We start from the raw sequence: 243793 nt of genomic DNA, 5'->3' as shown, positions 1-243793 counted from the left end.
GCTTACTGGAAATGCTGGTAAGGGTCCATTCACACGTCCGTGAATGTGTCCGCATCCGTTCTGCAAATTGCGGAACGGGTGCGGACCCATTCATTGTCTATGCCATGGGGCAGGAATGGATGCGGACAGCACACAGTGTGCTGTCCGCATCCGCATTTCCGGAGCGCGCCCCCGATCTTCCGGTCCGCGGCTCCGGAAAAAAATAGAACATGTCCTATTCTTGTCTGCAATTGCGGACAAGAATAGGCAGTTCTATGGGAGTGCCGGCCGGGTGCATTGCGGATCCGCAATACACTACAGATGAGTGAATGGACCCTAATGAGTACTAATAATCTATATCATTCATTAGAGTTTTCCAATTTGTCCGTAAAAATGTTGGCTGTCTGTCATTTTGGGAAAAGTTGTCAAGAAAAAAAGAAACATTTTGGTTGGCAACCCTGGTTTGATGTCCCTGGTGGTCAAAGGTGTAATGTCCAGAGTCTAGTGTGTGCAATTGAGTAGTGCAGAGTGGTGTACCATGTCATGGTCAAGGGCCGCACACTAAAAACCAACCCCTTTATATACTTCCTGCTCCTGCAGGTCTGTGGTAACGGACAGCACGGGACTAGGCACACATCCATATTTTTTGTGTGACCATTCCACAAATTATAGAACATGTCCTGTTCTGATTCGCATTGTGGACTAGAACAGCCATTTCTGTTGATGGAAGTGAGAAAATGCTGAGTGCACACATGCAGCTGTCTTTCCGCACAGGCAAGTGATCAGGTGTGTCCTCATTGCCACAGGTCACACACAATGACAAAAACTGTTGTAGTTTTGTGGCCTACAGAAGAGGACAGCACTAAGAAGTTCAGATGGCCTTGTGTCCCTGAGGGCTCACCGACCGTACCGTATGTATTTTGTAGTCCGCAAAACAAGGATCAAAAAAAAAAAACGGATGACATCCGTTTTTTTTGTGGATCCATTGTAACAATGCCTGTCCTTGTCCATAAAATGGTCAAGAATAGGACATGTTCTATTTTTTTGCGGAACGGACTTGCGGACATACAGATACGGAATTTCTGTTTTTTGCGGCCTTATTGAAATGAATGGTTCTGCGTACGGGCCACAAAGAAAACGGAACAGACACGTACAAAAAATACATAGGTATCACTGCCACAACGAGCCAGATATCAGACTTCCCAGATTCAAGCAGGGCCAGAGCTAGCCTATTAGAAGTACAGCTGATACGCACCTGAGCAGTCCAGAGCAGGAACTCTTAGGCCCCTTTCACACGGGCGAGTCTTCCGCGCGGATGCGATGCGTGAGGTGAACGCATTGCACCCGCACTGAATTCCGACCCATTCATTTCTATGGGGCTGTTTACATGAGCGGTGATTTTCACACATCACTTGTGCATTGCGTGAAAATCGCAGCATGCTCTATATTCTGCGTTTTTCACGCAACGCAGGCCCCATAGAAGTGAATGGGGTTGCGTGAAAATCACAAGCATCCGCAAGCAAGTGCGGATGCGGTGCGATTTTCACGCACGGTTGCTAGGAGACGATCGGGATGGAGACCCGATCATTATTATTTTCCCTTATAACATGGTTATAAGGGAAAATAATAGCATTCTGAATACAGAATGCAAAGTAAAACAGCGCTGGAGGGGTTAAAAAAATATATAAAAAAATTTAACTCACCTTAATCCACTTGCTCGCGTAGCCCGGCATCTCCTTGTGTCTCCTTTGTTGAAGGACCTATGGTGAGCATTAAATACAGTTACAGGACCTTTGATGATGTCACTCCGGTCATCACATGGTACGTCACATGATCTTTTACCATGGTGATGGATCATGTGACGTCATCAAAGGTCCTTTACCCAGGTCCTAAAGAAAGAATACAGAAGGAGATGCCGGCTGCGCTATCAAGTGGACTAAGGTGAATTAAACATTTTTATTATATATTTTTTATTTTTTTTAACCCCTCCAGCGCTATTTTACTTTGCATTCTGTATTCAGAATTCTATTATTTTCCCTTATAACCATGTTTTAAGGGAAAATAATACAATCTACAGAACACCGATCCCAAGCCCGAACTTCTGTGAAGAAGTTCGGGTTTGGGTACCAAACATGCGCGATTTTTCTCACGCGCGTGCAAAACGCATTACAATGTTTTGCACTCGCGCAGAAAAATCGCGGGTGTTCCCGCAACGCACCCGCACATTTTCCCGCAACGCCCGTGTGAAAGGGGCCTTAGGGAAAGTGGCACCTTAAAGGGGTTATCCTAGAAAAGATAATGATGACCTTTCCTCAGGATAGGTCATCATTATCACATTGGTGGAGGTCAGAGTCCCGGCACCCCCGCCTATCAGCTGTTTCAGGAATTTGCGGTGCTCATCGGAGCTCCGGTGAGCATTGTAGCCTTCCAGCAACTTACCAAGCACAGACCTATACAGTGTATAGAGGCTGTGCTTGGTATTGCAGCTCGGCCCCATTGACTTCAATGGGGCAGAGCTGCAACTAGGCTATGTGATGACACATGGTACAGTGATGTCACATGGCCTAGGTCGGAAGAGGCTAACTGCTGATAGTTGGGGGTCCCAGGTGTCGAACCCCCTCCAATCTGACATTGATGACCTACCTTGAGGATAAGTCATCAATATATATTCCCAGATAACTCCTTGGAGAGACTGCCAAAAAGTGGCTTTAGTCCGGGTTTATCACCTGCCCCTATTGAGAGAGAAACTGTTGCGGGGCTTTTTACATATCAGGCTGTGAACTATTGTGAAATTGCCTATTACCTTCAGTAAAGAAAAAAAAGAGTTAACTTAACACTGGGGGCAGTTGTGTAACTAGAAATTACTGGGCTCCATAGCAAATTTTTGAATTCCCCCCTCAAGCAACTCCTTTGCAACTTCTTCACAACCCCCACTCCTATGGCTAGTCAGGATCGCTCTCTTAGACCAGGCCCGGCAGCTGCTCCATCCGTTTCCTACAGTGTCACTATACATAAAGTAATTGTATAATACTGTTGAGGGGCCCTGACAATAAGATACATTTACACAACCGTATTTTGTTTCCATGTCCGTTCCGTTTTTTTTGCAGATTGGGTGAGACCCTATAAGTTTCAATGTGCTGTCTGCATGTGCTGTCCGTATCTGTATGTCCATTCCGTAGCCCCGCAAAAAAAAAAAATAGAGCATGTCCTATTCTTATCCATTTGGACCTGCAAATAAAACGGATGCAATACGAACGCCAAAAGGACATCATCCGTATTTTTTGTGGATCAGTGTTTTGCAGACTGCAAAACACATACGGTCGTGTGAATGTAGCCTTAGTCCTCCTCCTGGATGGGCCTCTTCTGACTTTGGGCCCCAAAGCAGCCGCTTCCCCTGCTTCTTCTATAGCTCCGCCCCTGAGTGTGGGATTTAGACCTCTTTCACACGACCGTATGGCTTTTTCAGTGTTTTGCGGTCCGTTTTTCACGGATCCGTTGTTCCATTTTTTATTTCCGTTGTGTTTCTGGTTCCGTTCCGTTTTTCCGTTCTGTTTTTCCGTATGGCATATACAGTATACAGAAAAAATTGAGTTGGGCATAAAATTTTCAATGGACGGTTCCGCAAAAACAGAACCCATACAGAAGACATACGGAGTACATTCCGTATGTGTTCCGTTTCTTTTGAGGACCCATTGACTTGAATGGAGCCACGGAACGTGATTTGCGGGCAATAATAGGACATGTTCTATCTTTCAACGGAACGGAAAAACTGAATTACGGAGACGGAATGCATACGGAGTACATTCCTTTTTTTTTTTTTCTGAACCATTGAAATGAATGGTTCCGTATACGGAACGCAAAAAACAGCCCGCAAACGAAAAAAAAAAAACGGTCGTGTGAAAGAGGCCTTATCATGAGAGGAATTTTTGAAGCCAGTTTTACAGATTTTTACTCCAGTTTTTCACGACTTCCCAATGGGAGCGATACTGCACCATTTTTAGCGACTTTTTAAAATGTCGCATTTAGTAAATCTGGCGTTCACCTACTCTCCTTTCTAACCATGTCCACTTTCCCACCCACATTTTTTCAAAAGTGGTGAGCGTGGGGCACAGTCATAAAAAGTCACACATTTTTGTGCAAGAATGAACTACGCCAAAATTTGCCCCCTTTTTTTTTACTTCAGAAAACCGAGGTACAGGGCTTCATTCATTTCCTCTAGTGTAGAAGTCCGTTAGTCGTCTTACCGGCAATCTTCCCCTCTGCAGGGGTTCTTAGGGGTTGGGGTTACAATGGCTAGTGGATGGAGTACTGGTATATTTGGTGTAATTTGCTGTGACCACATCTGAATGTGGCAATGTGATTTCTGTGACCACATCTGAATGTGGCAATGTGATTTCTGTGACCACATCTGAATGTGGCAATGTGATTTCTGTGACCACATCTGAATGTGGCAATGTGATTTCCGTGATGCTAAATCCATGGGTGTTTTAATTACATACTGTCAGAAAGATAGAATAACCTTCAGGGCACGAGACTGAGTCTACATGGGAGACACACCTGTAACTAAAGCTCTGCAGGACACCATGTCAAAAGGAGACATTTACATGTAAATTGGATTTACTGCGCATTGGTGTTACTCAGTCATCAGGAAGATGTGGTCATTATATGAACAATGATAAGGATTTGGCGTCGTCCATTATTCATTTATGAAACCGATGAAGCCCTGAAGTAGAACGGCTTCCTGGATTCTGAACTTTCCTCCCGACTACCTATGCACACCAACCCCTCTGCTAGACTTGTTTTTCTTGTCCGCTTTTTACTTTGCCTTGTAAAATGTATATTTCTCCTGACTATATCGTCTTGTAACATTTCTAAATCTGAGATCAGCACTGTGATTATTCTCACATTATGCAGGGAGGATATTAAAGGGATCCCGTCACCATAAAATGCGCCGGTCTTGATGGGCCCCGCGTTAATTAAATGCCTCCTTCAGCAGTCCATCCATAGCCCTGCCCATATCACGCCCCATATTAAGAAACTGGCGACGGCAGCATAAAAATGCCAGCTGACGCTGAATGTAGTCACAATGGCATTTAAAAAGTCACCAAACTGGGTTTTGTGACTTTTTAATGCCACATCCATGGTGTAGGGAAGGGGTGCACAACCTGCAGCCCGGGGGCCACATGCGGCCCTCGATACCATCCAACCATCTGGTAACAGACATGTATGTCTATGTCTTACGGCTGCTCACATGTATCTTTCATGTATTCTCCCATTGGATGGGAGTACTAGAAGTATAACTAGACATTTGATACATACTGTATGTTCAATATGCCAAAAATATAGTATTTCAGTTGGTAATACCCCTTTAAGTTTTATTTTCGGCCCTTGGAATTGGTTTAGGCTGACAATGTGGCCCCCTGGTGTAGGGGGAATGATGACTCTTCTCCTTGCTCTGTCAATAAAGAAGTAGAGGGACAGGCTGGCAGAGGGAGGGGCAAGGGTGCACACAATGGTTTGGGTCCGCCCTCCGTGCACTTAACCATGGATCTGCAGATGGAGTAAAAGTACGTTTTCACATTATAATTTATGCCAGTTTGAGGTGTAAATGACAGTAAATCTGTCACAGCTCTTCCATGCTCTGCCTGCTTTTTACAAAAGAATTACACAGAATTGAAAAAAGTTGCCAATTTGTGCACAAAAATGTGTTATTTTTCCACGTTAGATTCTGGCATTTAGGCTTTAATAAATGTCCACCTATATCAGCAGAGGTGTATCTTCAAGCTCCTGGGCCCCAATGCTAAAATTATAACCGGGTCCGACCTACTGTGTGCCAATAAACCCCTAGGAGCCGGGGCCTAGGTGCACCTTCTAGTCATATCTCTGACCACCAGGCCCTGTACCCTTAGTATGTATGCTTGAAGATTATTAACAATCTCAGACAAGCCTTGCAGTATCTTAAAGTAAAAAATCCTGTTATACTGACCCCTATCTGCAGGGCCGTTCTCTGTGCCTGGTTCTTCTGAAACTGTTATGTACAAACTGCATCTGCTATCTATTATATATATCATCTATCTCCTATTATCTATCTATCTATCTCCTATCTATTATATATTATCTATCTATCTATTATCTATCTATCTATCTATCTATCTATCTATCTATCTATCTATCTATCTATCTATCTATCTCCTATCTATCCATCTATCTATTATCTATCTATTATCTATCTATGTATCTATTATCTATCTATCTATCTATCTATCTCCTATCTATTATATATTATCTATCTATCTATTATCTATCTATCTATTATCTATCTATTATCTATCTATCTATTATCTATCTATCTATCTATCTATCTATCTATCTATCTATCTATCTATTATCTATCTATCTATTATCTATCTATTATCTATCTATCTATCTATCTATCTATCTATCTATCTCCTATCTATTATATATTATCTATCTATCTATCTATTATCTATCTATTATCTATCTATCTATTATCTATCTATCTATCTATCTATCTATCTATTATCTATCTATCTATTATCTATCTATTATCTATCTATGTATCTATTATCTCTCTATCTCTCTATCTATCTATTATCTATCTATCTATCTATCTATCTATCTATCTATCTATCTATCTATCTATCTATCTATCTATCACACATACACATGTTCTCATGGAGGAGACCCTGATGTAGACGGTGTCAGGTGTATGGGATCTCGGACCGGTCTGGATGCCCCCAGCTCTCCCCCTTCCTCCCATGCAGTGTGCAGTCCCCCCCGGTGGCACACAGCTGGGCAGGCGCTGCCCCGCCCCCCGCCTGGTAGTGACGTCACCAGCCGGCGTTGTCACTCTCCCATTCCCAGCGTGAGCAGGTGAAGCATCCTCATCCTCTGCCTGGAAGGGTGACAGCCTAGCCCTCGTCATCCACATTCACCATGGGACTCTTCTGCTGGACTGGACGCCTCGCCCTCTGCCTGCAGCTGGTGCTGGGCACAGCTCTGAACGATCTACCAGCCTGCAGTGAGGTGAGGAGCAGATTTCTCTAAGCCTATTACCGGGGATCCGGGCATGGGGATCAGCAGGCATTGTGCTCCATCCTGCACACCAGGCTGACATGCCGAGTATTAACCATCCATGTGCCAGGGCGTCAGGCCATTCATAGCAACCTGTATTCCCTCTTGTTGTATACCAGCACTTGTGTCACATCTTGGAGGAGGACTGGTTGCATTTACATTGGCATATCCTGGTAGTGCTGACTGGACAAAGGAAGCCAGGCTTCCTGCCCCCTCCACATGCCAGCAGTCCAGACTAATACCCTCATCATTCCACCACCTCCACGATCAGTACTTGGGGTCCCATGTTTCTGCTTTGACTTGGGTGCAACCAGCCATGCATTGAGATAGTGGCATGTGCTGAAGACTAGTTCGGAGACTGCTGGGAAGTTCAACCAGTAAGGAGCTGGATAAGACTGGAAACCAGTAGAGCAAGCATTTGTAGACAGTGGCTTATATCAGTAGCTGTCTACAGTGGACCGGCTGCTGTTTTCCCATTGACACCCCCAATATAACCCTAGGACAGTGATGGCGAACCGCTTAGATGCCGGGTGCCCAAACTGCAATCCAAAACCAATTTATCGCAAACCCGAATCCTACAGCCCAGTATAGTATATCTTCCATGTACTTCATCATTTATATATAATAACCTGCCTGCATTCAGTGCACTGCCTGCTGTTATAGTGCACCCTGCGCTGGTGAATGGCAGGAAAAGTCTAAGGCATACTGGTACACCATAGACTTTCTCCAGGGTGCGGGTGCCCACAGAGAGGGCTCTGAGTGCCGCCTCTGGCACCAATGCCATGGGTTCACCACCATTGCCCTAGGATCAGTGGCCAGCAACCTCCGGCACTCCATTTGTTTTGAAACTGCATCTCCCAGCGTGCCCCATTCACTTCTATGGGTGTTCCAAGAACAGCCGAGGAAGTGTGCATGCTGGGAAATGTAGTTTCCCAACAGCTGGAGTGCCGGAGGTTCCTTTTACCATACTTGATAATGATGAAGTGAGGAAGCACACCCAATCAGACCTTTAGTATGGATGCACATAGGCGACTCTGGAAATCATGATGTGTTCGGCAGTATTCGTATAATACAATGACGGAGATGATTTGTCATGTGGCTCTATATCACAGAGGAATAAACACCTTTCCTTTTACCTCCCTTCCGCCCCTTAACCCTCTTTCTATCCTGTTCAACGTTGAAAATAAGAATTGAACAAACCACTGAATGTGAAGAATTGTCTGCTCCCTACGACCTGTCTTCTATTGTATAGGTGTAGGCTCACATATGTCTCATCCTGTTTTATAATAAATACCAATAATTCGGATTCTCTGGGGCAGTGCACTTAATATTGCACCGAGAAGCAGTATCATGTGGATGTGCGATATATGTATAATAATTCTGATTGTTACATGCAGGGAGATAAATACTACTGTTATTAGGTTAGTGATATTCCCAGGGGGAAACATAATGTGTCACAGGGCACAAAGGAGGTAGTGTGCCAGTCAGGCGGCAGTAAGGTGTGTACTGTTTGCTTTCTCAGTAGAACTGGATGATATGTCACTCATTTCATAAAGTATCACCCTACCATCCACTTGTGCTAGCCTCATTTCATTAAGTATCACCCTACCACATACCCACTCGTGCTAGCCTCATTTCATAAAGTATCACCCTACCCCCCACTCGTGCTAGCCTCATTTCATAAAGTATCACAACACCCCACCACTCGTGCTAGCCTCATTTCATAAAGTATCACCCTACCCCCCACTCGTGCTAGCCTCATTTCATAAAGTATCACCCTACCACCCACTTGTGCTAGCCTCATTTCTCGGCCAGTGCACACATATTCCTCACGCAGTAAATAATTCACCGTGGCCGCCATATGGTACAACTTGGAATCTTACAGTCACCTTGTTTATTGCCAAGCAGGTGGATGGGGGAGGGAAGAGAGAAAGGATGAAAGGAGAAAGTTTTAGAAGGAATATGGCTATTTGACAAGAAATAAAGAAGAGGAAAATCACATCTGTCCAAAGAATACTAAAAACAAACAAATTGTAGGGCTTTAGTGTATAAAAGAGTTTTCCACCTTTTTGAGGGTGTTTGTGCAGACCCCCACACCTGGCCAGACTGGTTCCTTGGCTGCTCCTTGCTCAGGTCCCCCCACAATGACTGGCCGCAGCGGTGACGTGCTCCACATTTGGCCATTGCAGGGAGCAGGTAAGTATGCTTCCCTTTGCAGGTTTTGTTAGGAGGGGGCCCCCCCAAAAGGTGAGCAACTCCTTTAAATGTATGAAAATGATTTGAAAATCTGTATTAGGCTACTTTCACACTCGCGTTTGGTGCGGATCAGTCATGGATCTGCACAGACGGATCCGTTCAGATAATACAACCGTCTGCATCCGTTCAGAACGGATCCGTTTGTATTATCTTTAACATAGCCAAGACGGATCCTTCTTGAACACCATTGAAAGTCAATGGAGGACGGATCCGTTTTCTATTGTGCCATATTGTGTCAGTGAAAACTGATCCGTTACCCATTGACTTACATTGTGTGCCAGGACGGATCCGTTTGCCTCCGCATCGTCAGGCGTACACCAAAACGCTGCAAGCAGCTTTTTGGTGTCTGCCTCCAGAGCGGAATGGAGACGGATCTGAGCGGATCCTTTTCCATTCAGAATACATTAGAGCTGAACTGATCCGTTTTGGACCGCTTGTGAGAGCCCTGAAACGGATCTCACAAACGGAAAACAAAACGTCAGTGTGAGAGTAGCCTTAGTTTAAAAATATTAGAGATCTATGAAAAAAAGGATCACACAACTGCTGCTGATAGGCCACTGATTTTAGTCCACTTTCGCACAAACTACAGGTTAATCAGGCTTCATGCACATGACCGTATTTTGTATCCACACAATTCATTCATTCCGCAAAAAAAGACGGATGTAATCCGTGTGCTGTCCGCATTCCGTGTGTCTATTCCCCAAATGATAGAACATGTCCTATTCTTGTCTGTATTGTGGACAAGAATTGTCATTTGTAGTAATGGATCTGCTGCAAACCTGACCTGATAAATGCCTCCTATGTTCTCTGGACGGCATGTGAAATATCATTTCTGGAATATTAGGTCCAGATAGATCTGTGACCCAGTAATACACCCCTCTCCCCATTTTGCTGTGTCTCATTCAGGAGCTGAATTCTAAAAGCTGGGTTACTATTACAGATCCCCTTTGGGAAGAGATATAATGGATGACTGCATTGGTTGTCACCCAGCTTCTTCAGAAACAAATACCGTATACCATATTTTTCAGACTATAAGACGCACATATGTGCATCTTATAGTCCGAATGCTAGGAACCACTTCCATTATGAAAGTGGTCATCAGCATGGAGGTGAGGGTAGCGCTGCATCGGCTGTACTTACCCTCTGTCGTCTCCTTTTGGGTCCTGACCGCACACAGCGTCAGGATGTAGTGCACGTAGGCACTCACTATGACCTGACGCTGTGTGATGTTAGGTTACAGTGCAGTGCGGGCCAGAAGAAACAATGCGCAGAGTGGTGAGTCCTGGATCTGTAGCACCGCCCGGAGCAAGCAAGGGAAGGTAACATCTGATCTGAGGCTGATTGGGGGCTAGGGGTTCTGATGGGGAGTTGATCTGTGTCTGATGGAGGCTGGATCTGAGGCTGATTGTGTGTCTGATAGGGGATGGGAGGCTAATAGGTTACTGATCTAAGGCCAATTCAGGCTGGGGGGTTCTGATCTAGGGCTGATGAAGGCTGGGAGATCTGATCTGAGGCTGATGAAGGCTGGGGGGGTCTGATCTGAGGCTGATGGAGGCTGGGGGTCTGATCTGAGGCTGATGAAGGTTGGGAGATCTGATCTGAGGCTGATGAAGGCTGGGGGGTCTGATCTGAGGCTGATGGAGGCTGGGGGTCTGATTGGAGGCTGATCTGAGGCTGATGGAGGCTGGGGGTCTGATTGGAGGCTGATCTGAGGCTGATGGATGTTGGGGGGGGGGGGGGGGGGGGGGGGGGGGTATGATCTAAGGATGATGTAGCTTAGGGGTTTGATTTTGGGACCTGATCTAAAGTCTAAAGAAGAATGGTGGTCTGATGAGGGCCTGATCTGAGGTCTGATGAAGAATGGGGGTCTGATTTAGGAATCTGCTCTGAGGTCTGATGAAGAATGGGGGTCTCATTTAGGAATCTGCTCTGAGGTCTGATGAAGAATGGGGGTCTGATTTAGGAATCTACTCTGAGGTCTGATGGAAATTTTAGTTTTCTTTTTTTCCTCCTTTACATCCTAGGTGCGTCTTAACTTCTATTGAACTGCATGCTAAAAAAACATGATAATGTATATTTCTATGTAAATTTTCTACTTTTATAGAGGTTTTTCCAGGAAATATACTGTTAATTCTGCCTTTAGCATAATAAGACAATATATATAATTTACCTGTACAGTGCCTAAGGGGAATTCAGCTTGGCACAAAGTGCCTGTGTACATATTGACACTGCATTCACTTCAGTGCTCTGCCAGTGATTGTTCAGGCCTTTAAAAAAATAGTTTTTCTCAAGACATTAAAGAGGTTGTCTCACTTCAGCAAAATGGCATTTATCATGTAGAGAAAGTTCATACAAGGCACTTACTAATGTACTGTGATTGTCCATATTGCTTCCTTTGCTGGCTGGAATAATTTTTCCATCACATTATACACTGCTTGTTTCCATGGTTACAGACCACCCTGCAATCCATTAGTGGTGGTCTTGCTTGCACACTATAGGAAAAAGCATCAGCCTCTCTGGTGACCGGGACCATGCGATCGCACATAGGCTGGTGCTTTATCCTATATTGTGCAAACATGGCCACCACTGATGGATTGCAGGGTGGTCTGTAACCATGGAAACGAGCAGTGTATAATGTGATAGAAAAATGAATCCAACCATCAAGGGAAGCAATATGGTAAATAACAATACATTAGTAAATGCCTTGTATTAACTTTTTCTACATGATAAATGCCATTTGCTGAAGTGAGACGACCCCTTTAAGTCTTCAACCAACTTTATTAATTTGCCAAAATGTTACATAGTCCTGCATTCACCTTTTTGGCATACAAGTACATTAAAGCGGATAACATGACTGTACTGTATGGCGCCATTTACAACACTGATCAAACATAAGGTTACGTATCGGAAGTGTTGCCAGTATGACCCCTTTGTGTTAATTGGGTTTTGTCCATTAAGGTGTTTTATGACGTATTGATGTGGCATGTTATAATACGCCGATCTGTGAGGGTCCACTCTCTAGGCCTCCCACCAGTGTCGGGTACTGTATATCCCATAACAGAACTGATTCCAATATTTCTCATGTATTTATTGTCTAGAAATGCTGGAATTTGCTTTCATTCAGTCGCCTGTGTCAGTGGACGACACTCTTTGTTCACAGGGACAAAACTGAGTATGTGCCGTGGTACAGACTTATCAGTACCGCCATCGGGGTCTGTACCATTTAATGTGGGTCAATGACCAGTGGAAATGTAGTGTAACATGACAGCCATACAGATTCATACAAGGGTAGCGTGTGCCGCTGCTTGTTAATGAGGGAGGAAGGTGTTTCAATATGGACAGAGGGGCTGCCCTGATGATGAGTGATATCTGAGAACTGAGAATTTTAAAAATATTGTGCCTGGCCCGATTCTGCTCTCTCAGGCCATGCACACATCAATATTTTTGGCAGATCATTGTGGCTGTTACTCAAATTGTAGAACATGCTCTATTCTGATCCACTCTGGGGACGAGGATAGTCAGTTCTAGTGCACACGGAAGGAATCCATATTTTGTAGATCCATGGTTTCAGTGTTGGCCTAGGGTGCCTCGGGGCCACCAGTAAAATGGATTCTGGCTGCCTACTTTACAGCTAGATCCCCATTTGCAAATCCCTAAAGCTGCACTAGCACACCTTCCTTTTTCTTTGAGACCCTGCCTCTGTGTATCTAGGACAATAAACTGGGCAGTATGTTAAATAACCGAACTAGTTTTCTCATATGACCACTTAGACCGATTGAGATGCTGGACACTGAATATCTGTATGTAGTGCAGTCAGTCTACTGTGCCATGTGCCCCTTGTGCAGGGGCTGGAGGGTCTAGGGGCCCACTACGGGCTTCACCTGCTCCCCTGTGTAGTTTGTGGACTGAAATACCGACACTGCCGTGTGCATGAAGCCTTAGATCAGGGGTGGGCAATTATTTTTTCGATGGGGCCACATGAGAAACTGAAAATATTTTGGAGGGCCGGGCCAAAAGGCTAAACTCAATACTGCATAAAATCACCGCGTCCTGGCACAGGCGGGCGTGATGACATCATCATGCCTGCCTGCGCTGGGATTTCACTACCAAATAGACCTCAGGCCTGTAGCCTATGACAAGTCTTGTCGCCATCTGCAAATTTTAAGGCGCATTGGCGACCATTTTGGTCGCCATCTGGAGCGCTGTATTGCATCAGTGACATGAACACTCTCCACATAGAATGTTATATTACATCAGTGACATCACCGCTCTCCACATATAAGTGATATTTTACATCAGTGACATCACCGCTCTCCACATATAATGTTATATTACATCAGTGACATCACCGCTGTCCACATATAGGCGATATATTACATCAGTGACATCACCGCTCTCCACATATATGTGATGAGCGGTGATGTCACTGATGTAATGTATTACTTACCGGTATATGTGGACAGCAGTGATGTCACTGATGTAATATATTACTTATGTGTGGAGAGTGGTGATGTCACTGATGTAATATATCACTTATAAGTAATATATTACATCTGTGACATCACCGCTCTCCACATATAAGAGGCATATTACATCAGTGACGTCATCCCTTGGCGCTGGGGTGCGCAGCCAGGGCCGGCCTTAGGTGTTCAGGCGCCCTGTGTGAGCTAACCTTGTGGTAGTGTTACCTGCAGTCCTATGTAAAACCACAGATAACACTAGTGCTAAATAATGTAGTAGTGTTACCTGCAGTCCTATGTAAAACCACAGATAACACTAGTGTAGATCATGTGGAAGTGTTACCTTCGTCCTTAGTGTGCCTCCCTGTGTCTATCGCACAGACTCCATGCTGGCGCTGCCTCCTCTTCCATCTTCTTCCCCGCACAGAACGTTCTGAAGCAGCTGCGTCAAGACATAGGAACACTGTGGGCAAGGTGATACACACAGGGAGAGACATACACACAGGGACGGGGACACACACAAAGGGACAGACACACTTACACACACACAAAGGGACGGACACACACAAAGGGACAGACACACACGGACGGACACACACAGGGACGGGGACACACACACAAAGGGACAAACACACACACACAGGGATGGACACACACACACACACACAAAGGGACAAACACACACACACAGGGATAGACACACACACACAAAGGGACAGACACACACACAGGGACGGACACACACACACACAAAGGGACAGACACACACACACAGGGACGGACACACACACACTGGCACACTCAACATCAGCAGCAAGTCCAACCCTTAATGACCCCCACAATCCCTGGGGGAAGGGGGGGTGATGTAGTAGCAGGCAGGAAAGCACACACTGTCCCCCTGTCCTATATGAGCCCCCCCCACCCCCACCAAATACCTGTAAGTTCTGTTAGTTGCTTGGCTTTGGCTGTGGCTGCTGGCTGGGGCTCCGCCTCCTTCCTCTTTCTGCCTGTGCGGCAGCTGCATCACGCTCCAGCAGCCACTGGTCTGCTCTGTTAAAGAGACAGGCAGGCCAGGCAGCAGAGCGGAGCGCAGAGCGGCCGCGGGCCCCGCCCCCTCCTCACTCCGGACAGTGACTCCGTGCTGTTACAGGGCCGCCGGCGGCGGCGGCAACAAAAATGCCGGGGGCCGGATTAAAAGGTCCGCCGGGCCGTATACGGCCCGCGGGCCGTAGTTTGCCCAGGTCTGCCTTAGATGAATGTCAGCTGAACCTACAGATTACTGACCGGTTTCCCATACTTACGTGTCTTGAATACCCCATGACCACCTACTTTGTGAGAAAGAAGAATCTGACAGTTGAAATTCAAGATGCCTGATCATTGGGTGCATGTGGGAGGGCAGAGGAGTCTAGAAGTCTCTGGCAGCTGTCCAATGTGTATATTCACCATTCGGCGATCTCTTTGTCCTTATACATTCATTGAGGTCACCCAGGTATCATAGGGTGATTAATAATAAAGGTTATGTTTTAAAGCGTCCACGTAGTCTATGCTAATACCAATGTGTATAGCCAGCCTTAGATTCAGGCCGTTATGTTAAAAAACTTTCAAAGAATCAAGTTTTGGGGGCATTTATTCTTTATTTTTTATTTTTGTTGCAGTGGCCAGATGTTGCATTGTCATGGATGGGATTTTTTGAAATACCATTTCCATAATTCTGTTAAGATCTTCAATTTTTTAAGGGCATAATGTGATTTTTGAAAATGGCAGTATGCCCTATTTACTCGTATGTGGCATTTTGTGCCCTATTGACAACTGTTATCAATGGGTAAACTGCACAATAAGGCCCGATTCTTGTTCTACAGATTTGTCCTGCTACCACTACACCCTAAAAATGTCCCCCTATATATGTTCCAACTAACTAACTAACTAACTAACTAACTAACTAACCAAGCAGTTTTTATCATTGTACACATAGCTAAATCTGCTGCACAGTTCAGATAAATGATCTTTTTCCAAAGTACACCACTGAGTTCTGCTGCCCAAGCGCTAAGCCCAGTAATCCAGTTTTTTGTGAGACGAATAATTTTTTTTCTGGTTCACGCACTTGCTATTATCCTTTATATCCTGGTTGTGTGAAATCTCATATTATGTGATAATCCTGTTTACACAATGGATTTCTTGTCACTGGTTTTGACTATGGGGCAAATCACTAGCTGATTTCGGGTGCCTACAGGAGTAGTTCTTTACTTCTGTGCCCTTGTGGAAGCACTGCTCAGGCAAGCAGATATCTGAATGGGCCTCTTGCGTTAGGTCCATGGCAAAAAGTTACACATAAACATACTCGTTTTCAATATTTTCTCCTCATATAGTGTGTCAGCAATAATGCCTAAAGGAGATGTCTGGTATCTGCAACAGAAAAAAGATGCAGGTTTTACTGAATGAAAAAAAAATCCCAGTAATCACTTCTCTGCAGCACTACCGTAGTGTAGCGGAGCCTGAAAACCCATGCAGCCATTCATTCCGTATATACATACTGTACATGCATATTGCAGCCGCATATATTTGTGACAGGCAATAAGGAAGACAATATGGCTGAATAAATATACTAAAAGTTGCCATTTTTTGTAGTCGGGTCCAAACTGATGGAAGGCAGGGCCAGTAATACCATATTGTGGCACATTATACCACCCCAACAGAGCCAGATACCACAGTCCATCCCAAAATACTGCCAGCAGCACAAAATACATCCCCAAAAACTTCCACTGGCCGGTCGTGAAGAGGGCTCAGGCGGCCCCCTGTAAGGTCTATGGCCAATCCGCCCCTAGAAGAAGACCTGTAACCTCTCCCATCATGTCTGTTTTATCAGCGGCTTGCATTCCCAATGTAACAAGAAGCTTCTATTCTTATAGCTCTATGTTTGAATACAGTTGTGTGTCCAAGTCCTTAAACGGGTCTTCCCATAGTAAGCATTGATGGCATAAACACCATGATAGATGTTTGGGGTTACCTTGCGTTGATGTTTTGGGTGAGGGTCTGTGTGTGTGTCTAGCCTGAAGCTTGCACATTTCTACCAGTTAGGCCTCATGCTCACGACAGTGTTTTTTCACTGTCAGTGATTTGGCTTCAGTGGTCCGTGTCCGATTTTGCTTCAGTTGTGTTTCCTTGTGTCTTCCTTTTTTTTGTCTGACAGGGGAACAAAAGGGAAGGTTAATGAAAAGTGTAATTTTATTGCACCAAGGTCTTGTAGAAAAAAACGGACACGGACGCGGACACGGATGACATAATAGTTATGTATCCGGTTTTTTTGACGAACCCATTGACTTGAATGGGTCCGTTCTCCGTTTTCCACTGACAAGAATAGGACAGGTTATATTTTTTTGACGGACTGGATTCACGGATCACGGACGCGGAGAAAATACTGAGGACTATCAGTTTTTTTTCACAGCTCCATAGAAATGAATGAGACCTCCACTAAACTGTGAAAAATGGCGGAACGGACGCGGATGCACACAACGGTCGTGTGCATGAGGCCTAAGATCTGCATTGTGTCCTTGGGGCATGCAGAAAAAGTCACCTGTGTAAAACTACAAATGGAAATGGGAAACTCCAAGATCACATTTTCCAGGTTTTTCCTTGAGGTTATTTACACCAACAGCCCTCTTTTTACTTGTTCTCTTACTTATCAAATGTATAAGTAAAATGACTAATGATTAGTAACAGCCTGCACATAATTCATCTCCTGTTAGACATCTGTAACATTATCCTTTTTTGTAAAGGAAATGTAGATTTGAAATCATCATCATAATAAGACTCTATGGGAGTGGGGGTGAAGCCGGACAGCTCAGTGCCACCTTATCTTATGGGAAGTCAGAATGGTTCGCTGTCCAACCAATCACTATTTCCAGCTATGGGGTATCTGATATCATCCAGAGACATGAAGACTGGGACCTGATCGATTCCAGTTTCTCCAGGTCATCAAATTTTCAGTTATCAACATCTATTAGTCCCCATAGGGATTGCTAATGCGATAGATAGATAGATAGATAGATAGATAGATAGATAGATAGATAGATAGATAGGTAGATATGAGATAGACAGATAGATAGAATAGATAGATAGATACTAGAGAGATAGATAGATAAGATATATAGATAGATATTAGATAGATAGATAAGATATATACCGTAGATATTAGATAGATACTAGAGAGATAGATAAGATAGATATTAGATAGATCGATAATAGATAAGATAGATAGATAGATACTAGAGAGATAGATAGATAAGATATATAGATAGATAGATATTAGATAGATAGATAAGATATATACCGTAGATATTAGATAGATACTAGAGAGATAAATAAGATAGATATTAGATAGATAGATAAGATATATACCGTAGATATTAGATAGATACTAGAGAGATAAATAAGATAGATATTAGATAGATAGATAGATAGATATTAGATAGATAGAATGAGCTGTTATCTGTTCTAATTGAGTTGTACACAGCTTCCTACATGAGAAGATCACTAAGGCCCCTTTCACATGGGCGAGAATTCCATTGCAATGAGTGAGGTGAATGCATGCAATCCGGACCCATTCACTTCAATGGGGCTGTGCAGATGAGCGGTGATTTTCACGCAAAACTGGTTAGGTTATTTAACATACTACCCAGTTTATTATTCTAGATACACGCATTATTCACGCATTCTTAATACAGAATGCTTACTAAAATGTCGATTGAGGGGTTAAAAAATATAAAAAATGAACTCACCCCATCCACTTGTTCACGCAGCCGGCATCGTCTTCTTTCTTTTTCTTTCAGGACCTGAAAAAGGACCTTTGATGACCACGTGGTGAGCGCGGTGACGTCAGCTCAGGTCCTGCTGAATGAAGATAGAACATCCTTCTATCTTCATTCAGCAGGACCTGCGCTGACATCACCACGCTCACGACACGGTGAACACAATTACATCATCAAAGGTCCTTTTGCAGGTCCTGAAAGAAGAAGAAAGAAGACGATGCCGGCTGCGCGAACAAGTGGATGGGGTGAGTTAATTTTTTATATTTTTTAACCCCTCCAGCCCTATTGTACTATGCATTCTGTATTAAGAATGCTATTATTTTCTCTTATAACAATGTTATAAGAGAAAATAATAAAATGAATAGAACACCAAACCCAAACTTCAGTGAAGAAGTCCGGGTTCGGGTCTGGGTACCACATTCAGTTTTTTCTCACGCACGTGCAAAACGCGTTGCACTCGCGTTGAAAGAACTGAACATCGGAACGCAATCGCAGTCAAAACTGACTGCAATTGCGTACCTACTCGTGCGGTTTTCCCGCAATGCACACGCGACGCATCCGGAGCAAATCCGGGATGCCTGTGTGAAAGAGGCTTAAGGGTACATTCACACGACCGTGTGTAATCCTTTCCATCTTGCGGTCTGCAAATAACGGAACCGTGTGTCCGCATTTTACTTCTGTTTGTGTTCCATATGTCTTTCGTTTTTTATGGTCCCCAAAGAGAGAGAAAAAAAATTATTATTAAGGCCTTCAATAATACGGAAATGGATCCGCAAAAAACGGATGACATACGGAAACCATTCCGTATGTCATCCGCAATTTGCGGATCCATTGACTTGAATGGGGCTGCAGACCGATCTGTGCGGACAATAGTAGTACAAGCTTCATATTTTTGCGGACTAGAAATGCGGAAACACGGATGCGGAGAACATACTGAACGTTGTCCGCACATTTTATTCACTCATAGGAATGAATGGATTCGCATCTATTCCGCAAAATGCGGAACGGATGCGAATCGGACCCGGATAAAATAATACGGTCATGTGAATGCACCCTAAGGGTCCATTCACACCTCCGTAACGTGTTTTGCGGATCCACGGATCCGCAAACCACGGACACTAGCAATGTGCGTTCCGCATTTTGTGGACCGCACATCGCCGGCACTAATAGAATATGCCTATTCTTGTCCGCAATTGCGGACAAAAATAGGACATGTTCTATTTTTTTCGGCAACGGGTCCGCATTTACTGATCCAGGCAGCACATTGTGTGGCCCCATAGAAATGAATGGGTCCGCAATTTCGTTCCGCAAAATGCGGAACAGAATTGCGGACGTGTGAACGGACCCTAAGTCTCCTGTTTTGTACATGCAGCTACGAGCAAGGACCAATATGCAATCTTATGTTGGTGACCCAGTCCCCTGTGCCAGCAGATGTACTAAGTAACGTCTGGTCACCTACGTAAATACATTCTTTTGTCATTGATTTGATTAGAGCTACCATAGTTGTAATGTATTTGCACATTAGACCTCAGGGTTTTATAGAACATATGGAAATCTTTGCTGAAGGACCTTACTCAAGTCTTTGCCTCCTTTAAGAAATTGTGCTAGGTTCCCTGTATGTTGGTGGTTGGTCCTATACAGTAGTGCCCATGGTTTGTCAGACCAACTCTGAATTGAAAATTTCTTATTGTAAAAGGTATCAATTCTTTTTGTGCCCTTTGGATCCATTAATATTATCACATGGCCTTTGGTGTATGAATCCGAAGTGGACTGTATATTGGCACTACAATTAGTCCTAAGGATTATGAATGTTTCTCTATATTTACCAGTCCGGCTGTATGTCTCTGGATTTAGAGCAGTGAGAAGCAGGTAACCCAAGTACTACGCAGGTTCTTATTTGATGTTACTTTGTGCAGTCTGCTCTTCACTGTATATGACTTTTCACTCTTTTTTTTTTTTTTTACCCAAACTTTTGCTAGTTCTGCTTTTTTTTGTTACACCAGATTTTAAATGTATGCAACCATGTTCACATCCTTGGCAAACTTTCCCTTGTGAACCATCCATTTCTCTCAAGAGAACAGGTTGTACGAAAAGCAGTGTTTGGGGTGGGAACTAACCGGCATTTCAAGAAACAGACTCGGTGTATAGGGTGTTGTAATGCAAGCAATCCTCGGGCAATTCGTTTTGCATAATCAGATAGAAGCTTCTGAGCCTGGTTCAGGAGACAGGTGCCTCCTTGAGGTCTCTATTTCCCTACCAGTGCCTTGTTAATTACACTGGGACAGCCTTCAACTGTTTTTTTCTTTTAGGGTGTGTATTTTGCGGTCCTAAAACGCGGATTTGCAAAAAATATGGATGATGTCCATGTTACATCCATTTTTTTTTGCAAAACGGACAAGAATAGGACATGTTCTATCTTTTTTGCAGGGCGACGGAAGGACATATGGATGCAGATAGCACACGGTGTGCTGTCCGCATTTTTTGTGGACCCATTGAAATGAATGGGTCCGCATCCTATCCGCAAAAAATGCAGATCGGATGCGGAGGAAAAATACGGTCATGTGAATGGGGCCTTAGCCTGCCTCTACATGGTCAGGCTATGATCAGGTTTTGAAGCTAACATGAAATGTGGACCCTAAAGGGAGAGATAGTGTAAAGGGCAGACTCTGCTTATCCTAATCTTTGAATCCACACTTGGGGGAGATTCATTAAACCAAAGCAACCAATCAGGGGAACGCTCGTTATGGATTATCTGTTGTTGTAAATGTACTGCCAATTACCTGATGAACGAGCGAGACACACGTTCATCGGGTAATCCGATTGTTTGCCAGCGGCAGATCGTGCTGTGCAAACACAATCTGCTGTCGGCAAACGACGAGTCAGTATGGGGAAGAGCGATGGCATTAGTGATCGCTCCTCCCCATACTCTGGAGGAGATCGCTGCATGTAAATGCACTGGTCCGCTCCGCTAGCAATCGGCAGATTGTCGGGAAGGAACGCTTAAGGGACCTTAAGGCCTCTTGCACACGAATGTTTTTTTTCCCGTTTCCGTTCCGTTTTTGCTGGTTCCGTTTGCAGTCCGTATGCGGAACCATTCACTTCAATGGGTCCGCAAAAACAATGGAAGGTACTCCGTATGCATTCCGATTCCGTATTTCCGTTCCGCTTAATGATAGAACATGTCCTATTATTGCTCGCAAATCACATTCCGTGGCACCATTCAAGTCAATGGTTCCGCAAAAAAAAGTCTTCCGTATCCGTTCCGTTTTTGCAGAACCATCGATTGAAAATGTTATGCCCAGCCCAATTTTTTTATGTTCTTACTGTTTAAACATTATTGTATGCTTCCGTTTCCGTTTTCTATCCGCAAAAAAACGGATCACAAACGGAAACCAAACGGAAAAACGGAACGGAAACGGAAACACTACTGAAACAAACAAAAAAGGTAAAATGGATCCATTTAAAACGGACCGCAAAATACTGAAAAAGCCATACGGTCATGTGCAAGAGGCTTAAGGCCTCCTGCACACGACCGTAGGTGTCCCGTTGCCGTATTGCGGACCGCATTTGCGGATCCGCAATACACGGGCACCGTTCCGTGTGCATTCCACATCACGGATGCGGACCCATTCACCTTAATGGGTCCGCAAATCCGGAGATGTGGAAAACGGAAGCATGGAACGGAACCACTACGGAGTGCTTCCGTGGGGTTTCGTCCCGTACTTCTGTTCCTTAAAAAGATAGAACATGTCCTATATTTTTGCGGAACGGCCGGATCGTGTACCCATTAAAGTGAATGGGTCTGCGATCCGCTGCGGCTGCCCCACGGACGTTGTTCGTGCATTGCGGCCCGCATTTTGCAGGCCGCAGCAGGACCACGGGGCGCACACGTTCGTGTGCAGGAGGCCTACATCTGGAGATACATCTAGCCTTTTTGTAGCACATTTAATTGATTGTAAAGGTATTCTCTGGCCTTTTCTGAAAATCCTGGTCTTCAGACCCTGTGGAGGAAAGATTGTTTCCTCTGTACTTACCCCTCCGATGCTCCCCTGATTCGGCCGTCTCCGCTGTGCTCAGACTTCTACTTTAGTTCTAGATTTGTTCCCAAGTCCTCCTGTTCAGCTGCATAATGTAAATGTCAAATGTGCTTCTAAAGATCTAGGTGTAGCACCAGTAATGGAGTAGAAGGGTAATTATGGCAGTATACATAATTGGAAAATCTTCTATTGTGCTAACTTTTCTATAAGAACCCCTCGTTGGGACTAGCTTGTTGCTTTATTTCTGGTGAATAGTCAAAGATAGACTAATCCTATCCTCTGGATAGGTCATCTGTATCTGATCGATGGGGGTCCGACACCTGGGACCCCCGACGATCATCTGTTTGAAAAGGCACAGGTGCTGAGTTCTCTGTGTTACACGCGGCTTAAGGACTACATTTCACTGAGGCCAGTAAATAGCTGCGGAAGTCTATGTGACCACAGACAGGATGTCACTCTCCCAGTCCACCGGGCAACAGAAGGAGCAGGGACGAGAGCCACAGCAATGGATCAGAATGGCAGTGAATAGGTGATTGCCTTTTTGATTTTATTTACCGGTATACACTTTCAGATCCATAACTAAAATAGTTTTTGGGGTCAGACAACCACCTTAAGTTTGTTTTGGGAACACTCAGTGACAGGGAGTATGGCTAACTGTTACCCAAGACTGTCACTCAATTTCCTAGACTCCAGAATGGCAAATTTGCCTAGTTATTTAGTGGCATATTACCTGTTTCAGTATCATTTCTGGGTCATTGGCAGGGTTGACAACCTGAATTTTTTATTTTTCTGGACAACTTATCTCAAAATCACGGACAACCTTTTTTATGGACCAATTGTAAAACCATAATGAATGATGAAGATTATAAGTAATACATGTCTATAGCTCAATAGACTGATAAGAACTCAATACCAGCATTTACTGAGAGCTGGAAAATAAAGGTAATTACCACCAAAATAATCTAGTCAGGTACCACCAACCTCAAAAAAAATCACAGACACATCTAGTTTTTTTTCACGGACACAGGAAAAAAGTCACCTATTTTTACAGACAGTCCAGAAATTTCTGGATGGTTGGCAACCCTGGTCATTGGGCAGATTTATCACTGTGAACTCTAGAAAAGCGGTATGTCTGAAGAGCAGTACTTAAGGATCTATATTTACTGGTGATTTTTGACTCATACTTATCACTTTCTTTCTTCAGCAGTGACAAGTGTTATGTTCATGCCATGTATGGTTGGGTGACATTCCAAAGTAAAGAGCTTGTCTGGTCCCTCAAGTACTAAACCAGTATGGCAAGGTGGGATGTGACAAGACCTGCTTCTGTCCTGGACAATCTCCAATATCTGGTGGTGTTTTGTATACCGGGTGGTTACAGTCAAGGTGTCATTATTTGACATCTAGCTAATTCACTGTAGTTTTCCCTTATGATAGAGCTTTGTACATGCTGGTGATAATCACTAGTAGCTTGTGGCAGGTCTTATCCATGTTAATTTGACATTGTCTGTCTTAGTAATTAAATCTGTGAGGCCTCTAACTTTCACCTTGCTTTGAAGTGCCTTACAAAATACAGATTTCCATATCATTTTAGTGGGTGAAGACTTTTTATATATCAGACTGTCTATAAGGAACAGATTATAGGGGTTATATGATCTTTTAGGCCCTTGAATGCTATGTCTGGTTCCCCACTCAAGGATGATGGAAGGAATGCAGTCGGACACCAATCATACTTGCAACAAAAGAGTTTACTGGTCTCATGTGGAGCAACAAATTTGGTAGTTACAGTAGTCTCACATGAGACAAGAGGCATTATGGTCACAGTCTCTTAAAAGAGCAATGTGCATATGGTTAGAGTCTTCTAAACAGGGCACAGTCTTTATCAGTGCTTGCTGGCAGTGATGGCCAGTTCGCAGTGTTCGCGGACGAACCCATGCGATCTGCCATCTTTATTCCCAAGTCCGGCGATGCAGAGGTAAGTCCTTACCTGTGCCTGCGCAGCGAGCCGCTCTGAAACACATGCGGTCACCGGGAGCATAATAAAGATGGCAGATCGCATGTGTTCGTCGGCGAACACTGCGAACTGGGCATCACAGCTTGCTGGTCCAACAGAAGTACTGTCCTCTCTTGTGATGCAACAACCGTCCCTTGTCTTCAACACTCAGGCAGTAGTCTTCTCAAGGTGGCAGCGTCTTTTGTGTGGACATGAAGTTACTTAATTCCTATGAGATTGACATCGAAGCTTCCATAGGAATGAATAAAGAAACTGATTCCTTGTCCACACATAAGACCCTGGGGGAGATATCCTAAAGCCTCATTCACATGTCAGTGTCTTGGTCAGTGACTTCCATCAGTGATTGTGAGCCAAGACCTTTAAATCTATGCCAGCTATAAGCTGAGGTAGATATGATCTATCATTTTCTGGGGTAAATGATTATAAATCTGGTGGGCTAGGCCACGGGAGGCTACACCCCTCCCGCTAAACCCTACCCACCTTTCTCTCCACTTTTTAAAAGTGATGAGACAAGTGAAAAGTCGCAAACTGTTGTGCAATTATAGTGTGCGCTATAACTTGCAACTTTTTTATGCCACAATATTGGCATGAAAACTGTAGTACATGTCTCTTAGGCCTCCTGCACACGAACGTGTGCGCCCCGTGGCCGTGCTGTGGGCCGCAATATGCGGGCCGCAATGCACGAACACCAACCGTGGGGCAGCCTCAGCGATACTGCCGTTCCGCAAAAAGATAGGTCATGTTCTATCTTTTTGCGGAGGGGAAGTACGGGATGAAACCCCACGGAAGCACTCCGTAGTGCTTCTGTAGGTTTCCGTTCCGCACCATTCTGCATCTCCAGATTTGTGGACTCATTGAAGTGAATGGGTCCGCATCCGTGATGCGTAAAGCACATGGAACAGTGCCCGTGTATTGCGGATCCGCTAACAGGAGGCCGTACTGTGTCTGCTTTAGGCTGCGTTCACACGGGCGAGTATTCCGCGCGGGTGCAATGCGGTAGGTGAACGCATTGCACCCGCACTGAATCTGGACCCATTCATTTCAATGGGGCTGTTCAGATGAGCGGTGATTTTCACGCGTCGCTTGTGCGTTGCGTGAAAATCGCGGCATGCTCTATATTCAGCGTTTTTCACGCAACGCAGGCCCCATAGAAGTGAATGGGGTTGCGTGAAAATCGCAAGCATCCGCAAGCAAGTGCGGATGCTGTGCGATTTTCACGCATGGTTGCTAGGTGACAGTCTATTCACTGTATTATTTTCCCTTATAACATGGTTATAAGGGAAAATAATAGCATTCTGAAAACAGAATGCATAGTAAGTGATCAGTTGAGGGTTAAAAAAAATAAAAAAAATTAACTCACCTTCTCCGTTTGTTCGCGTAAGTCCCGGTCTCTTCTTTACTTCTCAAAAGATGAACTATGGGCTAAAGGACCTTTGGTGACGTAAGATCACATGCTCCAATCACATGGTCCATCACCGCGGTGATGGACCATGTGATTTGAGCATGTGATCTGACGTCACCAAAGGTCCTTTAGCCCATAGTTCATCTTTTGAGAAGTAAAGAAGAGACCGGGACTTACGCGAACAAACGGAGAAGGTGAGATAATTTTTTAAATTTTTTTTAACCCTCAACTGATCACCTACTAAGCATTCTGTTTTCAGAATGCTATTATTTTCCCTTATACCCATGTTATAAGGGAAAATAATAACATCTACACAACACCGAACCCAAACCTGAACTTCTGTGAAGAAGTTCGGGTCTGGGTACCACAGTCGGTTTTTTATCACGCGCGTGCAAAACACATTGCACACGCACGATAAAAACTGAACATCGGAACGCAATCGCAGTCAAAACTGACTGCAATTGCATTCCTACTCGCGCGGGTTTGCCGCAACACACCGGGACGCATCCGGAACTAATCCGGACACGCTCGTGTGAACGCAGCCTTAGGGTCAGAGTGCTGGTGAATAACTCACAACCACAGGTAAAAAGATTACATTGACTACAATTGACATCATGGATCTTTCTAATGGGCCAGAGAATAAAACAATTATCAGTGAGTGCTTCTTTAAAAAAAACTAATAATTTAAATTTATTTTATTTTTTTCTCAATAACTGCATCATAATTGAATAAACCAGGAAAGTTGGGTGAAAACACGTGTTATAGCTATATGGACAGCCGTATCAGCTTTCCTTGAAACAGATGTAACTATAATATTGCTGACTAAGGTTTTCAAGAACTTTACAAAAATGGACTATTCAGGGACCAATATACTCTTTTATTTTTCTCTATGTTTATTGCTCATTTCGGTGCACCTTGAAGCTATATATATTTTTGGTTAACTAATCGTGCAACTACTTTTTCATCTGGTTTGAATGAGAAAATCCAGTAAAAATGAAATAATTGTTGACTTGTTGATCACATGTAAGACATTCATTTTCTAGCAGCAGAAATGTGTCCCTCACATTGTTAGGCATGTTACCCACACGGGTATGTACGAACAAGTGGCAGTTATCTGTAACAAGCCCTGGGGTGGGGGCAGACCCCGGGGAATACCAGCTGTGTGTGCATATGTTCAGCAGCCTCCTTATCACTGATTCATGTCTTGCTACACCCTTCCTATCCAAATATACGGTGAAACCCCACTAAAGGACGGCTAATCTGCTCATTCGTGCTCACAATCCCAATAGTTTGCTTTAGGAATTCATTGATCCCTCTTATTATGGAAATGTACAACTGGCTGCAGTTGCAATGTATGCAAATAACAGCAGCCTAACAGGAAAACTCTCCAATATGTAGTATATGCAAATGCCAGATCTTAGTGTATACTGAGGCCCCTGAAGACAGACTCTCCTTAGGGCTCTTTCACACTTGCGTTGTTCTTTTCTTCCGGCATAGAGTTCCGTCGCCGGGGCTCTATGCCGGAAGAATCCTGATCAGGATTATCCTAATGCATTCTGAATGGAGAGAAATCCGTTCAGGATGCATCAGGATGTCTTCAGTTCCGGAACGGAACGTTTTTTGGCCGGAGAAAATACCGCAGCATGCTGAGCTTTTTGCTCCGGTCACAAAATCCTGAACACTTGCCGCAAGGCCGGATCCGAAATTAATGCCCATTGAAAGGCATTGATCCGGATCCGGCCTTAAGCTAAACGTCGTTTCGGCGCATTACCGGATCCGACGTTTAGCTTTTTCTGAATGGTTACCATGGCTCCCAGGACACTAAAGTCCTGTTTGCCATGGTAAAGTGTAGTGGGGAGCAGCATACTTACCGTTCGTGCGGCTCCCCGGGCGCTCCAGAGTGACGTCAGGGCGCCCCACGCGCATGGATGACGTGATCACATGGATCACGTCATCCATGCGCATGGGGCGCTCTGACATCATTCTGGAGCGCCCCGGGAGCTGCACGGACTGTAAGTATACTGCTCCCCCGCTCCTCACTACTACTATGGCAACCAGGACTTTAATAGCGTCCTGGGTGCCATAGTAACACTGAACGCATTTTGAAGACGGATCTGTCTTCAAATGCTTTCAGTTCACTTGCGGTGTTACGGATCCGGCGGGCACCTCCGGCAAATGGAGTACACGACGGATCCGGACAACGCAAGTGTGAAAGAGGCCTTAGAAACACTGTTATAGCCTTGCTAAGAAGACTGTTTACACCTTGTTCCCATTTTCTAGAACAAAAATATATTTCCCTAATGAAGTATGTTAAAAAATGTTTAAAGGGTTTGCTCATCTAAGATATGCCACAAATGTCAGATGGATGCGGGTCCCACCTCTGGGACCTGCACCTATTTCTAGAACAGCAATCGCGTCCAGCCTCTATTCACTTCTATGGGAGCTCTGAAAATGGCCAGGTGCTGGCGCTCTCCATTCACTGCTATGGGGCTTCACTTTGGGGGCCCTGCACCTATCTGACATTGGTGGCATATCCTAGGTCTAAGATGACACATCCCTGTCCCTACATGATATTAAAAATAAACCAGTGGCACTTTAAATCTTCCGCCTTTTTAACCTTTAATATCTAACATTCCACACCCTTACATTACATGCCTAACAGTTTAGAATGGGGGTTTTCTGTGTTTGCAGGAGGCTGCAGACCTCTTCATCTGCTTCCTGGTGATGACACAAATTTCCTGCGCAGTTGCCGTATATCACTATAAAACCTACACCTAAAACCTTTCCAGAAACGTGGAACAGTTGGACACACCCCTTTTTTTGTTCTTGCTTCTTCCTGTTTTCAATTGAAATCATCAGCCCATTTTTTCTACAATTTTGAGTAATTGCATAAGTAGATTTGTTATACATTATATACCCGGCCATTTCCAAAGTGCTGTAGAGAATGTATTCATTTACATGTTCCGCAGCCTAACGCAGGCCACATACTGTGTATGAGATGGCTGTTTTGCCTGCTGGGACGGCTGCCATCTCCCTTGACTTTCTCATAGATCACTGGTCTGCAGTGATCTGCAAGTTTAGAGTCTAATAGCCTATGTGGAACTCATGCATACATGTGGGAAAATAGTTAATCTCCCATTAGGTTTTTGGACTGTAATGCCTCTTTCACACGGGCGAGATTTCCGCGCGGATGCGATGCGTGATTTGAACGCAGTGCACCCGCACTGAATCCGGACCCATTCATTTCTATGGGGCTGTGCACATGAGCGGTGATTTTCACGCATTACTTGTGCGTTGCGTGAAAATCGCAGCATGCTCTATATTCTGCGTTTTTCGCGCAACCCAGGGCCCATAGAAGTGAATGGGGCTGTGTGAAAATCGCAAGCAAGTGCGGATGTGGTGCGATTTTCACGCATGGTTGCTAAGGAGACGATCGGGATGGGGACCCGATCTTTATTATTTTCCCTTATAACATGGTTATAAGGGAAAATAATAGCATTCTTAATACAGAATGCTTAGTACAATAGGGCTGGAGGGGTTAAAAAAAATAAACTAATTTAACTCACCTTAATCCACTTGGTAGCGTAGAGGATCTCCTCTTCTTTCTTCGGGACCTGGGTAAAGGAACTTTGATGACGTCACTGCGCTCATCACATGGTCCATCACCAAGTGGATGGGGTGAGTTAAATTTGTTTATTATTTTAACCCCTCAATGGACATTTTACTAAGCATTCTGTATTCAGAATGCTATTATTTTCCCTTACAACCATGTTATAAGGGAAAATAATAAAATCTACAGAACACCGAACCCAAACTCGAACTTGTGTGAAGAAGTTCGGATCTGGGTACCAAACATGCAGATTTTCCTCACGCGCGTGCAAAACGCATTAAAACGCTTTGCACTCGCGCTGAAAAATTGCGCATTTTCCGGCGACGCACCTACATCCTATCCGGCCCTCACACGCGACGCCTCTGTGAAAGAGGCCCTAGGCTACTCTTATACTTGCGGCAGAGTGATCCGGCAGGCAACTGATGGCATTTGTAAGACTGATCAGGATCCTGATCAGCCTGAAAAGTGCCTAATCAGTCAGAAAATTATTATTTTTTTCACCTTTTTTTGGACGGATCCGGCATTCCGGTATTTTGATCCGACACTAATACATTCCTATGGAAAAAAATGCCGGATTCGGCATTCAGGCAAGTCTTCCGTTTTTTTGGCCGGTGATAAAACCGTAGCATGCTGCGGTTTTATCTTTTGCCTGATCAGTCAAAAAGACTGAACTGAAGACATCCTGATACATCCTGAACGGATTGCTCTCCATTCAGAATGCATGGGGATAAAACTGATCAGTTCTTTTCTGGTATAGAGCCCCTAGGACAGAACTCTATGCCGGAAAAGAAAAACGTTAGTGTGAAAGTACCCTAAGAAGAAAATGCGGTTCCTATATAGGATACGTATGTGGACAATTTAAAAAAATATGCACATGATGGTATATCCGAGTTGTGAGGGATTTTGCCAGCGTCTATGAAAGTGCCGGAATAGTTTACTATAAGCACTTGATATTAGGGTCTAATATTGTTGTCTCCGTTCCAACATCAGGCTGAAAGATGGAACCATATTTCCAAGCTCTATTTGCATTCATGCAATCCTAGAATTCAGACGTTTAACTCTTTCGCCATCAATCTTTGCATGGTTTCTGACACTAATGACATCTTGGATCTATTGAATTGTAATATTTCCAGACACAAGCTTTGGCGTCCTGTGATTGCACAGTCATTCTGAGACCGTGAGACTGTAGCGCAATCATTTGGATCAAGTCGGTAAATTTCTGGCCATTTGTTTCCCACTACGTTACTCATTATCTGAAAGCAGAGCCAATATCTTTGACTTGCAGAATGCAGCATTGCCTCGATTTGTTTCAATTTTAGTTCCCTTTAGAGACCCAAAAACAATAGAGTCCTACTCATAATGCAGATGCTAATTTTTTATTTACTTGTCTGGAACCAAAGTGCAAATGAGCCCTCTCAGAGCCATAAGGCACTTACACAGTGTCATACATTGCCTGCCCTAGAGAATCACATCACATACAGCCATCCAAAATCCACTTACAGTCCCCAGCGACACATATTAGAATGGCCACCAAGAATGAACTCTCCAGGTATGCTGATGGTAAAACTATTAAAGCCAGCGATACATGACCCACCTTACCATCATCCAAATTGAGCCATCTATGGGAAGATCGGAATGCTCTTTCTCATCAGTAATGCTTACTATTGGAAAATAAATTTTCTAACACATTGAAATATCTCCTTATTATGACCAGATGATCCAAAAATGAAAAAATCCTCGGGCACTTGTCCATAAAATCTGATGTTTTATTTAAAAAAAATGTACGAATAGTGGATAAAAAAACAATGCGTTTCGGATAAAGCATATCATCCTTAGTCATCCTATGAATAAGTCATCCAAAACACGTTGGCTTTTTATCCACTGTTTATCCATATTTTTTTTATGACTTTCCGAGGATTTTTTACTTCTTGATTCCATGGTGGTAAAGCCGACACAGTTTTCTTCCTCCGGAGCACCATTCAAACAGGCTTTATGAAGAATGATTGAGTAATTGAGACACCAGACACTTAAAGGGTTTCTGTCACCTGAAAAATGGCTATTAAGCTGGCTGACATTAGCTGAACATAACTATATTAGTCCCATGTCACTATGTGCAGCCGTTATTGAGAAAAACAAACTTGTATAATATGCAAATGAGCCTCTAGGAGCAGGGGGGGGGGGGGCGTTGCACCTGCTCCCTAAAGTGTCTGAATGTTTCCTTGTGTCCTTGTGCTCTCATAATTAGAATATAATTGAATTTTTCAGAGCGACTATCATTATGAATACACAGAATGTGACAGCACTGGATCCAGGTGGAGGGTTGCAGTACCAAATAAAGAAAAACATTGCGTTGGATTGCCAGATCCTGTAAAAGGAAAAGATTGCAGTAAGTAGACTCTAAATCACTGGTTTATATATGTAATTGATTAGTCATACTAATAGTTAGTGATACAAAGTCACAGTGTGTGATGAGACAATGTAGCCATACGCTGCTTATCTGCTTCATTAACTATATTCATGCTCTGTTAGCTATATTATTCTTGCCACCTGTAGCCTGCAAAATAGTCTCCTAAAATTGTGTTGGAGTAAGCTTAATACTATGTTCTCCCTGTGACTTACAGGCAGGAATGGACTTGTTGAAAGTGACCCTCCAGTGAGGAGCTCAAAAAATATCAGTATCGACATGGAGTGATTACTAGAGTTGGGCGATGTAAAAAATATTCCCACGATAACGATATTAAGAAATTTATAGCAATAATTGTATATATATATATCGTGATGAATGCCAATTTAGAAAAAAAAGACACTCAAAACATGTACTCGTGTTTCCTTGTCGCCCCCATACATTATAATGTCTCCTTTATGCCCCCATGCAGTAATATATCTTAGTTGTCCACCAAGAACGGGGTCACCATTCCCCTCCAATCTGATGCTCCATTCATTCTCCATGAAAGTGCTGGAAAAAGCAGCGATCAGCCATCTTCACCGCTCCCATAGAAAATGGGACATCCTAGCGGAAAACTCTGATAAGTGGGTTGTTCAGAGTGTGCCCATCATAAGTGCACATTGTCACGAAGGGCACCTTGGCATCATAAAGATGCCTTTCCGTCAAATAAAACATTGGGGGTCATTTACTAAAGACTGGGGCTTCCCATATGGGTCTTAGTCCCTACACACTACAGCCATATTACCGCAGCCCCCATAGCGCAGTGACTGTTCTCAGCCCCGGCCTCTCTGTGCAGCAGCCCCCAGAGTGCAGCGACTGTTCTCAGCCCCGGCCTCTCTGTGCAGCAGCCCCCAGAGTGAAGCGATTGTTCTAAGCCCCGGCCTCTCTGTGCAGCAGCCCCCAGAGTGCAGCGACTGTTCTCAGACCTGGCCTCTCTGTGCAGCAGCCTCCAGAGTGCAGCGACTGTTCTCAGACCTGGCCTCTCTGTGCAGCAGACCCCAGAGTGCAGCGATTGTTCTCAGCCCCGGCCTCTCTGTGCAGCAGCCCCCAGAGTGCAGCGACTGTTCTCAGACCTGGCCTCTCTGTGCAGCAGACCCCAGAGTGCAGCGATTGTTCTCAGCCCCGGCCTCTCTGTGCAGCAGCCCCCAGAGTGCAGCGACTGTTCTCAGACCTGGCCTCTCTGTGCAGCAGACCCCAGAGTGCAGCGACTGTTCTCAGACCTGGCCTCTCTGTGCAGCAGACCCCAGAGTGCAGCGATTGTTCTCAGCCCCGGCCTCTCTGTGCAGCAGCCTCCAGAGTGCAGCGACTGTTCTCAGACCTGGCCTCTCTGTGCAGCAGACCCCAGAGTGCAGCGATTGTTCTCAGCCCCGGCCTCTCTGTGCAGCAGCCCCCAGAGTGCAGCGACTGTTCTCAGCCCTGGCCTCTCTGTGCAGCATGCCCCAGAGTGCAGCGACTGTTCTCAGCCGCGGCCTCTCTGTGCAGCAGCCCCCACAGTGCAGCGACTGTTCTCAGGCCCGGCCTCTCTGTGCAGCCCCCACCCAGAGTGCAGCAACTGTTCTCAGCCTCGGCCTCTCTGTGCAGCAGCCCCCAGAGTGCAGCGACTGTTCTCATGCCCTGGCCTCTCTGTGCAGCAGACCCCAGAGTGCAGCGACTGTTCTCATGCCCTGGCCTCTCTGTGCAGCAGCCCCCAGTGCAGCGACTGTTCTTAGCCCCGACCTCTCTGTGCAGTAGCCCCCAGAGTGCAGCGACTGTTCTCAGCCCCGGCCTCTCTGTGCAGCAGCCCCCAGAGTGCAGTGACTGTTCTCAGCCCCGGCCTCTCTGTGCATCAGCCCCCAGAGTGTAGCGACTGTTCTCAGCCCGGGCCTCTCTGTGCCGCAGCCCCCAGAGTGCAGCGACTGTTCTCAGCCTGGGCCTCTCTGTGCCGCAGCCCCCAGAGTGCAGCGACTGTTCTCAGCCCTGGCCCCTCTGTGCAGCAGACCCCAGAGTGCAGCGACTGTTCTCAGCCCCGGCCTCTCTGTGCATCAGCCCCCAGAGTGTAGCGACTGTTCTCAGCCCGGGCCTCTCTGTGCAGCAGCGCCCAGAGTGCAGAGACTGTTCTCCAGCGCAAGTCTACTGGCTCTGGGGGTTTGCAGCCACTAGATGCCATTTCTTTGTGACCTAAAGGACTTATACCCCTGTGACTAGGGTTGTCACAATACCAAAATTTTGATTCAATTTCGGTCCCATAAAAAAGTAATGCAATACTGAATATCACGCAAAAGAAAAATTAAACGCCAAAAAAAGTGTGCATTCCGCAATTTATGGAACGTGCGGCCCATAATAGAACAGTCCTATCCTATTTTTTAGGGGAGAAGGAGACTAAAAAATATGGAGAATCGTGTGTTTTTTGCATTTTTGTTCTGTTACGACGTTCACCACATAAGAGATATTTTTCAATATTTTAATATTGACAGTTATCCTTTAATGAGTTTCATATCAATGGCAAAATGTATCACATGCATCCATTGTAATGGAGGGCTAAATGAGCCATGAGGGTCACCGGAACAGTATCGTACTGCATTCACAACGGAAGCTACATACTTCAGTGTGGACACGACCTTCACATTGGAAAACAACTGTGAAAGTGGAATTAGGCTTTAAGTGCAGCAATGTAGGCGGTATATCACTGCGGTAATAGCCATACGGCCAGCTGTGATGCCACAATATAGTAAATAGAGATTTACCAAGGTTAGGCAAGAATTGAACATCTGTATCAATGTCACCAGGCTTAACGCCATTTATCTTTGCTGGCTTGTGGATATGAAAAAGTAATTTAAATATGAACTGCATGCCTCTTAATAAGTTTGTTGCATCTTCTGCTGTCCATGCGCCAGAACTGAAAATTAATTTTGCCAGAAGCTGCACCAGTTTTCTAGCGCTCCTGTTGTTAAATAAGTGGGACCTCGGAGCTTCCACTCGTGACCTACCTCATCCCGCTCACAACCTGCAAATTTTTCTGGAAACTTGGCGAGGGTGTCAGATAAAGCGGAAAAGGTTGCAAATTTTGCATCAGAATATGAGACTTTTCTAAGTGAGAAAACTGGAGTAGAGCTGTAGTAAATGACCTCCATAGGATATTAGAAAGTTACAAACGTTCTATTACACAGTGGCTACGATTTTTGCCTAGGACACATGTATTATTACAGCACTCTCTATATGGTTATTGGTGGCCATACCCATTTCCAGATTTAAATCCAGTTAAAAGATTGGGATGTGTATTGAAAAGTTCAGTCCACAAAGAAGACCCAAGACCCAGAAGCAGCCTGAGGATTATGGAGGACATTACAGAGAAGTACTGACCTGTGTGGTTGTGAACAAAGCACTTAGGAAGTTTATATCTCAGCCAATTTAGCTGCAGTAGTCTCTTTGTCTGTGAATGTCTCATTTAACTCTTGCTTACTCATCCCCCTTCCCCTCTCCATAGTATTGACATGTGTAATATGATATCTCAGTGGATGGGTTTGACATTTTTCAAAGCAATTAGAGGGGGGTCGGTAAACACTGATAACATGACAACTAGACTTTTCTCACTGATAACTGTAAAGTTTCTCGTGGTCGCTTGTGCTATTGATTTATGCAAAGCTGTGTGAAAAGTTAGTGACCATTTAAACTAGCTGTCCCGCCAATTCTTCATATAGTAGAATGCAGGACCTTGGAATTGTTGGTGGTCCCAGTGATAAAATCTTACCAATCAGACACTTGCTTATAAGGGTTAAGTCTAAATCTTGGGTAACCCTTTACCCAAGCATTACAAAAAAAAGCTGTATTGTAAAACGATACATGTAAATTGTCATCACCACTGACACTTACTCTGTCCTCTGTGTGCACAGGGTGTACTGACAATGGAGAGAACAGAACATCCAGACATCTGTTTATGTATTCGGTTGCAGCTAAGCCTTTTTAATCCAGGTTTTTTGGGCAGATACTGAATATACTGGGGAGTATTAAACTTCTGACCCTAATCAACTTGGTTTAATTTCATGTATTGTTATTTACTGTATTATGAAAATTCAGTTTATAAGCACAAATCCAAAGCTCCTCAAGTATGAATCCATCCCCACCTTCAGAACTGAGAGATATCATGTATTATTCTGCTAGCAAATCAAATGTTATCAATAATGTATTAACTCTATCTAGGACAGATGGCTGCAGTGACTTGTTACTAGTTAGATGTGACTTTCAGTCAGCATAACAATAGAAAATTCAATGTGAGTGGCTATTTTGAATGGTATGGTCCATTCTGACCTTTGTGAATTCATATTACTGTCATAGTTTTAACAGCTGTGCGATTATATCCCTAGAAAGAATGTATATAATCGTTGGCATCGATAAACCAATATGGATTTGAAATAGTAGTTTCCACAACTAGTCTAGAAGTTTGTTGATAGGCTATACATGTTTCATAGCTCTTTTCACTCTTGGACATGTATATGTCAACTGCATTATTGGGACTAGTAACCACAGCCTGTAAATGAAAATATGGCGACTGGGATTAAAATGGGTAAGTGACTAAAGCTGATTGTGTATTTAAGCTTTTAGCTGTTGGCTGAATGAGCGTGTTTGGCCAACAGCCATCTGTCCCAACTTTGGCTCAGCTGAATGTACATAAATTCAGAGTCGGGTGTCTGGCAGTTTTCTTCCCAAGAACAAAATGGTATGTTGACATTCAACTGTCCAATCCTGTCCTCTCCCCCAACATCTGCCATTGGCATAAAGTCAGTTGGCCCCCACAGTTGCCCAGAATTGTACACGATACTCCATGTGCGGTCTACTGATTTGTACAGTGGTAGAACTATGTCTCCTCTCGTACATCTACTGTATGTCCCTTTTGAGGCACAACACAATCTTAGCCTTGGCAGCAGCTGCCTGACATTGGTTGCTACAATTGTGTTTACTGTCAGTTAAACCTCTGAAGTCCTTTTCCATATGAGTTTTATCGAGTGTTTTACCATTTAGTATGTAGTGGTGACATTTAAAAGAAAAGGATTGGGCTTTAAAATTGGACATGCCTGATTCTTCTTTCACCCGACATCATCCATTGGGGGAAGTCAGGAGGCCCTCATACTTAGGGAGATGCACCAAAATCAGCAGGTTTACCACTTTTCTCGCATGTTTATTAAGGGGCAGTATAAAGGGTTATCCAAGAATTATAAAAATTATATAGTTAGTAGGGGACAGTGTAAAATGTAAAGCATTAAATTTACTATTAAAATGTCCTGCTTGGGCCTCCAGTGGTCACATGCCATTCATCCATCACGTGATGTATTAGCCAGTCACAGGCTTCAGTGGCTACATGACTGCTGGGGCCAGCGATTTGTCTTTACTGGTCATAGGAGCAATAAACATGACGTCATCAGTGCAGTCCCAACATGGGTTAGAGTGGTGGGCACTAGAGCAGCATCATGAGACCTGTAGGACATTTTAAAAGTGACTTAATGGTAATTCTAAACCATGCCTTATAGCTCACTTGTACATGGATCATTCATACAGTCCCTGGCCATTTTGATATAATAATGGTAATCTTTTCAATTGATGATCACAATCGATATATGTTGAGTGAATAGCCAACGGATCGAATGAAGTCTTATACCATTCTGTTAAGTAGTCTATACACAATGAGGTCCAGCATTGGGATCCGTATGTGGATCACCACTAATTGCCAGGCCGCACCTGTACATTCTGGCCCCCAACTGTACATGCTAAATTATGGGGTGACCCAGGAATTAGTGGTGATTCATATGCAGATCCCACTGCCAGCCCTCATAATGTATAGGCAGCCAAAACCCATTCAATAATTAGACCTATTAAATTTTATAAACCATATGTATCACATATGGGGAAATGTAGGACACAGTTCTAAAAAAAAAAAAGAACCTCTATCTTCAATTACCAATGCCTACTCACAGATCCATACGTATTGACCACAGACATCAGCAATGTGCAGGGTGGTTTGTAGCGGTGTTTTGCAGAATGAAACAACTTACCACATATTTTTTTTAATACATACACAGATATGAGTAATTTTACATTCTTTTAAAAAAAATAAGCAACTTTGCAAATAGTAATACAAAAGTATCCTACCGTTTTGTGCATAAAACGCCTTTGCAGCACTGTGTGTCTCCATGGTTACAGACAACAAACAAATACTGTGTAGTCTGATCCAGCAGTCATGTGACTGCCTTTCTTCCTACAAATCATACTTCACCCTGAAATGGGCCTAGCTGGTTTCCATGGGCAATAAAGCCAGTTTTTCTCATAGCCCCAGTGTGTATTGGTTAATTTGTCTGTGTATCATAGCATCACACTAATCATTGACCTGGCCCTCTCCTGGATCACATCATACCTCACAGAGCGGACATTTAGCGTCTCCCACTCTCACACCACTTCCTCGTCTCATTCCCTATCTGTTGGTGTCCCGCAAGGCTCTGTCCTAGGACCCCTTCTCTTCTCTATCTACACTTTCGGCCTGGGACAGCTCATAGAGTCCCATGGCTATTAGTATCACTTTTATGCTGATGACACACAAATCTACCTTTTTGGTCCAGACATCACCACCTTACTATCCAGAATCCCACAATGCCTATCTTCCATATCCTCCTTCTTCTCCTCTCACTTTCTAAAACTTAACATGGATAAAACAGAGTTCATCATCTTTCCACCATCTTGCTCAACCCTCCCAACAGACCTATCTATCACGATCAATGGCTGCATACTCTCCCCGGTCAACCAAGTCCGGTGCCTTGGAGTGACTTTGGATTCTGTCCTCTCCTTCCGACCGCACATCCAAGCCCTTCCCACCACCTACCGTCTCCAACTCAAAAACATCTCCCGCATCCGCGCTTTTATCAACTTTGAGTCTGTGAAAATGCTTGTACATGCCCTCATCATTTCCCGCCTAGACTACTACAACATCCTCCTCTGTGGCTTTCCATCTAAGACTCTCGCACACCTCCAATCTATCCTCAACTCTGCTGCCCGACTAATCCACCTCTCACCGTGTTACTCCTTTGCCTGTCCCCTCTGCCAATCCCTTCACTGGCTCCCCAAGGCCCATTGAATTCATTTAAAAATACTAACAAATACATACAAGGCTGTCCACAACCTGTCCCCTCCCTACCTCTCTGAGCTACTTTCCTGATACATCCCCACACGCAATCTCTGATCCTCACAAGACCTTCTCCTCTCCTCTTATCACCTCTTCCCACAATCACCTCCAAGATTTCTCCCGTGCATCCCCCACAGTCTGGAACTCGCTACCCCAACATATCAGACTCTCACCTACAGTGGAATCCTTCAAAAGAAACCTAAAACCCCACCTCTTCAGACAAGCCTACAACCAGTGACCCTGCTGCCTCTATACCACCATGACCAACTTCACCCTCACCTACTGTGTCCTTCTCCCATACCATGTAGATTGTAAGCCCACAAGGGCAGGGCCCTCTCTCCTTCTGTACCAGTTTGTAACTCGTCTTGTTCATGCTTAGTGCAATTGTCTGTATTATATATGTGCACCCCTTTCATATGTACAGCGCTATGGAATGAATGGCGCTTTAATAAAAAAATAATAATAATAATATTTATCAGTAATGAGCAGTTAACTATTGTCTTTCATAGAGGCAGTAAACAGTAATTACATTTTACTCATAAATACTTGAATGGATATATTTTAATTCTTCAGGATGTGTATATCTTCTTAAGAATGAACCTTTAGATTTCCTTGTACTTAACGGTTTGCAGTTGTCACGGCAACGCCTCGCAGTTTCCCTTTAGCCACTCGCAGGCTGTCTAAAGTAGAACACATATCTTATATTAGCAAGACAGATCGCCAGAAGGCTTTCCATATTGTAACTCTCACAAGCAGGCTATACTTAATAAAACAATCATTTCAGCTCACTCCTCCGCTCCAGAAATTCAATCCAGTTAGATAAATGAACTGCATTTTCTGCAATTACTTAGGTCGGTGACCTTTGTTACATGGAGTCCTAACAACAGAGAGACCTGAAAGCTGCCTGTAGCCACCCCAAATACCTTTTTATATGGATGACATGTCAACATAGCTACTGTGGGTTACAAAGAAATACATCTTTTAACAACGTGCCATTGTTTTCAGGTACTAAACAGCTATATCTTTTTATGTTTTGTCTCTTAGGAAATACTGTATATGCTGGTAATTATGCAAAATTACATTGATTTTGGCCAAAAATAATGAATAAAATATAATTATTTCTGTATAAGATATTGGTTATTTCCAGTTGTAATAGTATATAAGTCATTTAATCACTGCTTTAGAATACTTGCAAAATGATACCAAGTAGAGGTAAAAGGGGATGTCCAGTTTTCCCATATTGATGACCTATCCTGTGGACAACCCCTTTAACTGGAACTACAATTAAAAAGGAAGAATTCAATAGTTGTAAAAACGTAAAAGTAATAAAACATACCTAAAATTTCCTTGGCAGGTTCAGGATATGCAGTAAAGCTGATAATATCTTAGTAATTCTTCTGACCATAGGACCAAGGGTCTCATGAAAAAAGCTTATTTAATGTCATTTTTGGGACATATGGGCATTATATGCTTCGGACTGTCTATTTGCAAAAAAAAATAATAATAATCTTCTCTCTCTGGTGTACCTGGCTCATCCATGTATTACATGGTTGGCCTGTCATGTTTGCATATAATACTTCATTTCCCATGCATTTGCTGCACAGGGAATGTACTACCTTGTGCAGCTTACCCTGCACATATCAGTAGTTCACCTGCTACTTCATTTTGAAAAATGGCTCATCTTAATGAGACACATCCGTTGTGTACTTGTATGTAATTTCCTTAGCTTTCCTATTAACTAGCAAGACCTTAAAACACTTGAGCCACTATGCTTTAAACTTCACCACATACTGCATACACACAAATGTCCCCATATTAAAGGGGTTGTTTCAAGAAAAATCTACATTTTTCAAACCAGCACCTGAACCTGAATACTTTTGTAATTGCATGTAATTAAAAATTAATTATAACCACTGAACTATTCAATGTATCTGTGTAGCGCCACCTGCTATTTGTTCTTTTCCTTATTTTTCCGTCCACCTCACTGAGGTGGTCGCACACAATCAGTTTAAATCTTCAACTGCCACCAGCCCTATCTTCTGTTAGAAGCAGTGACAGTTACAAGGAAAGAACTACAGCAGAAAGGACTCGCCCCTGGGAAAGGACATACCCCCTGAGTTGCCAGCCTGAAATAAATCTAGCAGAACAATCGGAGCAGTGTATGGGGAGATCTTAGGATTCATGTGAAGAACAGGGCTGGTTTAAGCTATGTTAGAAAGGCTGCCGACTGTGCCATAAACATGATATATGCTTGGCCGAGCATGTTTTTAATGGGTATAGGAAAACAAAATGTTGCCAGACCTCTTTGGCCTCACCTTATCTCCTGTGGGGACAATGGATCTGGTATGTTTTAAGTTCTTAACTTCTTCCCGTCTCAATATAATCATTTTATTTTTAATACTGTAGTAGTGACAGAGCAATAATATAGCATTTAGGGGTCTTTACCCTAATTTCCAAAAATATTATCAATCAGACAGAAAGCATACCGTGTGTACTAATGGGACTATAGTCTTGCAGATCTCCTGGAGCTTTAGTAGAGGTTCCAGATCTTTTATGGTTGGCTAAATGTAGCTGATTAGTCATCTTAGAGCCATATAAAATTCCTGACCTGACCGGTATTGTACTCTGACAGGTGAATCCTTCTGGCAGATCTAAGAATTGTTGTTTCCAGTCTTCTCCACTAAAAAGAGTCAAACCAATTCCTTATGGAGCAGATTCTGGTTTGAATTATATCCTTAGTCATGTTGAAAGGCTTCGACTTGGGCTACTTTCACACTCGCATTTGGTGCGGATCCGTCATGGATCTGCACAGACGGATCCACACCTATAATACAACCGCATGCATCCATTCAGAACGGATCCGTTTGTATTATCTTTAATTTTTTTAATTTTTTAATTTATTTTTATTTAATCCAATAAAATGCAAAAAAGAGCAATAATAATACATTTAACAATTACATAATAAAAACATCAAGCATCAGCCAGAAAGAGGTAAGAGTACTTAAAACAATTGCACAAATAGGAGTAGTAGGGTATTCGTTCCCCTGCCACTTAAATACCCTCTACATGGAGATACTTGACCTATCCAGTACATTACAGTAAATAACATATTGCTTATATTACCTTCAAACCTTTATTCCTTCTTTCCCCCCACCCCTCCCTTCATCAACCCATATCCCCCCACCCTATATCCACCGGGGGGGGCAAAGAGAAAAAAAATAATAATATTATATATATCTATATCTGTTTATTTATATATTTTAGCCACTGAGTCCAAATTTTCTCATGTCTATAACCTATGTTACTCCTAATGTATCCTACTCTTTCTATTATACCAATTGGAGTTCTTCAAATTTTCCCATTCTTTTATTGTTGGTAACTCGGGGCGCATCCATCTTCTTGCTATCAATAGACGAGCTATAAAACATGATTTATATAACATAATTTCATTCTCCTTTGGAGAGTTTCACTCAAAATACATATAGAAGCCGTCCACTAGATTTTAAAATGAAAAATATCCCCGATTAATTCAATTAGACTGCACCAGAATGGTTGAATCTTTGGGCACCTCCACCACATATGGATAATGTCTGCTTTATCATTCATACATCGAGGACATAGTCCGGGCATTTTAGCTGAAACTTTCTTGAGCCATTTTGGTGTAATATCATAAACTGAGTTACCCTATGAGAGGGGTTCCTCAGATGTGGTTTAAAACACCAGAGTTTTCCCCACTGATCGTCTGTTATTATCCCTATATCATTCTCCCATTTTAATTTACTATTACAAATAAATCCCTCATTTCTAATTTCTCGTATCTTTTTATACAAACTTGACACTAATTTGTGCTTACCTTTCCAGCTTACTATATAATTCATCACCTCATGTGATTTTATCACTATATCTTCCTTTTTTATAACCGTTTTATCAATATCCACCAACTGAATATATCTAAAATAATTTTGTCTATCTTCCCTTACATTCATTAACCTCCTCAGGACCGCCGTACGCAGGATTGCGTCTTTGCGGCGGTCCTGTTGTTCTGGGTGGACGCGCCGGTGCGTCCTCTCGCGAGACGCGAGATTTCCTGTGAACGCGCGCACACAGGCGCGCGCGTTCACAGGATCGGAAGGTAAGCGAGTGGATCTCCAGCCTGCCAGCGGCGATCGTTCGCTGGCAGGCTGGAGATGTGATTTTTTTAACCCCTAACAGGTATATTAGACGCTGTTTTGATAACAGCGTCTAATATACCTGCTACCTGGTCCTCTGGTGGTCCCCTTTGTTTGGATTGACCACCAGAGGACACAGGCAGCTCAGTAATATGTTGCACCAAGCACCACTACACTACACCCCCCCCCCGTCACTTATTAACCCCTTATTAGCCCTTGATCACCCCTGATCACCCCATATAGACTCCCTGATCACCCCCCTGTCATTGATTACCCCCCTGTCATTGATCACCCCCCTGTAAAGCTCCATTCAGATGTCCGCATGATTTTTACGGATCCACTGATAGACTGATCGGATCCGTAAAAATCATACGGACGTCTGAATGGAGCCTTACAGGGGAGTGATCAATGACTGTGGTGATCACCCCATATAGACTCCCTGATCACCCCCTGTCATTGATTACCCCCCTGTCATTGATCACCCCCCTGTAAAGCTCCATTCAGATGTCCGCATGATTTTTACGGATCCACTGATAGACTGATCGGATCCGTAAAAATCATACGGACGTCTGAATGGAGCCTTACAGGGGAGTGATCAATGACTGTGGTGATCACCCCATATAGACTCCCTGATCACCCCCTGTCATTGATTACCCCCCTGTCATTGATCACCCCCCTGTAAAGCTCCATTCAGATGTCCGCATGATTTTTACGGATCCACTGATAGACTGATCGGATCCGTAAAAATCATACGGACGTCTGAATGCAGCCTTACAGGGGAGTGATCAATGACTGTGGTGATCACCCCATATAGACTCCCTGATCACCCCCCTGTCATTGATTACCCCTCTGTCATTGATCACCCCCCTGTAAAGCTCCATTCAGATGTCCGCATGATTTTTACGGATCCACTGATAGACTGATCGGATCCGTAAAAATCATACGGACGTCTGAATGCAGCCTTACAGGGGAGTGATCAATGACGGAGGTGATCACCCCATATAGACTCCCTGATCACCCCCCTGTCATTGATTACCCCTCTGTCATTGATCACCCCCCTGTAAAGCTCCATTCAGATGTCCGCATGATTTTTACGGATCCACTGATAGACTGATCGGATCCGTAAAAATCATACGGACGTCTGAATGCAGCCTTACAGGGGAGTGATCAATGACTGTGGTGATCACCCCATATAGACTCCCTGATCACCCCCCTGTCATTGATTACCCCTCTGTCATTGATCACCCCCCTGTAAAGCTCCATTCAGATGTCCGCATGATTTTTACGGATCCACTGATAGACTGATCGGATCCGTAAAAATCATACGGACGTCTGAATGCAGCCTTACAGGGGAGTGATCAATGACTGTGGTGATCACCCCATATAGACTCCCTGATCACCCCCCTGTCATTGATTACCCCTCTGTCATTGATCACCCCCCTGTAAAGCTCCATTCAGATGTCCGCATGATTTTTACGGATCCACTGATAGACTGATCGGATCCGTAAAAATCATACGGACGTCTGAATGCAGCCTTACAGGGGAGTGATCAATGACTGTGGTGATCACCCCATATAGACTCCCTGATCACCCCCCTGTCATTGATCACCCCCCCTGTCATTGATCCCCCCCCCCTCTGTAAGGCTGCATTCAGTCTTTTTTTTGGCCCAAGTTAGCGGAATTTTTTTTTTTTTCTTACAAAGTCACAAATTCCACTAACTTGTGATAAAAAATAAAATCTCACATGAACTCACCATACCCCTCACGGAATCCAAATGCGTAAAATTTTTTAGACATTTATATTCCAGACTTCTTCTCACGCTTTAGGGCCCCTAGAATGCCAGGGCAGTATAAATACCCCACATGTGACCCCATTTCGGAAAGAAGACACCCCCAGGTATTCCGTGAGGGGCATATTGAGTCCATGAAAGATTGAAATTTTTGTCCCAAGTTAGCGGAACGGGAGACTTTGTGAGAAAAAAATAAAAAATATCAATTTCCGCTAACTTGTGCCAAAAAAAAAAAATTTCTATGAACTCGCCATGCCCCTCATTGAATACCTTGGGGTGTCTTCTTTCCAAAATGGGGTCACATGTGGGGTATTTATACTGCCCTGGCATTCTAGGGGCCCCAAAGCGTGAGAAGAAGTCTGGTATCCAAATGTCTAAAAATGCCCTCCTAAAAGGAATTTGGGCACCTTTGCGCATCTAGGCTGCAAAAAAGTGTCACACATCTGGTATCGCCGTACTCAGGAGAAGTTGGGCAATGTGTTTTGGGGTGTCATTTTACATATACCCATGCTGGGTGAGATAAATATCTTGGTCAAATGCCAACTTTGTATAAAAAAATGGAAAAAGTTGTCTTTTGCCAAGATATTTCTCTCACCCAGCATGGGTATATGTAAAAAGACACCCCAAAACACATTCCCCAACGTCTCCTGAATACGGCGATACCAGATGTGTGACACTTTTTTGCAGCCTAGGTGGGCAAAGGGGCCCACATTCCAAAGAGCACCTTTCGGATTTCACTGGTCATTTACCTACTTACCACACATTAGGGCCCCTGGAAAATGCCAGGGCAGTATAACTACCCCACAAGTGACCCCATTTTGGAAAGAAGACACCCCAAGGTATTCCGTGAGGGGCATGGCGAGTTCCTAGAATTTTTTATTTTTTGTCACAAGTTAGTGGAAAATGATGATTTTTTTATTTTTTATTTTTTTTCATACAAAGTCTCATATTCCACTAACTTGTGACAAAAAATAAAAACTTCCATGAACTCACTATGCCCATCAGCGAATACCCTGGGGTCTCTTCTTTCCAAAATGGGGTCACTTGTGGGGTAGTTATACTGCCCTGGCATTCTAGGGGCCCAAATGTGTGGTAAGGAGTTTGAAATCAAATTCTGTAAAAAATGACGAGTGAAATCCGAAAGGTGCTCTTTGGAATATGGGCCCCTTTGCCCACCTAGGCTGCAAAAAAGTGTCACACATCTGGTATCTCCGTACTCAGGAGAAGGTGGGGAATGTGTTTTGGGGTGTCATTTTACATATACCCATGCTGGGTGAGAGAAATATCTTGGCAAAAGACAACTTTTCCCATTTTTTTATACAAAGTTGGCATTTGACCAAGATATTTATCTCACCCAGCATGGGTATATGTAAAAAGACACCCCAAAACACATTCCCCAACATCTCCTGAATACGGCGATACCAGATGTGTGACACTTTTTTGCAGCCTAGGTGGGCAAAGGGGCCCACATTCCAAAGAGCACCTTTCGGATTTCACTGGTCATTTACCTACTTACCACACATTAGGGCCCCTGGAAAATGCCAGGGCAGTATAACTACCCCACAAGTGACCCCATTTTGGAAAGAAGACACCCCAAGGTATTCCGTGAGGGGCATGGCGAGTTCCTAGAATTTTTTATTTTTTGTCACAAGTTAGTGGAAAATGATGATTTTTTTATTTATTTTTTTTTTTTTTTTTCATACAAAGTCTCATATTCCACTAACTTGTGACAAAAAATAAAAACTTCCATGAACTCACTATGCCCATCAGCGAATACCCTGGGGTCTCTTCTTTCCAAAATGGGGTCACTTGTGGGGTAGTTATACTGCCCTGGCATTCTAGGGGCCCAAATGTGTGGTAAGGAGTTTGAAATCAAATTCTCTAAAAAATGACGAGTGAAATCCGAAAGGTGCTCTTTGGAATATGGGCCCCTTTGCCCACCTAGGCTGCAAAAAAGTGTCACACATCTGGTATCTCCGTACTCAGGAGAAGGTGGGGAATGTGTTTTGGGGTGTCATTTTACATATACCCATGCTGGGTGAGAGAAATATCTTGGCAAAAGACAACTTTTCCCATTTTTTTATACAAAGTTGGCATTTGACCAAGATATTTATCTCACCCAGCATGGGTATATGTAAAAAGACACCCCAAAACACATTCCCCAACTTCTACTGAATACGGAGATGCCAGATGTGTGACACTTTTTTGCAGCCTAGGTGGGCAAAGGGGCCCACATTCCAAAGAGCACCTTTCGGATTTCACTCGTCATTTTTTACAGAATTTGATTTCAAACTCCTTACCACACATTTGGGCCCCTAGAATGCCAGGGCAGTATAACTACCCCACAAGTGACCCCATTTTGGAAAGAAGAGACCCCAGGGTATTCGCTGATGGGCATAGTGAGTTCATGGAAGTTTTTATTTTTTGTCACAAGTTAGTGGAATATGAGACTTTGTAAGAAAAAAAAAAAAAAAGAAAAAAATCATCATTTTCCGCTAACTTGTGACAAAAAATTAAAAGTTCTATGAACTCACTATGCCCATCAGCGAATACCTTAGGGTGTGTATTTTCCGAAATGGGGTCATTTGTGGGGTGTTTGTACTGTCTGGCCATTGTAGAACCTCAGGAAACATGACAGGTGCTCAGAAAGTCAGAGCTGCTTCAAAAAGAGGAAATTCACATTTTTGTACCATAGTTTGTAAACGCTATAACTTTTACCCAAACCATTTTTTTTTTACCCAAACATTTTTTTTTAATCAAAGACATGTAGAACAATAAATTTAGAGCAAAATTTATATATGGATGTCGTTTTTTTTGCAAAATTTTACAACTGAAAGTGAAAAATGTCATTTTTTTGCAAAAAAATCGTAAAATTTCGATTAATAACAAAAAAAGTAAAAATGTCAGCAGCAATGAAATACCACCAAATGAAAGCTCTATTAGTGAGAAGAAAAGGAGGTAAAATTCATTTGGGTGGTAAGTTGCATGACCGAGCAATAAACGGTGAAAGTAGTGTAGGTCAGAAGTGTAAAAGGTGGCCTGGTCTTTCAGGGTGTTTAAGCACTGGGGGCTGAGGTGGTTAATAGTGTGTCCCTATCCCTCAGTGTTTCATTTTGAAAATATTGTGAAATATGCCATAAACCCTTATCAGCCCAATATTTGGCCTCTTTCAAAAAAAGTAGCATTACCTAACCTCCTATTATACCATAATGGTGTGACTTTAATCTGCCCCTCTAAATTCAGTGACTTTTTGACTTTGCCCCATACCCTCACCAGTGATTTTACCAGTGGGATTTTATATAGGTGTGTACTTTCCAGTTGTCCTGATTCGAGTAATGTGAATATATCCGGTAAACCTCCCTCACTCTTATATACCAGATGGCTCAGAAAGTCCACCTGTGTCCAATTCATCATTGTTGCAATATTAGCTACCATATAGTACAATATGATATCTAGGACCTCTAGTCCTCCTTGTTCGTAAGATCTTGTAAGCCAATATATCTTTCTTGTAAAATCTGGATTGGGGGTCACTCAAATATTAGGCAAACAACACGATATAAGTTATCCACATAAATTTTATAGGCTTGAATTTTATAGGCTTGAATTTTCAAACTTCTTAAGTATAGCAGGCTTGCTCCGTACTCATGTGGACATCCGATTATGTATTCTTCTTAGTGGTCCCTCACTGTCATTCACCAAACGCGTTTCGGGGTAAAAGGACCCCTTCCTCAGTGGCTTGAGGAAGGGGTCCTTTTACCCCGAAACGCGTTTGGTGAATGACAGTGAGGGACCACTAAGAAGAATACATAATCGGATGTCCACATGAGTACGGAGCAAGCCTGCTATACTTAAGAAGTTTGAAAATCCCGCCTGGAAACACCTGACCGCCCAGCAAACCACGTGGGACGCCACACAGGTTCTGGAAGGTCAAAGCGGTAATACAAACACTACCGCTACATCCGGGGAACTTCACTGCACAGCCAACTCACAGGTCCTGACAGCTCAAAATAGAGCACCTTATCAGCTAACCTGACGTACAAGCGGACCAGCTACAGGAGCGGTAAAGTACCGTACATACATGTGGATTTACTGACACTTGTGATCTGTCAATTATAACTGTCTCTGGACTATAGAACCTGCGGTTTATCAACTATAGTCGTCTCTGAACCATAGAACGTGCAGCTAATCGCTAACTATTTCTGGAAACACACCAGTATTTTTTGCACAGCCCTTCAGAGACTCTTAGTGTTGCCGGAATATAGGTCCACAGCCTATGATCTTTTAGTGCGGTGTTATAGTTTTTTATTATATTATATTATTATATTGTGTTTTATCAATTGATTTTATGAAATGTTTTATGTGTAATACTGTAATGTGGTGATATTCAAGCCTATAAAATTTATGTGCATAACTTATATCGTGTTGTTTGCCTAATATTTGAGTGACCCCCAATCCAGATTTTACAATTACCTCTTTATACCAGCATTTGGGAGTGCTGTGGGGAGTGCACCATTCCAGAAGTGGAACAGTGAGAGAGCCACCATTTCTTTTCAATATATCTTTCTCCTTACCCTTTTGTTTGACCAGATTAATACATTGAATAATTTCTCTATGTCATAAAAAACCGAGTTCCCCAAGTTAATGGGACTGTTTCTAATGACATAGAGCAGCTGGGGCAACAGTATCATTTTAATTAGTCCAATTCTATCTGCTTTGTTTATTGGTAATTTATTCCAGACTTTAATCCTCACCTTCATCCTATCAAGTAGTGGTTTAATATTTAATGCTATAAACTTATTATGGTCCTTGGATATCTCCAGGCCTAAATATTTGAAACTGTCCTGGGGAGTAAGAATCTTTAATTTTGCTTCTGAAATCACATTCTTATCATTCAGAGGGAGCAGGGTCGATTTGTCCCAGTTAATTAGTATACCTGATTGTCTACCAAACTTTTCCACCAGCAGCATGACACGTTGCAGATCCTTATTTGTATCATCCAGGAAGAAGAGCAGATCATCTGCATATAGAGAGATTTTGTCCTCACTCCCCCTCTGTCCAAAGCCCTGCAAATCCACATCCTGCCTAACCTTTATAGCCAGGATTTCTATTGTCAGGGAAAAAACTAAGGTGGAGAGAGGACAACCCTGTCTCACCCCTCGTTCTATACGGAAGCTATCAGATAATATACCATTAACTGATATTCTGGCTTTGGAATCTTTATATATAATCTTCATCCAGTCTATAAATCCTGGGCCAATACCAAATTTTTGCATAGCTTCCCATACAAAGTCCCAGTTCACAGAGTCAAATTCTTTATGCGCATCTAATGATAGAATAGAGCATAGTTCTTTATTATTCTCTGTAAACTGGACCCTAAGCAAGCCCATTGTTGTAGACCTATCCGGAATGAATCCGTTTTGGTCCTTATGAATCAAATGTACTATGACCTTCCTCAGCTTTTTCGCCAGAATCCTAGCCAGAATTTTACAATCATTATTCATGAGTGAAATTGGACGATACGATGTAGAATCCAATCGGTCCTTATCTTTTTTTGGGATTAAAATAATTGTCGCATCTCCCATAGACTCTGGTAGACATCCTGTACCTTTTGAGTATTCAAGTACTTCCATAAGTCTATTTGCCCAGAATTCTTTATCTCTTTTATATAATTAATTTGGAATACCGTCCGGGCCTGATGTTTTACCAAGTGGTGCTTCATTTATTGCTACTAGTATCTCCTTTACGGATATAGGCCGGACTAATGCTGTCTGTTGGTCATCATTGAGTTTTGGGGTTCCTATTTCTCGCACATATTTTATTATTATTATTATTATTATTATTAATAATTATTATTAAAGTGGCATTTATTCCATAGCGCTGTACATATGAGAAGAGGTATACATACATAATACAGACAATTGCACTAATCATAAACAAGACGAGTTACAAACTGGTACAGAAGGAGAGAGGGCCCTGCCCGTGAGGGCTTACAATCTACATGGTATGGGAGAAGGACACAGTAGGTGTGGGTGAAGTTGGTCATGGTGGTATGGAGGCAGCAGGGTCACTGGTTGTAGGCTTGTCTGAAGAGGTGGGTTTTCAGGTTTCTTTTGAAGGATTCCACTGTAGGTGAGATGTTGGGGTAGCGAGTTCCAGAGTATGGGGGATGCACGGGAGAAATCTTGGAGGCGATTGTGGGAAGAGGAGATAAGAGGAGAGGAGAGAAGGAGGTCTTGTGAGGATTGGAGAGTGCGTGTGGGGGTGTATCGGTAAAGTAGCTCAGAGATGTAGGGAGGGGACAGGTTATGGATGGCCTTGTATGTATTTGTTAGTACTTTGAAGTGAATTCTCTGGGCAATGGGGAGCCAGTGAAGGGATTGGCAGAGGGGAGAGGCAGAGGAGTAATAGGGTGAGAGGTGGATTAGTCGGGCAGCAGAGTTGAGGATAGATTGGAGGGGTGCGAGAGTGCTAGATGGAAGGCCACAGAGGAGAGTGTTGCAGTAGTCTAGGCAGGAGATGATGAGGGCATGTACAAGCATTTTCGCAGATTCAAAGTTAAGGAAAGCACGGATGCGGGAGATGTTTTTGAGTTGGAGGCGGCAGGTGGTGGAAAGTGCTTGGATGTGTGGTCTGAAGGAGAGGGCAGAATCCAAGGTCACTCCAAGGCAGCGGACTTGGTTGACCAGGGAGAGTGTGCAGCCATTGATCGTGATAGATAGGTCTGTTGGGGGGGTTGAGCAAGATGGGGGAAAGAGGATGAATTCAGTTTTATCCATGTAAGTTTTAGAAAGCGAAAGGAGAAGAAGGATGATGTAGAAGATAGACATTGTGGGATTCTGGATAGTAAGGTGGTGATGTCTGGACCAGAGAGGTTGATTTGTGTGTCGTCAGCGTAGGAGTGATACTGAAAGCCATGGGACTCTATGAGCTGTCCCAGGCCAAAAGTGTAGATAGAGAAGAGCAGGGGTCCTAGGACAGAGCCTTGCGGGACACCAACAGAGAGGGAATAAGACGAGGAAGTGGTGCGGGAGTGGGAGACACTAAACGTCCGGTCTGTGAAGTATGATGTGATCCAGGAGAGGGCCAGGTCAGTGATGCCAAGAGATTAGAGAGTTTGCAACAGAAGGGAGTGGTCAACAGTGTTGAAGGCAGAGGACAGGTCAAGGAGAAGAAGGACAGAGTATTGTTTCTTGGTTTTGGCTGTCAGTAGGTCATTGGTGACTTTGGTGAGGGCAGTCTCAGTCGAATGGTGGGGTCGGAAGCCAGATTGTAGGTGGTCAAAGAGGGAGCAGGAGGAAAGGTGAGAGGACAGTTCAGAATGGACATGTTGTTCAAGTAGCTTTGAGGCATACGGAAGAAGTGATATGGGGCGATAACTGGACAAAGAAGATGGGTCAAGTGAAGGCTTTTTGAGGATGGGTGTAATGGTAGCGTGTTTAAAAGCAGAGGGGAAGACACCAGAGGTTAGTGATAGGTTGAAGAGATGAGTTAGGGCTGGGATAAACACTGTGGTGAGGTTAGGGATAAGGTGGGATGGGATTGGGTCAAGTGCACAGGTGGTGAGATGTGATCTGGAGAGTAGAGTGGAGAGTTTTTCAGCTGAGAAGAGAGGAGAGGGTGGGGGCGCTGGGGGACAGAGAAGGGAGTTAAAAGTGCTAAAAAGTTGGTTAGGGCTGTGGGCCAGGGAAGATATGAGAGATGAGAAGTAGGCCTGTTTTGCAACAGCGAGTGAGGATTTGAATATGAGGAGGGATTGCTTGTATGCAGTGAAATGATCTTTTGAATGGGATTTCTTCCATCGCCGCTCAGCAGCCCTGGAAGCTTGTCTTGAGTTTTTTGGTCAGGTTGGTGTGCCAGGGTTGTCTGTTAATTTTTCAGGTTTTGTTGTGTGTGAGGGGGGCAACAGTGTCCAGAGCTGTACTTATTGTGGTGTTATATAGGGTGGTAGCAGCATCTGGGTCTTGGAGGGAACAGATGGTAGAGAGTGGGAGAAGAGAGTCAGAAAGCAAGCGAAAGTCTAGATGTTTAAGGTTCCTGCGGGGGTGTGCTAGTGTGTGGACCGAGGGAGCAGCAGAAGAGACCAATGAAGAGAAGGTGAGTAGGTTGTGGTCGGATAGGGGAAAGAGGCGAATTAGAAAGGTTAGATAGGGAGCAGAGGCGGGTAAAGATAAGATCCAAAGTGTGACCATCTCTGTGGGTGGGAACTGAAGACCACTGTGATAGGCCGAAGGAGGAAGAGAGCAATAGGAGTTTAGAGGCGGCTGAGTGGCAGGTGTCAATAGGGATGTTGAAGTCACCCATGATGATAGTGGGGATGTTGGCAGAAAGAAAGTGTAGTAGCCAGGTGTTAAAGTGGTCAAGAAAGATGGTGGCTGGGCCTGGGGGGCGGTAAATGACGGCTACTTGGAGGTTGGATGGAGAGTAGATGCGAACAAAGTGTACTTCAAATTAGGTGAGCGTAATGGAGGGAGGCAGTGGAGTTGGGCTGTATGAGCAGGTGTCTGATAGGAGAAGACCAACTCCTCCACCATGTTTGCAGCCTGGGAGGGGTGTGTGAGTGAATTGAAATCCACTATATGAGAGTGCAGCAGGGGAGGAGGTGTCAGAGGATGTCAGCCATGTTTCTGTGAGACCCAGAAAGGAAAGGTTTTGAGAGATGAAAAGTTCATGAATGTACGACAGTTTGTTACAGACAGAGCGTGCGTTCCATAATGCTCCTGCAAGAGGAACCAAAGGAGCAGGGGTCACGGGAATAGTTATTAGGTTTAAGGGGTTACAGAAATTTGTAGAAGGAGATTTGTATTGGGATGTAGAGGTGATAGTGGGGATTTGCTGAGGGGGGCCTGGATTTGGAGAGATATCACCAGCAGTAAGGAGAAGCAGAGAAAGTGTTAATAGGTGAGAATAGGAGAGGGCAGGAGGTATCTGTGTGTGTTTGGGAAGGAAGTGTTTTATGTTGCCAAGCAGGTTTGTGCAAGCTGTCAGATGAGAAGGTAAGATGGAGGGAGAGATGAATAGTTCCTTGCTGGGTGAATGAACGTGGGGGTATTTCAGGAGGTTGTTGACAAGTGGGAACAGTAAGATGAAAAATTGAAACATTGTTTGCATTAACTATGTCTGTAATTACCTGTGGTCCCCTTCTGGTCCAATTCTGGTATAATTCAGTCTGTGTACTTAAGAGTTGCACTTGAGAGATGTGGCATTTGGAAAGACCAAGGTCTGAAAAGACCTAGGACCAGTGGCATCGCTACAGGGGGGCAAGGGGGGCAATTGCCCCCCCCAGGTCATTCCTTGCCCCCCCGGGTGCCCCCCCTGCTGAATCGCTAACTTTATCATAATAGTAATCGTTCGCTGTGGCTGCTGCTGCGCCGGCACTACTGACCTCAGTGTCAGTGATTAAAGTTAAAGTGTACACACACCACAGATACATACAGACAGTCGTCTACTCTAGAGTCACAGGGGGGGGCGGCGTTCGGACCCAGCGGACGCGGAGGCAGAGCGTGCAGGGCGGGCGCAGGCTGGCTGAGTGTGGCAGCCGCAGAGACTAGTTGACGACTTGACGTCACGGTCGTCAACAAGTAAAGCTGCGCTGCTGCGTGCCTGCCCGGTTCCCGCCCGCGCACACAGACTTTGCAAACTGCTGCGCTCGCGCTGCCAAGTGCCACTAGTGTGTGAGTAGTGAGTGAACTGAGTGCCTTCAATGTTCTCTCTGCTCCTGGACCTGTCCTGCGTGCTGCGTCACTCTGCTAGGCTAGCTAGTGACTTCTTCTTCGACTGTGTTGTGACTTTAGCCAGCGGCTGTCTGAGCCTCAGGCCCTCAGCCTGGCCCTGACCTCACCTGGCTGTCTTCTACAGGTGCCCACTATCTATTGCTAGACGGCCTAGCCCCAGCTTGGACTGTCAGGAGAGGAGGAGGACAGCAGGACTGGAGACAGGAGTGGACTCAGACTCAGTCGACTGTGGCTGCTGTGGCATTGCAACCTCTCAACTCTGCCTGGCCCTATAGAAAAGTAAAAGTAAGAATAAAAACAAAGTTTTAAAAAAAAGTATGTACCCTTACCCCCACTACCTCGACTTATGGCCTGCCCTGAGCCCTCCCTCCTGCTTGGTTTGCGCCCAGCCCCTCCTCAACCTGTCCCTGATACGGTTACCCCTATAACTTAGGGTATCATGGTACATTATACAGGGGTAATATAACTAAGGACCCCTGTATAATGTCCCCACTCCCCCTGATAGCACTGTACCCTTGTATAATGTACCCTGAGGATACCCCTTAGTTATAATATTACCCATAATGTCCCCTGACTGATACCCCTCAGTTATATAACTGAGGGTAATCAGGGTACATTATACAGGGGGTAATATAACCAAGGGGTGTCAGGGTACATTATACAGGAGGTAATATAACTTATATTACCACTGTATAATGCCTGATAGGCCTCCTGAGTTATATTACCCTTGTATAATTATGTACCCGGATACCCCTTAGTTATATGATCTCGGCGGGGTCATATAACTAAGGGGTATCAGGGTACATTATTATACGTGGGTAATATAACTCAGGAGGCCTATCAGGCATTATACGGTGGTAATATTACCCCTGTATAATGTCCCATGATAGCCCTCCTCAGTTATATCACCAATACCCTTTTATAATGTACCCTGATACCCCTCAGTTATATTACCCCTGTGTAATGTACCCTGATATCCCTTAGTTATATAATACAACTAAGGGGTATCAGGGTACATTATTATACAGGGGTAATATAACTCAGGAGGCCTATCAGGCATTATACGGTTGCAATATAGCTTACATTACCCCTGTATAATGTCCCATGATAGCCCTCCTCAGTTATATTACATTTACCCTTGTATAATGTACCCTGATACCCCTCGGTTATATTACCCCTGTGTAATGTACCCTGATATCCCTTAGTTATATAATATAACTAAGGGATATCAGGGTGCATTATTCAGGGGTAACCTAACTGAGGAGTGCTATCCTATCAGGGACGTAATACAGGGGTAATTTAAGCTATATTACCCCTTTATAATGTCTGATAGCCCTCCTCAGTTATATTACACCCAATGTACCCTGATACCCCTTAATTATATTACCCCGGCGTCAGGGGCGTAGCTGCAGGGGAAGCGGCTGCTTTAGTATTTTTCAGTAGTATGATTAGCTGGTGAAAATTATTAGTGCCCCCCCATTTCTGACTGTGTATCTTCTGTGCCCCCCCTATATATTGTTCCTAGAGTCGCCACTGCCTAGGACCTTAGATTTATACCACTCAGTGTTCAATCAGGTGTGACCAAGAGGGGAGGGACATATGGCCTAATCAAGGAGGACCAGATACAGGGGTGAAATAGTCAATTTAAACAAATACTCAATAAATCCAGCAGGGAAAGAGACATTAATAGTTCCGACAAGACATACCAGGATTTAGAAGGAGAGATGAGAGGGGTGGACAAGATCAGACTGTGGAAAAGCTGGGTGTAGCAGCAAGCTTCAGACAAGACATACCTGGAGATGAGAGAGTTGGGTGATGGTCAGTAGGCAGTGATGACAAAGTGGATTCAATATCCGTAATATTACATTCTGGTATAATTCAGTCTGTGCACTTAAGAGTTGCACTTGAGAGATGTGGCATTTGGAAAGACCAAGGCTTTTATCATCTCTACGTATATGTTTTTTTTCTGAATACAGTTCTTCATAAAAGGTCTTGAATATATCCTGTATTTTTTCCTGATCATTATATAGCAGGCCATCTTTTCCTCTAATTGCGGCGATATTCTCAACCGCCTCCATATTCTTGATTATCTTGGATAAGATTTTACATGGTTTACCTCCTTCCCAGTAATTCCAAGTTTTGACAAATAATTCTTTATTCTGCGCCCTTTCCTTAATGTAATTATCGTAATTATTAACCGCTTTTGTCCACTCATTTTTGATTTCCGGTGTTTTTTTCCTTATCATCTGTGCCTCCTTATTTGTCACTATAGTTCTTAAATCTTCCTCTTTTTTGTTATATCCTTTTTTAAGCTCAATAATCTTTTTGTTTATCAATCCTCTTACATAGGCTGTAGGCGTTTGTATTATCTTTAACATTGCCAAAATGGATCCGTCTTGAACTCCAATCCGTCAAATGGATCCTTCCTCATTGACTTACATTGTGTGTCAGGACGGATCCGTTTGCCTCCGCATCGTCAGGCGGACACCAAAAGGCTGCAAGCAGCGTTTTGCTGTCCGCTTCCAGAGCGGAATGGAGACTGAATGGAGCCAAACTGATGCATTCTGAGCGGATCCTTATCCATTCAGAACGCATTAGGGCAAAACTGATCTGTTTTGGACCGCTTGTGAGATCCCTGAACGGATCTCACAAACGGATAGCCAAAACCTGAGTGTGAAAGTATAAGGTAGCTACCAATAATAGGCGGCATTAGACAGAAAGTTTCAATACCTTTTTTTTTTTTACTAAGAAGCGTTGGTTGACTTTTAAGATTGCCTACTTCAACTTGGTAGTCTCTACAAGCAGAACAGTTATCTTCCCAGGCCCACATCAAAAGCCTCTCACCCAGCCACTCCGTTCCCTGCTCTGCTCTTATGTGCTGCTCACATGAATGTTTCATGTATTCTCCCATTAGATGGGAGTCCTAGAAGTATACCCAGACATTTATGATATATATGTATATACACTCACCTAAAGAATTATTAGGAACACCTGTTCTATTTCTCATTAATGCAATTATCTAGTCAACCAATCACATGGCAGTTGCTTCAATGCATTTAGGGGGTGGTCCTGGTCAAGACAATCTCCTGAACTCCAAACTGAATGTCAGAATGGGAAAGAGAGGTGATATAAGCAATTTTGAGCGTGGCATGGTTGTTGGTGCCAGACGGGCCGGTCTGAGTATTTCACAATCTGCTCAGTTACTGGGATTTTCACGCACAACCATTTCTAGGGTTTGCAAAGAATGATGTGAAAAGGGAAAAACATCCAGTATGCGGCAGTCCTGTGGGCAAAAATGCCTTGTGGATGCTAGAGGTCAGAGGAGAATGGGCCAACTGATTCAAGCTGATAGAAGAGCAACGTTGACTGAAATAACCACTCGTTACAACCGAGGTATGCAGCAAAGCATTTGTGAAGCCACAACACGCACAACCTTGAGGCGGATGGGCTACAACAGCAGAAGACCCCACCGGGTACCACTCATCTCCACTACAAATAGGAAAAAAGAGGCTACAATTTGCACGAGCTCACCAAAATTGGACTGTTGAAGACTGGAAAAATGTTGCCTGGTCTGATGAGTCTCGATTTCTGTTGAGACATTCAAATGGTAGAGTCCGAATTTGGCGTAAACAGAATGAGAACATGTATCCATCTTCTAATGGCTACTTCCAGCAGGATAATGCACCATGTCACAAAGCTCGAATCATTTCAAATTGGTTTCTTGAACATGACAATGAGTTCACTGTACTAAAATGGCCCCCACAGTCACCAGATCTCCACCCAATAGAGCATCTTTGGGATGTGGTGGAACGGGAGCTTCGTGCCCTGGATGTGCATCCCTCAAATCTCCATCAACTGCAAGATGCTATCCTATCAATATGGCCCAACATTTCTAAAGAATGCTATCAGCACCTTGTTGAATCAATGCCACGTAGAATTAAGGCAGTTCTGAAGGCAAAAGGGGGTCCAACACCGTATTAGTATGGTGTTCCTAATAATTCTTTAGGTGAGTGTATATATATGTACGTACAATATGCTATAAATGCAGTGTTTCAGTTGGTAATACCGCTTTAAAGGAGTCGTCCGGGCTTTTAACATTGATGACCTATCCTCAGGATAGGTCATTAATATCACATCGGTGGCGGTCCGACACCTGGCGGCCCCGCTGATCAGCTGTATGAGGGGACAGTGCACGCCGTGTGCACGTGCTGTCTCCCTTCTGTCTTCCTGCTCACCGCTGCTTTGCCATAGACAGCAGCGTTGAGCAGGAAGAGGGAAGGGAGGCATCACGTGCACTTCGCACGCCGTCTCCCCATACAGCTAATCGGCGGGTGTGCCGGGTGTCGGACCCCCACAGATCTAATATTGATGACCTTTTCTGAGGATAGGTCATCAATATTATAAGCCTGGACAACCCCTTTAAGTTTTATTTTTCGGCCCTCGGAATTGGTTCAGTCTGACAATGTGGCCCCCCAACCAGAAAAGATTGTGCACTCCTGACTTATAGGGTGTATATCCCCAATAGTTGGTGCTGAAGAAACAGTCTTCGTTCTTCTTGGATACAACCTGTAGGCACAAAACTTATATGCCCCAGGACTTTTCAACAAACACATTGTTTAAGCAGGTGGAGCTGCTGTATTAGCCACTGCTAAAAACATACCGCACCTTATAACTTTTATAAGCCACGTATTCACACCTGACCTGAGCTGGACTTCTCCTTCCTTTAAAAGCACCTTATAACTTTTATGTATGGCATCCTATGCATGCCGTATGCAATTATGTACTTTACAATGACATATGCCAGATTCAGCGCATAGTTCAGGAAGGCAAACTTTTAGCGCGATTTACTTCACAGCATTAAACTGAATGACCCAGAAATTATGTGGGTCATTTACGATCAGAAATATGCTTATATTAGGCGTATTTCTGGCGCAGATTTCTGCGCAAAGGTTATTTGCTCCAAAATCTCCGACTTTTTCACGCTCATGCCAGATCTAAAAAAGCCGGCAGGCCCATCCTCATTCATCAGTTTCTATTGCAGTTTTAGGTGTAGAAAATGGTCTAAATGTAATACAGCTTGGAAGCTGGATACGCCAAAGTTATATATAGGCCAGTGCCTCTTCATAACTTTGGCGAATCCAGCCAGCGCAGGGGCTTATTAAGACCGACGTCTAAAATGCTGGTCTTAATAATTGACCCCCTATGTTCCTAAAAATAAAGGGGTTCATACATTTTATATGGTTTTCTGCTTTTTTGGCCAAGAGCTCCTGATGCCCCCTTTCATATATACTCATTTACTTTCATATAATAAGTTAAGGTGCCTTAAAGGGGGTGACTGAGACAATTAAAAACCTCATACATGCCGCTGAGAGGTGTAAATGAAAAAAAAAAACCCCGCTGGTATACTTACCTCTTTCCCTGGCGCCGTTCTCTGCACCACCAGCTTGGTCCTCTTGCCGCTGCTTGTTTACAGACTGCAGCAATTTATCATTGAGGACAGTGATTGACTGCAGCGGTCATGTGCAAATATCTGGATGTCACCGCTGCAGCAGCAGGAGGATTGGACCGGTGGTGCAGAGAACGGCACAGGAGAAAGTAGAACATCATTTTTTATTTTATACCATTTGGGGGCATGTCCAAAAGGTTTAATTATCGCAGGCACAGTGTTTTTATTATTATTTCTGCTGTTCCTATACTATAAGTAGTCTTGTACAGTAGTTTCACATGGATTCTAAAAGAACGAGCTGAATCATCTGGTACAAGGGTTGATAAATCCCCAGGGGATATGTAAAATACACAGTGAGTTGAACCTGATCTTTGGCCAGCTTACAGTAGCCTGTCCAGCAAGAATGACCAGAAATTCTGGTCTGTAGGAATGTCATTCATACGCATTGCCTACAAACCAATTAAGATAGTGGACTTTGCTTAGTCAGCTCTGCTCTTAGATAATATGGTCACAACTTGCTGTACAGGGTGTCATATCACATTGGGATATCTATTCCTAAATAATTGTCAATCTGATTGGCCAGTTTCATCAAATGGATCGGTGTTTCATGACAAGCTCAGAAAATAGTTATGGTTATTCTGGTTTTCCAGTGTTTGGTCAGGTGGACTGTAACCATTTTGCATTGCATGTTTCATTTATTTGTCTACCAAGTATGGAGTTCCTTTAAGTGTATTCACAGTCGTTAATGTTTTTCAGCTTTCTCCTGTGATTCTGGCCAGTTCTTGGACATTAAAACCCAGTCATGCACACAGTGTGCTGCAGGAACATACTCACTGGGAACCGGGATCAAATTTGACGAATGGGATGAGATGCCATCAGGATTTTCCAATGTGGCAACGTTTATGGAGACCACTGCTGACTTTTCTGGAAACAAACCTGATAGCTGTGATAAGTATGTGCCTTCATTAAACGTAAAAAATATTATTAGCATAAAAAAATAAAAATCTTGTTGAAGAAACAAAAAAAGAAAAGTAGGGATGTTGCTTGAGACATGCACTTTCCAAACAAAGTGTCACCTCAGTGGGGTCCTTGAGTTTACTGATATGTTGGAATTTTCTGAATATTGTATCTATATCCCTGCGCCAAGAGGTATGTGTTACTTGGTTATGGGGCTAATGGGTGAAGCGTGAAAAACGAACACTAGTACAGGCCGATGAGATCTCTCCATATGCCCTGAGATAAGACATATGGGAGTGGCAGAATTACTGACATTTCAGGTAAAAAGTGAAATCTTGCTTTGTGGAAGCATTTGGTAGATAACGAATACTGTATATTTGCTAAATGCAGCTTCCATTCCAATGACATTATTATTTACTTATTCTTGTATATAGGGTGAAGCCTACAAACATACTGTTGTCATGGCAGTTGTCGTGCGTGACCTGTTACTTGAAGAGTAACCCATTAACTTCATATTAGACCTCATTCACACATGTATGGAGTAGTTCCTAATATTGGGCAAAATTAAGTCTATAGTTAGCACAGGCATGATTAGAGATGAGCAAATTGATTCTAAAGAAATCAAATTCATCTCAAATTTTCCAAAAATTTGGACTCCAGCTGATTTCCAGTTTCGATTTGTGAAGCAAGGTTTTGTCCCCCTGGTTTTTTTTATTTTTATTTATTTTGCTAAATTTCTTAATAAAATATGAAAAAAGCAATAAACTATGTACATGAATCATTAGTTAATTATCACCAAAATATTGACAGCTGTTAAGAAATTTGGTGAAATAAATTAAAACAAATAATTCAGAGCGACCTGATCTTCACTTGATCCAATTTGTGGACCATGTTTTAATTTGAAAATAAAATCTGGGTGCAGTGTGTTACAGGCTGTTTGTTACCACTGGCTACCATCCTTTTACCCATAGTCATATATGTTGCTGTCACTTCGACATTACTAATGCTGTCTTGGCATTAAAGAGCATCTGTTAAACCAAGCATACTGCCTGGTAGAGTTGATCATGCCGATAAAAACAATACTTTTGTTACACCTGTAGGTAGAACCATTGCTGAGATATTTGCATTTTTAGTAATATGTAAATTAGCTGGTTCTAGCACCAAAGGGCCAACTAAACATTGCTCTTTGAAAACCCCTCTGAGCTGGGCATCCCCCCCTCCCCCTTGATTGACAGGGCGAGACAGCTCATCCGGCCCTGTATTCTGGTGCCTGCATGACTAAAACAAACAAAAAAACTGGGCGCATCATGTGTTCTCCTCTTCATACTACCCTCTCTTCCTGGTTCAAAGGCTCCACTACCACCAATAAAAGGGCCCGCTGGTGGCAATGGAGCTTCTGGACCAGAAAGAAAGGGCAGTATGAGGAGGAGAACTTACAATACTCGTGATCCTCCCAGCAGATGCCCTCTTTTACTCTCACCAAGGAAGAGCACAGCTTCTGGGAGGATTGTGAGGATCATATGTTTTCCTCCTCAGACAGCCCTCTCTCCCTGGTCAGGAGTCTCTGCTGTCACCAATGAGCGCTGGGACCATTATAGGTTCCAGAGCACTTTAGCAATATCATGCATTGGAATGCATGGTTTTGCTAACACCCTGGCACCAGTGACTTATTCAGCATTATTACAGGGTCCACAATGCTGGACCACCAGCAGGGCTGGCTCCAGGTTCATTTGGGCCCTTGGGCAATAAAGTCTCAGTGGGCCCCCTTGTGGCATTTTGCACGGTGCTTACAGCAATGAAACTTCATGTATTATAGATTAAATACCTAACAAAGAGCATGCTAGAGAGCGGATATATGTGAATCAGTCCTTATGTGCCAACTTTTATTTTCTACCCAGTGTTTCAGTCCCTCAGGTCTACTCACAGGTATATGCCCCCTCACAGTAGATATGCCAAGATATGCCCCCTTCATAGTAGATATGCCAAGATATGTGCCCACTTCACAGTAGATATGCCAAGATAAGTGCCCCCTCACATTAGATATGCCAAGATATGTGCCCCCTCACAGTAGATATGCCAAGATATGTGCCCCCTCACAGTAGATATGCCAAGATACGTGCCCCCTCACAGTACAGATGCCAAGATATGTGCCCCCTTCACAGTAGATACCACAAAATATGTGCCCCCTGTGGGGACTCACTCTGGTAGACATGATTAGCGGACGCAGTATAGAGGCAACAACAAGTTCTTTGGATCAAACAGTTCAGTGTTTTATTCACACTTTAGGCAAGTGACAAAACAAGCAGTCATATTCAAACAAAAAGTCACCTTGCGATATTAGTGGTAATTCACAGCACCAACCTGTTTTTATGCCAAACAGGTAGCAAGCCTTCATCCAGACACAAGGCTCCCAGATCCCAACACAGAGAGCTGACTTCTGAGCCCAGCTACCTATTTAAGGACAGCCAGGTGCTGCCAAAACCCAGACCGGCATTTAAAATCCGGTCTGGTATTTGACCTCACCTGGCTGTAAATCAGCCCAGCAGCACATGCTGGGAGGAAAATACCTGTTTTCCCAGACCAAACCTATCACTGTGTCACACACCTCACAGTTGATATGCCAAGATGTGTGCCCCCTTCACAGTAGATATGCCAAGATATGTGCCCTCTCATGGTGGATATGCCAAGATATGTGCTTAGTGCCCCCTTCACAGTGGTTATGCTCAGATGTGCCCCTTTCATAGGAAGTGAAAAAAACAAACAATAACTACTCCTCCTCTAAATTACCTGGCTCCTTTTTATGATCTGCGCTCCCCATCAGCAGCAGCAGGATACTGTGACACATTGAGCTGCTGTGTAGGAGGAGCAGAGGCTGATTCCCAGCCAGCCCCGCTCCTCCTCCTACACAGATCAGCAGGACGATGGGTGGAGCGCTGGCAGCTCAATGGCGGAGCGGGGAGCAAATAGTTCCCTGCTTCAGTGGCGTGCCTGCAGTGTTTGGCACCCGGGGCGGGTCCTTTCTCTAGCACCCCCCGCCCCATACGTTAAAAAAATTGTACACCCTCACAGTAGTATTGCCCTCATTGTACAACCATCACAGTAGTTTTGTACAGAAGTGTGCCCCCTCACAGTAGTTATGCCCACATTGTGCCCTCTCACAGTAGTTATGCCCTCTCTGTGCCCCTTTCACAGTAATAATCCCCATTGTGCCCCCTTCACAGTAATAATCCCCATTGTGCCCCCTTCACAGTAATAATCCCCATTGTGCCCCCTTCACAGTAATAATCCCCATTGTGCCCCCTTCATAGTAATAATCCCCATTGTGGCCCCTTCATAGTAATAATCCCCATTGTGCCTACTTCACAGTAATATTGCCCACTGTGCCCCCTTCACAGTAATAATGCCCACTGTGCCCCCTTCATTGTAGTAATGTCCTCTGGCTCTGTGCCCCCTACATAGTAGAAATGCCCATTTTGCCACCTTCACATTAGTAATGCCCTCTGTGCCCCCTGCAAAGTAGTAATGCCCTCTGTGCCCCCTCCATAGTAGAAATGCCCTCTGTGCCCCCTCCATGGTAATAAAGACTTCTGTGCCCCCTCCATATTAATAAAGTCCTCTGTGCCTCCTCCATAGTAATAAAGCCCTCTATGCCCCCTCTATAGTAATAAAGCCCTCTGTGCCCCCTCCATAGTAATAAAGCCCTCTGTGCCCCCTCCATAGTAATAAAGCCCTCTGTGCCCCCTCCATAGTAATAAAGTTCTCTGTGCCCCCTCCATAGTAATAAATCCCTCTGTGCCCCCTCCATAGTAATAAAGTCCTCTGTGCCCCATCCATAGTAATAAAGTCCTCTGTGACCCCTCTGTATTAAAAAACAAAACAAAAAAACAGTAACTGCACACCTTGTCCTGTTCCTGAAGCTCACAGTCCTCTCTTCCCTGCAGGCACAGATCGCTCTGCAGCACTGTGTGGGCGGAGCCTATGCAGATTACCGGACCGCCCACACATGCCTTCAGTGTGATCCGTGCCTGCAGGCTGAATGGTGGAGCGGGGAGAAGTCTTCCTGTTTCACCATTCAGAGCGCGGCTGGCCTGAAGGAGGGGAGGAGCGCGGGGAGCTGAGCAGTGAGTGACAGGACCTCAGCTCCCAGCACTCCAGCAATCAGCGCTTCCATCTGTATTGATGGAAGCGCTCATTGCTTCTGGCCTCTGGCAGCTGTGCTGTGGGCCCCCGCAGGAGCTGTGGGCCCCGGCACTTGCCCGGGTATGCCGGGTGCTGACGCCGGCCTTGACCATCAGTGACTATTTGTTCCAGTATATTTATCACCATTTGTCACCAAGATTAGCAGATTTTTTTTTGTAGTCATATAAGCATGAAAATACAGGGCTAACCCTGTCAATCAAGGGGGGAGGGGGGTGCCCAGCTCAGAGGGGTGTCACAAGAGCATTGCTCCAAAGGCTCAGTCCAGCCCCTTGGTGCTTGAACCAGCTGATTTACATATTGATAAAAACCCAAATATCTCGACAAGATATCTACAGATATACCAAAGGTGTCATTTTAATCAGCACAAGCAGCCCTGCAAGGCAGTATGCCTGTTTTACTAGGGTTGATCATGTTAACAAATGCTCTTCAAAGAGCTTGAAAGGGGTTGCATACAATCCTAGGAGACCTCAGAGTCTCATACACCACTTTTCAGGGCACTTCTCAGCACTTCTGACTCTGGTCGAATTTATTTGTATCCAAATCAAATCTGATTTGTTAGAATCGGACCAAAATGAATTCCAATAAATTTGTTTATCTCTAGGCATGATGTTTTATGAGAAGGGCGGTGAAATGATACTAATACTTATTATGCTTACATTTTGTCTAATCAGCTCTTCATGGGTTCCTCGAGGAAACTACGTTGAATCAAATCGGGATGACTGCACTGTGTCTCTTATCTACGCTGTGCATCTGAAGAAATCTGGTTCTGTGTCCTTTGAGTACCAATACTTCGACAACAACATCTTTTTTGAATTCTTTGTAAGATTGATTTTAAGTTTAATTGATATATATTTAAAAACTATATTATAGAGGAACAAAGCTACTAAGTGTAAACCATTTGAAGGGAACCAGTCATGTTAAACATGGTGTTTGATCTGCAGGCCACATGTTGAAGAGCAGGAGGAGCTGAGCAGGTTTGTTTAAAGTTTTGTCTGATAAGATTCAGTATAACTTTAAATGCCTGTTCTTTCTATACTTAGGAGTCCAGTGGGCGGTCCTTCTCAGTGATTGCACAGTCATACAAGGAAGGCTGTCAATCACTTAGTAGGACTGGTGTGAGGGATTAGCTCTATCTCTGGGGGTTTCGGTTACAGATATCTCGCTGAAAACCGTGTTGCAGTCCAAACAGTGCATTTATTTTGGCACACCAGCAATACCAGAACAACAAAACAATAAACAAGCACATGCCCGGCTGGGCTCTAACTAAACCTACGATACAATCCCTGACTCACCTATACAGTGCTGTTCAGATACAGTGTCAGATCCGGCTTCCTCAGCCAAGCTTATACATGCCCCCAGGCTGTAACACGGTCAGTCCTGGCTATTTCCCAGCCTCATGGTTTCTCAGCCAAGCCCGGCTGAAACCACACATCCAGAGCCTCACCTGGCCTCTGGTTGTAACCAAACCCCCAACTGACCGTCTGGGATGGGCTTTTACTTCCCAGTAATAATTGTGGCACCTGGTGCTGCCTCAGACCTGCTGATTGACGGGGAAGAGATGGAAAAACCTGCCATACACCTCACCGAATAGCCATGAGGCCTGTCACTGCCTCACACTGGCCACTGGATTTCTAAGCACAAAAAGAGCATGGTTTAAATGAATGAAATTCACGCTATACTGAATCCCACAAAGCTATATATATATATATACATTCGTTCAGCTCCTTCTGCTCTGTCACATGCTATCCACAGATAGGACTGCATTTTCATGCTGGCAATTTCTCTTCCAAGGCAGATGCCTGAAAGCTCCTTCAGGGCTGATGCTCGTGGCAGAGCCATGTGGATGGCAGAAGTACAGAAGCACATGGAATGCCTGCAGCTCTTTAGTATGGATCTGTAGGAATGCTGTATGCCACCATATGGGGTCTTCTAAGATTCCTCTTCTTCTCTAAGAGAAAACATGCCATGACTTTTTGTAAATTTTTGAATTCATGAAGAATCTCACAGAAAGTCTACGTAATACGTATTTGAAGTCCTTGCAAAACATTCACACGTCAGTGTTTTGGTCAGTGATTTCCATCAGTGATTTTGAGCCAAAACCAGGTGCGGCTCTAAACACAGACTTGGTGCAGATCTTTCTCTTATACCTCATGTCTGTGGAGGCTCCAAATCCTGGTTTTGGCTCACAATCACTGATGGAAATCACTGACTAAAACACGGATGTGTAAATGAGGCTTAGGGCTCATGCACATACGGTCCGTGAGCGGGCCATATGTCCTGGAGTGGCATGGGAGCGCACAGCATCATAGGTTACTATGATGCTGCGCGCATCGGGCCGCCCGCGGGAATATTGTCCCGCACTCATATGATATTATGAGTGCGGGACAACAGCCTCGAGGGCGGCCCGATGCGCGCAGCATCATAGTAACCTATGATGTTGTGCGCTCCCGTGCGCACGATGTATGCCACTCCGGGACATATGGCCCGCTCACGGACCGTATGTGCATGAGCCCTAAGCTTATACCTTCAGGGTAAGTTCACACTTCACAGTCATAGATTTGCCCAAAATCACTGCAAAACCAAAATCATTTTGCAGCGACTTTGCACCCTCAGACTGCAGCTTCAATTGTGCTCATAAATTTAGCCTCAGAGACTAATCTGCTTGATGTCACCTGATGTGGCTGCACATGTGATGGTCTAGTACAATGTGATACCTGAGGATTAACCCTTTGGTATACTTTCATGATCTTTCCAGATTGCCAAGTTGAGAGAGTAGCCAACTAACTGATTGGATTTATCTAGATGTTTCTTCAGTGTGACAATGCCCCTTTAGATAATGCTATGGGGTTTTATTTGTTATAGATAGCCCATAGCCTATGGTGCTTTGTATTATTTAATGGATGTTGTTACTTCGGCAGATTCAAAATGACCAATGTCAAGAAACAAGTTCCTCATCAGATAAGTGGGTGAAACTCTCTGAGAACAGCGAATGGATGCAACATTCGGTATGGGTTCTTAATTATTATCCCAGTGTGCTTTAACAAGGATGCAGTCCTCAACCATACAGAAATCAATGTATTTCACTTTGTCTGTCAACATTTCAAGGCCAAAATTATTTGAAAGACAACCAAAACAACATATCAGTTTATGACAAATGAAAACGAAACTGTTCTTAAAGGGATTGTCCAGATGATACTAGTTATTTACAAAAATCTCAGAATTGTGTGGAAACGTATAAAAAAAAACATACTGATCTCTCTCAAGTCCACCGCTAGTGCTTCTTGACATGCAGGAAGTTCCCGCTCAGCCAATCACTACCTCCAGCCTCAGCCATTGATTGGTACCCCTTTTTGTATAGGATCATATACATGGCATACAGCACCAATAGGACATCACATCTACTTTCCACTTTTACATTGGCATTTTCTGTCCTTTTCTCATACTATGCAGGGTATAAATTATTCATTAGTGTTGTTTTAATGGTAAAATGTGTCCTGCTTCAAATAGCAAATATAGGAAATGAGTAAATTAAAGGGGTTGTCCAGCAGTAGAAACACATGGCTGTTTTATTCCAAAAACCAGCCCACAACTGCCCATGGGTTGTGCCTGGTATTGTAGCTCAGCTCCATTAAAGTGAATGGGACTGAGCTGAATTACCACACACAACCTGTGGACAGGTGTGGTGCTGTTTTTCTTAGAAAGCAGCCATCTTTTTCTAGTCCTGGATGACTCCTTCAACATTCTTATTTTATAATGGCAGGTGTCTTTAAAATCTGGAACCAACATTTTGTATTGGAGAACTACTGGCATTCTTCTGGGATCAAAAGTGGTGAAGCCTGTCATGATAAAGAACATTACTATTGAAGGTAAACTACGCTCCAGACATTTGTAAGCATACCTGATGGACTACGGCAGTTTTAAAGGGACACTGACAGGCCCTATAAACATATTTAGTTATTCCTATGCAGTCATAGATCTATTAAAGTGTATTCCAATGATATAAGAGTACCCCCTGTCCGCATGGTAAACCATGTAAAAACAACTTTATATTGATCTGTCAATCACATTTCTTTATGCCCAAGGGGCGTTTTTTCTCCTACCTTCGTGCCCAGCCGCGCCCTAGCTTCCTAGCCCCGCCCTGCTCATTATTATTCACTGCGCTGGGCGGCTCTTACATTCCCCGATCCTGTCAGTTGCCGCGCATGCCCGATAGATACTTATGGGCATCGGCCTCAATCGGACCATCTGCGCATGCGCCGGCACCCTCCCAAGCCTGTAATTGAATCCAGCGCCCGAGAGAAGAGCGCTGGATTCAATTACAGGCTTGGGAGGGTGCCGGCGCATGCGCAGATGGTCCGATTGAGACCAATGCCCATAAGTATCTTTCGGGCATGCGTGGCAACTGACAGGAACGGGGAATGTAAGAGCGCAGTGAATAATAATGAGCTGGGCGGCACTAGGAAGCGACAGTTGAGGCACGGCTGGGCACGAAGGTAGGAGAAAAAACGCCCCTTGTGCATAAAGAAATGTGATTAACAGATCAATATAAAGTTGTTTTTACATGGTTTACCATGCGGACAGGGGGTACTCTTATATCATTGGAATACACTTTAATAGATCTATGACTGCATAGGAATAACTAAATATGTTTATAGGGCCTGTCAGTGTCCCTTTAAGGTCTCACTTGCAAAAGGAGGAATTATTTCTAAAATCCAAATACATAACTTGATGGGATTATATTTTGTGATTTTAACTTGCTGTCCTGAAATGAAATGAACAAACTTGTCGCCTGTACAAAATAAGTAGGTATAGTATATCTGTACAGCAATAGTCCAGTTAAATATTGTGTTAGTTCTTTGAAAGAGGACCTTTCACCGCTCCTGACATGCTTGTTTTAATAGCTTCATGCATTCCCCATGTAATAACAATTCTGGAGCCTCTATTCTTATGGCTCTATGTTGTACCATTCCTTTATTATTTCTACTAGAAGTTATGAATGAATTGCTATAAGCCTTCAGTAAGGGTACAGAGGGGTGGTAACCAGTTGGGTGTGTGTCCCTGCACAGACTCACTCTATCCAATCAGTGCTGCCATTGTCAGTCTGTGCAGGGACACCCCCCCAACTGGTTACCTCCCCTCTGTACCCTTACTGAAGGCTTATAGCAATTCATTCATAACTTCTAGTAGAAATAATAAAGGAATAGTACAACATAGAGCCATAAGAATAGATGCTCCAGAATTGTTATTACACGGGGAATGCATGAAGCTATTAAAACAGACATGTCAGGAGTGGTGAAAGGTCCTCTTTAAGGGGTGTTCTGGTAATAATTACTTTTTATGTAAAGCCAGCAGCCTACCTCCTGAAAAAGAAAATTCATACTTACCTGCTCTCCACTGCTCTGGTCCTCCGCACCTCCTGCGCTTTAGCAGGGATGTGCTGCTTGTGGCCATGTCTCTGCAGAAGCCAGTAATTGGCTGCAGTGGAGCAAGCGACCATGCCCTTGCATCACCAGATGTAAACTCTCTGGGGACCGGAACATGGATACAGCGGAGGACCGGAGCAGTGGGAAGCAGGTAAGTATGAATTTTCTATTTCAGGATGCAGGCTGCGAGCATTAGATTAGAAGTAATTATTACTGGAAAACCCCTTTAACTGAATTTCTTGTTTTCTGCCAGTCTATAGTTATCAATGGCTCTTTGCTGTCAGTAACATTTGTTTCTAGGAATTCTTGTTTTAACATTTTTTTTACCATATGTATTATTATTTTTTTATTATAGGAGTTGCATACACATCTGAATGCTTTCCTTGTAAACCCGGTACATACAGCGATAAACCAGGATCTTCTTTTTGCAAGATCTGTCCCAGGAACATGTATTCAGACAAAGGAGCTAAGGAATGCAGTAAATGTAACCTGGAAACACAATACTCAGGTATTCTATGAATATGATCTTAATAAACTTACCTGTTTGTCTATTGGCAGGGGCAGACTGGCCAAAGACCCTACAGGGCCGATGGCCAGGGGGCAGACTGGCCAAAGACTCTACAGGGCCGATGGCCAGAGGGCCGCCCAAGCCCTCCTTATGGCCATCAGCCAAGTACATAAAGATCTGATGTTTTCAGCATTAATATAGGTTCATCAGGCACGTATACATCCAGCCACTGGCTACAGGTCTCTCCTGAATTCAACTGTATTGCTGTCCTCAGGGTGATGATACCATTTTGTGTCCCGGGCAGGAGTATTTTGTTATGTACTGTGGTATTTGGTTTGGAGAGGCAGTATTTTGTGCTGCACTGTAGTATTGCTGGCCCGGTCTACTTCTGTTGGCCCTGCCTACTTATGTTGCCCCTTCTTCTATAAGTTAGGACTTACCTACAACATGGGGCCCCTTTTAGTTTTTTTTCCAGGGCCACTTTAAGTTCCCGGTCCGTCCCTGTCTATTGGGTTGTAATGTGTAAGCGGAACACACAACAGATGATGTCGGGGGAAAAAAGGATCGGCAAAATGAAAATCTTTTGCCCGATCCTTTTTGTTCTCTCTGAAGAAGTTTTCTTCTTTCTCCCCATAGGACCCACATACAGTTTATGTGTATAGAGGAGTTGTTAGGAAGTCAGGAGAGATAACTGTCGGCAAAACAATGGTTCGGCCAACACCTATTGAATGTGTTTGGGCAGCTTTAGGGTTGATTCCAGTTGATGGTATGCATCCATGGGTAAGGGTATAGTCAATGGATCTACGCAGCAGAGCAGAATTATTATTATTATTATTATTTTTTTACAGGCATTCACATACAAACTGTAATGTTGTCATTAAAGTGAATCTTATGCATTTCAGATGAAGGAGCCAGCAAGTGCCTAACTCGTCCTCCATGCTCGGCTAAAGATATGTTTCAGATACACACTCCTTGTGACAATGAAGGAAAGGTACTTTAAAGGGGACATTTATAATGACTAGTGTATTAAATGTCAGTCTTAGGGGGTAATGGATGCAAGGCTTCGTGCCAAAAAAGTGGAGTGTTCTTGACACAATTGTTAGTGGAGTAGCTTCTCGGACAAATTTATGCACTTGTGACTTTTTTTTGAGGTTTGGCCATGCCCGACATTTTGTATTTACATAGGAGTGCACAGATGTTTTGCAGGTGGAGTTACATTTTAGCCAGACTAAGTTTTTAAAAAGTTGCAAAAAAAAGTTGCAAGTGTACTGCAGTGCCCTAGTGGAGTAAAAGCTGACGGCACCTTTATAATAAATAGAATTAGACTTTAGACTAAAAAATCACTAGTAATTCGTGTAAACAATTGGTAAATTAAATTTGTTTAAAAAAAGCCTTAAAAACAGCAGACATTCCAAAAAAGTGACTTCAAATCTTAACCTCATTGTACATTATCCCTGTAATCTAACCTCAGCTGGCATCAGATGCTCCACAATAAGTAACAGGCATTAATGTTAATAATTTGCAAGTCCATGCTCCAAAATGGAAATCTATGCTGGAAAAGGAGCTAGTGTATATTTCCAGTATAATCTATGCCAATTTCTTGTGTGGAGTATAGTTAATGTGCGGGGCTGGCTGTCGCCCACTTCCTACACAACCATTCCTTGCCCCATTCAGTCCACTTTTTAAAAAAGTGTCTCAAAGCCTCCAGAAATTCACAAAATTTTGTGCAAGCAGCTTTTTTATGGCAATTTTTTGGCGTACCCTATATGTGCAGTTATTTCTAGATTATAATGCAATCTATCTAAAGGAAACATAGTTCGGTTACAGTGTTTATTCCATTACAGAATATTGACCAAATGTAAAGGTTCAATGAACAGAAAGTTCCCAGTTTATAAACATGCAGCCTGTAGAAAAGCTGCTGAAAGTCTTCTTCTATACACTATGTGCAATATGTTTTTAGAGAAATGTCCAAGGTTGACCCTTGGATTTTTGCAGCAGTCTTGCCTTTTGCATGCAGTGGATCCACCTGCGCCTTAAGCCTCCTTCAATGGGACTAATAATGTGGATACCCACTGCAGAAACTGTGTCATGTCCCTTGTGGTAATCCGTGACTATATAGACACCGAGGTGGAATCCCATTGAGAACAGTGGGCGGGCATCTCAAAAACACATTGCCAAGTGACGATATGATGTTTAGTAGATATTGAACATCTTGAGTGGCACAGCAGTAGTGAAAGTAACACTGACGTTTTTTGTCTGACAGACTCAGATCATGTATAAATGGATTGAGCCAAAGATATGCAGAGAAGATGTTTCTGGTGCAATGATGCTTCCAGCTTCTGGGAACAAAGAAGATTGCCCCCCCTGCAACCCAGGCTTTTATAGCAATGGGACATCTTGTTCTCCTTGCCCATTTGGGACCTTTTCTGATGGCATACAAGGTGAGCTGACTGTGGAGGGATGGTGAAAGGGAATCACTCAGTCGCTATTGCTATGGATCTTCATTAGTACTCTAGCCTTCCACTGTATGGTTACTGACTTTCATGAACATTTATCTCCTATCCATAGGAGTAGCAGGGTGTACGCTCAACCACAGCTCCAGTCAAACTCCTCCTTACTGTGGTCATGTCATGAGGAGGAATGGGAGGGCTCAGGACTCTTGTAGTGATTGTACCACAGATTGAGACACTGGGCTCTAAGCTATTAGTACCATCCCTGCTGCGCAGTAATGTCTGGGATCACCACTATAGGGGGAGATGTACAGTATGTTTGCATATATTATTCATACAATTTGTTCTGGACAAATCAAAAGTGCCCATAAAGTTTAAAAGGATTTACCGACATTTTAATACTGATGACCTATCCTCGGGACAATCTCCATCCCCAGCCAACACCCAGGGACCCCCACCGATTGTCTGTTTGAAATAGCATCGGGGCTCCTGTGAGTGCCGCTGCCTTCTCACAGATCACCAAGCACAGCGCCGTACATTGTATAGTTGCTGTGCTTGGTATTGCACTCAGTCCCATGGCTTCTAGGCCACATAATCAATGAATGTGACGTCACTGGCCTAGGAAAAGCAGAGAGAAGACCGCGGCGCTCACCAGAGCGCTGATTCCTTCTCGAACAGCTGATCACCGGGGGTCTTGGCTGTCGGACCCCCACCGATCACATACTGATGACGTACCATGAGGATAGGTCATCAGTAAAAAAAAATCTGATAACCCCTCTAATGTACTGTCTTTGTATATTCTACGTCAAAGTTCCTCAACTCCAGTCCTCAGGGCCAACCTACCGGTCAGGATTTGAGAATATCTCACAGAATGAAAACCTGTGGTAAGTCCTAAGGCATTGACACTAATTATATCACCTGCTCAATACTAAGGAAATCCTAAAAACATGACCGGAAGGTGGGCCCTGAGGACTGGAGTTGAGGAACACTGTTCTACGTCATTCAAACCTAATGTATCAAACCATATGAAACCCCATGTCTTGTATCGTTAGGTAATATTCATTGAACAGCCTGAATCTTTACAGTCTTCATTTCATAATATGACTGTAGATCTGTGCTATTCTCTGACCCAGACAGTGCCACCCATAATAGGCTTAGTCATTCTTTGTTGCTGGCATATTCACAAGGTTTCATGTTTTTATTTGTTTCTCTGACAGAGTGTAAACCGTGTGCTGCTGGCACGGAGCCCGTTCTTGGATTCGAATATAAGTGGTGGAATGTTCTTCCTGCCAACATGAAGACATCCTGCTTTAATGTTGGAAACTCAAAATGTGACGGAATGAATGGTGAGCCACCGCAGGCATCCAGAGACTCCCTACTTCTAAAACACTGGATTGTTAAAATGTCAATGGAAAATATAGACAATCTTGCTCTTTAAAGGGATGTCAGAACGGGTTATTTTTTTTTAAACTCAATTTTCTTAGAAAACAATTTTTCAAACTCTTTAGATTCTAAATTTATTTTATTTTATTTCGGCAGTACTATATAATTGAAAATGAAATACAAAATATTCTGAAGCAGACAGCACAGAGAGATAAATCTCCTGTATAGATAAGGCGGCTTTAGATGGTCCGATGGAGTGGCCGATTGTCGGGAAAGAAGCGTTCCTCCCTGACAGTTGGCTGCTCGTTCAGTGGAGGAGACCGCTGCATTTACATGCATCTCCTTCACAGTATGAGGAGGGATTGTTATAGCAATCGCTCGTCCCCATACAGAGTCATTGTTTCTGGGCAGCAGATGGCTGTTTAGACCGCATGATCTGCTTCCCAGGAACGATGCTTGTTCATCGGGTGATCAGTGGCACCTTTAGATGGCCAGATTATCAAGAATGAGCGGTTGCAGGAACGGTTGTTCCCGAAAATATTGGTACTTGTAAATCAACCTTTAGTTTATTGCTGCTGTGAGGTAAATATATTATCTTTTAGTATAATAGTAGATTTTACAATTGGGATAACAGTATGACAGCTCTGTTGTTCTCTTGATAGGCCTCGATAAAGATCCCAAAGAAGAGCACTGCATTGAATAGTGTAATGTGTAAGCTCTAATTGAGTCACTACAGGGGGTGCTCTCTCTGATTAAAGTAAATGATCTGACTGAAAAAGCAAAGCGAGGCTGTTTTCTATGCAGAAAGTCCACAGAAAGTAGAAAGTTAACTCCTCAGTAACATCCACCATGCTTGTACAGAGTTTTAAATATGGTGTCCCCATAGGAGCTGAGCAGGCAACGTAACTGGCCAGTGATTCCTGTATTATATAGCACACACCTGTTGACAGTGTCCATGATTGGTGATTACACCAATCACAAACATTTTTAGCCGAGAGTAAAGGCTGCTAGGCCGACCGTAACAAAATTCCTATTGAGCTCTGCTTATGGCAGGGCATAATAGGAACAAGACAATTTTCCCATAGAATGCAATGCTTTACCATTGCAGTCTCTTGTATAATTGATTTAACACTCACATGTTCGAGACATCTAAGAGAGCTTTTAGTTTACAAAAAAAAAGTTTAAAAAAAATATAAAAGTATCAAAAGAATTAAAAATTCATATCATCCCCCTTTCCTAATTTTAAAAATAAAAATAAACAAATACATAATTGGTATTGTCACATCCGAAAAAAACAGAACTATGAAAATATAAAAGTAGTGTCCCATATGGTAAACATCATAATGAAAAAAAAGAAAGAAAAATAGCCAAATCGTATTTTTGGTCACTACGCTTCCCCAAAAAATTTAATAAAAGTGATAAAAATGGCATACATACTCTAAAAGGGTATCACTAAATCTACAGCTCACCCCGCAGAAAAAGAACTCTCCCACAGTTTGATACATGGAAATATAACAAAATGTCATGGAGTGAAAAATAAGGCAGGGTGAAAAATAAACAATAACTTGAAAACTGGCTGCTTCCTTAAAGGGGTTGTCTGGAATTATTTTTTTTTATATGTCCCCCCACCCAGCAGGACCTGTGAAGAGAGCTACACTTACTTGCTCTCCTCATCTCCATTTGGATTTCCTGCCTTCCAGGCTTCACTAGACTTTCAGTTCCAGCGTGCAAACTTCATACATGGATGAGGTCACGTGTACCGCCGCAGCCAGTGACTGGCCTCAGTGGTGTCATGTGCTCAAGAAGTACGTGACCCTGCAGTGACCTACTGCTTGGGGACATGTCACTGCTGAGGCCAATCTTTGGCTACAGTGGTGCGTGGGATCTGTCATGCAGGGAGCGGAGGTGCGGTGAAGACAGTCCAGGAGCCACAGAGCCCAAACAGAGAAGTGGGGACTAAGTAATTAAGAAAAAAAAATGGACTTCTTTAAGGGCTAAAGAACCAGGGTAGGAACTAGAATACATGGAGTGACTTAAAAAAATGATATCTAGTAAACCCAGGGCCGGATTAAGAGCATCATGGGCCTGGTGCTGAAGATTTTAATGGGCCTTTTTATAGAAAATGAAAACGCAACGCAGAGCAATTTTTTATAACACAAATAAAGTGCATCTGTCATATGTTTTATGCATATGAAATCACCAGCATAGCTGAATAGATATATGTATTCAGGGCCGGATTAACGTAGGGGCTGATGGAGCTGCAGCTCCAGGCCCCTACCATAAAATAGGCCCATCTGCCAGCCAAAAGGCCGTCGGGAGGGTTAAAAGTCCTGTGTTGTACACAGCGCAGCGTCACATAGCAGCACACAGACAATGACGCAGGCAGCAGGGAGCCTGAGGGAGGGACTCGGGAGGAGCGTAATATGAGCCTAGAGTGGAAGCTGCTTCTGCCAGCCCCTCCCCTCCCCGCCCACCAACCAATCAGAGCTGAGGCAAGGCAAGCCCTAGCAGCTCTGAGCTGTCTGAGTAGTACAGGGAGTCTTCACAGGTCCTGTAAGGGAACTGCACAGTGTAAAGTGTAGTTCTCAGGTTAGAACAGTGCATCTGCCAGGACCTGTGATGACATCATCTTCAGCATCACAGGTCCTGCAGAATCTAGCAAAGGAACTGCACCAAAAATGGTGTAGTTCCTAGGTTTGAAAGGTACATCTGCCAGGACCTGTGATGACATCATCACAGGTCCTTCAACCCCTAACAGCAAGTATTAGAAGTTCACAAGCAGCTCTGCATTGATCCATACAGACTGGAATGGAGTGGTAAGAGGAGGTCCTCCACTTTTCATCATTTACCCCCCCCCCCCCCCTCCATGCCCTGTTTTTACTCATTGCTCACTCATGTATCATACTTCAGACAGGTACAGTGACCACAACCTCATGTACTTCACACACACATGCATAACTGACCACATATTTCTGTAAACACTGCATCTACAGTATTATACCTTGTATGCCTCACATCTATATATATACACACACTGCATATATTGCACAGTATTATAGATGCAATATGTACAGATATATAATATATACAGCAGTGTACTGATATGTGAGGTACAAGGTATAATATATGCAGTGTGTATAGATATATTGTATATACAGCAGTGTACTGATATGTTAGGTACGAGGTATAATAGATGGTGTGTACAGGTATATTGTATATACAGTATTGGATTGATATGTGAGGTACGAGCTGTAATTTATACTTCATATATCAGTACACTGCTGTATATACTATATATCTGTACACTGCATCTATTACACCTCGTACCTCACTTATCAGTACACTGCTGTATATACTATATATCTGTACACTGCATCTATTATACCTCGTACCTCACATATCAGTACACTGCTGTGTATACTATATACCTGAACACACTGCATATATTATACCACGTTCCTCACATATCAGTACACTGCTGTATACACTATACATCTGTACACACTGTATCTATTATACCTCTTTTGTGTGCCAGGCCTGTTTTGTAATCCCAATCCGGCCCTGATGGCATAAATTATAAAACAGCAGCGAACATAGTTCATGGAACAAAGAGAGAGGCCTGGAATGGGTAGTGGGAGGGGCTATGAAAGGGGAATGGGGGCCCAATTTAGATTCTTGCTATGGGGCCCAGTGATTTCTATGTACGCCTTTGACAGGAGCAGAGAGATAAGAGAAGTGACAGATGACACAGAGTTTAGATTACAGGTTGAATTAACCCTTTAGGATCAAATTGGCTTCTCAGGAGATATATATGTTAAAGGCATCTCATTCAGTAGCTATATAACTATGGGTGGGTTCACATCTCCTTTATGGATTCCATTAAGTGGGGACTATTTTATTATCAGCCAGTGACTGTGTTACTGTAATACTGTTATCAATTCAGCACATAGTTTTCCCTGTGCATTCACATTTCACTTGGTTGGTTGTACTACTGTCAGTGTCGAGACTGTTGTCACTGTGGGTAACAATGCACAACAGACAACAATGCACACCACAGTGACAGCTCCTGAGTCCTCCTGTCCGGCGTCAGCCTCAGCTTCCCTTCACTATCACTATAATCAATCACTCTTCCTGATCCGGACTCACTCATTAGAGAGCTGAAGAGATGACTGAGTCAGCAGCAGCAAGTGAATCGAATGGATAGCATCTGCGCATGCGCACCGGCACCTAGAGTCTTCGGTTCACTTGCGAGTCAGCTCAGCAGTTAGTCACTCAGCAAGTGAACCCAAGATCCGATTCATGAATCGGTTCATTTGAATGAGCTGGTTCAAATTAAGCGATTCATCTGAAAGATCCGAACTTCCCATCACTACTGAGGCCATATCCGGCGGGCCGCAGCATTACAGGAACAGCACCAGCTGCTCTGACGTCCTGCCGCCGGATATACGTCACAGGATATCCGGCGGCAGGACGTCAGAGCAGCTGGTGCGGTTCCTGTAATGCAGGCCTGCCGGATATGACTTCAGTGCGCCCGTGGTTATCCCTCCTGCACGCTGCGCTGTGTACAACCTACTCAGCAGTTTCGACCAGCACACGGCCCACAGCGCTCAGCCACACCAGCCCGTGAGACAGCAGGAGCTTCTGGAGCAGGGCAGGTATCAGATAAACTCATCCAGTTGGAAGGGAGGGCAATCATAGTGCTGTTATGATTTATGGAGACAGCTCTCAGCATGCTTAGCCAGCCTTCTATCTGGCTGTTTCTGAGCCTGTGGACTGTGACTCTCAAGAAGCACAGCCAGATAGAAGGCTGGCTAAGCATGCTGAGAGCTGTCTCCATAAATCATAACAGCACTATGAAAATTACTGACTGGCTAAGCATGCTGAGGGCTCAGTCTCTATAACATAACACATTAAAGAAATTACTGTTTCTAGCTGCTAGTCCACAGTCCACAGCAGCTAGAAACAGTAATTTCTTTAAAGGGATTCTGTCACCAGGTTTTACCCCTGTCAGCTAAACATATGCTGATGTTCAGGGCGTCTTCACGATTCCTAATGTGGGCTTATAAATGTCATCTGTGGGCTTATTTAGCTAAAAAACAGCTATTACTAACCTGTCAGTCAAACAAATAAGGTGCCCAAGGGGATGTTAATGGGTGCAAGATGCCCGCCGCACCCGCCGCCGTTCGTGCCCAGCGCCGCCTTTCCGGACTTCTGCGCCGCCTCCTAATCCTCTGTGCCGCCTCTCGCTCTCCCTCCCTCCCCCCTCTTTCTGCTGTAAGATCTCGCGCTTGCGCACAGGGCTCTGCCTGATGCGCCCGTGCAGACTTCTCCATTTGGCTTCTTACAGCGAAGTGCGCATGCGCCGGCACTTCGCTCAACCCCTGTATGCGCGAGATCTTACAGCAGGAGGAGGGGGGAGGGAGGGAGAGCGAGAGGCGGCACAGAGGATTAGGAGGCGGCGCAGAAGTCCGGAAAGGCGGCGCTGGGCACGAACGGCGGTGGGTGCGGCCGACACCTTGCATTCATTAACATCCCCTTGGGCACCTTATTTGTTTGACTGACAGGTTAGTAATAGCTGTTTTTTAGCTAAATAAGCCCACAGATGACATTTATCAGCCCACATTAGGAATCGTGAAGACGCCCTGAACATCAGCATATTTTTAGCTGACAGGGGTCAAACCTGGTGACAGAATCCCTTTAAAGGGTTTCTATCACTTGGTATCACATATTTAGGTGTCAGACACTAGCGATCCGCTAGTGTCTGCTCTAACAAACCATCCTAATATGATAGGTTTTGGGGCAGCCGTTTTGCTAAAATAACAACTTATATCTATATGCTAATGAGCCTCTAGGTGCTATGGGGGCGTCATTAGCACCTAGAGGCTCCGTCTACCTTCATAAACTGTCGCCGCCCAGCGCGTCCCTCCAGCCCGCCCATCTCCTGCTGAATGCGATCCTCTCTGTGCGCGTCTCTGTTCTGCGCATGCGCAGTGAATGTCTGACCGCTTCCCTGCTCAGACATCTCCACTGCGCCTGTTCCTCGGAGCACTATGATGTCATCGGCGCAGGCGCAGTGGAGATGTCTGAGCAGGGAAGCGGTCAGACATTCACTGCGCATGCGCAGAACAGAGACGCGCACGGAGAGGATCGCATTCAGCAGGAGATGGGCGGGCTGGAGGGACGCGCTGGGCGTCGACAGTTTAGGAAGGTAGACGGAGCTTCTAGGTGCTAATGACGCCCCCATAGCACCTAGAGGCTCATTAGCATATAGATATAAGTTGTTATTTTAGCAAAACGGCTGCCCCAAAACCTATCATATTAGGATGGTTTGTTAGAGCAGACACTAGCGGATCGCTAGTGTCTGACACCTAAATATGTGATACCAAGTGATAGAAACCCTTTAATGTGTTATGTTATTTAGACACAGCTCTCAGCATACTTAGCCAGCCTTCTATCTGACTGGCTAAGCATGCTGAGTGCTGTGTCCATAAATCATAACACAGCTCTATGAAAATTACTGTTTCTAGCTGCTGTTGTCCACAGTCCACAGCAGCTAGAAAACAGTAATCTTCATAGTCATGTTAAATGATCACTATAGTGTCAGGAAAACAAAGCGGTTTTCCTGACACTATAGTGCCCTGAGGGTGCCCCACCCTCAGGGTCCCCCTCCCGTGGTCCCCCTCCATGTTGCCAAGATAGACGCCAAATGAAGGGGTAGTTGCAGGAACAAAATACTTTAATGGTATCGATAAAATATATATGTAATTAAGACACTGAGTGCAGTTCCATAAAAAGGCCCAGCAAAATCCTCAGCACCAGGCCCATGATGCTCTTAATCCGGCCCTGTATGTATTAGGTACTGCGCGACATATACCCCTTTAAGTCTCCTTGCCTGTTCGCCACTTTGAAGGTCCGCAGTAAATAATACAGAAACTCACAGATTTTTTTGGAATACCTTATCCTAGATGTTCATCTGCGAGAGCTGTTCTCCTGCGTCTTTCTGGTTTTTTCTTTTTTCTTTTCTTTTAAGTGCCGTTCAGGATGAGGAAAGGTGTAGGGGGCTGGACCCAAGTAGTTGTTTGTGATTTTTTTACCATTTTTGTTCATGATAATGCAAACGGATCCGTTTTGACTTTACATTGAAAGTCAATGGGGGACGGATCCGTTTGAAAATTGAGCCATATTGTGTCAACTTCAAACGGATCCGTCCCCATTGACTTACCTTGTAAGTCTGGACGGATCCGTTTGCCTCCGCACGGCCAGGCGGACACCCGAACGCTGCAAGCAACGTTCAGGTGTCCGCCTGCTGAGCGGAGCGGAGGACAAACGGTGCCAGACTGATGCATTCTGAGCAGATCCGCATCCACTCAGAATGCATTAGGACTGGACGGATCCGTTCGGGGCCGCTTGTGAGAGCCTTCAAACGGAACTCACAAGCGGAGCCCCGAACGCTAGTGTGAAAGTAGCCTTAAAGGGGTATATGTCGCGCAGTACCTAATACATATATTACATACATCATTTACTTGATTTTCAACGGTGGCGATACCGTTGCGGTACCGCTGCGTCAGTCTATTTCAGTGCAAGCGCCGGTGTATCACTAGTGTTTTATCTTCATAGCTGAATAGATGTTGATGTATTGATACCTTGCATACCTTTTTAAGTAAAACACTTATGGGGGCCCAGAGTGTCAAAAGAGGTGTGGTAGGGGGTCCTCTGTGTCCTCCAGATCGTAATACCTCTCCCGTGTGAAGTCATGCCCGCTCCTTTGGTTGACACCAACGGCTCACTTGACAGCGACGTGTTGAGATCCTGCGCATGTGCCATGTATGGGGATTGCGGTACACAAATGTGGAGTCTGTAGGAACCTGAGACTGTGCATGCACCGCAATCCCCATACGGGATGTGTGTGTGTCAAAGAAGGTGCAGGCATGAACTCACAGGGCAAAAACAATGGTGCTTATAGAACAGACTACACAGTGTAGCGGTATACTGTACATTGTGTGGCACAGTGTAGAGGTATACTGTATATTGTGTGGCACAGTGTAGAGGTATACTGTACATTGTGTGGCACAGTGGATGCTATATGTGTATAACAAACATATTTCACATGAAAACTTACAATTACTTGGCTTGGCCCTTGGGGATCTCGGACACCACTTCCACACTTTGGCCGGGGGCTCGGCGGAGCTGATGTTGTGTTTTATCCTAATGAGAAAGATTTCATAATAAGGATTTGGTGAAGGGACAGAGGGATAGCAGAGCAGGGAGAGGCTGGTGCTGCTACTAGGGGGTCATACCATGGGGGAGTAATAAAGCCCACCATAATGCCCCCCCCAATAGTAATAATTCTCCTTATAATAGACAGTGCAAAAAATACCCCCTTGTAATGCCCCCAGTTGAGCTAATGTCCCCTTAGTGCCCCCATAATGTGACAGTATAAAATACCCCTAAATAGTGCCCCCAGTAAATGCCCCCATAGTGCTCCTCTCCCACTTCCTCCTAGTGCCTCCCATAGTTTACCAGTATAAAATGCCTCAGTAGATGCCCTCAGTGTCCCCCATAATTTGCAAGTATAAAATACCCCTTCTTAGTGCCCCCGTAGATGACCCCATAGTACTCCTCTCCCCAACAGTACCCACCATAATGTGCCCAAGTATAAAATGCTACTGTACAGAGCCCCCCATAAAAAATACCCCTTCTTTGTGGCCTCAGTAGATGCCCCTATAGTGCCCACCAAGAATGTGCCAGTAAAAAGTGACCCCAATAATGTACAAGTAAAAAGTGCCCCAATAATGTGCCAGTAATAAGTGCCCCCATAGATGCCCCCCAATAATGTGCCAGTAAAATGTGCCCCCATAGATGCCCCCCATCATGTGCCAGCAACAAGGGGGCCCCCCATCCATCATGTGCCAGTAACAAGAGCCCCCCTATGCCCCATCATGTGCCAGTAACAAGAGAGCCCCCCATCATGTGCCAGTAACAAGAGAGCCCCCCCATCATGTGCCAGTGACAAGAGCCCCCCTATGCCCCATCATGTGCCAGTAACAAGAGACCCCCCCATACTCCATCATGTGCCAGTAACAAGAGGCCCCCCCATGCCCCATCATGTGCCAGTAACAGGAGGGCCCCCCATCATGTGCCAGTATAACATGAGGGCCCCCCATGCCCCCATCATGTGCCAGTAACAGGAGGGCCCCCCCCATCATGTGCCAGTATAACAAGAGGGCCCCCTATGCCCCCATCATGTGCCAGTAACAGGAGGGCCCCCCCATCATGTGCCAGTATAACAAGAGGGCCCCCCCATGCCCCAGTAACAGGAGAGCCCCCCCATCATGTGCCAGTATAACAAGAGGGCCCCCCCATGCCCCCATCATGTCCCAGTAACAGGAGGGCCCCCCCATCATGTGCCAGTATAACAAGAGGGCCCCCCCATGCCCCCATCATGTGCCAGTAACAGGAGGGCCCCCCATCATGTGCCAGTATAACAAGAGGGCCCCCCATGCCCCCATCATGTGCCAGTAACAGGAGGGCCCCCCCATCATGTGCCAGTATAACAAGAGGGCCCCCCCCCATGCCCCAGTAACCAGAGGGCCCCCCCATCATGTGCCAGTATAACAAGAGGGCCCCCCATGCCCCCATCATGTGCCAGTAACAGGAGGGCCCCCCCATCATGTGCCAGTATAACAAGAGGGCCCCCCATGCCCCCATCATGTGCCAGTAAAAGTATTTATAAAAAAAACAACTTATACTTACCTCAGCGATGCGATGCAGGCCTCAGGCCGCAGGCCGCACGATGGCGTCTGCGCCGGCCTCTGATAGGCTGCAGGCACTAGGCCGGCAGCCTATCAGAGACACAGGGGAGGGACACGCCTCTCCCCTGCCCTGCCGCTATACAGATGGAGATGAGCGCTTCCACAATAGAAGCGCTCATCTCCCTGTGCCGGCGCCCCGCACCGCACACAAGTTTTCAAGAGGGACAACAGGGTCCAGGGCCGGGCCGACCGCGCCGCCAGCTCGGCCGGGGAGAGGGGCAATTGCGGGCTGCTGCTAGATGTGTTGACAGCACTGCTGGGCCTATTTTCACTCAGGGGCCTGGAGCTGCAGCTCCATCAGCCCCTATGTTAATCCGGCCCTGAGTAAACCATGTAGTTGTTTTCTTGTAAACCCCCCAAAAAATAAAAAATAAAAAATTACAAATTAACATGTAGGCTGTTAAAAGGGTTGTGCAGTGATGACCTACCCTTAGGATAGGTCATCGATATTAGATCGGCAGGAGTCCGACTCCCGGTAGCCCTATCAATCAGATACATGAGGGCGACGGCATGCAGTTAAATGTTGAAAAGGATGCAGCGCCCTGACTCCTTCAAACATCTGATCGGTGTGGGTGCTGGGAGTCTGACCCCCGCCGATCTGATATTGATGACCTATCCTGACGATGTCATCAGTATTATACCACTGCATAGCCCCTTTAAAATGTGATAAAATAAAATTGATGGTGCTGCCCTTTTAACTGTCCTAAGTAACATTATAGTTGAAGAACTGATAACTGCCAGAACTCTTTTCTAATAGAATGTCTCCCTCTGCTGGACAATCTATGTTATGCATTTTTTCCCCTAAAACATGTATGTGCAGATGATCATTGCTATTTTATTATTTTATTAAAATTTAGACGTGAACTTTCACATTTCTGTAACTGATAATCTGCCTCATACATCCTAATGGGGTTGTTTTGGTGGAATATGCATTGACTTTTATAAACCCTATTTATTTGTATTGGACAGATGCAATTTTTTTTTTTTTAACCCGTCAGCGAAAACAAATCCTAAATTTCGTATTCCTCAATCTATCATGCTCCAAAGTTCTATTTCTTATAATTAGTTTCTGTGTTCACATTAAATCACGGTACACTAAATTATGTATTGTACAGGTTGGGAAGTTGCTGGAGATCATGTCCATAGTGGAACCGGTGGATCTGACAATGATTACTTGCTTCTAAATCTCCATGTTCCAGGATTTAAGTAAGCTATGAAACTGTTTAAATCTTAATGCAGGTTTTTCCATATTTTGTAAGAGAACCACTGTTGGTGAAAACTACATTCAACTATAATGACAATATATTCTGACATTCCACATTTTCTATCTTTTTCCATTTTCAGACCTCCAACATCCGGAGCAAATGGAGCAGAAATTGGCAGGATCACTTTTGTGTTTGAAACCATTTGCTCTGCTGACTGTGTGCTGTACTTTATGGCGGTGAGTAATTTTGTGTATAATATGGCGTGTTTTTTTTTTGGTTCATTTAACCTTTATTGGTATCAGTATGCAATGACAGCATATGACAGTGATTAAAGAGAATGTGAGGAATTCATGTAGAGGTGTTATTTAGTGCTGTCTGGGAACTTCAAGGCAAATGTATAGTTTTCCCAGACATGCAGGATATCAATAGATATACTTGAAGGAATGATTCATAGGTAACATATCAGAGAAAATGGCATTTATTTCCTAGTGTATTCTGAAAAGGGAGTTTGACAGCACTAAGTAGAAGCCAGAGTAAAGTGGTTAATTATACCTTTAGGCCTCATGCACATGAACGAATTTTGTTTCCGTGTCCGTTCCGTTTTTTTGGCGGATTGGATGCGGACCCATTCATTTCAATGGGTCCGCAAAAAATGCAGACAGCACACCGTGTGCTATCCGCATCCGTATGTCCGTTCCGTAGCCCCGCAAAAAAAAATATAACATGTCCTATTCTTGTCCGTTTTGCGGACAAGGATAGGCATTGTTACAATGGATCCGCAAAAAAAAAAAAACGGATGCCATACAGACGTCATCTGTTTTTTTTGCGGATCTGTAATTTGCGGACCGCAAAACACATACGATCGTGTGCATGTAGCCTTATGCTGTGATTACCCACCTTGCTTTTATTTCAGGACTGAGAAAATTAAATTAGATTTTACCATTCACTGCCTCTGCAGTGCTCCATAGGCAGTCCCTCTGTCAGAAGTGCTCTCTGATCTCTGGCTTGAGCTGCTTCACAACCCCTGCTCTGCTCTAGAGATCTCCTTCAGAACCCCTGCTCTGCTCTAGAGATCTCCTTCAGAACCCCTGCTCTGCTCTAGAGATCTCCTTCACAACTGCTGCTCTGCTCTGAGATTTATCACAACCCCTACTCTGCTCTGAGATTTATCACAACCCCTACTCTGCTCTGAGATCTCCTTTACAACCCCTGCTCTGCTCTAGAGCGCTCCTTCACAACCCCTGCTCTGCTCTAGAGATCTCCTTTACAACTCCTGCTCTCAGGGGCGTAGCTATAGGGGGTGCAGAGGTAGCAGTCGCTACCGGGCCCAGGAGCCTGAGGGGGCCCAAAGACCCTTGTGCCACATAAGAAGACACTGGTATTATGGAAAGTGCATGCTGGTCAAGTTACACCTCTGGCTGCAAGGAAGGGGTTAGGTCAAGGATTTGGCATAAGGGGGGTTGGGGTGTGCAGTTTCAATTTTTCAATGTTTGCCTCCCTGGTCACAAAGCACTGAGGGAAGGGGGGCACAAGCTGAAATCTTGCACCAGGGCCCATGAGCCTTTAGCTACGCCCCTTGCCTGCTCTGCTCTAGAGCGCTCCTTCACAACCCCTGCTCTGCTCTAGAGATCTCCTTCACAACCCCTACTCTGCTCTGAGATCTCCTTCACAACCGCTGCTCTGCTCTAAGATCTCCTTCACAACCGCTGCTCTGCTTTGAGATCTCCTTCACAACCCCTACTCTGCTCTGAGATCTCCTTTACAACCGCTGCTCTGCTCTGAGATCTTCTTCACAACCCCTTCTCTGCTCTGAGATCTCTTTCACAACCCCTACTCTGCTCTGAGATCTTCTTCACAACCCCTTCTCTGCTCTGAGATTTCCTTCACAACCCCTACTCTGCTCTGAGATCTCCTTCACAACCCCTACTCTGCTCTGAGATCTCCTTCACAACCCCTTCTCTGCTCCAGAAATCTCCTTCACAACCCCTACTCTGCTCTGAGATCTCCTTCACAACCCCTTCTCTGCTCCAGAGATCTCCTTCATAACCCCTACTCTGCTCTGAGATCTCCTTCACAACCGCTGCTCTGCTCTGAGATCTTCTTCACAACCGCTGCTCTGCTCTGAGATCTTCTTCACAACCCCTTCTCTGCTCTGAGATCTCCTTCACAACCCCTTCTCTGCTCTGAGATCTCCTTCACAACCGCTGCTCTGCTCTGAGATCTTCTTCACAACCCCTTCTCTGCTCTGAGATCTCCTTCACAACCCCTTCTCTGCTCTAGAGATCTCCTTCACAACCCCTTCTCTGCTCTAGAGATCTCCTTCACAACTCCTGCTCTGCTCTGAGATCTCCTTTACAACCGCTGCTCTGCTCTGAGATCTCCTTCACAACCCCTACTCTGCTCTGAGATCTCCTTTACAACCCCTGCTCTGCTCCAGAGATCTCCTAGTAGTGATCACTTCAACCAGGCCCCTCCTACACAAGGTCAAAACTGCTGAGAGGCTCCCTTACAAGTGGATCCAAAGGTTAAGGGTTAACTTCAATGATGGGACCACACAAAGACTGCACATTTTTATGCAGATTTTACCCTGTGTGTAAATAAAAAGCATAAATCGACATGCTGCAGACCGCACTGCTGGGCCACTTTTTTTCTCCAGATTTGTTTTCTGCAGCATGAAGGTGAGATTTTTTTAAAGCTCCTCCACATTGTGGGTACTGTAAAACTCAGATATGCTGCATTTTAAACCTACTATGCCTACTCCACAGAGTTTACGCCCCATGTGGACATACCCTAAGGGGGTAATTCATGAAACAAAAATATGCCTAAATTAGGTCTATTTCTGGTGCAGATTGTGGCGCAAAGGTCCTTTGCATTGCAATCTACGACTTCTTCCTGCTCACGCCAGGTCTTAAAAAAGTGGGCAGGGAAGGGGACTGGCGTGGAAAATAGTCTAAATGTAAGACAGCAAGGCAGGTTTCTTACATTTGGAAGCGGCGGTGGATGTGCAGAAGTTATGAAAAGGCCGGCGGCTCGTCATAACTCCAGCGGATCCACAGCCGGGTATAGGGTTTATTAAGACCAGCGTCTAAAACGCCAGTGTTAATAAATGTTCCCCTAAATCTAAAGTTTTCTTTCTCCTCATAAAATAATTTTGGAAAAGTATTTCAACTTGAATCACCACAATAATTTACGAAACCTGGTTTGTAGAATACACTTTCACTGATCAGTCCATTTTGCCCTGTCATGTTAACCAGGATATGGTGATTTTCTTGCCTTTCAATTTCTCCTTCTATGAGACCACATAAATATATCAGTGCTGTGACCTACCTTTTCGTTGCTAGTATTAGACAGAAGTCATGGCCAAGACAGGAAATAGCTGTGTCTGATGTAACCCTTCTTCATAATTAGTACATTTCAACCCTAAGTTTTTATGTCTATAAAATCTTTTAGCCAATGTAAAAGTGAGAAAAAGTGAGTGGTCAAAAAATTGGGGGACAAACTACATGTAGATATGGCACACTTGATGTCTCTTTTCTAGTACATAACTAAACCGCAGCCAGTTTTCCCATGTACCTACCATTTACCATGTTTAGATTGACCTATATGTATGTGCAGCCTTTCTGTATTACGTCACATTTTAGTAGCTGGTTTAAGTAAACCTAACAAGCTAAACAATTTTTTGATTTCTCAGTCTTATTAATGGTAATCTTTTACCCCTACAGGATATTAACAGAAAGACTACTAGTGTGGTGGAGTCATGGGGAGGAAACAGAGAAAAGCAGTCCTACACTCACATTGTATCTAAGAACGCAACGTACATGTTTACCTGGGCGTTTCAGAGGACCAATCAAGCTCAAGATGTAAGTTTTATACAGTGACCAGTTGATGAGCACCTACTTAAAGGGGTTGTCCAGCCCCTAATATAGGATAGGTCATCAATATCTGATCAGCAGCAGTCCGACACCCGGGACCCCCGCCGATCAGCGAGCACCGCTTCCTTGTCATTATACTACGTGTCGTCTCCAGTGGAGCAGTGGCGTAGTGTAATTGCAGGCACTCGCTCCATTCACTTGAATGGAGCGGGCGCCTGCATTACACCGCACTTCCGAGACAAAGTGCAGTGTAATGAAGAGGAAGCCTCCTCCTCTTCAAACAGCTGATCATGGGGGTGCTGGGTGTCAGACCCCCGAGGATCAAGTATTGATGACCTATCTTGAGGATAAGTCATCAATATTGGGGGCTGGACAACCCCTTTAATACTTTGTTGGAACACCTTATAGCCATACATGAAGGGTTGAGATCTTCCAAGTTTCCTGATTATTGTATTATGATGTACTGTTTGGTCAAATTTTGCAAAGGGAGAGGGTCATGAATAGGGACACACTTGCATTGCATGCACATACGTACACAAACATACACACACGTACAAAATACATTGAAACACAAAAGCACACATGTCTTCTCTGATGGTTTTCATGGTTAATAGCCCAGGGGTGGTCACAGCAGGACATTACTTCTTCTGGCACTATAATTTTGTGGAGATGCTGGAGCTGTAGATCTCTTTCTTTGGCTACTTTCACACTTGCGTTCGGGGTTCCGCTTGTGAGTTCCGTTTGAAGGCTCTCACAAGCGGCCCCGAACGGATCCGTACTGCCCCAATGCATTCTGAGTGGATGCGGATCCGCTCAGAATGCATCAGTTTGGCACCGTTTGACCTCCGCTCCGCTCAGCAGGCGGACACCCGAACGCAGCTTGCAGCGTTTTCGTGTCCGCCTGGCCGTGCGGAGCCAAACGCATCCGTCCAGACTTACAATGCAAGTCAATGGGGACGGATCCGTTTGACGTTGACACAATATTGTGCAATTTCAAACGGATCCGTCCCCCATTGACTTTCAATGTAAAGTCAGGAGTCCCTATTAATATACCATCAGATCGGAGTTTTCTCCAATCCGATGGTATATTTTAACTTGAAGCGTCCCCATCACAATCGTGAAACTCAGATCCGACAGTATATTCTAACACAGAGGCGTTCCCATGGTGATAGGGACGCTTCAAGTTAGAATACTGAGAACTGTGTACATGACTGCCCCCTGCAGACTCCCCCCCCCTCCTGTATTTAACTCATTGGTGGTCAGTGCGGCCCCCCCTCCCTCCCCAGTATTAAATGTGACCAGTGCGGCCCCCCTCCCTCTATATTTATTGGTGGCCAGTGCGGCCCCCCCTCCCTCCCCAGTATTAAATGTGACCAGTGCGGCCACCCTCCCTCTATATTCATTGGTGGCCAGTGCGGCCCCCCTCCCTCCCTCCCCAGTATTAAATGTGACCAGTGCGGCCCCCCTCCCTCTATATTCATTGGTGGCCAGTGCGGATTCCCAGTATTAAATGTGACCAGTGCGGCCTCCCCTCTCGCCCCCCCCACCTAATTAAAATCCCCCCCCCCATCATTGGTGGCAGCGGAGAGTACCGATCGGAGTCCCAGTTTAAATCGCTGGGCCTCCGATCGGTTACCATGGCAGCCAAGACGCTATTGCAGTCTTGGCTGCCATGGTTACTTAGCAATAAATAGAAGCATTATACTTACCTGCGAGCTGCGATGTCTGTGACCGTCCGGGAGCTCCTCCTACTGGTAAGTGAAAGGTCTGTGCGGCGCATTGCCTATCGCACAGACCTGACACTTACCAGTAGGAGGAGCTCCCGGACGGTCACAGACATCGCAGCTCGCAGGTAAGTATAATGCTTCTATTTATTGCTAAGTAACCATGGCAACCAAGACTGCAATAGCGTCTTGGCTGCCATGGTAACCGATCTGAGCCCCAGCTATTAAACTGGGACATCGATCGGAACTCTCCGCTGCCACCAATGATGGGGGGGGGGGTTGATTTTATATAGGGGGGGGGGAGAGGGGAGGCCGCACTGGTCACATTTAAAACTGGGAATCCGCACTGGCCACCAATGAATATAGAGGGAGGGGGGCCGCACTGGTCACATTTAATACTGGGGAGGGAGGGGGGGCCGCACTGGCCACCAATGAATATAGAGGGAGGGAGGCCGGACTGGTCACATTTAATACTGGGGAGGGAGGGGGGCCGCACTGGTCACATTTAATACAGGGGAGGGAGGGGGTCTGCCCCCTCCTGCCTGGGAGCACCTGATCTCTTACAGGGGGCTATTATTCGCACAATAATTGTGCGGATCACAGCCCCCTGTATGAGATCGGGTGCTGCCAGGCAGCAGGGGGCAGTCATGTACACAGTTCTTTTAGTATATTCTAACTTGAAGCGTCCCCCATCACCATGGGAACGCTTCTGTGTTTAGAATATACTGTCGGATCTGAGTTTTCCGATCTGAAATAAACAGTTATGCAGACGGATCCGTTCTGAACGGATGCAAGCGTTTGCATTATAGGAGCGGATCCGTCTGTACAGACACCAGACGGATCCGCTCCTAACGCAAGTGTGAAAGTAGCCTTTCTCTGAGTGCACTGACTTTTGTCTGCCATCTGTCTGTGAAAGGTGAACATTTCCCGTGTAATGTACAGCAGGGTGTAGACAATCTAAACAGCCAGAACAGGAGCGCCAAGGAAGGGGTAAGACCACAGTGAGGAGGTTTTTATCCCAAATTCTCCCCATCCCAAATAGCCATTTACCATCACTGACATTGCTTCTGCTTCATGGTCTACCTTCTAAAACACACAAATCACTGATCATTGTAAAAGTATGAAAGAAATAACAAATTTGTTAAAACCTTAGAGGAAACCTGTTACCATGGAAATGCAGTACAATCTGCAGGCAGCATGTTATATGGAGCTGAGCAGATTGATTTATAGTTTTATGGGAAATGATTCTGTATTTTAATGGGCTCATAGAAAGTCTCTTTAAAAAACACGTCAAAAGATTTTTTAAATGAGAGTTACTCTTTAAAGAGAATCTATCCCCAGTTCTATACTGTCCTAACCAAGGGCAGAATAAACTAGGGATGGAGCTATTTGCAAAACGTTAGGTCACTTTCTTTAATTCACCCAGCCATTTTGCCAAAAGCTTATACTGGACAGCTCTGCTTTCCCCTGGCTTTGCTTATGTGAATTAACAGCGGGGAGAGCCAGGTCCTCATGCCCTCTGTATACAGCTCCGGCACTGGAGCTGTTCAGTACAAGATTTTAGCAAAGTAGCTGGGTCACTTAAAAAAGGACCTTTCACCGATCCTGACATTGTGAACAAAGTATACAGACATGTAGAGCGGCGCCCAGGGATCTCACTGCACTTACTATTATCCCTGGGCGCCGCTCTGTTCTCCTGTTATGTCCTCCGGTATGTTCGGGGACTTGGTTATAGTAGGCGGGTTCTGCTGGGCGTCTCCTTCTCCTAGGCTGTAGCGCTGGCCAATCGCGTCGCAGAGCTCACAGCCTGGGAGAAAAAAACCTCCCAGGCTGTGAGCTCTGCGCTGCGATTGGCCAGCGCTACAGCCTAGGAGAAGGAGACGCCCAGCAGAACCCGCCTACTATAACCAAGTCCCCTAAGTCTCCGCCTACTATAACCAAGACCCCGAACATACCGGAGGACATAATGGGAGAACGGAGCGGCGCCCAGGGATAATAGTAAGTGCAGTGAGATCCCTGGGCGCCGCTCTACATGTCTATATACTTAGTTCACAATGTCAGGATCGGTGAAAGGTCCTCTTTAAAGAGTAGCTGCACTTTTTATTTCAATTTTTGATAAGTCTATTGAGTTTGTCTACAGTCTTGTGCTCAGCAGTGAGGAGAAGCTGCGCTCTGCTGAGTGCTTCTGACCCCTCATTCTAGTGATCAGTCGGGGTCTCAAAGCTAGGACCCCCGCCGATAAACATTTCTGATATGTCCCTATGACCCTTAGTTGGGGCGGTAAATTGCTCAGTATTTCAGAAAAAAATCATAAAAAATAATACCAGCTATTACTTTTAGGGAGGGGAACATTGATATTCACTGTGCAGAAAATTTGAGAATGACAAAATTGTGTCCCAAAATGTCTATACTATAACAGTGTAGAAAAAAAATAAACTAATGTGAAAATAAGTTCCTTTGTGACTAAAAAAAGATAAATCAGTGGTGAATATCAATGTTTTTTTATATTTAGAAAATTGAACATAAATCATTCATTTAGAACTTAGAGATTAAAGGGGTTGTCTCGCTTCAGCAAATGGCATTTATTATGTACAGGAAGTTAACACATGGCTCTTACTAATGTATTGTTATTGTCCATATGGCCTCCTTTCCTGGCTGGATTCATTTTTCCATTATATTATACACTGTAATTTCCATGGTTACGACCACCCTGCAATCCATCAACAGTGGCCGTGCTTGCACACTATAGGAAAAAGCACCAGCTTCCATGGTCCCGGCCACCAGAGAAGTCAATGCTTTTTCCTATAATGTGCAAGCACGACCACCACTGATGGATTGCAGGGTGGGTGTAACCATGGAAACGAGCAGTGTATAATGTCATGGAAAAATGAATCCAGCCAGCACAGGAAGCAATATGGAGAATCACAATACATTAGTAAGTGCCTTGTATTAACTTTCTCTACATGATAAAAGCCATTTGCCGAAGTGAGACGACCCCTTTAATCTATTGTGCCCATATAGCAGCATATATGGATGTGTGTAAGCGCACACACCAAGATCCTGCTATGCAGCCACAGTCTGCATTTGGAGCAAAAAATGATAACACAAATAATTTTACAATGTTCCACCGATGGTCTAACTGTGTTCATTATGTATCTGCAGAAGTGTCATATATTAGCAGTAAACGCTTTACATTGGTCATCTGCTAATATAAATAGAAACCGTTTAATGCAATGATTGCAAATTGATTTACTCTTTTCTTTTTGCACAGAAATGATAGAAAATGACTCTTTAATTCCCCGAGATCCACACATTGTAAATGTATTCATTCTCAGTAGCAAAGACAAATCTTTGTAATAAGCTATCTTATAAACGCCTACATACATGTGTTGCATTGTGCGATTTTAATTTGCTCTGTTATCTTTAGAAGTAATGAGAATAGTTTTTTCTGCTTGTTTGTGCAGGCAAAGCCATAATAAACTCTTAATAAGATTGTCTCCGTGCACTTGAAAGGTCATTGATCACGTTTTAATGTATGCAAATTGGTAATATTGCAGTGAAACAAAGGGCGGGGGATTACATTACTGTATTCTGATTTATACACATACTAGGGGAAGCGGAACAATATCTTTGTGCTGAACCTCTGCTTTCTTTCAGAGCCGACTTTATGTAAACGATGTTGTAAAGATCTATTCAATAACTGCCACCAATGTTATGGATGGAGTCTCGTCGAGCTGCCATGTCTGCGCCATGGGGTCTCCGCAGTTTGGATCTTCCTGTGTTCCTTGTCCTGCTGGTCACTATATTGAGAAGGAGAGCAGCTCATGTAAGGAATGTCCACCTAACACATACTTATCCCCTCATCAAGTCAATGGAAAAGAGGCGTGCATCCCATGTGGTCCTGCAAGCAGAAGCAATAAGGTAATTATTTTATTGGATTTACTGTATATTTATTTTGTGAAGACAATTTTCTGTTGTCAGACACTAAAAGTTCTGAAAAGCATTACCGTCTACTGGCATTAAACTCTATGTACACCTTTGGGGGCAATTTTCTTTTATTATTGTACTTGTACTTATTTTGAGCTAAAAAAAAAAGTCATTTTTTCAATTGGTCTTTATTAAAAAATATGGAGCTCTTTTTTCTGTGCAGAGCTTAGATGCTCTAGTAGCAGCCTCTGGATTTTCTATCTTTTCCGTCATTTGGGGAGCAGATGGACTCCTTATCTCTGCTCTCTGCCCTTATAAACACTCATTATAGCTCAGTTCTTATCTTACTGATAAGAATGTGGCTTAACTATGTGTTTATGACCGCTAAGTAGTTTAGAGACAACGTTTATTTAAGTACTAGTCATACAGTTAGAAAAACTGTTAGCCTTTTGTGACAGAAAGGCCAAATGAATAAATGAGTTTTAGCCGAAATTGACAAAAATGCAATCATAAACAAAAATTTCTTCAGAAGGTGTACATAGCCTTTAAGGGTATGGTGAAATTAGTGGAGGTTACAGGTTGGCAAATATTGACATTATACTGACATACAGTGTTGGAAAATACTGACATTGTAAAGCACTTGACTTAGAACAGATGCTAAGAACACAGAAGGAAGAAATTAGTTACATGTGAGGCTCTGCTTCTGAAAATGATGTTCTTCCCCATAACAAATTATTTTAGAAAATATTCTAGGTGTGCCTACTGTGTGTTCTTCCATGGTAATGAACTGCAAGCAAACTCTCTGTAGGCTGATCCAATGGCGTGCCTAGGTTGTTTGGCACCTGGGGCAGGTCCTTTCTCTGGCACCCGCCCCCCCCCCCCCAATCGTACCCCCTCACAGTAGTATTGCCCTCATTGTACAACTTTCACAGTAGTTTTGTACAGAAGTGTGCCTCCTAATAGTAGTTATGCCCACATTGTGCCCCCTTAAAGTACTTATGCATTTATTGTGCCCCCTTAAAAGTAGTTATGCCCTATCTGTGCCCCTTCACAGTTGTAATGCCCTTTTTGTGCCCCCTTCACAGTAATCATCCCCATTGTGCCCCATTCACAGTAATAATCCCCATTGTGCCCCCTTCATAGTAATAATCCCCATTGTGCCCCCTTCATAGTAATAATCCCCATTGTGCCCCCTTCACAGTAATAATGCCCATTGTGCCCCCTTCACAGTATAAATCCCCATTGTGCCCCCTTCACAGTAATAATCCCCATTGTGCACCTTTCATAGTAATAATCCCCATTGTGCCTCATTCACAGTAATAATGCACCTTAATAATAGTAATACCATTGTACCCCTTCACAGTAATAGTGACCATTGTGCCCCCTTAATAGTAATAATGCCCATTGTGCCCCCTTAATAGTAGTAATGCCCATTGTACCCCCTTCACAGTAATAATGCCCATTGTGCCCCCTTAATAATAGTAATGCCCATTGTTCCCCCTTCACAGTAATAATACCCTCTGTTCCCCCTCCATAGTAGAAATCCCCATTGTGCCCCCTTAATAGTAGTAATGCCCTCTGTGCTAGTAATGCCAATTGTGCCCCCTTCACAGTAATAATGCCCTCTGGGCCCCCTTTATAGTAGTAATGCCCTGTGTGCACTGTGCCTCCTTCACATTAGCAATGCCCTCTTTGCCCCTCCAGAGTAGAAATGCCCTCTGTGCCCCCTCCAGAGTAGAAATGTCCATTGAGCCCCCTCCAGAGTAGAAATGCCCATTGTGCCCCCTCCATAGTAGAAATATCCATTGTGTCCCCTCCAGAGTAGAAATTCCCATTGTGCCCCCTCCATAGTAGAAATGCCCATTATGCCCCCTTCACATTAGCAATGCCCTTTGTGCCCCCTCCAGGGTAGAAATGCCCATAGTGCCCCCTCCAGAGTAGAAATGCCCATTGTGCCCCCTCCAGAGTAGAAATGCCCATTGTGCCCCCTCCAGAGTAGAAATGCCCATTGCGCCCCCTCTAGAGTAGAAATGCCCATTGTGCCCCCTCCAGAGTAGAAATGCCCATTGTGCTCCCTCCAGAATAGATATGCCTATTGTCCCCCTTCCAGAGTAGAAATGCTCATTGTCCCCCTTCCAGAGTAGAAATGGCCATTGTGCCCCCTCCAGAGTAGAAATGCCCATTGTGCCCCCTACAGAGTAGAAATGTCCATTGTGCCCCCTCCAGAGTAGACATGCCCATTGTGCCCCCTCTGTGTTAAAAAAACAAAACAAAAAACGAACAAACAAAAAAACTCAGTAACTACTCACCTTGTCCTGTTCCTAAAGCTCACAGTCCTATATCGCTCTCCAGCACTGTGTGGGCGAATCTTATGCAGATTTCCAGGCGGCAGGCTCCGCCCACACAGGCCAGCAGCGCGATCTGTGCCTGCAGGCTGAATGGTGGAGCAGGGAGTAGTCTTCCTGCTTCGCCATTCAGAGCGCCGCCAGCCTGAAGGAAGGGAGGAGCGCGGGGAGCTGAGCGGGCAATGTGTGACAGGACCGTAGCTCCCTGCGCTCCAGCAATGAGCGCTTCCATCTGTATCGTTGGAAGTGCTCATTGCTTCTGGACTCTAGCACCCCCTGAGAGTGGGACCCGGGGCGAACCGCCCCCCACTTAGCACGCCACTGGGCTGATCCTGCAGTCATGTTCAAGAGCTTCGGTCATCATGATCAACCCTATTAAACCAGGCATATTGCATGTTAGGGTTGATCATGCAGAGTAAAATGCGACCTGTCTTTTGGCTATATGATCAACTGCTGTTGAGATATATTAATTTTATATTTATGCCACTGTACTGCTATGCCCCATGCTCTGTGTACTCTCCCTCCCTTATGATTGACAGGGCAAGACCTCTTGTCTAGCCCTGTCTTCTCATGCCTGCATTGTGTCTCACTTAATCATTGGTGTTCCAGCATTATTATGGTGTATTGTGTCTTTGGGGTCAGCATGCTGTGCCTACTGGCATGCATTGGTGTCAGCGGAACCTCTGGAGAACAGAGCGCTGTGCGGGAAGAAGAGAATATTGGTCTTTCCATTCTCTCAGCAGCTGCGCTCCTCTGCTGTCTGTGAATCTGCTGGTGTCTCCACTTCTGGCTGGACTGTCCTTCCCAGCGGAGGAGTGCAGCAACTGGGAGGATGGAAAGGTCATCATTCTCTCCACCCCGCACAGTGCTCTCTCCCTTATGCAGAGGCTCCACCGCCACAAATAAATGCCGGCATGCACATATTAGTCACAGCATGTTAGCATAGTTACATCGTTTTCATAATTTGCCCTGTAATTAATAGATTAACTTTATATACTGGAATAACATGGTCTCAAGGACAGGTGGAACCGCACACCAAACTGTGAAGGTGCTGCCTACAAGGGTTCCATGCTGATTCCTCCAGAGCTTATAGTCCCACAGACCGATTCCTTTAGCGCTTATTCCTCCAGCACTCTAGAGCGCCAGCTGCCACACATGCTTATCTTCCCACATACAGGATATGACTCGCAAATGTTAGATAGAAACGTCATCATATATTATCTGGATTTCATTACCACATGCTGGAAGGATTAGAATTTGTATTAATATGTCTTTCTGTCACCTAATTTAACCCAATAAACATTTTGCTCACTGCTTGAAAAGTAGCTTGCTATGGATCTTCTTGATGGAGAATTATAAACATGGCTAGCTAACCAAAAAATCGATATTTTAATTTTCAGGATCACTCAGCCTGTTACAGTAACTGCAGCTTCTCCTATATGCATGAAAACCAGAGCTTGACGTACGACTTTCACAATCTCAGCAGCGTGGGAACTCTCATTAACGGACCCAGCTTTACTTCCAAAGGAACAAAATACTTTCATGTTTTTAACATAAGTTTGTGTGGAAATGAAGTAAGTTCCCAGGCTTTATAAGAGAAGGTGGGGTGTTGTCATGTGTGCAAGATAGAAAGGATAAAATGCATATTCCGCAATATCCCAATAGGTATCAGAAGACTACATGTGAGAGAATCAGGTTAATGTGACTGCGGTTTACTGTCTCTATGACTGAACTGAGGAGTTCAGCCCTCACATCTTTATGTTTCATTCGTTATTCTGCATCATTACATTTTATTACACTATAAATTACATTAGGCTACTTTCACACTTGCGGTAGCCTTTTCCGGCGGGGGAACAACCTGCCGGATCCGTGCTACCGCAAGTCCACCGTGCTGGTAGAAGTCTGCTCTGGCCCCATTCACTATAACGGGGGCGGGCCAGAGGTCCTCTTGGCTGGACCTATTAGATACAAACACAAAGGGGGCATTATTATGATGAAATGTAGAATTGAAGACAATGTCTAACAACTGGAGGAGTTTTGTTACAGAAAATAAATAACAAAAAAAACTAGTTTTTCATGCTAAATTATATTAAAATAACATTTAATGGTGGGAACACCCCTTTAATGAGAGATAGCACTCATAGGCCCGTTATTGATTCCTCAGCGCCCAATGAGAATCAAATTGTGACATTTCAGAAGTTGTAATGTTCTTTGTCAAGCAGACATAGTAATAATGAACTTGCCCTTTTGGAAGAGTCTGGAAAAAGGATATCTATCCCTGATGTATGTAGATCAGGCGTTCCGGTGGTGAGGGGCAGTATAAAGTAACATTATACATGCTGAAATCAGCCGTCTGTCACTTATTTGCTAAAGCAAAGTCATTGATGTTTAAGGAGGACCTGTCACCGCTCCTGACATGCCTGTTTTAATAGCTACATGCACTCCCCATGTAATAATAATTCTGGAGCCTCTATTCTTATGGCTCTATGTTGTGTCATTCCTCTATTATATCTACTAGAAGTTATGAATAATTCGCTAGCAGTCTGCAGTAAGGGTACAGAGGGGAGGTAACCAGTTTGGGGGGGGGGGGGGTGTAACTGTACATACTGACTCTATCCAATCAGTGCTGACATGTTTAGGCTGGGTAGGTACACCCCCCCCAACTGGTTACCACCCCTCTGTACCCTTACTGCAGACTGCTAGCATTTCATTCCTAACTTCTAGTAGAAATAATAAAGGAATGGCCCAACATAGAGCTATAAGAATAGATGCTCCAGAATGGTTATTACATGGGGAATGCATGGAGCTATTAAAACAGGCATGTCAGGAGTGGTGACAGGTCCTCTTTAATATTGGCAGCACATGCCAAAGAAGAGTCCAGCTTATTCATGAGCTCCCTGTCTCCCCGCCTTCCGCCAGTGATTGATAATTTCCTCCTAGGAAGAAAACCACAGAGAGAACTTGCAGTGATCAGTGGGTGGGCGAGGAGAGAGGGAATTCATTAATAAGCCAGGTTCTTTTCTGGCAGTGGGTGCTTCTTCTCCAGCTTGGACTGCCGGTAGGAAACTGTAAGTTTTCGGAAGCGACTTTACTTTAGCAGATGGCAGATTTCAGTGTGGCTGACTGTATTTGCTGCAAGCAGGAAAGGTTCCTTTTAAAGTTGTGACTGTATGCATTCTAAAAAAGCTGGTGTCTTTAGAGGGTTGTTCTCATCTCCTAAAGTGAATGCATATCACTAGACCTTGTTTTTTACTGCAGTACTGTTCCAAAAACATCTGAGGGTTAATAGAAAGAAAATGTTTTAATTAGCTCAGAGGATACACTGACATAAAGTACTGAGCAATAGTATATAAATCAGTCGTAAGAAAATGCATACTAACATTGCTTTAAATAAAACCAGTTGACATGCCTTGCTCTGTGATATTTGGTTTGCATTCTAAACTGAAGTAGTAGAAGCAGTAGATTCATAAAATAAGTTGGTGAAAGAAATTAAATTTATGGTAAATCTATCTTTATCTTAGGGGAAAAAGATGGCAGTGTGTACTGACAACATTACTGACGTCACGACAAAAGAGATGGAAGCAGAAGCAGATGATGTGTCTAATTATGTGAAGACCTTTGTTTGTCAGTCCACCATCATTCCATCAGACAGCAAAGGATTCCGCACAGCGCTGTCATCTCAGTCTGTCAGCTTGGCCGATGCTTTTCTAGGTAACACAGATGTGAAACCACATATTACAGGTCTCCATACAGCATTAAAATGAAGTGTACGGATCTATGATGTTTCAACTTATGTGTCTTGAACAGTGGTGTGTCACGAACCAGCGGGTGTGAACCCACTGTGCCACGTGTCCTACCTCCTCTAAGGGCATTGTCTAAGTGAACCCCTCGATTCTTCACAATACCCCTGATGGTGGGGATAGACTTTCCCGAGAGGAACACCAGGTTGCTACCTCTTGAGGAGGATAGGTACACGAGGCAGCTGTTCCAGGCGGACCAGGAGGTACCTGAGAAAGGTACCAGAAGTACAGGCATAGTCAGGCAGGCGGAGTCGTTACCAGGAGCAACAGTGCAGGATCGAAGGATGAGGCAGAGGTGTAGTCAGACAGGCAAAAAGTCAGGGCCGGCGGTACAGGTCAGGCAATCCAGGTCGGCCACAGGAGAGTCAAGGCAAGCTGGCAGGGATCAGACGAGTAACAGAATCCAGGAACACAGGTACGAGTCAGGAACACAGGAACACAAGTGGTTATCAGGAACCTAAGCAGAGCACAAGGGCCTTCACACTGAGGCATCTGGGAAGGGGGCTGAGCCACTTATATATGCGCAGGAGGGCTAGGATAGGTCAGCGAGGTCACATGGCCTAACCCATAAAACCCAGGAAGTGACGCGCACCAGCCCTTAAGGAAGTGCTGCAAAAAATGAGCAGCAAGCATGCTGTGGCCAGGGCTGAGATGAAACTGTGGAGAGGATCCTCAGAACCACAGCACCTACACAAACAGAGTCCAGAGCTGCAGCGGTGAATGGGATGCTCTGGCCACAGATCACCACTGAGCACGGTGCCAGGGACCGTGGTGGTAAGCAGGGGAACAGCGGCGCACAGCAGCCGTTGTTACATGGTGGTTGGGTTTCCGACTTTACCTTGGTCATCTCTGAACACCACTGAACACCTTGTACTTCCGGGTACTCCAGGGAGGTTGCAGTTCCGGAATATGACAGCACTGAAGGATAATAGGTTCCTGGTTGCTTCATGTTTGATTCTTCTCAAATCTATATTTCAGAGTCAGTTAAATCTCTTTTTTGACCCATTTTGCCAGACAAAAACAAGCTGTCTAATAATTATGCACTCCTTGATATAGGGTCTTGATCTCCTTAGGTCACTCCCTCCCTCACTACACAAATACACATTACCTGTTATGCTTTAATCTAATAAGCATTCAAGTTTATACAGCCTGGAGTTGGAAAATATGCATAAAAATAATGATACGGTCAAAACACTCACCTAATAATTGTGCACACAGTGTAGTTTTCATATTCACATAGGTTACTGAAATATAAAAAACATACTGCTACTTTGGTTCCTGAAAATTGATGCACGGTCACTTGTGATCCTAGCTAGACATGAATTCAACAGATAGTTTGCTATGTTCTGAATAAGATGAATGCTTAGTTACGATATATGACTTTAAGTGTGCTTATATTATATAATAAAAAGTCATAATGTCTAGCTGTAGATAAGAAATGATAGAAATCTTACTCTTCGGTTATCAGGGCATTAGCTCTTTACCTCCTGTAACCTTATGAGCTGACACTGACCACTAGAGGTGTATTCTGCTGGAACTGCGTTAATGGGCATGCCTTAGGTTTTGCTCCAAAATATGACAATCTCCTTCCTGAAATGATAGACAACTTATATGTCTGCCTTTTTATTGCTCAAATAGTGATTATCTGCTCCACTTGCAGCCTTACAGCTATATTATTCTCAGTAAGATCAGAGTCTCCATGCCACATTTCGTCTTTTGATGAAAATGTAAATGTCAGAAATTCTAAGCAGATAATTCATCTGAGCAGAAAATTCCACAATGACTTGTGCAGTTATATAAGGATTTCTTCATAGATATATACAGTCGTGGCCAAAAGTTTTGAGAATGACACAAATAGTTTTCACAAAGTTTGCTGCTAAACTGCTTTTAGATCTTTGTTTCAGTTGTTTCTGTGATGTAGTGAAATATAATTACACGCACTTCATACGTTTCAAAGGCTTTTATCGACAATTACATGACATTTATGCAAGGAGTCAGTATTTGCAGTGTTGGCCCTTCTTTTTCAGGACCTCTGCAATTTGACTGGGCATGCTCTCAATCAACTTCTGGGCCAATTCCTTACTGATAGCAACCCATTCTTTCATAATCACTTCTTGGAGTTTGTCAGAATTAGTGGTTTTTGTTTGTCCACCCGCCTCTTGAGGATTGACCACAAGTTCTCAATGGGATTAAGATCTGGGGAGTTTCCAGGCCATGGACCCAAAATGTCAACGTTTTGGTCCCCGAGCCACTTAGTTATCACTTTTGCCTTATGGCACGGTGCTCCATCGTGCTGGAAAATGCATTGTTCTTCACCAAACTGTTGTTGGATTGTTGGAAGAAGTTGCTGTTGGAGGCTGTTTTGGTACCATTCTTTATTCATGGTTGTGTTTTTGGGCAAAATTGTGAGTGAGCCCACTCCCTTGGATGAGAAGCAACCCCACACATGAATGGTCTCAGGATGCTTTACTGTTGGCATGACACAGGACTGATGGTAGCGCTCACCTTTTCTTCTCCGGGCAAGCCTTATTCCAGATGCCCTAAACAATCGGAAAGAGGCTTCATCGGAGAATATGACTTTGCCCCAGTCCTCAGCAGTCCATTCACCAAACTTTCTGCAGAAAATCAATCTGTCCCTGATGTTTTTTTTGGAGAGAAGTGGCTTCTTTGCTGCCCTTCTTGACACCAGGCCATCTTCCAAAAGTCTTCGCCTCACTGTGCGTGCAGATGCGCTCACACATGCCTGCTGCCATTCCTGAGCAAGCTCTGCACTGGTGGCACTCCGATCCCGCAGCTGAATTCTCTTTAGGAGACGATCCTGGCGCTTGCTGGACTTTCTTGGACGCCCTGAAGCCTTCTTAACAAGAATTGAACCTCTTTCCTTGAAGTTCTTGATGATCCTATAAATTGTTGATTGAGGTGCAATCTTAGTAGCCACAATATCCTTGCCTGTGAAGCCATTTTTATGCAACGCAATGATGGCTGCACGCGTTTCTTTGCAGGTCACCATGGTTAACATTGGAAGAACAATGATTTCAAGCATCACCCTCCTTTTAACATGTCAAGTCTGCCATTTTAACCCAATCAGACTGACATAATGATCTCCAGCCTTGTGCTCGTCAACATTCTCACCTGAAATGATCTCAGCAGGTCCTTTAATGACAGCAATGAAATGCAGTGGAAAGGTTTTTTTGGGATTAAGTTAATTTTCATGGCAAAGAAGGACTATGCAATTCATCTGATCACTCTTCATAACATTCTGGAGTATATGCAAATTTCTATTATAAAAACTTAAGCAGCAACTTTTCCAATTTCCAATATTTATGTAATTCTCAAAACTTTTGGCCACGACTGTACAGTCCTTTAATCTGGCATCAGTTGAGTCTAAAATAAAACAACAAGAGTATAATATCATACTGTCACTTTATTTTGTAAGAATCATTTCAAATATAGCAAAAATAGTTAATATCTGAGCAATTTTTAGCGTTTTTAATAAAAAAAATTCCCATAAATGTGCAAAATGATCAATTTATAAAGAAAAATGGTCCTTTGTAGTACATAATATAGTAATTGAACTGGTTATTGCAACTTTCTATAGTTACTAGGGACCTTGTACCAGAATTTTGGTATAAAATGGCCCCAGATAAGGCTACAGTCACACAACCTATTACTTTTGCGGTCTGCAAACCACGGATCCGCAAAATGCAGGTACCAGCCGTATGCATCCCGAGTAGGACGTGTTCTATAATTTGCAGCATTGCTGCACAGAGGTGGGCAAAAAGTTAATGGGGATGAGTGTGATCCAAAAAAAAATGCATGTCAGCTGCGGACCGGAAATATAGTTGTGTGAATGAATGTGGACAAATATATTATTAATCTGCCTAAAAAAGAACATAAGGTTGCGCTTTGTTAGACTCCTTTCTAAAGTTTCTAGAGAAGCGAACATGGTTTTGTTGAGTAATAAAATGTACCAGATTTCTTAAGGCTACTTTCACACTTGGGTTTTGCCTTTCTGTTTGTGAGATCCGTTCAGGGCTCTCACAAGCGGTCCAAAACGGATCAGTTTGCATTCTAATGCTTTCTGAATGGATAAGGATCCGCTCAGAATGCATCAGTTCAGTCACCATTCCGCTTTGGAGACGGACACCAAAACGCTGCTTGCAGCGTTTTGGTGTCCGTCTGATGAAACTGAGCCAAACGTATCCGTCCTGGCACACAATGTAAGTCAATGATAACGGATCCGTTTTCTCTGACACAATCTGGTACAATAGAAAACTGATCCGTCCTCTATTGACTTTCAGTGGTGTTCAAGACGGATCCGTCTTGGCTATGTTAAAGATAATACAAATGGATCCATTCTGAACGGATGTAGACGGTTGTATTATCTGAACGGATCCGTCCATGACGGATCCGCACAAAACGCGTGGTAATCTTGTGTGCCTGTTTTCTGATGCAACATAAAAGTCTGAAGCAAGCCAAGGCCTTAACTTTATGTGAGATTTGCCAATGTGATAGCTTTAGATCATCTTGTTCACTGTAGGGTCTAAATATACACTCTGTAACTATGAAAGCATTAGTAAATGGGGACCAGTGATATTTGTATACCAACTTGTAGGCCTCGTACATACAGCACTGTGTGAGTCACTATGGTGTGCATGTAGACCCTATATTACAGTACTTATATAAATCACAGAAAGAAAAAATGCACCAAACGGATATGCCACTGACTATACCACTGACTATACTAGTATAGTCAGTGGCATATCCGTTTGGTGCATTTTTTTCTGTGATTTATATAATTAGATTTTCATCCGCACAATGCTCCGTTTTGTGTAGTATACCTTTGTGGTGCATGTGGACCGCGCCGGCATCCTCCATTGTACGCATTTTTTGCTGGGGATGGTCGTTTGCTGCGGTCCACATGTGGTGGGACTGCTCCCCAATGAGAAACACGCTACAGTGTTTGGGGTCTGAGCAGTTCCCCCATATTGGCCAATATATTTCTGTGATTTTGTCCTATATTACAGTATTCTCTTATTGTTTCTATGAGAAAATAGAATACAGTTTCATACAGTGGTAGAATACTATAGGTGCTGTGTCACAGATCCATACAGTACTTAAAGTGACCTATCCTAGGATAGGATATCAGTATCTGATCGGTGGGGGTCTGACACCTGGGACCCCCGCCGATCAGCTGTTTGAGAAGGCACCGGTGCCCCCTGTGAGCGCCGCGGCCTACTCTGCGCTTACCAAGTACAGCGCCGTACATTGTATAGTGGCTGTGCTTGGTATTGCGCTTAGCCCTATTCACTTCATTGGGGCTGAGCTAATCCTAGGCCACATGACACATGAACGTGTCGTCACTCGGCATAGAAAAAGCAAAAAGAAGGCCATAGGAGAGCCACTGCCTTCTCAAGCAGCAGAAAACCCCTAAAGCACATATACTAGGCTTTAGAGGAGCGGGCACAGGCAGGAGCAAGCAATATGTGCTCCTGCCATACCCACTGCAGCCCCACAGTGGAATCCATACACAGCTGATGTCAGCGGTGTACGAGTGCACGGATTCCAAAGTGCTAGAGACACCTGAACTGTAGGTATTAGGTCTCTAAAACTGTAAAAAAAAGTAAATAAAGTATATCACAAAAATGAACCATGGCCCATTAAGAATAGTTTTTAATAAAATTATTCAAAATGTTAGGTACACTTTAAATTCTGTCCTTTTTGACTTTTTATTTTCTTTGTGTGTTCAGGTGCTACCACTGACCGAAGCCTCAATGGAATCACCATTAAACCTGATATATTCCCTTCTCAGAAAAAGATACCTGATATCAATTTCTTTTACAAGTAAGTTACAGGAACAGTAAAGCTGTGTATGAGACAATTTGCCTTTTATTGGTCATATTTGAATGTTATTTTGACAGCATAGTTTTATTCACAAGACTGGAGCATCTGCCTTAATGTTTTCATAAATTACATCATATTTTTTTTATTTTATATTTTTATTTATTTATATATTCCAAAAATTAATCATCATCATTTTTGGCCTACTTAAATTTGCCAGTCATACATTCAAGCCATTGTTATGGCTGCTAGTATATTAATAAATAAATGTCAGGAACACCATATTTTATAAAGTATTTGTTGTAAAGAGATTGATTCATGAGCCCCAAAATGTCTATAGGACATGGTGTTAGAATGGTGGAAGTATAATGCTTCTAATCTAGACTAACCTCCACATAATTTGGCAAATAATAATCTCCCAGGGATGTTAGATTTTTTTCATTGGGCAGAATTTTTTACCAATACCAAAAATTTACCAATATTGTCAAAAACATATTTGCGTCAGGACATGCTCCAATTCTGCTCCATTCTCCCATCCCTTCCCTCCATGCCCCATGAATGCTGCAGTAAGAGTGAAACAGAATGAGGCATACAGTATATTAGATAGTTGTGCCTTGTTCTTTTTCTATCCCTTAAAATACATTGATTCCTTTAGTGCTCCAGTGATATACCTATAAAGGTGCAAGTTAAAGGGGTTGTCCGGGTTCAGAGCTGAACCCGGACATACCCTTATTTTCACCCAGGCAGCGCCCCTGAGGCTAGCATCGGAGCATCTCATGCTCCGATGTGCTCCCTTGCCCTGCACTAGATCGCGCAGGTCAAGGGCTCTTTTGTTTTCAATAAAACACTGCCGGGTGGAAACTTCCGCCCGGCTGTGTGTTCGGTGATGTCACCGGCTCTGATGGGCGGGCTTTAGCGCTAGGGCAGTGCTAAATCCCGCCCATCAGTGCCGGTGACATCACTGGGGTTCCTGGCAGCCCCATGGAGAGCCCCGGTACGTAACCGGATCTCCAAAAAATGCATTTGCCCTGCGCGATTTAGCGCAGGGCAAAGGAGAGCATCGGAGCATGAACTGCTTCGATGCTCATGTCAGGGGGGCTGCCTGGGTGAAAATGGAGGTATGTCCGGGTTCAGCTCTGAACCCGGACAACCCCTTTAAGGAGTTATTTACTGTAGTCAACCCCCTTTTTAAATCTTCTACAGAGGCGGGACTGGGAACTTAAGTGGCCCTGGAAGAAAACTAAAAGTGGCCCTATTTTGTAGTGGATCCCAAATTGACAGAAGGCAGGGTCAACACAAATAGGCAGGGCCAGCAATACTATATTGCAGCACATTATACAACCCCCACAGAGCCAAACACAGTGCATCACAAAACACTGCCCCAGTAGCATAAAATACCTCCCAAAAACTGACCCTGCCTCATTCTATCCTCCTATTCCAGTTGCCTTAGGGTGGCAATACAGTTGAGTTTAGAAGTCAAGAAGATCATTGCTTTCCTTGGCTGGCAGCCATGAGGAGGGCTCAGGCAACCCCCGGGCATCGGCCCACTGGGAAGCTTCCCTGTAGGGTCTATGGCCAGTCCATACCTGACCTCTAACCATTGCTGATAAGGTCCAGTGAAGCCAGCCATGTAGTATTACATGGCAGTTATTTAAACCCTTAATGACTGGACAATTTCCATTTTTATTTTATTTTGTTATTTTTTTTTATCCCAGCCTTCCCAAAGCCATAACCCTTTCATTTTTCCCATTCACATAGCTATATTATTTTTTGTGGGACAAGTTGTATTTTCTAATGTCACCATTTACGAATAGATACATTGTAGTGGGAAGCGGGGGGAAAATTCCAAATTGGGGGAAATATATATTTTTTTTAATTCTGCCACAGTTTTACAGGTTTTGTTTTTGCAGCATTTCCTATGTGGTAAAAAAGACCTGTTACTTTCATTCTCTGGTTACAGCTATACCACATATGTATAGTTTTTTTTTTTGCGTTCTAATACTGAAAAAAATAAAAACATATATTTTTTTTGCATCACCATATCCTGACCCACATTATTTTTTTACATTTTGTACTGAGCTGCATAAGGGCTCATTTTTTGGGGGGCAATCTGTACTTTTCATTGATACCATTTTGGGTGTGTGTTTTGACTTTTTGATAACTTTTTATAAAAAAATTTGTGGGAGGTGAAGTGACCAAAAAATGGTGAATCAGTCTTTTTTATTTTTTTTTCCCTTTCGCTGTTTGCCCTATTGGATACATATTTTTATACTATTTTACTAGTACGGACATTTTCATACGCGGTGAGGCCAATGATATTTTTTTATTATGTGTTTTAAATTTTGGGGAAAGGGGGAGTGATTAGAATTTTTTTTTATATATATATTTATTTTGAAAACTTTTTTTTTTTTTTTTACAGTTTTGAATAGTTCCCCTATGCAACATGAACAAGCAATTATTAGGTTCTTTCTCTCATAGACTCCAATGCATTAGCACTGGAGTCTATGAGAAATAAACTACGTTCCTATGGAGCCCTGCCACAAGCATAGGAACCAATGTGCGGCAGCCTCGGATCATTAAGGAGGCCCAAGGCTGCCGCACACTGCATCCTGCTCCCCCAATCCTCGCAAGGTTTGGGCTGGTTTTTGACCTCACAGATGCTGTGGTCACATTCTTTAACGTGTCTGTTGGTTAGTAGGCACCTGGTGGCTATGACGCGCACTGCACTCACGAGCGGGTGCCATCTTTAAAGTCCCAACTGCCGACATATTTATATATGTAAGGATGTTAGGAACAGGTTAAATGAATGGTCATCCATGTAATACATGAACAGAATGAAAGCTGCTTCTTGTGAACATCTCTTCACTCTGGCTCATAGTGGAGATTCACGTTGTCTTTGTGAGGAACCCCTATAACAAGAACCCGCCACCAGGAGTAGCTGAGCAGATTGCTAGATTCAACAAAGCTTGTAATTTATACATGTGGTCTGTATAACACATGGTCGGTCCTATCAGATATTGACATCCTTCTGCATAAATGTACATAGGTAGCTGTCAATCACTGATAAAACCCCCCACATGGCTACTGAGCTCAGAAAGAGCAAAGATTAAATGGAAAAATTACAAGTACTGAATCTTTTCCCATAAAACTAGGTATCAATCTGCTCAGCTCCTCCTGCTGTTTATCATGCTGCATGCAGATTGCTTTGCATTTTATGGTCACAGGTCCTCTGTAAGGAAGTTTTCACTGTAAGTGGTTTTAACGAGTCTAAACTCACTCATATTCTGATACCAAACTGGTAATTAAGAGGAACTTACGTTGTTAAAAGGATTTAATGTTATTGTTTTTCTCCTAGGTCTTCTGCAGTTACTTCGTCATGTGAAAAAGGAAGAGCTACAGTTATATCTTTGAGGTGTGATCCCACAAAACCTGGTCAGGGTGATATTTCGGTCCCCAGGTAATTATTACTGCAGATCATCTTTGTAATTTAACTTTCCTGTTTATCTTTTCGGTGTTATTTTCACAAACCTTTTGCAGCATATCATTATCGTCAATTTCTCTCCCTAATAAGGCAATTGCGTGTCCTATACCATTAAAGGGGTTAACCAGACATCATATAGTACATGACAGTCTCTTTCTAACAAAGCTAGAACAAACCCAGCACCTCACGTGGAACTCTGCAAACAGAATATATGGACTAACACTCTAGAAAATGATTATCAATCACTTGACAAATATTTTTGATCAAAATAATTTGTGCCCATCCACCATGGCAAGGTGACCTCAATCTGGATAGGAATCTACTCTATAATGCCTCTCTCTGTGGCATCCGGCCTGTTCATTCAGGATAAGCAGGTTCCCCCACCAATCAGCTTTTTGAAGAGACCGCAGCGTTCCTGTGTTCTATTAACTCTTTACCTGCTCACCTTTGACATTGCACAATGTAAATACAGCTTCTCCATCCCACAGCAATGTCAATAGAGAGTGGGTAAACAGTGAAGAGAATGCAGCGCAAGTACTAGTGCTGCATTCTCTTCACACAGCTGATCTGATATTGATGACCTGTGCTTAGGGTGGGTCATCAAGATAGACAACTCATTTAAGTGGGTTTTCCAAGCCTATGAGGATAGGCCTTTCATATCAGATATGTGGGGGTATGACACCCCACACACCTATCGATCATCTGTTACCTTTAGCTCTTGTGCTGAAAGTCCTTTTAGCACTGTACAGAGCTGGCAACTGTGGCGCTGCACCCATTGAAGTGAACTCAAACTTGTGTGTACAATGTACAGCTGCCCAAACTCCAGTTTGGGCACTATATAGTAGGTGCACATAGAGCCTGCAGGTTTAATCCTTCATAGAAATCTTTCTCTTGTTTAATGTACACATATCACATCCAATTTTTCGGAAGTAGACCTACAGAAACTTTCCAAAACTAGTGACAAAATAGCAAATGTCAGGAAATCAGTACACGACTCTGACCATAAGAGGAACCGATTATTTCACAGGACTATTTATAGAGAGGGTAACATCATTACTATAACTTCTCTTTTTCAGATTGTGTCCTGCAGGTACATGTGATGGGTGCAATTTTTATTTACTCCGGGAAACAGCAGAAGCATGCCCTCTTTGTACAGAAAATGACTACCAGAAAATAGAAGGAGCTTGTAAAAAGGGTCACCAGGTATTTAGTGTTTTGTTAAACTATGATATGATGCATGTAAGGAGTAAGTACTACCTGGTCTGTAACAATCATGTACCAGTGGATCATCGCCTTTCCGTGTTTGGAGGGAGCTCTCTGTATTAGACTACACTTTTATTGTGTTATCGCTTTCTTTATCACTTGGATGTTCAAGAAAATGTGTCATCAGTAAAGGACCTAGTATTTAAATCACATTTTTAAGTTTAAAATATAAAAAAAAAAATGTTGATGATGTTATTTTAATTTTCCATATCAATATCCATAATTAAACAAAAAAAAAAAACATACATAAAATCCTGCAGTTTTTGAACTGGCCACTAAGCCTAATAATAGGCGCCAGTTCTTGGTCTGTACAGATCACTTTACTGCAGTTATCTGCTTATCTGCCATTGTAATCCTGCCTGTATTATATTATATCCCCTCTGTGTATAGATAAGACAGGATCCACCATTCACAATAGGTGATTGTCAAATCTTATCTATTCTTTCCTTGTACAATTACCTCTGCACAGCTCTGTCTAGAAAACTCTCCCATAGAAATCAATGAAGTCCCCTCCAGACTATTGTGTCTATGGACCATGGGGCTGCCGTAAAGCAATTTTCTTAATGCTTTCTAAATGCTGCTAAGAACAACTCAGGCAAGATGGCCGACCCCATAATCATGTTCAGGAAATAAAATAAAAAATATACAACCAGAGCATAAAAACAGCCTAAAAATACTTTATATAGGTTGCTATCTGGTTTTAACTGGCAGATACAGTTTTCAATTACACATTTCCTTTAAGGCCCCTATAGAGATTGAACTATTGTTGGCCAAACACTCCGATTGTGGTGGGACTGGCTGACGATTTAATATGTTGGGGGAGAGAAAGATCGGGGTTGTTGAATTTCAGTCTCCGATGCTACTGCTGAGTGTGTATGTGTATGGGGAAGTCGGGAGAGGTAGCTGTCAGCTGAACCAGCCATTCAGCCGACTGCCATTGAAAGTGTAAGGGGACCTTTAGATTTGGAACCTATTTTATTGTTCACATAGCACCCTGGAAACGTTAAAGGGCTAAGCATTGCTATCATGCCTGCTATATGTACACCATGTTCATGAGCTTAAAATAGTTGTTTGCCTGCTTTAAAATGAATAACTCCTATGTACTGCTTATTGTCACAGTTCATTATGTCTCTCTTTGTTTTTAACATTTTTATGTGATTTGGAAACCAAATTTATGTTATTTGGAAACCAAGAGCTATGATTAAGGGCCCATTCAGATGGCCGTATGAACGTGTCCGCACCCGTTCCGCAATTTTGCAGAACGGGGGCCGACCCTTTCATTTCAATGGGGCATAAAAATATATGGACAGTACACCGTGTTATGTCCGCATCTGTGGCTCCGCGGAAAGGATAGAGCATATCCTATTCTTGTCCACAATTGTGGACAAGAATAAGCATTTTCCATGATGGTTGCGGCCCACAAATTGCAGATCCCCAAAACACTACGCCCATCGGAATGAGGCCTAAAGAGAATTTTCACCTGCTCAATAGTCCATGTAAAAATACAGTATTATGAACCTTAAAGGGATTCTCCAGGAATTAAGAAAATGGAAATACTTAAATATTACTTCATTATAAATATATTACCAAATACCTTACATTAGTCATAATTGCTCGTTTTGTCTAGGGAGCAATCATTAGGAGAAACAAAATGGCCGCTGTCCTATTAGCACACACAAAACCTGTCCTAATCACACAACAGGACAAGTTACTTCACAACACTGAGCAAAGAGCTGCCTCATCCTCCTCTTTGCTCTGCTTGTCAGGGATTGTGATTCTGAATACAGCTGATAAGAACTTTAGCTGAATCTTTGTAGAAATGGATTTCATGAGCAGCAGCACTCGTATGCAGTCTCCATTACCACAGTCTGTCCTGTCCGTCCTCTTTGTACTTCATGTCTCCTCCTGAACTCCATTCCCAGAGAGATTCAGCTGGAGATCTTATCAGCTGTATTCAGGATCATAATCCCTGACAAGCAGTGCAGAGCGGACCATGAGGCAGCTCTTTACCTCAGTGTTGTGAAGTAACTTGTCCTCCTGTGTGATTAGGACAGGTTTTGTGTGCACTAATAGGACGGCAGACATTTTGTTTCTCGTAATCATTGCTCCCTAGACAAAATGAGCCATTATAACTAACGAAAGGTATTTGTGAATATATTTATGATAAAGCAATATTTACGTATTTTCATTTTCTTAATTCCCGGAGAACCCCTTTAATATACAGTTACATTCTCATCTGAGATGATTATTTGTTTAAAGAGAACCTGTCACCACAGAGCAATCTGCAGGCAATGAGTTCTAGAGCAGGAGGAGCTGAGCAGTCATCTGGGCGGTCCTACTCAGTGATTGACGGCCTTCCCTGTATGCTTAGTCATGCAAAGTTATCTGTCAATCACTGAATGGCACTGCCCATATGACTCCTAAGCATAAAAAGAGCAGAGGTTTAAATGAATGCATTACAAGTTTTACTGAATCCTTTCCCCAAAAACTATATATCAATCTGCTCAGCTCCTCCTGCTCTATAACAGGCTGCCTGCAGTGTGCACTGCGTTTCATTGTTATAGGTTCTCTTTAAAGTAGAACTCCAGGCCTCCCTCTTACTGGGACTCATTTTGCTAAGTATGTGTGACAGTTTCTTGATCATCATCTTTTCCTCAATGGTGTATTAAGTTGCTTGTAGTTCATGATCTTTGTATTCTTGTAAAAGTAAAATCAGCCCTCTTGCACTGACTTCTTGGTAAAGGTGTTGGGCTTGTGCATATACAGAGCAGCCAATCCGAGCAAACAGAGCTGCAGTGTAAAAGTATCAGGAGGCATGGGACAGCCTCCTAAGCTCCTAAGAAGACAGGTGCACCTAATTTATTAAGAGGCAGAGGCTTCTTAATAAATTAGGAGCATCTCTGCCCTGACGTACACCAGAAATTGAAGTCTACACCAGCCAGTGGACTTCAGCTATACTTTAGACCAGCTTCTGGCGTAAGTTTTAGTAAATCCGGCAGGCCACATGAAGTGCCCCACCCCTTCTTCTCGCCACTTCGGAAAAGTGGCCAGAAGCCTAAAAAGTCGCAAATTATAGTGCACTTATTATACCATAATCTGCAACTTTTTTTACTCCACAATAATGGAGTAAGCGGCTTAGTAAATGTCCCTCAATGTGTGTTTTAGACTGCTACAGACTTTTTTTAGCATCTTAGACTACCATGCCACCACTTTGTACATTTTTTTTAAAATTTAAAATTAAAATATGGACGAATGCATTAAAGGGATATTCAAAGGATACAACATAAATTTCCAAGTGGGAATAACCCTTTAATGAAAAAGAGGTATGAAATTATGTAAGTTTTAAGTTTGTTACTTAAGTGAGATTTAGCATTTTACAGTGTGTTTGTTTTATACTCTAGGAAACACATTATGTTTGGAATGAGCCCAAACTCTGCATGCATGGTGTCTCCCTGCCAGACAAAAGGACTGCAGCCTGTGAATCAATAGACTTCTGGCTGAAAGTGGGTTCTGGGGTGGGGGCATTTGTGGCTGTTCTTCTTGTAGCACTGACCTGCTACTTCTGGAAGAAAAACCAGAAGTAAGTATAAGTTTATCTACCATTTACATATAGATGTACTGTACATATGTAACATTTCCATTAATTTAACTGAAATTTGTAGAAATAAGGAAAAAATATTTATTTGAAAATAGCATTAACTCTATTAATATATAACTGGGAAAAGAGTCTTATCAGGCCACTACCTTGCTCTTACACTTACTATTAAAGGACATCTGTCAGCAGATTTTTACCTATGAAACTGGCTGACCTGTTACATGTGCCCTTGGCAGCTGAAGGCATCTGTGTTGGTCCCATGTTCATATGTATCTGCATTGCTGAGAAGACAGGGCCAGGCAGTCTGAATGTCATCATGCCTGGCCCTGTTAATCAAAGTGTGTCGCAGTTGCTGAGAGATCTGAGTCTCTAGGTGTAACGACAACGCCCCTTTTGCTCCTAGAGGCTCATTTGCATATAATAAAACATAATTTTTCTCAGCAATGCGGGCAATATGAACATGGGACCAACACAGATGCCTTCAGATGACAAGGGCACATGTAACAGGTCAGCCAGTTTCATAGGTACAAATCTGCTGACAGGTGGCCTATAATAGTAAGTGTAAGAGCAAGGTAGTGGCCTGATAAGACTCCTTTCCTATTCTGCACCCGCAGTAAAATAGTCATTCTGAGACAGACTGGTTTGCTGAAAAGTTCTTTGAAAAGAGTATATCTAGTAATTAGATTATTCTGAAAATAAATGTGTTTTTTTGTGTGTTTTTAATGATTCTGATATGCATTATCTAAAATATTAAATATCTAGATGTCCATTTGTTAGCAGAATGTCTTATAGCTAAAGTAGAAATTGCCTACTCTTTTTTACTGATTTCTCTTTTCCATTGTATAAACCTAAGTTGATAACATAATCTTTATTTAAAGGCTAGAATACAAGTACTCTAAGATGATCATGACCGCTAATTCCAAGGAGTGTGAGCTCCCTGCTCCAGACAGCTGTGCTATAATGGAAGGAGAAGACAATGAAGATGATATAGTATATTCCAATAAACAGTCATTGCTGGGAAAACTGAAGTCACTTGCAACAAAGGTAAGACTGAGGGCAACATTTATCAAAAGTAGTGTAAAGGAAAACTGGCTTAGTTGCCAATAGCAACCAATAAGATTCCACCTTTCATTTACCAAAGGAGCTCTGAAAAATGAAAGGTGGAATCTAATTGGTTGCCATGAGTAACTAAGCCAGTGTTTCTTTACGTCAGTTTTGTTAAATCTCCGAAACATCGATGATCAACTTATTCAATAGTAAATGCTGGTAAACCAAGACCTCCAGTATAATTCGGAGCTTTTGAATTGTTGGCTTTTGGAAAAGAGTATTGACATAGTTAAAGAGCTTTACCTATTAAAATAGCTTATCTGCCATCCACAGGATAAGCTATAAGTGTCTAATTGGCAACCCTTTAGTCATTAAAGGGGTTATCCCATGAATATGTAAAAAATGAAAATCAGACATCATGTAGTACATGACAATCTGTTTCTTACAAAGCTAGAACCAGCCCTTTATCTCCCATGGATCCAGAGATCTCCCCATTCATTGCTCTGGTAGATTTATATCAAGCTGATAGCTCAAGGGGAGTCTGCAAAAAAAGAGGGTTAGTCAGCACCTCCCAGTGCGCAGGTGCACGCCGCCATGGCAAAGACCTAGAGGAAAAAAGGAGACAATGCGGCAGCACTCTGCAAATCAGACAAAGTACAACAATGCTTACAAAAATTATGGTGCTAATACTACGCTTAAAAAGCGAGATGCTTGGTCAATGCATTTTGTACAAAACCATCTAAGCCCGTATGCCAAACGTCAAGGCGATCTCTGTTACACGGGTCCTAACACTAAATACTACCTGTTATGCGCCATAATGACCGCCATAAAATTCAGGGAGTGTTGGACCCACATGCATGTTGGATCCACTCTGCCTTTTTCCGTTTTTTGTGCCAAAATGGCCTCCATTACAAGGGATGCAGGTACCAACATGCATGCTGAGCCCACTCTATACCCTTCCTGGTGCTAAACAGCTTCCAATGAATGTAGTGAGAGCAGGCCACAGCTTTATACTGAAAATAATTAAAATCAGCCTATGGGGCAGACAGGCTAATCAGGAGTGCACGACTCGCTGGAGTGCCACATCTCCAGCATTGTAAATCTGCAAAAAAACACTCCCTGAATTTTATGGCGGTCATTATGGCGCATAACAGGTAGTATTTAGTGTTAGGACCCGTGTAACAGAGATCGCCTTGACGTTTGGCATACGGGCTTAGATGGTTTTGTACAAAATGCATTGACCAAGCATCTCGCTTTTTAAGCGTAGTATTAGCACCATAATTTTTGTAAGCATTGTTGTACTTTGTCTGATTTGCAGAGTGCTGCCGCATTGTCTCCTTTTTTCCTTTAGCTCAAGGGGAGTGTCTTTTCTGCTGCAGCTCAGGGGGTGTGTCTTTTCTACTGGAGCTCTCTCCCTATCACAGCTCAGGGGGAGTGTCCATGCTCTCCCTATCACAGCTCAGGAGGCGTGTCCGTGCTCTCCCTATCACAGCTCAGGAGGCGTGTCCGTGCTCTCCCTATCACAGCTCAGGAGGTAGTTGAAAGATAAAACTGAGCATGTGCGGCCTTTTTAATGAGCCGGTCAAAGAAATAAGAAATTAAGTGGTACTATGCAGATACATTTTATTCAATGACTCAGTAGCTATACAAAATTGTATTACATGCAATTTCAAAAGTATTCAGATCCAAGTGCTTTTTTGAAAACTGTAGAATATTTGTATTGGAACAACCCATTTAATGTAAGACCAAAATGAAAATAATGCATATAACTAAAGCTCCTAATTTTCTTTATGTAAGTTAATCGTGACCACAATCCTTTTCTTTTTACAGGAGAAAGAACACCGTTTTGAATCTGTACAGCTGAAATCCTCACGGCCACAAAATATATGAAGCCCAGACATTGCCTTTGAGACTATGAAAAAAATTTTTTGTAGGAAAAAGCATATCATAAAAAGAAATCAGTAGACGGTACCAATAGAGAAAAATGAGGCACTGAAAAAAAATCATAAAGAAAATCTTTGCTGCCTTATTACTTATAGATAGAGTATTTTGCCAAAAATGGAATATGTGGAAGTGTAGAATTCAAGTTCAACTCAGGACAAGCAAAATGAAACTGAAGATGTTAAGCTTATTGTGTGTTGCTTTTGCATGTTGTATCCTGTGTTTAACCTCTCACCTCCTGACACTTATTGCACAGAAATAACAATTATCTTGAAGTTCAGAAGACTTTCTTTTCCACCCATGTTTGCTTTAAATGGTCACTAACTTTTATGACAACTTTGCATAAATCAATAGTACAAGCAACCAAACATGTTAGCCATGTTGTCAGCTGTTTACCTCCCCCCGTTGCTATTTGCTTTGCACTTTGAAAAATGCCTTAATCCCGTCCTAGACGGACCAACTCCACAGGAGGATCATATTACACGTGTCAGTCTATGAAGAGAGGAGGGGGGAGGAGTGAGCAGGAGAACACACAGAAAAGCAGACCGCCAGAGCTACATGGGCTGAGATACAAACTTCCTAAGTGCTTTATTCACACCCATACAGGTCAGTACCTCTCTGTTCTCCATGATCTTGGGGCTGCTTCTGAGTGAGTAAGAGAAGGTTAAGAAGCAGATTTTCCTTTACATTCTGTGTGCAGTGGATTAGAACTAGTCTTCACCCACCATCTCTGGGAGAACTGCAAACTAGACATTCCCTATGCACAGAGAAAAACTGCAAAAAACTGCCAGATACAAGTCATAAAGTGGCCAGAAATAGTGTTATTCCTCATATACACACATAGTACTACTGATTAATGCAAAGTTTGTTGAAAGGTTAGGTACGCTTTAAATGTAAGCTGTAAGGGTCCTTTTACACAGGCAGATAAATTGGCCATAACAAGATCCACTTGACAAAATAAGCTAGTCGCAAAACTAGCATTTATATTTCACCAAAATCGTGTGTTTTTTGATACTGCAATCATTTGTGCAATTGTTTTCCCCTCTCATGCGCTTTGCATTATACACGACAGCCTGTTTACACTACTTGATGTGCTGCCGGCAAGCAGTCATTTTAATATCAGCATCCGAGATGTGATCAGTGGCAAAAAGGTGAATTGTAGTTTGCTATTCGATGTTTACACTGGACAGTGAGCATTTGGGCAGTTAGGGCCTTAAGTAAAAGGCCTTTAGCCTAGTGAAATATGACAATGTCTTTCTAAAAGGAATTGTAGCAGAAGGATCTCTTTACTGACCAAAAAATGGCAGTAAAGAAATCAATCAAATATCCTGTTCTCTAACAGATTATTGGACCTTTTAATGCTTACGTTAAATTTAATTTCACCTTTCAGTGGTTACAAAAGAAGCAATCAGAAAATAGGGGGTGTACCCTGCAAAATCTTTGGATGAGAATGTGCAGTTTTTGCTTTGGTCCAATACCATATGGTGACATGTCTTCTTTAAATGGCTTGTCTGCTTTTGCCTTCTGTAATGGTGAAATAAATACTGGCTCATTGCTTACACCAGCCTCCTTCCCCACTCTCCATGGGTGCCTATGTAAACCTCCATGTCCGTAGCATCCAAGATGATGGCAGTCACGATTACCAGTGTGGACGCATCCCCAGCTGCATCCTCTATTGCACTGCTGCCGAAAGCATTCAGGGCAGGTGCAGATACAGGAGATGCTGTGCTTTCAGCTCCTGCCTAGTAGAGGATACAGCCAAAGAGGTGGTCATGTGGGTGAATGGGATGACTGCTGCTATCTCGGATGCTAGGAACATGGCCGTCTGTTTACATACAGCACCCGTGTGTGCTGTAGTAGTAGTCGCCCACATTCCTGCCTGGAAGGTTAATGGATGTCAGCACGCTTGTTGAGTAGCAGAGTAAGCTTGCACAGAGCCAAGTGCAATAGCAAGGTGTAGTTAAAGGGATATGAAGATAAATGATGTTTTATAAAAGGAGTTGGCGGGGACCATGGTAGGGTACGTACTGCAGGACTTTTGTTCTCAATGTTTAGAAGGAGAATGGTAAGAATGGGTAGGAAACCTTATTTTGAATCTCCTCACTACTAAAACTTTCATAATTTTCCTACTGATAACTGTCAAATTATGGAATGGTTTATTGTGGAATGAGTTATACAAATTCTCAATGTCATGTTAATTCTTTATACCTTTGTAGGTAGTTTATATAGTTGGCTTTGCACACATACATTTGGCCCCCAACTAAACCAGTATCAATTTAAACTGGTATGTGTTAGTGGACCTTTTATCTGGCTGATATCAATACTATGCAAAAAAAAAAAACTAATATGTAAATGATCATGTGAGACCCCAATATGAGATTTGGATGTTTTATTCAAATTGCTAAGAAATTGGCTATTTTGTTCTACAAATTGTAACAATCCCAATAGATTATAAATGTGCCACTTAGCTACACTGTCCAGAATTAACATGGGACTTGCTGGGGGCTGAAATCTTTGCTTTTGGTCAGTGATTTTGTCCCTCCATCGGACAATATATTTATGCCGCCCTTTATTGGGGTGATCTGAAACTGTACTTCTGAGCCCTAGCTGTAGCACTGCTTTATTATTGCTTTAATATACAGTATGTCATGTTTACACAGTAATCGATATATGAATAAGAGGCTGCTCTGACACCCAGCCCCACAAAGTCAACTTTGTATGATCAGTCAATGTAAATGCACAACATACATTGCAGTCTAAAAATGCAGTAACTGCCCTCCTTAGTGAGCTGCTCCATTTTTAAAGGATTTCCCATAAGCTAGTGCCTTGTACTTTCATACCTTCATTGAGACATACTATATCTTCACCATTAACATTATGGTTCTGGATTACAAATTAAATTTAATTCCTGCTATCCCCTCATATTTTGTAGCATGTTTTGGATTACCACTTTAATTGGAGCCTACATTCAGTCTCAGATATGGCAAATTTAGTAGCCATACCTGGATTACCAGTTTATATTTACACTGGCATTGAAATGCCATATGGAAATGTAAGATTACTAAATTACATAACTGATGCATTTTTAGTTACTCCAAGTGCTGGGATGTTAACACAGAAAATTCCACCATCTTGCAAAATTTAAACAAAGTACCTCTTCCTAGTTAATCCCAGTGCATTCAATGTTTTGCCATTTGCTACAGTCAATTTGTCACTAAACTTTCAAAAAATTTGAATAAATCAGTAATACCAGTGAATATAAGACACTTTGTAATATATCTTATCAGAGAGAAATGTCTCTTTCTCCCTCTAGCAGCTCACTCCTCCTCTCTCTCCATAGACGTCTATGGGCAGCATGTAATCGGATCGTTCAGTGAGCTGACAGTCCGTCTTGGTCTCTCAAGATGGATTTAGTGGACAATTCAGAGTAAAGAGTCTGATAAGTGGAGGGGCATTTTCTCTATTACAACACTTTTTACATTTACCTGTATTCAGGGGCGTAGCTAAAGGCTCATAGGCCCTTGTGCAAGAGTTCTGCTTGGGCCCCCCTTCCCTCAGTGCTTTGTGGCCAGGGGAAGGGAAGCACATAGCCTTCTTTTAAAAATTGAAACTGCTCCCCCCCATGCCAAATTCTTGACCTAACCCCTTCCCTCCAGCCAGAGGTGTAACTTGACCAGCATGCATTTTCTATAATACCGGTGTCTTCTTATGTGGCACAAGGGTCTTTGGGCCCCCTCAGGCTCCTGGGCCCGGTAGCAACTGCTACCTCTGCACCCCCTATAGCTACACCCCTGCCTGTATTATTGATTTATAGAAAGTTTTTTGAAAGTACAGTGACTGTTAATGCTAGTGTGAATGGGACCAGTTTACTAACACTACGATACCAACACCACAGAAATAGGCTTTCTCTGGAGTGTATGTCTGTCTTGTCATTAGATAGCTTCCTTTTTAGCCTTCCTACTTACCGAGGGAGTAAAATACAGACTATTTAAATACACTGTACATAAATATAGAAAATCTAAAAAAATTGTGTTGCAGTTAGTGTACATTTTGTTATTCCGTGGATTCTAGATTTATGTTGATATGTATATATATATATATATATATATATATATATACATATCTTTATGATTTATTGAAAAAAGTCTATTATTTTAAATAAATCGGCTTTCCTTGTTTTAAAAGTAATTTATTGCTGTCCTCACAATGAATATTTCTACCATTAGAAAATGTATATGTTGTATGTAATGTAGTTATGTGTTTCTTACATTGTTAAACATTTTTATTCAGTATGAAAGATGGATATTTTTAGGGGTTTTCCTGTGAGACATATTATATATGGCATATTTGCTTTATCAATACTGACATACTGTTTAATAAAAACTCTTTGGTTGGTTAGATGTTGTGATCATTTTATAGCCTATATTGTTTTCACTTCTGACTGTCCCTCACTATATATAAAAAGTAAAGGCGGGGGGAGGGGGGGGGTGGGGGGCCTGGCCAGCAATGTAGAAGTACGAGCACACGGGAGCTCCTGAGCAGTGGCTACAGCAATCCTCCTCCATCCTGAGGCTACAACCTCCTCAACAGCCGAGCTGCAGGACACCCCTGTGAACATCCTCGGGCATAACTCGCACCACGATGAAGGAGAAAGAGGGGCCGGGAGCGACGCCGGCGAAACAACATGGCGCCGCCACCTCGTCTAAATCAACTACCTGTTTATGGGCCATGACAGCCAAACAAAGTCCAGGGAATGCAGGTGCAGCATGCACGCCAAGCACACTCTGCTTTTAACCCCGTCCGGTGCCATTACAGCTTTCATCGGATCCAGGGATGCAAGTACCAACATGCATGCTGAGCCCACTATATACTTCTCCTGGGAACTTTTATGTGCCTCATGTTATTAGGCACTATTTTGGTTGGGAATGTTATGTTAAATGGTTTACAAGGGAGGGAATTTGCGGGGAGACGACACAAACACACCCCTTTTGGTTTAGGAGACACTGCTCCATCTATACAGGTTCTCCCGTTGCACATCTATGTATCCCTCTGAATGATGGTGGATAGGGTGCATATTATAGCATGGAATGTCAGAGTCATGGGGGATATCACAAAACGTCAGGCAGTTTTCATAGCTACACAAAAATTTCAACCAGCCATATTATGTCTCATGAAGACGCATCTGTCTAAGCAATCCCAGAGACCATTACACAAACTGTGGATCTCACATGCCTACCATTCCACCTTTTCTACATATGCTAGGGGAGAGTATCCTAGTGCATGGGGCTATCCCCTTTGAATGCCACTCCAGTGACATTGATCCTGAGGGCAGATACGTCTGCCTGCACTGCTCTATATGTAGGGTACAATTTTTCCTGATTGCCATATATATATCCCTCCACCTTACTCCTGCGCTGTATTGAAAAAAGTGATGACATTTGTGACTCAGGGACCTCATGTACCCATACTTATGCTTGGTGATTTTAATAAATACTTGAATCCCCAGTTAGATAAATTTCACCAAGGTCCCATGTTAACAGATGCCACGGAAACTTCATTGGCAAAGCTATTACAAGAATTATGTGGGGGATTGGGTCAGCACAACCTGTATGTAGGTGCACATCACTATGGTGAAAAACATATACAAACGGAAAATGCAAATGTGATCGCACTCTACATCCAGCATTCTGCCCTGCCTCCTTGCTGGATGAGACATTGGTGTACATTTTGGCCAAAGCGTAATAAGCCACTCACCACGTCAAGGTCGCCTCATTTGAGTGGTCCCTAACACTAGTTCCTACCTGTTTATGGGCCATGACAGCCACACAAAGTCCAGGGAATGCAGGTCAGCATGCAAGCCAAGCACACTCTGCTTTTAACCCCGTCCGGTGCCATTACAGCTTTTATCGGATCCAGGGATGCAAGTACCAACATGCACGCTGAGCCCACCATATACTTCTCCTGGAGCCAAATGGCTACTGGTAGGTTCTATATAAGCAGACTCAGTTTTATACTGACTTTAAAACCAGCCTCCAGGACAGATTGACTGGTCAGGTGTGCATGACTCCAAGGAGATCGCCACGCCTCCAATATATACTACAAAGAAAAATGTGGGGGATTGGGTCAGCACAACCTGTATGTAGGTGCACATCACTATGGCGAAATACATATACAAACGGAAAATGCAAATGTGATCGCACTCTACATCCAGCATTCTGCCCTGCCTCCATGCTGGATGAGACATTGGTGTACATTTTGGCCAAAGCGTAATAAGCCACTCACCACGTCAAGGTCGCCTCATTTGAGTGGTCCCTAACACTAGTTCCTACCTGTTTATGGGCCATGACAGCCACACAAAGTCCAGGGAATGCAGGTCAGCATGCAAGCCAAGCACACTCTGCTTTTAACCCCGTCCGGTGCCATTACAGCTTTCATCGGACAAGAATTAGATTTACACAATTTATGGAGAATCCGACACCCACAGGTGCGTCAATACTCCTGTTTTTCTACTTCACATAATTCGCTGTCCAGAATAGACTTACTAATTGGGTCGCTGGAGGCATCGTCCTACATCTCCCTAATAGACTACTTACCGCGTAGCCTGTCAGACCACTCTCCTATTCATATAGGATTACAATTTAACAGGGATGGAGGTCGCCCTACATCTTCTCTCTGGAAACTCTCTGGATTTTGGAATTCTTTAGCACTAATATAGGTTCAGCGGCCATGGGGATGGTATGGGATACCATGAAAGCATACATAAGGGGTTTGTATATACAGAAAATTAAACGGCGTAAGGCGAAAACTAGGGAACTCACTGAGGCTATACAACAGGAGGTGAAAGACTGTGAAGCTGCATATTTAGGGGCACCTTTTGTGCGCACTGACTCCGCGTGGAGGGAGGCGCAAGCTAAACTTAACGACCATCTGCTACAAATAGCTGACAATAAACGCTTCTTAAAACAAAAGTATTTTGAGGCGGGGGAAAGTGCGGGAAGTCTATTAGCTAGAATGATTCGTTCACAGGAGGATACGGCTAGAATAACAACAATTAGGACTAGACGGAGGAGCCTTTCAGCAGATGATTCGATTATTCTTGATGAATTCTATAATTAGTATAAGGAACTCTACTCCTCAAAATTGTCAACAAATTCTGATAATATTAAATCCTACCTTGCCAAGATATCAATGCCCATGCTGTCTCTTGAATCATCTAACTATTTAGATGAGCCCCTAGATTTGGAGGAACTTAAAATGGCCATTAACTCCTTCCCTAATGAGAAGACCCCGGGCTCAGATGGTCTACCAGCAGAGTTTTACAAAAGATATCAGGACCCGCTTCTTCCCCACCTCTTGGAAACCTTCAATGAAGCTCTGAGAGTGGGGAAACTACCAGCAACTATAAGGGAGGCGGTAGTTGTGCTGATTCCAAAACCCGGTAAAGACCCGACTAATCCCGATTCCTATAGACCCAACTCCCTTTTACCAACTGATGTGAAAGTATTAGCTAAAGTCTTGGCAGACAGGCTCAACAAGGTCGTCCCATCCCTTATGCACATAAATCAATCAGGGTTCATGCCGGACAGGAGCACTTCTATTAACCTCCGAAAACTATTTCTGAATCTTCAGAGGTCGATGGACACTGGTGGCTGTCGGGCTGTACTATCCCTAGACGCTGCCAAAGCTTTTGACAGCATGTAATGGTAATATTTATTGGAAGCTATGGAGGCTATGGGATTTGGACCGTGCTTTATGTCCTGGGTCAAACTACTGCCGTTATGGTGTAACCCTCAACTACCGTAACTGTTCAGATTGGAGGGCTTTTCCCCTTGGGAAGACAAAGGTATTTTATTTCTATGTCATGTTCAGTCAGATGCAGTGGGACGAAGTTCTGGCCTTGACCCCTAGTCTCACGCTTAGTGAATCTCAAATATTATCCCAGCTATATCTGATTCACAGAGTATATAGAACCCCCAAATTCCTATTTGATAGGTTTGCGATCAGACTCAACTTGCCCCCGCTGTGGAGGGACAGAGGCATCATTAAAACATATGTTCTGGGAATGTTCGAAACTAGGGGAGTATTGGGAAGGGATCATAACACGGACAACCCAAATACAGGTACCTAGAGTTCCAAAAATCTGTGTACTGGGTATATTAGACTCGTTGGGAATGGACGACAAGAAATCTCTGAGTATCCAAAGAATGCTCTTCCAGGCTAGGATCTTACTTGCCAAGCACTGGATACAGGAGAACCCTCCCACCAGACAGTATATAAATCGACTAAATACTGTTCTATGATTTGAAAGAGGGGTATACGTAAAGAGGAGATACCCAGGTAAATTCATGTCAATATGGCAGGGTTGGTTCACAGTCCCTGGCATGGCGTCTGTGGCTCTAACGAGGGACTTTCTGAGGGGATACGGTAATTGGCCTTGACAGGGCAGCTGACATAGCACATTGTTATACCCGCCAAAGAAATTCACATGCAGAATAGTCCGAAATGCCTTTCATAGCATACTGTCTCTTGTTGCGGTGGTCTCTCCGTATGGTTATGGCTGGGGAGGGGAGTTATTTGTCTTGAAAGATGTATTTTGTAACTCTGATTTTCTGATTTCTCTACTTTTATTTTATTTATTGCTGTATAATGCCGATAAAATACTGTGTTATTAGCACTTCTATATTGTGTATTTGATAACATAAAAAAATTTACACTCTTCAAATTTTAAGAAAAACTTTATTTCAATAAAAATTATATCTGATTGAAAAATATAAAAAGTAAAGGCGGGTTTACACTGCCTGATTGTAGAGCAGATTATTAGGGACAAATGTTCCTACGAACACTCGTTCCCAATAATCTGCCTGTCTAAAGATGTTGTAGATCACCTTGATGAACGACCAGAACGCTCTTTCATCATGTTAAACAGTCCTTCATGCGGACATCTAAATTATTGTTTTGGGGCAGCAGGTCGTCCTGTGTAAACAGCAATCTGCAGCCCATAAACAATGAAACTGTATGAGGACGAGCGATAGTCATGGCCCTCAATCATCCTCATATAGTGGAGGTGATTGCTGCATGTAAATGCAGTGCTTCACCACTGATGATGGCAGATCCGTTTTTTGACAGACATACTCCGTTAACTATAATTGTCACTTTTGGGTTTCCATTCGTTATTTTACTGGGGGAAAAAAGGGAGCAGTATGCTGCTCTATCTTGTCTGGCTTTTTTGAATTTGCGATGGAGGCTCCAATAGAGATGTAAATAAAGCCTTAGTAGGAATATACATATGAGAAGAGCCATGTAGCTCCCCTTGTCAGTGTACAAACAATTCGGTTTGGTTCTCTTCCATCTGACTGATGATTGAATATAGTTAATATTTTGCCATTTAGATCATCCTGATCATCCCACCTCACCTACTAGTCAATTAAGGTCATTATACATGGGGGCGGTAAGACAGCATATGAATATACAGTATACTCACACAAGTGAGTACACCCCTTACATTTTTGTAAATATTTAATTATATATTTTTATGGGACAACACTGAAGATATGACACTTTGATACAATGTAAAGCAGTCAGTGTACAGCTTATATAACAGTGTAAATTTGGGGTGCCCTCAAAATAACTCAACACACAGCCATTAATGTCTAAACCTCTGGCAACAAAAGTGACAATACTTTGTGTGACCACCATTATTTTCCAACACTGCCTTAACTCTCTTGGGCATGGAGTTCACTAGAGCTTCACAGGTTGCCACTGGAATCCTCTTCCCCTCCTCCATGATGACAGACCTTGCGCTCCCACACCTTCCATTTGATGCCCAAAAGGGTTCAGGTCTGGAGACATGCTTGGCCAGTCCAGCACCTTTACCCTCAGTTTCTTTAGCAAGGCAGTGGTTGTCTTGGAGGTGAGTTTTGGGTCGTTATTATGTTGGATTACTGCCTTGTGGCCCAGTTTCCGAAGGGAGGGGATCATGCTTTGCTTCAGTATGTCACAGTGCATGTGGGCATTCATGGTTCCCTCAATGAACTGTAGCTCCCCACAGCCAGCACCACTCATGCAGCCCCAAAACATTGACACTCCCACCACCATGCTTGACTCTAGGCAAGACACACTTGTTTTTGTACTCCTCACCTGGTTGCCGCCCCATAAGCTTGACACCATCTGAACCAAGTAAGTTTATCTTGGTCTCATCAGACCACAGGACATGATTTCAGTAATCCATGTCCTTAGTCTGCTTGTCTTCAACAAACTGTTTGCAGGCTTTATTATGCATTATCTTTAGAAGAGGCTTTCTTCTGGGACGACAGCCATGCAGACCGATTTAATGCTGTGTGCAGAGTATGGTCTGAGCACTGACAGGCTGACTCCCTCCCCTTTAACCCCTGTAGCAATGCTGGCAGCACTTAAACATTTTAAAAATATAGAATACTTTTCATAGGAGAACCCCTTTAAATGTAATCATTTGTTGAGGAAAATGATTCAATATCACATGTCTGTGAGTGGAAAAAGTATGTGAACCTTTAGGTTTGGCAGATAATTTAAAGATGAAATTAAAGTCAATCAGTCAACAACTCTTCTTTCGAGGACCTCAGAAATATCCTTTGTGCCATGATGCACTTCCGCAAATGTGAAGATCAGACTTTGATAGATCCCCGTCTTTAACACTCTTGCTGCCAGGAGTGTTTGGACATTTTGCATATCTGGTAGCCAGGGCAATTTTCACAGTTTTGACATGTACAAATAAAACTGAAATTACAAAATAACTAAAAATCATACTAATCCCCCATAACCATATATTTGCTAAAAGTAGACACCCAGCACATTATCAAAACACCACTTCATGCTACTTTGCATCAAAGTGTAACTTTTTTATAAAAAATTGCAAAAAGTTGATATTAGTGGGTAAAAGTATAACCCAAGCATAACTTTATATGGACCACAGTTCATACATACTACTTTGGCCTAAATTACATCCACATTAAAACCACCAGAACTGGAAATACAAAAAAATCTAGTTTTAAGATGGACATTTTAAAAAGCGCAAATCAAAATGTGTAATTACATGTAATTACAAAAGTATTCAGATCCAGGTGCTGGTTTGAAAACTGCAGAATATTTTTCAAAGGAAAATCCCTTTAAATAAAACAAGTCGCCCACTCACTCCTTTGATTAAAAACATCTCACTAATTTCATCTTTAAATTATCTGCTAATCTTAAAGGTTCACATACTTTAGCCAAAATTATAGAAAATTCTCAAGGGTTTATAAACTTTCAAGCACCATTGTAGGTATCTTAATTAGGCATGGTATAACACAATTTCTGAAGAGCTATATATGTGAGAAGAGACAGCCTCCATTTTTTCGTGGGGCACTGGTTGTAATACAGCTGGTTTAATGTATGACATACAACCGTGCCTGAAAAATGCAGAAACCAAAAATATCAGCATTCACGCCAGCCTCACTGCTGTAGCCTGCATCCTCCACCAAATGTGGGGTTTCGCTCTGGTAGATAGGGTAAGCGGGCGCAGTACAGAGGCAAAATACAAGTTCTTAAAACGTCCGTGTTTATTCACACTTGAGGCAATTGCACAAAACAGCACGTAACTTTGAAGTCTTGGTGTTAATTCACACACAATGGAAAGTTTATATAACACAAGTCACATTGTTTGCAGTTCTGCCTCCAGTAGTCCACAGCAGGCTTTAGGGGGCCTGTTTCCCCAGCATACGGCTCTCAGCCGTCCAGCACGGAACAAAGCCTCAGATCCCAAAAACATAAACATCTCTGCTGAGCCCAGCTGCCTATTTAGGGACAGCCAGTTGCTGGCAAAACCCGGACCGGCACTTAAACCCCGGTCCGATATTTGACCTCACCTGGCTGGAAACCAGCCGCACATGCTGGGAGGAAAACACCTGCCTTGCCAGACACAACCCCATTTTTTCGTGGGGCACTGGTTGTAATACAGCTGGTTTAATGTATGACATACAACCGTGCCTGAAAAATGCAGAAACCAAAAATATCAGCATTCACCAAATGTGGGGTTTCGCTCTGGTAGATAGGGTAAGCGGGCGCAGTACAGAGGCAAAATACAAGTTCTTAAAACGTCTGTGTTTATTCACACTTTAGGCAATTGCACAAACAGCATGTAACTTTGAAGTCTTGGTGTTAATTCACACACAATGGAAAGTTTATATAACACAAGTCACATTGTTTGCAGTTCTGCCTCCAGTAGTCCACAGCAGGCTTTAGGGGGCCTGTTTCCCCAGCATACGGCTCTCAGCCGTCCAGCACGGAACAAAGCCTCAGATCCCAAAAACATAAACATCTCTGCTGAGCCCAGCTGCCTATTTAGGGACAGCCAGTTGCTGGCAAAACCCGGACCGGCACTTAAACCCCGGTCCGATATTTGACCTCACCTGGCTGGAAACCAGCCGCACATGCTGGGAGGAAAACACCTGCCTTGCCAGACACAACCCCATTTTTTCGTGGGGCACTGGTTGTAATACAGCTGGTTTAATGTATGACATACAACCGTGCCTGAAAAATGCAGAAACCAAAAATATCAGCATTCACCAAATGTGGGGTTTCGCTCTGGTAGATAGGGTAAGCGGGCGCAGTACAGAGGCAAAATACAAGTTCTTAAAACGTCTGTGTTTATTCACACTTTAGGCAATTGCACAAACAGCATGTAACTTTGAAGTCTTGGTGTTAATTCACACACAATGGAAAGTTTATATAACACAAGTCACATTGTTTGCAGTTCTGCCTCCAGTAGTCCACAGCAGGCTTTAGGGGGCCTGTTTCCCCAGTGTGTGGCTCTCAGCCCCCCCAGCACGACACAAAGCCTCAGATCCCAAAAACAGAGACATCTCTGCTGAGCCCAGCCGGCACTTAAACTCTGGTCCGGTATTTGACTTCACCTGGCTGGAAACCAACCCAGCCGCACATGCTGGGAGGAAAACACCTGCCTTGCCAGACACAACCCCTCACAGTGTCACAGCACCTAAATTATTGTTTCTGGGCAGCAGATTATGCTGTCTAAACTACGATCTGCTGCCCAGAAGCCATGATTCTGTATGAGGACAAGCGATCACTATAGCGATTCTTTGTCCTTCATCTTTGAAGCAGATGGCTGCACGTAAATGCAGCGGTCTCCTACACTGAACGAACAGCCGACTGTCGGGAATTGGCTGTACATTCGATCGTCTAAACTCGCCTTCAAAGTTTATAACATTAGTGCAATGCCACTATCAATCATATTGTAAGGACAATTATATTTGTTCTATCTGAAAATCTCAACCCTGTTCCTGAGTGTTCTTCAGGGGCAGCATTGCTATATATGTCATATAACGTCATCTTTTCTTGTTTACTTAATACAAACTTGTCACTTTATCTAAATCCTACATTGTTTTTCCTATCCAAACATTCCATTGTATCATAGTTGCACATTACTTTTCTCTGTGAGCGTATCCCTTTCTAGTGTACTGTGTGTATCACGTTGGGCGAAGGGTTTCCTGAGTCAACCTCTGGCAGAAGAGACAAACCCTTCTGCATACCTCAAAAGCTTCCAACAAGACTCAGGTGGAGCCACTATGCTGAAGAAGAAATACATAACTTACCCTTTTAGAAACTTAATTGGGAAGTGTAACATACTGTACATGAGGGTGTGGACATGCGCCAGACAATACACCCGGGACAGGGCATCCTCGTTTCCCTGCAACCGGCCTGCTCTGTGTTCTACCAAGTCAAAGAGTTCTGCAGAGACAAAAACCATCTGGTGACACGGGCATTCCTGTCTTTGGCCTGGTTCATACACTTGAGAGGGGAGTGTTCGGTCACCAGGCAGAACTTTCTCCCCAACAAATAGTAGCGGAGAGACACGAGAGCCCACTTGATAGCCAGGCACTCTCTCTCCACTATACTGTACCTGGTTTTGGCTGGGGTGAGCTTGCGGCTTAGGAAGACAACGGGATGCTCCTCCCCGTTGACTTCCTGAGACAGTACAGCACCAAGGCCTTCTTCGGAGGCATCCGTTTGTACCACAAACTCCCTCTTGAAGTCGGGCGTCACCAAAACCGTGACCCACACAGGGCCGACTTCAAAGCGGCAAAAGCCTCTTCCGCCCGATCATCCCAGCAAACCATCATTGATTTTCGTCCCTTCAAGAGCCCTGTCAAGGGCGTGGCTAGAGTAGCAAAGTGGGGAACAAACCTCATGTAATAGCACACCATTCCCAGGAATGACTTTATTTGCCTAGTGGTGACAGGTCGGGGCCAATTCCGTATCACTTCTATTTTGTTCACTTGGGGTTTGATGACTCCGCGCCCAATGACATACCCTAGGTACTTAGTCTATTCTAACCCTATCGCACATTTTTTTGGGTTAGCGGTTAGGCCAGCTTTCCGAAGGGAGTCCACTGCAGCCTGCACTTTGGGTAGGTGACTTTCCCAGTCGGTACTGTGTATGACAATATCGTCCAGGTAAGCCGAAGCGTACCGACAATGTGGACGAAGCACAATGTCCATTAGTCGCTGAAAAGTGGCGGGGGCACCATGCAGACCAAAGGGTAACTTATATCGATACAGCCCCTCAGGCGTGATGAAGGCAGTTTTCTCTTTGGCAGCCTCATTTAAGGGCAACTGCCAGTACCCTTTTGTGTGGTCCAAAACAGAGAAATACCAGGCTTGTCCTAACCTCTCGATGAGCTCATTCACCCGGGGCATGGGATACACATCGAATTTGTAAACCTTAAGTTTTCGAAAGTCGTTACAAAACCCTATAGGACTGTGCCACTCACTTTTTGATTCCTCAATGACGTCTAGCTGCAACATTAGCTGCACCTCCTCCGGTATGGCTTGTCGCCGAGCCTCGGGTACACGGTATGGTTTTAATAGGACTTTTGCCTAAGGCTACATGCACACGACCGTATGTGTTTTGAGGTCCGCAAATTGCGGATCCGCAAAAAAAAACGGATGACGTTCCGTATGGCATCTGTTTTTTTTTTTGCGGATCCATTGTAATAATGCCTATCCTTGTCCGCAAACTAGAAAAAAATAGGACATGCACTATTTTTTTTGCGGAGCAACGGAACGGACATACTGATGCGGACAGTACACCGTGTGCTGTCCGCATTTTTTGCGGACCCATTGGAATGAATGGGTCCGCATCCTATCCGCAAAAATAACGGAACGGACACGGAAACAAAATACAGTCGTGTGCATGAGGCCTAAGGCTCAGTGACAATGTCCTGCTGGATTATGGAAGTGCGTCCAGGGAGGTCCGAGAACACATCCGTGTTCTGACTAATGAATTCCCTGGCCTCCTGAGTCTGTTTAGCGGAGAGGCTGTTAGCAATTTTTACTGTGGCAGCCGCCTCTTTTGCATCAGACAGAGGGGCCGATACCTCTTCACCTAGAAAACCCGGCCGCGGACTGTCTTCTGTACAGGTTTCCCTATCTTTCCACAGTTTGAGTAAATTCACATGGTAAACCTGCTACGGCTTTCGCCGCCCTGGCTGGTGTACCTTGTAGTTTACATCTCCAATTTTCTCGAGTACCTCATAGGGCCCCTGCCACCTAGCCAGGAACTGTCCACGGTCGGCACCAGAACCAAAACCCGATCACCCGGGTTAAAGATCCGGACGCGAGCCTGACAATTATAGACCCGACTCTGGGCTCGCTGAGCTGCCTCCATATGCTTCCTAACAAGTGGCAACACTGTCTCTATCCGATCTTGCATCTGGGTAACGTACTCAATGACACTTTTATGTGGAGTGGGTTGTTGTTACCACGCCTCTTTGGCCACGTCCAAGGGACTGGGAGGGTGTCTGCCATATAGCAGTTTGAAGGGCGAGAACCCAGTAGAGGCCTAGGGTACCTCTCACACTGCGAACATGAGATAAGGCAGAAGGAGGTCCCAGTCCTTCCCATCTTTAGACACTACCTTTTTTAACATAGTTTTTAATGTTTGGTTAAACCATTCTACCAGACCGTCCATTTGCGGATGGTAAACAGACATCCGTAGTTGTTTTATGTGCAGTAACTTACAGAGTTCGCTCATCACTTTGGACATAAAAGGGGTCCCTTGGTCGGTCAGAACCTCTTTAGGTAGTCCTACTCTGGAAAACATCTCCATTAACTCCTTAGCTATGAGTTTGGCCTAGGTATGTCGCAGTGGAACTGCCTCCGGGTACCGAGTGGCGTAGTCTAGAATGACTAAGATGTGTTGATGCCCTTTGGTGGACTTCGGTACTGGGCTTATGAGATCCATAGCTATTCAGTCAAACGGTACTTCAATAATCGAGAGAGGTACTAGGGGACTACGGAAATGTGGCTGGGGGCTAGTTATCTGGCAGGTCGGGCAAGACTTACAAAACTCTTCCACTTCTTTGAATATGCTGAGCCAGTAAAACCGCTGTAGAATACAATCCTGAGTTTTCTTCAGCCCCAGGTGACCCCCGAGAATGTGTTGGTGGGCTAGATCTAACACAAGCTTGCGATAAGCCTTGGGGACCACCAACTGTTCAAAAGGCTCACCCCGTAGTTGGTTTACCCAATACAACATATCCTGATGAACCACAAAACGGGGAAACACTGACTCTGCCCCAGGTTATTGTGGTTCACCATCTACTATTAACACATTTTCCCAGGCGTGGGATGGGGTTGGGTCCAAAATTATTCCAGGAGACATTGGGGTCTGCCAATTCAGGACCCGGCGGCAAGTCCTCCACGTCTCCCACCATCACACTTAGTGGGGTCGTCTCCCCCTCTTCCACAGAAGTGGCGGTCACCCCTACTGCTGGCCCTTCGGTCTCAGGTTCCCAGGGTTCTGGTCTTTCCCCTGAGCCGGGCCACTCTGCTAGGGTTACCCCTGTCTCAGGGGTATCAGTCACTCTCATAGCAGGCCACAGTACCGGAAAGCCTGGGAAGTCTCTCCCTATTATAAGTTCATAGTGTAAATTTGGGGCAACTGCCACTTCGTGAGTCCATCTGCAAGCCCCTGTGGTTAGAGACAACAGGGTGGTGGGATAGTCTTTGAAGTCTCAATGGATGCACATGACCCCGACTTTCCGGCCAGTATGCTCAGCTGCCCATACCAGGGGAGCCCTTACTAGGGACACCAGACTCGCTGAGTCCAGCAGAGCCTCCACTGGATTGTCTCCTACCTCCACCTGGCACAGTTCTTGAGGTACCTGCTGCACACAGCTTCCTGTCATATAGCGACTGACGGTAGCCGTAGTTAGTATCCATGGGTTCCACCTGATTGGGATAGTCAGTTCTTATAAGGCCCAGCTCCTGACAGTGCCAGCAGACTATCGGAGCGAGGTCCATAGAGGGTACACCCCGGATGGGTTTGGTTGGTACAAGTCGCCGGGTCTAGGATGGGATGGAGATTTACGGGGTTTGACTGCCCCCCTCCTAAAAGAACCCCCTGTAACAGTCTTAGTAGCCTCATAGACACCAGGTCCACCATTTCTAGGGCATTGCCAGCAGACACCTGGCTGATCCAGTGCTGGAGAGGGGGTGGCAGAGGTCTCCAGAACATATCAGCCAATATTTTATCCAGCATAGCCATGGGACTCAGCACATCAGGCTGTAGCCACTTTTGCAAGAGGTGGAGTAAGTCATAATACTGGGTCCTCGCAGGCTCAGCCGGCTTAAACCCCCACTGATGTACCCGCTGGGCCCGGACAAACACATTTACCCCGTCTTGCCAAAATCTCACCCTTTACTTTTTGGTAGTAGGCGGCTTGATCATCCGGCAAGTCAAAATACACCCACTGGGAATCGGATGCCAGGACTGGAGCGACGACCTAAGCCCACTGATCACTGGCCACTTTCTCGTACATCGCCAGGTAGATGTCGTCTGCGGGAGTCATCATAGGAATCGCGGCATGTACTACTTTCTGGGCATCATAGACGTTCAGGGTTGCTCCTGCTGTCTGCAAAGCCATCACGTGTTGTAGCAGAAACTGGTTAGTCTCCTCTCGTTGCTGCAGGTTTGTCTCTCGCTGCTGCAGATTAGCCTTCATGAGGGCCTTCACAACAGCCTCCATTTTGTCGTGGGGCACTGGTTGTAATACAGCTGGTTTAATGTATGACATAAATGCAGCGGTCTCCTACACTGAACGAACAGCCTACTGTCGGGAATTGGCTGTACATTCGAGCGTCTAAACTTGCCTTTAAAGTTCATAACATTAGTGCAATGCCACTATCAACCATATTGTAAGGACAATTATATTTGTTCTATCTGAACATCTCAACCCTGTTCCTGAGTGTTCTTCAGGGGCAGCATTGCTATATATGTCATATAAAGTCATCTTTCCTTGTTTACTTAATACAAACTTGTCACTTTATCTAAATCCTACATTGTTTTTCCTATCCAAACATTCCATTGTATCATAGTTGCACATTACTTTTCTTTGTGAGCGTAGTGTACTGTGTGTATCACGTTGGGCGAAGGGTTTCCTGAGTCAACCTCTGGCAGAAGAGACAAACCCTTCTGCATACCTCAAAAGCTTCCAACAAGACTCAGGTGGAGCCACTATGCTGAAGAAGAAATACATAACTTCCCCTTTTAGAAACTTAACTAGGAAGTGTAACATACTGTACATGTAGAAGTAAAGTGTCAGCAGACCCAGTTGTCCATTAATTCAATGGGCAAATAACCAAGTTTGCCATGTGGATGGCCTCTTTCAATCTATACATTTTAGAATTATATTGTAGTTACTAAAGAATCACATAGTTATCACTGATCAGCTGAAGGGAATATGCATATATAAAACATATTTTGTGTATTTTTGTTTTCATTCAGCTTGAATGGGTCCGTGATCTGTCCGCACCGCAAAAAAATGGAGCAAATTAAAAAATTTTGCGGTGCGGAGGCATCGACAGAAACACCACGGAAGCACTCTGTAGTGCTTCCATGGGGTTCTGATCCATGCTTCCGTTCCGCATCTCTGTGTTTGCGGACCCATTCAAGTAAATGGGTCCGCATCCGTGATGCAGAGTGCATATGGGATGGTGCCCTGCGGGCCACAGTACGACCACGGGCACACAACGTTCATGTGCAAGAGGCCTTAGCTTAGCCAAAGCCAAGCCTAAATTGTAGCCACTTGTAATGACCATCCCCAGAATCTGGGACCCTAGGGATATATAGAGCCTATTTTCATGACTAATTTAATGCCGCCTCATTCATCTCCCTGCAGAAAAGCCCTTCTAGTAGGAGAATGATCCTCCTTATTAAAACATTTGAGTTCTAACATTTACTTATTTCCAGTGGATTCACATTTATATTCTCATTATCTATTAATCCAATTCATTACTTTTTAGCTGCTTTCATTTACATGAGCCTGAGATGAAAATCTGTTTTGAAATTTGAGCCCAATAATGCATTATTGCAATATTTCTTATTAAATATAATTGCCAAGACTTGAGAAAATGTTAATATATATGTAAATCAAGCCTGGTCACATTTGTGCTCCTAAAAGGGATGGATTAGTAAAAAAAAAGAAAAAAAAAGAATGCTGTGGTAATAAATCTCAGTTTGAAATGTCATTTAATTGCAATTTAACTAAGTCGTGTGAATGTATGAAAGTGTAATACTTAATTTCATTAGTTTAGGAAGATTAAATAATCTCTTTCACCACTAGGAGGCAGCATCTTCATTTGTGTGTTGTGGATTGATATTTGTGCTGTGGACTGATAGCTGTGTTTTATAGGATTCATATCACTGGATCTAAATTGTAATACATGGGTCAGCACTACAATAACATTTAATAAACATTTGGTAAGGCTGATCTTGTAAGCTGCATTGTACATGCTCATATATGTGAAGATAATACATAATAATCAGGATGTTTATTGATATGATATTTTTGTGCATATACAGTCGTGGCCAAAAGTTTTGAGAATGACAAATATATTAGTTTTCACAAAGTTTGCTGCTAAACTGCTTTTAGATCTTTCTTTCAGTTGTTTCTGTGATGTAGTGAAATATAATTACACGCACTTCATGCGTTTCAAAGGCTTTTATCGACAATTACATGACATTTATGCAAAGAGTCAGTATTTGCAGTGTTGGCCCTTCTTTTTCAGGACCTCTGCAATTCGACTGGGCATGCTCTCAATCAACTTCTGGGCCAATTCCTGACTGATAGCAACCCATTCTTTCATAATCACTTCTTGGAGTTTGTCAGAATTAGTGGGTTTTTCTTTGTCCACCCGCCTCTTGAGGATTGATCACAAGTTCTCAATGGGATTAAGATCTGGGGAGTTTCCAGGCCATGGACCCAAAATATCAATGTTTTGGTCCCCGAGCCACTTAGTTATCACTTTTGCCTTATGGCACGGTGCTTTATCGTGCTGGAAAATGCATTGTTCTTCACCAAACTGTTGTTGGATTGTTAGAAGAAGTTGCTGTTGGAGGGTGTTTTGGTACCATTTTTTATTCATGGCTGTGTTTTTGGGCAAAATTGTGAGTGAGCCCACTCCCTTGGATGAGAAGCAACCCCACACATGAATGGTCTCAGGATGCTTTACTGTTGGCATGACACAGGACTGATGGTAGCGCTCACCTTTTCTTCTCCGGACAAGCCTTTTTCCAGATGCCCCAAACAATCGGAAAGAGGCTTCATCAGAGAATATGACTTTGCCCCAGTCCTCAGCAGTCCATTCACCATACTTTCTGCAGAAGATCAATCTGTCCCTGATATTTTTTTTGGAGAGAAGTGGCTTCTTTGCTGCCCTTCTTGACACCAGGCCATCTTCCAAAAGTCTTTGCCTCACTGTGCGTGCAGATGCGCTCACACCTGCCTGCTGCCATTCCTGAGCAAGCTCTGCACTGGTGGCACTCCGATCCCGCAGCTGAATCCTCTTTAGGAGACGATCCTGGCGCTTGCTGGACTTTCTTGGACGCCCTGAAGCCTTCTTAACAAGAATTGAACCTCTTTCCTTGAAGTTCTTGATGATCCTATAAATTGTTGATTGAGGTGCAATCTTAGTAGCCACAATATCCTTGCCTGTGAAGCCATTTTTATGCAACGCAATGATGGCTGCACGCGTTTCTTTGCAGGTCACCATGGTTAACAATGGAAGAACAATGATTTCAAGCATCACCCTCCTTTTAACATGTAAAGTCTGCCATTTTAACCCAATCAGCCTGACATAATGATCTCCAGCCTTATGCTCGTCAACATTCTCACCTGAGTTAACAAGACGATTACTGAAATGATCTCAGCTGGTCCTTTAATGACAGCAATGAAATGTAGTGGAAAGTTTTTTTGGGGATTAAGTTAATTTTCATGGCAAAGAAGGACTATGCAATTCATCTGATCACTCTTCATAACATTCTGGAATATATGCAAATTGCTATTATAAAAACTTAAGCAGCAACTTTTCCAATTTCCAATATTTATGCAATTCTCAAAACTTTTGGCCACGACTGTAGGTATACCAGATGTAGCAGTGGTGAATGTAATCAGTGGTATAACTATGGTATCATGATGCTTTATCTGTGGTTTTTCCACAGGACTGCCATAATATAACATTCCTCCATTAATGAGATTTTTGTAATTTATCTTTACCTTTTGTCTTCTTTTTACTTTCAGTGTAATAGATTAGATGAAAAATAACTCCACTTTCCAAGGCTCTGGTCACCCTGCCACCATGGCTTCCGTTTTTATAGGAGCCATGATGGATATAATGGATCAGTTCTAGTTTCGTAATGGATTGCACATTACATAGAGATCCATTCTACTTTACACCTTTATAGAACAAATGGAAGATCGGATTGCAACACAAAGTAGAAGAAAAACATTCTGTAATATTTCCCTAGGGAAGGATTCCCTTTACTTTGTGCTGCGATCTTATCCTCATTTTGATTTAAAAAGAGATCCAGAAGAATGTTTCTCCCATAGTTTAAAGGTTTTCTGAGATTTTACAACTGATGATATATGATCGGTGGGCGTCTGACACCCGGGACCCCTGCCGATCAGCTGTTTGAGAAGGCACCGCCGCTGTACAGCTGTGCTTGGTATCGCAGCTCAGCCCCATTCACTGCAATAGGGCTGAGCTGGTACTAGGCCATGTGACCAATGAATGTGACATCACATGGCCTAGGAAAAGCTGCAAGAAGGCCGCGGCACTACTGCAAGCAATGGTACCTTCTCAAACAGCTGATCGGTGGAGTCCAGTGTGTTGAAAAATCTCAGAAAACCCCTTTAATGTGAAAGGAGCCTTATTCAGTATTCTGGCACATTACAACAGAAATGTGATAGATTTATCTGTGGTTTTGCTACGGATTTCACTCTAGGGTAAAAGCTGTGATGGATATAGTTATTAGATTTCTGGAGAAGGGTCGTTAATCCAGGGAGTCATTCTGATTGCCTGATTGGAGTCGGGAATGAATTTTTTCCCCTAAAGTGAGGAAAATTGGCTTCTACTTTACAGGGATTTTTTTGCCTTCCTCTGGATCAACTTGCAGGATAACAGGCCGAACCGGATGGACAGATGTCTTTTTTCAGCCTTACAAACTATGTTACTATGTTACAATTTTGTGTGGAAATTTGAACTGGGTCAAAAGCTGCATGAGTGACACACCACTGCTGCGGCAGTCAAACTAAGGTTGATTCGGGGAGATTAGGGACCTGCAGAGCCAGAGGAAGAACGATAGAGCCGGGACCCAGCAGCAGGGATCAGGTAAGTGGGTCTGGCCCGGCGGGGGGTCTGCAGAAACAACCCCTTTAGAAGACATTTATATATACATGGCATCAGTAAAGGCGCCTTTGCATGGCCCAGTGGAGCAGACAATTGTTGACCTGCTCATCAGTTGTTGTAGTGATCTCCTTCACAGTATGGGGAGGAGTGATAGCTAACATACTGACTCACTGTTTGCCGACAGAAGAGTGCTATTAAGATGGCATGATCTGCTGCTGCAAATGATGATTTAGGTGACCACACAAACGATTCTATTACCCAATGAATGAACGTTTTGCTTGTTCATGCGGTAATCGTCAGCACCTTTACAGCAGCAGATTATTGCTAATGAGCGTTTGTAAGAGCGCTCGTTAGCGATAATCTGCCTGAACATCGGGCAGTCTAAAGGGGCCTTATGAAAATAATATAAAACAAGGTGTAGATTAGCAAATGCCATTGACTTGTTTTTACTATTACCCTGTGTAGCAGAAAATAATCTATCACTACATGAAAACAGTTTGAAAGCATATTATTTAGGCAATGTGCTAGAGAGAGTTCTGGGATCAGCCCCTCTACCTACTCACACCTCAGTTGTTGGCGCAGTGGTGTAGTTTACTCCAGACGTCAGCTGTACTGATTTCAATGAGTGAGCCCCCTCTAGTGGTTGCTGTAGGCAGCCAGTATTGTATCATGAATGCAATGCACGAGCAGAGCTATCACACACTATACTTTAGCTCTTGACAAGGCACAGTATCTTTCCACGCTCAGTAGCTCAATTAGTTACCAACTTTGTAACAGCCTCCAAGCTTATAATATAACCAAAAGGTTACAAATTAAAATGCTTAAAAGCAAGATGTTGCTTTACTAAATCCATGAAAATCTCAATTAAAAGAGTCAAGGTATATGTGAGTGCGCAGGTTCACCACCCCACTGGCAAGAGGAAAAAATAGAGTCCACTTTCTGTTCCTGGGTCTCAGTGTCTATGTTGACAGCATTCGCTCCCTACACATTTCTCTGGTATCGCCAGTCATTTTGCTGTTCTATTACTTTTCATCAGCTGCAGCGTCTGAATGTCCAGCACCCGGTCCTGATTTGAGAAATATAAGGCAAAGAATAATGTTAGCAGATATGTACACATTTCAATTGACAATTGCTGTAATATTTTTTATTTATTTTTTTATTTAAATTTAATTGGAAAAATATGATGCAAGTATATGGAAGAACGGTAGCCAACTGTAATATTCTGTATATGTAATACCAGGAGAGAAAGCCATATTCTCAGCACCACGGACAGCTGCCTCTTACTTCCTTGGCAAAGTCTCCCTGCAGAATAACATAATAGTTAATAGATAATTTAATTGTTATTTATACTTTATAAGAATTTTGCTATGAGTCAATATGAAATGACCATTAGGCCATGATTTGCCTTCATCCAGGCTTTATGATCGCTACAATGTTAGCAATAAAGTATATGAAAAAAAACAGAGTTACTTGCACAGTAAATTAGGAATAGTAACGTAAAATTTGTAATGAATTCTATCTCAGGTTTACAGGGTGCATGGATATATAGAAACATCAGGAAAGCACAGTACTGAGACACAATGTAGATAGAAGCCCTACACATGGGATCTCCATGACTTACATAGGGGATTATCTGGGAGGTAGCTTTCAAAAGACTCATCATTTCATCTTCCAGGTACTAAGCAATGTAACCCAGTTGTACTCAGCAGAGCACCAGTTATTATTATTAATAGTAAAACATACAGTATGAGCAAAGTGGGGTGCTAAGGCAGATTTTGCTAAGGTGGGCGCTGTGTAATGTCACTTTTACCCCTCTCCAGTGATAAACATTTCATTTTTTTGTTCTCATTTTTTATTTCCTGCCTTCCAAAAGCAATAATGTTTTTTTTTTCCATGCACAAAGAAGTCTGCAGTCTTTTTTTTTGTGGGACATGTTGTACTTTCTAAAGCACCATTTAATATTCCATATAATGAGCTGAGAAGCTGGATAAATATTATTAATGGGGTCGAAATGGGAAAAAATACTGTTGCGCCATTGATTTATAGGGTTCGTTTCTGCAACATTCACTGTGCGGAAAAAGTAACATATTACCTTTATTTTGTGGGTCAGTACAATTAAAGTGATACCAAATTTATATAGTTTTTGTTTTTCTTTTCATCACTGTATTCTGACACTCATTTCCATCTCTGCATCTGTGTAATGGCTCTTTTCTTTCAGGGCAATCTGTAGTTACTATTGATACAATTTTGGGGTAAATGTGACTTTTTGATCCTTTTTATAAAAATTTTGTGGGAGAAATGACCAAGAAATGGCAATTTGGTCATTTTTATTTATTTTTCCCATTATGCATTCACCATACAGGATAAAAAGATTTATTTTAATAATTTGGGCTTTATTGAGCACAACAATTATGTTTGAATTTTTTTAAAACTATTTCTTAACCCGTTTGCTACCTGCACCGTACATGTACGGCACTGGAGCCATGTGTAAACATGGCGCCCACTCGCACATGCAGCGGGCGTCATGGCCAGCAGATCTCTGCTGTTTCAAACAACAGAGATCAGCGGCTAATTACCATGACCGGCAATAATGCCGATCGTGGTAATTAAATGCTTTAGATGCCAGGATCAAGTGAGATCACAGCATCTAAATGCGCAAAAACCCCGAAGCTCACGCTTCCGGGCTTCCTACCGATGCCCTTTGTGGCCTCGCTGATGAGGCTGAAAGTGTTCATGCTGCAATTCTTATTTTGGCCACCAGATGACAAGCCAAAGAATGAGCAAAATCGAGTTTAAATGGCATTTTAAAAATCCCTGATAGACCAAAAATAAAAAAACATAATTTATAGGTTCATATATGAGCCATAAAATCATCGCAAAATTTTAAAGAAATGTAAAAAAATATATAAAAAATAAAAAAAATATAAAAGTTGAAATCACCCCTCTTTCGATATAATAAAAAAAAAATAATACCTAAATAACAATAAATATAAACATCATGGGTATTACCGTGACTGAAAACGCCCATACTATTAAAAAAAAATAAAAAAAAATACGGCGAATGGCGTAACGGAAAAAAGGGTCAAAATGGCCAATTTGCCATTTTTTCATTGCTTCTCTTACCCAAAAAAAAGTCATAAAATGTGATCAAAAAGTCACACACTCTCCAAAATGGTATCATTAAAACTGCAGATTGTTCTGCAAAAAATAAGCCCCTAAAAGCTCAGTAGTATAAAAAAGTTATGGGGGTCAGAATGGTGATATAAATTTTTTTTTTCAATCAAAGTTTACATTTATTTTTACACTATTTAGACATAAAGAACCTATACATATGAGGTATTATTGTAATCGTACTGAAACATAGAATGAAGGGCATGGGTCAGTTTTGCCATAAACAAAATGCCGTGGGAACAAAAATCCGTAAAACAGTGGCGGAATTGTGTTCTATTTCCAATTCCACCCCATTTGGAATTTTTTTACCGCTTCCCACTACATTTTATGCCATAATTAATGGTGGCATTAGAAAGTACAACCTGTCCCGCAAAAAATAAGCCCTCATACAGATATGTGACCGGAAATATAAAATAGTTATGGCTCATGGAAAATAGGGAAGAAAAATGAAAACGAAAAAAACGAAAAAACTTCGGGTATCCTAAGGGTTAAAACTTCTTTTAACCACCTCCGGACCGCCTAACGCAGGATCGCGTTCCGGAGGTGGCAGCCCTGCGCAGAGTCACGCATATATGCGTCATCTCGCGATGGGCGAGATTTCCTGTGAACGCGCGCACACAGGCGCGCGCGCTCACAGGAACGGAAGGTAAGAGAGTTGATCTCCAGCCTGCCAGCGGCGATCGTTCGCTGGCAGGCTGGAGATGTGTTTTTTTTAACCCCTAACAGGTATATTAGACGCTGTTTTGATAACAGCGTCTAATATACCTGCTACCTGGTCCTCTGGTGGTCCCCTTTGTTTGGATCGACCACCAGAGGACACAGGTAGCTCAGTAAAGTCCCACCAAGCACCACTACACTACACTACACCCCCCCCCCGTCACTTATTAACCCCTTATTAGCCCCTGATCACCCCTGATCACCCCATATAGACTCCCTGATCACCCCCCTGTCATTGATCACCCCCCTGTCATTGATTACCCCCCTGTAAAGCTCCATTCAGATGTCCGCATGATTTTTACGGATCCACTGATAGATGGATCAGATCCGCAAAACGCATCCGGACGTCTGAATGAAGCCTTACAGGGGCGTGATCAATGACTGTGGTTATCACCCCATATAGACTCCCTGATCACCCCCCCTGTCATTGATTACACCCCTGTCATTGATCAACCCCCTGTAAAGCTCCATTCAGACGTCCGCATGATTTTTACGGATGCACTGATAGATGGATCCGATCCTCAAAACGCATCCGGACGTCTGAATGAAGCCTTACAGGGGCATGATCAATGACTGTGGTGATCACCCCATATAGACTCCCTGATCACCCCCCTGTAAAGCTCCATTCAGATGTCCGCATGATTTTTACGGATGCACTGATAGATGGATCCGATCCTCAAAACGCATCCGGACGTCTGAATGAAGCCTTACAGGGGCATGATCAATGACTGTGGTGATCACCCCATATAGACTCCCTGATCACCCCCCTGTAAAGCTCCATTCAGATGTCCGCATGATTTTTACGGATGCACTGATAGATGGATCCGATCCGCAAAACGCATCCGGACGTCTGAATGAAGCCTTACAGGGGCATGATCAATGACTGTGGTGATCACCCCATATAGACTCCCTGATCACCCCCCTGTAAAGCTCCATTCAGATGTCCGCATGATTTTTACGGATGCACTGATAGATGGATCCGATCCTCAAAACGCATCCGGACGTCTGAATGAAGCCTTACAGGGGCATGATCAATGACTGTGGTGATCACCCCATATAGACTCCCTGATCACCCCCCTGTAAAGCTCCATTCAGATGTCCGCATGATTTTTACGGATGCACTGATAGATGGATCCGATCCGCAAAACGCATCCGGACGTCTGAATGAAGCCTTACAGGGGCATGATCAATGACTGTGGTGATCACCCCATATAGACTCCCTGATCACCCCCCTGTCATTGATCACCCCCCTGTAAAGCTCCATTCAGATGTCCGCATGATTTTTACGGATGCACTGATAGATGGATCCGATCCGCAAAACGCATCCGGACGTCTGAATGAAGCCTTACAGGGGCATGATCAATGACTGTGGTGATCACCCCATATAGACTCCCTGATCACCCCCCTGTCATTGATCACCCCCCTGTAAAGCTCCATTCAGATGTCCGCATGATTTTTACGGATGCACTGATAGATGGATCCGATCCGCAAAACGCATCCGGACGTCTGAATGAAGCCTTACAGGGGCATGATCAATGACTGTGGTGATCACCCCATATAGACTCCCTGATCACCCCCCTGTCATTGATTACCCCCCTGTAAAGCTCCATTCAGATGTCCGCATGATTTTTACGGATGCACTGATAGATGGATCGGATCCGCAAAACGCATCCGGACGTCTGAATGAAGCCTTACAGGGGCATGATCAATGACTGTGGTGATCACCCCATATAGACTCCCTGATCACCCCCCTGTCATTGATCAACCCCCCTGTCATTGATCAACCCCCCTGTCATTGATCACCCCCCCTGTCATTGATCACCCCCCTGTCATTGATCCCCCCCTCTGTAAGGCTCCATTCAGATATTTTTTTGGCCCAAGTTAGCAGAATTTTTTTTTTTTTTTCTTACAAAGTCTCATATTCCACTAACTTGTGTCAAAAAATAAAATCTCACATGAACTCACCATACCCCTCACGGAATCCAAATGCGTAAAATTTTTTAGACATTTATATTCCAGACTTCTTCTCACGCTTTAGGGCCCCTAGAATGCCAGGGCAGTATAAATACCCCACATGTGACCCCATTTCGGAAAGAAGACACCCCCAGGTATTCCGTGAGGGGCATATTGAGTCCATGAAAGATTGAATTTTTTGTCCCAAGTTAGCGGAACGGGAGACTTTGTGAGAAAAAAATTAAAAATATCAATTTCCGCTAACTTGTGCCAAAAAAAAAAAATTTCTATGAACTCGCCATGCCCCTCATTGAATACCTTGGGGTGTCTTCTTTCCAAAATGGGGTCACATGTGGGGTATTTATACTGCTCTGGCATTCTAGGGGCCCCAAAGCGTGAGAAGAAGTCTGGTATCCAAATGTCTAAAAATGCCCTCCTAAAAGGAATTTGGGCACCTTTGCGCATCTAGGCTGCAAAAAAGTGTCACACATCTGGTATCGCCGTACTCAGGAGAAGTTGGGGAATGTGTTTTGGGGTGTCATTTTACATATACCCATGCTGGGTGAGAGAAATATCTTGGTCAAATGCCAACTTTGTATAAAAAAATGGGAAAAGTTGTCTTTTGCCAAGATATTTCTCTCACCCAGCATGGGTATATGTAAAATGACACCCCAAAACACATTCCCCAACTTCTCCTGAATACGGCGATACCACATGTGTGACACTTTTTTGCAGCCTAGGTGGGCAAAGGGGCCCATATTCCAAAGAGCACCTTTAGGATTTCACAGGTCATTTACCTACTTACCACACATTAGGGCCCCTGGAAAATGCCAGGGCAGTATAACTACCCCACAAGTGACCCCATTTTGGAAAGAAGACACCCCAAGGTATTCCGTGAGGGGCATGGCGAGTTCCTAGAATTTTTTATTTTTTGTCACAAGTTAGTGGAAAATGCTTATTTTTTTTTTTTTTTTTTTTTTCATACAAAGTCTCATATTCCACTAACTTGTGACAAAAAATAAAAAGTTCCATGAACTCACTATGCCCATCAGCGAATACCTTGGGGTCTCTTCTTTCCAAAATGGGGTCACTTGTGGGGTAGTTATACTGCCCTGGCATTCTAGGGGCCCAAATGTGTGGTAAGGAGTTTGAAATCAAATTCTGTAAAAAATGACCTGTGAAATCCGAAAGGTGCTCTTTTGAATATGGGCCCCTTTGCCCACCTAGGCTGCAAAAAAGTGTCACACATCTGGTATCTCCGTAATCGGGAGAAGTTGGGGAATGTGTTTTGGGGTGTCATTTTACATATACCCATGCTGGGTGAGAGAAATATCTTGGCAAAAGACAACTTTTCCCATTTTTTTTATACAAAGTTGGCATTTGACCAAGATATTTATCTCACCCAGCATGGGTATATGTAAAAAGACACCCCAAAACACATTCCTCAACTTCTCCTGAATACAGAGATACCAGATGTGTGACACTTTTTTGCAGCCTAGGTGGGCAAAGGGGCCCACATTCCAAAGAGCACCTTTCGGATTTCACAGGTCATTTACCTACTTACCACACATTTGGGCCCCTAGAATGCCAGGGCAGTATAACTACCCCACAAGTGACCCCATTTTGGAAAGAAGAGACCCCAAGGTATTCGCTGATGGGCATAGTGAGTTCATGGAAGTTTTTATTTTTTGTCACAAGTTTGTGGAATATGAGACTTTGTATGAAAAAAAAAATTAAAAAACAAATCATCATTTTCCACTAACTTGTGACAAAAAATAAAAAATTCTAGGAACTCGCCATGCCCCTCACGGAATACCTTGGGGTGTCTTCTTTCCAAAATGGGGTCACTTGTGGGGTAGTTATACTGCCCTGGTATTCTAGGGGCCCAAATGTGTGGTAAGGAGTTTGAAATCAAATTCAGGAAAAAATGAGGAGTGAAATCCGAAAGGTGCTCTTTGGAATATGGGCCCCTTTGCCCACCTAGGCTGCAAAAAAGTGTCACACATCTGGTATCCCCGTACTCAGGAGAAGTTGAGGAATGTGTTTTGGGGTGTCTTTTTACATATACCCATGCTGGGTGAGATAAATATCTTGGTCAAATGACAACTTTGTATAAAAAAATGGGAAAAGTTGTCTTTTGCCAAGATATTTCTCTCACCCAGCATGGGTATATATAAAATGACACCCCAAAACACATTCCCCACCTTCTCCTGAGTACGGAGATACCAGATGTGTGACACTTTTTTGCAGCCTAGGTGGGCAAAGGGGCCCATATTCAAAAGAGCACCTTTCGGATTTCACAGGTCATTTTTTACAGAATTTGATTTCAAACTCCTTACCACACATTTGGGCCCCTAGAATGCCAGGGCAGTATAACTACCCCACAAGTGACCCCATTTTGGAAAGAAGAGACCCCAAGGTATTCGCTGATGGGCATAGTGAGTTCATAAAACTTTTTATTTTTTGTCACAAGTTAGTGGAATATGAGACTTTGTAAGAAAAAAAAAAAAAAAAAAAAAATCATAATTTTCCGCTAACTTGTGACAAAAAATAAAAAGTTCTATGAACTCACTATGCCCATCAGCGAATACCTTAGGGTGTGTACTTTCAGAAATGGGGTCATTTGTGGGGTGTTTGTACTGTCTGGGCATTGTAGAACCTCAGGAAACATGACAGGTGCTCAGAAAGTCAGAGCTGCTTCAAAAAGCGGAAATTCACATTTTTGTACCATAGTTTGTAAACGCTATAACTTTTACCCAAACCATTTTTTTTTTACCCAAACATTTTTTTTTTATCAAAGACATGTAGAACTATAAATTTAGAGCAAAATTTCTATATGGATGTCGTTTTTTTTTGCAAAATTTTACTACTGAAAGTGAAAAATGTCATTTTTTTGCAAAAAAATCGTTAAATTTCGATTAATAACAAAAAAAGTAAAAATGTCAGCAGCAATGAAATACCACCAAATGAAAGCTCTATTAGTGAGAAGAAAAGGAGGTAAAATTCATTTGGGTGGTAAGTTGCATGACCGAGCAATAAACGGTGAAAGTAGTGTAGGTCAGAAGTGTAAAAAGTGGCCTGGTCTTTCAGGGTGTTTAAGCACTGGGGGCTGAGGTGGTTAAAGGGCATCTGTCAGTAGATTTGCACCTATTAAACTGGTTGACCTGTTGCATATGTGCTTGGTAGTTGAAGGTATCTGTGCCATTACTCCTACAGTAGATGTTTAGCTCTCTGCAACTGCCTCTCCATTTTGATTGACAGTGCTAGGCAGTGTAAACATCATCAAACCTGGTCCTGACATGTCCTAAAGTCAATTGATAGAGATGTGGATCTCATTCTTGATTAATTGAGATGGCCCCGATATCCTCCAGCTCTCAATTTACGCCTTATTCACTTAAGTTCCAAGAGGACCCTCCTCCCTGATGTGTCATAAATGACGTATTCTGTACTGCTGTTAGAGTGAAGCCATTGCATGATGGCGCTTGCACTTAGATGTTTACATAGTTTGCATACCAGAGTTAGTAAAACAATGCACAGATGCCAAGTGTTATCTCTTTTCTTATTATTGTATTCTCGCCAATGAAACAATGCCACGAGCCTCAGGGGGGATGCCCCTTCTGATGTCCTTATAAACTGCCTCAATTCCTTGAATAAAGGAGAAAATACTTTGACCCTTGCCTGGTGTCAGTGTGGGTTCTTCTATGCATGTAAATCCTAGGATCAGAACAATTTGGAGCAGTAGAGAAAACGTAATTAGCTCCGATTGAAGGCAACACAATCAAATTGCTGAAGGCACAGGATTTGCAGAGAGAGCTGAACCTCTGAAAGTCTACTGCCTGAATAAAAGACGAAGATTTTAGCTACCAAAATCGTGAGTGCTGGAATTTTGTTGTGCTTCATACTAAAGATATACAGGCTCACCAGCCTTTTCCGTGCACGCAGGTGTTTGGATAATTGGGTTGAGCTGGACTTTTCTTTGTGCATATTCACAGAGCTGAACCTCTATGAGTAACAGTGAAGCCATCGTTGCTCCTAGAGGCTCATTTGCATATATTCAAACATCATTGTTCTCAGCAATGCAGTCACATATGAACATGGGACCAACACAGGTGCCTTCAACTGCCAAGCGCAAATGTAACAGGTCAGCCAAATCTGCTGACAGATGACCTTTAACTATGTTTTTAGTCCCCCTAGATTGCTTATACCAGAGGCTGCAATGGTCCACCACCACCCGACACAGGCAGTGGTAACGATGAAGTTTTTGTGCTGCATCCCGGCGCAGGGAGGTGTGATAACATCATTGCGATGCCTGAGAACCCACACAGCAGTTGTGACAACATCTCCAAGACTGCCTGCATTGGTTTACTGTCTCATAGACCAGGTCTGAGGTCTATGAGGGTGAATGGTGGAGTAGGAAGCCTCTCATGCTCCACTGCTGTATTCAACTGCATCGCTGAGGATGGCAATACAGTCGAATTCAGGAAAGGGCCTGCGGCCGCCAAGTGCGTGAGTTCCTGGTGCTCCAAAAGTTAATTAATACTGGGATCGCCAGACCACTATGCACCTAGCTGGTGGCCATAAGGATTGCTCGGGTGTCCCCCTGGGCTTTGCCCTACTAGAAAAATACCTGGTGAGGTCTATGGTCAGTCTCTCTTGACTGTAGTAACCAGGCATGACCACTACACAGTGTACAGAGCTGTGCATCTATTGCATTGTACAGTTGAAAAAAGACATGTCCATCATCAAGCCCAATGAAGGGATAGGAATGGAGGTAGATAAGTTCCATCCAACAGCAGCTCCTGCTAACAGCTAATCGGTGGGGGTGTGGAGAGTTGGACCTCTGTTGATCTGATATTAATACTAAAGACTCGGAAAAAAACATTGAGTTTTCTCCCTTTAGTAGTCTTACTAGACTGATTATACGGCTTTTATATGAATTGTAAGTAGGCAATCATGAATTTTACTGTGAAGACATAAACAGAGTAGGCTACCTGTCTAATCTTCACTGCCTCTAGTAAATCACTGAATTAGTGATTACAGAAAAAAAACATGATGGTGTTTTATTTAAATACTCTACTTGTGTGTATCAGCTTGATTTAAATGAATAGTAATGGAAGTAACGTCACACACTGTGCTGAGAACAAGATTAAATAGGATACTGGATCAGGAATTTTCAGGACACATACTGTTTGAGATATCCTTGATCTCTCAATCAGATAAGAATATGAGTAGCCTGAATGCTATGAATGCTTAACGCCATGTTCACTGGCTTATATAGAATATAAATGTACAGCTGTCAATTTACATAATACATGATTATCAGCAGATGTCTACTGTCTCTTTACCTCTGTATTCTGGCTTTCCTACAATGCCCGAATGCCTGCAGACTAGGTTGGCATTACTTTATCTCTCCAGTCTGTGATACTTGGTGTGGCCATCTCCTGCTGCCTCTCTGTCTGAGGTCCAGCTTTATATCGTATGTCCTTCCTCCATCTGTTCAATCCTGCATGATATAGCTTCTCCATATCTGAAATATAATTTAGTCAAGCTGTGTCCTTCCTGCTTTACATCTTGTTTTACAGTCTAGTGCTTGTAGTCCAGATGCAATACGGCCTTCTTTAAATGTCTATTTCCTTCCCAGTATAAATTCTTTAGGGAATCATTTCCTTAAAGGGGTTATCTCACAAATTAAAAACTATAAATAAAATATCTGTTGTAATGCATACCATTATTTTAACTATATCAATGCATAAAGGTGTAATTTTTCACCCTGCATCCAAAAATTATGACTTACTGGGGACAGATTCCTGTTCCTGTTTATACACACACGTTAATGCCATGATAAACAGTGGCTTGTTCTGCACAAGCATCCAAAAATGATGCATAAGGGTCCATTCACACGTCCGTAATTTGGGTCCGCATTCGTTCCGCAATTTGCGGACCCATTCACTTTCAATGGGGCTGGAACGGATGCAAACCCACATTTCCTGGATCCGCATCCGTTCTTTTGGGATCCGCATCCGTTTTTTCAGGATCCGTTTTTTCGGGATCCGCAATTTCGTTCCTGGAAAAAACTGCAATTGCGGACCAGAAAAGGCATTTTCTATTATAGTGTCTGTGATGTGCGGATCCGCAAATTGCGGATCGCACATTGCAGGTGTCCGTGTTTTGCGTATCCGCAATTTGCGGATCCGCAAAACACTTACGAACGTGTGAATGAACCCTTAATGCCTGTATTTACACACACAGAAGAAACGGTGGCTTGCTCTGAAGTTTAAAAGCCTGAAAAAAAATCTCCCTTTTAAAATTTGGGAGACAGCAACAGTACCTGTGGATGTGGAAAGGGTAAGTTTTGTAAGGATAATAACTGGCAGCAATGGTAGTGCTAGCAGTAGCAGCACACCATAAACAGACAAGGCATTAGATGTGTGTGCAGCAGTGCTGGGGTAGTAGTAATGGTGGCTGTGTAGGGTTAATGGATGTAGCAGTAGAGGAATTAGCAGTGGGGAGTAGCAGCTGTGACAGTGGCAGTGGAGGCAGCCATACGGTACCAAGCCTGATGGTAAGCAGGCAGACAGCAGTAGTGGCGTGATTGGGCGGTGATAAATAGCCACCATCAGCAATGGCAGATTTATTCATTATCCTCAGACAGAACTGAAAAATCCTCATGTGCCTGGTTCATTTTGACAAAAGTGATGTTTTGTACACTGGCGAAGGCCAACTTTGTCCATTTGGCTGTGACAACGCCTCCAGCTGAACTAAAAACTCTCTGTGAGAGCCTGGACAATACAGTACTGAGAGAACATACTGGACCAGTGGGCCAGTTCCAGCCATTGTTCCCATCTGCCTCCCAAGAATTCCATGGAGTAATATGGTATGCTCTGTGGAAAGGCCAGTTCAGGTATTACTGAACTTGGGTGTTCAGATGGTATGTGTCCGTTTGCTGATTTGCTGTGTCGTCACTTGAAAAAATCATGTTGATGATACTGAGCTGGCTGCTGCAGTGGCTTCTGCTGCTTGTGGTAGTGGAGATGGCAGAAGGTGAGTAAAATCGATCAATCAATCTATCTATCTATCTATCTATCTATCTATCTATCTATCTATCTATCTAGTATCTATCTATCTATCTATCTATCTATCTATCTAATAACTATCTATCTATCTATCTATCTATCTATCTATCTAGTATCTATCTATCTATCTATCTATCTATCTATCTATCTATCTATCTATCTATCTAATAACTATCTATCTATCTATCTATCTATCTATCTATCTATCTATCCTATCTAATAACTATCTATCTATCTATCTATCTATCTATCTATCTATCTATCTATCTATCTATCTATCTATCTATCTATCTATCCTATCTAATAACTATCTATCTATCTATCTATCTATCTATCTATCTATCTATCTATCTATCTATCTATCTATCTATCTATCTATCTATCCTATCTAATAACTATCTATCTATCTATCTATCTATCTATCTATCTATCTATCTAATAACTATCTATCTATCTATCTATCTATCTATCTATCTATCTATCTATCTATCCTATCTAATAACTATCTATCTATCTATCTATCTATCTATCTATCTATCTATCTATCTATCTATCAATCATCCATTCAACCTTTTTCATTTTAGTTCCTCCTCATTCTGGGATTAACCCCTTAAGGACTTAGGACGTATCGGTACGGCATGGATCCCGAGTCCTTAAGGACCCATGACGTACCGGTACGTCATAACTTGAAATCTGTATTCCGGCGCCCGAGGGGTTAATCGGAACGGGATTTCGGCTGAAATCATTCAGCCGGCATCCCGTAACAATGCAGGGGGGGTCATTTGACCCCCCCGCATCGGCGATCGCAGAAAACCGCAGGTCAATTCAGACCTGCGGTTTGCTGCGCTTTGTGCAGTTTCTGATCCCCGCGGGCCCTGACCGCGGGGATCAGAAGCTTTAGTGTCCCTAAAATATATATTTTACACCCCCCCCTGCACCCCTGCATGATTTTTTGCCGGCGAGTGGTGCAGGGGGGGAGTTGTGGGCGGTGGGGGCGGTGCGGGAGGCGGGCGGTGCGGCAGGCGGGATCGCGATCCCCCGCCCGCCTCCCCTTGTATAATCGTTGGTCTCTAGTGGGTATACCAGGGTGCCAGCACATTGCTGGCACCCTGGTATAAACGGCTGACATCGATGATGCGATGTCAGCCGTTTAACCCTTTCCATACAGCGGTCCGTACGGACCGCTGTATGGAAAAAGTTAACAGTAAGAGGGAGCTCCCTCCCTCTCCCATCGGGGGGCTGCTGTGCCTTTGCAGCCCCCCGATGGAGAGGGAGAGAGCCCCCAGACAGCCCCCCTCAGCCCTGTGCTTACCCTTCCCCGTCTGCGAAGTTCTGACAACTACTGAGCAGACGGGGAAGGTTCCCATGGCAACAGGACGCCTCTCAGGCATCCTGCTGTCCATGGTGCTGAACAGATCTGTGCTAAAGGCAGAGATCTGTTCAGACAAAGTGTAAGTAAAATACAGTACTGTACAATATATATTGTTCTGTACTGTATTATACAGACATCAGACCCACTGGATCTTCAAGAACCAAGTGGGTCTGGGTCAAAAAAAAAGTGAAAAAAAGTGAAAAGAAAGTAAAAATCCAAAAACACATTTATCACTGATTAAAAATGAAAAAAATAAAATTCCCTACACATGTTTGGTATCGCCGCGTCCGTAACGACCTGATCTATAAAACGGTCATGTTACTTTCCCCGCACGGTGAACGCCATAAAAATAAAAAAATAAAAACTATTAGGAAATTGAAATTTTGCCCACCTTACTTCCCAAAAAAGGTAATAAAAGTGATCAAAAAAGTCGCATGTACGCCAAAATAGTACCAATCAAACCGTCATCTCATCCCGCAAAAATCATACCCTACCCAAGATAATCGCCCAAAAACTGAAAAAACTATGGCTCTTAGACTATGGAAACACTAAAACATGATTCTTTTGGTTTCAAAATAGAAATCATTGTGTAAAACTTAAATAAATAAATAAAAAGTATACATATTAGGTATTGCCGCGTCCGTATCGACCGGCTCTATAAAAATATCACATGACCTAACCCCTCAGGTGACCACCGTAAAAAAATAAAAATAAAAACGGTGTAAAAAAAGCTATTTTTTGTCATCTTACGTCACAAAAAGTGTAATAGCAAGTGATCAAAAAGTCATATGCACCCCAAAATAGTGCCACTCAAACCGTCATCTCATCCCACAAAAAATGAGACCCTACTTAAGATAATCGCCCAAAAACTGAAAAAACTATGGCTCTTAGACTATGGAGACACTAAAACATTTTTTTTGTTTTAAAAATGAAATCATTGTGTAAAACTTACATAAATAAAAAAAATTGTATACATATTAGGTATCGCCGCGTCCGTGACAACCTGCTCTATAAAATTACCACATGATCTAACCTGTCAGATGAATGTTGTAAATAACAAAAAAAAAAAGTGCCAAAAAATCTATTTCTTGTTACCTTGCCGCACAAAAAAGTGTAATATAGAGCAACCAAAAATCATATGTACCCTAAACTAGTACCAACAAAACTGCCACCCTATCCCGTAGTTTCTAAAATGGGGTCACTTTTTTGGAGTTTCTACTCTAGGGGTGCATCAGGGGGGCTTCAAATGGGACATGGTGTCAAAAAAACCAGTCCAGCAAAATCTGCCTTCCAAAAACCGTATGGCGTTCCTTTCCTTCTGCGCCCTGCCGTGTGCCCGTACAGTGGTTTACGACCACATATGGGGTGTTTCTGTAAACTACAGAATCAGGGCCATAAATAATGAGTTTTGTTTGGCTGTTAACCCTTGCTTTGTAACTGGAAAAAAAATATTAAAATGGAAAATCTGCCAAAAAAGTGAAATTTTGAAATTGTATCTCTATTTTCCATTAAATCTTGTGCAACACCTAAAGGGTTAACAAAGTTTGTAAAATCTGTTTTGAATACCTTGAGGGGTGTAGTTTCTTAGATGGGGTCACTTTTATGGAGTTTCTACTCTAGGGGTGCATCAGGGGGGCTTCAAATGGGACATGGTGTCAAAAAACCAGTCCAGCAAAATCTGGCTTCCAAAAACCATACGGCGCACCTTTCCCTCTACGCCCTACTGTGTGCCCGTACAGTAGTTTACGGCCACATATGGGGTGTTTCTGTAAACTACAGAATCAGGGCCATAAATAATGAGTTTTGTTTGGCTGTTAACCCTTGCTTTGTAACTGGAAAAAAAATATTAAAATGGAAAATCTGCCAAAAAAGTGAAATTTTGAAATTGTATCTCTATTTTCCATTAAATCTTGTGCAACACCTAAAGGGTTAACAAAGTTTGTAAAATCTGTTTTGAATACCTTGAGGGGTGTAGTTTCTTAGATGGGGTCACTTTTATGGAGTTTCTACTCTAGGGGTGCATCAGGGGGGCTTCAAATGGGACATGGTGTCAAAAAACCAGTCCAGCAAAATCTGGCTTCCAAAAACCATACGGCGCACCTTTCCCTCTACGCCCTACTGTGTGCCCGTACAGTAGTTTACGGCCACATATGGGGTGTTTCTGTAAACTACAGAATCAGGGCCATAAATAATGAGTTTTGTTTGGCTGTTAACCCTTGCTTTGTAACTGGAAAAAAAATATTAAAATGGAAAATCTGCCAAAAAAGTGAAATTTTGAAATTGTATCTCTATTTTCCATTAAATCTTGTGCAACACCTAAAGGGTTAACAAAGTTTGTAAAATCAGTTTTGAATACCTTGAGGGGTGTAGTTTCTTAGATGGGGTCACTTTTATGGAGTTTCTACTCTAGGGGTGCATCAGGGGGGCTTCAAATGGGACATGGTGTCAAAAAAACAGTCCAGCAAAATCTGGCTTCCAAAAACCATACGGCGCACCTTTCACTCTGCGCCCCGCTGTGTGCCCGTACAGTAGTTTACGGTCACATATTGGGTGTTTCTGTAAACGGCAGAGTCAGGGCAATAAAGATACAGTCTTGTTTGGCTGTTAACCCTTGCTTTGTTAGTGGAAAAAATGGGTTAAAATGGAAAATTAGGCAAAAAAAAGAAATTCGCAAATTTCATCCCCATTTGCCAATAACTCTTGTGCAACACCTAAAGTGTTAACGAAGTTTGTAAAATCAGTTTTGAATACCTTGAGGGGTGTAGTTTATAGAATGGGGTCATTTTTGGGCGGTTTCTATTATGTAAGCCTCGCAAAGTGACTTCAGACCTGTAGTGGTCCCTAAAAATTGGGTTTTTGTAAATTTCTGAAAAATTTCAAGATTTGCTTCTAAACTTCTAAGCCTTATAACATCCCCAAAAAATAAAATATCAATCCCAAAATGCTACAAACATGAAGTAGACATATGGGGAATGTAAAGTAATCACAATTTTTGGGGGTATTACTATGTATTACTGAAGTAGAGAAACTGAAAGTTTGAAATTTGCTAATTTTTCAAAATTTTTGGTAAATATGGTATTTTTTTATGCAAAAAAATTAACTTTTTTGACCCAATTTTAGCAGTGTCATGAAGTACAATATGTGACGAAAAAACAATCTCAGAACGGCCTGGATAAGTCAATGCGTTTTAAAGTTATGAGCACTTAAAGTGACACTGGCCATATTTGCAAAAAATGGCCAAGTCCTTAAGGTGAAATAGGGCTGAGTCCTTAAGGGGTTAAAGTCTACCTAAACTATTAATTTAATTCTATTAAAACATATTGTACATGTGATAAGCATATTTGTAATATATCGGTTATTATTTTTTTTAAACTTTTCCTAGCAACATAGGCAACTAAGTTTATGTGCCCATAGTTTTTTTTTTCCCGTGCTCTGATACACCACTGTGTAGTGGTGTGTGACTTCCCCTGCGGCCGTACTGACAGCTGTTCAGGCAGGGGCATACACTGCTGCTCCTGCCTGTACAAGCGCTGTTCTTCTCAAGCCTGACATAGATGTGTCTGGAACCTCTGAGGTTTTTGACCCACTAGCTCCCTGGTGAAATCTTTTGCATCTGAAGCACATGCAAAACAGTGATGTGCTATGGAGCCCCTGCTAATAGCCTGTACCGATATGGTAAAGAAAAATTTAATTTACAATGCGCAAGTTCTCTTTAAATAAAAATCAAATACAAAAATGTTCCTACGTCACACTTCTGCATTACTCTTTCTTCCACTGACAGAAAATGTAATATGTAAGGAATACAAGAATTAGAGTGTATCTACCATTATGACATGAATATTTTCCAATATAGCTCTATTTCAGTAGTACAGAGCCTGTTTCTTTGTCCCCCATATATGTACTTGCCATTCTACTGCTATAGGGGTGAAGGGTGTGTTCTATTCTATTCTTAATCTCTTTACGTAAACAGGTGCTATACAGGTGCATCTCAATAAATTAGAAAGTCATTGAAAAGTTAATTTATTTCAGTAATTCAATTCAAAAAGTGAAACATATATTATCTAGATTCATTACACACAGAGTGATCTATTTCAAGCGTTTATTCCTTTTAATGTTCATGATGGCTGCTTGCAGCTAATAAAAACCCAGAAGTCAGTAACTCAGAAAATTAGACTATTATATAAGACCAATTCAAAAATGATTTTTAATACAGAAATGTTGTTCTACTGAAAAGTATGTACAGTATATGCACTCAATACTTGGTCGGGGGTCCTTTTGCATGAATTACTGCATAAATGTGGAGCAGCATGGAGGCAATCAGCCCATGGCACTGCTGAGGCGTTATGGAGGCCCAGGCTGCTTTGATAGTTGCCTTCAGCTTGCCTGCATTGTTAGGTCTGGTGTCTTTATATTTGTCTTGAAAATAACCCATAGATTCTCTATGGGGTTTAGGTCAGGCAAGTTTTCTAGCCAATCAAGCACAGTGATGTTGTGGTAATTAAACCAGATATTGGTACTTTTGGCAGTGTGAGCAGGTGCCAAATCCAGCTGGAAAATGAAATCAGCATCTCCATAAAGCTTGTTAGCAGAGGGAAGCATGAAGTACTGTAGAATTTCCTGGTAAATGGCTATGCTGACTTTAGATTTGATATAACACAGTGGACCAACTTTGGCTACCCAAACCCTCACTGACTGTGGAAACCGCACATTGGACTTCAAGCAACTTGGATTGTGTTCCTCTCCACTATTCCTCCAGACTCTGGGACCTTGATTTTCAAATGAAATGCAAAATTTGCTTTTATCTGAAAACAGTCCAGACCTTTTTTCTCCTTAGCCAAGGTAACATACTTCTAATGTTGTCTCTAAGTTATGAGTGGTTTGACACAAGGAATGCAATGTCCATGTCCTGGATACGTCTGTGTGTGGTGACTCGTGAGGCACTAACTCCAGCCACAGTCCACTCCTTGTGAATCTCCCCCAAATTCTAGAATGGCCTTTTCATGACAATCCTTTCAAGAATTATCCCTGTTATCCCTGTTTCTTGTGTACCTTTTCCTACCAAACTTTTTCCTCCCACTCAACTTTCCATTAATTTTAACAAACACCACAAAAATGGAGTACAAAAACACCTTAATGATTAAAAATGTATTTTATTAAATTCAATGTTAAAAAGTAATTATCATGACATACTATAATAGCAGGGAACAACAGCCGCACACCACCTCTATAACTCCCATAGACTATCAATGAAAAAAGGGGGAAGAATAGGCAGTTCCAAATACTAATCATAACCCTAAACAGAGCATGTCCGCAGCTACAAAATTGGATGCAACCAGCACTCCCTAGTATGCTCTGGGCTCACCTAGTATAGCTCTGATGAATGACAAGACACATGCATCATTTCATATACCAATGACCAAACTCAAATATATGATAAACCTACCTAATAGAGAATGAAGGGTACGGAGGTGGTGGCGCTCCTTGATGCGCGTTTCACGTATAATCGCTTTCTCAGGAGGAGTGGTTAACAAGGGGAACATAATCATTTAAAAACTAAGGCCATACCAATAGCAAGTCCAAGCTGGAATCATGTGCTATTCATTACACTGAGTCATCACGCAAGCGGCGCATGACCAATCCTAGGTCGCCACGTCACATAGCTTCCGCCCTCACCCTGAGGCCGACGCCAGAGAGGGCAATCAATGCGTGGAAGCGCAGATTGCCATCGCTCACATCTAAACCAAGTAGGAGAAGGGCGGTAGCAAGCGGGCGGACAGAGCGGTCATGCGCGCAGACAACTGTGCAGCGAGGGGAAGGAACCTATGTTCCGGTCAATTTCATATATATGCAGAAAGCCGCATTATTGCCGTTAAAATCACATAATGCTAGCAGTACATGGAAAAAATGGATATTCACATACAGCTCAAAATAGTAATAAAGGACAATTACTAAATCCTAAATAAAGTGCAGGGTGCTATTCCTAATCTATAATACTGACAAGTGATTAGGCAATTTTTACAAATAAACTAATTAAAGTGCAATAGTGCTATCTCTAATTTTAGGACAAAAGCCACACATATAATTATACACTCACCGAAAGAATTATTAGGAACACCTGTTCTATTTCTCATTAATGCAATTATCTAGTCAACCAATCACATGGCAGTTGCTTCAATGCATTTAGGGGGGGTGGTCCTGGTCAAGACAATCTCCTGAACACCAAACTGAATGTCAGAATGGGAAAGAAAGGTGATTTAAGCAATTGGTTGTTGGTGCCAGATGGGCCGGTCTGAGTATTTCACAATCTGCTCAGTTACTGGGATTTTCACGCACAACCATTTCTAGGATTTACAAAGAATGGTGTGAAAAGGGAAAAACATCCAGTATGCGGCAGTCCTGTGGGCAAAAATGCCTTGTGGATGATAGAGGTCAGAGGAGAATGGGCCGACTGATTCAAGCTCATAGAAGAGCAACGTTGACTGAAATAACCACTCGTTACAACCGAGGTATGCAGCAAAGCATTTGTGAAGCCACAACACGCACAACCTTGAGGCGGATGGGCTACAACAGCAGAAGACCCCACCGGGTACCACTCATCTCCACTACAAATAGGAAAAAGAGGCTACAATTTGCACAAGCTCACCAAAATTGGACTGTTGAAGACTGGAAAAATGTTGCCTGGTCTGATGAGTCTCGATTTCTGTTGAGACATTCAAATGGTAGAGTCCCAATTTGGCATAAAATGAATGAGAACATGTATCCATCCTCTGATGGCTACTTCCAGCAGGATAATGCACCATGTCACAAAGCTCAAATCATTTCAAATTGGTTTCTTGAACATGACAATGAGTTCACTGTACTAAAATGGCCCCCACAGTCATCAGATCTCAACCCAATAGAGCATCTTTGGAATGTGGTGGAACGGGAGCTTCGTGTCCTGGATGTGCATCCCTCAAATCTCCATCAACTGCAAGATGCTATCCTATCAATATGGGCCAACATTTCTAAAGAATGCTATCAGCACCTTGTTGAATCAATGCCACATAGAATTAAGGCAGTTCTGAAGGCAAAAGGGGGTCCAACACTGTATTAGTATGGTGTTCCTAATAATTCTTTAGGTGAGTGTATAAGCTACCAATTAGAATGGGTTAAAATAAAATGCTAAATGCTTACCAAACTAAGGGTGAAACCAACATATGATGATATACACTACATAATTAAGATGCAAGAACACTTCCGAAATAAAGTGCATTCTGAAACAACAATACTCAAATAAAGTACATATGTGAAAAAAGTGCATATGTGAAAAAATCACCATAAAATAATTAGGTGCAATAAAATTTGAAATTAAAACATGAATATCCATAGTATCAGATAATGTACACAAATACATGACCAATATAGAGGATAAGTCCCCTTATTTTGCTTCCTTGAATGTGCAATTTGTCCATTCGTGAGTACTCTAGATAAAAATGAATTCTTGACATCACATACATCTACTGGTGGCATATTACGAACTCTGTGGTGTTTGTTACTATGCTGAGGAGTGTACCGTTATACTTCTTTTGGTGAAGTGTTTTGGACCATTTAGAGATTAATATTTCCATAAATTTTGTTGGATACAGCTGTCTGTGAACAGCCAGCTTCTTTAGCAATAATGTTTTGTGGCTTACCCCCCTTGTGGAGGGTATCAATGACTGTCTTCTGGACAATTGTTAAGTCAGCAGTCTCCCCATGATTATGTAGCCTAATGAACCAGACTGAGGGACAATTTAAAGGCTTAGGAAACCTTTGCCGGTGTTTTGTGTTGATTATCTGATTAGAGTGTGATAACATGAATCTACAATATTGAACTTGTTCACAACATTTTCTGAGATTCTGACTTTTGGGTTTTCATTCGCTGAAAGCCATAATCATCAACATTAAAAGACAAATGCTTGAAATACAAACCGAATTCCAAAAAAGTTGGGACACTATACAAATCGTGAATAAAAACTGAATGCAATGATGTGGAGGTGCCAACTTCTAATATTTTATTCAGAATAGAACATAAATCACGGAACAAAAGTTTAAACTGAGAAAATGTACCATTTTAAGGGAAAAATATGTTGAATCAGAATTTCATGGTGTCAACAAATCCCCAAAAAGTTGGGACAAGGCCATTTTCACCACTGTGTGGCATCTCCCCTTCTTCTTACAACACTCAACAGACGTCTGGGGACCGAGGAGACCAGTTTCTCAAGTTTAGAAATAGGAATGCTCTCCCATTCTTGTCTAATACAGGCCTCTAACTGTTCAATCGTCTTGGGCCTTCTTTAATGCACCTTCCTCTTTATGATGCGCCAAATGTTCTCTATAGGTGAAAGATCTGGACTGCAGACTGGCCATTTCAGTACCTGGATCCTTCTCCTACGCAGCCATGATGTTGTGATTGATGCAGAATGTGGTCTGGCATTATCTTGTTGAAAAATGCAGGGTCTTCCCTGAAAGAGATGACGTCTGGATGGGAGCATATGTTGTTCTAGAACCTGAATATATTTTTCTGCATTGATGGTGCCTTTCCAGACATGCAAGCTGCCCATGCCACACGCACTCATGCAACCCCATACCATCAGAGATGCAGGCTTCTGAACTTGGGTTGTCCTTGTCCTCTTTGGTCCGGATGACATGGCGTCCCAGATTTCCAAAAAGAACTTCGAATCGTGACTCGTCTGACCACAGAACAGTTTTCCATTTTGCCACACTCCATTTTAAATGATCCCTGGCCCAGTGAAAACGCCTGAGCTTGTGGATCTTGCTTAGAAATGGCTTCTTCTTTGCACTGTAGAGTTTCAGCTGGAAACGGCGGATGGCACGGTGGATTGTGTTCACTGACAATGGTTTCTGGAAGTATTCCTGAGCCCATTCTGTGATTTCCTTTACAGTAGCATCCTGTTTGTGGTGCAGTGTCGTTTAAGGGCCCGGAGATCACGGGCATCCAGTATGGTTTTACGGCCTTGACCCTTACGCACAGAGATTGTTCCAGATTCTCTGAATCTTCGGATGATGTTATGCACAGTTGATGATGATAGATGCAAAGTCTTTGCAATTTTTCGCTGGGTAGCACCTTTCTGATATTGCTCCACTATCTTTCTGCGCAACATTGTGGGAATTGGTGATCCTCTACCCATCTTGGCTTCTGAGAGACACTGCCCCTCTGAGAAGCTCTTTTTATACCCAATCATGTTGCCAATTGACCTAATTAGTGTTAATTGGTCTTCCAGCTCTTCGTTATGCTCAAATTTACTTTTTCCAGCCTCTTATTGCTACTTGTCCCAACTTTTTTGGGATTTGTTGACACCGTGAAAATTGGAATCAACGTATTTTTCCTTTAAAATGATACATTTACTCGGATTAAACGTTTGATCTCTCATCTACGTTCTATTACAAATAAAATATTGACATTTGCCATTTCCACATCATTGCATTCACAATTTGTTTAGTGTCCCAACTTTTTTGGAATCCGCTTTGTAGATAACTGTGTATGTAATGCATCTACAGGGTGGGCCATTTATATGGATACACCTTAATAAAATGGGAATGGTTGGTGATATTAACTTCCTGTTTGTGGCACATTAGTATATGTGAGGGGGGAAACTTTTCAAGATGGGTGGTGACCATGGCAGCCATTTTGAAGTTGGCCATTTTGAATCCAACTTTAGTTTTTTCGATAGGAAGAGGGTCATGTGACACATCAAACTTATTGGGAATTTCACACGAAAAACAATGGTGTGCTTGGTTTTAACGTAACTTTATTCTTTCATGAGTTATTTACAAGTTTCTGACCACTTATAAAATGTGTTCAATGTGCTGCCCATTGTGTTGGATTGTCAATGCAACCATCTTCTCCCACTCTTCACACAGTGATAGCAACACCGCAGGAGAAATGCTAGCACAGGCTTCCAGTATCCGTAGTTTCAGGTGCTGCACATCTCGTATCTTCACAGCATAGACAATTGCCTTCAGATGACCCCAAAGTTAAAAGTCTAAGGGGGTCAGATCGGGAGACCTTGGGGGCCATTCAACTGGCCCACGATGACCAATCCACTTTCCAGGAAACTGTTCATCTAGGAATGCTCGGACCTGACACCCATAATGTGGTGGTGCACCATCTTGCTGGAAAAACTCAGGCAACGTGGCAGCTTCAGTGCATAAAGAGGGAAACACATCATCATGTAGCAATTTCGCATATCCAGTGGCCTTGAGGTTTCCATTGATGAAGAATGGCCCCACTATCTTTGTACCCCATATACCACACCATACCATCAATTTTGTTGTTCCAACAGTCTTGGAGGGATCTATCCAATGTGGGTTAGTGTCAGACCAATAGCGGTGGTTTTGTTTGTTAACTTCACCATTCACATAAAAGTTTGCCTCATCACTGAACAAAATCTTCTGCGTAAACTGAGGGTCCTGTTCCAATTTTTGTTTTGCCCATTCTGCAAATTCAGTGCGCCGATCTGGGTCATCCTCTTTGAGATGCTGCAGAAGCTGGAGTTTGTAAGGGTGCTATTTGTGAGTAGCTAATACCCGCCGAAGGGATGTTCGACTAATGCCACTCTCCAGTGACATGCGGCGAGTGCTACGCTGTGGGCTCTTGCTGAATGAAGCTAGGACAGCCACTGATGTTTCTTCATTAGAGACAGATTTCATGCGTCAACACTTTGGCAAATCCAACACTGAACCAGTTTCACGAAACTTAGCAAGCAGTTTGCTAACTGTAGCATGGGAGATGGGTGGTCTCGTAGGGTGTCTTGCATTGAAATCTTCTGCAATGACCCGGTTACTGTGTTCACCAGACATCAACACAATTTCTATCCGCTCCTCACGTGTTAACCTCGGCGACATGTCAATGGCTGTAAACAAAGAGAAACTTGTAAATAACTCATGAAAGAATAAAGTTACGTTAAAACCAAGCACACCATTGTTTTTCGTGTGAAATTCCCAATAAGTTTGATGTGTCACATGACCCTCTTCCTATTGAAAAAACAAAAGTTGGATTCAAAATGGCCGACTTCAAAATGGCCACCATGGTCACCACCCATCTTGAAAAGTTTCCCCCTCACATATACTAATGTGCCACAAGCAGGAAGTTAATATCACCAACCATTCCCATTTTATTAAGGTGTATCCATATAAATGGCCCACCCTGTATATACAGTGGGATGCGAAAGTTTGGGCAACCTTGTTAATCGTCATGATTTTCCTGTATAAATCGTTGGTTGTTACGATAAAAAATGTCAGTTAAATATATCATATAGGAGAAACACACAGTGATATTTGAGAAGTGAAATGAAGTTTATTGGATTTACAGAAAGTGTGCTATAATTGTTTAAACAAAATTAGGCAGGTGCATAAATTTGGGCACTGTTGTCATTTTATTGATTCCAAAACCTTTAGAACTAATTATTGGAACTCAAATTAGTTTGGTAAGCTCAGTGACCCCTGACCTACATACACAGGTGAATCCAATTATGAGAAAGAGTATTTAAGGGTGTCAATTGTAAGTTTCCCTCCTCTTTTAATTTTCTCTGAAGAGTAGCAACATGGGGGTCTCAAAACAAATCTCAAATAACCTGAAGACAAAGATTGTTCACCATCATGGTTTAGGTGAAGGATACAGAAAGCTGTCTCAGAGATTTCAGCTGTCTGTTTCCACAGTTAGGGACATATTGAGGAAATGGAAGACCACAGGCTCAGTTCAAGTTAAGGCTCGAAGTGGCAGACCAAGAAAAATCTTGGATAGACAGAAGCGACGAATGGTGAGAACAGTCAGAGTCAACCCACAGACCAGCACCAAAGACCTACAACATCATTTTGCTGCAGATGGAGTCACTGTGCATCGTTCAACCATTCGGCGCACTTTATACAAGTAGATGATGTATGCGAGAGTGATGCAGAGGAAGCCTTTTCTCCGCCCACAGCACAAAAAGTGCCGCTTGAGGTGGGCTAAAGCACATTTGGACAAGCCAGCTTCATTTTGGAATAAGGTGCTGTCGACTGATGAAACTAAAATTGAGTTATTTGGCCATAACAAGGGGCGTTATGCATAGAGGAAAAAGAACACAGCATTCCAAGAAAGACACCTGCTACCTACAGTACAATATGATGGTGGTTCCATCATGCTGTGGGCCAGTGCAGGGACTGGGAATCTTGTCAAAGGTGAGATACGCATGGATTCCACTCAGTATCAGCAGATTCTGGAGACCAATGTCCAGGAATCAGTGACGAAGCTGAAGCTGCGCCGGGGCTGGATCTTTCAACAAGACAACGACCCTAAACACTGCTCAAAATCCACTAAGGCATTTATGCAGAGGAACAAGTACAATGTTCTGGAATGGCCATATCAGTCCCCAGACCTGAATATAATTGAAAATCTGTGGTGTGACTTAAAGAGAGCTGTCCATGCTCGGAAGCCATCAAACCTGAATGAACTAAAGATGTTTTGTAAAGAGGAATGATCCAAAATACCTTCAACCAGAATCCAGACTCTCATTGGAACCTACAGGAAGCGTTTAGAGCCTGTAATTTCTGCAAAAGTAGGATCTACTAAATATTGATTTCATTTCTTTTTTGTGGTGCCCAAATTTATGCACCTGCCTAATATTGTTTAAACAATTATAGAACACTTTCTGTAAATCCAATAAACTTCATTTCACTTCTCAAATATCACTGTGTGTGTCTCCTATATGATATATTTAACTAACATTTTTTATCGTAACAACCAACGATTTATACAGGAAAATCATGACGATTAACAAGGTTGCCCAAACTTTCGCATCCCACTGTAATATATGAAATTCACTTTCTGAATTGAATTACTGAAATAATTTATAAATTTATTGAGATGCACCTGTGTACATCTCCATATGTATCTAGACCCCCTTGGAGTTTTTTAGATGTCATTTCTAAATCTCCTATGAAAAGCAGAATTATTTGGTAACTATCATCCTGTCATTAAATATATACTGTCCGGGGCGTGGCCGGCGCGTGAAGTAAATGGCCGCCTGAGCTTTTAGCTCTCCTGCTCCAGCGCCGATAAACGTAGCCCTGAAAATTGCCACCAAAGCTGACCACACAGGTCTGCCAAGATGCCCAAGAGGAGGAGAACTGGTGCTGGCCCGACAAAGATTTCGGACTTTTATTTCTCCAAAACTCACAGCTTGGAGCGTGCAGACACGGCATCACCGACCCCGTCTCGGAAGTCGGAACCGGCTCCTGAAGTGGTGGGGAGAGAGACCGACGCTTCAACAAGACGCCGCAGCGGCTGGGTGCCCCTGGAGGCTCGCAGCAGAAGAACTTCCCCAAGGAGACCGAAGACCAGGGCCGGTGCAAGGATTTTTGCCGCCCTAGGCAAGATAAAAATTGCCGCCCCCGCGTTATCAGATGATCTGCCCATATCATGACATCACATATGTTCCACCCCTTTCTTAGCTTTTAAATTAAAAGAACTGCTATGTTTCCCTTAGGGTTAATCCAGCTTCTTGTAGCTGTCTCTTTTTGCGGAACGGAATTGCGGACCCATACATTTCTATGGGGCCGCACGACGTGCGGCCCCGATCCGGAATTGCGGACCCGGATCCGCAATTCCGATCCTGAAAAAAATAGAACATGTCCTATTCTTGTCCGCAATAGCGGACAAGAATAGGCATATTCTCTTAGTGCCCGCAAAATGCGGAACGCACATTGCCGCTGTCTGTGTTTTGTGGATCCGCAAAACACACATGGATGTGTGAATGGACCCTAAATGTGAGGTAAATTAGTTTCCAATGTAGTATTAATAACTAAACAATTACATAATAAACATATTGCATTGTCTACTTACCACCAGGACAATAAGATGATCTGGTCTCTGGCTGCAGTCTGGCTCTTGTCACTCTCGTCTCCCCCCCTCCCTCCCTTGTCACTCTCTCCCGCCCCTCCCTCCCTTGTCACTCTCCCCCCCCTCCCTTGTCACTCTCATTCCCCCCCTCCCTTGTCACTCTTATTCTACCTCCCCCTCCCTTGTCACTCTCATTTTACCCCCCCTCCCATGTCACTCTCATTCCAGCCCCCCTCCCTTGTCACTCTCATTCTACATCCCCCTCCCTTGTCACTCTCATTCTACCCCCCCTCTCACTCGATTCTACCCCCCCTCCCTTGTCACTCTCATTCCAGCCCCCCCTCCCTTGTCACTCTCATTCCAGCCCCCCCTCCCTTGTCACTCTCATTCCAGCCACCCCTCCCTTGTCACTCTCATTCTACCTCCCCCCCTCCCTTGTCACTCTCATTCCAGCCCCCCCTCCCTTGTCACACTCATTCTACCTCCCCACTCCCTTGTCACTCTCATTCTACCTCCCCCTCCCTTGTCACTCTCATTTCATCCCCCCCTCCCTTGTCACTCTCATTTTACCCCCCCTTGTCACTCTCATTTTACCCCCCTCCCTTGTCACTCTCATTCCAGCCACCCCTCCCTTGTCACTCTCATTCTACCTTCCCCCCTCCCTTGTCACTCTCATTCCAGCCCCCCTCCCTTGTCACTCTCATTCTACCTCCCCACTCCCTTGTCACTCTCATTCTACCTCCCCTCCCTTGTCACTCTCATTCCATCCCCCCCTCCCTTGTCACTCTCATTTTACCCCCCCTTGTCACTCTCATTTTACCCCCCCTTCCTTGTCACTCTCATTTTACCCCCCTCCCTTGTCACTCTCATTCCAGCCCCCCTCCCTTGTCACTCTCATTTTACCCCCCCTCCCTTGTCACTCTCATTTTACCCCCCCTTCCTTGTCACTCTCATTCCAGCCCCCCCTCCCTTGTCACTCTCATTTTACCCCCCCTCCCTTGTCACTCTCTTTCCAGCCCCCCCTCCCTTGTCACTCTCTTTCCAGCCCCCCCCCTTGTCACTCTCATTTTACCCGCCCTTGTCACTCTCATTTTATCCCCCCTCCCTTGTCACTCTCATTCCAGCCCCCCCTCCCTTGTCACTCTCCTTTTACCCCCCCTCCCTTGTCACTCTCATTTAACCCCCCCACTCCTTTGTCACTCTCATTCCAGCCCCCCCTCCCTTGTCACTCTCATTTTACCCCCGCTCCCTTGTCACTCTCCTTCTCCCCCCCCTCCTTGTTACCTCTAGTGTAGCGTGGCCGAGCTCTGTTCGGTCCGCGGTACATGAGCATTTGTTTCCCGTACCCGGCCGGACTGAAAGGAAGTGCACACTAAGTGAGCACTTCCTGTCAGTCCGGCCGGGTACAGGAAACAAAAGCTCCTGTACCGCGGACCGAACAGAGCTCGGCCACTCTACATTAATAACAGCACAGAGCAGACACAGCATGACAGCAGGCGCAGGCAGGCTGTGCAGCACTGAGCCTGCGGCCGGAGATTCTTTAGAGCGGCAAGCGCTCAGCCGCTCAGGAGGCGCAGCATGAGGGGCGCCGCCGGCCGACCAAACTTATATAACCAACTTATTATTATTCATTTTTTTACACCGCAACGGGCGCCCCCTGCTAAATGGCGCCCTAGGCGACTGCCTAAGTTGCCTTACTGGTGGCGCCGGCCCTGCCGAAGACTGGTCCTCCCGGTGAGTCCACTACATGTGGCGGTGGCCATCTTGGCTCCCAGTCACAGCACATGGGGCGCGTACCAACAGACAGCTCACAGACACAGGAGCTGCAATACACCACTGTCCTGACAAAGCACAAGGGAGACACTTGCTCAAACGCTGCTAGCATAGATGCAGACCCCGCAAACACATTTGATAGCTTACCGCAACGGAGAAAGAGGTCACAGAACTCTACCTTAAAGCTATGCTGCAGGCTTTCAGAGGCTCTTTACATGCTACTTTGAAAGAGCTGGTCAAACCAATCAATGATGCCATTAAAGAAGTAGAAACCAGAGTTGAACATGTAGAAACAAAAATGTCAGAACTGGTCTCCTCCCACAACAATTATATTGATGCACACTATGGATTAGAGTCTGACCTGAAAGAATTACAAATGAAGATGGCCGATTTAGAAGACAGATCGTGCCGCAACAATGTCAAATTGCGAGGAGTGCCTGAATCTGTATTACCTGCAGACCTTCCAAATTACTTGCAATCGATTATTAAAGCTCTCCTTCCCCAAGCCCAACCAGCAGATCTTGTGATTGATAGAATCCACAGAGTGGCGAAGCCCAAGCATCTGGCGGACTCGGTACCTAGAGATGTTTTGGCGCGGGTACATTTCTTTCACATAAAAGAAAAACTACTCCAAACAGCAAGAAAATATCCTCAGTTACCTGCGGCATTCCAGATGGTCACCCTTTACTCGAACCTGTCTGCAGTGACACTGCAAACAGGCAGGGAATTTTTGCAAATTACCGCAGCATTAAGAAATCATCACATCCTATATAGATGGGGCTTCCCGACTCGCCTGCTTTTCAAGCACAACAATGAACTGCTAGTTATTAAAACACCAGCAGATGGCATTAATCTTCTTCAAAAGTTGAAGATCAAGATTCCAGCAGATATCAAGCAGAGACCTGTTCCACAACATACTAATATGGGATGGACCTCGACATCCAAATAGTTCAAAGAAGCACTGCAATTACCTTTCATGTGACTCTGAGGCGCTGGTTGATGGAAACTACAACAGCCTAGAGAGAACTTTCCCCCCCTCTGATCTACAAGGATGGAACCTAAAGACAGAGACTTCCTCCGTCCTAGTTGTAAGGAAAGTTTTACAGTTATGTTACCTTCACTAAGCGAGGATAGATCCTGCCTTGTTAAGTTGCGATACCGCAGTTTTGTTCGCCACACTGGGAGCATTTTTCTTTATGTTTTTGTTTTGTTGTTATGCCAGATATTTCAATCACGATATGTGATGCCAGAGAAGTTGGATACTATTGCTGAAGGATTTCTGCACAAATTGGTCATAAAATGTGATCTGATCGTCATCTAAGTCACAACAATAGACAATCACAGTGTGCTTAAACTTATAACACACAAAGAATTAAATGTTACCATGTTTTTATTGAACACACCATGTAAACATTCACAGTGCAGGTGGAAAAAGTATGTGAACCCCTAGACTAATGACATCTCCAAGAGCTAATTGGAGTGAGGTGTCAGCCAACTGGAGTCCAATCAATGAGATGAGATTGGAGATATTGGTTACAGCTGCCCTGCCCTGTAAAAAAAACTCACCAGTTCTCGGTTTGCTTTTCACAACAAGCATTGCCTGATGTGAATGCTGCCTCGCACAAAAGAGCTCTCAGAAGACCTACGATTAAGATTTGTTGACTTGCATAAAGCTGGCATATACTGACATCCCTGTTAGCGAATATACGATACGTAAAACACTAAACAAGAATAGATTTCATGGGAGGATACCATAGAGGAAGCCACTACTGTCCAAAAAAAAATTGCTGCACGTTTACAGTTTGAACAAGAGCACCTGGATGTTCCACAGCAGTACTGGCAAAATATTCTGTGGACAGATGAAACCAAAGTTGAGTTGTTTGGAAGAAACACACAACACTATGTGTGGAGAAAAAGAGGCACAGCACACCAACATCAAAACCTCATCCCAACTGTGAAGTATGGTGGTGGGGGCATCATGGTTTGGGGCTGCTTTGCTGCGTCAGGGCCTGGACAGATTGCTATCATCAAAGGAAAAATGAATTCCCAAGTTTATCAAGACATTTTGCAGAAGAACTTAAAGGGAACCTGTCATGTGGATATTTGATTATAATCTAACTAATTATATACAATCATTAACTACTAAAAAGTACCTTAGATGTATTCACTTACTGGTGTGACAGATGGTTACCTCATAATATACACACAAAGATGCCACATGCCGCATGCTAATGAGCTGATTTGAGTCCAGCGTGATGTCATTGAGTCCAGCGTTTATTTAATTAACAGCTATAGCCACTCCCCTGCCCACCTGCTGCTGATTCATATGGAAAATAACTGTCAATCAGCAGCATGTAGGCGGGGAGAGTCAGGAGCTCATAAATATTCATGACTCATCATTATCAGCTGGAGCTTTTCAATACAAGATGTTGGCAGATTGACTGGGTCGATTAAAGAAAGTGACCCAGCATTTTGCTAAGAGAATCAGTCACTTATTTATGTTAAAACTGGTGACAGGTTCCCTTTAAGGCCATCTGTCCACCAGCTGAAGCTCAACAGAAGATGGGTGTTGCAACAGGACAACGACCCAAAGCATGGAAGTAAATCAACAACAGAATGGCTTAAACAGAAGAAAATATGCCTTCTGGAGTGGCCCAGTCAGAGTCATGACCTCAACCCGATTGAGATGCTGTGGCATGACCTCAAGAAAGCGATTCACACCAGACATCCCAAGAATATTGCTGAACTGAAACAGTTCTGTAAAGAGGAATGGTCAAGAATTACTCCTGACCGTTGTGCACGTCTGATCTGCAACTACAGGAAACGTTTGGTTGAAGTTATTGCTGCCAAAGGAGGTTTAACCAGTTATTAAATCCAAGGGTTCACATACTTTTTCCACCTGCACTGTGAATGTTTATATGGTGTGTTCAATAAAAACATGGTGACATTTAATTCCTTGTGTGTTATTAGTTTAAGCAGACTGTGATTGTCTATTGTTGTGACATTTTATGACCAATTTGTGCAGAAATCCATAACATTCCAAAGGGTTGACATACTTTTTCTTGCAACTGCATGTGATATTGGTTTGCTGTATTAATAATGTGACTTATACCCTGGCCGCGATATATGCGCCAAACAAACAACAAACACAGTTTTGTAAAAAACTGATCAGACAAGTGCATAAAATAACACAAGGCAGGCTTCTGATTCTGGGAGATTTCAATTGTGTATTAAAGGGCTTCTGTCACCCCACTAAAGTCATTATTATTTTTTTTGGCTACTTAAATTCCTTATACTGCGATATATCAATCTATAATGCTCTTACTCATTTTCGTTCAGTAGTTTAATAAAAAACGGGGGATTTGAATTGAAGACAGGGCCAGTCACAGGACGAGCGTGTTCGCTGGCCCTGTCAATCAACATGAGGAGGGGGCGTCTTTATGAGAGGAGGATGCGGCTGCTACCAGCAAGTAGCCGTCCTACTTGCTGGTAGAGAGGTAATTTACATATTATAAAAGTCCGTTTTTTGATTAAACTACTGAACGAAAATGAGTAAGAGCATTATAGATTGATATATCGCAGTATAAGGAATTTAAGTAGCCAAAAAAAAAAAAAGAGACTTTAGTGGGGTGACAGAAGCCCTTTAAACTCGCAGTTAGATAAATCCTCCCCATCCTGAGGGACACCCTGCTCGCCGTTGGGAGATCTCCTATGGGCAGAGGGTCTCTATGATGCCTGGCGAGTGCTACATGAATCAGAGAGAGATTACTCTTTCTTCTCAGCGGCACACAATTACTCCAGAATTGATCTAATATTGGTAGACAGGGATACCCTATTGCAGACTAGTGCAGCCTCCATAGACACCATTTCATGGTCTGACCACGCCCCGGTCACTATTATGCTAGAGGAAACATATAACTGCTCCCCTGCCTCTATCTGGAGATGCAATTCCTACGTATTCTCACATCCCACCCATAATAAAACAATTGCACAAGACATACAACAATATTTTGAACTGAATATGGGTTCAGTTGAGAACTCATATAGCCTTTGAAATGCCCATAAAGCGGTCATCAGAGGTTCAATTTTGAAAATCAACCATATACTTAAGAAACAAAGAAACGATAAAACACAATCTTTGCTCCATGATATCTGAAAACTTGAGAATCTGAACCAGGGGCGTAGCTAGAAATGCATGGGCCCCATAGCAAAAAAAATTTATGGGCCCCCCCCATAACAGTGTCCCTGACAGTGACTGACCCCCAACAGGGGGTGGAGTCCGGCAACTATTGTAAGACGGACCCCGCGTTCCTTATGTAAGTGAGCTTAAAGGAAACCTGTCACCAAAAAAATCGCTTATTAAGCTGTTAATAGTACCTTATAGTGCTGCATAGTAGTTTCCTAATGCACTTTTTCTTCGTTTAGCCTCATTTAGCCTCCTTGAGAAATCAATGTTTTATTCAGTCGCTGCCCCGTGCTTCAAGTCAGGTTTGAAGTCAAGGGGGCAGCGGCCTAGGCGTCTCTAATCCTGCTCTCCCCGCCTCCCGTCGCCTTTATTGACACACCGGATCTCAGTGCCGGGACCGCGCTCCCAGCCCGCATGCACAGTAAAGGGCTGCTGTAGCCTGTAGCGCGATCCCGGCTCGTACACTCAGCCGGCTTCAGTTTCGCTACTGCGCATGCGCCCGCCAGCCTTACATATTAGCGCAGTTACAGAAGATGCAGGGCGCATCCGCAGTAGCGAAACTGAAGCCGGCTGAGTGTACGAGCCGGAGCCGGGATCGCGCTACAGGATACAGCAGCCCTTTACTGCGCATGCGGGCTGGGAGCGCGGTCCCTGCACTGAGATCCGGCGTGTCAATAAAGGCGGCGGGAGGCGGGAAGAGCAGGATTGGAGACGCCTAGGCCGCTGCCCCCTTGACTTCAAACCTGACTTGAAGCAGGGGGCAGTGACTGAATAAAACATCGATTTCTCAAGGAGGCAAAATGCGGCTAAACTATGAAAAAGTGCATTAGGAAACTACTATGCAGCACTATAAGGTACTGCATACTAGTACATACTTTGCACAAGTTTATTATTTACAACTTAAAGGGAACCTGTCACCAAAAAAATCGCTTATTAAGCTGTTAATAGTATTTTTTGGTGACAGGTTCCCTTTAAGTTGTAAATAATAAACTTGTGCAAAGTATGTACTAGTATGTATACTACTATCTAATAATCCTTATCTATCACTTGACACTTCACTAACTTACTGGGGACAGTCAGGACTCCTCTCCACTCCAGACTTTTTCTTTTTACTGTGGCAGACTGCTGGCAGTGCACAAAAGAAGATCAGAATCCATTCACTTCTGGCCTACTGGGCATGGGCAGTTAGGCACACTGGGCGCGGGCAGGCAGGCTCCCGCTCTTCACATTCAAAATAGGCAGCCGGCGGCAGCGTAAAGTGACGTCACTCACTCCGTCACGCTGCACGCGCATGCTCCTCCCACTTTAGAAGCAGGTGGAGCAGGAGCGTGACGTCGGAGTGAGTGACGTTACGACGCCGGCCGCCGGGAGACTGAGACAAGGAGGCGGAGCACAGCACAGCGGAGCAGTGGGGGTGGAGTCTGGACTGGATGGATTACACTACAGATGAGACCAGCATCCAGCAGTATGTAGTATGTCACACTCTCTATGGGTACGCCCCCGTTCCGGCCCCCTCCACCGCCTACCTCATCTTCTGCTCGTGCGGCAGTGCGCCCCGGGCCCACCTTCTCCAGTCCTGAGTCCTGACCTGACTACTCCTTGGCTTCCCCCCAGCCAGGCCCGAGCCGCGGACCGCCCACGCCCCGCCCACTACACTGGGCGGGCGGTCGGGCCTGGCTGCCAGTGCCTGTGTGTGTTAATAAAAAATAAAAAAAATAAAAAAATGAATGCGGTTTGGACGGGCCCCCAGTGGCGTAGGGCCCCATAGCCACTGCTATGGTTGCTATGGCGATCCCTACGCCACTGATCTGAACAAGCTCTCTCAAACCCAATCTAACAAGGCACAGTTACAGTCTCTTAGAACACAGCTAAGAGAACACTTACTAACAGACTATAACAAGCATCAGTTTTTTACTAAGGCACGATATTATTCGCAAAACAATAAGGCGGGAAAATTATTAACCAGGCGACTGAAAACACAGATGGAAAAATCCTGTATACCATACCTGCTTGATCCATCCACCGCAGCTAAAATCACCCATCCAACCAAAATAGCTGACCTGTTCCAGAAGTACTACGCATCCTTATACAACCTAAAGAAAGATCCGTTAACATCACAACCCTCTGCGTCTGACATTTAATCCTTTCTGACGCAAGCCAACCTTCCATCTCTTAATGCCTCACAACTGGAGAACATAAATAGGGACATCTCACAAACAGAGGTTGTGACGGCAATACGAAGCCTCCCCTCAAATAAGTCTCCAGGACCTTCCAGGAGAATACTATAAAAGATATATGAACCTATTATCCCCTACCTTGCTACGCATTTGTCAGAAAGCTATGTTAGACGGGTTTATGCCCAAAGAAAACCAGGAAGCCTTAATTGTTAATTTACCCAAGCCGGGGAAAACCCCAGACATGCCACAACATTTTCGCCCAATCTCACTCCTTAACACGGATCTCAAAATCTATGCTAAAATAATAGCGGGCAGACTTGATTCATGAAGATCAAGTGGGATTCTTCAAAGCCAGACAAGCCTATGACAATACTAGAAGAGTACTAAACATACTACACTACGTAAATTTTCACAAAATGCCAGCTTTGTTGGTGTTCCTGGATGCCGAGAAGGCGTTTGATCGCATTGGCTGGTCTTATGCCTTCTCGGCTTTAGAGCGGTTTGGCATCAGGGATGATATATTAAGTGCCATAAAAGCCTTATATTCAGCGCCCTCAGCTAAAGTGTGGACTAACGGGGTATTATTAGACAGTTTCGGTATAACCAACAGTACTAGACAGGGCTGCCCCTTGTCCCCATTGATATTTATATTATGCATGGAACCTCTAGCAGCCATGATTAGAGCTGACACGGAAGTTAAAGGCATAAGCATTGGCGACAAGGAGCACACCATCTCGTTGTACGCAGATTATGTGATACTGACATTATCTGACCCTGAATGTTCCTTACCTAAGGCTTCAGATTGGATCCACCTATTTGGGCGATTATCTCTGTATAAGCTAAATACTTCCAAATCGCAGGCTATGCCACTTTCACTTACTCCTTCTTCTGTACAATACCTAACAGCACAGTTCCCATTGGACTGGCAAACAGAGAAAATCGGATATCTTCGAGCGAACATATCTCCCACAATGGACCAACTATATAAAAAGAATTATTTACCCATGCTGACACATATTTGAGAAGAAAACTCTCGACTGACTAAATTTGAAATATCATGGACAGGGAGAATAGTGGCATTTAAGATGCTATTGTTGCCAAAGCTGTTATACCTTTTTCGCATGGTCCCCATATTGATTCCGACCAGATTTTTCACAGATATCCAACTATGTGTTTCGCGATTTATATGGGCAAATCACAAACCCAGAATAGCATACTCATTACTCACAAGACACAAATCATTTGGTGGAATTGGAGTACCTAACATAAAAGCCTACCATACAGCAATACAAGTTGAAATAATATCAAAATGGAAAAAGGAAATAAATACTGATTAGGCCCAGATAGAAAATCACCTGGTTCACCTATCACCCTCAAAGCTCTCACCTTTGAACACACAAAGATTTTACCTCAGCTCAAGAGGACCTCTCCATTAACATACTCCACTCTAGTGTGTTGGAGGGACTTTCATACCAGAGCGGACGGGGAATCATTAGTTACATGGGACAAAGTACCTATCCAGTATTTAAATATCTGCATACAAGATTTAGATATCTCAGGCTGGATACAGAAAGTCATCACGTTAATCTCCCACTTAATTTCCAATGAAATGATACTTACCTTTGAACAGCTTAGGAACACCTTTTCTATACCAAATACAGAATTTTTTAAATATCTGAGAATAAGACATTTCCTAGCTGACAAATATGAAGGAATAAAGTCGGGACACGCACAGTTGTTGCCAATACTTCAAACCACAACCAAAATAATGAGATATGCGTACGGATTGATTGATTCCCATAGTGCATTCAGGAAGACCGGGCCAATCTTGCACTGGGAAAAGGATTTGGAATGCTCTTTTCATGCACAGCAATGGACATCTGCATTGCATGTGATAAATTTAGCCTGCAAATGTAGTACACACAAAGAAGCAGCAATGAAAACTCTATTAAGGTGGTATATGACCCCTGATCGACTACATAAAATATACCACACGACATCACCAATGTGCTGGAGACAATGTGGCCAGAGGGGAACTCTTGTCCTTTCCTGACGGCATATTGGGATGATGTTTTCCGAATGCTCACTTCCATTTTGGGACTCACGCTGCATAAAACAGTACATAGAGCCTTACTCTATTTGGATCTGTATATATTACCAACGAGAGACAGAATATTATGCTGTAAAATATTGGTAATAGCTAAACTAATAATCACACGACATTGGAAAGAAAAAGGGTCCCACCACTAGAAGAAGTGCTATCTACCGTTGCCCGTGCATACCGTTACGAAAGAGCACTGACTCCCTCCATCATGTCACCGACACATCTATACCTTACCTGGGGCCTTTGGCTCAAGAGCTCCTATGGCGTTATGATGCAAAATACCCCATAACATAAAAAAATATAAAAAAATATATGATAAATATGTGCATTATCCAACCTATCTTGAAAAACCTTCCAAAAATGATGTCTGGCAAGTTAAACACTGTTATCTAATGTTAGATAATGTTATGTATGTTATGCATTCTTACCACTGTTTCTATTGAAAAAAAGTACATGTTTTGTATGACAATCCAACACATGGAATGGCGCCAGGTAGGCAGCATCTGAGCAGATGCCCTGGTGCTTGTAAACTATGACACAATAATACTAGATGTACGTTTAATAGACTGTTATGCAATATGTACAATTACTAGTGGCTGCGTCCACACATTATATTTTCTTTTCATCTTAGAAATTCAATAAAAATGATTGAACATAAATATATATTGTCCTTTAGGAATTTGAAAATGATGAAGTTTATGTATGTAGAGCGATTTACATGTAGATATGCTTGGAGAATATGTATGGTATTACATTATAATATCTATCAGATATTTACAGATGCTGTTCTATGTGGTGGTTGAGGATTCAGTTGAACTCTTATGGACATTGAAGCTCAGGTAGCAGAATATATGGGCAAGTGACTGCTTACATTTTAATAATGAAGACATCTCAGTTTTTTCAGAAGTTAAGACATTTCCCACTAGGGAAAGCTTGTTCATTCAAAGACCTTGTCAGATTGAAATACAGAGGATACCCACAGCAACAGTTGCCAGAGAACATCAGTCCCAAAAGGATATCAACAGTGCTTAGATTTCTGAATTTGAGAGATATCCTGAAGAGTCCTTGGTTCACTCGGCTGCTTTCATTAGTCTCATAGACTTTGAATGGATTGGTAGTGAACATGCTAAACACCATTTCAGCATTCATTCAAATTTCTCCTCAGCGAGATAATGCACATAGGAAGAATGGGTGACTTGGAATACCCTTCTATGAATCAGTAGGGGTCCCAGTGATGAGGCTTCAAGGTATAAAACATTTATCATTTATCCTGTGGTACCCTCCCCACCCCAGGTATCATCCCCCTGGCCCCTGTCTCCCCCACATTATTCCCCCAAAGTATCCTTTACCCTCAAACTTACATATTATCTCTCCCATCCAGCATGGTATCATCTCTCCTTTCGCTACCCCAAAAAGTCATGTTCCCCTTCAGTTATCTACAAAATGCAATTGTATTACCCATTTGTTGGCACCATATCACATCTTGAGACTAGTACTTGCAAAAGGATCCATCAGAACCTGTTACCAATGGCTCTCTACTACCAGAGAGGAGACAGCTTACATGCGAGTTGAGAACCATTGGTAAGTGCTGCTGACAGTTTCTGCTGCAAGTTAGATACAGCAAATGTAAAGATGCATGGTGCCAATGACTGGGTAACACATATGCCTACCATGGAGAAGGGAGAGATATTGCAGGGGGTAAATGAGGGGCAGAAGAATGATATGTGGAAGCAATGGCAACCCTTGTACTGGAGAGTGGTCCAGCGGAACAGGTCACACACTGCTTAGCCCAACTTTGTGTATCGTATCAATGTACATTAGTATGCAACGTGTGTGTCACGGATGTTCCCGCGACAGGTGGTAGGAGATCGGTGAGACTGGCATGTTTTCCGTTTGGATCAAATGACGTCTGTGTTGTTTCTGGTGCTTGCCACACCTTCTTTCCCCATTTAACCATTTATTGTCATTTAACCTTCTCTATTTGTAGTTGCTTCTCCCACAATGCTGTGCGGTTTACAGCTTCTGTTTGGACCTTTGGATATATTGTGGTTAAATCTTGACAGAGTTCCTGGTGCTTCCATTGCTCCTTTGAAGTTAAGTCTTTCCTTTCCCTTTTGTATTTTGTTTGGGTTCTGTGTGTTGCATTTCCCTATTGTTTGTATTAGGCCTGAAGGAGATTACTATTCGTCCTTCCTTTTGGAGGAACAGGTAGTCTCGTCCCTGCCATTAGTATCAGGGTCCTATAGGGCTTGATAGGACTCTAGGTATTCCTGCGTATGAATTCACCTACCTTTGGGGTCTGTTCATACTGGTAGTCAGTCAGGATTGATGTTTAGTCAAACATAAAAATATTTATTGGAAGAATTTGAATGAACATTCTGTACTTTATACAAGACAAGCAGCACTGTCTTTTAAAGATATCACCGGACAGAACTTATAATAGTGCCCATTCAGTATAGTTTGTGTAAGCTGCCAACATCATATTGTCATACTAATAACATTATCAACTCTACAAATTGACTCCCACGTCCTATACAACACTGCAGTGATCGCATATGAAGCATAGGTTAGTACAGTATACTGAAAAGCCTACACATTCTGTTACAATTTAGAACACACTGGAATAATGTGACCACAGTGATTTACATTGTTCCTAATAACAAGAAGCCCGAGAAAAGACAACACTTGTTTCGATTATGTGTTCCTTAGGGTTAAATACTGCATATAGTGAAGTACAAATCTCAGGAAGGTATCTTCCACAATTATTAACAATATTCCTTGTTATACAGTATATATCATTCTAGATTAAAATTAGCAATGGAGACAAATTCTTTAGACAGTCCAAAATGTAACAAAAGACGTCTTGTGCTTTACTTATCAGTCTCGTTATTACTTTATTTTTGTGCTGGAACTCCCCACTATTTCAATGGCTTCTTTTCATTCTGTTCATATACAATTTCCACCAGTTGAGCGCTGTTTGTGCTTAAATACGGTACATTTACATGGAAGATGCTGTGTGCATCACATTCAGCAGCATATACAGTCAGTTACAGAAAGATATAATGGGATAGTCTTTACTCAAACAATATATATTAGGAGATTATTGGAAAGATCTACTTATACTCTGCATAAACAGTACCTGTAAACGGTGTTGAACATAGCGTATGAGCTGAAGGCCGCATGTTATAGAGCAGGAGGAGCTGAGCAGTGTGCTATACACCCTGTACAGAATTATTAGGCAAATGAGTATTTTGACCACATCATCCTCTTTATGCATGTTGTCTTACTCCAAGCTGTATAGGCTCGAAAGCCTACTACCAATTAAGCATATTAGGTGATGTGCATCTCTGTAATGAGAAGGGGTGTGGTCTAATGACATCAACACCCTATATCAGGTGTGCATAATTATTAGGCAACTTCCTTTCCTTTGGCAAAATGGGTCAAAAGAAGGACTTGACAGGCTCAGAAAAGTCAAAAATAGTGAGATATCTTGCAGAGGGATGCAGCACTCTTAAAATTGCAAAGCTTCTGAAGCGTGATCATCGAACAATCAAGCGTTTCATTCAAAATAGTCAACAGGGTCGCAAGAAGCGTGTGGAAAAAACAAGGCGCAAAATAACTGCCCATGAACTGAGAAAAGTCAAGTGTGCAGCTGCCAAGATGCCACTTGCCACCAGTTTGGCCATATTTCAGAGCTGCAACATCACTGGAGTGCCCAAAAGCACAAGGTGTGCAATACTCAGAGACATGGCCAAGGTAAGAAAGGCTGAAAGACGACCACCACTGAACAAGACACACAAGCTGAAACGTCAAGACTGGGCCAAGAAATATCTCAAGACTGATTTTTCTAAGGTTTTATGGACTGATGAAATGAGAGTGAGTCTTGATGGGCCAGATGGATGGGCCTGTGGCTGGATTGGTAAAGGGCAGAGAGCTCCAGTCCGACTCAGACGCCAGCAAGGTGGAGGTGGAGTACTGGTTTGGGCTGGTATCATCAAAGATGAGCTTGTGGGGCCTTTTCGGGTTGAGGATGGAGTCAAGCTCAACTCCCAGTCCTATTGCCAGTTTCTGGAAGACACCTTCTTCAAGCAGTGGTACAGGAAGAAGTCTGCATCCTTCAAGAAAAACATGATTTTCATGCAGGACAATGCTCCATCACACGCGTCCAAGTACTCCACAGCGTGGCTGGCAAGAAAGGGTATAAAAGAAGAAAATCTAATGACATGGCCTCCTTGTTCACCTGATCTGAACCCCATTGAGAACCTGTGGTCCATCATCAAATGTGAGATTTACAAGGAGGGAAAACAGTACACCTCTCTGAACAGTGTCTGGGAGGCAGTGGTTGCTGCTGCACGCAATGTTGATGGTGAACAGATCAAAACACTGACAGAATCCATGGATGGCAGGCTTTTGAGTGTCCTTGCAAAGAAAGGTGGCTATATTGGTCACTGATTTGTTTTTGTTTTGTTTTTGAATGTCAGAAATGTATATTTGTGAATGTTGAGATGTTATATTGGTTTCACTGGTAAAAATAAATAATTGAAATGGGTATATATTTGTTTTTTGTTAAGTTGCCTAATAATTATGCACAGTAATAGTCACCTGCACACACAGATATCCCCCTAAAATAGCTAAAACTAAAAACAAACTAAAAACTACTTCCAAAAATATTCAGCTTTGATATTAATGAGTTTTTTGGGTTCATTGAGAACATGGTTGTTGTTCAATAATAAAATTAATCCTCAAAAATACAACTTGCCTAATAATTCTGCACTCCCTGTATAGTTCTATGGGAAAAGGTTCAGCATTTTATTCACTGAAAATCCTTCTCATTGTGGGCTTTCAAGGGAATCTGTCAGCTCCAAACCCCCCCCCCCCCCAAACTAGAGTAAGTGGTGTATATTATAAATGAAGCTGAGTCAGATTATGTCATTTTTATCGTCACACTCATTACATAAGCAAACTTGGCATCACTTACACTATACACCACTTGCTCTAGTTTGGGAGGTGTTTCTGAGCTGATAGATTCCCTTTAAAGTCAAGGAGGCCATGCTATCAGTGATTGACAGTCTTCCCTCTATAATTATGTATACAGAAATAGCTGTCAATCACTGATAGGACCGCCTGCTGGACTTCAAAGTCCAGAATGAGCAGGAATTTAAACCAATGAACTGCAAGTTACACTGATTCTTTCCTACAAAACTATATATAATCTGCTCAGCTCCTCCTGCTCTATAACATGCTGTCTGCAGATTACCCTGCATTTTCATGGTGACAGGACCTCCTTAAGATACTGGTTAATTGGAGGGATAAATAAATTAAAATCGCTGTTATAATGTAAACTTATTAATTTGAAATTACTTTTAACTGTAGAAGTAAATTGGAAAAAGATACTGGCCCATTCCAAGATCTAAGGACTGGCAGGATATTTGTACTAATTAAACTATGTATTTAGATAACAGTTTGCATAAAGCCGTGCAGTTCTTTATTTTGCATCTGGCTTATCGTTCTCCCTTGTGGCTGTTTCGGTCAAGGATTGGGTTATCTGCAGAATGTCCTAGTTCAGGGATCAGCAACTCCAGCTGTTGTGAAACTACAACTCCCAGCATGCATGCAGCATGTTCTGCTCTTCTCAGAACTCTCATAGAAATAAATGGAGCATGCTGGGAATAGTAGTTTCACAACATCTGGAGTGCTGCAGGTTGCCCACCCCTGTCCTAGATGTTCTATGTTGGATGATGTTTAGAAATTTCAACTTCAAAAACTCATTGCATATTAGTATTTTAGGTAGCATAACACAAGTACTCGATTCCAACGTGAACAATTGATATACAAACGATTGTTTGGACCTTTTCAGTGTTGCTGGAAAATCGATCTGTCCACATATCCCATGTATACTAATGGTCATTTAATGTGGAATACAATTATTTACTAAAACAGACATGTCAGGACTGGTGACCGGTCCTCTGTAACTTCAGCAGACATTGGCCCAGATTTACTACTGTGTCTGCACCTACGTTTTGCGCATGCTTGAAAATGGGGTGGCTTAATGTGAAGGGTGGGGTGCTTCGCTGGAAATGGGTATGGCCTAGTATGCACTGTTGTGTCCCACAATTAAGCCACAATTCTGGTGTAAACTTCTGTCTCAAAGTAAGCCAACCAACAGTTGAGAAGTCTATACCTGTGTCACATTTATCAGCCCGAGCCCCTGTGATAATTGTGGTACACGTCTAGACAGCCTATCTAAAGGTGCATTTACACAAGCCAATTGAGCATGCTTCCCAATAATTGCCTGCTTGTCAGTGGAGATAAGAGCTGCTTACATGCCGCAATCACCTCTCCTGTATGGGGTCAAGGGATCTCTACTGCAATCACTGAGATTCATTGTTTCTGGGCAGCAGATCGCTGTGTACACAAGACTGTTCAGAACAATGATTTCACCTGATGAACGAGTATTTTGTTCATTCATTGGGTGACACCTTTAGGCTACGTTCAGATAATACAACCGCCTGCATCCGTTCAGAACGGATCCGTTTGTATTATCTTTAACATAGCCAAGACGGATCCGTCTTGAACACCATTGAAATTCAATGGAGGACAGATCAGTTTTCTATTGTGCCAGATTGTGTCATAGAAAACGGATCCGTCCCCATTGACTTAAATTGTGTGTCAGGACGGATCCGGTTGTCTCAGTTTCATCAGACGGACACCAAAACGCTGCAAGCAACGTTTTGGTGTCCGTCTCCAAAGCGAAATGGAGACTGAACTGATGTATTCTGAGCGGATCCCTTATCCATTCAGAATGCATTAGAATGCAAACTGATCCGTTTTGGACCGCTTGTGAGAGCCCTGAACGGATCTCACAAACGGAAAGCCAAAACGCTAGTGGGAAAGCAGACTTACACAGGCCGATTATCGGGAGTGAGCATTCGCACTAAAGTTCATTCATGATAATTGGCTTGACAATCGTCCCATGTAAATCTGCCCTAAATTTTTACGCCATTTATAGGATTAGGCTACTTTCACACTTGCGTTTTGTGCAGATCCGTCATGGATGGATCCGTTCAGATAATACCACCGTCTGCATCCGTTCAGAACGGATCCGCAAGCAGCGCTTTGGCGTCCGTCTCCAAAGCGAAATAGAGACTGAACTGGTGCAAACTGATGCATTCTGAGCGGATCCTTTTCCATTCAGAATGCATTAGGGCAAAACTGATCCGTTTTGGACCGCTTGTGAGAGCCCTGAACGGATCTTACAAACGGAAAGGCAAAACGCCAGTGAAAGTAGACTCAGTAAATCTGGCTTAACTTTACGCCCTCTATAGAGTTAGTAAATCTGGGCCATTGTATAATGCTTCATTTTCATGTAGAGAAATTGAACACTTGCTGCCAGGGTCAGAAAAAAACATGAAAAATCTGTCCAGGTTTTACATGTAGTACTGTATATGAATTTCTCTAGAGAATTAGCTGTAGGGACATGTTCTTAGAACTGTTTCATCATCCCCACAACTGTATATAAAAGGAATGACAATTATTTTTTATATTGAAGTGGTCTTTAATGAAACCATGAATGTCCTTTATGGCCCATTGTATGAACAAGTCCCTAGATGTTGTTCAGGACCATAATCTTCTGTTATAAACAGCTATCAAAATGAGATTACCCTGAATTGCTGTTTCTATATATAATTTTCAAATGAACTGATATGATGAAAAATTACTAATACTATATTGGATTGATAAGAATCACAGTTAGTGTAAAAGACATGGAAACTTTTTTTCATTGAAATATACAATACTAATAATATATATTGTTCCAGTGTATTAAGTATCCAATGTGTAGAGCACTATGTAAAATGAACATTTATTTACCTTATCTAGGTAATATTTGCCATACGCTCATTTGCAGGATACTTTAGAAGCCATACATTCATTTTACTTTATTCTATTTTCAGAATCCTTCAAGTCAGTGCAACGCAACAGTATATAAGTACCAAGAAATACATGCTATAAACCTCTACAAAGGTTTGATTACTGGCTTCTTCACATTAATACTGTTTAAATTGTGCAAAAACAACCAGTTACATGTCATGTAACCATAAGTAACTTAAATGCATTCTAAAATTGGTTGCAACAATAACCTAGCTTACAAAAATGTAATAGGAAAGTAAATAACCCATATAGTAATGGCAGAAGCCATCATTACTCAGTGGACACAGCAAGTTGTGTAGATAACGCACCTTATTTACATGGTCTCTAAAACAGTGGATTACAGTGGTCATTGAATCAATCTAAAAAGCTCTAGAACATCATTGTAGACAGTCCTCAAAAATAGTTTTCTAGAAAAAAAGACAGGACTGCACAACAAGTGCATAATTTCTAACAGTCTAAAAACCTTTAGGACAGAAATATTGATGACGATTATAAGGATGAGGTGGTCGAATCTAGAACTTCTCCTCCATTACAAATGGTTGGTGTGTAATGTGCACTGGCCGAAGCTGAAAAAGAAAAAATACCACCAATAAATAAAATGCATATACATGTATGAGTAATAACACAACAGGCACTGTGATATTTACTTACTATACACCAGACATTTGATCTCTTAATAGTGAACCATCTTCCTGCACTTGCTTGAAAAACTCAGGGCTATTATATAATAGGATCAGTGAAACATTTCTGATTAATCACTTCACACTGATGGGATGGTACAAAGGGCTCAGGTCATGGGTTAATTGGATTTCAAGTCATCGTGAATCTTTTTCTGAGTCAATTACAATAGTCCAACATATTCATTCTTAGATCTCCAGACACAGACTGCAAAGTAGACGCCAAGTCACAAAACATCTGGTGGCCCTGGAAATAGCCTCCTCTCCTACCCAGATGTAGAACTGCATATTGACCCAGTAGCCCAGAAGCAGAGGTCAATTATGTGACAGGAAGATTGGATGACTTGCTTTGTTGTCAGCTGAAAGAATACCTCCAATGCATAAAGAAAGGATGAAGCATTTGTGTGTAAAGGTAAAGGAAGCCTGCAGGGTGTTATAGAGGGATGTTTCTCTGAACCGCAACCAGATGACGTAGAGCAGGGAGGTCCAGTACAGTGGATCAAGCACAGAATTATAGAGGTCACTATCTTACGAGGTATTCAGGACATGGTTACAGAGGACTATGGAACAGCAGCGGTTATTGGCAGAATTATAGAGACCACTTGCCTACCAGGACTTATTTCTACTGGCATAAAAACTGGAAGCATTAAATGCACTTTTATCAACATAATGTAAGAATTTTTTTTAGAGAAAGAGGAACTAGTCTCAACGTGTATTTTGACTGCAAATTCTAAGAGTATGAAATAGGGTGCAGGAACTTGTGGTATTTTTTTTTAATAAATGTCTTGGATTTTGTTGCATTTCTTTTATGCAGAATGTGTGCAAAAATCTCTTGCTTTTATGGTGTCCATCAACATTTGTATAAAGACCCCTTTACATGGGGCAACTGAGAAGTCAATCATCAGGGATGAAACGGTTTGTTCCTGATAACTGCCTGCTCATCAGAGGAGGTGAGAGCTACATTTACATGCAGCAATCATCTCCTCTGTATGTGGAGTAGTGATCTCTACTGCGATCGCTCTTCTCTATACAGATTCATTACGTCTCTGGGCAGGCGATCTCTGCTTATGCAGGAAGATCTGCTTCCAAGAAATGATGATTTTGGGAGCAACATCAACCATGCTTTTACCTAATGAACCAGTATAGAGATCAGAGGCATATTTACAAGGGCCAGTTAACCAGAATGAGCATTGGTATGAGCGATCGTTCGCAATTATCAGCTTCATAATATCCCTGTGTAAAAGACCCTTTAGATGCTAACTCTATTGATGCTAATAGAAAATTTAATTTGGGTCCACAGGATAGGGGGTGTCTGATTGAAAGGGGTCCTGCTTGGGATAGCCAAGTGCTTGTACTACGCTATTTCCAAAGTCCAATACTGGGAAATATAGGCCCCTATTTTAGTTTGGATGCCCACTGATCAGACACATCTCCTATCTCTTAGCAATAAAAAAAATAAAAAATTGGATAAACATGCAGTGTTAGAATACCCTAAGCAAGTATGGACCACAGTGACTTGACAAACTTCATGAGACCATGGTATTTTAGAAGACAACGTGTGTGATATTTCTCACTGGCAGCCTGATTGTGCTTACTACATAGTGGTTTTATTGTCTTTCTAAGTTACTATTTCTCATTGATTGCAGGTTTCTAATACTTGTACTTTTCTGAGTGATAATAAAGATTTCTAGGAAACAACTCTGCAACGATAGCTAAATCGAGAAAAGGTATTGACAGCAGACTTGATGTAGAATCTTCACCATTCCAAAGAGAAATAGGAATGGATGGGAAAGCATAACATGTACTAGAACTATCTTAAAGTGTACTAGATATACTTCTGCATACTGTAGGAATAACAAACAAGGCACTCTGCAAACACAAATAACAAAGTAAATACAATAGTGCCATACTTATTAGTTAAAATATATATAACCTGTCTATCCCACAGGCTCATTTTAATTAGTGCAGGTATAAATCTGAAGCCTCCTCTCTCTGTATTCATTGGAGGCAATTATGGCACCAAAAAAGGTAAAATACAGAGTGGGCTCAAAATACATGTGGAACCTGCATTCCCTGTATTTTATGGAGGCTGGTATGACACCAAAAAAGGTAGTATTTAGCGTAGGTTCCTGTCCTAAAGAGATCGCCTTGTCGTTGGCGGACAGGCACAAATAATTTTGTACAAAATGTATTTGCCAAGAATCTCACATTTATAGCGTAGCATTTTACATTTTCTATAGTGAGTATAGTACTATTGTAATTTCTTTATATTTTGTGTTTGCAGAGTGCTTTCAACCATGGTGAAGTGCACCTGCTCATTGGGATGTGCTGACTAACCTACCTTTTTTTTTGCATACTATAGGAATGCTGTTATTATTTCATTGATCTAATTACTATAGCACATATATTTATGAAAAATATTGATGATTTTCAACACTTTCTGATCACATCTTATCCTGCACTTTATAGGCTGTGTTCACATGCTTTATTCACCAAACCAATATTTTTTTTTTGCTTGTTTTATTCTAATCCTCTTCTGAATTTGGGGGTTCATGGCCCTGAGCCTAACATGACTGGCACTGATGGAATATGTAAATATCTAATAAAAACTGCTTTCATCCTGGAAAACCCTTGTAAAAGCTGGGCTAAAGACTAATACTGTACCTTGTTTTTGAGTAACCCATCTGATTGATTTGCTCTCGGGGTTGTCTATGTTGATCGTCATTAGCCCTGTGAATGGGCCTCAACATTGTGTACGGATCCCTTGCATGCAGCACACCCAAAACTTGGACTTTTGCACATCCCAGTGTCAAGTTGTTTACTGGTTTTCATACATTTTGAGTTTTTTATTTATTTAAAAGGACAGTTTGGAAATACTACATTTACAATAGATGGCCTTAACATGGCTGTTGTTATCAATTTCAAATTTTTTTACATTTAATATTCGATTCTTTCTTTTTTTCTTCTTTTTAAAGGGAATAATAATAAGATTAGAACTGGAAAATATACTAAACCTGGAAAAATATTTCAAAAATTATACATAAACATACATGTATTACAAATACAAATTAGGCAAAGATCCATTGACATCTAACAGCTGATGACCATGAGATGTAATATACTTACACTGGGAGTATGTGGTTGCAGTGCCACTGACACTAAATCTATTTAAATGGAGTCTGTGTGTTACAACATTCTTCTGTGGCTGAAATAGAATGATATGGACTTTCGGTGCAAACAGACATCCCAAGACTACAAAACCGCTCAGACTTACAGAAATACACATGGTCGTAGTCTGGACCTGAAACAGAATGAAAATAATTCAGTCACTATGTTGTTAATGAATCCTCATCTATCTGTACACTCTTTATATAGGAGAAACAGTTTGGGTCCCGTGATCAAGAACTTCTTTAGCAGTCCAGTAACAGCATTGAATATGGTTAAATAGGAAGTTCAAACCAACTTAATTTACTCATGTAGTACGTTAAAAAGGGGCACAAAAAGCTCTTTGCCTTCATAAAGAGGAACATGTTACAGCAGGGATCAGAAACCTTCTGCACTCCAGCTGCCGTGAAAGTTGTAGTTTCTGAACAACTGTAGTGCTGCAGGAACCAAATACCTGCTTCATCTCTAACTTTGTGTAATAGTAATTTCTAGGAAGAATAATAGAGTTCAATACAAATATGTTATTGAATGGGGAATATAAGTATGTACAAAAACAGGTCAGGAGCGATGAAACGTAATTATTGTATAATGTAAAAAACTACCAAAATACTTTCTTTATCAACTCCCGTTTTCAAGAACTCTGCTTGCAGTCATTGACAAATAAGCATCACTTTTTTATATCTAGAAAACTCAACTCCCAGTCATGTGATAATTACACTGGTCCAGTTATACAGTGCCTGTACTTAGCCAAGCACCTATAAAACACATATGTTAAAACGTCCCAATTAATACTGTAATAATTGAGCTAAAAATAAATGAAGGTAACAAAACTTATCAAAACGTTGGTTCATTTATGTATGTCACAGTAAGTTGCCAATAGAAAATGACTGTACTTACCCTGTAGTCACTGGACGTCACATAAAATATTGGAAGAAATGCGAGCCAGATAATACAGGTTGTATACATTGTAAATCCAATAAACTTGGCTTCGTTGAAATTTTCTGGGCACTTCCTTGTTTTAAAGGCATATACAGTACATAGTATGACTAGAACCACGTCATATGTTAAAGATATCAGCATACTAGAATCTTTCACATTACATTTTAGTATGACAGTTTGCCTCTTCTCTGGAAGAGTAAACCGTCTGGTTCCTGGATATTCCAACATAAGCCAAACAGACACGATAACAATTTGAACAGAGATGAGGCTTAGGCAAATTATGACTTGAGATTTGGGGCTGATGAATTTAGGTCTTTGAGCACCTTCTTTTACACCACTAAAGATCCGGGCAATTCTATTAGTCTTTGTTAGAAGAGCCGAGTAGCAAACTACAAAAGAAGTCCCCAGTCCCAATCGCCTTAGAGTACAAATGACTGGGGATGGTTTGGCTATGAAAAAAAATGTCATGGAATAACACATGAAAACTCCAATCAAGAGTATATAACAGAGTTCACGTCCAGATGCCTTGACCAAAGGGGTGCTATTGTGCTTGACAAAGACTCCACCAACCAGGAATGTACAGAAGAACCCAAGACATGCAATTGTTACTGGGCCTATGGCCCATGCGTCTTCCCACTTTATGTAGTCTTCAGGTAAGTCAAAGCATCCGGTTAGGTCGGAGGTGGGCCAACGTCCTGGTCCACAGTCAACACATGTGAATTCATCTGCAAGATATTGATATATTTCACATGGAATACAGATCCAACAACAGACATCTCCAGGTTGCATATTCTTCATTTCATTTGGAGCACATGGATCGCTGCACTGTGATGTTGGCACCATACTCTTTGACCACTGTATGACATCTACATCAAGGGATAAGGTCTCTGCCCACTGACCTATTTTTAGATATGAGTATTTGCCATTATTATACTGAAAATTGAAAACGTTATATAAACCAAGGCCATCTCCATATGCATCAAACTTCACAACACTGTCTGCGGTGGGGGGAATAAATGGAGCTGTAGAAAAAAAGAAAAGAGTGTAAAAAAGAGCATAAATATACAAATTTATATATAAATATATATATATATATATATAAAAAGCAAAAGTTTTAGGTAGGTGTGGAAAAATACTGCAAAGTAAGAATACATTCAAAAGCAGTCGTTTTCGATTTGTTTATTTTTATCAATTAATAAAATGCTAAGTGAATGAACAAAAGAGAAATCCAATATTTGGTGTGACCACCCTTTGTTTTCAAAATCAATTCTTCTAGGTACACTAGTACACAGTTTTTGAAGGAACTAGGCAGAGCAGTTTTTGGAGAACTAACCACAGATCTTCTGTGTCTTCATGTAACCCCATACTGACTCCATGATGTTGAGATCTGAGCTGTGTGGGGCCGATATCATTACGTCCAGGAATTCTTGTTCTTCTTTATACTGAACATAGTTCTTAATGAGATTGGCTGTATGTTTGTGGTCATTGTCCTGCTGCTGAATAAAATTTGGAGCCAATCAGACACTTCCTTGATAGTATTGCATGACGGATGTGTCTGCTACTGTCAAGAACTTTTGAAGAACCACAATGAAATGGGCAACATCGACCACAGACACCAAGGTTGGCCAAGGAAACAGTGCAGCAGATTAAAGATAAATCATGCCTAGTTCCCTTCAAAATCGGAAGATATCCAACAGTGGCATCAGCTCAAAACTGGCAGAAACTGGAGTCATCCAGGTAACTGATAAAAAATAAACTTCTATTTTTGAAAGCATTCTTACTTTGCAGCATTTTCTACACACCTGGCTAGAACTTTTGTATGGTTTTATCTATCTATTAAAACAAGCAGATATATAGCACTATAGCTATAGATATTATATTTAGCCTTTCACAACTGGAACTGCACTAAAAACTAAAGAATGAACTCACACTTTTTTTTTTTTGAATTCTCTCCTAATAACACTAGTTGCTTTGACACTGTATTTGCCTCTGCTGTATACCACCTATGGATGCTACAGTATAGGCATACAATGGCATATATAGCCCACAGACTCTCAATTTAAAACTATTTATATTGTGCAGTTTTTTAGTGGATGCCTCTGTATGGAATAGTGCAAAAAAAAAAAAAAGGTACACCAACATATACTTTACCAGTCCAATGAAGACCAAAGGTTGGACTCTCTTTGGCCCCTGTTAGGTGAATAGGGAGGTTGAGGGGCTATAAATAAATTTCACATATGCACCAGGAGCTTTTTTAAAGGGGTTGTCCGGGTTCAGAGCTGATCTTCAGTGCTAAAGCCGCCTATTAGTGCCAGTGATGGCACTGGGCTCACCGCTAGGTGGAATCCTCTGCCTAGCAGTCCCCATGGAGATCCCAGTACATCACCGGATCTCCAAAAAATGCCTTTGCTTCGATGCTCATATCAAGGGGGCCGGAGAGGTGAAGATAGAGATATGTCCAGGTTCAGTTATGAACCCGGACAACCCTTTTAAGGCATACAACAAACAGACAATGCAAACGCAGTGTGAAATCACCCTTACATGAATGAAAATAGGCAACAGATCTTTATATTTTTACTCTGTCAATGTCAGTGACGTACATAGAGAAGTAAGGGCCCCATAGCATGGATCAAACCCTTTTCAATGACCCTTGGGCCATTTTTTCCACTGCCTCATTTGCTGTGGAAAAGTTGTTTCTTTAACCCCTTAAGGACCCATGACGTAGCTGTACATCATGGGTCCCTAAACATGGCTCGTGCACGTAGCGGGCGCCTTAAACGCGGGGTCTCTGCTATTTTAAATAGCAGAGACCCGCGGCACATGTATTTTAAATAGCAGAGACCCACAGCCATAAGGCTGATCGCATACATCTTACCTTTCAGATGCAGTGGTCAAATGTGCATGGCATCTGCACAGACCGAAACCAGAAGTCGCGCGCTTCCGGTCCGGTAACAGAGTTCCCCGGCTGACCTGTTACTACGATCTAATTGACCAAAGCCCCAAGCCGGCTTCCGAGTCAACTAGATGTATATATCAATACAGGCTGCTAGGTGGCAGCCTTGTATTCATATAGTGCAATTAAAGTCTTCAATGATGTAGCCATCACTGAATACTATGGGCAATCGAATGATTGCCAGTTATTGTCACCCAAGGTGATTTAAAAAAAGTTGAAAAAAAAGTTAAAAAAATGTTTTTACAAATATTAAAAAAATAAAAAATAAAAGTTCAAATCACCCCCCTTTCCTTAAAATAAAAATAAAAATACTTAACCAATAAAAAAAATAAACATCATGGGCATCGCCATGTGCGAAAATGCCCATACCATACTAAAATATAACAATATTAATGGCATACGGCAAATATTGTAGCGAAAAAAAAAACTAAAACACCAATTTGCCATTTTTTGTCACTTCAACTACACAATAATTTTTTAATAAAAAATTATCAAAAAGTCACACACACTTAAAATTGGTATCACTGAAAAAAACTGATCGTCCTGCAAAAAAATGAGCCCCGTACACATAGCTACAAAAAAGTTATAGGGGTCAGAATATGGTTATGAAATTATTTTTTTCCCCTCAAAGCTTTACATTTTTTTTTTCAGTATTAAAACGCAAGAAAAATTATTTAAGTGTGGTATCGTTGGAACCGTACTGACCTGTAAAATGAAGATAACTGGTAAATTTTACCGCATAGTGTACAATGTAAAAAAATAAAAACCTTTATCAGAATTGAATTTTTTCCCAATTCTACCCCATTTGGAATTTTTTTCCCGCTATACACTAAAGACATGATTTCTAAAAAGTAAAGCATAATAAGCTGAGCTTAATCCACTTATTTCCTGCCATTAGTGTCGAAGTTGAATTAAAAGTCTGTGTATGGACTTTACTCATATAACCTCATCTGTTGTCAGCAATATGTTCATGGATACACATTCCATTTTCAGAATCAAACGTAATATTATGTGACATTCTGTGACCTGACATGTCCACTTTTATTATGACACCGAGATGACTCCTGTCTAAAGGCTGTCAAGTCTGGAGGCCATACAAATTTATTCCATGCAGTTTAAAAATCCTGTGCATACAAAATTACAATAGCTAAAGTTGAATAGGCTAACTGTAGTAGTGTAATGAGATTCTTAAACTGTACTTCTAAATGGCCTTCCAGAAGACAAATGATAACAGGTCCTACACCTTAAATCCTTAAATCACATTTGTTCTACTCTTTTCATGTGCGCTAAATGATGTTATGACTTCATGTTATCAATTTCTACTACGCCCTTTACGTTCCGTATAAAATACATTTGCAGTTTCTGATCAGCATACACAAGTGTCAGGTCAATAGTTAAGCATTCTCTTGACATTCTTGAAACTCTCTTCATGTCCCTTCTTTTCGCTGGCAGCTAAATGCCCTAGTTTACTTCTCATGTTCTGCTAAGTGTCTCCCAGCTGTATAGTCAAGGCAGGCATAATAGGACATGGAGCCATAGATGATGATCTTGCCTAACAGCCCTCTGGACAGAATCTTGAACATTTGAAAATGGTCAAGTATTTCTCGGTTAGTGCTCCTTTATGTTGGCGGAAGTATATATATATATATATATATATATATATACACAGTGGATTTAAAACGTTTACACACCTCTGTTAAAATGTCAGGTTTCTGTGGCTCCAGGTTCATTTTGGCCCTTGGGCGATAAAGTCTCAGTGGGCCCCCTTGTGGCATTTTGAACGGTGCTTACAGCAATGAAACTTCATGTATTATAGATTAAATACCTTACACAGAGCATGCTACAGAGTGGACATAAAGTGGATATAAAAAGTCTACACACCCCTGTTAAAATGTCAGGTTTCTGTGATGTAAAAAAATGAGACAAAGATAAATCATTTCAGAACTTGTTCCCCCTTTAATGTGACTTATAAACTGTACCACTCAATTCAAAAACAAACTGAAATTTTTTAGGTGGAGGGAAGAAAAAATATAAAAATAAAATAATATGGTTGCATAAGTGTGCACACCCTTAAACTAATACTTTGTTGAAGCACCTTTTGATTTTATTACAGCACTCAGTCTTTTTGGGTATGAGTCTATCAGCATGGCACATTTTGACTTGGCAAGATTTGCCTACTCTTCTTTGCAAAAACACTCCAAATCTGTCAGATTGCGATGGCATCTCCTGTGCACAGCCCACTTCAGATCACCCCACAGTTTTTCAATCGATTCAGGTCTGGGCTCTGGCTGGGCCATTCTAAAACTTTAATCTTCTTCTGGTGAAGCCATTCCTTTGTTGATTTGGATGTATGCTTTGGGTCGTTGTCATGCTGAAAGATGAAGTTCCTCTTGTTAATGTCACTGTTGTGCCATATTTTCTCCACTTGATGATGACTGTCTTCACTGTGTTCCATGGTATATCTAATGCCTTGGAAAATCTTTTGTACCCTTCTCCTGACTGATACCTTTTAACAATGAGATCCCTCTGATGCTTTGGAAGCTCTCTGTGGACCATAGCTTTTGCTGTGGGATGTGACTAAGAAAATTTCAGGAAAGACCAACTAGAGCAGCTGAACTTTATTTGGGGTTAATCAGAGGCATTTTAAATGATAGCAGGTGTGTGCTGACTCCTATTTAACATGATTTTGAATGTGATTGCTTAATTCTGAACACAGCTACATCCCCAGTTATAAGAGGGTGTGCACACTTATGCAACCACATTATTTTAGTTTTTTTAGTTTTCTTCCCTCCACCTAAAAGATTTCAGTTTGTTCTTCAATTGAGTGGTACAGTTTATAGGTCACATTAAAGGTGGAAAAAGTTCTGAAATAATTTATCTTTGTCAATTTTTTTTTACATTACAGAAACCTGACATTTTAACAGGGGTGTGTAGACTTTTTATATCCACTGTGTATATATATATATATATATATATATATATATAATGGGAAAATCCAAGGCAGCACCAACAGTAACAGACGTCCGGACTGCCCGCAGTAAAGACGAAACCAACTGTCAGGATATTCAAAAGAAAAACAACCGCAGCACTTCCATAGGTGAAAAATAAGTGGGATCCTTCATTCACCCATGCAACGTTTCAGTCTGCTTTCTGGGACCATTCTCAAGCAATACATACATGGACTTAGTTCATATTTATAGGGTGTGGGTACATTTACATAATGAATAATCACTTAATAGTAATTTACAAAACTCTGCCATAATATACATTAAAAAGACCAAACAGTGTACTTAATTATACATTATATACCAAATAAAGTGCAAACTGCTCTAGTATAAAAAATGTTCCTTTTAAATTCATATATAAAGGACCAACATTATACATAATTAATAATTGATGTGCATTATCGTCAGGTGTAGGGGGTGGTAACTTGTGGAGAACACAGACCGCTCACCTGGAAAGGACAATCAGCCGGCATAATTGTATGGTGTACAGAATGTATCAATGCGCATGTCTGCGCGGCGTCATAATCACGTGATACATCACATGATCGAGCAAAGTATTGCAGGACAGGTATAAGGATCCCATGCGCATGTCCGCGCATCACTGTCACGTGATGATTCACATGACCAGTGTAAACATAGTAGCGTATCCTGGTAACCAGGTAGTAGTAAATCAAGTAATAAAATATCATCAATGGGACATGCAGAAGCGACGGGAAGTGCTGCATTTAAGTGCACCTAGCCCGATCCCATATCGAGAGGCACATGTGCCGGATAACTTGCTATTAGCCAACACCCACAGGCCAACCGATCTAGTCTGCCTCCCACCTAAGATGACAGGTAAACGAGTGTAGTGTCTAGTTCTGGGCACATTATAAATAAGCATTATAGGATACAGGATACATCACCAAATGTAATACCACAAGGGAATGCCCCCTGTGTTTTACAATAAGAAAATTATCGGGATCCATCATTCCTGTCAAGCCTCAGTTTAAAAAAATTATCAACCTTAGTCTTTTTTCTGTCTCTTACAGCGTCTATATATATTTGTTTTTAGATTATAACACAACATTTTTTTTATTTTTTAGGGTTGTTCCAGAGGGTGAACACATGACCGTCTCGCCAAATAGAAAGAAACACAGTCGGCAGTATTGAACATTGTGTATTTTTTCCCCTTTTCATAGTAACATAGTATATAAGGCTGAAAAAATACATTTGTCCATCCAGTTCAGCCTGTTATCCTGCAAGTTGATCCAGAGGAAGGCAAAAAAAACTGTGAGGTACAAGCCAATTTTTTCCACTTAAGAGGGGAAAAAATTCCTTCCCGACTCCAATAAGGCAATCAGAATAACTCCCTGGATCAATGAACCCTCTCTAGTACCTATAGCCTGTAATATTATTACACTCCAGAAATACATCCGGGCCGCTCTTGAATTCTTTTATTGTACTCACCATCACCACCTCCTCAGGCAGAGAGTTCCATAGTCTCACTGCTCTTACCGTAAAGAATCCTTTTCTATGTTTGTGTACAAACCTTCTTTCCTCCAGACGCAGAGGAAGTCCCCTCGTCACAGTCATAGTCCTGGGGATAAATAGATAATGGGATAGATCTCTGTACTGACCCCTGATATATTTATACATAGTAATTAGATCTCCTCTCAGTCGTCTTTTTTCTAAAGTGAATAACCCTAATGTTGCTAATCTTTCAGGGTACTGTAGTTGCCCCATTCCAGTTATTACTTTATTTGCCCTCCTCTGAACCCTCTGCAGCTCTGCTATGTCCACCTTGTTCACAGGAACCTAGAACTGTACACAGTACTCCATGTGTGGTCTGACCAGTGATTTGTAAAGTGGTAGGACTATGTTCTCATCCTGGGCATCTATGCCCCTTTTGATGCAACCCATTATCTTATTGGCCTTGGCAGCAGCTGCCTGACACTGGTTTTTGCAGCTTAGTTTGCTGTTTATTAAAATTCCTGGGTCCTTTTGAATGTCAGTGTTACCCAGTGTTTTACAATTTAGTATGTACGGGTGATTTGCATTATTCCTTCCCATGTGCATAACCTTACATTTGTCAGTGTTAAACCTCATCTGCCACTTCTCTGCCCAAGCCTCTAATCTATCCAGATCCATCTGTAGCTGTATAGTGTCCTCTTCAGCATTAATTAATTTACACAGTTTAGTGTCATATGCAAAAATGTATATTTCACTGTGCAAGCCTTCTACAAGATCATTAATAAATATAAAACACTAGTGAGACACCGGCGCTTGCACTAAAATAGACTGACGCAGCGGTACCGCAACGGTATCGCCACCGTTGAGAATCAAATAAATGATGTATGTGATATGTGTATTAGGTACTGCGCGACATGTACCCCCTATTATTCTACTTGCCAGTTCGGCACTTTGAAGGTCCGCAGTAAATATTACAGAAATTCACTGATTTTTTTGGAATACCTTATCTTGGATGTTCCTCTGCGAGGGCTGTTCTCCTGCGTCTTTCTGGCTTTTTCTTTTTTCTTTTCTTTTCAGTGCCGTTCGGGATGAGGAAAGGTGTAGGGGGTTGGACCCTAATGGTAATTGATGATTTTTTTTTTAGAAAATACAGAGCTTGCAGAGGAACATCCAAGATAAGGTATTCCAAAAAAATCTGTGAATTTCTGTAATATTTACTGCGGACCTTCAAAGTGCCGAACTGGCAAGGAGAATAATAGGGGGTACATGTTGCGCAGTACCTAATACACATATCACATTAATAAATATATTGAAGATAATAGGGCCCAATACTGACCCCTGAGGTGCTCCACTAGTGACAGTGACCCAATCTGAGTGTGTACCATTAATAACCACCCTCTGTTTTCTATCATTGAGCCAGTTACTTACCCACACACAGATGTTTTCTCCCAGTCCGAACATTCTCATTTTATATACTAACCTTTTATGTGGTACAGTGTCAAATGCTTTGGAGTAGTCCAGATATACGACATTCATTGGTTTGCCGCTGTCAAGTCTAGAACTTACCTCCTCATAGAAACTGATTAAATTAGTTTGGCATGACCGATCCCTCATGAAGCCATGCTGATATGATGTTATTTGCTTGTTTTCATTGAGATCCTCCAAGATAGCATCTCTTAGAAAACCTTCAAACAGTTCACCCACAACAGATGTTAAACTTAACGGCCTATAGTTTCCGGGTCTGTTTTTGCACCCTTTTTGAATATTGGCACCACATTTGCTATGCCCCAATCCTGTGGGACATTCCCTGTCAGTATAGAGTCTGTAAATATCAGAAATAAGGGTCTGGCTATGACATTACTTAATTCTCTTAGGATATGGGTGTGTGTGCCATCTGGCACTGGCGATTTGTCTATTTTAATCTTTTTAAGTCGCTGTTGAACTTCTTCCTGGGTCAGACAGGACACTTTTAATGGGGAATTTACTTTTACATTCTGCATTTCCTCTGACAATTTATTTTCATTAGTGAATTCAGTGGAAAAAAAAAATATTTAATAGCTTTGCTTTCTCCTCGTCGCTCTCTGCAACTCTCCCCTCATTGCTCTGTAGAGGGCTGACACCTTCAGATTTAGAATTTTTACCATTTATTTTTCCTTTTACTCCAAATTTTTTGGTGTATGATAACTTTTTTATACTGAGGCATGAAAGTAATGATGGATCCCGATAATTAAGTACACTGTTTGGTCTTTTTAATGTATATTATGGCAGAGTTTTGTAAATTACTATTAAGTGATTATTAATTATGTAAATGTACCGACACCCTATAAATATGCACTAAGTCCATGTATGTATTGCTTGAGAATGGTCCCAGAAAGCGGACTGAAACGTTGCGTGGGTGAATAAAGGACTCCACTTATTTTTCACCTATGGAAGTGCTGCGGTTGTTTTTCTTTTATATATATATATATATATATATATATATATATATATGAAAAGCACTTCTATTGGACAAACAGCATATGAACAAAAGGATTGCTAGTGAAAAGTTGAGAAAATGGCCGATAGGAACCAGTCACATTGCTTGTTCTTTTTCCAGTTCCATTGGTTGACTGGTCTTTAGTGGTTACTTCAGTAAATGTGATTCTAGGAAAGCTTTTGGAAAGATCCATCATAACTCGAAGCTGTATCATCTGGCTGATTTCCTGCTCAATATTAAAATCACAGCTCATGAGGATGGGTGAATTGCATTGGATTTATTTGAAGCAGTTTGCATTATTCATGTTAAAACTCTTGAAAAGCTTTTTCACAGCAGGACAACTACTTCTTTAGGTTTATGGTTTATTATTTTGTGAGAGGTGTATTGCTGTCATGTTTTAATGAAGGTGGAATGCTTTAAAAAAGAGATACAGGAAACTACCATAAAATGAACTTCTGAGAGCGCTGAGTGGGCTGTCAGTCACACATAGAAAGGTGGTGAATGAGGAGGCTTTCTACATAAGTATAGTCTTTTAAAGCTTAATTGAGTGGATTGTCTGAAGTGTATAAGAGCACACCTGTCCTACGGAATATACCAGAAGCTCTTAAGCTCTTCAAATGGAAAAATTAGATATATAATAGGCTAAATAAACATATTCTAACCTACAATTAAAGAAGACAGTCAATAAATTATTATTCAGTTTATAATACATAATAAATGTATTGGGGCAGATTTATTAACCCCTTAATGATCAACCACTGACTTTTGTTGTCACTGTTTTTGAGGGAGCCCATCGCTTCTGGGAGCACTCCTGCTCTTCAAAGGAGCTGTAACTAACAGCTCTGGTTCTAGGAGCAGCCTTTTACACTACAGCCAGGAATGGTTGTAGCTCCAATCCCAATTTTACTGAATGTAAAATGGCGCCCAGATCAGGTTTATTTATAAGGTAGGGGGTATGGTCATGTGCTGTAACATCTCAATTGGCTGTCCTGTACCACCTGATGGATGTGTCATGGGTCAAAGTTTTTCACAATGTAAAATAATATGGTACCGGCGGACATCGCCATATGTTCGACTGTTTGGCGAACCGCGAACGAGCAAAGTTCGCCGTGAAACGACCGCCGGGCAAACCGCAAGACGATCTCTACCCAGGACTGTAAGAAATTCTGCTGTTAGGGCACACTGGTGTTGCCCTAAGCGAACCCTAGTCCATAGAGAAAAGAGTATGCTAATAGATTATATGTATAAAAAAAAATTATAAGACAGTAATTCCGTAATGGGATGTTAAAAAATTTAATAAAAAATTTTTTATAAAAAAAACTAGAACGTAATAATATATAACAGATTATTTACATAAAATACATTTTAGTGTGCATACAACATAAAAGCAGAAAACTACACTGCTTACTGACACTACAAAAATAACCTGAACAACTAATTTAACAGGTTATTCAGTGTGAAATATATACACTCTAAACAATAAAGTAAAAAAAAGCTATGTAAAAAATAACTTTTTCTATATATGCAATGCAAAGCAATTTTTATATGTTTCCTGAAACAACAAAAAGAAATGCAATTTCTCCCACATAAAACTAGGCCTTATATAGCCTTGTCAATGAAAGCATAAATATACCGTATTTTTCACTTTATAAGACACACTTTTTAGCAACAAAAAAATCGTGCCTGAGTCTTATAAACGACAGTTGGTTGTTACAATGGTCAGCAGATGACACAATAAGGGTAACAGGGTCTGACCAAAACTAATACTCCCCCATACTACACCCTAAGGCTGGTTTCACACGGGCGTTGCGGAAAAATGTGCGGGTGCGTTGCGGGAACACCCGCGATTTTTCCGCGCGAGTGCAAAACATTGTAATGCGTTTTGCACTCGCGTGAGAAAAATCGTGCGTGTTTGGTACCCAAACCCGAACTTCTTCACAGAAGTTCGGGCTTGGGATCGGTGTTCTGTAAATAGTATTATTTTCCCTTATAACATGGTTATAAGGGAAAATAATAGCATTCTGAATACAGAATGCATAGTAAAACAGCACTGGAGGGGTTAAAAATAAATAAAAAATCATTTAACTCACCTTAATCCATTTGCTCGTGTAGCCGGCATCTCCGTTTGTCTCTTTTACTGTATAGGACCTGTGGTGAGCATTAACTATAGTTCAAGGACCTGGGATGACGTCACTCTGGTCATCACATGGTACGTCACATGATCTTTTACCATGGTGAATCACCATGGTAAAAGATCATCTGACGTACCATGTGATGACCGGAGTGACGTCATCCCAGGTCCTTGAACTATAGTTAATGCTCACCACAGGTCCTATACAGTAAAAGAGAAACAGAGATGCCGGCTACGCGAGCAAATGGATTAAGGTGAGTTAAATGATTTTTAATTTATTTTTAACCCCTCCAGTGCTGTTTTACTATGCATTCTGTATTCAGAATGCTATTATTTTCCCTTATAACCATGTTATAAGGGAAAATAATAATGATCGGGGCTCCATCCCGATCGTCTCCTAGCAACCGTGCGTGAAAATCGCACCGCATCCGCACTTGCTTGCGGATGCTTGCGATTTTCACGCAACCCCATTCACTTCTATGGGGCCTGCGTTGCGTGAAAAACACAGAATATAGAACATGCTGCGATTTTCACGCAACGCATAAGTGATGCGTGAAAATCACCGCTCATCTGAACAGCCCCATAGAAATGAATGGGTCCGGATTCAGTGCGGGTGCAATGCGTTCACCTCCCGCATTGCACCCGCGCGGAAAACTCGCCCGTGTGAAAGGGGCCTAAAGTTACTGACTTTGACCTCTCCACTTCAGTAAACTACATTCCCTTCAAAGAGGACCTAATTTTCAGTCTTATAGTCCGGTGTGTCTTAGAACGCGAAAAATAGGGTAAATTGCAGCTACTTAAACATGGAGAAGCAAAATCTGAAAAAAGAATAGCTGGTCATTAAAGGGGTCGTCTCACTTCAGCAAGTGGCATGTATCATGTAGAGAAAGTCAATACACTTAATACACAGGCACTTACTAATGAATTGTTATTATCCGTTTTGCCTACTTTGCTGGCCAGACTAACGTATTTTCCGGCGTATAAGACGACCGGGCGTATAAGACGACCCCCAACTTTTCCATTTAAAATATAGGGTTTGGGCTATACTCGCTGTATAAGACTACCCCTGAATGCCCTCCCTGTCTTCAAGACGATCTTCTCCAGTCCAGGGAACTGACTGGGATCTGTGGATGGCACTGTTATGGGAGGGGGATCAGTGGATGACACTGCTATTGGGAGGGGGATCAGTGGTTGACACTGCTATGGGGGATCTATGGATGACACTATATAGCATCTTATGCTATATGTGTCATCCACAGATCCACCCCATGACAGTGTCATCCACAGATCCCCCTCCCCATAACAGTGCCATCCACAGATCCCCCCTAAACAGTGCCATCCACAGATCCCCCTCCCCATAACAGTGCCATCCACAGATCCCCCTCCAAACAGTGCCATCCACAGATCCCCCCTAAACAGTGCCATCCACAGATCCCCTCCATAACAGTGCCATCCACAGATCTCCCTCCCCATAACAGTGCCATCCACAGATCCCCCCCCTAAACAGTGCCATCCACAGATCCCCTCCATAACAGTGCCATCCACAGATCTCCCTCCCCATAACAGTGCCATCCACAGATCCCCCCCTAAACAGTGCCATCCACAGATCTCCCTCCCCATAACAGTGTCATCCACAGATCCCCCCCATGACAGTGCCATCCACAGATCCCCCTCCCCATAACAGTGTCATCCACAGATCCCCCCCATGACAGTGCCATCCACCGATCTCCCTCCCCATAACAGTGCCATCCACCGATCCCCCCCCCCGCCATGACAGTGCCATCCACAGATCCCCCTCCCCTTCATTAACTGTAATCTGTAACTTGAACTTTAAATGAGCGCTCATCTCTTTACTAGGGTACCTTACTCTCAGCTCTGGTAATAGGCAGTGCGGGCGGCGCTCTCTCACTGACGTCACGCGCCTGCGCCACCTAGTGGGAGGAGCAGGCACGTGACATCAGTGAGTGAGCGCCGCCCGCACTGCCTGTTAGCGGAGCTGAGAGTAAGGTACCCTAGTAAAGAGATGAGCGCTCATTTAAAGTTAAAGTTACAGATTACAGTTAATAAATGTACTCCTGTGAGCGGCGGGGCCCTGTATATTCTAACCCCCAGGCAAGCGTCCCCGTCACCATGGGAACGCCAGGGGGTTAGAATATACCATCGGATCTGAGTATACCCGGCGTATAAGACGACCCCCGACTTTTGAAAATAATTTTTTGTGTTAGAAAGTCGTCTTATACGCCGGAAAATACGGCAATTTTTCCATCACATTATACACTGTTAGTTTCTATGGTTATGAACACCCTGCACTCCAGCAGTGGTGGCCATAAATGCACACTATAGGAGAAAGAACCAGCCTCTCTGGTGGCCAAATCTACAGGGTGGGCCATTTATATGGATACACCTTAATAAAATGGGAATGGTTGGTGATATTAACTTCCTGTTTGTGGCACATTAGTATATGTGAGGGGGGAAACTTTTCAAGATGGGTGGTGACCATGGCGACCATTTTGAAGTCGGCCATTTTGAATCCAACATTTGTTTTTTCAATAGGAAGAGGGTCATGTGACATATCAAACTTATTGGGAATTTCACAAGAAAAACAATGGTTTTAACGTAACTTTATTCTTTCATAAGTTATTTACAAGTTTCTGACCACTTATAAAATGTGTTCAATGTGCTGCCCATTGTGTTGGATTGTCAATGCAACCCTCTTCTCCCACTCTTCACACACTGATAGCAACACTGCAGGATAAATTCTAGCACAGGCTTCCAGTATCAGTTTCAGGTGCTGCACATCTCGTATCTTCACAGCATAGACAAATTGCCTCCATATTCGAATGATTACATTTAGTGAAGTTATCGTCCGGCATCTGAGACGTCTATCAGCGTGAATTGCCTGCGCGTCGTCCGGTTACTTAGTGACGGATGACGCTCAGACACAACTTCCGTCAGCCTAGGTGATTGTGTGACGCGATCTTCCGGTGGAATGGAGCGCATGGGAATGGTGTATCCATATAAATGGCCCACCCTGTATAATATCAATCTACCATATGAATCTATGTCATAAAAGCCCATCATTTTATTGCATTTACCCTTAGAACAAATATCAGTGGTTGCTTAAAGTACAGAACCCCTTGGTTTTCTCTTTGTGTGCATTTTTTACCTGGCACATAATATTAATGCTACACCTTAAAAAAGCTTGGGATTAGAAAGACTGCAACTTCCAATTACATGTCTCAGTTTCTTACAAGATTCAGAAATGTCCCCTGGCTTGCAGCTTGATTGACTGTTTCTCTATAGTGTTCTTGGAAAGGCCATAAATGTGATGAGCAGAATGACTGGTGCATGCTTTGTCTTGATGATTTTATCTCACGTAAGTGAATGGCTGTGAGGCTCCTGCCAAAAACACTGCGGCATCCCCAGAGGTGAATAAATGTCAGTGTAATTGGTTTATTTATCTATAGCTTTACTTAAGAAGCTGAAGCCATAGTATTATATACGTGTGACATGCCTTGTCTCATCTAGGTGATGAGGCTCCTCTGGTTATCAGTCAGGTTTCAAGTGGGAAGAGATAAACTTGAATAGGTCCGTTACATGTAATGCCATCCGTATTGTAAATACAAATTCAGAATAAAAGTCAGATATTTTCAGATGGAGGTAATATAAGAGAGAAATGTTATACATAGGGCTTTCACAAACTTAAATTGATAACTAAAAGTATTTGCATTTAAAAATATAAAATTTCGTATTAAATATTACATAACATGTAAAGTCCAAGTAAAATGATCTGCAATGCTGAAAAAAAATCTGCATATGGTTATGTAATCCAATGTCAGCACAGCAGAGGATCTGCGAAAGATAGCTCTTGGTGGTTTCACACTTGTCTAATAAAATTCATATGCATTTGAGAAGAACTTATAATACACTGTATATTTAGTTTCATTGACTTAAAAAATTGCTCCTACTGTGCACTTAAAGGGCTGTCCCACAAAAATATTCTACATTTTTCAAATCAGCACTTGAATCTGAATACAGACATCCCCTGAGCTGTTATAGGAAGAGAACTGCAGCCTTAGGGTGATCTCTGGATCCATGTGAGGTACAGGGCTGGTTCTAGCTTTGTAAGAAAGAGATTGTTATGTACTATATGATTAGATTTTTTTACAACCCTTTTTCTACCAGCGCCATACATGTACAGCGCTGGAGCGATGTGCGAACATGGCACCCGGTCGCACGTGCAGCGGGCGTCATGGCCTGCAGCTAATTATCGTGACCGGCAATAATGATGATCGTGGTAATTAAAGGCTTTAGATGCCGTGATCAAGTGAGATCTAAATAAGCAAAAACCCGGAAGCGCTTCCTACCGATACCCTGTGCAGCCAATGGAGGCATCGGTAGTTGCGCTGACGAGGCTATTAGTGTTCATGCTGCAATTCTTATTCTGGCCACCAGATGGCAGGCCAGGATAAGAAATTAGCAATTTCCAATCCAAATTTTAATTAATCCTTGATAGTATATAATGAAATATCAAAAAACATAATTTATGGGCTCATATATGAGCTTCAAAATCATCACAAAAAAAAATACATATATAAAAAATTAGTTGAAAAAGTTTTTCACCCCCTTTTCCATATAATTAAAAATAAATACCTAAAAAACAATAAATATAAACATCATGGGTATCACCATGACCGAAAATGCCCATAAATTTAAAATATACATATATATTTTTTTCCAATATGGTGGAAAAAAGTAATGGAAAAAAGGGTCAAAATTTTTTCATTGCTTCTCTTACCCAAAAAATTTAATAAGATATATCAAAAAGTCATGCACACTCCAAAATGGTATCAATATAAACTACAGACTGTCCCTCAAAAAATGAGCCCCTAAACAGCTCAGTAGACATAAGTATAAAAAAGTTATGTGGGTCAGAATATGGCGGTGTAAAAAAAATACTTTTTTTAATCAAAGTTTACATTTATTTTTACACTATTTAGACATAAAAAATCTATACATATGGTGTATTGTTGTAATCGTACTGACCCATAGAATGAAGGGCATAGGTCAGTTTCGCCACAAACAGAACGCTGTGGGAAATTTTTTTACCACTTCCCACTACATTTAATGCCATAATTAATGGTGGCAGAAGAAAGTACAACTTGTCCCACAAGAAAATAAGCTCTCATACAGCTATGTAAACGGAAATATAAAAAAGTTATGGCTTAAGGAAAATAGGGAAGAAAAATGAAAACGCAAAAACAGAAAAACCTCTGGTAGTGAAAGGGTTAATAACCCCTCCAGGCAAAACCCATACACTTTGTTATACTTAGTACAAAGCCAGAGGGAGCTGTGCATGACATAAATTCAAAAATAACCGAAGATACAATTCCTGTGCTAAGCCCCACTTCATCAGTGCCTAAAAGAGGCTAAAACTATGTATCAGATTTGGTACGAGTTCTTCTTCAATTAAGTGAAATTAGAATGTTAGAATGTAAGTAGGGTTTCTAAAATCCTTGGTAATGCATTGAATGCATTATTACAAGCTGTTTAGACATGTCTGGATTTTTGATTCCTAGATGATCTTTGATATTTAATTTTGTTGTGATAGATATCACCATATCACCACAGTATATCACCATTAGGGTCCATTCACACGTCCGTATGTGTTTTGTGGATCCGCAAAACACGGACCCTGGTAATGTGAGTTCCGCATTTTGCGGCCCGCACATCGCCGGCACTCTCATAGAAAATGCCTTTTCTTGTCCGCAATTGCGGACAAGAATAGGACATGTTCTATTTTTTTGTGGACAGCACATTCCAGCCCCATTGAAAATAAATGGGTTTGCACCTGTTCCAAAAAAGATGCGGACCCATTTTGCGGACGTGAGATTGTTCGTATTATAATACTTAACCGCCTCCGGTCCTGGAGTCGGTCGATTCATTCCTCCTGGACGCATATACGCGTCCTCTCGCGAGACGCGAGATTTCCTGTGAACGCGCGCACACAGGCGCGCGCGTTCACAGGATCGGAAGGTAAGCGAGTGGATCTCCAGCCTGCCAGCGGCGATCGTTCGCTGGCAGGCTGGAGATGCGATTTTTTTAACCCCTAACAGGTATATTAGACGCTGTTTTGATAACAGCGTCTAATATACCTGCTACCTGGTCCTCTGGTGGTCCCTTTTGCTTGGATCGACCACCAGAGGACACAGGCAGCTCAGTAATAAGTAGCACCAAACACCACTACACTACACCCCCCCTGTCACTTATTAACCCCTTATTAACCCCTGATCACCCCATATAGACTCCCTGATCACCCCCCTGTCATTGATCACCCCCTTGTAAGGCTCCATTCAGAGGTCCGTATGTTTTTTACGGATCCACTGATACATGGATCGGATCCGCAAAACACATACGGACGTCTGAATGAAGCCTTACAGGGGGGTGATCAATGACGGGGGTGATCACCCCATATAGACTCCCTGGTCACCCCCCTGTCATTGATCACCCCCCTGTCATTGATCACCCCCCTGTAAGGCTCCATTTAGACGTCCGTATGTTTTTTACGAATCCACGGATACATGGATCGGATCCGCAAAACATATACGGACGTCTGAATGGAGCCTTACCGGGGGGTGATCAATGACAGGGGGGTGATCACCCCATATAGACTCCCTGATCACCCCCCGGTCATTGATCACCCCCCTGTCATTGATTACCCCCCGGTAAGGCTCCACTCAGACGTCCGTATATGTTTTGCGGATCCGATCCATGTATCCGTGGATCCGTAAAAAACATGAATGGAGCCTTACAGGGGGGTGATCAATGACAGGGGGGTGATCACCCCATATAGACTCCCTGATCACCCCCCTGTCATTGATCACCCCCCTGTCATTGATCACCCCCCTGTAAGGCTCCATTCAGACATTCTTTTGGCCCAAGTTAGCGGAAATGTATTATTATTATTTTTTCTTACAAAGTCTCATATTCCACTTACTTGTGTCAAAAAATAAAATCTCACATGAACTCACCATACCCCTCACAGAATCCAAATGCGTAAAATTTTTTAGACATTTATATTTCAGACTTCTCACGCTTTAGGGCCCCTAAAATGCCAGGGCAGTATAAATACCCTACATGTGACCCCATTTCGCAAAGTAGACACCCCAAGGTATTCGCTGAGGGGCATATTGAGTCCATGAAAGATTGAAGTTTTTGTCCCAAGTTAGCGGAAAAGGGAGACTTTGTGAAAAAAAAAATAAATAAATCAATTTCCGCTAACTTGTGATTTCCATCAACCAGAACACGGGGAGGGGGCAATGGCTATGGTTCCACCGGTTTCACATATTTCTTCAGTAAAGACCTGTGGAACACATCATGGATCCTCCAGATCTGCGGAAGATCCAGACGAAACGCCACTGGATTGACAACCGCAGATATTTTGTAAGGTCCAATAAATCTTGGACCCAGTTTCCAAGATGGCACTCTCAGTTTAATATTTTTAGTAGATAACCACACCAGATCACCCACACACAGGTCCGGACCAGTCATACGTCTCTTGTCAGCCATTTGCTTATACCTCTCACCCATCTTCTCCAAATTCACTTGGATCCTCCGCCAGATAGAAGACAAGGCAGAAGAAAATCTCTCCTCCTCTGGCATCCCAGCGGAACTAGTCCCAGAAAAGGTACCAAACTGAGGATGAAAACCGTATGCGCCAAAAAATGGCGACTTACCCGTGGACTCCTGCCTACGGTTATTCAAAGCAAACTCTGCTAGGGATAAGAATGAGGACCAGTCCTCCTGATTCTCAGCTACAAAGCACCTCAAGTAGGTCTCCAGGTTTTGATTAGTACACTCTGTCTGCCCATTCGACTGCGGATGAAAAGCTGAAGAGAGCGAAAGTTGAATGCCAAGCCGAGAGCAGAACGCCCTCCAGAACCTGGAAACAAACTGCGTGCCCCTATCAGAAACCACATCCGAGGGAATGCCATGTAATTTCACGATGTTATCAACAAAAACCTGAGCAAGAGTCTTGGCATTGGGCAAACTAGCTAACGATACAAAGTGAGCCATTTTAGTAAAACGGTCAACAACCACCAGAATCACAGTTTTCCCGGAGGAACTCGGCAGATCCGTAATAAAGTCCATAGACAAGTGCGTCCACGGACGAGATGGAATAGGCAAAGGAAGAAGTGAACCAGAAGGTCGAGTGTGAGCAACCTTTGACCGTGCACAAGTCTCACAAGCTGCTACGTAATCCTCAACACTCTTACGTAACCCGGGCCACCAAAACCTCCGAGAAATAAGATCAAAGGTGGACTTGCCACCAGGATGTCCAGCAAGGACAGTATTGTGATGTTCCTTGAATACCTTGTATCGCAGTCCATCAGGAACAAACAACCTCCCTGGGGGACAAGAATCAGGGGCCCCCTCCTGGACTCCCAACACCTCCATCTCCAATTCGGGGTACAGAGCGGAGACCATCACCCCATCAGCCAAAATCGGAGCAGGATCCTCTGAATCACCTCCCCCAGGAAAACTACGAGACAATGCATCTGCCTTGACGTTTTTAACCCCCGGGCGAAAAGTAACCACAAAATTGAACCTAGTAAAGAACAGAGACCATCTAGCCTGTCTAGGATTCAGACGCTTGGCAGATTGCAGGTAAGCCAAATTCTTATGATCAGTATATACCGTAACGGGATGAGACGCCCCCTCCAACCAGTGACGCCATTCCTCAAAGGCCAATTTGATGGCCAGCAATTCCCTATCTCCTACATCAGAATTCCTCTCGGCGACCGAGAGCTTCTTGGAAAAAAAAACCACACGGAACCCATTTGCCAGGAGATGAACCCTGCGACAACACTGCTCCAACCCCCACCTCTGACGCATCCACCTCCACCACAAATGGCTGAGACACATCGGGCTGCATCAGAATGGGAGCAGACGCAAAACACTCCTTAATAGCCGAAAAGGCCTGCAATGCCTCCTCCGACCAGACAGAGAGGTCGACGCCCTTCTTAGTCATATCGGTCAGAGGTTTTACAATGGTAGAATAGTTCAAGATAAATTTTCTATAATAATTGGTAAACCCCAAAAACCGCATCAAAGCTTTCTGATTCTCTGGTTGGTCCCATTCCAGAACCGCCCGGACCTTTTCGGGGTCCATACGAAAACCAGAGTCAGAAAGCAGATATCCCAGAAACGGAAGCTCCTGCACAGAAAACACACATTTCTCCAATTTGGCATATAATTTATTATCCCGAAGGATCGACAAAACCTGTCTCACGTGATCCTATGGGTCTTCAGATCAGGGGAGTAAATTAGAATGTCATCCAAGTAAATTACCACGAACCTTCCCACAAAATGATGGAAAATGTCATTGACAAATCGCTGAAACACTGCTGGCGCGTTAGTTAACCCAAAAAAGGCATCACCAGATTCTCGAAATGACCCTCGTGCGTGTTGAAGGCCGTTTTCCCCTCATCCCCTTCCTTGATTCTGATCAGAATGTAGGCCCCTCTTAAATCTAACTTGGAGAACACCTTGGCGCCAACAATCTGATCAAAAAGGTCAGAGATCAAAGGAAGGTGATACGGATCCCGGACCGTAATACGGTTCAATTCCCGGAAATCCAAACAAGGTCTAAGCGATCCATCCTTTTTCTTTACAGAGAATAAACCAACTGCAACCGGAGACTTAGATTGTCTAATATGACCTTTTGCCAAACTCTCGGCAATATACTTCCGCATGACCTCTCTTTCAGGTTGAGAAAGATTGTACAGCCGAGACTTTGGCAACTTAGCCCCCGGGATGAGATTAACTGAACAATCATAGTCACGATGAGGAGGCAATTCCTGAGCCCCACCCTCCGAAAAGACATCCGCAAAATCTTAGAGATACTGAGGTAAAACCGTAGTAGACACACCAGAGATAGATGTGCCAAGACAATTGTCCGAACAAAATTCACTCCAACCAGTGATCTGTCTTGCCTGCCAATCCATAATTGGGTAATGTTTTGTCAACCACGGTAACCCTAAGACTATAGGAGCGGGCAAGTCCTTCATGATAAAACAAGACATGATCTCAACATGTGAATCACCCACCCTTAACTGAATACCATGAGCAATATAAGTGAGATTCCTTTGAGAAAGAGGGGAAGAGTCAATTGCGAAAACCGGAATCTCTCTTTCTAAAGTGCAAGTACTTAGGCCCAGATTTTGAAGAAAAAGAAAATCAATAAGGTTTACCCCAGCACCACAGTCAAGGAATACTTCTACATTCAATTTTCTTAAGTCTAGCGCCACCATAGCTGGAAGGAGAAATGAGTATTACAGGGAGCTTGCATACCTGCTTGCTCCGCCCCCCATTCACACTACCAAGAGTCAGGGATGTTTTTTTTTTCTTTTTGTGTAAACCTCTTTGTGATTCTTTATCATCAACATGCGGTTTAACTAAAGGACAAGCAAAAAATAAAATGACCACTTTCTCCACAGTAATAACATAGCTTATGCAACCTCCTAAAGTTCCTATTACCAGAACGGAAAGACACCTGACCCAGCTGCATGGGTTCCTCCCCTACCCCAGAGTTACATGTCATATCACCCTGGGGAACAGGTGAGACGAAACCACTCACAGAAGTGATCCCTCGTGCGGAGGGAACCTTACACCTCTCTCTAATACATCTATCTAACCGTACTGCCAAAGACATGGCATTCTCCAATGTATCCGGGTACTCATGAAAAGCAAGGGCATCTTTTAATCTCTCAGACAACCCCTGACAAAACTGACTACGTAGCGCGGGGTCATTCCACTCTGACTCAGTAGCCCATCTCCTAAATTTAACACAGTAAGCCTCTGCAGTATGTTCACCTTGTAATAAATTACGCAATTTAGATTCCGCCATCGAGACCCGATCTGGGTCATCATAAATTAATCCCAAGGCTTTAAACAATTCTTTCACCGACCCGAGGGCCAGAGAACCGGACGGCAGAGAAAAGGCCTAGGATTGCGCATCCCCTTTAAGCAGGGATATGATTATCCCTACCCTCTGACTCTTATCACCAGATGAAGATGGACGCAGCCGAAAATACAACTTGCATGACTCTCTAAAGCGGATAAAGTCATCCACACCCCCTGCAAATCTATCAGGAAGAGCGACTCTAGGCTCCCCAAAAATTTGACTTCCTCCTATTGCACCTGATGCCAGAGCATTCTGGCACCGTGTGACCGAATTACGCAGATCAGCAACCTCTAGGGATAATCCCTGCATGCGATCAACTAGCGCATCCATTGACTCCATCTCAAAGCAGCTGAGAAATGGCAGTCTAAGTATTGGCGGGTTATAATGTCACGCTGGGTAGGATACAAGATATAATAGAAACACAGAAAAACATGAAACAAGTGTCTAGGCCAGAAGCTGTGGATAAAGGTCACCTGGTTGCAAATCCCTACCAACTCTCCCTGGACTTCTGTGCCCACGTTCAGACCCTGAAGGTGGGAATAAACGTGCCCCCGTGCCTAAGACTGAAGAAACCCTAAAATCCCTAAGATAGTGGAAAAGGGCAAAAGAGACAGCCTGCTTTCTCAAGCAAGGAGGGAGCAGGTGTCTCCCTAACAGAGAGAAACAAAACCAACTTATCTGTAGCTTAGCAGAAACAGCAATTCCTTCCTTCCTTCCTTCCTTCCTTCCTTCCTTCCACAGAGCAAGATAGAAGCTATAACCCGCACAGTACACTGGGAAAGGGAGTAATTTAAACTCATACAAACGACCCCACCCAGTGCACCTGGAAGGCGGTGGATACAGCTCAAATCCAAACCCAAAACAAACTACACATGTGCTGCTAGCCTGGCAGACCTCCGCACATAACCTGAGCAGGGCATGACAAAAACTGTATGGCGTTGTAAAGGTACAAAGAAAAAAACACTGCCGCCAACATTGAAACATGGTGGCGGCAGTGTCCTTATGTGCGGCTGTGCTGTTGGTGTCAGGGAGTTGCATTTCATTGATGGTGTCATAAATTCACAGATGTACTGCTCTATATTAAAAGAGAAGATGCTACCTTTGCTCAGTGCCTTTGGTTGTCATGCACTTTTCCAACATGACAATGATCCAAAACACACATCTAAGGCCACTGTTGCATTTCTGAAGAAGAACAGGGTGAAGATGATTCAGTGGCCAAATATGTCTCTCAATCTGAACCCAATCCAACACCTATGGGAAATTCTGAAGAGGCAAGTTGAGCATCACTCTCCATCCAGCATCTATGGGTTAAACACATGTGTTCAGCCTTGTCATTATTTGGGAAATTGTTCTTGTGTTCAGTGAGATATTGATTAACATATTACCTTTTAAAGGGGATGTTGGGGCACTGTATTTATGTATAAATATGATTTCTGTAAAATATACTGTGCTAAAACTGCCTATTGTGATCTATAATGCCTGCCTCTTATGGCTAATTATATGAAGAGTACTTTATCTTTCATCATTTTAAAACCCCTAGAGCAAGAGGGCATCAAGCAGTTGTCAACAATATCTTCGATAAAGACCCCATTGCAGTATGTAAGGAAGCTTCAAACTTATCTTAAGTTCTGCTTTTATTAAAATCTCATGTCCCTATGAGTCTGATTTCTGGTATCCTAGCAACACGGAAATGTGCAGTTTAGGAGCCCTTTAGAGCAGTTATTTTTTATGTTTTTACTTTCCACTCGTTTTAAAAGAAGAATAGAATATGGTAGACTGGTGCACTCCAGGTCTTTGAGATCACTTTGAATGGTTCATCTAAATTTTGGGCTAACCTCATGATTGCTTTCAACAAATATAAAATGTGATAAAATAGTGTAATATAATATTAATGCAGTGGTGCTTCAACTCAGGGTAGGATAACGTAACTGCACTGTACATTATGCAGTTATCGATGATCATTAATATCATTATTAATATTAATCTTCATTTCTGAATTAACTTCATAAGAATTGTTCCTAGCAACAAATGATTGGCTCTGAATCACTTTTAAATGATGGGGTCTGCAACTTTTCCCCACCATGGCAGGTCTTAAAAAGTGGGCGTGGTGTTGGCAGGGACAGGCCTGGAGGCTCATCTCATTTACTGTTTTAGGCATAGAAAATGGTCTAAATCAGGGATGCCCAACCTGTGGCCCTCCAGCTGTTGCAAAACAACAACTCCTAGAATGCCTGAACAGCCTACAGCTATCGGTCTACAGAAGGGATTGTGGGAATTATAGTTTTGTAACAGAAGCAGGGCCACTGGTTGGACAACCCTGGTCTAAATGTAAGCCAGCGCCTCTTCATAACTTCAGCGGATCCAACGCCGGTCTTAATAAATGTGCCCCTATGTCTTTTGCTGGACCTTTAGGGCCCATTAGAATGCCCTAAATGCATGGTGGATTTTGTTGCAGAAATTTATGCAACTGAAAATCAGTTCTATTCTTTTGAAATGGGCTTGCAGAAATCCAGGTGTTTGCCAACCAAAGCAACCCCCTTCAGATAAATGGAACTGGTTTCTGCAATAACATCAGCCATGTGTAAAGCCAACCTTACTATGTTTAAACCAGAAGAGGATTCATTGATGATCAGAGATCTGCAACTTATAGATCCTGGTTCCCAATACAAAATCTGTAACAAAGCTTCCATCTAACATATTACAATACTAGTGTTTTCTCATATAGCAAGGGACTTTTGGGCCACACTAAACACTAGGACACAAGGGGAACCTCTGTACTCCCTAAATCTGTGCTTCTGCTGGTAAGCTGAATCTGCTGTAGACTTTGGAAATATTATACAGCCTTCTATTTTTGAAAGATTTTACCTTTGATGGACATAAGGTATTATTGTGTTGTAAGTGCATTTTAACCCCTTAGGGACGCATGACGTACCAGTACGGCATGTTTCCTGAGTCCTTAAGGACCCATGATACCGGTACATCATGGGTTTAAACCTTGATTGCGGCACGGCGGGGGTTAATTGTGACAGGATGCCCGCAGAAGTCATGTGACCCCCCCCCTCCGTATCGGCGATCGCCGCAAACCGCAGGTCAATTTGCGGCTTTTACCTGCGGTTGCGCCAGTGGTCGGCGGTGCCATCGGGTCCCCATGCGGCTGTGGGGGGGACCCGATGGCATGGAAGGCAGCGCGATGTCTAAGGAAGGCATCATGCTGCCTTCCGGTGAAGAGCCTGTGAGATCCAGCCCCCTGGATCTCACAGGCCCCGGAAGAAGTATGAGTAATACACACAGTATTACTCATACAGCCAATGCATTCCAATACAGAAGTATTGGAATGCATTGTAAAGGACCCCCCAAAGTTCAACTCCCAAAGTGGGACAAAAAAGAAAGTGAAAAAAAAAGTTGAAAAAAAAGTTTCCCCCCCTCAAATTTTCCACAAATAAAGTAAAAAAAAATTGGTAAAAAATAGGGGAAAAAAAAGTATACATATTAGGTAAAAAATGAGCCCCTACCTTAGACAATCGCCCAAAAAACAAACAAACTATGGCTCAGAATATGGAGACACTAAAACATCATTTTTTTGTTTGAAAAAAGCTGTTATAGTGTAAAACTTACATAAATAAAAAAAAGTATACATATTAGGTATCGCCGCGTCCGTATCGACCGGCTCTAAAAAATATCACATGACCTAAACCCTCAGATGAACATCGTAAAAAATTTAAAATAAAAACTGTGCTAAATAAACCATTTTTTGTCACTTTACATCACAAAAAGTGTAATAGCAAGCGATCAAAAAATCACATGCACCCCAAAATAGTGCCAATAAAACCATCATCTCATTCCGCAAAAATCATACCCTACCCAAGGTAATCGCCCAAAAACTGAAAAAATTGTGGCTCTCAGACTATGGAAACACTAAAACATGATTTTTTTTGCTTCAAAAATGAAATCATTGTGTAAAACTTACATAAATAAAAAAAAAGTATACATATTAGGTATCGCCGCATCCGTGACAACCTGGTCTATAAAAATATCACATGATCTAACCTGTCAGATGAATGTTGTAAATAGCAAAAACTAAAAACTGTGCCAAAACAGCTATTTCTTGTTATCTTGCCTCACAAAAAGTGTAATATAGAGCAACCAAAAATCATATGTACTCTAAACTAGTACCAACAATACTGCCACCCTATCCCGTAGTTTCTAAAATGGGGCCACTTTTTTGGAGTTTCTACTCTAGGGGTGCATCAGGGGGGCTTCAAATGGGACATGGTATAAAAAAAAACAGTCCAGCAAAATATGGCTTCCAAAAACCGTATGGCATTCCTTTCCATCTGCGCCCTGTCGTGTGCCCGTACAGCTGTTTATGACCACATATGGGGTGTTTCTGTAAACTACAGAATCAGGGCCATAAATATTGAGTTTTGTTTGGCTGTTAACCCTTGCTTTGTTACTGGGAAAAATTTATTAAAATTAAAAATTTGCCCAAAAATTTAAATTCTGAAATTTCATCTCTATTTTCCATTAATTCTTGTGGAACACCTAAAGGGTTAGTGACGTTTGTAAAATCAGTTTTGAATACCTTGAGGGGTGTAGTTTCTTAGATGGGGTCACTTTTATGGAGTTTCTACTCTAGGGGTGCATCAGGGGGCTTCAAATGGGACATGGGTGTCAAATAAAAACCAGTCCAGCAAAACCTGCCTTCCAAAAACCGTATGGCATTCCTTTCCTTCTGCGCCCTGCTGTGTGCCCGTACAGCAGTTTACGACCACATATGGGGTGTTTCTGTAAACTACAGAATCAGGGTTATAAATATTGAGTTTGGTTTGGCTGTTAACCCTTGCTTTGTAACTGGAAAAAGATTATTAAAATGGAAAATCTGCCAAAAAAGTGAAATTTTGAAATTGTATCTCTATTTTCCATTAATTCTTGTGGAACACCTAAAGGGTTAACGACGTTTTACAATTTTTTGGTAAATTTGGTATTTTTTTAGAAATAAAAATGAATTTTTTTTACTTCATTTTACCAGTGTCATGAAGTACAATATGTGACGAAAAAACAATCTCAGAATGGCCTGGATAAGTCAAAGCGTTTTAAAGTTATCAGCACTTAAAGGGACTCTGGTCAGATTTTCAAAAAATGGCCTGGTCCTAAGGTGTAAAAAGGCTGTGTCCTTAAGGGGTTAAAGTGACACTGATCAGATTTGCAAAAAATGGCCAAGTCCTTAAGGTGAAATAGGCCTGAGTCCTTAAGGGGTTAAAGAAATAATTGGTTATGTCCCCTTTAATTCTCTTCCCTTTAATATTCTTTATAATGATATTCCTTGTAATGTAGTGGGTTAGGGCTAGTTAGATAATATACCCATCCCCAATTGTGCTGATAAGGTCACATTCCTTAATGTGTTTTGTACACGGGACATCCTTTGGAAAAAGGGTATAAACGTTGTCATTTATAGGCATTTAATTAGCACTCCATTGAAGAAATGATCCAGGTAGGATGAACACTATTTCATGGCAGCTGGAGTCCAACCCCATATTGTATGTGTAGGCCAGTGATGATTATTTACTTTTTACTACTCTGTATGTGATTTGCCCCTTATATTTATTCACACTAAGTAAATATATTTATTCACTTAGCCTGTGTAAGATTATTCATTTTCAAATCATCAAATTCACGTTAAAACATTTATGGAGAACCATTTTGTATTTTGCCTTCTCTTGACTTGAATCCTGACCCCAGAAAGTACTACGTACACCTTCCACAATTATTGTTTTTATAGTATCTAATGTAACTTTTTTGTGCCTTATGAGTTCTGCTTCCTCTTTGAAAGCATATGATTGACTAAGTCAGCAAATGAATAGGTTTGAGTCTCACCATCTTGCTCTGCTGGGTGAGTATATAAGAAGTGAGAGAAATATATAAATTTCATCCCTTCTATAAACCTCTGCAACAATGTATTACCCTGTACTGCATTGTCATCATTATAGAGTATGCTGTTTATTCAGCACAAAGGCAGGGGTCCTGGTTGCATAGACTATGCTTTGGTAACTTGCAGATCGCTAACTATTTTGTGCTCAGTGATTCACAGGATGGACTGCAAGACTCATTTAGTTCAAAACCAGTTGAAAATCTACAAAGCAATGTGGGAAACTTCAGAATAGACTGCTTAAAATTCCATCCATTTAATTACATAACTCTAAACACTTTGGTCTTACTTGAGAACATTCTGTTTAATTTATAATTTATACTCACAAGAGACTTAATATTGAGAGACTTTACATCCATGCTAATTTGAATGTATTTATATTTTTTTTATTTTTGGGTAATACCATGAAAAATATAAATATTTTGTATTCATATGTGTAGTAAAATAATATTTTGTAATAAGAAATTTGAAATACTCCATTGTTTTTATAACGGTATTGCTATAACATTACTACAAATTTCTATAAAACTGATTATTATAACATTAAATTTATAATTATTATAATGTAAATATAAAGTTCAAACTTTTAACTCTGATCTTGGAATCCTCTTCTGACTCTTAACCCCTTCAGGACCCTGCCATTTTTTACCTTAAGGACCAGGCCGTTTTTTGTGTCACTTTATGTCGTAATAACTTTGGAACGCTTTTACTTATCCAAGCCATTTTGAGATTGTTTACTTGTGACACATTGTACTTCATGATAGTGGTAAATTAAAGTCAATATTTTTAATTTTTATTAAAAAAAAATACTAAAGTTACAAGAAAATTGGAACAATTTGCAACTTTCCAAATTTCAATTTCTGTGCTTTTAAAACAGATAGTAATACCTCATATAATAGTTATTGCTTTACATTTCCCATATGTCTACTTTATGTTTGGATCATTTTGTGAATGCCATTTTATTTTTTGGGGACATTAGAAGGCTTATAAGTTTAGAAGCAAATCTTTTAAAACCAACTTTTTAAGGACCAGTTCAGGTCTGAAGTCACTTTGTGAGGCTTACATAATAGAAACCACCCAAAAATGACCCCATTTTAAAAACTACACCCCTGAAGGTATTCAAAACAGATTTTACAAACTTTGTTAACCCTTTAGGTGTTCCACAAGAATTAAAGGAAAATGTTGATGAAATTTCTGAATTTAACTTTTTCGCAGATTTTCAATTTTAATCCATTTATTTCCAGTAGTAAAGCAAGGTTTAACAGCCAAACAAAACTCAATATTTATTACCATGATCCTGTAGTTTATAGAAGCACCCCATTTGATCATAAACTGTTGTATGGCCACACTGCAGGGCGCAGAAGGAAAGGAATGCCATATGGTTTTTGGAGGGCAGATTTCACTGGGATAATTTTCAGTTGCCATGACAAATTTGAAGATCACGTGATGCACCCCTAGAGTAGAAATACTAAAATATGGTATATACGATTTTTGGTTGCTCTATATTACACTTTTTGTGAGGCAAGGTAACAAAAAAATAGCTGTTTTGGCACTGTTTTTATTTTTGGTTATTTACAACGTTCATCTTACAGGCTAGATCATGTGCTATTTTTATAGAGCAGGTTGTTATGGATGCAACAATACCAAATATGACAACTTTTTTTGATTGTTTCAGTTTTACATAATAAAGCATTTTTGAAAAAAAATGCTTTTTTAGTGTCTCCATATTCTGAAAGCCATATTTATATTTTTTTTTTTGGGCGACTGTCTTATGTAGGGGCTAATTTTTTTCAAGATGAGATGACGGTTTGATTTGTACTATTTTAGGGTGCATATGACTTTTTGAACACTTTATATTACCCTTTTTGTGATGTAAGGTGACAAAAAATGGCTTTTTTTACAGTGTTCACCTGAGGGGTTAGGTCATGTGATATTTTTATAGAGCAGGGTGTTACGGATGTGGAAATACCTAATATGTATACTTTTTTTTATTTATTTAAGTTTTACACAATAATATCATTTTTGACAACAAAAAAAATCATGTTTTAGTGTCTCCATAGTCTGTGAGCCATAGTTTTTTTATTTTTTGGGCGATTGTCTTAGGTAGGGTATTATTTTTGCGGGATGAGATGACAGTTTGATTGGCACTATTTTGGGGTGCATATGACTTTTTGATCGCTTGCTATTACACTTTTTGTGATGTAAGGTGACAAAAAATGGCTTTTTGACACCTTTCTATTTTTTTGACGGTGTTCACCTGAGGGGTTAGGTCATTTGATACTTTTATAGAGTTGCTCGTTTACAATTTAATGTGTTTTATTTTGGGAAAGGGGCGTTTTTTTTACTGAAGCTTTATTTTTTTATTATTGAAAACACAGTTTTTTTTTTTTTTTTTTTTTACTTTTTTTTTTTATCCTACTCTGGGACTTCAACTTCTGGGAGTCTGATCCCCTCTGCAATGCATTACAATACATTCTGTATTGTAATGCATTGCATGTTAGCTTGTATGCTGACAGGTCCTTAAGGGGTTAAACACTCTGCAGCACTATATATAATCATGTCTATGAGGAAGAGGTGCACACCATATTGTTCCACTTCAAGGGGCTTCAATAAAAGCTGCTTTCTGCTCTAATAGTGCAGTCATAGTATTATATTATTTAATATACAGTATGTATGTATCAGTAATGTGTGTAGCAGTAAACTTTTGTAATTTTTTGGAAAGTAATGAAAAAAAAGAGCCATTTTTTAAATATGCTGAGGTTTAGGCTATGTAACCTCTTATTATGCCATAGTTAGTGAATGGCACCTGTCAGATAGACATAGCCTACAACTGCTATAACTGTATAACAGGAGGCAGTCATTACCAATGAGTGCTTTCCTTTACTGCAGAGGTGTAACAAAGCTGGATTTCCCAGGTATTAACAGTGTCCTCTGGTGCACTGATACCTCCAGGACTTACAGTAGGGCCAAGCAGAAGGTCACAATCATAATATAAGCGTGTATCAATACTGGCAGGCAACAAATATACAGATATAAACCCACCGAAAGATGACAGGAACCAAATGATGATGGTGAAAGCATGACAGCAGAAACGGATGAAGTCGATGGCAGTGAGGCATTGGAGCACATGGAAAATGGGGGTGGAATACAGATAAAGAGCAAATGCATGACGGTGAAGAGAAATAAATAACACTGACAGAAAATGACCCTATTCTGCACTACTACCCCAGCAAGCAACAAAGATCTATGACCAAAGAGACAAATCAGAAAACAAAGTCAGCAAACAATTAGAAGACTCCACACACTTCAGTGCTAGCAGCAATGAAGAGGCTAGATAGCACTATACACTCACCTAAAGAATTATTAGGAACACCATATTAATACGGTGTTGGACCCCCTTTTGCCTTCAGAACTGCCTTAATTCTACGTGGCATTGATTCAACAAGGTGCGATAGCATTCTTTAGAAATGTTGGCCGATATTGATAGGATAGCATCTTGCAGTTGATGGAGATTTGAGGGATGCACATCCAGGGCACGAAGCTCCCGTTCCACCACATCCCAAAGATGCTCTATTGGGTTGAGATCTGGTGACTGTGGGGGCCATTTTAGTACAGTGAACTCATTGTCATGTTCAAGAAACCAATTTGAAATGATTCGAGCTTTGTGACATGGTGCATTATCCTGTTGGAAGTAGCCATCAGAGGATGGGTACATGGTGGTCATGAAGGGATGGACATGGTCAGAAACAATGCTCAGGTAGCCCGTGGCATTTAAACGATGCCCACTAAGGGGCCTAAAGTGTGCCCAGAAAACATCCCCCACACCATTACACCACCACCAGCCTGCACAGTGGTAACAAAGCATGATGGATACATGTTCTCATTCTGTTTATGCCAAATTCAGACTCTACCATTTGAATGTCTCAACAGAAATCGAGACTCATCAGACCAGGCAACATTTTTCCAGTCTTCAACAGTCCAATTTTGGTGAGCTCGTGCAAATTGTAGCCTCTTTTTCCTATTTGTAGTGGAGATGAGTGGTACCCGGTGGGGTTTTCTGCTGTTGTAGCCCATCCGCATCAAGGTTGTGCGTGTTGTGGCTTCACAAATGCTTTGCTGCATACCTCGGTTGTAATGAGTGGTTATTTCAGTCAACGTTGCTCTTCTATCAGCTTGAATCAGTCGGCCCATTCTCCTCTGACCTCTAGCATCCACAAGGCATTTTCGCCCACAGGACTGCCGCATACTGGATGTTTTTCCCTTTTCACACCATTCTTTGTAAACCCTAGAAATGGTTGTGCGTGAAAATCCCAGTAACTGAGCAGATTGTGAAATACTCAGACCGGCCCGTCTGGCACCAACAACCATGCCACGCTCAAAATTGCTTAAATCACCTTTCTTTCCATTCTGACATTCAGTTTGGAGTTCAGGAGATTGTCTTGACCAGGACCACACCACTAAATGCATTGAAGCAACTGCCATGTGATTGGTTGACTAGATAATTGCATTAAAGAGAAATAGAACAGGTGTTCCTAATAATTCTTTAGGTGAGTGTATGTACTAAGCTACAAATACATGACACAATTCTAGGCCAGAGGCAGGATACAAGGAATAATACGAATTCTGGATAGAAATGCACAAAGAAGCTATCCCTGGCAACAAAAGAACAGAAAGCATGAACATTTTAAGGAAAGTTAACAATTCAAAATGTTAATGAAAGAATCTGAGCAAGGATCAACTGACCAGAAATCAGGTGTATGGCTACCAAATTGCAACTGCCCATAACAATGTTAGTAAACAGGAGAGGACAAGACAATAGGGAAATCCCTTATGCTCATGACAACAGGAAACACTCATTACAGCCTTACTGTCACAAGGGTGTCAAGAACCACGCCTGACTCCGTTATACCCGGGGTCAGGAAGTCGCATCGGTTGGCTGCGCGCTCTATGTAACATAGGGCTGTTTCCTTATGGTAGCTTTCTGGGTTTGCTTTGCAACCCTTTTGGCTCACTCAGGGATCCGTAGCTCTTTCTCCTCAGCTGTTCCTTGTCCAGCACTCCCAACCTCCTTATATTCCCCTCTCACACTTCTCTGGTTGCCAGATATAGAGCTTCCTGCCTGGACATCTATTCTGACCCTCTGGAGCTGTGTTGCTGCGTTCTCTGGTTGTTGGTCCAGAACGCTACCCTCCGGATCCCTGTTGGACCTTTGTGGTCTGCTGTGGTCGCCCACCTGGGTGTATGTGTTTGTCTGTATTGTCTGTCCTTTCCCTGGTGTTTCCCTCTTAGTGTCAGTGGTGCGGACTAGCGATCCCACCGGCCCGTTCACTATCTAGGGCTCATTTTAGGGAAAGCCAGGGTTTAGGCACGTGATCGCCGCACGGGTGAGGAACCCGTCTAGGGACGTCAGGGCAGTCAGGTGCCAGCCGCAAGGTGAGTCAGGGGTCACCACCTTTCCCTCTCCCTTGGGCAGGGCTTTCCCTCCCTGTGCGTGACGCCGGTCATTACACTTACAGAGGTCAGCCCCAGCTATTTTCTTACAGAAATATAGCTGATCATACACTCCAGTTATCAGTTTCTATCTATCAGGACGGGGAGCTGTAACTAGGGATCCTGCAATAAAAGGCTCCTATGCTTTTTAACACAAAACACTGAGATATATTTATAAATCTCCATGAGTGTATTGTGGACAGTATTATGGATGACATATTTCTCAGAACATTCACAGTACCCTTGCAGTTTACATAAAAAATGCACACCAGAAGTACTCGGGTACTTTTTCTAAAGGTCCACAAATTGATCTGGTTTCGAGTGAAGGTGTTTGCATAAAATTTGTATGGAGGGGGAAAACACCAGTAGCGCATATTATGCTGTGTCAATTTTTTTTTTTTTGCTACAATAAGTCACGCCTCTAATTAACCACAATTCCCTTGGCGCCCCCTCAGTGCCTTCCTACACAGTAAGGATGCTCCCGTTGTGACTCCACTCAGTAAGAATGTCCCCTTAGTGCCACCTCACAAAAGTGATCTGCCATATTGCCCCTAGACAGTAATGATGCTCCTTTAGTGCCCCGGAAACAGTATGATGCTCCCTTAGTGCACTCTATGTAGTATAATGCACCTTGTGTAGTCTGGTCACTTATTTCTTGCTTAAAAATGTACATAGTGTACATTAGACAGTGGACATCATACATAGCTGTACAATGTTTGGTATCTAAGTGCATTCAGTAAGGCTCAGTTCACACTTCAGTTATTTGGTCAGTTATCTCCATCAGTTATTGAGAGCCAAAACCAGTAGTGAAGCCTACACAGATATAAGGTATAATGGAAAGATCTGCACCTGTTCTGTGCTTTTGGTTTGGGCTCATAATAACTGATGGAAATGACTGACCAAATAACTGAAGTGTGAATTCAGCCTAATACATTGAATAAATGATTGTTTTTTTGTAAACCGGCATTTCCAAACTTATAACTATGGGGCACATTTATTAAGAGTGACCAGCGTTTTCATTATGTGGCGGTGGATCCGTCAAAGTTATGAAGAGGCGCCGGCCTCTCCATAACTTCGGCACATCCAGCGCCAGTCTAAATGTAAGACAGCTTACTTGCTATCTTACATTTAGACCATTTTTTATGTCTAATTCAGGCATAGAAAATAATGAATGAGAAGGGCCTGCCAACCCGTCCCCTTTCCCACCCATGCCACGCCCACTTTTTTATAGATCTGGCGTAAGTGGGAAAAATCGCAGATTGCGGCACAAATAACCTTTGCGCCTAATATAGGCATATTTCTGGATAATAAATGACCCTCTATATATCTATATATTACAGAACATATAGGGACTGTATATTCCATTACACGATGCATATTCATAGTATAGAACCTTTCTTCAGAAGCATTTTAATAAGCCTCTCAGGAATCTGTGATGAATGTATTTAATTAGAAGCATGCATATTAGAAAAGTGACCTGGACTTATAGGATCATGAAACCAATAATGACTAGTAAGTACTAATTAAATAGTGAATACAAAATGGAGGGGAAATAATCATTTTCATATAGTAATATCCTTTTGAATAATTAATTGCTTAGTATCTCGCTATCTAATATTAACTGGCTCACATCTATATTATAAACATTATCTGAAAAAAGCACATGTTAAGCAATCAGGTACAGGACTCAGAGCACCAGCCTAGTACCCAGTGATACAAAGGATCACAAATAGCCCTCCAAGATGTTAAAGTGAAAAAGAGATGGTCTCTATTTACCTATATGTGGAACATTTCAGAAAAAGTGGCAAGAAAAGTGTACAGTAAATCCAAGGGCAGAAGGACAAAAAGCAGAAGGTGGGGACACACAAATGGGGACAAAAGCAAATATAAAAGGGGAGAACACAAACAATATTGTAAGTGAGGACTACTCCCCTTTCACATGCATCCTAGAAGGCCCAGACTGGCAAACTGCATTGTTTGGCACATTCCCAGTAGCTCGGTCAGCTCTACATTACTGTATCCATGTAGTTTCCGAGGCCAGAAGGGGTGAAGGATCTGCTGTGACATGAAGGTCATATGACCCCCAGTACACAAGTCCTGCACCAAGATAGAAATGCTGTGGAAGTCTGGAGACCATTAAAGAGGTTGTCCAATCCCAAAATCAAAATTATTTTTATGTGTTCCTAACACCCCTCACTATGCATACACATGCCCCCAATACCTGATTTTCATGTCTGTGCTTTCTTTCCCCCTGTATGGGCATCAGACTATCCTGGCAGATCTGTTTACTTTCCTAGTTTCCTGTTTTGCTGAATAGGTAACTTTATTAATAAAGCCTGGCTGCACTGCAGAGTGATGAGTCACAGGTTGGACACGCCCCCTTCAGTAGCTACTTCCACTACATGTGGCCATGTTACTACACCCATACATGAATCCTGCTAGTCTATTTCTCACTCAGTGTCTAAATCACATCATTGACAGCTCTTCCCTCACAATCTAGGAGTTTAATAAACTGTCACGGCCTATGGTGTATGCCGTAACACTGTTGCCACGCTTGCTGTTGCTGGTGGCAACATGTTGCTATTTTGGCATGTTGTGTGGCAGTGTCACCGGTTTTGCTGTGTGCACCGTGACTTGCTGGCCACACATGCTGTTGTCTGCGGCAACCTACTGACTTTTGCTTGTATGTGCAATTCCCCTTTTGGTAGTGTCTCCCTGCTGTGTGGTGTGTGTGGGGTTAATACACTGACTGGAGCAAATTGGTGTGTTGGGGGTGGTCTGGTCTCAGGTCTCTTTATATACTTTGGCTTGGAGACTGAGATCAGTTTGGTTTGTCTGCCTTGCATGGATGAGATATGAGGGCCATCCAAGTTTGACATCAAGTATAATAGCAATGTCCTACTGAGTGTTTCCTCCTTGTCTTCCTTCCCCTCCTGGTGTGTCGTTTATGGTGTTGGTTTGTGTTGGAGATTTGTTGTACGTCTTGTTTGTGGTTGCATGTCTGGGATGTTGTTGGTGTTTGTTCCTGCATGTATGCAAGACGTCTCCCTTGAATGTGTTACCTCCCAAAGGGGGTCCCATTGGTTTCCTGGAGGGGTGAACCTAAAGACATTAGCAGCCTTGCCTGGAGCCACCTTGCTTCGGTTTGGTGTGGTCTTTCCATCTTTGCTGCGGCAGGTAAGTGTTTGATGTTCCGTTGTTACATTGTATTCTTACCTGCCGTGCAGTTGCTGCCTTGTCTTTCTCCCTGTCAGCTACTGGGCCGCTGGAGACGCCTTTCATCCGTGGTGATTGATGAACAGGAGGTCTCTGCCCTGTCACGATGTTGAGGGCGATGCAGGGATTCATAGACTTCTAGGATCGTGGGTATGAGCCCCCTTACCATTGAAGGCGGCTCATACAGCCAGGAGACTAGGGCTATTTTAGGGAAGCTCTAGGAGGTGACCAGCTTCCTTTTCCCTGCCTATGGCCTAGTACCTGGTGACATTGTACGGTGGGGAGTTTCCCCCACTCCCCACCGTGACATAAACAGCTTGAATCAGCAAGCACATCAAATCACATCTGTATCTAATCCTTTCATGTATGTGTGCTACAATACTGCCTGCTGAGCTGTGTACAGTTGCAAGAAAAAGTATGTGAACCCTTTGGAATGATATGGATTTCTGCACAAATTGGTCATAAAATGTGATCTGATCTTCATCTAAGTCACAACAATAGACAATCACAGTCTGCCTAAACTAATAATACACAAATAATTAAATGTTACCATGTTTTATTGAACAGAGGTAATTTACATATTATAAAAGTCAGTTTTTTTTATTAAACTACTGAACGAAAATGAGTAAGAGCATTATAGATTGATATATCGCAGTATAAGGAATTTAAGTAGCCAAAAAAAAAATAATGACTTTAGTGGGGTGACAGAAGCCCTCCCAGAATCAAAAGCCTGCCTTGTGTTATTTTATGCACTTGTCTGATCACTTTTTTACAAAACTGTGTTTGTTGTTTGTTTGGCGCATATATCGCGGCCAGGGTATAAGTCACATTATTAATAGTGTTGATCACGAATATTCAAATTTCGAATTTTTATCGCGAATATAGGTACTTCGAAAATTCTCGAATATTTCGAATATAGTTATATATATTCGCAATTTCGAATATTCAAATTTTTTCCGATTTCTTTTTTCCGAATTATTATTTTTTTTCCATTTTTTTTTTTTTTTTTTATCAGTACACATGATCCCTCACTGCTTCTAGCTTGTGGGCCAATGAGAAGGCTGCAATATACTTGACTTTAGGAGTAGTAGTGTTTGCAAATTTTGCTCTATATTCGTTTTTTTGAATATTCACTATATTGCTATATATTCTTGTTTTAGAATATTACGAATATTTGAAAAAAGTAAGTTATAGCAATATAGAGAATATTTGAAAAAAATCGAATATAGAGCAATTTAGCTAATATAGTGCTATAATCTTCTTTGTCTAATAGTTGTAAGTTGAAAAATTCTCAATAAAAAATTTGAATCCAAAAATTTGAATTCCAATAATTTGCATATTACACGATCATTACCTTTCCGATTTTTCTAGTAAAAAAAAAATTGTGAATTTTTGAATTTGCGAATATTCGACGAATATTCTACAAAATATTCGCGAAATATCGTGAATTCGAATATGACCCCTGCCGCTCATCACTAATTATTAATATAGCAAGCCAATATCACATACAGTTGCAAGAAAAAGTATGTCAACACTTTGGAATGATATGGATTTCTGCACAAATTGGTCATAAAATGTCACAACAATAGACAATCACAGTCTGCTTAAACTAATAACACACAAAGAATTAAATGTTACCATGTTTTTATTGAACACACCATATAAACATTCACAGTTCAGGTGGAAAAAGTATGTGAACCCTTGGATTTAATAACTGGTTGAACCTCCTTTGGCAGCAATAACTTCAACCAAACGTTTCCTGTTGTTGCAGATCAGACGTGCACAACGGTCAGGAGTAATTCTTGACCATTCCTCTTTACAGAACTGTTTCAGTTCAGCAATATTCTTGGGATGTCTGGTGTGAATCGCTTTCTTGAGGTCATGCCACAGCATCTCAATCGGGTTGAGGTCAGGACTCTGACTGGGCCACTCCAGAAGGCGTATTTTCTTCTGTTTAAGGCTACTTTCACACCTGCGTTAGGTGCGGATCTGTCTGGTATCTGCACAGACGGATCCGCACCTATAAATGCAAACGATAGTATCCGTTCAGTACGGATCCGTCTGCATAAACTTAGTCAAAAAAAGTCTAAGTCTAAGTTTGAGTCAAACGGATCCGTCCTGACTTTACATTGAAAGTTAATGGGGGACGGATCCATTTACAATTGCACCAATATTGTGTCAATGTAAACGGATCCGTCCCCATTGACTTACATTGTAAGTCAGGATGGATCCGTTTGGCTCCGCACCGCCAGGCGGACACCAAAACGCTGCAAGCAGCGTTTTGGTGTCCGCCTCCAGAGCGGAATGGAGGCGGAACGGAGCCAAACTGATGCATTCTGATTGTATCCGCATCCATTCAGACTGCATTGAGGCTAAACTGATCCATTTGGGGCCGCTTGTGAGAGCCTTGAAACGGATCTTACAGGCGGACCCAGAAACGGCAGTGTGAAAGTAGCCTAAGCCATTCTGTTGTTGATTTACTTCTATGCTTTGGGTCATTGTCCTGTTGCAACACCCATCTTCTGTTGAGCTTCAGCTGGTGGACAGATGGCCTTAAGTTCTCCTGCAAAATGTCTTGATAAACTTGGGAATTAATTTTTCCTTCGATGATAGCAATCCGTCCAGGCCCTGACGCAGCAAAGCAGCCCCAAACCATTATGCCCCCACCACCATACTTCACAGTTGGGATGAGGTTTTGATGTTGGTGTGCTGTGCCTCTTTTTCTCTACACATAGTGTTGTGTGTTTCTTCCAAACAACTCAACTTTGGTTTCATCTGCCCACAGAATATTTTGCCACTACTGCTGTGGAACATCCAGGTGCTCTTGTGCAAACTGTAAACGTGCAGCAATGATTTTTTTGGACAGCAGTGGCTTCCTCTGTGGTATCCTCCAATGAAATCCATTTTTGTTTAGTGTTTTACGTATCGTAGATTCGCTAACAGGGAGGTTAGCATATGCCACAGACTTTTGTAAGTCTTTAGCTGACACTCTAGGATTCTTCTTCACCTCATTGAGCAGTCTGCGCTGTGCTCTTGCAGTCATCTTTACAGGACGGCCACTCCTAGGGAGAGTAGCAGCAGTGCTCAACTTTCTCCATTTAGAGACAATTTGTCTTACCGTGGACTGGTGAACAGCAAGGCTTTTGGAGATACTTTTATAACCCTTTCCAGCTTTATGCTAGTCAACAATTCTTAATCGTAGGTCTTCTGAGAGCTCTTTTGTGCGAGGCATCATTCACATGAGGCAATGCTTCATGTGAAAAGCAAACCCAGAACTGGTGTGTGTTTTTTATAGGGCAGGGCAGCTGTAACCAACACCTCCAATCTCATCTCATTGATAGGACTCCAGTTGGCTGACACCTCACTCCAATTAGCTCTTGGAGATGTCATTAGTTTAGGGGTTCACATACTTTTTCCACCTGCACTGTGAATGTTTACATGGTGTGTTCAATAAAAACATGGTAACATTTAATGCTTTGTGTGTTATTAGTTTAGGCAGACTGTGATTGTCTATTGTTGTGACTTAGATGAAGATCAGATCACATTTTATGATCAATTTGTGCAGAAATCCATATCATTCCAAAGGGTTCACATACTTTTTCTTGCAGCTATATATAATTCTATCGTATACGATACTGCCTGCCGAAGTGTGTATCTAATCCTATCTTGTATGATACTGCCTGCTGAAGTATGTATCTAATCCCATCTTGTATCATACTGACTGGTGACGTATGTAACTAATCCCATCTTGTATGATACTGCCTGCTGAGCTGTGTATCTAATCCCATCTTGTATGATCCTACCTGCTAAGCTGTGTATCTAGTCCTATCTTGTATGATACTGCCTGCTGAGCTGTATATCTAAACCCTTATGCACATGACCATATCCATTTTGCTGTCTGGAAGTCGCGGATCCACTAATTAAGGATACTGTCTGTGTGCGATCCACATTTTTTTGCAGCACCACTGAGTTCTATGGTTTCGAGGTCAGAATATTGAGGACCAGAATAGGACATGTTCTATCTTTTGTGTAACTGATGTGCGCATCTGAAAAGCACATGGACATCATCAGTTTTGCTGTCTACACCTCTATGTCAGTTCTGCAAAAGATACAACATGTTTTATTCTGGTCCTTAAATGCAGATCTAAAAACCCATAGAAGTCCTTATTTAGCGGATCCGCGACTTGCAGTGTGCAAAGTGGATACAATCGTGTCCATGAGTCCTAATCGTTTCTTTTTGGTCATGCCTGCTGCAGTGTTTATGTTGGCCTATCATGTGTGATACGACCATGTTGTGTGATACACCGTTTGATATAACCATGATCAGCCTGGGGAACGCGGTCCATGTGTTGTCGCATCTTTCAGGCTTACTACACTCTCCTGAACAGAACTGACAATTTATGATACAGCCAGTCTCTTATCTGATGGTAGGGTATGTATACATGATGAGGTGAGTACATGACAACTGCCCCACGGTCAGATAAAGACGGTTGTATCATACATTACTATAATACAGGCAGTGGGGGTCAGGGATGCCGGGGTCGGCCTGGAAAATGTGGCCGACACATGGAACCTGATTTCTGGGCCGATCACAGTCATTTGCATGATCCCTATAACTCACACTGAGCCCCCATACCAGTGATATCCACAGTGCCCCCCATACCAGTGATATCCACAGTGCCCCCCATACCAGTGATATCCACAGTGCCCCCCATACCAGTGACATCCACAGTGCCCCCCATACCAGTGACATCCACAGTGCCCCCCATACCAGTGACATCCACAGTGCCCCCATAACAGTGACATCCACAGTGCCCCCATAACAGTGAAATCCACAGTGCCCCCATAACAGTGATATCCACATTGTCCCCATAACAGTGACATCCACAGTGCCCCCCATACCAGTGACATCCACAATGCCCTCATTGCCACCCACAGTGACCCTGCTGCCATCCACAGTGAACCCCAGTGACATCCAGGGTCTCCTATGTGCCATCCTCAGTGCCCCCATTGCCATTCAGTGCCCCCATTGTCACCTACAGTGACCCCAGTGACATCCAGTGTCCCCATGTGCCATCCACAGTGCTCCCATTTACATCCAGTTCCCCCATTTCCATCCACATTGCCTTGATTGCCATCCAGTGCCCCATGTGCCATCCACAGTGCCCCTATTGCCATTCACAGTGCCCCAATTGCCACCCATAGTGCCTCCAGTGACATTCAGTGCCACCATGTGCCATCCACAGTGTTCCTACTGCCATCCACAGTGACCATTTTGCCATCCAGTGCCCCCTTTGCCATCCACAGTGCCTCCAGTGACATCCAGTGCCCCCATGTGCCATCCACAGTACCCCTATTGCCATCCACAGTGCCCCTATTTCCATCCAGTTCCCCCATTTCCATCCACAGTGTCTTGATTGCCATGCAGTGCCCCTATTGCCATTCACAGTGCCCCCATTGCCATTCACAGTGCCTCCAGTGACATTCAGTGCTCCATGTGCCATTCACAGTGCCCCCATTGCCATCCATAGTGCCTCCAGTGACATTGAGTGCCCCCCATGTGCCATCCACAGTGCCCCTATTGCCCTCCAGTGCCCCCTTTGCCATCCACAGTGCCTCCAGTGACATCCAGTTCCCCCCATGTGCCATCCACAGTATCCCTACTGCTATCCACAGTGCCCCTATTGCCATCTAGTTCCCCCAGTGACATACATTTCCCCGCATGAGCCATCCACAGTGCCCCCAGTGAGATCCACAGCATAGCGATCAGCCTTTGTGGAACAGAGAAGACAGGAAGAAAAGACGGGATTCCACCAGAGGCCCAGAAAACCCGACAGGAGTAGTCAAGTCAAATGAGCGGGAGGAGGATCTTGGAACAGGTTGTGTTGTACAAGGTAAGTATGAGACCAATTGCCACTGCCAGTTGGATGGTCGGTTTGGGGAGGGAGCAGACCAGTATTAAAAAAAACTCCCTGGAAAGGTCCTTTAAAGGAGTTGTCTCACTTCGGTAAGTGTCATTTATCATGTAGTGACAGTTAATACAAGCCACTTACTAATGTATTGTTATTATCCATATTGCTTGGCTTCATTCATTTTTCTATCACATTATACACTGCTCGTTTCCATGGTTACAGACCACCCTGAAATCCATCAGTGGTGGTCATGTTTGCACAATTTAGGAAAAAGCACTAGCCTATATGCGATCGCATGGTCCCAGCCACCTAAGAGGCTTACGTTTTTTTCTATAGTGTGCAAGCATGACCACCACTGATGGATTGCAGGGTGGTCTGTAACCATGGAAACGAGCAGTGTATAATGTGATAGAAAAATGAATCACAATACATTAGTAAGTGCCTTATATTATCTTTCTCTACATGATAAATACCACTTATTGAAGTGAGGCAACCCCTTTAAGTGCAAATCACTATTATTTTTCTATGATCTTATTCTATCTATCTATCTATCTATCTATCTATCTATCTATCTATCTATCTATCTATCTATCTATCTATCTCTATCGATCTATCGATCTATCTATCTATACCTAAACTTTTTAATACTGTTTTCTATTATGTAACTATTTAACTGTGTTGATAGCTCCTAATAAAAGTGATGCTTTAAAAAGTGCTCAAGCATGGTATATTCTGCCAGACTGTAAAACTGTTTTACACAAAGCATCAGGGCCAAAACCTTAACATGATATTATCCGGCCAAGAACAATTACAAAGGAAATTATCTAATAGACCTGAACAGCCCAAATCTGCCCTATGGGCTTCACTACTTAGTAGGTATTGCTACACCTCCTGAAATCATTATAAAGAGCTATTCCCTAAGCTGTCTCTACTTCATGTAATGCAAAAGAAATCAATGTTGTCTCCTGCTGCTTTCTTCAGCTAAGGCAAATACAATTTTCCATATTTATTATAACCATTACCTTATAATAGCCCTAATTAGGGCGTATAGCTCATGTCCAGACACAATGCTGGGTATTTTACATAGAAAGATTGTCATGTAATTACCTCTGCTAGCGCTTCATCTGTCTGTATTTTGAAGTAATGTATTCCAAAATATCAGTGTTGGGATTCTCTCCAAATGACATGCCGTCTTATTGTGAAGAGTTCTTGTCTACAGTGACATTCTAGCTCCTTTCTACCCAACACACGTCAGCCATATAGACGAAACATGCAGGTCCTCCACAGAGATTTCCATAAAGCATGCAAGCAATCTTTCTATATCCAGCGGTCAGCTGAAATGTCCTACATATAATTCGATTTTATATTGCATTGGAATTTTGGAAAATATTACAGAAGTACTGTGTTAATTATCAGTCTTAGGGCTCATGCACACAAATGTATTTTCTTTCCGTGTCCGTTCCCTCTTTTTTTGCGGGCCGTATGCGGAACCATTTATTTCAATGGGTCCCCCCAAAAAAACGGAAGTTACTCCGTTTGCATTCCATTTCCGTATATGTCTGTATGTCAATTCTGTAAAAAAAATAGAACTTGTCCTATTGTTGTCCGCATTACGGACAATGATAGGACTTTTCTATTAGGGGCCACCTGTTCCGTTCCGAAAAAATACGGAATGCACACGAACGTCATCTGTATTTTTTGCGGATCCGTTTTTTGCAGAACGCAAAATACTTACAGTCGTTTGCAAGAGCCCTTAGGGTATAATAGTAATTCCAGCACATGCCACACATTCTCAATCAGGTTGAAATCTCTGAAGTATGGAGGCCAAGTCAATATATGAAACACTTTGTCATGTTCCTCAAACCATTCCTGAACAATTTTTGCAGTGTGGCAAGATATATTATCCTGCTGAAAAAGGCTCCCCACAAGTCCCAATCAATACAGGAAATGTGACCTCTCAGTCAGTCACTGACAGCAGGGACATGATTCAGCGTGGTCACATTTCCATGTTGAGAGGGACAAAAAGTAGAGAGGCAGGAGGCCCAGTAATTGACAAAAAGGGTATAAATCTTTACACACATACTGAAAAAAAAATAATGTACCCAAATAGAAATGTCAGATTGCTGCAAGAGTCATTGTACAGTAATGTCAAAGGCAGATATGTAAATTATTAGAAACTGGGTCTTGCTACGGGAGAGCGTAAAAGTGCTTCCCCTGTAAAAAAAAAAAGGCTCTCAGAGGCCACTTTTGAGTAGTGTACCTATTTTTAGATATGGTATTGTTGACTGCTAGATAATGCACTCAAAGACATTTGCCCAGGTGACAGAATTTGAGAGTCGTTGAATGAATTGCCTACCGTTTAGGCAATTGTGACTTAGCTGTTAGGAGATGTTGGGAGCAGTGGTTACATGATGGCACACAAACCTGGCGAACAGGCTCCAGATGGCTCAGACAGACACCCAACAGAGAGGATCATTTGATCTGCTGACAAGCATTTCCAGCTTCCACACTTTCATTGGCCGCGATCAAAACAGAGGTGACACCTTCATTGCATATTTCTGTCTTTGCCAGAACCATTTCCAGGTGCTTAGCAGAAGGGAATTTGGCATCATAGCACCCATCACATGCCCTACCATTGACAGACAGAGTTGCCTTCATTTGCAGTGATGCTGTGAATGAGAAACATGGAATGCTATGGACTGGAACTGTATAGTCTTTAGAGCCAAATCCAAGATGGGATCCCACAATGGTTGGGTTTGAGTATGGAGACCTCATGGTGAGTGCTTCAATTCTGCCTATGCTGTGGAGCAACACACTGCCCCAACTGCTGGTGTGATAATCTGGAGAGCCACCACATACATCATCAGTTAACCCTAGCCTAGGAGTGATACAAGGGACACTAAGGCTCCATTCACACATCCGCAAAACACGGAAAGCGGCAATGTGCGTTTCACGTTTTGCGGACCGCACATTGCCGGCACTAATAGAATATGTCTGTTCTTGTCCGCAATTGCGGACAAGAATAGGACATGTTCTATTTTTTTGCGGAACGGAAGTGCAGACCAGGAAGTGCGGATCCGCAATTCCGTGTCCGGACAGCACATTGTGCTGCATAATAGGAATGAATGGGTCCGAAATTCCGTTCCGCAGAATGCGGGACGAAATTGCGGACGTGTGAATGGAGCCTAACAGTGAAATGTACAGGACATCCAGCGGCCGCAAGTGTTGCCCCACATGGCAGGGCTTTCAACTGAATTTTCTTTAGCAGGATAATGCTCACCCACGCACAGCAAAGTTTTTTCCGGAATGTCTGCACCAGATTGCAACATTTCTTTGGCCTGCCTTGTCTCCAAATTTATCGAGCATTTATGGGACTAGCTGGGCTGCCAGCTTTGGCAAGCTACAAGCATATACAAGGAACCTGTATGCCTCCATGAAAAAATTGTATCTCATTTTGTATCCAGGCTGCAGGTGTCCCAACAAGGTACTAGATCCACCTTTCAATTGTACAGTTTTCCCAATAAACTTATTCTTTCGCTATAATATTGTGACTTTTCATTTAATTCCAACAGCTTCTTCTTGGCACTTTTTTTTGTCAGTGAGTGCATTTTCTGATATTTTTCAGACCATTCTGACCCTTTAAAAGCAACATTTAATACAAACAAAATTGCTAGCTAAATAACCCTTTTAAATTGCTTTAATGTAAGATATACTGTATTGTACTATGATAATAGAGGACCGCCTATAAATGCACTCAACTGATTTCCTTATGATGAGCATTAGTAATTCACATCTCTCTCTCTCACACACACAAATAATTATTTATCTATAATTTTCACTTTATGATGTGCTCTGCTGTGACATCACAACAGAGTACAGCCTATAAATTATTACCTTATGAATGATGAGTTCAGTTGTAACATCACAATAGTGCACAACCTTTTAAAAGACATCACACAAGTTGAGGTGTCGGTTCTGTTCATTACCAAAAGTAGATTCATGGAAAAAATGTAAACTGAGTATAGAATGGAAAAAACAATACAGAATACCCATGATAGTCTGGACACACTGTTGAACTGAAACATGATTTAACCCCTTCCTGACATGTGACTTAATAGTAGGTCACATGTCGGGTCTTTAAAGATGGCGCCTCTTCCGCAACCAGCTGCCTGCTGCTGCACACAGCAGACACCTGGCCTATTGTCTGCGGCCGGTGGTAATGGCGATTGGGAACTTTTAACCCCTCAGATGCTGTGTTCAAACGTGACCCTGGCATCTGGAAGCACAAAAAATCTGAAGCACGTGCTTCCTGGTGCGTTCTTGTTCCCCTCAGCGGGGATCAGGGGAGCTGGAGTATGTGTGCGGTAGCCTCTGTATTTCCAGGTGATACGAGGCTGCCCCCCATGATAGGGCTCCATAGGAACACAGTGTATTTCTCATAGACTGCTAATGCTAAAATTAAAACCCCCCCTTCCCCAAAATAAAAATAAAATATACACATAATGGGCATTTGCCGCATATGGCAAATGGCAAAACGGAGACAAAGTCAAAATGGCTGATTCGCCGTTTTTTTTTGTTGCTTCACCTCCCACAAAAAAAATGTAATAAAAAGTGATCAAAAGTCATACACACCCCATAATGACTCACCGCTGTACACATAACTACAAAAAAGTAATAGGGATCAGAATATGGTAAAAATTCATACATACAAAACTATACATACATGGCATCATGGCATCACCATAATCGTACTGACCTGGAGAATGAAGGCAACAGGTTAGTTTATCGTATTAGAAACGCCATAAAAACGAAACCCATAAAACTGTTGAGAAATTGCTGTTTTTTTTTTTTTTTTACCAAACTTGGAATTTTTTTTCCAGCTCCCCACTATATTGTATGCAATATATAATGGTGGAATTATAAAGTGCAACTTGTTCTGCAAAAACAAGCCCTCATACCGCTATGTGAATAGACAAAAAAAAGTTATGGCTCCGGAAAGGCAGGGAGTGAAAAACGAAAACGCAAAAATAAAAAAACCTCCGGGGCTCAAATGGATTTAAAACAAAAGTCACAATAATTGACAACCCCTGCACAATCAAGAATATGGCACACAGCCCATCATTAGCCATTCCAATGCTCCAATTTCATACAATTTTAAAAAGCCAATAGACTGTTGACTAAATCTTGTATTGTTCTTAACCACCTCAGCCCCCAGTGCTTAAACACCCTGAAAGACCAGGCCACTTTTTACACTTCTGACCTACACTACTTTCACCGTTTATTGCTCGGTCATGCAACTTACCACCCAAATGAATTTTACCTCCTTTTCTTCTCACTAATAGAGCTTTCATTTGGTGGTATTTCATTGCTGCTGACATTTTTACTTTTTTTGTTATTAATCGAAATTTAACGATTTTTTTTGCAAAAAAATGACATTTTTCACTTTCAGTTGTAAAATTTTGCAAAAAAAACGACATCCATATATAAATTTTGCTCTAAATTTATTGTTCTACATGTCTTTGATAAAAAAAAAATGTTTGGGTAAAAAAAAATGGTTTGGGTAAAAGTTATAGCGTTTACAAACTATGGTACAAAAATGTGAATTTCCGCTTTTTGAAGCAGATCTGACTTTCTGAGCACCTGTCATGTTTCCTGAGGTTCTACAATGGCCAGACAGTACAAACACCCCACAAATGACCCCATTTCGGAAAGTACACACCCTAAGGTATTCGCTGATGGGCATAGTGAGTTCATAGAACTTTTTATTTTTTGTCACAAGTTAGTGGAAAATTATGATTTTTTTTTTTTTTTCTTTTCTTACAAAGTCTCATATTTCACTAACTTGTGACAAAAAATAAAAACTTCCATAAACTCACTATGCCCATCACGAAATACCTTGGGGTCTCTTCTTTCCAAAATGGGGTCACTTGTGGGGTGGTTATACTGCCCTGGCATTCTAGGGGCCCAAATGTGTGGTAAGGAGTTTGAAATCAAATTCTGTAAAAAATGACCTGTGAAATCCGAAAGGTGCTCTTTGGAATATGGGCCCCTTTGCCCACCTAGGCTGCAAAAAAGTGTCACACATCTGGTATCTCCGTACTCAGGAGAAGGTGGGGAATGTGTTTTGGGGTGTCATTTTATATATACCCATGCTGGGTGAGAGAAATATCTTGGTCAAATGCCAACTTTGTATAAAAAAATGGGAAAAGTTGTCTTTTGCCAAGATATTTATCTCACCCAGCATGGGTATATGTAAAATGACACCCCAAAACACATTCCCCAACTTCTCCTGAGTACGGAGATACCAGATGTGTGACACTTTTTTGCAGCCTAGGTGGGCAAAGGGGCCCATATTCCAAAGAGCACCTTTCGGATTTCACAGGTCATTTTTTACAGAATTTGATTTCAAACTCCTTACCACACATTTGGGCCCCTAGAATGCCAGGGCAGTATAACTACCCCACAAGTGACCCCATTTTGGAAAGAAGACACCCCAAGGTATTCCGTGAGGGGCATGGCAAGTTCCTAGAATTTTTTATTTTTTGTCACAAGTTAGTGGAAAATGATGATTTTTTTTTTTTTTTTTTTCATACAAAGTCTCATATTCCACTAACTTGTGACAAAAAATAAAAACTTCCATGAACTCACTATGCCCATCAGCGAATACCTTGGGGTCTCTTCTTTCCAAAATGGGGTCACTTGTGGGGTAGTTATACTGCCCTGGCATTCTAGGGGCCCAAATGTGTGGTAAGGAGTTTGAAATCAAATTCTCTAAAAAATGACCTGTGAAATCCGAAAGGTGCTCTTTGGAATATGGGCCCCTTTGCCCACCTAGGCTGCAAAAAAGTGTCACACATCTGGTATCTCCTTACTCAGGAGAAGTTGAGCAATGTGTTTTGGGGTGTCTTTTTACATATACCCATGCTGGGTGAGATAAATATCTTGGTCAAATGCCAACTTTGTATAAAAAAATGGGAAAAGTTGTCTTTTGCCAAGATATTTCTCTCACCCAGCATGGGTATATGTAAAATGACACCCCAAAACACATTCCCCAACTTCTCCTGAGTACGGAGATACCAGATGTGTGACACTTTTTTGCAGCCTAGGTGGGCAAAGGGGCCCATATTCCAAAGAGCACCTTTCGGATTTCACAGGTCATTTTTTACAGAATTTGATTTCAAACTCCTTACCACACATTTGGGCCCCTAGAATGCCAGGGCAGTATAACTACCCCACAAGTGACCCCATTTTGGAAAGAAGAGACCCCAAGGTATTCGCTGATGGGCATAGTGAGTT

General features: G+C 42.7%; 2 protein-coding genes across 2 annotated transcripts in view; one reads left to right on the top strand and one right to left on the bottom strand.

The window, feature by feature from the left end:
- Nucleotides 1–6865: 6865 nt before the first annotated feature.
- Nucleotides 6866–122435, top strand: ELAPOR2 (endosome-lysosome associated apoptosis and autophagy regulator family member 2). The gene is made up of 22 exons (XM_040413134.1): nt 6866–7026; nt 31921–32041; nt 61138–61333; nt 66210–66357; nt 68457–68543; nt 69299–69404; nt 71317–71469; nt 72372–72460; nt 73733–73910; nt 75137–75265; nt 86230–86320; nt 86459–86555; nt 90042–90179; nt 95573–95836; nt 99588–99761; nt 101709–101898; nt 107738–107831; nt 111184–111285; nt 112386–112512; nt 115974–116152; nt 117046–117211; nt 119045–122435. Exons 1-22 carry the CDS (start codon nt 6937–6939, stop codon nt 119102–119104), a joined length of 2979 nt encoding a protein of 992 aa, XP_040269068.1. The 5' UTR covers nt 6866–6936; the 3' UTR covers nt 119105–122435.
- Nucleotides 122436–188661: 66226 nt separating this feature from the next.
- Nucleotides 188662–243793, bottom strand: part of GRM3 (glutamate metabotropic receptor 3) — a 340383-nt gene continuing 285251 nt past the window's right edge. Inside the window, exons 4-6 of the mRNA XM_040415742.1 lie at nt 192929–193992; nt 191993–192167; nt 188662–188755 (exon numbers count right to left, since the gene is read on the bottom strand). Of these exons, the coding sequence (XP_040271676.1) occupies nt 188679–188755; nt 191993–192167; nt 192929–193992 (1316 nt within the window). The 3' untranslated portion in view covers nt 188662–188678. The remainder of the gene's footprint in view (nt 188756–191992; nt 192168–192928; nt 193993–243793) is intronic.

The sequence above is a fragment of the Bufo bufo genome, chromosome 1 (assembly GCF_905171765.1).
Source record: "Bufo bufo chromosome 1, aBufBuf1.1, whole genome shotgun sequence".
Taxonomy (NCBI): Eukaryota; Metazoa; Chordata; class Amphibia; order Anura; family Bufonidae; genus Bufo; species Bufo bufo.
This window is presented reverse-complemented; position numbering and strand designations above follow the sequence as displayed.

Coding starts and splice junctions, on each gene's coding strand:
- ELAPOR2 (XM_040413134.1), top strand. CDS start 6,937: ATGGGACTCTTCTGCTGGACTGGACGCCTCGCCCTCTGCCTGCAGCTG. Junction 75,266..86,229: donor AAAATGTGACGGAATGAATG/GTGAGCCACCGC, acceptor TGTATTGTACAG/GTTGGGAAGTTGCTGGAGAT. Junction 95,837..99,587: donor CTGCAAGCAGAAGCAATAAG/GTAATTATTTTA, acceptor TTTAATTTTCAG/GATCACTCAGCCTGTTACAG.